Genomic DNA, 288,358 nt, shown 5'->3' with positions numbered 1-288,358 from the left:
CATCACGGAGATCAAATACCCATCATGAAAATCCCTCGGCCCTCAGTTCAAATTACAGGATAACATCACAGCTCTTTGCAAGTTCATGTCAGTAGTTGAACTTGAGGATTGGTGCGTAGTGGGGGTGAAATCCACGCTTCCTCTCTTAACTTTACAAGTTGTGCAAATCTACGCCGTGAAACTCAATTATGATGGTGTGTAATTGCTGGCTGAGATTAATTACCTCCTTCAGAGGAGGCCGCTTTTCTGATGTTCTCTCTTCGACTGTGTTAAAAACAAAGTCCACACAGAGATAATAAGTGATGAGGAGAAAGTTTTTTATTTCATCTTCATTTAACCACGCTCGGTTCTGCATCACGCTGCCAGTCGCCTCGTGCACAGACAAGAAACGTGTCTCTGGATTCAAAGAACAAAATCTGTTTGTTTCGCATCAAACGAACAAACTCTGATTTTCTGATCCACCAAAGCAGAACAGGAAGGTGATCTGCTGAAGTCCTGAAGTTCAGGCTGATGATCACAAAAACAGGAATAACTAAATCAAAGAGTTTGGGTTTTGCTGTCATGTTTCCTGTCGGGATGGAGACTCCTGGATTAAAGTGAGATCAGATGATGAGGCAGCGAAACTCAATGAACTGTGTTTGTTTGAATTTTCATGAAGATGGAGGCAGAGGAGCTTCAGCATCTTTATCAAGGACACGTCAGCCGGGACAACAACTAGCAGACTAAGACTTGAGTTAATTGTTAACTGCTCCTCAATAGCTAAAGTAACTAGTTATATCGCTTGTAACAATATTTCCCTTTACTCAATCAGAGCTCCTGTACACAACTGTAACATCTGTATCATCCGTTTCTGTATTGAAAGCTTCTCAGAAACTAAATCATTCTGGTTTAGCCGCATCTTGCACACTCAGCACCCAGAAGTCCGACTTTTGTTTGTAATTAGCCAAGTTTGGATTATTCATTTAAAGGAGACATGTTCTGCTCATATTCAGGTTCATAATGTGAATATGTGTTATTACTTGAAGAATATTTAAATGCTCTAAAGTTCAGAAAAGACCTCACTTTCCTCAAACTGTCCATCGCTGCAGCTCCTCTTCTCAGCCTCTGTCTGAAACACTTGGTTTGAGCTTCTGTCTCTTTCAATATAGATCAAATGAATAAAACATTTAATCCTCATAACCACCATAAAATAAATAAACCAAATATGAATAGAGTAAAGTAAAAACGAATCAGACTCAAGAATTAAAAGCAGCTTTGTACAAGTGCTTTAGAGAAAACTACTAAAATATCGGAATTCTCTAACTGTGTGTGTGTGTGTGTGTGTGTGTGTGTGTGTGTGTGTGTTTGTGTGTATGTGTGTGTGTGTTTGTGAGTGTGTGTGTGTTTGTGCGTGTGTGTGTGAGGTGCTAAAAGTAACGCTCCACCTCAATTATTCTCCTGGTGTGTGATCGCTGGGTGAGATTAACTTTTGTGTCTATAAAAATAGAATGAGAGTGAGAGAGAGGTCAGAGAAGTGTGTATGTAGGGGGGGGTGCAGATTGTAGTGAACACGTGTTTGTGTGCGTGTGAAGGAGACGAGTTGTGCGTCCGGAGGGTGATGATGTTTGGAAAGAAGAAGCAGTTTTTGTGTTGTGCACATGAATTAGTGATTCGTGCTCGTACATTAGCGTCAGACGGAGTTAGTGGCTGTTGTTGCTACGAGTCATTTTCAGGGAGGAGCAGTGGGAGTCACAGCTTGTTCCTGTACGACTGAATTCATATCAATATCATCTGCAGTTGTTTTCACAGTGTGCCTCTGGACATTCATATAAATATATTTATATATATATATATATATATATATATATGTGCAGTACTGATTTTTCTGTATATTGGAAAGTGTTTTGGGAATCCTGCTCGGCTCGGGATAGACCGACCGCTGTTTAACCTAATGTTGTGGAAAATACACTGTGCTGTGGATAGTTCATCTAAAACAACCACAGGCATTTGTTATGACATTTCAAGTATTCGGCTTGAAATAATACTTTCTGCTCAATCCGTTTTTATGCATATGCAAGAAACAAAACTTTTGTCCATGATCTTAACTTAAAAGTGCACTTGCTCCTGTGAGGATTGATATGGACATTTTAAAAAGCCGGCATGCGACAGACCGAGGCAATATGGTCACATACTGTACATCCAATATAAACAGTACATTACGTTAACACAAGTTTATAATGCAGAGAAAAATAAATACAACAAGGGCGACACACACAAACGCAATATCTGTGTTGACTAGAGTCTAGAAAAGAGGCGTTTGTTGAAGAAGCTATTTCCCTAAATCTCTGCTCAATATAGAACATGATGCAGATATAGGTACACGTGCACTCACACGCACTCACACACACACACACACACACACACACGCACCTACACACACACACATGCACACACACACACACACACACACACACACACACACACACACACACACACACACACACGTACACACACACACGCACACATAAAAATAATATGAAGACTCTTCTCTCCTTCTGCCTCACAGCATCCAAAACATCCGAATGCACAGTCTCTCTCTCCTAAACACACAAATACACACAAAGGGATGAACCAGGGCAAACACACACGCACAAACACACACACACACACACACACACACACACACACACACACACACACACACACACACACAGAGAGTCCTATCAGGCCTTATTTTTAGCTGATCCCCACCTACCCACCACCAGCAGCCCTGACCTACATCACAGCATGAATAAAGCAACAGAGACACGAAGAGAGTGAACTCGGAGGGGAGTGGCGGGGATCGGGGGGGCAGGTTGGAAGGGAGTGATGGAAGGAGGGAAGGAGGGATGGAAGGAGGGTAGAAAGGAGGAAGAGATGCACACAAATCCAGAAAAATGAATTCCCTCCTGTGCAAAATGACAGTTCCAGTTCTGTCAGCAGACCTCACCTGCTCCGAGCGTCCCAGAGGAGGCTGCAGAGGGCGAACACACAAACACACACACACACACACACACACACACACACACACACACACACACACACACAGATGCACATTTACAGGCGGCGCAAGACCTTGTGACCGACAGAGATCTCAACGCAGCTCGTCACGCCTGCAGCCTTGACAGCAGATGCTGTAAACGCCAGCTGACAAAAGCGGTTGAGTTCTCTCGACTTTGAATTATTGAGGCGTCGCCGACATCACAGACCGGCTCTTCCCGCTCTTCCAACAATGCACCGCTCCCGTTTCATTTTTTATTTTTCTTAATAATCACATGAGCAGCTCTCAGGTTGCAGTGCTGCCTCGGGACCAGATGAATATTAGATTCCGTTTCCAGCCTTGAAGCGCTGCGTTAAGTTCCTTGTGTTTTTTTCATGTAGCAGATCAATGCCTCTGTTCTGCTGAAGGCCGGCGAGCCTTTGTGCGCCTGAACACACCATCCATCTCCCTTTGATTGTGCATTTCAACGCTCCTACTGTACACTCACCGAGGATGAAATTTGCAGAGGAGAAAAAAAGAAAAAAAGATAAAACCTCTGGGTGTTGCATGTAAGTCAATTACACACTTCATACAAATTCATTCTGCTGTAAAGGGGGAGAGAGTGTGAGAGCTGAGAACCTCAAAGCTGGAATGTATTTATCCAAGGAGAGGATATAGAAATGCTCCGCTCATCCTCTCAGTCCGTTAAGTGCAGCAGACCCGGTCCCTCATGTGGTGGAAAGGCCTGTTCGCCTCAGGGAGCCGGCTCTCTGCTGGTCCCATCCACATATATATGACCCACACACACACACACACACACACACACACACAGACACACACACCCATAGATCCAGGCTCTTCTGTGTAACACCTCCCATGTGTGTTTCTGATCCCATCCCATCAGCAGCCATCCTGCCCCGCTAACGCCTCCCTCAGCTCTTTGTGTTAATGCTCGTACGACGTCGTTCAAGCTACATTAGGAAGAGAGGGACTCGGTGTGTGTGGAGCGAGAGGATTTAATATATCATGATATCAGTGGAACATTATCCACGTCAGGTGAAAAGTGCCGCGCTCCGTTCTCCTCCATCTTCTCCGGTTTAAACGTCCTCATCGAGCTTCGTCCTTCTCCCTCCTTCATCTTCACGCTCTTCTGTTGAAATGCTGAAAAAAGCTTGATTTGTGAAGCATTTACCTCTAAAACACCAAATACTGGACTAGTTCTAGGTTCTGGGTTCTCAAGAGTGGGTTGAAAGTATAAATAATAAGCCAGAGACCAGGTACTTTAAATTCAAAGCCGGCACTTTACTAAACACACTTAACAAAAAACATAATAAATAAAGTTTAATGGACTATTTATCTATTTCTACACTTACGATACATTTTTATATTTATTTATTTCACATTTATCTATATTATAACTATTTAATGAGAGCAACATTAGTGTGGACTATTTGTTTATTTAGTATACATTTTAATGCATATTTATATATTTCAAGTTTATCTATATTATTACTTTTATAATAGGGGAGATATTAATATGGGTTACATTTGTCTCGGAAAAAGTTTTGCATGTTTGATTGTGTGATTGATTTACATTTTTGGGGAACACATTTTTGGATGGACAGCTCCAATTACCTCCACTGATGAGGTTGTGTTCTCATAAGCAGGGGCAGCTGTGGCTGAGCGGTCGTTCTCTAATGCGATCGGCAGTTCGATCCCAGTGTTTGGGCGAGATACTGAACCCCCGAACGGGAGAGGCACTGTATGAATGTTTGTATAACAGCAGTAGTAGTTATCCAGAAGAGAAAAGCGCTATATGAATACAGACTATCTGCTGGTAGCATTTGTTTGTCTGTCTGTCAGGAGAATTACGCCAAAACTGATTCCCATGAAATGCTTTGGAGGTTTGGGACGTGGCCCAATGCTCAGTATATTGAATTTCGGAGGAAGGTCTAGGTTCATTTTCAATCAATCAATCAATCAATCGAAATTAATTCCTATTGTGCATAGTAACAAATGTTTAAAGTCTCCGTTAACATGGCGTTCAGCTGTTGAGATGTGACTAGAGCTTCAGTGTTGAGTCGGTTCAATGAGCCTCCTACTCCTGGTCCATCAGTCGCCCGTGTGTCTGTGGAGAAGTGTCATGGAGTCACTAACCCTTGTCTCTGCTCTGTTGCTCCTCAGATATCGACGAGTGTGCGACGCAGATGCATTACTGTCAGTCCAACACGGCGTGCGTCAACCTGCCCGGCAGCCATCGCTGTGACTGTCTGCCAGGCTTCATCCGAGTGGACGAGTACTCCTGCACTGGTACGTGAATCATCAGGTTCTACTACACAACTGTCACACAATCACACCAATGACACACTCTGAATTCTGACCTTAACATATTCATTAGGAGGGAAGGTTGTTTAAATAAGGACGTATTAAGATCTCTAGATACATTAACTCTGATGATTTGTTTCTTTGGAGGAATGTGTCTGTGGGTTGCCGTGTTCATACATTCTGGAGAATTCCTGAAACATTTAGTTCTGGACTAACACTCTCAAAGTTGGGGTGACTTTGAATTGTCAATATCAAACACATGACGATTCAATATTTGGGAGATTCCAATTCATGACATTAGGATTTTTGTCCTGTCCCAGTTCACCAGCTCACCACTAGGCCCTACCTCCTTGTGTAGTCCCATTTCTCTATGTGATGGAGGGGTAGTGGCCATGTAGCCCTTCAAACACCCCTTCAACAGTTGTTGCTGCTAAAATGCTCATCAACGTAAATCTGTCAGAAGACGTAGATCCAGCGGAATATCTTATTTTTAATCCAGTAACAAATGAACATGCATTTCATTACAAAAATCGATATTCATGTTGTAAAACCAAGAAAGTAAACATTCTGAGTGAGAGTAATCACTAACGATCGTTTGCCAGATATCAGATCAGACCTGAGTCGAGATTATCCTGCTTCATTGGGGAAGTTATAACACGATAAGACGAATGAATGAATGAATGAGCAGATTATTCGTCGCACTGTGACTCCAATCAGCCGCCGCCCTCGTGGCTCCGACTCTGTGCTTTGTTATCAGAAAACCAAAGAGTGCAGAGGAGTTAATGCTGAACTGATTGGTAAAGAAAAAATAAAACCTGCAGCGTCCATCTTTTGAAAGGTTGAGAGAATCAGCGAGCGGCTTAACAAGAGCCAGTGATTGCAGCCATTCAGCTTTTTGTTAATATTTTGTCTATCTTAAAACATCCTGATGAAAAGGTTCCTGTTTCCTCTTCGTCCCTGAACCTCCTCAGAGCTGAAAACCCAGAATCTGATCAAACCTTTCTACCGACTTTTTACAACATGCTGCACGTTTTCTGTCCTTGTTCGTCTGTGGACGTGAAGCTGTTTCTCAACGTGCGATTCTGTGACACCACTGGAGTTTTCTCTCTCTGTAAAGGGGTTAAAAGCAGCATGTTCTCTCAAGGGGGGGGGGGGGGGGGGGGGGTAGGATGTTCTTGGTTTCTGCTCAGTGTTTCTGCGGAGTGGTGTTCTTTAATTAGCTCGGAGTTGGCAGCCACTCAGGGACAGGGACCCGTGGACAATCAATCTCTCCTGCAGCTTGTAAACTGTCCTGGCATCTGCCTGGAAGCAAGAGGAGGCTCTCCACATCTGCCGGGAGAGATAAATCCTCCCTGCGTCTCCTTCGCCTCCTCCTCGCCTTGCGTCTCCTTCGGCTCCTCCTCGTCTTGCGTTTCCTTCGGCTCCTCCTCGTCTTGCTCCTCCGTCGGCTCCTTCTCGCCTTCCTTCTCCTTCAGCTCCTCTTCGCCTTGCATCTCTTATGGCTCCTTCTCGCCTTGCGTCTCCTTCACCTTCTTCTCGCCTTGCGTCTCCTTCGGCTCCTTCTCGCCTTGCGTCTCTTTCGGCTCCTTCTCGCCTTGCGTCTACTTCGGCTCCTCCTCGCCTTGCGTCTCCTTCACCTTCTTCTCGCCTTGCGTCTCCTTCGGCTCCTTCTCGCCTTGCGTCTCTTTCGGCTCCTTCTCGCCTTGCGTCTCTTTCGGCTCCTTCTCGCCTTGCGTCTACTTTGGCTCCTCCTCGCCTTGCGTCTCCTTCGCCATCTTCTCGCCTTGCGTCTCTTTCGGCTCCTTCTCGCCTTGCGTCTCTTTCGGCTCCTTCTCGCCTTGCGTCTCCTTCTACTCCTCCTCGCCTTGTGTCTCCATCGGCTCCTTCTCGCCTACCTTCTCCTTCAGCTCCTCCTCGCCTTGCGTCTCCTTCGCCTCCTTCTCGCCTTGCGTCTCCTTCGGCTCCTTCTCGCCTTGCGTCTACTTCGGCTCCTTCTCGCCTTGCGTCTACTTCGGCTCCTCCTCGCCTTGAGTCTCTTTCGCCTTCTCCTCGCCTTGCGTTTCTTTCGGCTCCTTCTCGCCTTGTGTCTCCTTCGGCTCCTTCTCGCCTTGCGTCTCCTTCGCCTCCTCCTCGCCTTGCGTCTCCTTCGCCTTCTCCTCGCCTTGCGTCTCTTTCGGCTCCTTCTCGCCTTGCGTCTCCTTCGGCTCCTCCTCGTCTTGCTCCTCCGTCGGCTCCTTCTCGCCTTTCTTCTCCTTCAGCTCCTCTTCGCCTTGCGTCTCTTTCGGCTCCTTCTCGCCTTGCGTCTACTTCGGCTCCTCCTCGCCTTGCGTCTCCTTCACCTTCTTCTCGCCTTGCGTCTCCTTCACCTTCTTCTCGCCTTGCGTCTCCTTCGGCTCCTTCTCGCCTTGCGTCTCTTTCGGCTCCTTCTCGCCTTGCGTCTCTTTCAGCTCCTTCTCGCCTTGTGTCTCTTTCAGCTTCTTCTCGCCTTGCGTCTACTTTGGCTCCTCCTCGCCTTGCGTCTCCTTCGCCTTCTTCTCGCCTTGCGTCTCTTTCGGCTCCTTCTCGCCTTGCGTCTCTTTCGGCTCCTTCTCGCCTTGCGTCTCCTTCTACTCCTCCTCGCCTTGTTTCTCCGTCGGCTCCTTCTCGCCTACCTTCTCCTTCAGCTCCTCCTCGCCTTGCGTCTCCTTCGCCTCCTTCTCGCCTTGCGTCTCCTTCGGCTCCTTCTCGCCTTGCGTCTACTTCGGCTCCTTCTTGCCTTGCGTCTACTTCGGCTCCTCCTCGCCTTGCGTCTCTTTCGCCTTCTCCTCGCCTTGCGTCTCTTTCGGCTCCTTCTCGCCTTGCGTCTACTTCGGCTCCTCCTCGCCTTGCGTCTCCTTCACCTTCTTCTCGCCTTGCGTCTCCTTCGGCTCCTTCTCGCCTTGCGTCTCTTTCGGCTCCTTCTCGCCTTGCGTCTCTTTCGGCTCCTTCTCGCCTTGCGTCTCTTTCAGCTTCTTCTCGCCTTGCGTCTACTTTGGCTCCTCCTCGCCTTGCGTCTCCTTCGCCTTCTTCTCGCCTTGCGTCTCTTTCGGCTCCTTCTCGCCTTGCGTCTCTTTCGGCTCCTTCTCGCCTACCTTCTCCTTCAGCTCCTCCTCGCCTTGCGTCTCCTTCGCCTCCTTCTCGCCTTGCGTCTCCTTCGTCTCTTTCGGCTCCTTCTCGCCTTGCGTCTCCTTCAGCTCCTCCTCGCCTTGCGTCTCCTTCGCCTCCTTCTCGTCCTGCGTCTTCTTCGGCTCCTCCTCGCCGCTCGCGGGCTCCCTCCGCCTCAATGCTAAACCGGCGTTAGCGTTCACGCCGCACGGAGGCGACTGCTCATATTTCACGACGTTAACATGATTGCCCATTAGCTCCTGTAATTGCTGCGTCTGTATTGTTATTCTTCATTGTGTCTGCGGATCGGGAAAAGGCTTTTTTTTCTGTAATTGCATTGTTGTCGCTGCGTTAAACGGAACACACGCAGACGCCGCGGAAAAAAACCTTTTGTGATTAAACAAAAGAAATGTGTGAGATCCTTGAGGAGTCGATCAAGCAGGCGGCTGAGGGAACGTTCACTCAGGGACGTCGGCGCCTGGTTGGTTTGCACAGAGTGAGTGAAATTATCTTCAGTGAATTGAATCTCGGGGGGGGGGGGGAATAAATGGCACATTAATCGTCCGTATGGAGTGTCACAGATTTAGCGGCTGCGGTGTCAGATTTTGACTTTCGTGACACGACGGCAACACTGGCTCCTCAAACGTGACAATCAAGCGGAAATTACATAAAACAAACATTCCAGCGGTTTTATTACACACGTTGTGCGTGTGTGTGTGTGTGTCTCTGTACACGTCAGGCAGCTTCCTCCGCCCACACACCGAGCCTGACATCACCGCAGGCACCACACAGTCTACTCTCAATATTACAATGTGAGCAGCTCCTTCCTCTGAGAAATAAAATGTCACCCACAGCATGTTTACACGACTCATGGTGTCATCGCCTTCTTCTCTGGACACACTCAGCCTCATCGCTCCCTGCTGCCTGGCGCTGGAGCCGCTGCCCTGTAAACAATCCGAGGTTCTGCTTGATTTCACCTGCTCGGGGGGGGGGAACAGGGGACAAGAGATGGACTGGAGAGGAGGAGGTGGATGAGGAGGAGGAGGAAGAGGAGGAAGAGGAAGAGAAGTGAGGTTTTGCAGCTCGTATCTGCTCATAGTTCAGTGTCCAGGACAAAATAACATTTAAAGGACATTTGATGTGAAACTAATCAAATGCTCTGTAATATTCTTGTCTCTGTGACGAGTGATCAGCCCCTCCACATTTCGTACAGTTCACTTTTACCTGAACAGGTTTTTCTTCAGTGGAATACAGACCTACCCTGGATTTGCTGTATTTTTTTGAAAGCACATTATTTTAAGATAAACCGTAGACTGTATGAAAAGATGGACGACATGACAGCTCCTTCAAACGTGAAGACAAATCAGCAGTACAGGGCATAAACCACACCTCCTCCATGTAAGCAGACGGGACGTGGGACAAACTTAAAAGTCAAAGTACATGTTTATCTATTCATTGATATAAAAACAGGGTGAACACCTGACTCGCGATTTGGTCGATTGGACGTAAAGGTGAGACCTCGATATTGCAGCACCAGCCCAAACCCCAAGAGCAGCAGCTGTGGCTCATGAGGTAGAGAGGTTAACCAGCCGGTCGTTGGTTCGATCCCCAGTTTGAATTCCAAAGTGTCCTTCGGCAAGTTAATGAACCCCAGATTTCCCCTGACGGCTGTCGACAGTGAATTATGTGATATTGAAAAGGCTCCATATAGAAGTGCTGTGTTAATGGGACTTGTACTTTGAGAAAGAGGGACATATAAATACAGTTGGTTTACCATTAACCAAATATAATTTTAAAAAAGGAAACAAGGCAGTGGCACCTGTACCCGGCATAGTTTAGTTTCATTTTTGTACAGCAGGAGAAGTTGGAGATGCGTCGTCCGTCTTTATTTATAGTAAATCATTTAGATTGTGTCCTCTACTCTGTTCTCTGGTGCTTGGTTTGTTTTTCTCGACTCACATGGAAGGTGTTTGCCAAAAAAGCCTCAAACCTGCGACTGCTGTCTGCTCTCCGTCAATCCAAAGATGTTTCATTATAAAGAACCTTTATGATGAAACGTCTTTTGACTGACAGACGGACTCAGAGTTTTGAGAGATGAAATCATTTCATGGGCCACAGGGTGAGTGCACGTTGGAGACAAACGGATAAAACAGATCTATTAAAAGATGGATATGAGAGTCTCTGATTTGTTCCGGCTCCAGTTTGCAGAGTTGTAGATGATGTCATCGTTCAACCTCCTCTGTGGGAGTTCGTCATGATCCATGACTTCATCCTCTGTTGTTCTGTGACTCCCATGGTGCACTTGTCTCTGGCTTTTTATTCTCTAGTTGAATTGTTTCCTGCGTCAAACAGGCTCTGATAAAACTCACAGTTACAGAACAAACCGCTGGATTGAGACTTGTGAGGTCACTTCTTTCCTCAAGACGCCATTAACAATAAATTATTCCAGAATATGTCGTCAGGCTGTTATTATTAGATTTTGTTTAAGGTTGATATTACTCTCTGGCTTTTCTTTGTTTACTCTGCTGCCTTCTCAATGAACGTATTTATCTTCTATGCTCGTCCCACTGATCAATACCTGCCTCGGTTATCTCTCTCTCTCTCCGAGCCGCTCGACTCAGACTGAACCAAAGCAGCTGCCTTTAATTTAATGCATCAGATGCTACGTGGATTCTCCAAAAATGTTAGCATTGGGAGGCAAGAAAAAGACACATCACGTGTTTAATGAAAATTTAATCAAATCCAATTCCAATTATGCATGTAATGAATGTGGAGCTCAGGTGTGACGAGCCTGGAAACCCTTGGCAACCTTCCAGCGTGTACATTAACGCTTCCAAAATGGAGGTCACGCCGCTGTCAGGCTGGCTCAGCACCAGCCAATTTAACAAGCCCATCAAACCCAGTTTGCAGAAGGAGGCAGATAAGTTTTTCTTAGTCCTCATTTCCTACCGACTGCGAGATGCTAATGTTTATATTTAGATTCATCCGTGGAGGTTTGATGTTTCCTCGCCGCTCGCCTCCGACTGCACAAGCATCTGGAGTTCTCTTAAAGCTTCGTCTCCCCCCCCAGGCTGAGTGCACGTGGAGACATGTGGAATAATAATGCTCCGTGGCTGTGGGATGGATGTTTACCACCAGAGCACATTAATGGAACATGCTTTCATTAATGTGAACTGCAACCTAAGCATCTTTATTGCCGTGAGCTGTGTATTTCATGGGGTCGTAAATGAATTGCATTATCCCCCCCCGGTGCCACCGCACACAGAGGATATATGAACTGGCTGCTGCGGACTCTGTAAAAAAGCTCACAAGCCACCGAAGGAAGCAGCTGTAATTTATGATGTAAATGAAAATATTTGCGGCATAATGAGAAGCACTTGTTTTAAAGTGCCAGGTCTTTAATGCACACACACACACACACACACACACACACACACACACACACGCTCCCTCAGCAGTTTTGCATTCATTCTCCTCTGGTGCCATGTTTTTTTCCTGCTTCTTTGGTTCCTTTTCATAACAAATTCGGCAAATTAATGAGAAATATAAACAGATGTAAAGAAACTGTTAAGTTCATATTACCGCTGCCGTTGGGTTTGAATGGTTGTTTTGATGCCGAGGTGAAGGAGTCACATTGTGCAGCATGTTGGGATGAATGCGCTGCGTGAATGTTGTTTTCATTAAAACATGTCAAAATGAAAAAAAGCCAGGGGAGGTTAATTTGTAAATGATGATTTTTCCTTTGGAATTCATACTCACAGAATCAGCTCGTTCCAAAACAACAAGTAGAGTCTGGAAAATGACCTGTTATGACATCATGGATCACGTGATTAATACATGTGAGAGAGGTTTGCTCATATAAAACCATAGATTAACGCCGTCTCCTCAATGTTAGCGGATGGGATATTAACCAATTACATTCTCAAAGATCATTTCTGTCATTTGAGGTCGTTCCTGGTTATTTCATTCCATTAAAACGAGAATCCAAGATATGTTGGCTTCATTTCTGGATAGTGGCAGGAGGTGAACACTCATCGACCATCTTTATTTTAAATTCTTTGTTTCTGTAACTTTACTGTCTCTGTGTTTTCTCACCATCATTTCTCTGTGGTACTCCACAACAGGGCTAGAATAGCTGATCCCTGTATCCTGGAGATTATGTTAATTAACAGCTAATTTACACCAGATTTTGAAAGAAATATAATTTAGACCAGCTCATGTGTCCGTTATTATAATGAACAAATGCTGCTTATTAATGATTTTGGCAAATAGGATGCATGGAATGAATTGAACATTAATAGGTTGGAAGATCTGGGGTCTGGTTTAATACGGGAACATCTTGCCTCCTCCTGGAAACCCTGCACCCATTCATTCATTCATTCATTCATTCATTCATTCATTCATTCATTCATTCATTCACAAATCCAGCCAGTATTTAGTTTGCCACCAGATCATAACTGGGAGAAAACATTTAGTCCTAAATGTAATTTCCAGGAGGAGGACGGGCGGTAAAGTGATTACAGGACTTGCATTCATCACTTCTTTTATTGCTCCACAGCCTCTGTATGTTTAAATTGGTTTTCATTAACGTCTTTACACGGAGAAAACGAGTCAACGTTGTGTTTACAGCTTGTTTCATCTGCTCCTAAGTGGCCGAGTCATCTGTAAGTTGAAGTACAGGTCTGGTTATAGGTTGAGGGAACATGAACTAAATGCAAAAGCCTCTTTAGAATAAACGAAAGAGTAGGAACTAGAATATTCAAAACATATCCACCACGTCCTTGTGCTTTAATTCAACAAGGGTATAATTGATGATGTAAAACACGAGACAGAAGGAAATTAAAGTAAATCTGCTTAGAGAAAAAAGTCACCAGAAGACACAAAGGTTCCTAATTCCACTCTGCCCTGTTCAATTAGCCTGTTAAGCTCTGTTTTGTCTCCGTGAAATCTTAATAAAATCTTTTTCCTCTATGCACACAAAGTCGTATCGCAGAGCAGCTGCGTGAGATGGAATTAATCGACCTTCGGGTCAAAAGAAAACTGTTTCTCCAGCTCCAGATGGATCACGGCAGGAAAATCTGAAATATTCATCCGACTAATTTCATGTGAATCCGTGCCCTCGGGCTAAATGCTACAACAGCCAATCAATATTTCCCCCCAGTGTCAAGGTGACCAGCAGGAGGCGAGCATGACGACTTTGGCTTCAAATATAAAATAGATTCAAGGGGAGAAACCCTTGAAAAATCCTGGCGAGCTCTGTACTTTTTCTTTTTACGGCCCTGTCACTGGTCATTAAGTTTCACATTAGTGATGTGTTCTGCTCGAGTTTATTGAATGAGACAACGGCAGGTGCTTAAGCGGCGAGGACGCGTTTTAGATATTCATTATGCAAAGTTAAAGTGAATCACGAGGTGTTGGTTTTACTCGCAGATTCACTCTTTTACACACAAGGTCTGCCGACGCTTTCAGGTGAAGTTTCAGAGACGGTCTTGAAAAAAATACAGAGATGTGTGCAGTGGAACATGAACAGAAGATGTGAGGAGACGTCACGGCTGCAGTGTTTACTTCAGGAGGAGAGAAGGTCGGTTAAAAAGGTTTTAAATATGCTTTTCAGTCGGCTGACGAGTTGATTGACACAGAGTTGAATTATTTATTATAACACAGGTGTTATTAAGGCTAAGTGCATCGAAGGTTACATTAACTGATCAGAAAAATGGCCTCATCACTCATTGTAAACGTTGTTGTTAAAATATCTAAAACAAATAGACCTATGTAATATATTGTGTTGACATGCATTGTGTACTTGCATCATATCCCCTAGTAGCAGAAATGTCATGTTGTACTCACAAAGATTACTTTGGTCAATTTTAATTTTTGTACAGATCTGGACCAAGGAGCAGATCCAGGATTGTTTATTATCTTTCATTAAACATTGTGAAATATGTTTTATTCCTATGAAAAGGGACATAAGGCTTTGTCACATTTTTGATTCATCTCTGATAAAAGTCATTACAGCGATTATTTTAGCTTTTATTTGTCTCTTAGACCCAATGAAAGATTTAAATTTTCCTTTTTTCTAAACCTGTCAAAATTATGTATTCATTATCTTCTTATCCGCAGAATGGATAAATGAATAAAGTGTTTATGTCACTGTCAGACCTGAGTTACATTTACTGGACAAGGTCTCAATCATTCATCGGTTCTATTTAGAATTAGTGACTTTTCTCGACAGTCGGATCACTGAGCCCCAGCTGTGTCTAATAACAGCCATTACTGAAGGGGACTTTGATAGTGTTACACTAATTACAGTCCCGGTCATGCCTTTTTTTTTTTAACATAATGATTATCCCCATGAAACAATTTGGTGCTCAAACACGTTTAATGCACTTCAAAAAGGTTTATTAATTATTAGCTTGTTCCTCCACATTTAAACACAGTAGTTATGTTGAATTTCAAACAGGGTCAGAGCGGCTTAAGTTACAGCATCAGCACATTTCATTTCACTTCTATAAATATTTGAGGTGTTTATTTGTCTGTCCGGGAAAATCTCAAGTGATAAGATCGTCAGCGTGATGAATAATTAGAGGTTTCAAAGGTTTGGATTAATTTATTTTAAAAAGAGATACTTGAGTAAAGAGTATGTAATAATAGTGATAGAATACTTAGTACCAATACTTTTAAACTCTATAAGCCTCTGCAGTGACTCACTAATTCACCTTGTCTTTGCTATATACTATATACGTAAGTATAGTAGTGGAGGAAATACTCAGACCCTTTTTTTTAGTAGCAGTACTAATACCATACCATAAATATACTCGAAATTCAAAATCCTACTTTAAGTTGGATTCATTCAATCAGCAAAATGTACTTTTGTGTCGATAGTAATTTATTCTGCAGTGAGAAAGGTCTGGTGCATATTTAGCGATGATTTCATTATTAAAATTACAATAATTAAGCTTTTTGAGGTCACACTGTTTTTTATATATAAATACAATATTTATTTATTATATCTTAAGAGCTCCCGCACTGTCTGTGGTGAAACATCTTCATCTTTAAAGGAACCACAGACACTGTCATATGAATTATTGAGATGTAGAGGAGTTGAAGTTAAACATATAAAATCAGACTGACCTTCAGGGAAGTGCACACATCTCAGCTGAGGCCCGACACTTCTGTTATGAAACCACAAATTCAGTAGATCCAGGATTTTATTTTGGTCTGCACCAAATAGATTTTTTATTTTTGTCATCGGGATCAACAAATTATACCCTGGGAAATATCTTGGTCTGATCCTTCCACCAAGTTTTAAGGAAATCTGATCAGTCGTTTTAACAGAATCCTGCCGACAAACAAACAAATAAACAAGCATTAAAATGCTAAAGATTCAGTAAATGTTCCTTGTTTGCTCCTGCTCTTCCTCCTCGCATATTAATTATGTGTTTAAATTAAGAAGCTCATTATACAGGCCCAGTGTTACACACAAACTCAGCGTGAAGGGACACAAATCATCCGCTTGAGGCCAAATAAGGGAAACGATCGTCCATGTTTCAACCCGAGCGGAGGAATCGATGTGTGTCCTGAGGCTTTTTAACTCCGTCTCACTCGTGTTCAGACCTGACGCTGCATCGCTCGTTTTCATAATTCACTAATTAGATCAGAACCTGGGTAGTGAGCTCCGACCCGGTGTCAGCTGGTATCTCCAGGAAAATCACCATGCTCACGAGCGTCTGTGTAATAACTTTCCAGTGACACGACCGTTCATCACTGGGTCTGGTTATTGTATTACGCAGGGAGAGAATCCCCCCTCGGATATTCTAACTGGTAGATCTTATCAATCCCTAATGGTCGAAACAGCCCATTAATTATTCTGTGAGACCTGTTATTTTTCAGTCCACCCACCAAGCGACAGCTGCTGCTACTGATTTCTGAAGCCAGTGTAGCAGTGCGTTGGAATCGAGTCCATTAGCCGGTGGTTTTCTGTGAAAATAAACTTTCAATAGAAATACAGAAGCCTTTAAATATGATATTACAGCTGCTTAACGCCTGGTGGCAGCACGAGAGGATTCTAACTTCTAACAGAATCACGGAATTTTAGAAACCATGGCAGATTTAACTGATTCTTAATATTCTAATTGTCCCAACACACAAACTAGATCATTTGACATTACACGGAGGAGATTCCAGAGACTTGAGATATCACAAAAATCGACATATAGGAAGATTAAGGTCGTCAGCTTGTGTCTGCTTTGATTTGAAGCTAAAAACAACAACAAAAAATAATGAAATCCTAGCTGAGTTGGTTGAAGAAGCATTTGCAGCGTTTGCTGGAGGTGAGTTTTTATTTTATCGGTAGATTTATCGTTGTTTTTAGTCGCAGTTCGTCAAGTACGCAACAATCCGGTTTGTCGCTCTCATTGGCAAGTGAGGGTTGAGATTATAATGTTTGATATTTTACGATCGAGATCCGCGAGACTTCCACACCATTGGTAGCGTTAAGATTATTTTGAAAACCCTCACACTTAACACAAGTTTATATATCATACAGCAGATTGTCGGGAAAATTTGACGGATGAATCTGCTGACTGTGCATCCACCTGCTCCTCAGAAGCCGAGTCGGGTATTTGTTCTTCCGACTTCTGTGTTTTCAGGAGCTTTGAAGTCGGAATGTTTAAAAACACAAAAAACAAAGTAAAGACAGTGTTTGAACTAAACATCTTTCTTTATTTGAGCAGTTATGAAGAGCAAAGACACAAGATCAGGTTTGACAGTCGTATAAATAATTTAAAACATCTGCACAATAATGATAAAAAACATCTGTATTTGCTAAAGAGAGATGGACGCACAGGATAGAGAATACAGCAGCCCTCAAACACAATAACATGTTCATCCATCCATCCATCCATCCATCCATCCATCCATCCTTCCGTCCCTCCATCATCCATCCATCCATTGAAGATCCTAGCCAGAACCTTCTTTCAGCGCCAACCCCAGTGTCACCACACAACATGAATGTACTCTGCGCATTGATTTCAGTTTTCATATTGATTCTAAAAGCCAGCCTGGTCCTGCACCTCCTCTCTCCTCTGGATGGAGCTTTCATTGAATGAGTGAGGAGCTGTCAAGTGCTCTGACAGCAGCATTGTGCTCGTTCTGAAGTGCAGGACAAAAGGCGTCTTTGATGGACTGAGCTGCCGGCTGCGGGTCGGGGGGGAGCTCTGTGTGATGCATTACCTGTGCCGAGCTGCAGTGAATCTGAGACTTTAACAGCAGCCGCCCATCAAAGAGAACATCAGCAGAAGGACTATAGTTACAGTACTGTAATTATAATAATAGTTCAATGTTTCATTCAGGTGAGGTTTATTGTGCAGATAAAGTTGTACTTCTGTTTCTGTCGGGAACATATATAACGGATAGATTTTTTTTAAATATATTCTGCAGCACCTGAACACCACAGGCTGCAGCACCACAAAACCAGGCGTTGTTAGAGGAGATTTATCAATTATTGAGCTTTGCATCTTTTCCACTTATTCGCTATCCATCGATTCGGCCTCTGCATCGGTGTGTTTATGCTTCTCTACAATTTCAACTGGCCCGGCCGACATTAAACAGAATTAATAAGTAGTCGAGGCCGTCAGCGTTTTAATTGTGCGTCTCCTCTTTCAGCATCCTTTGGCTGTTAACACACTGAATACTTAATGAAGCAAACCTTCCTCTTGTACTGTACGGTTAATGCAGGATACCTGATTCTATCCCTTCTCATAAACTCTCCCGCGTCCCAGCAGCTCTGTTGACATTCACCTCCACTTTAGAGTTCAACACAGGGAGGAAATCCACAGCAAGAGAAAAAGCTAAATAATTTCTCCCACTTGCTTCAGGGGCTCCGTGAGCACCGCTCATTAATTAAGGGGGAATGCATTAGTCATGACTCCCACCAAAGCTTCTGCATATTAATGAGGAGTGTGTTGTAGTGAGTGTGCACCTTCGGAGCGGAGGCAGCCTCGGGCCACGTCCTGGACTTAAAGAAACAGGTCACGGTTCGATTCTAAAGATACTTCAGCGATGCAGCTGTATAATCAAAGGTTGTATTGTTCGCAATCATCCAAAAATCCTGTTTGATTCTAACTGGTCTGCGTCCTTAACCTGCTTGATAGTCTCCGCAGCAGGAGTCCAATCTGAAAACATGCTGCCAAAAATCTGCTCCTCTCATGTTTGCCGGCGGCAGATTATCCACAATCAGACGAGTTGTTGTGATGACGCTTTATTTAAAAAACACGTATGAATCTGATTTCCACTTTTCACTAATGGCTCATTACCGCTGCTCCTCGGGTCGACTGCAGATCAGCCTCATCAGGGCCTTTCGCTGTGAGGCCTGTTAGTGGAAGGTGTAGCGGGTGATGTCACGTGCACGTTGATCCTCGTGAGATTAACCTTCTGAGGAAGTAGAGCCCGGAGAAATCAGTCACTTGTATATTATTGATAAACTCTCACAAAGGACGAGTATCAGTGGTGGAGATATTTATTTGACGTGTCAGGAGCAGAGATAAAGAACATGCTGGAAAATCACGAATACAACTTGTCACTTTACATTCAATCAACCGTTAGAGAAAATCTCGTTAACAGAAGAATTAAAGGTTCAGTGTCTAAAGTTTAGTGACATGTAGTGGTGAAGTGTCATGTTGCAGCTCTTCCTGCTCATTGTAACTCTGTGATTTCCTTCTTATATTTCAACATCTTTATCGTCTCAGTCGATAATAATTCTTACACTGTGAAATCCGAAAGAGACAAACCAGTAAAACACTCCAGCACTTTCTTTCTTAAGGTAACGATTTAGATATCGATCTGTGGAAACATGGATTTTGCCTCTGACGTACACACAGAAGTTTATATAAACTATTTACTTTCTTCACTAACTTTGAGTTGCTCTTTTAATTCTCGGTAAATACAGAACTTTTCAGTCTGCAGGTGAGTCTTTGATATCTATGTGTAGCAGACTGCACCACAAACATCGAAGTCTAAAATAGTCGTTTCAAACCGTGGCAAACATCTGGAAAGTGAAGTGAAAGCTGCACGTTAACGACGGTTACTGACTTCCACTCGAGGTGAAATCGCACTTTGTCTGCCGCAGCAATAAACATCATCTTCCCTCCGGCCTCCGACTGAGAGAAAAACCCATAAAAGTCAAGTTCATGATATCAGAATACAAAACTCTGACCCGGAGCATCGAGCTGGTGTGTTCCCCTCATGTTCAGTGAGTCAGCATTTCATGAATGAAAATCCCCCCCACCACCACCCACTCACCCACCACTCACCTTGCCAGCTTTCCTATAATTAGTCAGTTTTATGGTCGTAGAATTTATATAGTCCATGAAGGACTGTGTAACTACTGCAGGGAGAAAAGCAGAAAGAGCAAAGATGCCCGGATCCGACCGAGCTGCAGTTCCAGTCCGTCGGCCGCTGTGGAGACTTTGTTCTCATGTGTGTGTCCACGCCACCAGTTTGTGTTACCACTACACAAAGAGCACAAAGGAAAACAACTCTGCTTCCCCCTTGGGCAATGAAACTAAAATATAACAATCAGCAGATCTTTCCCTCGTCTGTTAATATGTAGAACTGCTCGTATCACTCTGAAATAAATAAATACCTTCTGATTCTGAAAAGAGGCAAAATATCCTCAACTCCAGATGCTGCATCGTTTCATCGGCTTTTCCAACCTGGCGACACAATCGGTGCCAAATCGATCGGAGCTCTGTCACCTTCATTATCCACGTTTTGATTCTGTCATTCACTCCGAGATATAACGAGAGAAATGTCGTCCGTCTCTCACTTTGTGATAAAGAGCAATAATCACCGTGTCAACAGTTTCCAGCAGAGATTTCCCTGCGAGACGTGTCACTGACAAGGAGATCATCAAAATTCTCACTTATTGATTGTGCCGTCAATAATGAAGAAAAGCCCCCAAAAATATATATTAAAATAAACAATTTCCATCACAGTTCATGCCCAAGCTTTTCAGAAGCAACTTGAATGGACGGATATATAAACAGTCACTGATTACAATAGTTACAATAGTATCACAATAGTGGAAATATTGAGATATTTAGAGCAAGATCAACCTTTTTGTTAATGTTATATGTGATATAATTCATTGATGTTTTGTCTCACTGGTATAATTCCCACATCATGAAGGTAACTGGTGCTGAAACAGAGGAATCTGTCCGGCAGTTCACCGACCATGTTTCAAACTGTTGTATATCACACCTCTGCCAAGTGATGGTTGTTTTAAAAAGTAAGATAAGATCAAATGAAATATGATTCCTGAAGGAAATGTTGTATTCATTCATATTTGTCACAGGATCCACGTCACATGTTGACCGTTCCAAACAGAACTGGAGTTTGGAAACATCCTCTCACTTGCTAACTGCTCTGTTTTCCTTCTTATAATTCAACATTTTTATCACCTCAGTTGATAATAATTCATAATTCTCTCCCTCAGAACATGACGAGTGCGCCAGCAGCCAGAGTTTGTGCGACGTGAACGCCATCTGCACCAACACCATCCGAGGACACCTGTGCACCTGCAAGCCGGGCTACGTGGGCAACGGCACCATCTGCAGAGGTAAGCCCCCCACCGCCCCGGGTAACGGCCCTGGAGGGTTGACGCTCCGATACGGACCCTGACCCTTCCCCCCCCCCCCCCCACATCCCGACTGGGGCTGGATCTCTGCTCCGTATCAACACGGTTCAATCCGCCTTCACATCTTTAACCAGGCAGCAGCTGCCTCACAGATCATGAACATTCATTCTGCACCGGTTCCAGCGCCTCTCGCTCACTGCTCACGTCGGAGGAGAAATGTTTTGTGTTGCTGGACTGGTCTTAAGCTTTATGCACTTACAGCGTTACCGCAGCAAAGGCAGAAAGAAAAACACGACAGCAGCAGAACAGGCTGACGTCTGACCCCACTTCAAATATAATTCCACCGAGAATCAAATGTCAGAGTGTAGTTTTGCCAGGAGAGAGACGACCTGTGGCTGCGAAACCACCGGGCGGAAAACCACAGACCTCAGGAGACAGCTTCAGGCTGATGTAACCCAACATCAGGACGTTAAATCGTTTTTACTCTAATTTAAAGCCGGATTTAGCAAACTGCTGTATTACAGGCGGTGGTGTAATGTTATCTAATGGAATCTACAGTTACACATACACATGCAAATGGAGATTTGGTTTCTCCACGTCAGCCAATTTCTTTGCTTTAGACAGGTTTGCTTGTTTTGGTGCTTTTGTGGATTTATATGTGGCAACTACTGGTTATTAAAATATACAGGAAATCGTCTAGAAGATTGTTTTGGTCTTGTGTCTGTAGGAGAAAAGTTAACTTGATTTTCTTAGTTCACTTTGTGTGTGAAGAAGTTCCAAATATATTCAAATTGATTTAACACAATTCAGAAGAACACTTCCTCCGAGGTCTGCAAATTACAGAGATTGAATTAAATCAATCCATTCTGGCGCTTCCGGACAAAACTGAATAATATGAAGGGCCCTAAAACAAGGTCTGTATTTATCCTGATTGGTTTTCTTTTATTTGACGACTTTCTGAGAGTTTAAAACATAGATTGTGTTGGACTTTAATTTACTTTATGTAAATGTCGTTTGGTGGTAATCGTATTTAAAAGCAGTTTGCTGCAGTTGCAACCTAAGCTTCAATAACTCAATACTTGTACGACGCCTACTTCTGAATTTCATAGTTTCGACTTTACCCTGTTTGTCTGAACCACGTCTGGTAAACTGAGTGTTTGAAAGTTTTTAATATTCTGCTGGAAACGTTCAGCACTGACACTTACTGCCTGTTTTCATTAGCCTATCAACAATCAATGCAAATGTGTTGCCCATGAACGCTGGCTCTCGGCCAGAACCGACCATTTTTATCGCTCTGCCAATTCAGAAATGGCATTTTTAATAAACTCTGTGAGCCCAACAGCAGTCAATGGTCTTCATGGGAGTGAGTTACTGGGTTTTTATGATAACAGAATGATTTCCCGTTCGTGGAGCTGCACTGTTCTCACGGTGCCTAACAACTCTTCTATCGAACCGCACAACGAAATGAGAATGAATAAAACACTAAATAATATTTATGGTATTTTTTTTCCCAGTTTACATGGGAAGTAAATTTGGAGCATGCAGGGGCTTGTTTGTTGCTTTATTACAGACCTGTAATGTGAGTGGATATTTGTGTAGCCTGTGCCCCCGGACACTCTGAGGTGTGTGTGTGTGTGTGTGTGTGTGCATGTACACGGTGACCTCCGGTTATAGACTCTCAACGTGCACGTGTCCACTCGACCATGAGCTGCCTGAACCTATTTTGAACTGTATATTTGCTCTGAAGGCTCCCGCAGTGGGACGGTCGCTGCAGGTTCACGGCAGATGAAACAGGTCGGTCAGTTACAGGCCCGTGTGGAGGGAGGGCCGCTCGTTAGGAGGGATGGAGAGAGAGAGAGAGAGAGAGAGAGAGAGAGAGAGAGAGAGAGAGAGAGAGAGAGAGAGAGAGAGAGAGAGAGAGAGAGAGAGAGAGAGAGAGAGAGAGAGAGAGAGAGTGCACTCCACGTCGGGTCTGTGAGTAACCATGAAGTCTCCTGAGAGACGGCCTCTGTTCTACAGGAGGAACTGTGTCGGCAGAGATTGATTTCTAACACAATTGTTAGGGTTAGATATATATTTGGATCTGGGGGAAAGAAAGAAAAATAATGCTCAGGGTGCCATTTAGCTAAAGATCATATATATGTCATATATGGGGAAGAACATGTGGTTTGCAGCATATTGAAAGTCAATCAAGGAGCTTATGATTTCTTTGTCAATCTGTTAGTACTCGCACAATTCCAGCTGAAACTATAAGGTGTGACTGTATGCGTGGACAGTCACAACTCTATGAACTATAACTTAAGTTCCTGCACAGAACTGTACGATGCAGCAATGGAGCAAAACACCAAGTTAAATTGAGAAGTGTCAAAAGCTGGGGACTCACACATTGTCTACTGACGGCAATATTTCTTGAAATAATACTAAGTTGAATTTTGATACTGATAGAAATTATTTTTTTACCTCTGCCAAAGAGGATGTGTTAGTTGGCAGGTTTTTTTTTGTTGATCTTTTTATCTTGATAACGCAAAAACTACTGAACAGATTTTGGATGAAACTTTGGCCAAAAGAAAATCCATTAAATGTTGATCTAGATTAAGAGTTTTCATTTTCACCTTTTGCCAATTGGTGGATCTTGATGAAAATAATCATAGAAGGGACTGACGTCTATGATGCAGATCCAAATAAAACTCATCATCTAAGGGGTGTAACTACTGTGTCTGTTGGCCGAGCTCTGTGCTCCACTGTGTATCATTCTTCAGACTTTTATCCGTCTTTACGTCGCCTCTCCAAAAGATGATTCATCAACAAGAAGTGCAGCAATCAATCAAACTGACTCAGATCAAAAAGTCTATTTTTCACGCACAGCTTCACTCAAATCGTCTGTTTTGTAAATTAAAAAAAGATCCCACGAGAAGCTCTCTCATGTAATTTCCATCACCGTGTGCTTATGCCTGGCTGCTGGCCGACGGATGATAAGAGAAACATTAAGCTTAATCAGGCCTTGATTTTCCAAACTACTTCAACACCGTCTCGATCAGATTGAGGCAAAATAAGTTGCATCAGGGGACATTAGTCACAGTGAGGACAAGATGTCACCCATCACCCACGTTGACCCCTGAAATCAAAACCTTCTCCCCTGATCGCTGGTCTGGAGCCTCTTCTGAGACTCGTTTGATCATCTTTCAATTTCTTTAACGCAGGTCGAAGTGAAACACGGAGGATTCTGACCCTGCTGCCGCGTTCCACCGGGTTTCCTCACTCATTAACTCGTGTTCTGTAGCTGCACAGCTGCTCGTGAGCGTGGCGACTAATAATGTTGAAATTAGACGGACAGGACGGGGGAAAGCATGTCGGACATACCAGTTATCAGCGAGGGGAAAGCGTGTCGTGTGCTACTGCAGGTGCACGTGTGTCTGTGCGTGGGTGGGGGGGTGATGCAGGGCAGTAAATGGTAGATAGAGGAGAGAGGCAGAAAATGACGGAGGAAGGAGAAAGAAGAAGTTCTGTGCAGCTGCTCTTATCCTGTTGTAACGCAGACGTCAGGATGGTCGGCAGGTGGGACTCACATCGAGAGAGAGAGAGAGAGAGAGATCAATGCAATTTGCAAAGTGGCGTCTGCACAATGTGGGTCTTTGTGTTTTCTCCAGGGCTCAGACATGCAGACAGAACACAACCCGACTGAAGAGCTGCCTCCTCTTTCTTATCATGCACGTTGTCAACGGTGTTACTGACTCCAGTGGGTCGGTCTGATCAGTGTCTGGATGCAACAAGGTTTCCCTCAAACTAAAATAAACTGAAGTCGGGATAGAAATGGATGTGAGTGATTCAACACTGAGGACTTGAGCTCATGATACCAGAGCCACTGGAAGAAATCAACCTTTTGTTACTTAAGAAATCCCAAACTACACCTCATCCTTAATGCTGTAGCAAAAAAAAGCTGATCACATTCTCAAAGACGTACACGTTGGCCTCAAATCTAGTTTAAAATCCAAGTTTTAAAGTTTGAGTGTGTAACATTTAGGTGAAAGAGATTTATTGGCAGAATTTAAAATAATTCTAGTGATGTTTACTACTAGCGTGTTTCTTCTAAATTGTAGAAATTGTTGATTTCCTCACCCTAGAATTGGCGTTTATATTTAAATACTTCATATTATATCTTTGTTTGTTTGAAATTAAGCAGGATTACTCAGTAGATCTCCTTTAAATTGTGTGAAGAGGTGGCTCATGACCCCACGAAGTGCAAGTCCAGGTTATCTAGTGAATTTAAGTCTGGTCTCACATGGGGACGGCTCATACCCATCTTTATATCGTCATTGATTTAAGCAAACTATTGTCTAAAGCATCACTTCATGCTGTCATAATAAGTGAAAATCAGATATTTGCCCCAAACCATGAAAATCAGCCTCAGCCTGAAAGCACAGACAATAATTGGTCCGTGTGTCCACCTGAGTTTGTCCTTGTTGTGTAGTTAATGTAAATGTAAAGTCTGATCAGCCGGTTTACACACAGACTCGTGACAGTGTCACTCCTACTCTCCGACACTTACTTTTTTAATAATGTCATTAAAACTTCCTACATCCCAGCTACCTATGGCCAATTAGTATTATGCGAGAGCAGGTAGTCGGAGGAACGGTTCCCCCCCCCCCCCTTGAGATCTCATTACTGTGTGATGGCGACAGCGTTGGCCAATCGACCTGCGCCTCCCATCTCATTCCCCTCATACATCACCGCACCCCCCTCGGGAGTAAGGGAATTAGTCTGAGTGTGACTGCGGCTCCTCGCTCGCTCGCTGCTAATGTTAATAAGTGCGTTTAGCCGGCGTTGAGCAATGAGTCCACGAGGAAGAAAATCTGGTTTCTGAGCCAAACGAGTGACAGCGGCTTGTTTCCTGTGGAAGGTTTAGAGCATTTTATTTGCAGAACTTGACCTTTTGGTGGTTTTACATACTCAACCACTTTAAAACTCTAAATCGCTCATGTAGATGTTTCTATGAGACCTTAAAGGAAAATCCCTCCTCTGATTGAGCTCATTAATTTACTTGAGTCACATGTTGTTCTGTGATGAAGAATGGATTCATCGCTCCCTACTCAGCCTGAGAACCTTCCATTCTTCATCCGCAAGTAACTACTACGCACGTTACTTGCGGATTCCACTAGAGGGCACGCTGGAGATCTCAGCTCGTATTCAACGTCGGGATTTGTATTCTGTAAATAACAAACATGGCGACGCTGGAGGAGTTGTTGTGGTTACTTCTGACACCGTGGAAGACAAAGTGATTGCGGCACCATCACAGATTTTATGTGAGGATCATAAATCAATAGTATTTTTCACAATGTTGCTGTTGTATATTTGGAGGACGTACACAACCGACACACCAAACAGTCACAGGTAACACAAAGCAGTCATGATGCGTACATGTAGTCTAAAGAAATTACAATTAAAATACATGAAACAATAGAGCAAAAAGCCAATTTTCCACAAGATAGTGACTTTAAAATGTCCTGTAATATGTATTAGCAGCAAATGGCTCCTGCTGAGGTCATGCTATGGATTCAGTAATGAGGAGTTCTCCACCGTCTCCTGCGAGGATTTGCGGGACACCAGAGAATTACCACCAGGGTGAACCTATTAGATTTCCCCCGATAAGCTCCAGTAACGGGGTTGTAATGTGGCTCCGGTGTGGCTCCCAGTCCTCCCAGTCTGCAGCCGGGTCTCCGGGGAGTGAGGCCAGACACATTCTCCACAGTCAGTCGGTCGGTCGGTCGGTCGGTCCACAAGGTTCGACCCGCTCGTGCTCGCCTGCAAACCAAGTCGTGACCACACCTCTCATCTCGCCTCTATTACAGGAGAGTAATTATCACTAATGCAGCGGTGCCGTGCCCCCCCGGTCACCGCTAACGGCACCAGAGAGTCGACTGCGTGACACTGATTTCATGCAAACACACGATATGGACACGGAGAAGAAGCGGCTCAAACTGCACAGCTTCACAATCTAAGACATTGAGTTAAAACAAATGTATTCATCTCTGCTCGAGAGCTTTTCCAATACGAAGTTTCCAACTGGTTAGCTGGTTAGCGCACTCGGTAATCACATAGTGCACTTTCCATTTAACTCCATGGCAGGCGTGCATCCAGCTCCTCCGCCCCTCCACTTCTCCGCCCCCCCCGTGGCTGGGATGATTGCCGGACCACATAAAGAAAGGCCTCCATTTTCAAGAGCCCATTTTACTGCTATTGATTGTCTCTGCCGACTGGAAGTGAGAAGAAATGAGGGGTTGCGACTCGCTCTACCTTTTACTTACTTCGTCTTCCTCCTCTTCATCTCACTTTCCCCTCCTTTTGTATTGCAATTCTCTCGGGGAGGGAGGGAGGCGGGGGGGGGGGACTACCATTATGTCATCTCCCTTACAGCACAATAAATGGGCCACAATAGTTCAATCCGAGCGCCACATACGATTGTAGATCAACATTTCTCCCGCTGCCAGACTAATTATCAGCAGGAGCCTTTTGTCGGCGGCAGGATGAGTGAGCTAATCTCGTTAATGGTCCGTTCCATTCCCCGGCGCTGGATTGTACAGACAAAGGGGGTTTTAAATAAGGGGGGGGGGAGATTTGAGTAGCGAGTCTAAACAGCAGCACAGTGGACAAAGGCGTTGATTCGTGCGTTCTTCTCATCTCGATATCCGGGCCGATCGCAGAGGAGCCGTGTTGCAACCAGCTCGCAGCCGGCAGTGAAACCTAATGCATTCTGGGATATATAGAGGGGAAAGGAGGGGGGGTGCTGCAGGGGAGAGGAGAGGAAATGAGAGAGGGAGGTGTTGGAAGTCTGAAGCATTTAATTTTCTGTTTACATAATTATTGCACCCCTTCATCCCTTCTTGATAGGAGAAGCGTGTTTAGAATTTTTTTTTTTCTCTTGTCTGCTGTGTTGTTCTGTGCTCCAGGGCAAAGTGTTTTACAACATTTAATTGGGTGAAAACCACAGAATCTGAAGCTATGATTAATTGCAAATGTAGAAAAAAGAAATTGAGCAAGAAAGGAGGGTTGTGGGGGGGGGGGGGACGCTACTTGTTTTGTGAAGGTTTTGCAGCAATTATCATTTGAGGCAATTATTTTGAGTCTGTGTCCCGCTGCTAGATGAAGCTGCTGTGAAGCAAAGAGAGAAAACTCCTCTGTTGTGTTGGCTCGATCAGATCCACTCCTGAGAAACTAGCGTGTTGAACTCGTCCCTTCGAGTCTGTGGTGATTGCTCCTCTTCAGTGTCAGTGATGCACTTCAGTATCACTGACGACAAGGAGATGCTCCTCATTGAGGTACAGGTGAGGTGGCTCGGACATGATAATGACATAGTAATACTCCACTACCTTTGCAGCAAGAGTAAAACTTGGATTTATTAACAGTACGTGTATAGAAATATATAAAATATAGCTAATCTGAGCAGTAGAATTGAGACAGGGACTAAAGGACAAAGGTTACTAAGTTAAGCTCTATATTAACTCAAGATGGTATTGTGTAGCTAATATGTTGCGTACTTATATATTTTGTGTACTTATATGTTGACAACAGAAATCAGAGAGAAACCTTTTTTCAATCCAGTAAAGTTGATTGATTTTGACTTGACTCCAAAGCCTAAACTTGTCTTGAGATTTGAAAATTGAGATTTTCCAAATATATGAAAAATCAAGGAGACATTGTTTGCAATACATTAAATTTAGATTTATAATTTCTTATCTTGTATTATGACTTTAATGGGTCCACATAAAATAATCACTTTCCAGATTCTGTCCTCGTTTTAGCTTCAGTCCGATTTGGACTTGGATTGTAGCTCCTCCTCCTGCTGAAGTCCAGTCTGCTCTGATTGGCCGGGTGAACCCGCTCTTTTGTGAATGGTCAACCAGTTTGTTTGTGTGTCACACCTGACTCCTGAAGTGTGTAGAATAACAAGGTTTAGTTTCTTTTTATTTATTTCTCGTCCGGTCGGATTTCTTCTGCGTACTCTTGGATTTAACTAAGGTAGAAATTAAGCTATGAAATCAAAACTTGAATCATCCTTTAAGAAGTTATCACACCTGAGCAGCTGAAGGACGCAGCCACCACGACTATATGTTAAAAAGAATCCACAAAATCAGCTTTAAAGGACAAACACATCAAAGTGAAATTCTGGAGACCTTCACTACTTCCTGTGCATCTTCTGAAGTCTTCACTCTCTCAGACGTTTGACTTGTATTTGAGATTTACACCTTCCCCCTCAGACCGGGCTCCGGCTCCGGAGCAGCTGCCACTGCTGATAATGGTGCAGGCGGGTTTCCGGAGTCTTTGGGGAGAGAATGTGAGGAAACGGTGGGAGTGTGTGCTCCTCCTGCGTGGGTTTAATAGTCTGACAGCTTCTCAGGAGGGACCAGCAGATTCCACTGAGGCCGGCAGAACACTCGGGTTTAGTTAAATCAACTCTTATCCTCCGCATTGGGTTCGGTTTAGAATCTGGAAATGCAGCGTCTCAGTGTTTTATCAGTGCTTCTACTTTTGCTGTCTTCCCATAGCATGAAGGTGAATGTGAGATAAGAGGAGCTGTGTGGGCGCAGTGAAGTGTCAAACGTTTGCATAAGCACCCGAGCAAAGAACAGAACACGTGGAAAACAGCAGGGAAACTTTGTTTTGTGTGTTTAATAACATGTATTAGAGGTTCCCTTACACAGAGTCCCAGCTTTAATCGGAGCTATTTGTAATTCTTTGTTACAGCATCAGGCCTAAGTGCAGCGGTGTGAGGAGAGGGAGGGATTGTTCTCCCTCGCATTTCATCATATGAACATTTCTAGAGATCTGAAGTGGAGAAAAGTTAAAACATGTCAAGTCTTTTATAGAAACATTGAATTTCCAAAAATTCAAACCTCTTTTCTTCCCCTTGAACGTGGCTGGAAGCCCGCAGTTAGTGACCATTAGACTAACTGCCAATTAAAGCACTTTCATGTTGGTTTTACCACTAAGCCCGTGATAAGAGTCTGGTGGGAACACATTATCTGTAATGGCCTTCTCCGCGGAGTCAGAGGAGGATTTGAAAACGGCTTCAGACAAAAAGAGCCAAAGAAAGAGATTTGCATCAGTTAATTAAAGGAGTCTTCTTATTTTATTTCTTATTTGACAAGAAGTTGAACATTCTGTCGAATACCTCGGTATTGAAACACGACACAGCAGCAGATGTTTGTGTCTTTGTGGGATCGTGTCCTTGGTGGTGACTTTAAAATATTCATCACACAACAGTTATGAAACACGATTAAGTGTTTGGTTTTCATGGTTTGATTTAATTTCCCGCACCAACACAGAAAAGCAAAATTAGAAGTTGGTATTATCTGGAAAGAATGAAGGTTTAATAGATATATTTTCGGTATAAGTATTTCAAGCATTTATTCATTGGTAAGAAATCATCATTCAGAAATCATCTAGTACTTGAGATAATTTGACCTCAACTCTCAATGTTGAAACCCTAAGTTATGCCCTTCGTCTCAGTGGTGTTATTTTTCCGATTTATATTTTCTGAATATTTAAAGTATGAGTTACTCCCATAAGTTTCCAAACAAGATCATATCCGTTTATTTATTATTGGTTAGCAGAACAATCGATTTTTAGTCTTGTTCATGTCCCATCTGCTAACATGGAGGAGGCAGGGTTTGTGGCATGTCCTGCAGCCAGCCACCAGGGGGCGATCAAGGTGATCTGTATCTTATCGATCTCTACACTAAACACTAATCGTGCTGATTCATTTGTTTCTTCTCCGCTTTTTTCAAATGAATCAGTTCTCTTCTACTGTTAAAGTTAATACAGTCACTTCTGTGTTTGTTTGTTTCCTTAAACAGAAACAAGTGCACAACACGGGAGCATGTGTGAGTTTTATGCCTCCTCCCTCCTCCTCTAGTCAGCTGGGGGGGGGGGGACGGGGGGGACTAAAACCCCCTCAGAACCACTTGTGTTGCTCTCACATGAGTTAAACTGCGTCTGCAACCTGCTCTAATAACATAAAGTCCACAGCTGCGATGGAGAAGAAGCAGCTTTTCAAACACAGACGAGGTTTCGACATAGATTCAAAAGCACAAAACCCAGAGGCAGCGGACTCCAGAAGCTGTTAGTTCAGATCTGTGGCCCCTGACTGATTTATGGCAGGCTGCAGGCTCACACACACACACACACACACACACACACACACACACACACACACACACACACACACACACACACACACACACACACAAATAATGGATAGATGGGCAGAGGATATACTTGACTATAGGAAAACGCCTTGAAACTAAAGTTTGTTTACTTGCAGCCGTTGCTGGCGATGTGTTTACTTTAAACAGGTAAATCATAAGTAAGTATTTATAACTTAAATGTCATAGAACTTTTACTTAGACGTTAGATTATCAAATTCATATTTTTTTATAATTCATGCGTGCATTTATTAGCAAGGCAGCCCTTTGGCTTTGATTAACAGTAAGTAGAGATGACAACTGGCCTTAAAACAAAAACAAGTTGACAAAGGTGAGTTGAGACTTAAAACATGACTTGATTTTGATTTGATTTACACACTCCACCAGATCTCCGCCTCCAGGGGGGGGGGGGGGGGGTTATGCCATGCAGACAGACTGTGAGGTCACAATCTGGTGTTTTCCCATTCGACTCACTCTAGCTTATAGTTTCTGACATAGAGGAACCACAACAAATCGCAGGAGTTTTTTTTTTCAAGGGTTTTTGGGACGGTAGACACGCCAGATACCCAAATTAACGTGTAGAAGCACTACAAAAGTGGAATTTTCATAATATGTCCCCTTTAAATTGGACTTGACTTTGAAACTGGACGTATTAGAGTCTTGAAGTTGTCACTTGTCTCGAGTTGTGAGGCCTGAGCTGCAGCTAACATCAGAAATCTGACTTCTTCAGCTCAGTCAAATCTGAAGACACACATATATGACGCATGTATTTCTGGATTGTGAGACACTTGTACTTCACTGATTATGTCATTATCTCTGATATCAATTGCAGACAGACATCCAAAAATCCATTTAGAATTGATCAAAATGAAGCTTCTCCTTACAACTGTTTAATGCAAAAAGTACCTGCTAATAGCTAAGTCTACTTATTTTGTACTGCCCTAACCCTATTGTCCTAACTATCTAATTCCATATGTCTCTGTCAGTCTGTATATGGAATTCTTATCTCAAGAATCCTTCCTCTTATCAGCTTCACACTTGAATTTGTTGGGTTTTTGACGTGTGAGACAGTCAATATTGATAAATTGAGTCTAAACAGGCGACTGAGACTCGTCAATGTAAGTGACATCGATCAATGATCTCTTCACTAACGAGCTGATGGACACAGACATGGATCGTGTGTCATTTTATAAATTGATCTTAACTCAACGTTACCGACGCTGTTGTTGATATATTTATCGTCGTGTTTTTCAATCTGTCATCGTCGTCGAGATATGATCCAGGATTTAGATCCAGATAAGATACAGAGAGAGATGATCCTCCTAATTGGATCCACTGTGTATGTATGTGTGTGTGTGTGTGTGTATGTGTGTGTGTGTGTGTGTAGTCGGGAGCAAGGTGTTTGTGTTCATGTTTGTACACGTGTCTGTTAATTAGAATCTGATATCCAGGTTTCTTCAGCTAATTAGTACCATGTTTTCTGCCAAGCAGGAAATTTGGAGACACACATATCGCTGTTGTTCATTAACGTTCTTCCTGTTTCTAACAATCCCTCTGAAACAGCTTTTTTTCAAAGTGTCTGTGCAAACAACCCAACTGGCATAATACCCAAGTAAGATGAAATATACTCTTTATATTCACTATGACAGTGGTTGAGTGTCTGAAGTGGGTGACGTCCATTGTGCAAAGACACATCGCTTCTAAAATGGTTTCATTGAGTCCTTTGTATTTTTGGGTGGAGGCAGAGATCTCACCTGCATCTGCATCTTTATTTTGCAGATGCTGCGAAAGAATGTTGATAAGAATCCGGAGTTTTTCCTCGTAGCTAAAAGTGTCAAACCCGACTGGAATGGAAATAAAAAAAACACCTTCGAGCAAAACAGTGACGTCCTTTAAACACAATCTCCCTCCTGATATCTGACTCCCACCGTGGATCCTTGATGTGATGTGATGCACATTCCTCCTCGTGATTCCAGGTGCATGGGGGGGGGGGGGGGGGGTCACGGGTAATTCCACCGCCGCCGCCGCCACATTCCCATCTCTCAGCGGCAAACCTCATCTTATCAGTGGAACAGCAGCGGTGGGAGGAAGCGTCTCTGTCAGCTGCCTACCTGTTTGTGTCTGGGTAATGGATTCAGATAGCGGGAATCATTCGTCCCGCTCTGCCCTGTGTTATGAAAGCTCCTCACATCAGCTGCCAAGGGCGTCCCTGCCCCCCCACCCCACACCACCCCCCCACACCTCTCTGCTTTGATAGGACCATAACACCACAACTCCTCGACAGACGAAAACAGATAAAATCACCCCGACGTGGCCGTGAACAGACAGTTAATGTTTACCACCCACTGGCTCAGTTGAAAAGAGGAAATGAGGTGAATTTATTTATTTCATTCAGTTGAGATTTAGCAATTTTTTAAAATATATATAAATACCAAAAAAAAACACACAGAAAAGATGATTTTACCTCAGGGACATTTTCTTTATCTTTATTCACAGCATCCTGCCAGGTGTAGCTCACTGTATATTCTCCTTTTTGTTAATTTACATATCCAAAACCTATTGTGCAAGAATCTATAAACCCAGAGAGAGAGAGAGAGAGAGAGAGAGAGAGAGAGAGAGAGAGAGAGAGAGAGAGAGAGAGAGAGAGAGAGAGAGAGAGAGAGAGAATTAGTATAACTTTGGATTTCCTTGTCATCTCAAAGAATCTTAATTTATACATTTCAGGTCAGAAAGATTGTTGTTTTCTGATCTCTGTGCTTATCACTTAATAAAATTAAATTGGTGGAAAGATAAGACGTGAGTTAAGAAAGAGAAATGGTCGGATCCAGGTCATTTGTTTTATATTTATATATTTTCACGTTTACCCTGAGAGTAATTCATGGATGTTCATTCCAAAAAAAGTGGCACATTTAGGGGCCTGGTATTTTGTGTGAAATCTGGTGCATCTTGAGTGGATTTTAACTGGACTCATGGTTCTTGGCGGAGGTTCGTGCTCTATTGATGGGTATTTTAGTCTGTTAGTTGTTTTGTTTGATTGTCAGCAGGATTACGAAAAAGGGTACTCGACAGATTTCTACGAAACTTTGTTGAAGGATGGGACCAGGGCCAAGGAGGAACTCAATAAATCCTGTTGCAGATGCAGACTTTCTTTAACATTGTCAGGTGTTTTTCAACATTTTCACCAATTTCCCAGGCAATTATTCAAGTACCTTGATTTAAATAATCGGACGTACCTAGGCGACCTATCTATATTTCTATATACCTTTGCAGGGTTATGCATACTGAGTGCTATACTACTTTATAAACATTTATTTTGTACGTGTGTGTGTGTGACTTGTGTTTTTTTCAGTTGGTGTTATTTGTGTTGCTATTTTTTCTGTCTCCTTTTGTGATTCTGAGCACGTACAGCATCGATAACCTTTCCTTCATTAAGTCGGAGCCACAAGGGAACAGGCGTGGCTCATATGACCTACCTTTATTTCTATGTCCTTAATTTGTGACCTTTATGACGATAGGTTCAATGTGGGATTACCACTCAAAGTTTAATTCCAGCTTGTTAAATGATTCCTTCCCTTTGCTTCCCTCTTCTCCGTCAGTCGTGCTATAATCCGTCACCTCCATCACTTGGAGTCTAAAGTTCACGACACGCTTCTAAAGTTTGTGTGAGAACATAAACCTCAGGATTGCACGTATCAAGCCGAGCTAGGGGAGAGTAAGATAAAGCATTAGCCGGCCTTTAGAGGCGGCATCTTACTTGTGGATATTTATGAAAATGCGACTCTGGATTAGGATTACGGGGAACATGCTTTTAAGAGATCAGTCTAACTCTCCAGACAGTGATCTACTGATTTCAAAGTGGCATTAAGCGAGGATGGGCGGTAACAGATAACTCAAGAAAAAAATATAAAGTAATGGCTAGAGAGGGAGAGAGAAAGCTGCAAAAATGCTTTTAAAGTGAGAGCTACAATCTCAGAGGGACATTTAAATATTGACAGCTGTTCTACATCTAGGAAAATGTGCCACAGGAAAAACAGAAATGTGCTCATCATCACTTCGCTCGTGTTTTTCAATCTCGCAGACGAACACAAAGTGATGGCGCCTCAGCGTTAGCTCAGTGTCGGGTGATGGAGGCCACATTTCAAACGCTGTCTCTGCACAGACTCTGGCTACAGTGAATTATGGTTTGTGTAGTTCACTGGCAGGATTAAAGTTCACACTGACAGGAATCACAAAATCCACACTGAAGAGACTGTCCTTCTGACAAACAATAACCCTCATATGTCGCCTGTGCCGTGTTCCAGCTCGTAGCTCAGTTCTACTGCTCGATGACCTCAAGGAGCCACGACAGCAACCAGGAGAAAGTCGGGTCGTAAAGTAAAGCAATCGTCAAAGTCCGACTCTTTTAAAACTTTTCAGTGAACACAAGTTGTACAGAACTCAGCTGCAGCTGATTTAATTTTTTTACTGAGTACTTGTAAGAGGCCAATCTGTCCCAGACAGCCGGCTGAAAACTAAAGGGAACGATTTGCATTCAAATTCTGAGGCTGTGGAACGATTATGAAAAAAAAATCAAGTCGTCTCACTCAATCATTTCTATAAGTCCCTTCTTAAGACTTTTATCAGACAGCTTTTCCAGCTTTTACTTGAATGCTAATGTTCTTAAATGTTTCTTTCCAGTCCAATCAGACTTTTTTATTTATATTTATACTGGACGTATCGTGTTTCCAGAAGCTTCTGATTCCTTGAGCCCTATATACACCTGTCAACTGTGAAGCCGATACGATAAATGATTCTCGAGATACCACATACATTATTATAAATAGATAATTGTTGTTATAGTTGTTATTATCTGTTCGTCATTGTCTTCCACGTTTGAGACGATTTCAGAAAAACGCAGTTGACACTAGAGGGGACAAATGATTCATATCCTTTGTTCAGATCAGAAGACTCATTACTGAATGTATCATCAATGTAAATTCATAAATGATTCATTATACTTTTCTTGCACGATGAATGTACCTCCTATATAGCAAACTGATTAAAGTGTAACGGGGGGCAAACAGATTCTATTCCCAGGAACACCTCATGCTGTGTTCAGTGAGTCAAACTCCACGTGCAACCAGGTGACAGTTTATAGAAGAAAAAAGCATCATATAGGAGCAAGAGTTCCTTGTATATAACCCTACAAACTCCTGGAATTAGTTTTTCTAAGTTTTAGCTCATTCTTAAACAGGGTGAAATGTGCGGAGCCGCATTCCACAGCAAGAAAACCTTAGAAAACCACCTGGTGGCACGAAGCGCTGTGTCAGCAGTATCGATCAACCTCCCCTTTCAACCCTCTGCAGATACATGATGGCAATAAAAAGCCTCCTTAATGCATCTTTAATCCGAGCCCACCGCCTGGCTCCAGTCCTTATTGTCTTGTAAGTGCAGCCATTATCTGTGATGTTCAGTTAATGCCGAACAGAGCGTACAGCCAAGGGTGAGCTGCCTCCACTCTGATGCATCACAAGTGAGGCTGATTCGTACGAGTAGAAGGGATTCGGCTCTCACTCGCTCCACTCACTGAGATTCTGGTCTTCTCAGCTCTTCTGTGCGAGCAGGACTTTTCTTTCATTATCAGGGAAGCTGTGCAGATGTTATACAGATGCACTACAGAGGGAGGAAGAGAGAGAGATCAGGTCGGCAGGACAGAGAGACGAAGAAGAAACATGGACGCCCCTCTGTTAGTCCATTAGATCTACTGGTGTCTGTGGTGTGTTCAGGAACAATTTGCGATCTGGTTTTTCGTCTATTCTCTCCTTCCTCCTGACGCCTGCATATGTTAGAAGTCCTGCTCATGTATTTTTCTCTGCAACAAAACAGCAGACACAAAACACAACACGGTGGAATGTTGTTATGGTTCAACTTTTCAAAGGCAATTATTTATTTTTTTGGTACATTCTCCAGACGCTGAGTAACGTTATCACTTATTCAGAATTATGCGTATCAGACTAGACAATGAATGTAAAAGCTGTAATTACTCAGTTTTGGTCGCCACCTGCTGAGATAAATATAATAATGAGAAATACCATCACAACTTATAGTTTATTTACTTAGTTGATGTAAACATGGAGAAACTAGATTGAGCACTATAGTAGAAATACTTTTTATTAGTGGATGGGATGTGGACCAAATTTAAACTAAAACACATCATATACATTTTCTCAAGGATGATTTTTGTCATTTTAGTTCACACATCAATCATCGCATGGCAATTTTTGTGTTCTATAGTAAACGTAGAAAACGTCTGACACGCAATTATTTGAGCCTTTATATCGACTGGACTTCACTACAGAAGCTCCACCCCCTGACCGATGCTGTGCAGACTCACGATGATTCCATCGGTGCAAGATGGCAGCGTCATGAGGGGTATTTTGGTCATGTTGTAGATGTGATGTTAAGACCAAACAAAATGAGACTTGAAGCTAGAGATTGTCTCTAAAGTCCCCAGGATGAATATATTTGCAGAAACAGTAATATAAATATATATATATATATATATATATATATATTCAACTGATATGTTGAGTTTCTGAATTTCAAAAGCTGCATCGAGAGACTCTCCCGCACTGAGCTGAGCGGTTACTCTCTGCAGGTTTGTCACGATGACTGACCCAGCCCCAGTTTGTGCCTCTTATCTTTCAGCCTCACTTTTGACTCACAGTGGAAAGCATCTGTTTTTCTTTTGGAGATTAATCCCCACACCGCCTGTGTTTGAAAAAGCCCAGTGGTTCATTACTGATGTTCTCAGGACGTCTCCCGAATCCTCAAGGACTCTTCTGACTGTCTCTGCGTCTCTGCGCGGCTGGGGATTTATCTTTTACAGAAATGGATGCTCACCCCTGGGACTTGAATCTAAAGGTTGTGCTATCACACGCGAGGCACAAATTGCTGCTAGCGGCGGCAGTTTTTAGATTGTGTGTAGTCAATGCTTTGGTCAAGACTAAAGATAATGTGAAAGTCAGATTTAAAGCTGAGCTAGTTTGAGATGAGATCATTATCAGGAGGTTAACAGTCTGTTAACGCAGCGTGTTACTGAGCAGTGCTTTTCTCCACAGGAGTCTAATTATTAGCTCCTTTCTATTCTATCATAGAATTGCAAAGCTCTTTCCCCCCCCCTTCCACATGAATGAGTGGACTATCCATTGTCTTGCTCTGTAATATTGCCAATATTAATTCTGGGATGGCTCCTTGGACGCCCAACGACCGTGAATGTGGCTCTTAGCCACGGCCCAGAGTGGAATGATTCCACTCTCACCACCCACTGGAAAGCAATCTAGGCCCGTAATGGGAAACTCAAATAGCAAATCTATACTTATAAGCATGTCTTGAGAAGTCTGGAGTCAGCAACGGGCTCGGTTAAGCAGAGAGAGAGCTGAGCTGGAGGTCACAGGGACTGAAGTGAAGGAGGACAGACCTTCCACTTCCTCTTCCTCTTCCTCTTCCTCTTCCTCTTCCTCTTCCTCTTCCTCACAGCTACAGCTCGGGCTATTTCCCCCTACTGCAGGGGTCCTGGACATGTAGTATGAAGGGAGGGGCCACAGAGGAGACAAATGTTGAAGGGAGGAGCTGAAGTTCTGTTGTGATGCTCACTTCAAATGGAGTTAGTGGAGGTTTGAGATAATTAAGATAGAGAACTGTGGCGTAGGATAAAGGAAGTTGGTCACAACAGGTGAGGCCGGTGCAACAGAATACAACTCATCTTGTGGAGGACGGTCCAGGCTGTGAAATACCAGTACGGAATGTTCTCAGCTGAGGTTGTTTCAACAGCAGCTTTACATTTGTATTCTCTTTATAATGTTATTCGAGAAGGAAAAACCAACACAACAAGGTCGTCTTTGAAATCACAGAAAAACAAGATGTAGAGAACATCCACTGAATATCCAGCGAAGCAATTTCAAGCACAAGACTTAATGAAACCAGTCACTACTTCACCGTACACTGAAAGCATGTAAACACTCATCAGATGTTTAATAATCTGACATTAATTGCACATTTATCATATTTAAAAAAAAATGACATGCAAAATGATAATTCAGGTTCTATCCTCCCCTGAACGACACTGGGATGGAGACACACATGTGATGCTCTATGTTATTATCGACTCTTTCTTTGTCTTCTCGAGAAACGTTCATCTGATCAGCCTCACACATGTCGTGTGTCTTCTGAAGCGCCCGAGGAAGTATTTGTTCCCACGTGGACGACAGGACATGTTCAATATAACCTTTGGAGAAACAGGTGATCTGCTCTTTGTGCAGTAGAGGTGTCTCAGCTCCAGGGTTTCTGTGGTTTTAATGAATGCATGTGACCTTTACACAGTCAGAAAGAGAGCTACAACCGGCGTGACCACAGGAGAAGAGAAACGAGTCGGCCGACTCTCTGTAGGTTTGTGTTGGGATTTGATTCCTCTTTAACTCTCGATCCTCTGGTGTGATTATTTAGTTGATATTGTCACTTTAATAACGTTGGTCGGCTGCTGATGAGGTCGAAAGTGGTGTCCCAACGATTTTCTAGGCCTTCCCTTGTGACACTCACTTCATATCTAGGGTAAGGCCTTAGGACTACAAATTGGCACAGAAATAACATCTTAAACATTTCAAAAACTCCTGTAGAATAAACTGGACTAACCAAAGCCTGAGTAGCTTTTAAAGACTCACTATGAATAGAATCTGCAACACACGGCTGCAAATAATCCATATTGTATCACTGTGTAAAAGACCACAGTTACACTGGTGCGCTCTCTTCTCTCAAACAATGTCTTTTCCTGAAATGGGGACGAAAAATAATGTCTGATATTTGAGGTTTTTGCAGTTTTCTTTTCTGTCAGGAGGTTTACACGAGTCTCAGCTTATTTTATTTTATCTTATTGTCTTATAATGTTTGGGGAGACCCTGCCACTGGTGTAAATACTCGTAACTGTACGTAGTCGTTGGGCGAGGAAACGGTTAACAGCAGCTTTGACTGGAAAACGTTGGTTTCACAAAAACATGTCCACGCCCACTCCCAGTGAATCCCCATCTTCTCTGGAAGTCATTAGCGCGACAGGCAGGCGGCATTATGCTGATGGGGCTGAAATGATAATTAGGGCTGGAGATAGATTGAGTCAATATAAGTGTAATTAATTTTTAAATGTGAGGTTTATTAGTACAGAGGCAATCAGGCTCCTAATGAGCGGCTGATAGAACTTCTTAAACAGAGGAGCCAGTCAGATGAATAGCTCTAAGAGCTTCTGGCGTCGGACTCTGCTTTTATTTATTGCACTGATGCATCCGTTTGTGTGTTTAGCAATTTTTTATTTTCCTCCAAACACCAGAGTGATAATTCACTCAGATAAATGATGGTTCTTTGGATTCATAAAGCAAAAGGGAGACATACATTAAACACACACACACACATACTCATATATTACACACAGTCACATATATTACACTCCGACTTTCATGTATGTGACTATGAATAGATTTTTTCAGCCCATTAAGGATCATCTTTCAAATCATGTCATTAATTAAGCTCAGAAATACTAAAGTAATTTCTCTTTAATGAAGTTGCTCAATTAAGTCTGCCCTCTTTTCTGGTTTAATCCTCTTCTTCGCTCTGAGCACTGACTAACCACTTTGTCTTCGCTCCTCCTTTTTTTCCTCGGAGGACATTTCTCCTCCGGTCCTCCTCAACCTGCTCCTCCTCCTCCTCCTCCTCCTCCTCCTCCTCCTCCTCCTCCTCCTCCTCCTCCTCCTCCTGCTCCTCCTCCTCCTCCTCCTCCTCCTCCTCCTCCTCCTCCTCCTACTCCTCCTCCTCCTCCTGCTCCTCCTCCTCCTCCTCCTCCTTTGTCTCAGCCGCGTTGATGCATCACAGCCTCAGAACGAATCACTGGCATTTTCACGACTAGTCTGCTTCCAGGAAACAGGCAGATAGGCACGTGCTCATTAACAAAACAGATCTTCTGACCAGATTCAATGCTACATTCGCTCTCGGCTAAACTTGGGCTCCCCCTACAGGTGGAGTGTGTAATTCAATGTCATTAATACAAGTTTTTGGAGTTGTGGTGGAGTAAGCTTGTCTAAGATTAGTTTAAATTGGATTATTACTCTTGTTGATCCAGGTTTGAGCTTTTTTTATATACGTGAGACTTTTAGTGACCTCTAGTGGTGGGGCACAGAATGACTGTTCCCTCTCAGTATAGCTAAAGAAAAATAAAATGCCTGTATAACGCTGATGTAAATTCACAAGGAACACACACACATGCTTATTCATGCGATCATCCAATTAGCCAGTTATGTGGCATAAAATCATGCAGCTACAGGTCAGGAGTTTCACATCAGAAGTGTGAATGAGTAAAATGTGATTCCAGTGACTTTGATGGTGGCAGAGACGGGGGTGTAATGGTGCGGAGAATGTTTTTCTGGCACATTTTGGGCTCTTCACCACCAACAAATCACTGTTTGAATGCCGCAGCCCGAGTATTGATGCTGACCGTGTTCATCCCTTTATGGCCAGAATTTACGATCTTCTAATGGCTACTTCCAGCTTCATAATGCGTCATAATTCAAAGACAAAAGTCGCCTTGAACTGTTTTCATGAGCACGATGAAGAGTTCGGTGAACTTCAGAGGCCTCTTCCAGTCAGCATCTGAATCCAACAGAGCACCGCTGGAAGAAAAGTGCAGAAATGTCAACATGGAGCAGAATCTCAAGGGAAAGTTTCAACATCTAATGGAATTCGTGCAACGAAGAAATTAGACTATTTTGAGAGTTTAGGGTGACCCAGTATTTGTATATACTGTTACAAGTGAGGTTCTCTGTGTGTTTATGCAACTTCTCAGGGTTTCGTCAAACCATGGACGATAAACAAAGATGGATGAAACATCTCTTATTCCTTCAACTGTCCAGAAATGATGACAGAATAGATAAAAATGCTTGTATATTTGGAGTCAGAGTCTGCACTGAAGAGTCAGAGTCTGCACCGAACTTTACTTACAATCATTCAACACTTGAAAATACATCTGAGTGTTAACATTTAATCACACGTATGGTGTTTCTGATAACTGGTTATTTGATGTTTTGATAAAACATCTCCAGGATATTTTGGCTTCATTTCTGAATAGTGGTAGAAAGAGTAAAGCTGTCGTCCATCTTTTTAAAGATACAGTCTGTGGTCTGTAGTAAGAAAATATAAATATGAATTTCATACTTAGTATTAATACTTAAAGTCATGTTTAAATGTAGAAATTAACTTGTTTGTGCTGAGTTAAGCAGCTTTGCTCCTAAATCACAGATTTTCCTTGTGCTGTCCTTCAACAAAATAATCGATATAATCAGAAATATGAGGGACGTACGCTAGAAAAATCATTCTGTGACAAATATGTCCTCAACCTCACGATAGTTTAGATCTTTTAAATAAGAAGCAGAATCATCAGAGAGATACGACCGAGACATTCTGCTCTCTCTCCTGTCTCTCCTCTTGTCTCCTCGCCAATTTTTCTTTGTGTCAATGCCATGAGTGCAATGCATGATGGTATATATTTCACAGTTGCTCACTTATTTTCCAAAATGCACGTTACATATTCTCACTGCACCTCAAAATGCGATATTGACTCTAAATCGGAATATATTTTTTAGTGAGTGATTTAGACACAGCAGCCTGATGACAGTGCATCTCTTGTATCCAGGCAACAGAGAATATCATAAAAGTATGTTTCCCTGTTGCGTCACCTCTTCTATGTTTCTTCTCTAAAGATATTTATCTGCGCAACTTCTAAAAAATCAAAAAAAGAAAAGCAGGCAGGCAGCATTATTGCCTGTTTCCCCTCGAGACACTTTTACCCACCCTGACCTTTTTTTATCTCTGTCTCTCGTAGACTTTAACAGGCCTGTGGAGCCGCTGTCCTCTGGATGACAAGCGCCTGAAAGACAGATTTCACATGAGCCGCTTTCAATAAACCAAAATGAATTTTAAGGAGGACTGGTTACAGCTATCAGCTCTGTGAGAGGTGGAATCGGGTCGTAAAAGTGAAACAAAAGGGCGTCTTTCAGATGCACAGTGTGACCATTTCACGCCTTGTGATAATCATTTGTCGGATTTCTATCAGCATCCTGAGCCCACACACACACACACACTCACACACACAAACACACACACACACACACACATTAATAAAACCACATTTATTAACCCATGTGAATGATGAAACAGAGCAAGAGTTTTCCTCACAGAACTATTCCACTGTTTTTAATCATAGCCATGGGAACCACTTTGTTGCTTGTGATGTCTTTTCGGGAAACTGCAGGAATTCAAACCCGTGTATCTGTGCTGCTGCTGCCGTTGTCATGACATCGGTTCACGGAGATAAACGTAACCTAGCGAACGTCTCTCTCTCTCTCTTTTCAGCCTTCTGTGAAGAGGGATGCAGGAGCGGAGGAATCTGTGTGTCCCCCAACACGTGCGTCTGTCCCTCGGGATTCACAGGACGCCGCTGCGAGACGGGTAAGACCTGCGGACCTCACTTCACCTCTCACCTTGTCCTGCATGTTCGGCTGTCACTTGTAATTACAGCTGGAGCCTTGTATATATATACAACACACACACGCGCACACACACACACACACACACACACACACACACACACACACACACATGCACACAGTGTACAAAATGACATCACAGGAATTCTCATCAGGTTGATCTGAGGCCTCGGTAGCTGCCCTTTGTTATTCTCTCCTTCTTTTCTCTCCCTCTCTCCAACTTGCACTATATCTTAGGCACACTCGCACACACACACACACACACACACACACACACACACACACACACACACACACACACACACACACACACACACACACAAACACACACGCACACAGTCTCACACTCCATCTCTAAAGCTCTGTGTTTAAATTGGACACTGCAGCAATTGAGGATCCCAGGAGAGCTGTAGAAAACGACAGCTAATTCTTCTCTACTCGCCTCCTCCCTCCTCCCTCCCTCCCCTCGTCTCGTCCTCTATTTTCCTTCCACATCCCACTTTCTCTCTCCCTTTCTTCTCTCCTCTTTCAGTTTCTTCTCCACCTTCCTCCTGCTTTTCCTCCTCTCTCCTCCTCCATCCATCTTCTTCTCCTCTCCTTTTCCCTTTTCTCCTCTCAGCACTTCCCCCTGCTTCTACCTTCTTCCTCCGCTCCTCGTCTTTTTTTCTGCTCGTTCATCACCTCTCTCCATCCCTCGTTTCTCTCCTCTCTCCACTGTTATTAAACCTCCTGTCTCTGCGGCCTTGTTTTTTTGCAGAAGTGATCAACCGGCTCTTGCAGGTCGGCCGTTCCCAGCGTGTTGCCACAGCTCCCACTTAGATAGGAGAGAACTTACATGTGCACATTACCAGTGACATGAGCTCCACGTGTAGACATGACAGTGGTGACACCCGGCCGCTGCTCTCAGACCAAAAAGATTCTGTTAACACGTAAAGCGCCGGAAGATTGTACACGTGTGTTTTGCTGCAGTCCCCTTGTGATACCTTTCCTTTCTCCATCACGAGTCTGTGTTTCCTGTGGATAACACACTAGTGAATGTAGAATGGGAGGAGATTATATAAAGAGTGTGTGTGTGTGTGTGTGTGTGTGTGTGTGTGTGTGTGTGTGTATGTGTGTGTGTGTGTGTGAGTGTGTCTATGATAACTTCTTCAACGAGTTATCAAAACGTTTTCCTACCAATTCAGGCCGTCACTTTTTATTCTAAATTCAAAATCCATTTAAACATCGGGGACAAAGTTCATATTCAAACAGTAAAATTCAGTTTGGAAGTGCAGTAGACCATCTGAAGTAGTTTGCCTCGTGACTCAGCAGGGGGCGCTCACGATCACATCGACCTATTGCCAGTCTAAAGCTGCTAACGGTGTTTTGCTGCATAACTGGAGGATGCAAGCAAGCAAAGGTGTCCTGATGGAAGTTCTTTGTCTTCTACACCATAGACAGAAATTACGCAAAGTTAAATTATGCAAATTAATCCTGACCCAGCTTAATCTTTATATCGCACATCTTAAACAGGTAGAAAACATATATACTACTTGATAAAGAGTAATATTGATTAAATACATTACTTGTTCTTATGGCATACAATGCAGCTCAGTTTTAATGTTTAACATGAAGATCGTATAGCAATAGAAGTTTAAAAACACATTAAAATTATAAAATATGTTAAATAAATAATGTATGATTAATGTAGTACTTTAAAATGATTCTTCATATTGTCACACTCCTGGTTGTTTTCTTATAACTGTCATGATGAAGTTGTTTTGAAATGTACATTTTCACACATACGCCCAACTTGTTTACCTCCTTGTTTACCTCTGTAGCTGCCATCAAGGGAAATTCACAGCAATTTTCATCTGATGATCAGTTATCATAAGTTAAAAGTCATAAGTTAATTAATAAGAATAAGTTTATTTTCATGCCACAAACGTTAGACACCAGGAAGAGTCATTCTCGCTCCTCTGTTGATAAATCGTACACTTTCTGAACTTGTTGTGTTAATACGAATTTTTCACCTAATTCAGAAATACTCTCAGGTTTGAAAGTTAATCAGTTGCAATCGCTGTGTAACACGTTTAATTGAAGCTGGCAATCAACCAGGGGCTAATTAACCTGCCATCACATATCTATCAATTAATTAACCTGACGTGTGAAACCTTCAGTGCTGCTTCCTGCAGATAGAATTTATATCCAACAGGAATATTTTCTCCAACGCGGTTTGGCACCGATTTCCACATTCGTGATTTAAATTACGATGACTAACAAAATGCAAGATGGGTCTGAAAGAGGAGGGCGAGAGGAGGAAGAGATTATGTAAAGGAGAAAACGTGTGTCGAAGTGAGGAAGAGGAGGAGGTGAAGAAAGCAGCAGCTCATCTCCTCATAGGAAACAAAATATGGACGAACACTTCGTCCCACGAACAAGGCTCTGCTCTGTGGCCCCCTGGCTGCTGCCTGAGGGTATTACAGATGTGATACAGTGTGAGATCACTCTGTCTGTATCCATGTCAACATCTGAGTCCGTCCCCGGTGGTCGAACGGGTGGATCACATTCACAGAAAACTAGAGAAGATTGATACTCGTGAAAGATATCTAAGAACGTAGAGTGCTCCTCTACTTTTTGAGATTATCTCTGAATAAAGCTGAGTAATATATTCACTAGAATAAACATTACAAGTTGCCATAGTTTTTTATTTGACTCCAGTCATGCAGCATCTAAATCTGCCCTACATCAGCACTACATACACCCTAGTAATATAAACCATAAACAGTGTGTTATGATAATGTCATGGAAGTGAAATAGTGTCGAGATGCTGGAGATTCTCTTCAAGGCCCGTGTTTTAAATAGTTGTGTTTCTTGTCTCTACCTGAGCGGATCTGTCTCTCGCCGTCTGTCTCTCGTGTACAATGTGTCTCTGTCTCCTGTCTTCACTTCCATCTGCCTCCGTGCTCCTTTGCCCTCCGATATCAACACATCACTCCTCAGCTCAGTGGGAGGTTAACAGCATCCAACAGCATCTAAATAAAAAGAAACACCGTGGATCTTCTCGTCTTCTCTCACGTCGATCCGGTCTTTCTCTGGTGGATCCTTGTGATTTCTTTCCTGAAAAGGATTTTTTTCCGAAAGACAATTATTTTCCACAATAGCTGATATATAGTAATGAAGGTGTCTATGAGTGTCATCTAAAGCTCGTCACTATGTCCTTCATCATATTTAGCAGGAATAGTTGATCGAGAAAACACTGATTCAATTAAGGTTGTGGATGCAGGCTTTTCTTCCCACTGTCTTTTAACATTGAAGGAAGGTGTTTTTTGAAATGTTTGTTGATTTCTCAGAGAATAATTCACGGATCTTGATGTAAAAAAATCTGGCATGTTTATGTCCCTGATATATGAATTTGTGTAGTTTGGTGCAGATCTAAATAAAAACTACTGATTTTAAATGTAGTTGCATAAAGGGGCACTTTGGGGGAAGTCTGGATTCGTTAGTGTCATTTTAGTTTCTTGGGTAAATCATGAAAACACCAAATCTCCCAATTTTAAAGAAACTTTTTCTTTTGTGGCCCAGCTACTTTTTGCGTAATCCTGCGAAGAGACAGAGAAATGAAAAATGAACAATGTCCAAATCAAACCTCACAAGAAGCTAAATGAAAGTGAGAGGTGGTGTGTGAACTCTCCTCATCAGTGCTCGGCTGTGGTCTGTGGTCACTGTGTCGTCTCCTGTAGTCGACGCCGCCTGTTCATTGTGTTACGCTTCACACACTGTCAGCAACAAACAAACAAACCCTGGTTACTGCTCCTGTCTGACGACGCATTACTGTAAACGCACCGTGAGACGTGTGGCGTGACGTTGTTTCACCCGAGTCCAGATAAGTGTAATTAAAGCTCAGCGGACCAGAGGATTCTCCGGAGAGCTTAGACGGAAATATTCCAACTGCATGTGGATTAATCCTCGTTTCTCCTTACTAAGCTATAAAAAAGTCGCAGATCTTTCAGGAGTCCGATTCGTCGCAGAGTCTTCACGTGTCCCGATGGGGGGGGGGGAAACTCCTAGGAAGTGAAGCCGGAGCAGAAGCTGTACTTTTGTTCATTTTGCACCGTAATGGAGGGAGACAGAGAGAAGTGTGAAAATGATGTCTGGCTGCTTTCCTTCCTGTGGCTGTAACAAAGATTGATGGAGTGTGTGTGTGTGTGTGAGTGAGTGTGTGTGAGTGTACATGAGTGTGTGTGTGTGTGTGTGTGTGTGTGTGTGTGTGTGTGCTCATATTGTACCTCATACCCCAGGAAGGTCACCTATCCACTTCACTGCCACAGACGGAGAGGATGAATGGCTGTTCACACACAAACACACATATACACACACACACCAGTTAACAAACAGCTTTATACGACTATTGAGCAACAGGAATTATTGACTGTGTGTGTGAATGAAATGAGCTTTTATTGCGTCTAAATAAAAAGCTCCTACTAGGTGGGTGAGCGATGGTGTTTTAAACAACACGTTCTCTCCAGTAACAGTTCCGGTGGATTCAGGTGTTTCTGAGCAGCTGTGAATTATCGCAGGTCTCACGTCCACTAATTGCCGTTTAATTTGAACCGAACTTTCATGCTGCGGACGCGGAGATGCTTAATTGTTGTCGTCGTGACCTCTAGTGTCACCGCCAGTTTGATCGATATATTCCAACCCTAATGACTTCTGTAAGAGTTTTAACAGCACGTTCATGCTCCCCAGTGGAGGAACCGTTTCCAGTTTGGATGATGAATGAACGCTCTGATCGAACTACTCTCTTCTCAATTAGGACGAGTTTAGATTCTTTGTATCCTGTGAGGAAAAAAGACGGTGTGACAACAGAATAAGAGACGAAAAGAGAAAAATAATTGACCTAACAGTAGACTTCTAGCCGAGCTGAGCTGGTGACGTAGCTGTGGGTCACTTCACAACAACCTTTGGTCCGGACATATTAAAGTAACAGGTGTGAAAAGTTCAACTAGACAAGTGGTCTCAGTCTGGATCAAACTGAATTATGGTTCACTTTATTCTTTTGGGACAGTTGGGACTTTCGAACCCTTCACTGGAAGTTAAATCTTTTGCCTCCATGAGGAATTGACGATGATTTGGCCCATTGGAACCAGTGTGGAGTACTGTCAGTAGTACTGTAACGTTTGTACTCTCCTGTGTACAAAAACTCACAGCTTGTACTCTTCTGCTTTATCTCCCCAGGAATTATCACAGGTAAACAGCCTAATTCTACGCCCACTATAACATAATGATAGTGACAGTGCAATGAACTAAATGAAAGAACAGGTTCATTCATTTTCTCTCCATTCAAACCACAGATTAAAGCCCAACTGACGTCTCGCGTACGTCAGACACACACGTCACCTGCAAGGACGACAACAGAAAAACGAGCAGGACTAAAGTGTCTTAATCTTTAGAAATCAGACTCTTGTAATGTACAAAGAAGAATTAAATGTTGTGCACAGAGAACACCAGAATAACGATGCATCTATTGGTGCAGGTTTATTGTTCCCTTTGTGTTTCTCATTCAAACTGCGTCATTTTATAAAAGCTCTGTGCCACATAAAGTTGCTAATATGAAAGCTAATGAGTTTTCTGATGAAAAACAAAAGTGTGTGTATATGTGTGTGTGTGTGTGTGTGTGTGTGTGTGGGCGCCAAATGGAACAATGAGATACAGACAAGGTCGATGAGCTTTAATGAGCGTTGAATGAAAGAAGGATGATGAAATAGAGGTGGAATGCAGGTGGAATGTTTTTTCTACTTTGAAACATAATGTGCCTCCGCTGTTGTACTGATGTAAAATCTCTGCAGAGATCATCTCACTTCACGCAGCTTCACCTGGAGGACTCGTAGCTGTCGGGGGACAAGCGGTAAAAGGACAAGTTGAGATAAACTTCAGTGAAGCAGTTTCATTATCGTCCCTGCTGATGTTCCTTCAGTCCTCGGCTGAACCTCCTGCTGGTTTCGGCTTCAAATGTCACACCAGCATTAAGGTTTCATAAAGAGCCCATTTAAGTTGAATGGAAATCGCTGTGGTGGCTGAATTCTTCACACAAAAAAAGGGGGGGAGGGAGTTAAGTGGTGCTTTGCTGTAGAGTTCAACATTAAGGCAGTGGAATCATTCTGTCATCAGCCGCAGTTTTTAAGAAAGAAAGAGAGTGGAACTTGTGGAAGATGCTTTCTTATTAACTGGTCAGGCACAGCATCAGTTTCTAACCAGGCGCTGGAATCACTCTGTTTATCAGCCTCAGTCTTAAAGAAGGAGAGAGACGGGAGGAAGCTTTCATATGAACTTTGCTGCACCGTCCAAGTTCTAAACTTTCCTCCACTTGATGAGAAACAAAAGAGAAGTCACCGCATCACAGAATTCCCTGTACGACCTACTTTTCAAGGAAACGTTTAGATTTTTAAATCATTGCTTAAGACATTTTTTTTATTGAAAAGCCTTTTTATACGTGAGTTTTCTTTACAAATATTGTTTATATTATTTTCCTTAAAATTATCTTTGGAACTTTGGTTTTGTCTTGTTTGCTCTGTTGTGTTATTCCTATGTATTTTCTAACGCACTATGTCACCTTGTTTAGCTAAGTGCCGTATAAATTAAGTTGGTATTGTACTTATATGTATAATTTAATTAATATTAATATTATCATTACTACTACATCTCAGTTCTGTTAGTGTGTTAGAAGTTTGATGATCATATCCTGCACGGTAAGGACAGAGACAGACAGACAGACAGACAGACAGACAGACAGACAGACAGACAGACAGACAGACAGACAGACAGACAGACAGACAGACAGACAGACAGACAGACAGACAGAGAGACAGAGAGACAGACAGACAGACAGACAGACAGACAGACAGACAGACAGACAGACAGACAGAAAGACAGACAGACAGACAGACAGACAGACAGACAGACAGACAGACAGACAGACAGACAGACAGACAGACAGACAGACAGACAGAGAGACAGACAGACAGACAGAGAGAGAGACAGAGAGAGAGAGAGAGAGAGAGAGAGAGAGAGAGAGAGAGAGAGAGACATATAGACAGTTAGGCAGACAGACAGACAGACAGACAGACAGACAGACAGACAGACAGACAGACAGACAGACAGACAGACAGACAGACAGACAGACAGACAGACAGACAGACAGAAAGACAGACAGACAGACAGACAGACAGACAGACAGACAGACAGACAGACAGACAGACAGACAGACAGACAGACAGACAGACAGACAGACAGACAGACAGACAGACAGACAGACAGACAGACAGACAGACAGACAGACAGACAGACAGACAGATAGACAGACAGGCAGGCAGGCAGGCAGGTAGGCAGACAGACAGACAGACAGATCCCTTCCACACTTGTTCAGATCCACAGGGTGATAACCATTAGCAGCCCCACATCTCACAGCTGCTGATCGCCCTCACGCTCGCCCTTCAAGCAGAAAGTTGGGGCTTTAATTTCATAGTCACTAGTCAAACACAGAGAGAGAGGAAACAGGAAACGGGCAGAGAACCACGTGATCTTATTTCCACAGACAAAAGAACCGGAGAAAATGAGAGAAAAACGTCAAGCTGAAGCATCACAGAGGTTCGGAACATTTCAAACATTGAAGTATAATGGACATCGACAAATGAAACGTTTCTTCTTTCTGATTAAATTCATTTTTCTCTAAACATTGCACATTACTCCCGACCGTGAAAGCTGATAGAGTAATCCTCTCAGCCCTGGTGAGATGAGCAGCAGACGGACGGCGTGCTGCAGGTTCGTTAGTGCGACCGCTCGATCAGGTGACGAGTGGTTGCTCGGCGCCGTGCATCAGAGCCGCTGCCGGTTCCAGTCACTGGTAACTGCTGCGTCCTGTCGCCGGGCGAAACAAAGACTCTGAGCTACGTCCCTTACAAAACACATTTCCAGAGCTTTGCACTCATGAGCTGATAAATGAATCCAGTAGAACATACAGTCGTCGTTTTCAATTTCGGCTCATTGCTCTTTAAATTCTATTCACTGTCTATATACTAAATAAAAGAAAAGCCACAAAGTGAATTCCATATATTGTTTGAATCGATCAGATACGAGTCTCGTTTATTTTTCTTTGCGGTTTCCAAAGGGACCAAGAGCTTATCTGTTATTTAATTGTTATATTTTAATATTATAATATATCTGGGTTTGTGCCTCAATACTTGATGAAGTACGACATGAAGGACAAAGTACAAAATGTTCTCAAAAGTTACTAGTTTTTAAAAGACACAATGATTCCACACTGGGACTAAACTGGTTTGGTCGAGTGTTGTGAATGGGATCACGTCCTTGTCACTGGTGCAGGATGAAAACATTCATGTATCAACTTGTGAGATTTTAAGAAGTTTCATTGTCGATCGTGTCTTTTCTGACAATTGGTCTTACTTTTTACAGACAAACAAAACCAAATCTCACTTTGTGGTTAAACATGTTGTGATCAGTCACATTGCATCAACAGAAAATCTGAGGTCAGGGCTGTACTTTTTCAATATTAGGTCCATTATCATATTATTTATTTGTATATTCGCACTTTAAAGCTCCACAAAAGGTTAAAAACACAAATAAAAAATGATGTATTAAATGATCAAGTAACATTCATTAAAATTCGACAGTGACATGTAGGTATTTGCACAGCTTTGCTTCCTCTGCAGAGAAATGTTCTATCTTTCCTTCACTGGCTTTCAAAGGGAATGGAAGATGACACTGGTTTATTACCAGCTGCACTGATCACACGGCCGTGATTCCTCAGGAGACTTTAACACAACACTCTCCCACAGTGCATCTACCACTGCAACCTTTTCTCTCTCCCACCGTTCAACCAGCAGAAGAGGATTAGGCCCCGCCCCTGCATGCACTCACTCCATGCACTATAGATGATGCACTGAGACGGTTAAAAGACGAGCCCGTGGCCTCCTGCCCCCCCCCAGCGGTGTGTCTTTTTGGAAGGGGTTAGCGTCTCTCAGCCACCGGTCACCTTTACTCCTGAGGGACTGATGGAGGACGTTCCCTCCCAGCAGCCGCCACGTCTTATTACCCACAGTGCACCAGTGCGACGGCACAAGCCACAACACACACACTGCTAAACGGCTCGACCCGAGGCTCCCTCTTATCTGGACACAGATAAATGTGTGTGTGTTTGTGTGTGTCTGTGTGTGTGTGTTTCTTGTGTCAGGTCAGGTTTTTCCTGAGCTGGAGCAGCACACACGTGTACGATCAGAGACGCCCGGTTTGTGTGGTTGTTGTTGCCTTGATGGCAAAATGGAATTGCTCTCACAGCATCTGCTCTATAAATAGAAATATTTGATACGGTGGAGAGCTGCAGTGAGTTTAAGCTTTAATTTTCGCCCGTGGAAACCCACTAATGGAACATAAAGTAGGAAACGCCTGCTGATCAAGCTGTAAACGGCTGCTGCACTTTTCCTCCTCGACTCTTTGCTGGAGATGTGGGATCGTTCCTCCCTCGGCAGCACAGACCTGCACACGTGACGGTTCATTAGCAGGACCGCACCCCCCCCCCCCTGTTTGCTGCTGTTTGCATGTGGTGCACAGGTGACTGGAGGTCAGACTGAAGGTCACGCTTCAACCATCGTAGGAGTAGGGTGTGTGTTGTGTGTGTGTGTGTGTGTTCCAGATGTGAGGGTGCTGCAGATGAGAGAGAGAGAGAGAGGTGCAGAGCTCGCACCATACATAATGGATGAGAGAGCGATGCAGAGCGAGCAGAGAGCCAGCACCTCTGGGCCCGTGCACGTGTGCATGTGCACGTGCACGCCTGAGACAAAGCGAATTTAGCAAAAAAAAAAACTGGTAGAACGAGCGGGAGTCAGAAACGGAGACGTGCAGGTTGTTTTTTCGTTTCCTAGGAAAGAGTAATAATGAATAATGCCGACTGATACTGACGCTGCTGTTTGTGTTCTCAGATATCGATGAGTGTGCCGAGCGCCTGATCGACTGCCACAACCACTCCCGCTGTGTCAACCTGCCGGGCTGGTACCACTGTGAATGCAGAAGTGGTTTCCATGACAATGGCTCCTACCTGCTCGATGGAAGCTCCTGCATCGGTGAGCATATAAACCGAAACTGAAATCCTCCTTCACGCTGCCTGAGAACACCTCGGCCTCCGAGCCTGCTCCGCTCTCCTCTCCTCTTCCTCCCTCTCTTTCTCCCTCTCCGTCCAATTACTCAGGAATTGAGAAAGCTGCCATTCCCTCACGCCTTCTTTCACTTCTCTTTTCAGGGTCTCCTCTGTGATCACTCCATCACCTCCATTTGCCTCATTTATACTGAGTCTAGTATGTGGACTGCGATACGAGTTAACACACAAAAACAGACGCACAGTGAAGGAGATATAGAGAGTAACATCCAGCTTGTGTGTTTCTGATGTCAGAAGTGTTGATGAAATATAGAACATGAGTTTACAGTTAAAGGCCTGAGAGTAAAACCAGGTATTAACTTATCGCTGCTCCCGTTTGAATGGATAAGAAAGAGACTTAATATGAAAATACACTGGATTCAGGCTCCAGTATCTGGTTCTGGTGACAGGATATAGAACCAGAGCTTCTTCATTAACGAGCAGCTGAATCAATCATGTTTTTATCTAATTGTAGCGTCAAATAACCAATTGAAAACAAACCGCCTATCAGGTGCACTTCAACACTTTTATATATCGTGGAAAAGTTGCAAATATTTCTAAAGATGGATCAACAAAAGTTTTCTACCATACAGAAATGTCCAAATTAAAACAATTTGCTTTACATTTTATGAGATTTATTAAACGTTCACTTTTTAAATATCTGACAAGAAAAACTGATGGAACATTTTTAAAGGCACCTGTGGACTGCATATTTAATTTCCAACAGATATTAAATTTCCATAATTCTTACCTATTGGGAGCAATTTTTTTAATGTGCTACTCTGTGAATCTGTTAATGTGCTATTACACATTAACAGATTCACGCAACCGAGTTTTAAGCCGAACAGGTTTTTCTACTGCTCTGATTTTTCTTATTCTGAAAGAAAGAGAGAAATCAGTTTCTGCAGCGACTGTCACTCCCACAGCCAGACGTTTGTTCTGCTGCTGTCAGATAAAAGTTTCAGGACTCTGTGAAAAGCTGGAGTCGACTTCAACCTCGTCTGGCACTTGCCAAACGGACTCGTTTTAAATAGTCTGATGAGCCTGATCTGATTTGAGCTCTTTTGAAAAATCTGCTGTTGTTCCACTTGTCATCCTGACGGCTGCGACCGCTTGAATGAATTCACTGAAGTCATAGACAATGTCTGGATGAAGATTTCACACAAGTATCTTATGTTTATTGAACTTAATTCAAATGAAGAGAGTTTAAAAATGAGGATCCTGTTGAGTCCTGATACATCTTTACCTTGGTCAGGACAGAAAGAGCAAGTAGCTGCTGATTTGGTGATTTCAAAATATCTTCTTACCAACAATCAACTGTTTAGTCTGTAACATGAAGATATGACCTGAAATATGAAGGCATTTGTAATATTTTTACAATAAGAATTACATGAACTGTGAGAGTTTTGCCATGCCGGTGGTTTTCAGAGGCGGTAGTGCTGCGGTGCTTTGAGCTAAATGCTGGTGATGTTTCCAATAACAAACACATTCTATAAATACAGAGCGAAAACACATCTCCTCTTCTTCCCACTCAACAGAAAAATGAAGCTAAAATATCGTGTGTATATATAAGCAAGAGTCTGTGCAGTTGTAATTGTAGATTTTTCGCAATAGTATCAAGATCTCACCAGCCAATCAGGATGTTTTTTTATAGCATCAATTAAAATCAGACTTAGCCCTTTGACAAACATCAGTGTGATAAGAACCAAAATTACAGAAACCAATATTATTTAACGGTTCATAACTTTCTGCCGACACGAGAGCAGGAGCTCGAGATAAATAAATATCCCTCAACCGATCAAGGGGGCGGCAGGAAAAACTCCGAAATGATTTTCTTTCCCCCATCCAGCGCCTCTGGATAATATCAGGAGAATATCCGTAGTTCACTTCATGTCTGAAAGCAGCTTTATAGCAAGAACAGAGGTTTGGTGGAGTGGGAATGAGAGATCAGAAAGAACTCTCTGCTGGGTGTAAAATCTGAATCTGCGCTCCTGGCTATTAGAGGTTTGCAGCTCACTTCTGTTGATGGGGGGAGCTGTCGTCAGCTTTCAGTGACAGGAAGTGTAATCGACTACAATCGTCTCCAGAGTCACGGTCCAGAATCGAGCCTGAGCCACTTCTCTGCTGTGGTCAGCCATTTCATTTTCTTTAAATTCTTAGTTTCTCCCCCACAGAGGTAAACACATTCGATTCCTCTGTGATGCTAAAGTCACATGTTTCTTTGCCCTTTGACACATTCGGCTTTGGGTGATAGAACCAGCTTGTGTAAGTGTAAAAGCCTTTTTAACAATGTTCCTGCTCCTTGTTTCTCTCTGTCATCATTTCCATGTGTTAATCGACAATGTGCATATAACACATGGATGGATTTCATTATATTAATGTTTAATTTATTCCCTTTTATTCCAAATATTACTTTCCTAACAGTGTGTATCCTAGTGTGTGTTGTTGTGTAGTTCAGCTCTTTAACTAGACAAGTGCACGTAGCGGTGACAGTGTGTCTGCATTAGGCTGGAAGCCAACGTGGGAAATAAGTACGAATGACAGTTTAACAGGAGTTCTTCTCCAAGATATCTGTCACCAGTCAAATCAAATGGGAAAAGCTGCATTTTGTTATAAAACTCCCGGCACAGAGTTGCAGCTTTTAAACCCACAACTGCAAGTTGGTCCCAGAGAACGAGGGATGAGAATTAGTGAGACAGGAGCAGATGAAGGTCTGTGTGTGTACGTACTGTAAACCGGTGATTGTGTTTATAATTACATCTGTCACAGAAAGAGGTTCGGTGCTCGGGTCAGGTTCTGAAATGACTTGATGCAATAAAAAAACTGGACACCACGAATACATTTTATTGAAGCTTGATGCATTATTGTGTGTTGTGTTCTCATCGCTTTCTTGTGTGTCGGTGTGTGTGTATATGTAGTGCATTAACTTTTCTTATTTAGATTTAACCAATCTGTGTTTATAAAGAGCTTTTCTAGTCTTGATTAACACTCAAATCGCTTCACAGTACACTTTTAAACTCTCAATCATTGTCAAATACCCTTATTACAGTATAGAAAAGTTATTATTGCCAGACTGAGGTGCATACAATGCATGTGCAAGGTGTGTTTCACTCCTCCATCGTTTTTTATGTGTTTCAAACCCCTCTTCACTAGCAGGGACCAGATTTAACAGTTTATTGGTGGTTTTGTAAAAAGAGATGACGAAGGATACTTGAGTCTCGAGCCCCATTTTGAGTAGGGAAGCATTTATTGAAACTCATGTGAACACGGTGCTGTGTTCGATTTGTTGTTGTGCATCAACGCAACAAGTTCTTTTTCTTACAATAATAATTGAGGTTACTCTGTTTTCTCATGCTGGATTTTGATATTTCCTAAGTTCTGCCTTGCTGCATTGCAATACATGCGACTATATTCTGTTGCGTTGTGCTCCCTTGCAGATTGTGTTGTGCTGGAAACCGGAGCAGCTGCAAACATCTGCCGCTTTTCTTTATTGCTGCACGCGCTGCGTCTAAAAAACATGTTTATTATCCCTCGTGCTTCAGGCAGGGACAGGTGGCTTTAATAAACAGACTGTGCACAAAGATGAGGATAATACACCATAAACTCCCAGTGTCTCCCAGCACGACACAGCGAGTGCATCATCCCTCCCTCCCTCCCTGAGATGTACATGACCTTTCCATATGTGCTGCCTGCAGACAAGCCAGGGAAACATCATTTCAATTCTCAAATACTGAGCTTTCTGCCGCCTTCTAATTACCAACATCTGTCAGAGGGATTTATTTGTTTAGTCTCGTCTGTGTGCACACAAAGAAAGATGTGGTTGTGTACATGCACTGCAGGATTAGTGCTTTCATATTTGTACCCGTGCGTGTAGGTGTGAGGGAAAGTTTTTCATATGGTTGCTGGCTTCTCTCGGGGCTTTTTATGTTTGGTTGTAAGTCGGTCGTTCCCAGCCGACGTGTAAAGAGTTCTAAAGAGCAGCAGCAGCAGCTCGGTGAGCGTAGCATGAAGAGCATTAATCCCTCACCAGCCCAGGAACAGTGTGTCTGACTGGATGATGGGGATTTCATTTACTGTATGCAAATAGTCTTTCGCGGGCACAATAAATTCCTGGCCGAGCTGTTTACCTCTCGCTGAATCCTGCAAACTTGATACTGCAACCAATTAGAGTGTGTGTGTCAGGGTGTGTTGTTGTGTCAGAGTGTGTTGTTGTGTCTGGTGTGGCCGAGGCACCGACCACAAACTCATGTCCACTCAGAGCAGGACGGCTCGGATCAGAGGCTTTAGACACTTTGTAAGTGAGGGAACCAAATCGGTAGAGAGATCAAAATTGGCCAATAAGATCCTTCAGTGTCGTCATTCACCAAAATGCTCTGATATGGAAACTTTTACTGTATTTTAAAGAGTTACAACTGGAAAAAGATGCATTTACATTTACATTAATTCAACTTTTTATCCCTTGTTGACGTTTATGGTTAAATTGCAAAATATCGAGCAACATTCCGTTGTCATGAGATCTTGGTAACCGTAGCTGTGGCTCAGGATGAAGAGCGGGTCGTCCACTAGCCTGAAGGTTTGTGGTTTGATCCCTGCTATACTGATTCTGCATGTTGAGGTGCCCTTGGGCAAGATACTGAACGCCCCAAAGTCGCCTGTCCCCACCGGCAGTGTGTGACTGACGTGTGATAGAGAAAGTGCTGCACTGTGTAAATGGGTGAATAGCAAAACTGTACTGTAAAGTGTTTTGAATGGTCACCAGCTAATATGTCTGTATCGGAAAATTGTACTCCCTTCTATCAGTATCGGCATGTATTCATATTCTACTTCAAATCAGTAGAATAAACTAACATTTGATAATGAATGTTCATTAACAGTACGACAGACAGAGAGCTGTGGAAGTAAAGCTTCTCAGCCTCCAGAGTTTCTCCATCTCAGCCGACTGCGTGTAAACTCGATTTGTCGACCGAGTTTCTCTCAGCGTGAGGGCACAGCCGGAGTTAAACAAACACAAACATGAATTCCAGTTTATTTATTTGTATGATTTAGTTTTGGGGTTTTTTCTTCTTCTCCGTGGCGTTGTTGGCCCGGCCCGCTGCTCTCGTGGCGTGGGCGTGATCGATGTCTGCCGGCGGGGGAGCAGAGCTGCTGTCGGAACCGGGACTTTGGTCTTTTCTCACTGTGAACAGTTCACATTTTAGTGCGGATGAAAGGGAGTTAAACGTCAGGATGTGATGAACAGGTAGAGACGGAGCCGGTTCCACCTGGTTTCCTGAGCGGCACTGATAGAGAGGAGCGAAGGGAAAGATGCTGACTCAGCAGATTCCTCCTTTCCTCTGATTCTTGTGTTTGATTGATGGGGCTGAAGCTGCGACGCCAGTTTTCATTTCCTTTTGTTTGGCTTAGGACAGACAGATATGTGTGTATATATATATATATATCTTAAAATATGTTTTTTGGACTGGGAAAAACAATTCAATAATATTATTCACTGTCAAAACCTGAAATGTACTGATGTGTGCAGTATTTCTCGGAGTGCAGTGTTTATTTTGCTCTGCACAACAAGAAAGAGGGAAAACTACACACATTAAATTGAAGAGACGTCACCTGATCTGACCACAACAACCTGAAACGTATACTTATCCATGCATTATTTTAATCCTGCTCATTATTTTGTGCAGATATAATATCACACTTGAATTCGACCTGCAATCTCACCAACAGTGGAAAAGGCGATGAACCAAGTGGGAGGATGGTTTTAACCACTGAACCATAATGGTTTTCATTCTCTTAACAGCTGTGAAGAGCCATTTAAACCACTTCACTTTCAAATATAAAATATCATGTTGGATGAGATGTGATCCTCAATACGAGAGACTAAGAATACCACTTTGAGTATAGAAGTACTTTGTTCAATAATGTAAAAATAATACCATCTGAGAAATAGCAAGGTTGTGTAATTGTTCACTTTGTACATTCTTTGAAATATAAAGTGTACAAATTGGATATTCTTGCTTGGCTGAACACTTTGTGATTTGTTCCTGAGAAATGTGTATTTATATTGCCAGTATATACAGAATTAAATGACATTTTTTATTTCACCATTCAATCTATAGTCGTTATCGATTGTTTGCTTTTCATGTTGCTCATTGGTCCAGAGTCGTAGCTTTAACTTTGACTGAGAAACGATATTCATGTGGATTCATGTTCATATAAAACGCAGTTTTATTTACGATAACAAACGCAATAAACAATTTAAAGAAACGCTGGCTCGCACTGTTTGTCAGGCACACAACTTTGCTGCCAGTCAGACTGTGACAGAGTGTGTGTGTGTGTTTGTCTGTGTGTGTGTAAGAGAGAGAGAGAGAGAGGAACAAGGAGGGGCTGAGCAAATCAATTCTCTGAGCACAGCTCTACAATCAAATAAGATGTCAATCGTGTAAAAATTGTAAACATCACACAAATAGCTTGTGTTGCAGTAAATGTTGATGTTGTTGTGTTGAGTTGTCACAAGGAAACTGAAGCAGGTCAGATAAAGTCATTTGTGTAGGAGGTTTTTCAGAGCTGAGAGAATGTGTCCGGTCAAAATACATGTTTATTAATATCACAAGATAAAGTTTTATCCCAACATATTCGTAGAAATGAGAAATATTGATAGAGATATATGTATATTCTGCTGAGAGCTATTTGTGAAATTCAGCTCAATTATTGTGTAAAATGGACAAAATAACAATTTAAATTGGGACCAAAAGTGTTGAGCTGTGTCGTGTAATTTGTCAGTAATTTGAGAGGCAAACATATTTTTTGTTTGCCAAACTAATGAAGGTTCCGTGATTCTAAGAGCGAAATATAAAACAAATGAAAATAAAGTAAACTAAGTGTTTGCTTGTTTGCTTTTGTGTTTTCCCTCCTGCTTCTAAACTGACAGGACTGGGAAGCACCCAGTTTCCCTCCGTATGCAAAGGACTAATCAGTGGTAACTTGCTCTTTGTCTCCCAGACGTTGACGAGTGCAGTTTGCAGACACACACCTGCTGGAACGACAGTGTGTGCGTGAACCTCCCGGGAGGATACGACTGCGTGTGCACGTCCGGGCCGGGCTGCAGCGGCGACTGTCCACAGGAAGAAGGAATCAGACGCAACGGAGAAGACTGGAAACCCAGCTTCGACCGCTGCGCCATCTGCTCCTGCAAGGTACAGAGGAGGAAACATGTTATATACAGTAAATATCACATGTCCTGTAGCTCGGCTGCTTATGTAGAGTAGAGAATACGTTTGTCAAGTATCATAGATTGTTTATAAAGATGGACGACAGATCAAAAGCACGAGATGATACAGTCTCTGATGTGAATATGAAAAAGAAAATGTGAGACATACAAATGCAAAGATGTTTTTAATTTACGTAATTCAACTTTTAAGTCGTACAAATGTCCTGTTTTTCTGCAACAGAGAAAAATTCAAACTTTAAATTGTCCACTTCCGTGTCTCCAAACCGTCTGATACTCAATCGCTTCCTATAATAGGAGCAAGTATCAGTCCATCAGTTCACATTATTTTTCCTCTATGGAATATTAAATGCATTTTATATTCAAGAAAACCCATTAGCAGTGATGAGCCAGGTTAAGTTGACAAGCTTTCAATATACTCACTGTTATCACACACACACACACACACACTCGCACACACAGACAGACACACACACAGGTAATTGACTGTCGGGGTGGATGTTGCTGACATATCTCTGAATAGTTTTTCAACCAAAAACACAAATATCAGCCGTTCCCCAGAGAATAAATATTCTCTGGCAAATATTTGTGACAGTTCACCAACTCGTGTCTGTGCTCAGGACTCAGGCCGAGGCGGGGGGGGGGGGGGGGGGGTTGTGTCTGTTCAGATCTGTCTGTTCAGAGGCGAGAAACAGACACGGAGGGTTATTTTGAATAGAATGAGTTTAACACAGTAAATACAATCAACATGAGTTATGACATTTTACTTCGACACTTAAAAATGTCCAAATTACTTTAACCTTTACATTTCTCAGTCATAACGTCTGGAGACTGTGTAAATTGTTGCCAACATGCTGGTTTGGTGATGAAAGACCTTTAGCGATCAGCACGGCACCGTTTCAATGGCAGAAGAACAATTATTTCTTTAAATGGAAGAAGTTTAAGTGACACAGACACAGATTTAAAGGAATTCAAGAGACGAGGCTGGAAACTTTAAATCAAGCCGTATTCAGGTTAAATAGACTGAAAAAAGCAAATTGTTTACCAGCTTTAAATTTGTAACACACAACTTAAAGTTACAAAGTTAGAAGAACATAAATAATAACTTTAATTTGAGAAAACCTGATTACTTCTGCCAAGGATGACGCTTGGTGGAAAGATGCATTATGGGTCAGGAAAGAAGGAATATCATTTTGATGCAGATCATTGAATTTGTTTTGGGATTATTCATGGAACTATAAGTTCTATTGACTTTAAATTTAGTTTCATAAAGGAACTGTTCATATTTCTGGAAATTCGCTCGACTCTTGTGCTGCTCTGGTTAATTTGTGTGTTGCTAATTAACTAGGGCTGGGCAAGTTAACTCGTTTCAATGGAGTTAACTCGATTAATTATTTTATCTCGCATTCACTCAGGTTTGATTATTTATTGTTTTATTGTGAAAGTCAGGCTTTTATTTTGTGAAAGTCTGTTGCTGACTGCTGCAGAACAGGAAAAAAGAAAATAATTGGCGGATAAACAATCGAGTTAACTCATCACTTGAGTTAACTCGATTAAAACGAGTTAACTTGCCCAGCCCTATAATTAACGTATTTTTAAAGCTGATAAACATTTTCTTTTGTCATGTGTAGATAAGGTTTTACCTTTTTACAAAAATGGAACGGTTAGAAAAACAAACTTCTTTGAGGAAAAAAAAACATCTTCTACAGAATCTTTCCTCCAAATTCTCCGGCGAAAACCAGTCACATTGAATAATAATAATAATATTACTAATAATGAAAACACAGAGTCATCAGATTCATCATTGCAGAGTCGTCCTCACAGTTGCCGTAAAACCGCTGTAATGATGTCGTTTTAGAAATCACAACAGTGCAGCATTAGCATTCCGAGCTGTTCTTACTTCTGCCGTTAAAATGAACCGTCTGTCATCGTACATCCTGCCAGCTCGGCGGCAACTGGCAGTAATTTCCCAGCGAGTCCAGGGCCGGAGCTGTAAAGACCAAGGCCGTGGTTATTGCCGCCCTGGGACTCGGCGGTTACTGTAGCAGGACAATATGCATCGATAAAAAATTGGCTCTGAATTGCCCTTTTAATGGTATGCAGAATGATTTTATGGCCCCCATACATTTTCTAACAGCCATTTTATGTAACGTTTTTACATCTCCATTACAGCGCGGTCCCCAGGCCAGACAGGGCTGCCTGGGCTGAGTAATATGGTCCATAAAGTTTTTCTCCGGGTACAGACGGAGAGCCAGGGACACGGTGACGGGAGAGAAAACTCACCGAGACCTCAGACTCAGACTTTGAATTCCAGCGCAGATTCCAAACGTCTCGACACATTTCTCTGCTTCATTCACAGATTCCAACAATCTGCAGTTAGAGAAATGGAGGTTGGAGAGTTGAGAGTTGTTTACTGGCCTCCAGGAAGCTGCCTGAACATGCAGGAGTGTGAACAGCTTGGGTTCGAGGTTTAAGATGTTCACCGTGATCACATCTCACATCTTTAAGATCCTGATATTGTGCTTTTTTGTTTATTAGATTCTTTTTAAATATAGTATTTAATGTTTTGTCCAGAATTGTACGTTTTAAGTTGAAAAGACTTGGAGACAAATTGCCGGACATTAGGAACAATTTTATTTATATAGCTCATTTTATTCTCAACTTTTCATAACCAAATTAGGTTAATAAGGCCCGTGTAATATACAATTCTTACTCTGAGTATAAAGTAGCAAACTTACAGAGATACCAGGTCGGTTAGTTTGATCTGTATTTCATTTCTTGAGGTGTATTTGGATAAGGAACAGAATATTTAATATTAAAATATATAAAAATGACAGTTAGACTAACTGGAAGGATTCGCTGCTGTTGGAGTTTTAAGTTTTGAACTTTTTAAGACTCAATGAGAGTGTCGGTGCCACACATGACCGACCTCTGCTCCCTGACCTCTGCTCCCTGACCTCTGTTCCCTAACCTCTGTTCCCTGACCTCTGTTCCCTGACCTCTGCTCCCTGACCTCTCCTCCCTAACCTCTGCTCCCTGACCTCTGTTCCCTGACCTCTCTGCTCCCCAACCTCTGCTCCCTTACCTCTGCTCCCCGACCTCTGCTCCCCGACCTCTGCTCCCTTACCTCTGCTCCCTAACCTCTGTTCCCTGACCTCTGCTCCCCAACCTCTGCTCCCTGACCTCTGCTCCCTGACCTCTGCTTCCTAACCTCTGTTCCCTGACCTCTGCTACCCAACCTCTGCTCCCCGACCTCTGCTCCCCGACCTCTGCTCCCCGACCCTGCTCCCCGACCTCTGCTACCCAACCTCTGCTCCCCGACCTCTGCTACCCAACCTCTGCTACCCAACCTCTGCTACCAGACCTATGCTCCCTGACCTCTGCTCCCTGACCTCTGCTCCCTGACCTCTGCTCCCCGACCTCTGCTCCCTGACCTCTGGTCCTCTGTGTTGCAGGACGGGCAGACGTACTGCAGACGGAGACCCTGCGACTGCGGCGACCCGGACGAGGATCTGTTCTGCTGCCCCAGCTGCGACAACCGGCCCAGCAGTCAGTGCCTGGAGCAGAGCGGCCGCTCCCTGTACCGCAGCGGAGCGTCCTGGACGTACGGCTGCCAGCAGTGCCGCTGCATGGTCTGTGCACAGAAACACTCACACACGTTCAAACCAAGCAGAAATAAAAGTCTGACCTTCATTTGAAATCCCAGAGTGTTGTTATAGGAGCGGCTGACGTGAGAGAAAACAAACATCTCAGCTCAGAGCTTTGCTGCTCGGCTCAGATAATTACCAGCCGCTCTAATTAGAGACGTGGCAACAAATCAGTGTGTGAGCTCTCACTCCGAGGGGGGGGGGGCGGATCAGCTGGCTCACACTCCTCAGGTAACATCTCCTCCAGCTCTCACTCTGTTCTCTGTTCTCTGTGCCCGTGCAGGAGGGCGAGGTGGACTGCTGGCCTCTGCTCTGCCCCGGGCTGGTGTGCGAGTACACGGCGGTGGCGGAGGGCGAGTGTTGCCCGCGCTGCGTCACCGACCCCTGCCTGGCCGACAACCTGTCCTACGACATCCGGCAGACGTGCCAGGACCCGGCCGGCGTCGCCCGGCTCAGCGGGGACACGTGGCACATGCCCAACTCCGCCTGCACCACCTGCCAGTGCAAGGTAGGCCGGAGCCACAGCAGCCACAGCGGAGGACTGATTCAGTTTTGATTTAAACACTTTGTTTGGCTCATTTAATAATCAATCAAAAGCATTTAACACGATTAATAGAGGAGATATCAACTATAAATCCTTCCCCCTCCATGTGAGTGGATGGAATGAATCAAAAGTCAAAGATAACTTAGGGTGTCTGTCATGTTAGGTTGTTTTTCTAGTATCGTGTCTTGTCAGCAGTAGAGTCTCGTCGAAGTTGATGTTGAAAGAATTATCAGCGGACCCAGTAGTTACAAGTATAGTATTTATTACACAAGAGTATTACAGGTCAGGACGAGCTTCTAGAAAACTCGGAGATAACACACAGCGAATAAGTGAAAATCTGCTTTGCCTCTTGCAAGACAACGAGTTTTATTTGTGGAGGTAGGACCCCATGGGGAGGTGGGACCCCAAACACTAGAGATAACATGACATCACAAAACCGGGCCTTTTACCTAAATAAGGACATGTTTAGTATCTTGTATTGAAAGTCGTCTTGATTTTACAGTTCAAAAGAGTCTTCTCTGCGGGAGAGAGCTAACCGATAACACCTGGGATAGTGTTCAAAGAGTCTGAGAATTTGAGAATCAACACGACTAAGATGTCAAAATGTCATTGTATTTTATAACCATGCTCAGAAGATCTCTGGGATAAATATACTATACGAGCGTATTTCTTAAGTGTTCATGTTTCTGATAAGTTTGGTTTCAGTTAGTGTGTAAGAAAAGAGGGTTGTGGCGTGGGTTTAGTTTCCCACATTTGAGTCATATTTTTCATATTTTACCGGTAAAAATCATGACTCAGGCATTTGGGTCGTCTGTAAGGAGCCAGAACTACGACGTTCTTTTCAAAAAAGGTATCTGTGGAAAACAGGTGGAAAATACTAATCTAATCCAACTAAATCCTTCCTCTTCAGTGCATCTGTGTTATTATGTTTGTCTTAAAAAATCCTTGCAAAGGTTTTAGAGGAATCAAAAGTCAAAGATAACGTATGGTTTCTGTCATTTTCGGTCATATAACGTATTTCTTAAGTGTTCATGTTTCTGATAAGTTTGGTTTTAATAAGTTTGTAAGAAAAGAGGGACAAACATCTTGATCGACAGCTGAGACTTACTGGTGATTGGTCGAGCGCTTCTATCAGCAGGACCTCAGATTCTGAAGCCAAATATCGGCATTGACACAAGATGGAAGTGTTTACAGTCCATGGTTCATACCTGGAACTAGCCCACTGTAGTTTGTGATATGAAACTCTCAAGCAGTTACAGATCCAGTTCATGTTTATGTCTGTTTTGAATTCCCTCCGTACCCTCAGCATGTTTAATCGTCTATTTGAGCTGTTGGTTATGCAGCATATTCTTGGAGGTGGTAATGGGAAGCTAATGGGAGCTGGAGGATATGAAGAGTCGTCCTCGTCTGACACACACACACACAAACATCCGACTGTCACAGATGATGTAAGAGACGTTTGGTTTTCTAAAAAAGAACGAAATATGCAGATCAACTTGTCAGGAACACGTCACCATCACTCAGATCATCTCCACTAATTTAGCCGAATATGATCTGCTGCCAGTGGAACTCAGCCCGAAGCCCGATTCCACCAATTCATTCCTATTGAATATGCAAAGCTTCAAAAGCAGGTCACAGATCTGTAGTTTCATTTGAAAACAAGGCTCGACATTGTTCTGAAGTCAGGAGCAGCTGCAGGTTTCCAGTAAACATCAGTCGAACAAGAATCAACAGGGAATTTATGTATTTATTCAGCAACAGATTAATAATATTTGGGCCTGTGTGTGTTCACAGCAGGACTTAAACTGAACTGTTCCTGGTGATGACATGTCAATCAAACGTGTCACTTGAATGTTTATATTTCCAAAACTGTTTTGAGGAAGAGGAAATTCGGCTTTCGGATCTAGAGAAATATAGAAAAATTGGGTCGGACATTTTCCGAAGTTTGCGTTTCATATTTGATGAACATGGAAGAGGATTGTTTTGGATTAAGTAAATTCACAGCAACAAAGGAAAATGTGTGGAACAGTCAGAGATAGAGCAGCCGGACATGCCCGCAAGCTCTCAAATATCATCGTCTTCATCTTGGATAGCTTCTTCCTTGTTGAGCTCCTCAGTAAACATCACTCGAACAAGAATCAACAGGAATTTATGTATTTATTCAGCAGCAGATTAATATTTGGGCCCGTGTGTGTTCACAGCAGGACTTAAACTGAACTGTTCCTGGTCATGAGGGAACATGTCAATCAAACATGTCACTTGAATGTTTATATTTCCAAAACTGTTTTGAAGAAGAGGAAATCCGGCTTTTAGATCAAGAGAAATCTAGAAAAATTGGGTTGGACATTTTCCCGAAAGTTTGCGATTCAAATGTGAAGAACACGGAAGAGGAAGGTTTCGCAGGAGGCCAGACATGACCACTAGCTCTCAAATATCATCATCTTCATCTCCGATAGCTTCTTCCTACGTGTTGGGCTCCTCTGTTTCATCCAGAGATGTTTCTATTCTTCCAATTTCCTTCTTCCGGCTACAAGAAATCCCGTTAGAACCCTTCCTTCCTGTTGAGAATCGCTCCTCCTCCTTCCTCTTGACCACAGACGTGTCTTTACCCTTCAGGTGGTTTATGTGCAGAGCTCTTGAGGTATTGACTTCAGACGCCCTTTTCATCAGGGACCATTTGTCAGTGGTTCCAGTGGGAAGTGTGGCCCAGCGACAGTGAGCTCTGCTGATTAACCACACGGACCTTGTCTGTGGAAAAGACACATTTCTTTTTCAGATTTGTCACCGCTCACAGCCGCACGCCCTGAATCCTCTTCACTTCTGAGTGGCAGCGTAAATCTCCTGGATTCATTTCTCCAAAGCAAAGCAGACAATCCTGAAAATGACTAGATAACTCCGGTGGTCGGGTGGGGGGGAAACACAGTGTGTTGTGTAATGTGGGTCAACTGACTCCTGTGTTTTAGGCTCTGAAACGTAACATTCAACATGTGAATCTAACTTCATTTCACTTCTCTCCTGTCTTTTCCTGCTTCGCTGCTCAGAACGGGAACGTCTGCTGCTCGGTGGATCTCGACTGCCTTCAGAACAACTGAGTCTTTCCTCTTCCTCCTCCTCCTCTTCCTCTCACTACGGGACTGCCACACCCCCCCTCTCCCTCCTCCATCTGACGACTCTCCCCCCCGATTCATAAGACAGACTCACGCACACACACACGTGCATGCCGGTGTGAGCACAGAAGATACAAACACACACTGGACGAACTGGGGCACGGAGGCTGTGATTCTGAACCTTCAACAAGTGTGTGTGTCCATGTGAGTGTGTGTGTGTGTGTGTATGTGTGTGTGTGTGTGTGTGTGCAAGGCTCAGGAGAAGACTGAAGCCAGGTTGCTCTCACATCCGTCACTGTGGTGTTTGTGTGTCTTTGTGTGTTTTTTTACCATTTCAATACATGTCACATGCATTAAATTTTGGATCTGAACAAAGGTGCAGATCTAGAATTGTTGTATTATTTTCTTTAACATTGTGAGATAGGGTGTTTTGTTTTTGTTTTTTTATATTTTCACTTACATGAGGTTGTTAGCGAACATTTAGTGTTGTGCTAATGAACAATAATGCAATATTAGTGCAAAGGTAAAGGAAATTACCTTCAGCACTGACAATGTGGGTTTAGTTTCCACCTCTGCCACACTTGAGTCATGTTTTTCATATTTTACCGGTAAAAATCATGACCCTGGTATTTTGAGTTGTCTTTAAAGACCAAGAGCAATGACGTTCTTTTCAGAAGAAGTTTGAAGTCTCTGGAGAACAAGTGGAAAATACTTATCTAATCCAACTAAATCTTTCCTCTTCAGTGCATCTGTGTTAATATGTTTGTTTAAAAATATCCTGCAAAGGTTTTAGAGGAATAAACAGAGCTTCACTTCTCGTTTGGTACTGTTTAAATACTTCAGAAACGGCATCCTATCACGTCCATTTTTCTGGATGTGTCATAATAACAAAGCTTTTTAAAGGATCGTACGACATAAACACAACTTTGAGTTCTGCAGAAGAGTCACAGCCGCGCTGCGTCACCTCCAGCGACTCCTCACCTCGGCTGATCTGCTACAAGAGTCCGTCTCCTCGTGTGTGAGGAAGGCGCTCGAGGAGAATCTACCAGTTTCCTGGTGATATGAGAGAATGTGGATAACTAAAGCCGTGTCAGGCAGGCCTGGGTTTAAATGCCAGGAGGTCACCGAGTGTCGGATGTGTTTACAGACGCTGCGGCTTATTAAGGCAGGAGAGTGTGATGCTTCTCCTGCTGCGGTTCACATGCTGCTGCCCTGACTCCCGGCCCCGGCCTCTCCCCCACACCGCCCACAGCTCTCTGAGAGTTCCTATCGAGAGCACTTCACTTTCTCTCAAGTGTCGTTATCACCTTGAGTGTCCGTGGCTGCTTCCACGAGAACACAGAGGGAATGTCTATCCTGGGAGTACACACTTTGAAAACTAGCTATGGTGAAATGACCTGATATCAAAATTCTGCGTTGTTTAAACTACAAAAAAACGATCAACGAACAGACAAAACAACAACACGTTGACTTTGGTGTTGACGTTGAACTCTAAGTACGATCTTTGTCATGTGCAATCCCACAATGCATTTCTGTCATAACAACATCCATCCAGAGGCAGGAAGTGAAGGCAGCAGCATATATAGCAAATAAAAGGCTTAACCTTCCCAAGGAAAGTCCAAAGCAAAGAGGTTTGCAAAATAAAGGTTCTGCTATTAAGTAGTCTTTACCATTTTACCTCTTAGGAAGACATGTACCCTTAATAACATATATAAAAAAGATGGTAACAAGATTTCCACAGTAGTTAAGAAACAAAACAAACATAACAGCGGAAGTGGTGATATGCATATTTCAAAATAAAAGTCTATGCTTGGATCCTTGTGGGAATTTCCTAAATTTATAACTTATGCACAACAAAGAACCACGACTGCAGATGCACGTGTATCGAGTTCATTTTCCTGCGATATGATTTGTTCCAGTAGAGGCGCAGTACACCTCATCTTCATCTGTAAAATGAGAGCAATACAACAAAAGTGTAAAGAAAACAGCATTTTTGTTTGAAACCTGCGTCAGGGAAGACTTTCGAGTTGAGAGTAAACGTCTCCGTCGTTTCTCTTCCTCTTCACCCTCCATTCCTGAATGTGGTACTGGTGCGTTTCTCTGATCCTTCACAGAAACGACACCGACACTTATTGTCGAGTCCTTTCAGGAGGATTGTGGTCATTTCAACAAACGTTTGTGCGACCTGCTGTTCGGCAGCAAGGTGCGATGATCCCTCTGCCGTCTTTGATTTTTCTGTTTGTGTCTCATCTGATTGTCTGCACCCCCCCTCCATTATCACAATACCACACACACACAGACACACACACACCTGAGCCACAAAAAAAAGTGCTGTAAATGCTTTGTGTACCCATACACGTTTGACACGGCAATCGAAGGCGGACATTTGTACAAACGATCACTGAGGTTTTCAGATTGCTCTGCCGTTTGATTTGATATGAAATACGACGACTGTAAAAATCACTTTGCAAGTCTGTGTGTAAATGTTTTTACATACCGATAAAACTATACAGTTTTTTAATTATCATTGTGTTCATGGATAACGTGTTAATTTTAGTGGACTGCTATTCTTTCGGTGGGATAGGCTCTGTTTGGCTGTAAATAAATGTGTAAAGTGGAAGGTTCTGTAAAGACAGTAAGACTCATGTGAATAATTCTCACTACCACAGCTTCTTAGGATACGAGCATCGCCAGTCGAGTGCGAGAGAGATGCAACATTTCTATTGTTTCTACTATTTTATTTTTCTATTCTTGCCTTAACCCTTTTAGTATCTGCCATAGTTTAATGTCTCCTCACAGTTTTTTGGGCAACACGATGGATTTGATGAGTTTGTGTGTATGTACAGATCTCTGATCCCTCGCTGAACAGCATCAGCAGCGGTGGATTCTGGGAAAAAAAAACGCAGACGGAAGCCGGAACAGACTGTTCACACGCCATTTTTGTTCCCCCCCCCCCCCCCCTCCACTGAAACTGAACTGAAAAATCTCCTCACGAGAAAAAAAAGACAAAATAGAACAATGTACACATGTAAAGAAAAAAAAAATGTTGAAAATGTCGATGTTCTCGATGCAGTTCAGACTTAAAGAAAAAATCAAGCCATTGTGTTTCTCATTCAATGTCTGACTTTTTAAAAAGCAACAACTTCGGACCGTCCACATCCTGATGTGCCCCCCCCCCCATCCAGGTCCGTTCATCGTTTCCTCTCCGGATCAGAGTGGCCAACTTAATTGTTCTCAAAGGGTTAAGTGTCATTTGACTTGAAGACTGTGTCGTGATAAGAGTTTGCTGTAAAAAAAAAAAAAAAAAAACTTCAGTTAATAAATATTTTAGTTGTTTACTTTACTTGCTGTGAGTATTTGGCTTCACTTGAATGTTTGCCGATTTCCATCCATCCAATATCTAAATTGCTTATGCACTACTAGGCCACAAGTATTTGCTAATAATTCATATTTATTTTACAGAAAAACGCATAAAAAAGAAGTACGTTTCATTTAAAGTCATTCCTAAAGTACCCACGAAGATTTCCTGGTAGCATCGGTGCTTTCCTATCAATGAAGGTGAAAAATGCCCGAAGAATATTGTTAGAAAGTTTAAATTGTTCTATATATTTGGCTGTATTTGTTTATTCTATTTATTTATTATAAAGTTTACAGTCAGAAAGAATATCTGTAAAATATTGTAAATGATCAAGCTTTAATTACTTTTATTTACTTTTGTCATTAGGGTTTGATGACAACATCTTATGAATAATAATTTAAGCTTAATTTATGGCAAGAATACTGCATCATTTAAAGGTAACTGCATAAGTAAAGGATTAAAAAAGACATGGGGAATATTTAGAGATAAAACCGCCATTCTGTAACAGTACGCTTTTAAGGGAATGATTTAAAAAGAGATAATGAAATTTCAGTCAAAGCCATTTTTGTGTATTTTCAGCCAATTTTCCCTCCCTCATCTCAGCTTTGGCCCAAATATCCACATCGGTTGGTTTTCCACCAGGTTTCTACCCGTCGACTGTCGGCAGTGATATCAGCGCCTGAGCCTGAGAGATGAATCCCAGCATCCGGATACAGAGCAGTAGAGAAGTCTTTCATGTTTGTTCTTTTTATCAATATCTTCATTCCCCTCAGGAGCTGGATGAAAGGCAGCGCGGCAGTAAAGATAAGTGCCTGCGTTTGATGCCGTAATGGTGCGTCGCTGTGCCGCTTACAGGTACAGCAACACTTCTGAAGCTTTGCCGTGTGGGGGGAAAAAAAATACCTGAGAGGTTCACAACATGGAATCCAATGTTTCATGTTTTCCTGCAGCAACACAGCTGGTGTTAAAACATGGGAAAAAAACACAGAGTGCATCAAATTATTAAAAAAATACTGAAATGTGAGTTTTCAAAACAGGAACTTTCAGCAACATGCAACCAGGTTTAGATAACTTTTTATTGATTCGTTGTTAAACAGATGTAATCACTATAATCACGAATAAAAAACCTTCTTCTGACAGAAATCTGAATGAATCAGGTCATGTGATCCACGTCTTATGTTGAAAGCAAATGTTCTTTTTCTTTCGAAGGCCACTTTGATGTCAAAGGTCAAATATACAAACCAGGTTCCTTTGTAGAATCTTCCTGGACTAAGCACAAACTTGTCAGTCAAGATAAAAAACACAGTTACAAGGTTAATATTCAGATATTCGTGTCTGTTTTCATCTGCGTTTGTCTGTCAGGAGAGAACTCATTTAATTATGGTGACGATCGATATCAGGGATAGAGGATTTTTTTTAAATGTTTAATAATTCAAGGATGTTGATGAATGTTCAGGGGACGATATGACACTATGGTACTTGGTCTTACTTTAGCGTCGTTAGCACTTCTGTCTAAGTTATTCAGATTTTGTTGTTGTGAACAGAGGAAATTTGCTATAGGATAAAACAGTAAGACTAGTTATACTTTACAGGTATACAAAATGATATTTCTGCCATTTCTAAACAAACTGCATCCTGGTATTTCCCAGTTCTCTTTGAAAAGAAGAAAAACTAAACTCACTTTGTACACAACCTTGTCGGTTCCGGTCTTGTTGAGTTACGAGGAGTGTTTCCTCTCTGACACACTGAAGGGGCGGGGCCTGTCCTCCTCTGTTTGTGGAACAGCAGCAGAGTCACTGGAGCTCTGGACCAGCCTGACACCAGTTTGTCTTCATTTAGAAACCCACTGGTTCCTTGGGGGCGAGCTGACGTCGTTGTAAACTCTTTCTCTCTCTCTCTCTCTCTCTCTCTCTCTCTCTCTCTCTCTCTCTCTCTCTCTCTCTCTCTCTCTCTCTCTCTCTCTCTCTCTCTCTCTCTCTCTCTCTCTCTCTCTCTCTCTCTCTCTCTCTCTCTCTCTCACCAGTGAACTGTGCTGTGGAGGGTTCAGTCAATTAACCTGCTGTCACTGAGCTGTAAAGCAAGTTCTCTTTCCTCCACACTTTGTTTGACTTGGTCGCAGTGAGTAGTCGTCCTCTGGCCTCCGCCCCCCCCCAAGCCCGGGACGGCTCCACGCAGAGGTGCTTACCATTCATAGGCTGGACCCACGGAGGTCGGAGCAGAAGTGATGGAGCGACTCCCACCGGCAACAACTCTCATCCACTGTACAGCTGCAATTTAACTGTGAGAGACGTCTTCCTCCTCCTGATGGATTTGTTGGTTTAGAACAACAGAGGAAAGATTGAACTTTGGCATCAGCTCAGCAGAACGCAGAAAGTAACTTCAGCAGCCGCCCCCCCTCACCTCCTCCTCTTCCTCCTCCTCCTCCTCCTCCTCCTCCTCCTCCTCCTCCTCCTCCTCCTCCTCCTCCTCCTCCTCCTCCTCCTCCTCAAATCGATCAACTTCTCCTCTTTCCATTGACATCTCCTGAAAGCCCAGTAGCAGCAGCGAGCTTTAAATGCAAAAAGGCAACAAATACCAGTGCTGCTTCTCCTCCTCCTCCTCCTCCTCCTCCTCCTCCTCCTCCTCCTCCTCCTCCTCCTCCTCCTCCTCCTCCTCCTCCTCCTCCTCCTCCTCCTCCTCCTCCTCCTCCTCCTCCTCCTCCTCTTCCTCCTCCTCTGCCTCTGCCTCCGCCTCCTCCTCCTCCTCCTCAAATCGATCAACTTCTCCTCTTTCCATTGACATCTCCTGAAAGCCCAGGAGCAGCAGCGAGCTTTAAATGCAAAAAGGCAACAAATACAAGTGCTTCTCCTCCTCCTCCTCCTCCTCCTCCTCCTCCTCCTCCTCCTCCTCCTCCTCCTCCTCCTCCTCCTCCTCCTCCTCCTCCTCCTCTGCCTCCTCCTCCTCAAATCGATCAACTTGTCCTCTTTCCATTGACATCTCCTGAAAGCCCAGGAGCAGCAGCGCACTTTAAATGCAAAAAGGCAACAAATACAAGTGCTTCTCCTCCTCCTCATCCTCCTCCTCCTCCTCCGCCTCCGCCTCCTCCTCCTCCTCCTCCTCCTCCTCCTCCTCCTCCTCCTCCTCCTCCTCCTCCTCCTCCTCCTCCTCCTCCTCCGCCTCCTCCTCCTCTTTCTCCTCCTCCTCAAATTGATCAACTTCTCCTCCTTCCATTGACATCTCCTGAAAGCCCAGGAGCAGCAGCGAGCTTTAAATGCAAAAAGGCAACAAATACAAGTGCTTCTCCTCCTCCTCCTCCTCCTCCTCCTCCTCCTCCTCCTCCTCCTCCTCCTCCTCCTCCTCCTCCTCCTCTGCCTCCGCCTCCTCCTCTTCCTCCTCCTCCTCAAATCGATCAACTTCTCCTCTTTCCATTGACATCTCCTGAAAGCCCAGGAGCAGCAGCGCACTTTAAATGCAAAAAGGCAACAAATACAAGTGCTTCTCCTCCTCCTCATCCTCCTCCTCCTCCTCTGCCTCCGCCTCCTCCTCCTCCTCCTCCTCCTCCTCCTCCGCCTCCTCCTCCTCCTCTTTCTCCTCCTCCTCAAATCGATCAACTTCTCCTCCTTCCATTGACATCTCCTGAAAGCCCAGGAGCAGCAGCGAGCTTTAAATGCAAAAAGGCAACAAATACAAGTGCTCTACCTCAGGCTAAGATTTAATACACGGGCCATGTGCACGTTGCTCATGTTAATACAGCGAGGATTAAGCTGCTTAAATGCTTTATCGACATCCTGACCAATCAATGTGTGTATAATTAAAGAGTGCAGCTGAGCCAGTGACAAGGCCCCCCCGCACCGCCGCTATTGACCCGCGGTCAGCTGGAGCAGCTAAGTGTTTATTTAACCCAGAGCCACGGAGCGTGTGTGTATGTGAAATGTGTTTATACGACCTGCTGACCCCCCCACCCCCCTCTTCCTGGTCATCGATTCTGCAAATGTTAGCGTTGATTGAAATCCATGCATTGTTTTCTACACGTTAATTTACAATTTAAAGCAGCGGGAATCAAACTAATTAGCAAAAAACAATCGCAGATCGACTTATTTAATGATCTTATTTAGTGTTCAAGTGAATTAAAAAAGTGAAAATTGGAAACTACGTGGAGCATAGCAGCAGGAGTATTGTATTTCTCAAATGGCAAAAGGCTGGTTAGCGTAGCTGAAGGTGTGGAATGTATTGATGTTCAGTCAGCTGGAGCAGGAGCCTGCACTAGCATGCTAATGAACTGCCTGCTCGGACCTTTTCGTCCACCACCTTCAAGATCCATCCTCTCTGTGCAGAATCAGATCGAAGGAGGTGGAGTGAATACACCAGCAGATGATTTCTTTTAAATAAGAGTGGGCCGATCTCTATCCCCTTACTATGAATTTTTCATGGAGCTCGTGAAACGGAGGAGGAGGATGAGCCGGAGCAGCGGGAGAATCTAATAAAGACTTAACTTCAGAGGTGCTGGTAGTTGGGATTTGTTTTGTTTGGGCAGATCCAGTAAAGCTGTTTCCCCTCTGCTCCCCCGGTGCTGAGCCGACTGTCTCCCGGCTTAAATCCTCACAGGATGCGACCATGGGGTTATACCTCTCCTTTTTCATCCAGCTCTTAGCGAGAAATCAGAAAAATGAAATTTGGAGAAAACGGAGCTCATATGGAAGGTGAAGGCGAAAGAAAAAATAACACGGTGCCAAAGCAAATTGGCCGAAGTGAAGCTTTAAATGCAAATGGGTTCCGATGCACTCACAGAAGGAGAAGCACCGGCCAAGCTGATGTTAAGAGGTCTCAACTGTGTCCTGCAGCCAAGACATTAACTGCTCTACATGTGATTACTGCACTCGTAAGGCTCCGTTAATTCCTTTATGGCCACCAGGGGGCAAAAGAGATCGAAATGAAGCCGAGAGATGAGCATTAACTAACGTGTTATTTAGCAAAGAGTTGATTATTAGCACACAAGGGGAAACATTAGGATAAATGTACGAACTCCGTCTCCATCTTTCTGATTAAAATACTGTAATCCTGCTTTCAGACATGCACAGAACTTCTGAAAATGTCCCATTAGCCCATGTGAGAGCATGACAGCGTAATATTTGGAGAATAGAGCAAAAATGATATAAAATACAAATAAATAATATCTCCGGATTAAAACGAGGAGCCTTACGCACAAACACATTCAGATTTGTGAGCTTTAAACCATAAGAACCAACGAAAACAAGTGATTTCTGCCCTCCTTCGTCTGAATGTTTCGGACGTTGTCGCAAACGTGTCAGACTTGAAAGACAAAGTCCAGAAAATGCACATGGACCCAGTTGTCTGGACATGTTGTTGGACTTCATGTCTCATCTCTCTGCACATCATCGTGTACGTGAGAAAAAGATTCTGGAGGCTGAACACGTTTTTTTCACGGCCCGTCTCCGAGGTTTGCTTAAAGGCATCATGCAGCAAATCAATAAAATTGACGGAGCTGCAGGATTTCATAACACAGTAACCGATAGACTGTGCTAACATCAGATAACTGGTACAATATATAACAGTACAGGAGCATCCAGGGAAGGCTTTTCTGTGTAATACAGTAAATCTAAAGGCAGCAGGCCAGTCTGGGGTAATTTGGGGAACTGGATCCTGATTAAAGTGGCAGAATTGGCCATCAGCGTTGGGTTTAGGATGCTGCGTCTGGCTGGAAACAACTTTGGAGGAGAGTAAAAAAACCAATTAAACCATCAGCCGTCCACCACGACCTTCACACACACCCAGCCTGACCAGCGCCGTTAATTTTCTGTCACAACTTATTAAGTGATAACATTTATCAATTAGGCAAACAGACGTTAATTGGAGAGGGCGCGCAGCCTCGAGCCACAGCCGTCCACACCGGAGCCGGAGCCCAGTTAGAAAAATAAAACACCAGACTTAAATGAATTCTTGAAAAGACCTTGTATATCAGGAGACGTCGGGGAGATATACGCCGGCGTCTAATGTGCCTGTTTATCACTGCGTGTGGAGACGGTGCATAATACGTCGAGCAGGCAGCCGGCCTTTATTAAAAAAACATGCGTCCACAATCAGCTGCTCGACAGCCTGAGGCTCCGTTAGCCGCTCAGAGTCGGGCGCTGAGAAAAGACAGGTTATTACAGAGAAATCTCTCTGAGTCACCTTTTTATTATTTATTTCCCACTTTATCACAGAGTTTCATTTGAGAAACAACACATCGAAACATTGTCCACCATAGAAGAGATATAATAAAAGCAGATTATAATGCAGAGAGCTCTGTAAATTCCCAGTTTTCTGAATCAAAGCTTGGATTTGAGTTGAAAGCTCAGGTTAGAATATTGAATATCCTTTAAATATTAATCCTTTGTTCCACCAGCATGAGACACAGCTCCTTGAGGTACATTTTTAAAAAGCTGATTACATAACACTGAATAATTTCTTCTTATTATAAATTCCCCCCCTAACTCCCCGTGTCCCACTATTTCTGTGTTTTTGTGATTCATTCTCCTTCCGCTGTTCTATGAAATCCTTCATCAGGGCCGAGGAGAGAAACTGGGCCGGATGTGGACCATCGATAAACTTCCTATGATAACCTGACAGGTCTGCCGTCACGTTCCTCTGTGTTCTCACTGATTGACTTTGAATAAATCTGGTTTAATGTGAATAAAACAGACTGTGACAGAATCCAGAGGCCGATGTTTCTGGCATGTTTCTGCATTTTAAAGAGGAGACGTAGAGTAAAGTCTGAACAGATGAGAAGACAGAGCATCATTCAATTGTCCATCTGCAAAGGCTTATACAGTATCTTGTTTCTTTGAGCCAATCACCCAATCGCTCCCAATACTTGTGAAATCTGTAAAAAACAAACATAGTATAAAGGGATATTCTGTCAAAAAATGGAAAATCAAGTTGAATATGAAGTGTTTTGTGTTGTTAGTGTCACACGTTCAGATTAACCACGAGGCAATTAGTCAATATTGGCATTTTTGTTTAATTATAGACACAAGAGAAAATGTCAATCACTGATGCAGATTGTGGATGTTACTGTGTTTACATTTTCCAGGTGTGTGTGTCTGTGTGTGTGTGTGTGTATCTACCGAGAAACTGATTAAACAAAGGGAGATTTCTCATTACAAGCACTGACATCAGGATTATGCCGCAGTGTGTGTGTGTGTGTGTGTGTCTGTGTGTTTGTGTGCGTGTGTGTGTGTGTGTGTGTGTGTGTGTGTGTGTGTGTGTGTGTGTGTGTGTGTGTGTGTGTGTGTGTGTGTGTGTGTGTGTGTGTGTATGTGTGTGTGTGTGTGTGTCTGAGAAGGCAAAGGTCTGCTCTGTAAATATGACGAGAGCAGATAAGACGACTCTCACTGGATAATGAGACAATAAGAAATGTTAAGGGAGCCACGGGAGAGACATGTAATGAAGCATTGTTTGCGGGATGAGGACGCTCACACACAGACAGACACACACACACACACACACATATATACAGGTAATGAAGCATTGTAGGAGGGTGAGCCTGGCACAGGCTGATAACATCCTGTTGTGCCTGATAGAGGACAATGGGCTCTAGAAATGGAACCACACCGTCTGTGCACCAAATTCTACGGTCGTCATAATCACCTCCCCACTCACTCACACACTCTCACACACACACACACACAGACACACATTCAGAGATGGATTGATATGCCCTAAAGTGGGACTGAGAGACAACAGGGAGGACGTCTGAAAACAAAGCGTCTTCCTCTTTGTGCCGGCGCTGCCTCGCCGCCAACATTGATCAACGCTGGCATCGAGCCGCGAGCACGCCGCGTCCCACCAACCCGTTTAATTAAAAGCCATATTTTCATAAGAAGAGAAGCGGGGGGGGAACCTCGGTGGACAGTGTCACATACGGACACACACACAAAACCAAATGATGCTCTCTTAGATGTCGAATCACTTTTTAGACAACTGAGGCTGTGTCACTAATCACGAGTTTGATGTTCTGTTTGAATGCTGAGTGAAAGTTTTTTCACACCGTTTCCCACAATGCATCCTGACAAGTAGTGCACAGAGCACTATATATACCATCATGCATTGCTCTCGCGGTGGGAGAGACGAGAGGAGAGAGGAACAGCCCGACCTGTCGTACAAATGTGAATCCAAGCAGAGGATCACAAACTGAGTCAAACAAGTTTATTTCCACATTTAAAGACGATCGTATTAATACTGAGTGATTATTAAGTGTTGGATTTTAACCGGGCACCGTTGTTGTACGTCATAACAATTCGTCAATGATGTATTTATGCATGGGTGCAGAGAAAGTAGTGTCCGTAAAACCTTTTGGTATAGCCCTCTACATAAAAGACCATAGATAAAGTAGGGGTTAGTGAATTTGTGATTTCGGACAAACCCTGGCTCATTCTCTTCCTGAGCCAAATAGTCCAGGCAAAGTAGCCCATTTTGGAGCCAAAAATAGAAGTAATTGTAAAAGAATTTTTTTCAGCATTTTTTTGTTCTGGACACCTCATACAAATGATCTATGCTGAAAAAAATTATTTTACAATTAGTCGGTCGGAAAACGCTACTTTGCCTGGACTATAAGGGATGAGCTCAGCTTCCTGCTGCTCTGGAGGTGTCTTCAGTGCAGGTAGTTGATTATTTGCTGAGTGGGTTTTCAGAGGCAGACGGGGGGGGCGGGGACTCCCTGTGGGCTCCGGCTTCCAATGTCTCGCTCTTGTCCTCGCTGCTTGTAGCTCTCACACTCAGGGCCGAGCAGAAATGGGAGCGCGGCTTCGAGTTGCAACACAAATGAAATTGAATGTTTTATCTGGCCGAGCAGATGGTTGAACATCCCCCCCCCCAGCCCCCTGGAAACCGCTGGCAGCTCGCACACTGTAGTCTAGACAGAGTTCTCACCAGCAGCGAAAGGTTCAGAAATTAATATTTGGTTTGTTCTGTGTGGAACGGCTGTTTTGTTTGCCAGTATAATGAAGTGATATTGATATGGCTCGGGCAACAGAGAAGTACGAGCACTGGAAATGGATTCCAAGAGTCAATTAACCCCGGAAAGATGGAGTTTGCAATTCACTTGCTTCCAGACGCCGGTTTTGAATTTTCGGATCCCATGCTAAGAAAGCCTGGGGGGGGGGGGGGGGGAGTGTCGCCTTTTTCCAGTCAACGTCCTATCAGAAAGGCTGCCATGCATTTCCAGCAGATCATTTCAATTACATGAAGTAAGAACGTGATTTTTTTGTGAATTTAAAATGTGTCTCAGATACGGTGGAGGTACTGACAGGAAGAAAGTGCAGCAGGAGGAAGAGGAGAGAAGCTTGATGTAACCTGACACACACAGTTTGAAGGATTCTTCTGTCACTAGACGTGTGCTGCTGCTGCTGCTTCAGGCTGCAGAACATCCAGGTACAAACTGCAGAGGAAGCACTGTCATGTCGTGTCATTCTTCCTGTTCATCCGCTCTCTCTCTCTCTTCTGCTCCGACTCAGACAAGTAGGTCGACACAGTGAAGCTTCAACCCGTCTGTACCAGTGATTCTCTCGTGTCTACCCGCACACACCCACAGCAATCTGGGACCGCCTCCCCTTCACCCTGCTGCCAAACACTGTGGCCTGGTTTACACACAAGCTGCTGCCTGGCGGGCGGCGTGCAGAGGAGCTGAGTCCCCGGGAGTCCGGCCCTCAGGGAACGAGCTCGCTGCAGCGCTCAGGCTGAATTCCAGCGTGAGTTCACATCTACACGGTCGTCATAGATACAGAAAAGTTTGTCCGATACGTCCTCGTTTTCTAAGATATTTGGCAAATCACCTAAAAACGAGGGTTAGTTAAAACAAGTAGTTTGTCATTTATATAAAAAATATATTATTGGAGTGAACAAAGACAATCCATGCTGGAAATACTCTTTAATCAATCAGTTGGTCACAGGGGGGGAAAAACTCTGCATGTTGTCTCTACATTAACTAAATGGACAACAGTGCTCTGAGTGCACTCTCCCAGTTTGTCCATTAGCCTACATGCACATAAAGAGCCAGTATTTGCAGTACATTAAATAACTTTAACCTAATTATCCCCTTATTGCATGAATTAATTTCCAATATATAAAAAAAAATATTATTTGTGTTTTTGGCTGTCATACAGATGCTAAATTAAAGGGACATTTACCTTTGTTGCATTTTTACACTTTTTTTGGATAAGGTTAAATTGGTATTAATAAGGTAATTACACTCTAAAATGCAAGACAGACCCACCAGGAGTAAAAACAAACAATTATTTCACTCTCATAATATTTAGTGAAAACTTCAACCAATAAAATTCTTCGGACCGAAGGACCTTATTGGCCGACAGACCTGTCTGTTTGCTGCATGGACATGCAGGTTTTCCGTTTGCTTCTTGTGGCGCATTCGGGCCCGCGTCATCAAGGCATGTGAATGTAAATGTATATAACTTACCGGTGCTTCTGAATCCGAATCCATTGCTTTGGTAAACAAAAACTCACGCGCGTGCGCGGAGGCAGTAGGTTGAAAGTCTGCTTGTAAATAAAGTTTCTTCAAAATAACACCGCGGATGGGAACGAGGGGGTGGGGCATTGGAGGAAGGCGGGATGATTTGAATGTGCTGTAATTCTCAAATGCAACAAAGGTAAGAGTCCCTTTAAGTGGAGATTGTTGATTTCAATATAGCATATACAATAGATATACAATTTAGCGACTTAGCAAATTAGCGACATTAGGCATAATGGGGCATAACCGTAATTTAACAAATTTTCCAGTCTCTGGTATGTAGATTATTATACTGATGCTGCTTTTGCTTGAAATTGAATAACAGCATATGTTTCTGTACAATCATTGCTGTTCCATCAAATACAGCTTTATATCTCAAAATAACTTTGCTGCACAGTACCAAGGAGCTAGTATGTATTTTCCACTCCGACCACTAGATGGCAGCACTGTACTTCCAATACCTTCATGGTATGTGTAGTATTTGCACCATCAGGCATTAGTGGGATAAAAAGACCGGAATGGGGTTTGAGGCGAATTCCCGACATTCATCTACAAGGGGTTAATAGAAAACCAAATATTGAAATATGCCAATTCTGATAAGTCTGCATTCAGTTAGTGGAAACATCCAAAGTAAGTGTTTTTTAATTGACATCCCATGTTTTATGTTGTCGTGATCTGTAATGTGATTTTTGCAAAGTTTACTCTCTGACTAAACAATCTCAAATTTGCCGCGGTGTGAGTTCTGAGCAACGTCCAGAAAACTTTACATAGGTTTAACTCAGCCTGAGCAGTCTCCATTATCTTGAGCAGGTGAGCATTAAGCATTAAGCTGCCTCCTGCTGTTTCATCTCACCGTGCATGTATGTGTGAATGAGTATGTGTACTGGAATATGACCTCAGACAGCAGGAGACCTGGGAGGTGGCTGCAGGGGAGGAGGATCTGAGAGAAGAGCCAGGAGAGGGAGGCAGACCTCAGCATTTGACATTTACTGCCCTTTGGCTGTTTTATCAGACACTCTGCAGGAGAGGCCACTGAAGACAGCACACGCTGGATACACTCACACAGATATAACAGCTTGTCTGAACCTGGGATTGAAGCTCAATATGGTGGAAAGAGAACATGTCTGCATTATGTTTCTGTTTATATTCTATATTTCTGAACTTAAGAGCTAGATTAAGCTCAAATCAAAATATCTCAGTAACTGTTTAAATGTCAGGATCAATAATAAAAATATCATAAAAATAAAACACATCTGTAAAGTTATACAACCACTGCTTATTTAGATTTGTTTCATGTACCACTGTTATTTTATCATGTCTTACCTCTGTCCATATTGGATTAAAAAAGGTGTAAAGCTTTTTGTGGTGGTTAAGCTAGCAGGGTTTGCGGCCTCCAGCTGTAACTTCTGTGCTGAAGGTTTCTTGGACTGATGACAGAGTAGAAGTGACACTGGTAGAAACTGTTGGCAACACTCTGCATTCACTGCTGAATAGGGAAGCTCTAAAAATAGTGTTTATGTGAAACTGCAGAGATGCACCTTCAATTACACGTTGCAGAGGTGAGGGTATTTATTTTTCTTTTGTCTCCTGAGGTCGATACGTCAGCTCTCGGTGTGCGTGTTATAATCTCCTTCCACTTGTCGTCTGTATAAAGGTTTCCACTTACGTCTCCTAATAACAAAACATTTGAGTTTAACTCTGCAAACCCACAAAGACAAACACTGTTTCCCAGCACAGCTGCGTGTCGCAGAGTCAGGGACTTCTTCTGATTTATTCTCCGGCGTCATGTGGTTCAGATTTGAGACACTCCCAGTAAATCCATCTTAACTCCACACAATCCTCAGCAGCTCTGGACAGAGAAGCACGGACAGAAGATTGACCTTTTATTTTGAAGGGATGAGGCTTCACGGGGGGGGGGCCGAACCGCCACAGATTACGTTGGTCGTCTTTACAAAGAGACAGAACGAGGCTTGGAAACCAAATGATGATTGTTACATCCTCGTGACAGAAGATTGAATCGATCGTTGTCTTTGTCACTTTCTCAGTCGAAGTAACACAACGTGCAGGTAGTGAAATTCACCTCTGGGAAGAACAGGCAATGGTGGACGAATTGGTTTGTTGATACCTGAAGACGTTCCATCCCCCAGTTGTTGGAGACCAAGGTATTTAACCTCTGTGAGGTCAAGGTCATTACCAAGGCCATTGAGGTTTCTTAGCGCTCCACTGCTTCTGGCTATTGTAACAAAAGTCGTTATGAGTCGTATGAGGCCGGTTGTGAAAGGTTATCAAATCTCCTGGGACGTCAGAGAAAGCACGGCAACGTAAGTGAAGACCTGTTTATTAAACCCCCTTCCGTTCTATCTGAATAATCCAGAGTCATTTATCTGTTCTCCAGGTTAAAAGAGGTTAATTTAGAAGAAGCATCCCTGGTTTTGTTCTCCTGTCTGAGACAGAGGTTTTATGATATGAAGAATGATGAAGGTCAACGTGCAGGAGTTTTTATAGCTGTTAGAGATATATCACAAATATTTTAATTATTTTAATTATCTCAAAACAGCCTGTTTGATAATAGACTCTAATTAACTTGTGGGAAATTAGTTGATGTCTCTGTAGGGTAAACACACAGAAGCTGTGTGTGTATTCTGAGCAGCAGTGACACAACATAAATGACCTTTTCTGTGGGAAATGCCAGCTCCCGCTGCTCAGGAGAACCGAGGTTCACAGTCCAACAGAGACGGCTTCTCTAATACAAAGGGCTTAAGTGTAGCTGCAGTCATCACCTGCTTTCACTCTGCTGGGTGGAAACTGAGGAAAGGAGCAGGAAACACTTTGGATTCCAGCCCTGAAGAATTATTCCCATCACAACAAATGTTTTGACATCCTCCGCAAAATGAAGTACAACCTAAATAATCGTTTAAACACAGCGATATTTTCCCGAACGTTCCCACTTTTGTCCGTGAGCAGGAGAAGCAGTTCGCTGGTTTAACGTTGTGCCTGATCGATGTGCACGTTCAGCAGTTCCTACAGCGCGGGGAGGGAGAACTCTTTATCTGGAACAGCCAGACCTTTCTGGTCAGCTTCAAAACAAACACGACTCTCTGCCGTGCCAGTGAACACATCATCGATCAACACATGTATTCCACCTGCTCCACAGACGCACACATCTTTCACATTTCACATTTAACACTGTTCAGTTATTCTCTCCAGCCGCTTCGTCTTCTAACTCAATAATTTACATTTTGAAAGAATCAAAGTGATGATTAGAAAGTCAGAATAGAGCAGAAGGTGTGTGTGCGTGGGGGGGGGGGGGTTTCAAGATGGAAAGTTACAAAAATCAATACTAATTAGGAGACGTTTTTTTTACACTGAATCAAGATAAAACGCCAAACAAGATGAAAACTTATGGGATTTATAAAGTCTGTTCATCCAACATTAACCAACAGAGCGTGTTCCACAATGAGACTTTTTACTCTTTACTTTGTGTTCCAAATAAATCAAACACTGAAGCATTTAAATAATTGATCACCCAGTGATATTAAAAATGAAACACATCTACTGAGATAATATGTAACGCTGCTACTCTGGATTAGTGAAGTTACTGAAACAAGCGTTATATAATAAGGGATATATGTCTGACATGTACATGAGGAGCTGGGTGTTAAAACAATATCAATAATTATCACAATATGATTGTGATCAATAGTAATATCACAGAAATTCTATGTACATCTCTGGAAAACAACTGTGACACCAAAACTGTGACGTATTATCTGTTTTTCTGGCTTTAGGGTTCATAGGTAATGTGTTCAAACAAAATTAACATTTCTCCCAAATTCAAAATTCAACAGACACTGAAAGGAAATCGCTGCCATGAAGAGATGCAGATTTGTGACAACTCTAATGAGGTACCTTCTTTTTTTCCTAAGCTGTATATTAATATCGTGCTCATGCAAAGCACAGGTCATTAATATAACACATAATTGATCCACCCTATATCTCTATCGACTGATATAACATTTTTTATATCTTCTGGCCTTTACTCATTTGCCTCCTGTACATGTTTTAAACTGGTTTTCTACATATTTATCCCACATTTCCTTCAGGATCTCCTTCCTCTCGCTGGTAAGGACCAGGAAATATCTCTTACTCCTCTGTGGATGTCATCATTAACAAGGTTTTATATCCCTACTTCCATCCTACGATCCTCTTCTCCATCTATTTGCTTCAGTTTTGCCTTCATTATTCAATGTTATGCAGATGATAAACAGATCTGCACTTGTTTAAAACCAAATAACTACCACAAACTAACTGGTTGACTGACTGACTGACTGACTGGATGGATACAAACCTTCTTCGACTCTATGGGAATTAAACAGAGGTTGTTTTATTTGGTCCGATGAATCTGACAAATATTATTTACACTCTTCTCGGCCCATTGGCCCCCCCTCTGCTGAATCACATGCAGATAGACCCTGGATATGAAGTTTGAAAAACTGATTAATAAGGTAATATACTTTCTGCCTCATGCAGTCACAATCGATTTGTTCATATCCTCCCATTGCTAACTGCAACACTTTTTATATTTTGGAAACGTTTGTTGTGAACACATCTGACCAGAGAATCTCCTGCTGTGTTGTGTCACATGTGAATTCCAGACTGAGTCCTGATCCCTTGAACGGACACTCTCCGGATTTCATTCCTGAAAAAGGCTTCAGATGAACAAGAGTCGTGCTTGTTCATCTCGTCTCCATCTCGTCCAAAATGCAGCAGCATCTGTTCTATATAAATAAAGTTGATCCGGTTTATGCGATGGGAAGAAAGAAGAAGTAATCCCCCCCGCTTAAGTGTCATGAAGCTTCAGAGCCCCGGCGCTGACAGCTCTTCCTTTACCTCCTCACCATCGGTGCAAACGTGTTCCCCGAGCGCCTGTTTACTTGCTCAAGCGATTCCTCAGCGTGTGGAGCCGCGATGCATAATACACAACCCAGGAAGCTGCAGTGTTTACTGGTTCTTTTATAACCTTAGTCATGCAATTAGTCTTCTCTGGAAACCACTGGGCTGCTCCCTTCTGTTGTTCTGAGGATGTGCTTTGGGGCCAATATTTAAAGTGTAATGACGCAGGTTTTGAATAATTTAACATTTTGGTTATAATGCACAGGGGCGTACTCGGTTTTGTTCCAAAAAAATTGATTTGATTTGTTTCATGAAAAAAACAAAGCATCACCACATCCGATTATATATTAATACCTCTGATTTTGTTCTTTGTTCCTGTATTTGACAAATCTATTAAAACTTAAATCACAAACGTAGCACACATCTACTTCAGCCATGTTGCCTCATGAATAGAAGCTTGGCGTCTCCTCTAATGTGCAATTACAGCAAAAAATAACTGGAAAAGCTAAAATCAAATCAATGGGCTTTTCACTAACTAAGACAAACGGCTGCGTCAGACGTTTAAAAAGCCAGGACAGCCTAAAAGCCAAAAGCAACCAGTCACTATTGATGTTTAACAAGGGGGAGCAGAGTCGGAAAAAGAGAAAAAGAGTCACAGCTCTGTGGCTGGTGACCGTCACGACTGCAGATGGTAGAAACCAGAACAGAGCGAGTGGCCAATGAATCTGGAAGGAAACAACCCCATGAAAGAGTGAGTCTGGCCCGGGCGCCGACAGGTCGTTGCTGAACCCGCCCGGGGCTGAGAGCCCAAAACAAACCCTCCCTATTTGTGGGTAAATCTGGAAAGTATCCATATTCATGATGCCGCCTGCCTGTGTGCAGGACACGCAACGTGACTGTACTTCTGATACAATGGTGACATTTCAGTCCTCACCAGGAGGGAGGACACGGGTGGAGCGAGGGCAGCGATGCCCCGGACGCTGCCACAGCTTTCTGCTTGAGTGCTGAGCTTTGCATATGTACAGAACAACAAGCGTGCACGTTGCTGCCGCGCTGTGCAGGAGGGAGTCGGCACAACTCCGGGCAAAGTGTATGTGGTTCAATTTAAGGGAGGGTGGAGGAAAACGAGGGAGGAAGGTCTGACTTCATATATTTAAATGGTAAGTTTACTTGTGGGTCAGTGGCAGAGCGTAGACCTGCTGTTTACCATGTTTTTGTGTTGCCTGCTAAGTGTTTGTGAATATCAACGCTCACTTGTGGGCAGTTGAGAGATTTCTATCCTCTCTTTTCTAACACTGCTGAAAATCAAAATCCCAAAGGAGCATTGGATGAAGACAGCGCAAAAAAATGGTGGAGTGTGCAAGTTGGCACATCGAAACATAAAGCGCAACTTTATTTGTAAAGTTTATGCACAAACATTAAGAAATCGTTCTTGTGAAATGTGAAATTCTGAAAACGTCAGTGTGGAATATTGTCCTGTAAGAACCTGCCTCCACGTCAGATCAGGAAATATCTGATCAGAGAACGAGAGAACGAGAACAGAACTATAATTAATCTCATCCCATTATCGGAGAGTTAAAAGATAGCGGCGACCCGGCGCTCTTCAAGCTTTGTGTGCAGTTTTATTGTGTTTAGCATAATTGTGTGTTTGCTGAAGAAATGCCGAGCAGGTTTCCATTGTTCTCCGTGGACAATGACTATAAAGATCTATCTGTGCTCTCAGATTGCTTACGGTGTAATTCTTGAGACTTACTCTCAGCTAAAGCCTCCGCCTGCTTACGCTGAAATGTTCCTGCTCCTAAAACGAAAAGCTTTAATTGTTTTAATCCCTTAATTAAAATTTGCAAACATGAAAAGACAAGAACTATGCAAGTGCTCAGGTGCATTAATGCTACGGGTTCTTTTTTAATAACAGCTGTAGTCTGCAATTTACCTTTAAACTTTTTTGGGGATTTTCTATTTAAGTGTATCCGAGCCCTGCGTTAGTGTTTGCACAAACAAAATGATGTGTATGAAATGAACAACAGGCTAATGGGAAGTGACAACACACGTACACCGGTGCAACGTGCCTTCACGAGACAGGAATACAGATTCAGCCTGCACAGCCGACTGAAATAAAAAACCTGCCCTGCTGTGCTCCTGAGGAAAAGAACAAAGAAACAAACAAAGAGACGCAGCGAGACACAAAACAGATCGAATGGTCGACATCGATCAAAAGAGACGATGTAAAAGCAGGGGAAACACTGATTAATCTGCGGAGGGCCTTATAGGAAACTGAAGGTTAAATGTCCGAGCCTCCTCAGCAGCAGGAGAAGAGTAATAGAGACAGCCAAAGCCAACATCTTCATCTGAGATCAATGCTTTCTAATCCAGGATACATTCATGCATTAATGATCCTTCACCTCACACCTTCCTCCTCAGGCCTCATCTTCTTGAACTCTGACCTCCTCCAACACCGGCGCTCCCCGGATTCCATTAACACCATCACTGATGATTCAAAAGCTGCCTCCCACTGTCGAGCTCTCTCCTCCCCACAGAGGCGCCCTCCTCTTGATAAATGCCTCGTCGTTAACGATGCAATTTTGCTGAGAAGTTCAAGAGCATTATCAGGCAGAAAGTGAGAGGTGCATATGTTACCAGTGACTAAAAACAATGAGCCTATTCGCCAGTGGAAAAATATGGCCGAGCAGGCTGTTGATTATTTATGGGAGCCCATTTGCTGCAGCTGATATTGGAGCTGTTTCTAAATTGAAATATGAAACCAGTGAAGCAGAAATAGTGAGTATTTGGAGAAACGCAAGAAATCATGGAGAAACCAGTGACGCCACCTCGTCCCCGGTGAGCAGATTAAAATGTTTGTGCTGCAACTTTTTATCATGTCAGAGCTCCACAGGAGATTAAGTCAGCTGAGAGCAGATATACATTCCACAATGTCAGAAATATAAATGTTACCACCTCTTACACCTGAAGGTAGAAAACACTTCAACAAACTGAGACGCTCTAGTCACATAGTATTTTAAAATCTCACTTTCACAAGTAAGGAGGAAAAGGATGATTAACTGTTTGTATGTTTACATGAAGGCTCGGGTCCAACAACTACTGGTGTCATGAGAGCAAGTAAATACAAACGGCTGAAACAACAAATGTAGAGATAAATGTCATTTTCCTTCACAGAGTTTCACAACCAACAAGAAGCTTTCACAAGGCTTTGTTGCACAGGTTTTTGTGATGAACGAGAAAATAGCTAAGAAGCTGAAACCTCATTAAAAAAAAGAATTTATTTAATAACCTTGTTTTTGCAGACACAATAAAATTGTCAATGTGTGTTTATTTACAATAAATAAAGTTCGGTGGGAAAGTAGCAAGAGAAAATGAAAACAATGCAGCCTCGTGCCAAGAGGGTTCCTGTCAGTCCTCGTCACTTCGCCTCTGTTGTACTCACATTCAGACCTCACACTTCAGGTTCACGTAAACATACAGTCAGAGTAGAATAATCACATTTTTATTGAGCGTTACAGTAAACAGACACTCCCCGCTGCCAAACTTGTAGTGCAGGTTTGATCAAGGAACAGCACAATGAGCGTTCTTTAGATTTTAGATTTCGTGAGAAGCAGGGTACAGAACAGATTTGAGGCAACACAGTGTCACGTGTGCTGTCACAGTCCTCGAGCTTTGAGGTAACACAAATCACTTCATCTAAGCTTGGTGGATCCAGACTTCCCTGATTTCCATCCGTCTTAAATGGAAGAACGGAAGGTATAATTTCTACAAAAAGAAACTACAAATAAAGATGTTCAGAATTCGTTACGTTGCACATCTTATTGTTATGATTGGTTGTAAATTCATCCATTTATAATAAATCTTGAAAATTGAGTTTCAAGACTGAGGCTTCAAAATAATCTGTTCATCTTCATCATCAACTTTGTTTTCATCTTGTCTAATTCCAGGGCCAGAGAGCAGGTTAAAACAATCACATCCTGGAATGGACCCATCAATTAGCCTATTCGCCAGTGGAAAAATATGGCCGAGCAGGCTGTTGATTATTTATGGGAGCCCATTTGCTGCAGCTGATATTGGAGCTGTTTCTAAATTGAAATATGAAACCAGTGAAGCAGAAATAGTGAGTATTTGGAGAAACGCAGGAAATCATGGAGAAACCAGTGACGCCACCTCGTCACCGGTGAGCAGATTAAAATGTTTGTGCTGCAACTTTTTATCATGTCAGAGCTCCACAGGAGATTAAGTCAGCTGAGAGCAGATATATATTCCACAATGTCAGAAATATAAATGTTACCACCTCTTACACCTGAAGATAGAAAACACTTCAACAAACTGAGACGCTCTAGTCACATAGTATTTTAATATCTCACTTTCACAAGTAAGGAGGAAAAGGATGATTAACTGTTTGTATGTTTACATGAAGGCTCGGGTCCAACAACTGCTGGTGTCATGAGAGCAAGTAAATACAAACGGCTGAAACAACAAATGTAGAGATAAATGTCATTTTCCTTCACAGAGTTTCACAACCAACAAGAAGCTTTCACAAGGCTTTGTTGCACAGGTTTTTGTGATGAACGAGAAAATAGCTAAGAAGCTGAAACCTCATTCAAAAAAAGAATTTGTTTAATAACCTTGTTTTTGCAGACACAATAAAATTGTCAATGTGTGTTTATTTACAATAAATAAAGTTCGGTGGGAAAGTAGCAAGAGAAAATGAAAACAATGCAGCCTCGTGCCAAGAGGGTTCCTGTCAGTCCTCGTCACTTCGCCTCTGTTGTACTCACATTCAGACCTCACACTTCAGGTTCACGTAAACATACAGTCAGAGTAGAATAATATATCACATTTTAATTTAGCGTTTCATTAAACAGACACTCCCCGCTGCCAAACTTGTAGTGCAGGTTTGATCAAGGAACAGCACAATGAGCGTTCTTTAGGTTTTAGATTTCGTGAGAAGCAGGGTACAGAACCGATTTGAGGCAACACAGTGTCAGGTGTGCTGTCACAGTCCTCGAGCTTTGAGGTAACACAAATCACTTCATCTAAGCTTGGTGGATCCAGACTTCCCTGATTTCCATCCGTCTTAAATGGAAGAACGGAAGGTATAATTTCTACAAAAAGAAACTACAAAATAATAATAATAATAATAATAATAATAATAATAATAATAATAATAATAATAATAATAATAATAATTACAATTGCACCCAGAGACTTTTTTGTTTGTTTGGTCATGATACACCTGTATATCGATTTTTGTGAAGATAGGTCAATGGGAACACCTTCCGGGGGTCTCAGGGGGTCTCGGGGGGCACCGTTGAGCCATTTTGCGACGCCCATTGAAAATTCGTTCAGAATACGTAAATTTTCACCACTTTCTAACTTTCTGCAAATTTTGGTAAGAAGTTGAGCATGTTAAAGCCCTCAAAAAGCCAATTCATTTGCCTGAATAATAATAATAACTAGGGCTACGTTGTAGCACTTGCGGGCCCGAGCACCTGCACGTTGAAGCCTGTTGCGGTCGGGGGAGAGAGCGTTCGATGACCAAGGGCACGTCTCCGCGTTGGATGCGTTTTCCTCTCTGTGGCAAGGATAAAAGCCTCACTTCCTGTAGCCACCAGGGGGCGCTGTGATTTAAAGTCATGATTTCTGTGTAGATGTCATCAGGCTGGGACTCTAGTCTTACATGTCTAGTTTGGACTCAATTGGACAATAAACGCTTCACTTCCTGTAGCCACCAGTGGGCGCTGTGATTTAAAGTCATGATTTCTGTGTAGAGGTCATCAGGCTGGGACTCTAGTCTTACATGTCTAGTTTGGACTCAATTGGACAATAAACGCTTCACTTCCTGTAGCCACCAGGGGGCAATGTGATTTAAAGTCATGATTTCTGTGTAGATGTCATCAGGCTGGGACTCTAGTTTTACATGTCTAGTTTGGACTCAATTGGACAATAAACGCTTCACTTCCTGTAGCCACCAGGGGGCGCTGTGATTTAAAGTCATGATTTCTGTGTAGATGTCATCAGGCTGGGACTCTAGTCTTACATGTCTAGTTTGGACTCAATTGGACAATAAACGCTTCACTTCCTGTAGCCACCAGGGGGCGCTGTGATTTAAAGTCATGATTTCTGTGTAGATGTCATCAGGCCGGGACTCTAGTCTTACATGTCTAGTTTGGACTCAATTGGACAATAAACGCTTCACTTCCTGTATCCACCAGGGGGCGCTGTGATTTAAAGTCATGATTTCTGTGTAGATGTCATCAGGCTGGGACTCTAGTCTTACATGTCTAGTTTGGACTTGATTGGACAATATATGTCCGAGATACAGAACCTCGTGTTTTGATGGCGTTTAATCAAACTTCGACGCCACGGTCAAACGGCCTTAAAACCATATGAATATCTTGAGGGGGGGGCTGATGATACACACATTTAGTTTGAGTGAGATAGAACCATGAACACTGAAGTTACAGCAATTTCGTGTTTCGCGGCGAGTTGATGAACTTTGACGCCACGCCACGGTTACACGGTGTGACGAAGGACAAATCCCTAAATCATTTTTTATCTCCATCTTGTTGTGATGACACTCATCAATAATTGAAGTTGATCTGATGAAAGCCCTGGGACAAGTACATCAAAGTAAAAATGGTGAATATGGTCAAAATGGCCACTAAATTCAAAATGGCGGACTTCCTGTTTGATCTAACATATTGATCCAAGAGACTTATTTGTTTGTAATGAAAAGACACATGCCATACTCAATTTTTGTACAAGTCAGCCAATCGTAGCGCCGGGGCTGCCCTTTAGGGGGCGCTAGTCAGTTTTTTTGCCACGCCCATTTCTTAAAACCATATGAATATCTTCAGGGGGGGGCTGTTGATACACACATGTAGTTTGAGTGAGATGGAACCATGAACACTGAAGTTACAGCAATTTCGTGTTTCGCGGCGAGTTGATGAACTTTGACGCCACGCCACGGTTAGACGGTGTGACGAAGGACAAATCCCTAAATCATTTTTTATCTCCATCTTGTTGTGATGACACTCATCTGAATTTGAAGTTGATCTGATGAAAGCCCTGGGACAAGTATGTCAAAGTAAGAATGGTGAATATGGTCAAAATGGCCACTAAACAGAAAATGGCGGGCTTCCTGTTGCGTTTTTCATAATGCTCTAAGAGGCTTTTTTTCATCATTAGTCACAATACACCTCTCGCCCGATTTTGGTGAAAATCGGTTAAGTGGAAACCTAGCGGCTGGGTTCCAGGGGGCGCTGTTGAGCCATTTTGCCACGCCCATTTCCAAATACTCCAGAATACTGTCATTTTCACCAAGTTCTAATATACTGCAAAGTTTAGAAAGTTTTTGAGCATGGGAAAGCCCTCAAAAAGCAAATTCCGCATAGTCACAATAATAATAATCCTTACAATTTCAATAGGGCCTCTCACCATTCGGTGCTCGGGCCCTAATAATAAATACACCTGTGTATTGATTTTTGTGAAGATCGGTCAATGGGAACACCTTCCGGGGGTCTCGGGCTGTCTCGGGGGGCACCGTTGAGCCATTTTGCGACGCCCATTGAAAATTCCTTCAGAATACGTAAATTTTCACCACTTTCTAACTTTCTGCAAATTTTGGTAAGAAGTTGAGCATGTTAAAGCCCTCAAAAAGCCAATTCATTTGCCTGAATAATAATAATAAATATTAACTAAAATTTTTAGGGCTGCAAAGCAGCACTGGGTGGGCCCGAGCACATCCATTTTGAAGCGTTGCATGCTTTTTGTCTGAAAAAACAAAAATAACCAGTTCTGAGAGAGAAAGAGACGTGACCTTTGCAAGACATAAAGTTTCCTTTGATCTAAGAAGACTGAAATCAAAGGATTCATGGTCCATGTATGTCCGCGTTACAGAACATCGTGTTTTAATGGCGTGTAATCAAATTTTGACGCCACGCCACGGTCACACCGTGTGATTAAAAAAAAATCCGTCAGTCAGTTCTTATCTCCATCTTGTTGTGATGACACTCATCTCAATTTGAAGTTGATCCGATGAAAACCCTGGTACAAGTGTATCAAAGAAAAAATGTGGAATATGGCCAAAATGGCCACTAAATACAAAATATCAGGCTTCCTGTTTTGTTTTTACAATTGCACCCAGAGACTTTTTTGTTTGTTTGGTCATGATACACCTGTATATCGTTTTTTGTGAAGATAGGTCAATGGGAACACCTTCCGGGGGTCTCGGGGGGTCTCGGGGGGCACCATTGAGCCATTTTGCGACGCCCATTGAAAATTCCTTCAGAATACGTAAATTTTCACCACTTTCTAACTTTCTGCTAATTTTGGTAAGAAGTTGAGCATGTTAAAGCCCTCAAAAAGCCAATTCATTTGCCTGAATAATAATAATAATAATAATAAAGATATTTTTCCGTTATCTCTGAGACAGCATGCGGCGTCAAGTCTTTGAAAATGTAAATGCTGCATCCTATAGGGATATATATATATTAAATAATAATAATAATAAAAATTTTAGGGCTGCAAAGCAGCACTGGGTGGGCCCGAGCACATCCATTTTGAAGCGTTGCATGCTTTTTGTCTGAAAAAACAAAAATAACCAGTTCTGAGAGAGAGAGAGACGTAACCTTTGCAAGACATAAAGTTTCCTTTGATCTAGGAAGACTGAAATCAAAGGATTCATGGTGCATGTATGTCCGCGTTACAGAACATCGTGTTTTAATGGCGTGTAATCAAACTTTGACACCACGCCACGGTCACACCGTGTGATTAAAAAAAAATCTGTCAGTCAGTTTTTATCTCCATCTTGTTGTGATGACACTCATCTCAATTTGAAGTTGATCCGATGAAAACCCTGGTACAAGTGTATCAAAGAAAAAATGTGGAATATGGCCAAAATGGCCACTAAATGCAAAATAGCAGGCTTCCTGTTGTGTTTTTCCAATTGCACCAAGAGACTTTTTTGTTTGTCTGGTCATGATACACCTGTATATCGATTTTTGTGAAGATAGGTCAATGGGAACACCTTCTGGGGGTCTCGGGGGGTCTCGGGGGGCACCGTTGAGCCATTTTGCGACGCCCATTGAAAATTCCTTCAGAATATGTAAATTTTCACCACTTTCTAACTTTCTGCAAATTTTGGTAAGAAGTTGAGCATGTTAAAGCCCTCAAAAAGCCATTTCATTTGCCTGAATAATAATAATAATAATAATAATAATAATAATCCTTACAATTTCAATAGGGTCTCACCAGACACCTTTGATGTCTGTGCTCGGGCCCTAATAATAATAATAATAATAATAACCAGAAACATATGGCTGTATATGTAGACTTTTGTTGCTCTGAGTCTGCTAGATGTGTTTGGAAATACATTCCTTTATTAAATTAATATGGAAACAGTATGATAGTGATGGGTTGATTGAATTGCAGTATTATCCCATGTCCATTACATCTCCAGACAAATATACCTCCTGTGAGTTTATGGTCAATGTACCATTACTGTGACTTTAAAAGCCAATAGCAATCTTTGCTGTGAGCTACAACTAATACAATCAATGAACCCTATCCCTTATCTATCTGACTTTACTGAACTAAATATCTAAAAAGTTCTTAGAAAAGTCCGGAGTTATTAGTTATTATTTTGAGTTTGAAGTAGAAATAATAGAAAATGGACATGATCATGATAGTGCACAGGTTTGTTGGAACATTACATGTCACTTCTCAGAGATGTTGTAGATTTTCCTATGACTCCAGTGTGAGGGGAAGGAAAGGAGTGCCACCCTGTTGTGGCTCGGTGGCAGGCCGAACAATGGAAAGGCCCACAAAAACTGCAGGGGCCAAGGAAATGGGAGGGATGAAAACTGTCCAGTTTATTATAAAACCGGTTGAACCAAGTGTCAGGTCTCGTCTACGGGGTGACACTCCCTCGTCTATCTCAGCTGTGCATACACACAGAGCAGAAAAAGAAAGAATATAAAAGACACACAAAAGATGAGTCTTTGTGTTGAGGCAAAGGCCGGTTGTGTTACAGGAGGGAAAATGCTTTCTTCAAAGACTAAATGAGTCACTGCAGGGACGGCCCCCATCCCCCTCCCCATTTGTGAGGATTTCTGCGAGGCCGTGATTAGGCTCACCCCAGTGCCATGTGTGCACCATGCACCCCCCACCCACCCACCTCATCCCCTCCAATCTCTGCCTTGCCTTAGCTCTCAATGAGATTAGCCCACAAGCTATTGTTCTGATGACACTTCATTTTAAGCTATACTCTCATTAACATAATACAAAGACAGAATCGCATGACTTGGTGACTTTAAAGAATTAAATATGTGTAGCATATGTGAATATATGATGAAATCAAACATTAAAACAAAAAAATAAGCAAAAACAACCTCCAGCCAAGATCCGAATGAAGCAAACCTTTATTTGTGTATCTCCAAGATGCTTCAGATGAGATGTTTATATGTTTTATATCTCAGAAGTCATTAAGTGCCCTCACTTAATCATTATTAACATGACACCTCAGGTTTAAATCTTGAGGTAAACAACTGAAAAGAGAACAATGAATGCAACCAGCCTGTGTGGAGGGAGGAAACTATGATTTTAAGGACAAGGGGATTATGTTGTTCTCGTGGAACAGATGTTAACATGGAGAGGTTGATCCTCCTGAGAGCGGCCCCTCACACACACACACACTGTCCTGCAGTCGCTGGCCCATTGTCAATGTGCATCCTCTCTTCTCAGTCTTTGGTTGCATATCGCTCCCACCCCACCCCACCCCCATCCAAGACAGACTTACTCTACCCCATGACCTTGATGGGCTCCTAATGACATCCACTTTTGTGGTTTGACAGATGTGAGCTCTTGACAACTTTCATGCTTCCTCCTGAAGCAACCTCCACACATTCATGATTAGTATGGATAAACAAAAGATGGATGACAATAAGTACCATTAACAATAAGTGAGCACTGACCCCTCCATCTCAGCTCATCCTCTCATCAGACCTGTAAGCAGGTCAGCTGTTGTGCGACCAGCCTTCATTCTTCTTGATAGCTTGGTCATTTCACCGGGTCTTTAGTATTTTCCAGGTCAGGGTGAATGGATTCAGAAGTTCAATTCACTGCTCTTTATTCCTCCCCCACATTTTCTTTCAAACCTGAGAATGCGTTGATATGTAAAATATTATTGATACATCTCACAAGCCTTGTGCAATGTAAATGTAAAACTCTTAATCACTGCACAATACTTACTCAACCCTTCATTGTAGGGGTGGTAACTATGGATTTTCTAAATCATTTGCATATATTCCACAATTGACTGCACACTTTTTCATATCTATCTTTTCTGTTTTATATCGACTGAAGTTAGCATGATAACCGGATAGCCATATTATATGAAGGACCAAAAACATGTAAGTTTAAAAAATAAATAGACAGATAAATAAATATAGAAGTAAATAATTAAATGAAGAAATAAATGAAACGAGCAGACAAACCACATTCACAATCCTGAGGAGACTAATCTCTAAAATGTTATGACACATGGTCGGCCACTCCCACTGAACCGCAAATCTCCAGCCAAACTTTAAAGAATTACAAAGTGTGGGAACTTGGAATAAACACGGAAGTGGAGGATATCAACTGCATCTATCTAAAACTGTCACACACTTAAGACGTTGATATGAAACATTAAGATCCTTCAAACTTTTTAAGTCGTTTTTAATCAGATTGGACAAGTGATTGTGTAAATGTAGTCGTTACATGAAGGTGTGGCTCTTTACCCATTCATTCAAATATTAGCCTGGTTTTGTTACCCTGACTAACTCCCAGAAGTCGTTGCAAAGATGGCAGCCAACTGGTTTCACTCTCTCAAATATCAGATAAAAGACACAAATATAAAATAATAATAATAATAATAATAATAATAATAATAATAATAATAATAATAATAATAAGTACATTTCAACACCAGATACTTTTGATACTTAAGTACTTTTAATATGAGCTACTTTAAGACATTTAGAAGACATAAGTTACGTCAATTTAATGGCAGATATGCTCGGCTAATTATGTGGGCCGGTCTGAGCCAAAAAATGCCCGGGCCGTTTTGTTCTCCCAGTCCAGCCCTGGTAGTAGTAAAACACAATGTAAATTAGACATTGAAAATTCCTTCAGAATACGTAAATTTTCACCACTTTCTAACTTTCTGCAAATTTTGGTAAGAAATTGAGCATGTTAAAGCCCTCAAAAAGCCAATTCATTTGCCTGAATAATAATAATAATAATAATAATAATAATAATAATAATAAAAATTTTAGGGCTGCAAAGCAGCACTGGGTGGGCCCGAGCACATCCATTTTGAAGCGTTGCATGCTTTTTGTCTGAAAAAACAAAAATAACCAGTTCTGAGAGAGAGAGAGACGTAACCTTTGCAAGACATAAAGTTTCCTTTGATCTAGGAAGACTGAAATCAAAGAATTCATGGTCCATGTATGTCCGCGTTACAGAACATCGTGTTTTAATGGCGTGTTATCAAACTTTGACACCACGCCACGGTCACACCGTGTGATTAAAAAAAAATCTGTCAGTCAGTTTTTATCTCCATCTTGTTGTGATGACACTCATCTCAATTTGAAGTTGATCCGATGAAAACCCTGGTACAAGTGTATCAAAGAAAAAATGTGGAATATGGCCAAAATGGCCACTAAATGCAAAATAGCAGGCTTCCTGTTGTGTTTTTCCAATTGCACCAAGAGACTTTTTTGTTTGTCTGGTCATGATACACCTGTATATCGATTTTTGTGAAGATAGGTCAATGGGAACACCTTCCGGGGGTCTCGGGCTGTCTCGGGGGGCACCGTTGAGCCATTTTGCGACGCCCATTGAAAATTCCTTCAGAATATGTAAATTTTCAGCACTTTCTAACTTTCTGCAAATTTTGGTAAGAAGTTGAGCATGTTAAAGCCCTCAAAAAGCCAATTCATTTGCCTGAATAATAATAATAATAATAAAGAGAGACGTAACCTTTGCAAGACGTAAAGTTTCCTTTGATCTAGGAAGACTGAAATCAAAGGATTCATGGTCCATGTATGTACGCGTTACAGAACATCATGTTTTAATGGCGTGTAATCAAACTTTGACGCCACGCCACGGTCACACTGTGTGATTAAAAAAAAATCCGTCAGTCAGTTTTTATCTCCATCTTGTCGTGATGACACTCATCTCAATTTGAAGTTGATCCGATGAAAACCCTGGTACAAGTGTATCAAAGAAAAAATGTGGAATATGGCCAAAATGGCCACTAAATGCAATATAGCAGGCTTCCTGTTGTGTTTTTCCAATTGCACCCAGAGACTTTTTTGTTTGTCTGGTCATGATACACCTGTATATCGATTTTTGTGAAGATAGGTCAATGGGAACACCTTCCGGGGGTCTCGGGATGTCTCGGGGGGCACCGTTGAGCCATTTTGCGACGCCCATTGAAAATTCCTTCAGAATACGTAAATTTTCACCACTTTCTAACTTTCTGCAAATTTTGGTAAGAAGTTGAGCATGTTAAAGCCCTCAAAAAGCCAATTCATTTGCCTGAATAATAATAATAATAATAATAATAATAATAATAATAATAAGTACAAGTGTATCAAAGAAAAAATGTGGAATATGGCCAAAATGGCCACTAAATGCAAAATAGCAGGCTTCCTGTTGTGTTTTTCCAATTGCACCAAGAGACTTTTTTGTTTGTCTGGTCATGATACACCTGTATATCGATTTTTGTGAAGATAGGTCAATGGGAACACCTTCCGGGGGTCTCGGGCTGTCTCGGGGGGCACCGTTGAGTCATTTTGCGACGCCCATTGAAAATTCCTTCAGAATACGTAAATTTTCACCACTTTCTAACTTTCTGCAAATTTTGGTAAGAAGTTGAGCATGTTAAAGCCCTCAAAAAGCCAATTCATTTGCCTGAATAATAATAATAATAATAATAACAAGACATAAAGTTTCCTTTGATCTAGGAAGACTGAAATCAAAGGATTCATGGTCCATGTATGTCCGCGTTACAGAACATCATGTTTTAATGGCGTGTAATCAAACTTTGACGCCACGCCACGGTCACACTGTGTGATTAAAAAAAAATCCGTCAGTCAGTTTTTATCTCCATCTTGTCGTGATGACACTCATCTCAATTTGAAGTTGATCCGATGAAAACCCTGGTACAAGTGTATCAAAGAAAAAATGTGGAATATGGTCAAAATGGCCACTAAATGCAATATAGCAGGCTTCCTGTTGTGTTTTTCCAATTGCACCCAGAGACTTTTTTGTTTGTTTGGTCATGATACACCTGTATATCGATTTTTGTGAAGATAGGTCAATGGGAACACCTTCCGGGGGTCTCGGGCTGTCTCGGGGGGCACCGTTGAGCCATTTTGCGACGCCCATTGAAAATTCCTTCAGAATACGTAAATTTTCACCACTTTCTAACTTTCTGCAAATTTTGGTAAGAAGTTGAGCATGTTAAAGCCCTCAAAAAGCCAATTCATTTGCCTGAATAATAATAATAATAATAATAATAATAATCCTTACAATTTCAATAGGGTCTCACCAGACACCTTTGATGTCTGTGCTCGGGCCCTAATAATAATAATCCTTACAATTTCAATAGGGTCTCACCAGACACCTTTGATGTCTGTGCTCGGGCCCTAATAAAGATGTTCAGAATTCGCTCTGTTGCACATCTTATTGTTATGATTGGTTGTAAATTCATTTATTTTATCATTTATAATAAATCTTGAAAATTGAGTTTCAAGACTGAGGCTTCAAAATAATCTGTTCATCTTCATCGTCAACTTTGTTTTCATCTTGTCTAATTCCAGGGCCAGACAGCAGGTTAAAACAATCACATCCTGGAATGGCCCGATCATGTGGAACGGGATATTTGACGGGAAGGCTTATGATGAGCTGCATATTCAACTCCGGTCGTCCGTGGCTCTCACTGTGTTTGCTGTGGGCAGGTTTGTTCACCCCGTGAATATTGTGACTGCTGAGATGCGGACATTTTCATTCGTCATACTTTTTCCAAATTTGGTGATGATTTAGAAACGCTACCTGACTCCAACTGAACAAAGTGCAAATGATCAGTTGGACTTTGTTCAGTTGATTTCACAGTCAATTTCAGTCAATTTCTGTTTTGTTGTCTCTATCTCAGGTACCTGGATGTCAACTTAAACAATGTTATCAATACAAACACAAAACTAAAGATAATTGCCACTGCCAGGGCATTAATGTTAGAGTGTGGTGAAGCACCAACACAGTGAAAAATGATTTTAAACGATATTGATGACATATTTTATATGAAATAAATGATAAAATATGCATCCCATAGTTTGTATTCCCCTTCTGTTGTCCTGGAGTTTTAATTTGACCAATTTGACCAATCACATTATTAAATGTCCCCCTCTGCCTATCCATACAGAGACACAAGCAGTGATAAAGATAAAAAGAGAGAGGGGGGAGGTCTACGTACTCTCCCCATAGGCTTGAGTGGAGAATACGTCATTTACCCTTGACACCCGACATTGAACGTAGCAAACAGCGGAGAAGTTCTTGAAGATGGATGACATTAAATTACAGACTACATGCGATGCACCTTATTATTATCTGAGGGATTTTTACACACTGTCTGATAAAGATTCCGACAGTAAAGGCAAGGGGTAGTGATGGACAGTTTTTTAAAAAAGAAGTTAAGTCTTTCATTCTCACTTTCCACCTTAAAACTATGAAATGAACTGAACTATGAACTCGTTCAGAATTTAAATGGTGAACTATGAACGTGAACTATTCATGTTTACTTGTATGAACAGAACTTTGAACTAGTTCATGAGAGGTGTGAACTTGAACAACACTGCCTGTTATTTGTCTGTACGTGAGAAGGCAAATGTCAGTTACTTTTCCTGCCAGTCGGCTAATACAATGTCTGAGTGAGCCCAATGTGTGAGGATGAACCACACCCTCTCTGCAGGTAGCAGACACACCTGCTGAATTATTGGCAGTGGTAGGGGATACACTGATAACGTCCTGGACTCTTACACGGCGGCTTTTGCCATTTGGATCGTGACACCAGAGGAAAATCCAAACTCAGCTTGCTGACCAGCGTTGCTTGTTCATCTTCACCAGATCCACGCCAGTGAAAACAACTTGCACACGGGTAGGTAAACATGTCTCAGAGTTTGCTGATGGAACTCGACAAACTGAAACCCTGAATTGGCAGAAACTCAGTTTTATACAAACATTTCTTTGTCTTCAACTTTTTATCATGACATACGGGATGTGTTTAACTTCTTCTTCTAAATCCTCTTCAGTTCTTCTGTTAGAGTCAGTGGCTACAAGTCAGATTTATCAATACGTTTGAAACTTCTTCATATTAGTTATGTAGTTTAAATTTTTTTGCAAATATAATAAAAAATCCTCAACCTTGTACAAGCCGCTGTAACTTTTGTTTTTATGAAAAACATGCATTTCATTTGTTCAAAACATCTGAAAACACAGTGCGGTAAAAGATTTGAAAAGCGCTGGATGAATAAAATGTAATTATCTTTATTATTATTATTCCTACAGGAATCCACTGCTCTGAGTAAGATGCCGTTTGTTGGTTGACTTGAAAACGTTTTCATTTGTTAATGGTTAAAATGCTGTTATTCCCTCAAAGGTGCAGTTTTACCACCATCACCAGAAGCCATAATCGTGGTTGAACTTGTTTGCTGGAAAGTTTCCAAGCGATGAGGTAACTCTTTGTTCAGATATTCATCTATTGATGAATATCTTAACCTGCTTTCAGATAGAAAGCAGGACCAGGCAGATACATGCCTGGTCCTGCTTTCTTTTCTTTTCTTTGGTTTATATTGCCTGTTTATGTTTTAGTGTGTACTGTAAATTGTGGACGGAATCTAACCATTTGATAGATCTAACTAGGTTACACTTCAATGGCACCTTTTTCCTTTTTGCTTCTATGACATATGTATTGCACTTAATTGTTCCTATATATTTATCTTCAGATATCGTTCTATTTTATTTTTATGTCTTCATTTTATTATTATCCGGTGTGTATGTGTGTATCTGTGTGTGTGAGTACATGGGTATACTTATGTTTGTATACGGTAATTACTTTATTTATGCGCTGTTGAATGATGATAATTGTTGTTCTTCAAATCCCAATAAAAATTTGATCACAAAAAAAAAAAAAAGCTTGCTCAATCCAAACCATCCACATTCCTTCAGCGACGATTTGTACATAAAAGCATCTAAACCAGACATGGGCAAAGTACGGCCTCCGGGCCATATACGGCCCGTTGGGCTTTTTAATCCGGCCCGCCGAACTTTTACAATGGATAAAAGCGTCAGCTAAATTAAATTTGTGTGGTGTATAGACAACAAATACTTTTTTCACTGAAGTCCAATCGAAGGCTGTATGCCTGATATGCCGAGAAACTGTCGCAGTTTTCATGGAGTACAACATCAGCCGTCACTTTGCTACGAAGCATGCTAACTATGCTAGCAAGCAGTCAACGCAAGAACGGGTGGGTGCAGCTCAGAGGTATTTTTCACAGACAAACTGCGATTAAAGAGTCATCTACCAAGGCATGTTTTTTGGGGGGCATTCGAAATAGCAAAGGCTATCAAGCCTTTCTCTGAAGGCGGGTTTTTGTTAAATGGCCTTGCAAAAAATTGCTTTGCTACTTGGTAAAGGCCAAATCCTTTCATTTAATGATTTTTCCATGTCATTTATATTAGTTCACAAAAACACTCCATCCATCTGAACCTGGCCCGGCCCCTCTGTCAAATTTTAGAACCCATTGTGGCCCGCGAGTCAAAAAGTTTGCCCACCCCTGATCTAAACTCTATTGTATTTTTTTTAATTGCTAAATGAGATAAAGACATGATGACACAGAGTGCACATACGATAAGAGTTAAAAGTACAAAGCATTTCAGTTAAATTAGAACTAAATCAAAGAACTGTTCACACAACTAAACATCATTTTTACCACTATTAGTTCATCTCTATACTGCAATAGAAGTTAAATTGAATTGAACTGAAATTGAATTGGTTCCTGCCAGACGCAGGCCCCACCCCTCCACCGAGTTGGGAGGTAATTGGTTTGTTCCTTTTTTTGCATAATCCTGCACAACGTACACACTTTACAGTATTCACCTTTTTAATATGTTGTCACTGTGCTTCACGTTCATGCTAAATGTCTGTTCAACACACATTTCCCTTGTAAGGCTGTAAAGATATGAAGTGACATATTTTGTAACTTTATATTACACAAATTCAACTTGTTCTTTTCCTGCTTTTCTATCGTTGCAGGCGGCTCCGTAATACTGTGACAAAATGGGGGCTCGGCCTCTATTTTGTGATGTTGGTGCTCAGCTTCACCTTTTTATACAACAGGTGAAAATACTTCACGCTCTTCCTGAACAGCTGCAGAACTTTCTGTGTGAGATGATGTAATTTCATTGCCAGAATCACCTCAATTTACTTCACTGTCTTGACGACGGTGGCTTTTTTTTAAAGATCCTTTAGATTTGTTTCCATTGAAGAAAACCTGCCGGTGCCCAGAGAGAAAGAAGAGAGGAGGAACATAGATGCCGACCTTAACTTCGGGTAAGAGATCTGACACTTGCACTGTAAACAAATGTATATTAACAGTTATCTGCTGGCAGCAGGGTTCCCTGCAGTTTACTGTTATTTTACAGTACTCATACTGTAATCAACTTTACAGCGTATTACCGTAAAAAACTAAATCAACTGAACAGTGCATTGCTGTATTTTCTTAAATTCACATTGAGCTGCCGGCAGCAGGGTTTACAGGGATTTATCGTTTTCTTACTGTAACCTTAATATACAGTTCAGTGCTGTCCACATACTAAAACACACTATAGGGCTGTGTTTACTTATATTTACAGTATACTATTAGCATCAGTCTGTACATTATTATTACGACCTGAGCACCGAACAAAGAGTGAGACAGTGAGGCCCTATTGTAGGCAAATTCATTGGCTTTTTCAGGGCTTTGACATGCTCACATTCTTACCAACATTTGCAGAAAATTTGAAAGTGGTGAAAATGTACGTATTCTGGAGTAATTTCCAATGGGCGTGGCAAAATGGCTCAACGGTGCCCCCCGAGCCCCCTGAACGCGTTCACATTGACTGATCTTCACAAAAATCGATACACAGGAGTATCATGACCAGACAAACAAAAAGTCTAGATGTGCAATTTGAAAAACACAACAGGAAGCCTGCTATCTTGCATTTAGTGGCCATTTTGGCCATATTCCACATTTTTACTTTGATGTACTTGTACCAGGGTTTTCATCGGATCAACGTCAAATTGAGATGAGTGTCATCACAACAAGATGGAGATAAAAACTGACTTGACGCATTTTTTTTAATCACACGGTGTGACCGTGGCGTGGCGTCAAAGTTTGATTACACGCCATGAAAACACGATGTTCTGGCCATTAAAACACGACCATGAATCCTTTGATTTCAGTCTTCCTAGATCAAAGGAAACTTTATGTCTTGCAAAGGTCACGTCTCTTTCTCTCTCAGAACTGGTTATTTTTGTTTTTTCAGACAAAAAGCATGCAACGCTTCAAAATGGATGTGCTCGTTTTTTTTGTATTTCCTGAGAAGCAGGGTACAGAACAGATTTTCATCTTGTCTATTTCCAGGGCCAGACAGCAGGTTAAAACAATCACATCCTGGAATGCCCCGATCATGTGGAACGGGACATTTGACGGGAAGGCTTATGATGAGCTGCATATTCAACTCCGGTCATCCGTGGCTCTCACTGTGTTTGCTGTGGGCAGGTTTGTTCACCCTGTGAATATTGTGACTGCTGAGATGCGGATATTTTCATACGTCGTACTTTTTCCAAATGTGGGTGACGATTTAGAAACGCTACCTGACTCCAACTGAACAAAGTGCAAATGATCAGTTGGACTATGGCACAGTCAATTTCTGTTTTGTTGTCTCTATCTCAGGTACCTGGATGCCTACTACAAGGATTTCCTGACCTCAGCAGAGCAACACTTTATGTTGGGGTTACCAGTGACGTACTACGTGTTTACAGATTCACCTGAGAAGGTACCGCAAATCAAGCTCGGCCCCCAGCGAAGCCTCAAGGTTATCAAAGTGAAAATGTACACCAGATGGCAGGACATCTCTATGATGCGCATGAGTATGATATCGGATCTCATAGAATCGGAGATTGCTTCCAACTTCAGATACATCTTCTGCTTCGATGTGGATCAAGTGTTTGAAGCGAGGTTCGGCTCAGAGGCTCTGGGGGATTCTGTGGCTTTGATCCATGCTGGTTTCTACAAAGCTCCAAAGGAAGAGTGGAGCTATGACAGAAACAAGAAATCCACAGCCTTCATGGAAACTGGAGATTTCTACTACCATGCTGCCATCTTTGGAGGATTGTGTGCAAACGTGAAGAATCTGACAGACGCCTGCTACCTGAGCATCATGGAGGACAAAATAAATGACGTGGAAGCTGTGTGGCACGATGAGAGTCACCTCAACAAGTACTTCTGGCTGAACAAACCAAGCAAGCTGCTCCCCCCCGAGTATTGCTGGAACTATGGGATGGGTGACAAGAGCAACATAAAAATCGTCCGTCTGAGATGGGCACCAAAACATTATGATACACTTCGCACTAATGTCTGAAAAACTTTGAAAAGATGGAGCCAATTCTTTTCAGAGGTCACGCTGACTTTGACCAATAAATTCTAATCGGGTCATCAAAGCTGAGATAGATCAGAACAAATTGTAGAGATATAACCTCCATGATACCTTCAGGAACGTGGAAAACAACACATCATGTGGGAAATGATGCATGTTCGAATATATTAAATTAGACACTTGCACTTTAGCTGCTGGCAAAGAATAGTCAAACCAACCTTGATAATTAAACTGAGCTTGAGATTTTTAAATTTTAAAGTCCCATAAAATGCAGAGAATAGACAAAAACTAAACTAGCCGTTACAAATATATATATATTATTCATATATATATATAGCCAATATAACTAAAAGCCATAAAGACGTCTTGACTTGCAGATCGCTTGATAGAGACTTGACTTGAGTAGAATGGAAACAGTTTAAAATTTCATTGATTTGACGATTGACAGGAAAAACGACTTGATAAAACTAGAACTAGGCCCAACTAAAGATGCTGTTCCATCAAGACCCATGAGTTATTCACTAAAAAGCTAAATAAATATATATATATATATATATGTATATAATTATACTTTAATATAATTATACTATAGTTAAGATAAAAGCTCCTTGATCTGTTTTAATGAGTTTTTTCTTGGCCCAGGATCCATCCTCCCACTAAATCTTGAGGAAATCAATTCTGTGGTTTTTTCTGCAAAATCCCCCAAAAAGTTTGTTAGTGAAACAACTTTCTGGATGTTGTGATTTCAAGGTCAAACCCGTTTGCTAAAAAGACGCCGGTTTATCTGTGGACTATAAATTGAGATAGAACCCCCCTCCTCCCTCTATCCAGAACATAAACCCATTCCGGTGTAACAGGCCAATTTAACCCCCGCCCAGATTAAACCTTTGTATACTTTGGCCCAGGCATAAACTGTCCTAGGCAAAACTATACCCATGGGTGTAAACTAGCCTAGGCCAGACTACACCACTCCAGGCAGGGCCGGTCCTTCCTATAGTTTTTTGCATCCCTTCTTTTTCTCCAACCAATATTTTGATATTAAAAAATATTTAACATAAGGAGAAAATTTGGCAAAAATCTTTTATTTCCGAAACTTGCATGCACCTAGTGCAGTACATTCTTAATATCATTGGTTGAATGTTGCCCGGTTCGGTTTCCCTCCTCCACTCCCTGAGATGCCCAGACATGCAAGAGACGTCCCAACAAACGTTACATGCTGGCTGAAGTTCAAGCACTCTGGACTCTGGTACTGGAAGAAAAGAATAGATATCTGGACACTCTTTTATTATAACTTGACAGAAAATTAAACACAACGCACTTCAATAACGGGAGACAAGCATGATCATTTTGATGTGATCAGTGTTTAACTTTGAAAATTTATATTGTAGCGAGGACTTGTTAGTCTTATGTTTTGGGTATGTCCTTTTATTTTAATGTGTAACACTACTGAGAAGTGTTGTAGTATCTTTGATCTTTGTGGAGTTTTTGATGTTATCAGTGTTTAACTTTGAACATTTATATTGTAGCGAGGACTTGCTAGTCTTAGAAGTTGTAGTTTCAGGATGTTATGACTTTTACTATATTATCTTACAATTGCAATATGTTTTGGGTATGTGCTTTTATTTTAATGTGTAACACTACTGAGAAGTATCTTTGGTCTTTGTGGATGTTTTGATGTTATTCTGGTTTAACTTTGAACATTTATATTGTAGCGAGGACTTGCTAGTCTTAGAAGTTGTAGTTTCAGGACGTAGTAATCGTTGATCTTTGTGGAAGTGTAATATTGTTCCTTTTTTTCTGGTTGAAGAAATAAAAGATCTATGTTTCAGAGTTTTAAGATTTAAGTCAGTTAGCTTTCTCACTTAACTTACCTGACAGAGCTGAACCCCCCGAAAACATATTGAAAAATTAAGTAATTCTTGTGTTTATCACTCAACACTTCTGATATCAAGGGGGTAAAATCTGGCCTGAGGGGTATGAATTGGCCTAGGCCATAATATACCGGGGTATAATCTAGCCTAGGCCCCTTTAGCCCCAGGTATAGTCCGGACTGGGGGTTTACTATGGCCTGTTACACCAGCACAGGTCCAGATGCTCTGTAGAAAAAAGCAAACTGAAAACGTGCTTCCTGCGTCTTTTATCTTTGTCCTTTTCAAAAACAAAAAAAGTTAATTATTTGTTATTACTGGGATCGCATCAACATATCAACACTGACTTTTATATGGAGTTCTCTTCTCAAGAGCCACGAGATACGAGCGCCCGGATTTTTCCAAGCTGAGATAGATCTGAACAATATGTTTAGGCTAGATTTTAAATATATTTTCTGGTTATAGAAATAACTTGTTCTTGTCAAATGCAAAACAACAACGAGCCGTAGTTTTAAGGTCTGAACGTGCGACATAGTTGAGCACGAATATTTAAAAAAAAATACCCTGGATGACTTACAATGTGTCACAATTATGCATATTTCAAATAAATAAATTCTCTTTCAAACAGCAACATATGGACAGTTGCAGATGTTTCTTCTAAGTTCAGGCATCCATTTTAATTATGACTTTGAGTTCACTAATCCATCTGTAGGCGACTGTTCATGTTGACAGGACAGCTGCCGGCCGGCGTCGCCCCCCCCGGCAGGAAGCGACTGAACGAGGTGGAAACCAGACGCTCGGCTCGTTTCCACGGTTCCACCGCTCACGGCCAGAGAAAAAACATTTCATCACCAAACATGAAACAAGAGCTTGGATCAGAGATTAATTTTATGTATATTCTTCTCATTGTCTACCTACTAATTAAACATTCTTTTTATAATAATGTTAAGCATTTCCCAGCAATGAATTGAATCATTTCCTGTGTGATATTATTTTTAGACTTGTTTATTCTGATGTGTTTTTTCCCACAGGTAGGATTTTCAAGGTTGTGCAGACTTTTCTTTGTGTGATGATTTTCTTTGTCAGTTATTAATATATTTTTGTTTTGAAAACTCGATCCTCCTGGATCACACCAGCAGTGATGACCGTCAAGATGTTGATGTCCTGAGCCTCGAGTGCTCAGTAGTTATTATCAGCTATGACAGCGAGACTGGTATTGTTTTAACCCCGTGTGTGTGTGTGTGTGTGTGTGTGTGTGTGTGTGTGTGTGTGTGTGTGTGTGTGTGTGTGTGTGTGTTTGGTCCTGGTGACACCGCCAGTAGCAGGATCTCCCACAGAGGTTTGGTTTTTACTCTAGCAGGTGTTTATTTGTGCTGGGACAGATTTGACAACACGTTGGCGTAGCAGCCGAGCAAGACGCAGTCAGGAAACCTTACAGGTGTCATGATGAGATCAAACCGAAGGATGTGTTTGAAGATGGCAGCGGTCTGACCCTCGAGTTCAGATTATTCTTGTAATAATGTTGTAGCAGCTACTCACGGGTGAAAACTTCAACATGTTGACAGGCATCAGAGCTGAAGGTTTCCCATCGTAATTTAGTTTATTCACGAACATCCGTCGGACACCAGACTTCCTGTAGCACATTTTGCCAGGATGACACACACACACACACGCACGCACACACACACACACACACACACACACATAGTGAAACGATGTCAACCTTCCTGCTGCAGCTGGAAATATGAAAACCGTGCCACACTGTGTGAGGCTGTTCATCTTGTCTCTGGTAGAATCAGACCACTTGATGGGTGAATCCAGGTTTTCTGGGACATTGGGTAAAGTGGGACACCTTCATTTCCTGTTCCAACAAATTCAAGTCAACAGGGATTTTACTGTAAGTAAGAATGGAATAACAAAATATGTGTTGAGTTGTTGAAAATGTGTTTTAGTCTATATTTGCAAACCTTTTCTTGTCATCCCACTTTATCAAACATGATGGATGTGAGACAACCTGCTTTGGATGATCTGGGAGAGTGAGTTAAGTTCTCTAAATGGTGAAATTTTAAGACTTCCCGAGGTAAGACAATGAGAGACAGGAGTTCATGATAAATACAGTAAAGAATAATGTACATTTTCAGCTTTCTGTCCTTTTTGCAAAATACTTTTTAAAAACTGGTAATATTGAGCTTGTCATACAGAACGAAAGGCGGCTTAGATTGTTTTTTTAAAGTCTATTAAAAGGGACACAGATTATCAAATTCAGGGCTTTCTTTCTTTGGCATAAAAATCATTAATAGTTGTGTCATGTCTACTCTGAGGATGATATATCCATTATGTCTGCTGGTGTGGTTAGAAAACATCTTCAGGAATACAGAAAGGTATGTGTCAAAATTGCAAAAGAAACGTCCTGGATCACCTGAATTCACCCTTCGTGCTCTTATCTACGCAGAGAATTTCATGAGCGTGTTTTTCTTTGTGTGCAGAACCTTGGAGCTCTGCTGGTGTTAAACAGCGAGGACTCAGAACTCGCAGACAGAGATTCTGTTAAACTGATGAAGCTGCTACTGTTGAATGAAATGAGCTCGACATGTTAACTCCAAGTTTGACTGAGAAATCACAGTGGATTGTTCCCTGAAGACCAGAGGCTGGGTTCCCCGGACGCTCTCCACAGCCCAGGATGTTCTCACACAGATCCACGAGATACTAAGACATTTCCCCGAGAGGCCTCCCTGGTGTTTACCTCGATTTCCCACCGTGCAGAATCACAGTGTAATCCTTGTCAATTGCAATCTGCCATTCTCCGATTTTGATTCACAGTGATACCAGCTGAGGCGGAGGGAGATTGGTTTTGAGGCTTAGCGGCTTCTCGTGGGAGGACTCAGATATTCTCATCCTTTTGATCAGCAGACACCACTGATTTGTTGCTTTGATAATTGTGCCAAAGTGTTACGATACAGCACCATGTATAAGAGCGATTCTCAAAATCTAGGACATTCTCATGTGTGTCATCTGACATGAAATGTTTTCAAAAAACTGGCTTTTGTTTGTAATTCACCAACACTCTGTTTGTAGGAATATCAAGTAGATTATAATCAAAAAGTCAATGTCCCCTTTACTCACTAATTCATTGTTCTGTCATACAATGAAGATGAAAATCATGATCCATTACCGTGAACAATGGGAACAGTGGAAGGGAAACTTTCATAAAATTAAGGATTTCTCTGGGTTGGAAGATTGTTGGTAATATTTTAGTTTTCTTGCATTTTATATCCCAAATGCAGAACTAGCTTTTCACAATTTAATCTTCCAGAATTCTCATAGTAAAACTCTACTTTACCTCCTTTAAAGACGTCTGTGAATATAATGAAAATGTGTCGTCCACAGCTTGTTATGATGAAACTTCAGCTACAAGGCCACGTTTGCATCTAGTGACTCTTCAGAAAAGGGAATATATGTTGTTAGTAGCTTGTAGGGTTGTGAGTTAAATGCTTTCGGGCTAAAAGGTTTTTTAAAGACGGGAACGACCACACAGACTGTGCTGTGAATAACTCACTGAATACACTGAATTCATCTCCAGCTATTAAAGAGAAAGTTGCCTCTTGAGTGCAGCGATTGATTGGACGCAGCCGGCGAGTTGTTGTTCCTCGTCTGACGTGTCATTTATCGACCGTTTTGAGCTGATTGACCAGAGGCCCGACTGAGAGACAGTCGCACAGCTGAGCAGATCAAACTGTTTCTTCTACTGATTCACTCGCACTGTGGCACTGCTGCTGCTCATTTGTGGTAAAACTTCTTCTTTTCTATCCGGTTGCATTGAGAATCCCTTCATCGAGCGGAGCGGGGTTATCGTATTCTCTACGTATTTTCCTTTTCTGACATTGATTCGCTCGTTTGATAAAGTTTTTTGAATGCTGGAGAGGATGATGCTGCTTTTACACTTCCAGACCAAGGTTTCTCTTCTCTTTTAAAAGGTTGTGATGTAGCCAACAGCTCCTGTCAAAGACGATGAATGAATCCAAATGTGCACACAGCTGAGGACTGCTCACAAACAAGCGGGACCTTCGGTACCAGGGACCACAGCCGGGTGTTCACTCTTTCTTTCACTTGTGTCATTTATTTGCTAAATCACATCTGTTAATGTGTCCATGAGGACAAATCACCTCGAAATGATTCGCTATTTCTTATTCGCTTCGCAAGTAACGTGCAACGGTCTTAACGGCACAAAACCAAATGTAGCGGTGCTGAACCTTCACTTCCTGTTCACTTCCTGTTCACTTCCTGTTCACTTCCAATCTGTGCAAGTGAGGGGTGAATAAGACGTCCGCTTCCTGTGTTGAAGCTGATCCAGGGGGGGGAAATTGTGTGGAACTGTGACCCACAATTCATTATGTGGCCGTGTCCTGATTCTGCTCTTATCTTCTGCTGATAAGCTTCCACACTTTCCTTCGCTTGTTCCAATCAGGTTCATGTATCACGATCCTCACTCAAAGATCCTCCTTGTGAACAACATCCCGTCATTTCTGCACATTCATGCTACAAGTTGCACTTTTCAGTCGCATCCCAAACTACTGGATTCACATCTGGTGACTGACGATCACTGACGGTCACTGGACTCATCCGGATGAAAGGAGCTTTTAGTGGTTTTTGCAAAGTGTGTCCATGAATGGATGGAAGCCCGGGGCCTCCTATCCATGATCGACTGGTTTTAAAAGGCTCAAACTTTGCAGAGAAACAGATTCTCAGAACCAACAATCTGCAGTGTTGATATAAAGCAGATTGGGTCCATTGAATCCTGCTTTTGACACCTTTATCTCTAGGTTTTCAACGCCGACAGTCCAATGACCATTAGTGATTCAAATGAAATGTATCAAGGTCAACCTGGAACCATATTTAGATGGACTATCAGGTTTTATTACCCAGTATCTCCAGTAAAACGTTCCCAGATTCAGTTTCTCATCTGTCCAGCCTCATCCAGTGCACGCCGGGATTTGACCCCGATTCTCCCGAAAACATTGAACTGAAGAATAATTTGGGAAAGTGAACGGATATTAACTCGGATACGTCTTCCCACTGTGCCCTGTGCATTTCAGTGTGATGTCAGCTCTCAGCATCGGGGTCCAAAGGATGCTTTTCCAATTCAGAGTCAATCAAGGGGAAAATGAAAATCTCACTGGGCTGTATTATTTATACACAGTCCCTGCTTTCTTCATGCTGTGATCAGCATTCTGCCCTCATTATGCACACACAAAAAACAAATACACATGCACACAAAGACAAAGTCACACACATTTTTCGCTTCACATGCTGTTTGATGTGGCAGACAGGATTTTCCATCATACTTTGACTTCGGTGTATCCCTGTGGTAATGTCGCTCTCCTGTGAAAACCATATATCAGCAACATTTCTGTCTTCACCGGTACAATGGAGGTGTGAGAGATGATAACAGTCCTGTGGGGAACATTTAATCAGCAGGAAAGAGTTGCTTGTAGAGCTCTGGTCGGCCAAGGAAAGATTTAATCAAATTAATGACTGTGCATTATCTCTAGATTAAATAAAACACTGAGTACCTAAATAAAGAGTTGGTGTTTGCAGCATATTGAACTTTAGGGGAGTTCAGTGCGAAAAAAAACAGCTTGATCCACCCAATTATCCGGATTCGCTACAAAATTTAATGGGTGTTTCCTCGAGTCACGTTCCACCCCTCTACAAAATTTCATGGGAATTACTTAATCAGTTTTTGAGTAATTCTGCTCAAATATAGACAAACAGCAATAAAAATTAAACTTCCTCAGTGGAGGGGAGTAACTGTTGCCTAATTATTGGAGCAAACATATTGAAATATGTCTAATTTCTGTATGTCATTTGCAAAGTTTACACTCGATATGTTGTAAGTCTCATTTAACAAAATGCAGCCACACTGAAAACTGAGGGTTCACAACTTCTTCTTCCTGGTGTCAGTTAGTTTAGAGCTTACTCTTTAAAAGTTTTCTTAGAGTAAACTATTAAATAAATTGGTCTGCTTCAAACTGGATGAGTTCAAAGTTGTGAAACCGTGCAGCTGTGTTCATGAGTCGTTTGTTTCACCCACTGCCAAGAGCGATGGATTAATCCCGGGAGGTTTATTGACGCAGCACTTTTCTCCTCATGAATGTAACATTGACGATTATACAAACATCGGACGAGTGCATATCGATCGGGAAACCACAGCTCGAGCTCTCAGTGAGGTTTGTGGTTTATTCAGAGTAACAGTGTCCACGCCGATTCCACAAAGAAACGTTGGTTTACTCAATTAATTAAAACAAAAGCTTCTTTCATAGCAAAATTCCATTCACAGCTTTTGGATTTTGGCCAAAGACGAAAAATCTCAGGGGGCAGATATTTCAGAATCTAGGACAATAGTCAGTTCAGTTTGTTCAGCTGCAGGAAAATCTTCTTTCTCTTTCTGGCTTATACATCTGACAAAGACCAGACAACTGGTCGGTTAATGTCTGATCAGCTAATTACCGTCTTTAGAAATAAGACAAACGCTTCTCTCGACAGTGACAGTGGGTATAATAGCGTTTTGTGGTCGGACACTTCCACCCACTGTGATGTGAATCGTTAGAGCAATTAAATCCATGAATCTGTGTTTCTGCCACATGGAGTGGGAGCAGCTCAGAGTTTGGAGGACGACGTGTCGGAGGGGTCTTAAATTCCGACGAGGACCATGTCACTGACACGGGAAAGGTTTAATCATCACTCGTGGCTTCACACATCATCGCTCCTCGGCCCGGATTAGATAAATCACTCCTGCTAATAAAGCCTCTCTAGGAGTGTGTGGAGGAAATGGTGATGTGCAGCGTCTCAGACTGCGTCGATGTTAAATATCCTCAGAAGCCCGTCACCAATAACAAGCTGCAGTATTACCCTGTTGGCCACAGAAGGTCACAGCACAGGCGCTTGTCACCACTTCCTGCTAAATGAAGCCGGAGGTGGGAGATGACAGTCGGCTCTGTGGCCTCAGATGAAGTCATCAGCACAATCTGCTGCACGTCAACGCGAAACCATGGCGACAGGCGGCAGTCAAGGTGGTCGGTGTGTAACAGGGGATCGGAGGGATATACGTGGATACATGTGAAAACCCTGCAATGCAACACTGTGAGTCCTGTGCTTTATTTTCAATTAGAACCCTAATAACAATCAGTTAACATTGTTCTAGTTCATGTCTCAATGCCTCAATTAAAGTCCTCTTCAATGCAGCACAATGTTCATTTTGTAAATTATGGTTGAATAGATTATGGTATAAATTGGGGCATTGATGAGCATGTGATTGACAGCTGGTACCGTCCAATGGGTGCAGGTCCTAGTTGTGCCTCCAGTGTCCTCGTGGTCCAAGTCAGGCTCCACCCCCAATTCTTGCAAGGAATGACAAGGTGTTTTAACCCTGGTCCAAAACCCAGTTTAACCACAAACCTGATTATAAATAAGCATAAATACAATGAAAAAACACATATAAGACTTAAAATATTGAACTTAGATTAAGAAACACCCACACTATTTATTTTCTACATCAAACGTGAAGATATATGCAAATGTATTTCTGTACTGTTTATTTTGTAAAGTATAAGTTTTCATGTTTTTAAATAAGGAAACCAATGAAACTGTGACAAGCTCATAACTGCAGATATTAGCAGGAAACCGATAAATGAGCAAGTCCCACTAAACTTTACAATAAGCGTAAACATAAATGCATCTCTCTCTCTCGCTCTCTCGCTCTCTCTCTCTCTCTCTCTCTCTCTCTCTCTCTCTCTCTCCCTCCATCTTCTCGACCACCTACTAAAGGAAATCCCTGCTATTGAGTTACAGTCCATCTGTTGACTTCTCACATATCTGCCTCCAGACAGCAGCGGCAGCCGGCGGAGCAGAGCAGCCCAGATGTTCAAGTCACAACCTCTACAGTCCTCCTGGGGGGGGGGGGGGGGGGGGATCCCAGGCCAGATGGTTGTGCACCACATAATCCCAGTGTGTGTCGGTTCTGCCCGAGGGTCTCCGACTACTGCCGGGAAGACCCCAGGGACATGTCCAGGAGACATGATCACAGGCCCGACTCAATCAGGTCGATTCAGTGCAAATGAACAGCAGCTCCACTCCTCATCCAATCCCCGTGGGGGGGGGGAAACCACTTGTGGAGGAAACCCATTGTTGCCTCATGCGTTTTTCAATTTCACTCCCATAGTCGCCACCGAGAGCTGGTGGCCGCACACGGGGACGGAATTGTGGAATGGCAAAATGAGATAGAGCTCTAAATTGATAAACACAATCTGGTTCAACACACTCATCACAGCAGAGAGGACGACAACGGCTTGTTTACACAATGAACACACGGAAAAAAGCCGCTGAGCTTCTACAGCGACAGATTAAACACTGGAGCGACAGATCTCTGAAGTAACTACCGCTCCAAATTATATTCTTCCCATTTCTTAAAATGCCTGATTCATTTGGAGTGAACAGTCACATTTTCCATCTCATACCAACTCTCAGGTACCGTGTGCTCTTATTTGATCATTTGCAGAACAGCCTGCTCTCTCTCTCCGGTGGCTTCCAGCTGTGAGAACGAGCAAAGTTCTGTCACCTCCACATCAGCCTCGGTGAGGTGAACACAGAGGAAGCGAGATGTTCGGCTCATCATGTCCAACCCAGCGTCTCCGTCCCCGGGCGGGGGGGCGAACGTCTCTGTGAGCGGCCGAGGGGAAGGAAAGGATGATGGACGAGACACTGCCGGATATTTACCCACAACTTTGTTACAGTTTCCCAGTTTTTCTCGGAGGCGATGGACATTAACAATGCTCCTCATGCTTAACTGTGACTCGCGCTAATTGATTGAACCCCCAGGGGCCGAAGGGGGAAGAGTAAAAGGTTGTTTTTAATTAAAACCTGAAGCTGCAAGGTTTCTGTGGTCTTTAAATTATATGGAGTGTACATTTAATTCATCCATTTATCTAGAAGACGGCATCATGACAGCTGGGCAGTGTCTTAAACAGGCTGCGTTAGTTTGTGTTTCTCTGATATAACAACAATCTGCCAGTTTGTTGAACTTACACAAAATGTTTTAATTGTTTTTTTCTTTGAGATTTGTTTTAAATATCGTTAGTGTCATGCAACAGGAAAATGTGTAATGAAATGTCAAAATAAGATAAAACAAAGTGCTGTGATTGCTGATGATTACATGGTATAATTATAACTGCACAGGTTAAATTGATATGTTGGATGTCATTAACTGTATTTGTGGATATTATGTGGAGATGTGAATAAACAAGTTTAGGGTAAAACACTGGAATAAAATAACCAAACATAATCATCTAGCTTTCTAAAAGCTGCAAACATCAATATTGATGAATAATGTCGCCGTCTTTTCTTGGTTCCCTTAAGCAAGAGTCTACTCTACGCATCAGCTACTTAAATATTACACGAGAGAATATACTGTATGTATGAAACACTAAAGGAAAATTAAATTAGTCTGTGCACAATAATGCTCACAATATCTACCATCACTTTCTTTGTTGTGCCTGGAAATAAATATGTTTGTTCAACCGTTACCTCGAAGTCGCTCCTGATTTATAAATATTATTATATCGTTAAACAACACAGCTCAATTAGAAACATGAAATGTGCATACAAATGTATTAAAACAAACCAATATATGTATTTATGTTATGTACCCTATGGTTGAGCTAACAAAAGCTAAAACGACTCAGTCCTGTGTATTTTCACTTCTGTCACTCTTTGGTTCACGCTACGATTAGAAGAAGGGTAAATTCACTTTGTGTGGTGAAAACCGGAGCAGCAGACGGATGCAGATGACGCTCTGCCTGTAATCGACGTGCGAACAGAAAACTTTTAGCTAAGATGTGCAAGCCAATGAATAAAAGCAAGAGAGTAAAAATAATTTACATCAGTTGACGAGCCGACTGCGTGAGTGGAATCGAGGAAGCTCAGATCGGGAGAAGTAACTTAACTTGCCTGACTCAGATTCACAGAGAGGGAGAGAGAGAGACAGAGACAGAGCCGTGTCCTGCGGCGTCGATCTGACGTCCTCTTCATGTGCAAGGACGCTCTGCTCCTGCTTGACATCCACATGAAAGCAGGATTCAGCCGCACTCAGAGCTCAAGAGCGAGCAGCACCATCGTCAGGTCGGTTCTCACGGCCGTCAGACGTCGTGATTGTCACACAGACCTTGAGCTGATTCACCCGGAGATGAGAGAAGTCGTCTCTGCGACAGGACGACTCGGTATCAAAGGGACGAGCCGGGTCCGGCCCGGGCGTTTGGGAGGCGACCGAAGTCTGCCCTCTTAAATCTAACCTCACCTGGTGTCACAGGAAGTTTAAAGAGGGAAAGTTAAAGCAATTCTTCACCTCGAAGATTTAGACACTGATCTCATCTTTCTTCATTATCTGAGCAATGAGGAAGAATCTTCTGCGCAGATGTTTGATGAGAAATGGTTGAATTTCTAATTGGTTATAAGCCTCGGTTGTCCCGGCTGGAAAAAATGAGTTGATCTCAACATCGACAGAGATTCTTGGTTTGATCTAAAACGAGTATAGTTGATGCAAAGATGTTTTTAAGCCAAACTCAGACTATATTTAAGTATCACATCCCCTCATCATGTAAAAGGTTAATTAAGTGGCAGGTTCAAGCAAATTATACTTTGAGAAGAAGTTTCGATAACTTTGAAACAAAAAAAAAATAATTAAAATCCAGAGTTTAAAAAACAATTATCTTCAACACGATATTCTTTTTTTTCATGCATGAACCCAAACAGATAATAGAGGATGAACGATGAAGAATCTTCATAACAACGTTACGAGTATCAAGGACCTGAAATCTGAAATAAAGGTGCATTACGTGAAACTTAGTAATGAAAAGAAAGCGGCAACAAAAACACATAAACAACACAGTCTGTGTATAAATCTAAAAATAAATGTGATGCATGTCTTCTTGAGGCTAAAATACGAACTGGTGCTGCCGCATCAACCACAAAATGAATATATTAATGGGATGAGAATAACTAAAATGACTGGAACCATCTTTAATTAAAATGTAATTCCCTTTTATTTTGACTTTTGAGTTTGGCTCATGCTCCATCCACTAACATGGAGGAGACCGGGTTTATGAGCTTCACCCATCGTCCATCTTCTTCACAGTCTGTGCATAATACAAATGGAGCCTTGAGGTGACATTAGCCGAGCTCCTCTCCTGTGTTCCTCAGTGACATCGGCACGAACAGCTCTCGCACGTGAAAAGATTTCACAGCAACAACACACGATGACAGTTCCCCACAGAGTTTCCATTCGGACCTGCACGTCAGCCTCACATGAGCAGAGTGTTTGTGTCTGATCACAGGATTTGCCCAGCCCATCGCTCTTTCCTTTTTCCCTTTGAGATCCTCGTGCACTGCGATGTGAAGAATGACGAAGCTGCACTGCTACTTGTCACCATTAAGTGTCAGAGGCCATTAGAGCAGTTATTGCACCCTTCAGATGATGGAGTGTGTCGTTCTGGTCCAAGTGCATCGACGATCCTGGAGGTAATTTACGTACTTGGAGATTAAGTTGTCGTGAATCAAAGATAGAAGAAATAATTGTTTTGATATCGACTATATTCACAAATCACAAATCTGTACAATGTTAAACTTCGTCTTTTACCAGAGGAAAAAGATTTAGAGTGTAACACGTCAAGAAAATAACAATATTTACAACATTCAAGAGAAAAGACAGAATCAAACATAACTGTGGAGTTTTATCAGTGTTTGAAGCTTTTAAAGAATTCAAAATCACCTGATAAACATGTTAACGTTGAAGGGAGGATTAGATTTAATTAACCACAATCTGTTTGATGGTTTGTTGGTTTGTTTGTTTGACACAAGGATTACACGAAAACTACAGATTTCCACAAAACTTGGTAAAAGGATGGAACCTGGGCCAAGAAAGATTACATTTTGGTTCAGATCTGAACAAAGATGGTGAACCTGGAATGTGTTATCATCACTTTCTTTAACATTGTGAGAGAGAGGGTGTTCCTTTTTTTTGACTTTTTCACCGGTTTCACAGGGAATAATTCATGATGTAAAAGAAAATCTGGCATATTTCGGTTACCGACATCGTGTGCGCTTTGGTGTGGATCCAAATAAAAAATCTGGATCTGCAAATTTGAATCTGGTTTCATCAGGAACTGTTGGGTCTTGAGGGAAGTATGTGAGTTTTTTTTTTTTTGTCTTTACAATGCTTCACCATCACTTGTTTTATAAAACATCAGAGTGAATCCTGAGCCACAGCCAGGCACCTACTGGGGTTGCTGGCTACTGGACAGGATTTCTGATGCACCAGTGGCACCAGTTGTGCGCTGGGAGACGAACCTGCCTGGGAGCGTCTCTCTGAACCTAACCGCCTCGTTGGAACAGAGACGAACACATCCTCGGTTTCAATGGCGTCTGCTGCTAAATAGCTTCAAGGCAGGACTTTTTCAGAATATCACATTTATATAATGAAACCACAGACGCTGCAGCCAATGAGACGCAAATGCACACAGATGCATATTTGCAGGGAAAAGGTGAAGCTGCAGTCGCTGCAGTTCATTATTTAAGATAGAGCAAAACAAAAAGGCTTTTAACTTCATTTTCCCTAACGTGCGCTTTCTGTTCGTATGCATACTTCCCTTCCATTATGTCTTTTTACCACACGCACGACTTTGTATGTTACAGGTTTCATGTTGCACACAGCAGTCATTCACTGAACAGCAGCCGTGGTTAATAGAGACCATTTAAATGCATTAGTCTGACACATGAGAGGACCCGGCTGTGTGTCACTGGAAGAGGTCAGAACAGTGAACAGAGCAGGAACAACCAGAAGGTAGAAGACCTGTCGGAGAATTACCCATGATTGACTTCAAGTGAATACACTTGTGCTCTAATGTGTAATAAATATGAACGGACGTGTAATATTTCAAATGCCACTGAGAAGGTTTGTTTTAAGAAGATTTATTTTAGAGGGAACAATGATAAACTTCTATTTGAAGTTATGCAAAGAAGAAGTGGACTTTCACACGGTGTGAAGTTGAGTTCAGGACGTTAAACAAACACAATAAAGTTCAACATCAGCTTCTATGATGACGTCATTGATGCTGCTGCTCTATCCTGTGTTATTGGTTTATATCATTTCATTGTTCCTGTTGCTTTCAATGGTTTTGATCTTTTATCTTACTTGTATATTCTCATAACAGCATTGCATTTTAAGTTTCATTTACCTTTGCATTCCTGCATCTTTGGGGCGGCTGTGCCTCAGGGGGTAGAGCGGATCGTACAATAACCAGAGGGTCAGCAGTTCAATCCCTGTATCACCCCCATCTGTGACAAAATGTCAGTGGATTGAGTTTTTATCAGTGGTTATTATTAAAAGCTTTAGGATTTATCTGGAGTCCGAGTTTATTAACTGATCCCAAACCAGCTCCACATTCAGCGACTAAAACAACAACAATGAAAAACCCTGATGTAAAACACAGCACTTTTAGTTTGATACTTTTATTTACATTTAGTTGATATTATGGAGTTAGAATGAAGTAAGATTTCAATACTGGACTTTTAATCGTAAGGAAATCAAATTTTCTTTACTGAATTAAAGTCAAAGTACACAGGTGTTGTTGTTACCGGCTGTTTACAGCAGACAAGTGGCACCCGGCTGCCATGTTGTGCATTAGAAAATACCTCTTTGCATTCAGATATTTACGCATAAATTGTGAGCGGAGCAATAATTGCATTACCGGTAATGAACCTGCTGTCGGTGCGGACGTCGGTGGATTATTCAAATTCGCTGCACACCTGCGAGGGGACAATTCGGGGCAATTTGCTGGTTTCCAGTGGAGCTTCTTCCCCGAATGGATCAGGAGCGAGAGACGGGAGAAAAGCAACAAGCGACACATCACTAAACTCGACACACTTAATTGCACCCGCAACAGGCGGCGCTGCTTTGTTGGGAGATGTTTGTGTTGATCATTATAGAGACACCTGTTCCTGTCATAATTATAATGTCGCTTGTGCATTGCCTCATGAAACTTTAAAGGGCAACACAAACACACACAAACACACAGACACACACATGCACATGGCAGCGAGCGTGCCTCCTGATTTGCAAAGTGGAAATGTGACATTTGTTCGGAGGTAGATTTTGAAAAGGGTCGGAGGAACTAGTGTAGGTTTTTATTTTTGTTACATATTCTTCTGTCTGTTCACATGGAAACGTTGAAAAGTCCAGGTACAGAAAATGAAATGAATCCCTCCACGACTGGCCCCGGGTATCCTCTTCCTCCCAGACGACTTCTGCAGGTTATGAAACACACAGAGTTCATTTCCAGTTCACACGCTCTCCCATCATTTATTTCCCTGTGATGGAGAATTGAACCGGAGACGTGCGGCTCGGAGAAATTAAATTCCTCCGACCCGCTTTGCACAGAGCGACGACGTGGAAACCAGAGTTAATATTTTCCTTTGACGGTTCAATCAGGGTTTTATTTTGTTCACAACACCTCAGCTGAAATGCTCAATCTGTGTGATTTGAGTTCCTGCTCTCACCGTCTCCTCGTCACGACTCTGTTATCGTCAAACTGCTTGTTTCTCGCCGCCTGATTTCTGTCGAGAGACAAAGACCTTTTATTATACAGAATCCCTTCTATACGAGTTCCTTTAGAAGATGACAGCGAGTTTGCAGACATGAATGTGAACAGTGTGTGTGTTTGCAAACATTAGAAAATTCACAGGTTCAAGAATGTTGAGGCAGAAGAGAGGAGGCTGTTTAATGCCCCTTTTCGTTTTCGGCCAAGAGCAATACAGAAATTTCAGCCCAATGAACGATATCGATTTGGAGTTAAAACTTTTCTGATAGCAAAATAAATTTAGGAAACCTCAGTGTGTGGGTCACATGTCACCAGAACCATTCATCTTACTGGCTCCACACTTGACATGTGTATTGTTAAGGGCCCAAGGAAGTGAAGTGTCAACATTTAGTGTGATTTGGACACAAGATAAGCTAAATACACTTTAAATAAAGAGTCGACAATCGCTCGGTTCGTTCAAAAGACGTTGTTACAGTGGCCGAGAAAATTAAGAAAACACCTTCATCAATTTTGACAACACATGTGTTGAATCCTTTGTGAAGTTCCATCACCACTGACCAGTAGCTGACTTCAATAACTTCACAGGGCATTGAACTACAGACAGGTGCATCACTTTTTTAGGTCCCCTGGAAACATTTCCATTGTTGTTCTCAACATGTGCACATGTCTCTATTCGCATGTGTTTTCTGAATCTGCCGCGTCAGAAAGAAATCTGCAGCCAGCATTGACACAGACCGAGCACATTTTTATTTACTACCCCCTTATATCTGACTTCTGCACTTTCAAAGTTATACATACATTTGTTTATATGAAGCATTGCAATACAAATTCCTTGCAACTGTTTGTGGCAACAAATTATTTAATCTTGAGAGAAATCGATGAGAAATATTATCAGAATCAGAATCAGGTTTTATTTCCAAGCAGGTTTTCACACGCAAGGAATTTGCTGTGGTGTATTTGTGCAAGTATAAATATTGTGCAATATGTTGTAATAAGCCCCTCCTTTACATCTCTCTCTCTCTGTGCTCTTCAAACCTCCTCTGAAGCCTCGGGATCCCAGCGAGCTTCTCATTGACAGTCGGTGCCAGGATCAGCTCTGCAGCACAGATGGCATCAAGTCCTCCTGCTTCAAGTCATCATTCACTTTAATGCTGCAGCTGCCCGGCCGGGGGAACTCTGCAGCTCTGCCTTTCTCTCTGTCTTTCTCCGGACACTAAAAAATAAAAAGTTCCCTGCGTCCCTCTGCTGACTCACAACGCCCTGCTCTGTATTCTCCACCGGGCGATGAAGGGCAGGGACGCTCCTCTTCCTCACCTCCAAACTGAACAAAGGGAGAGCGGACCCCATGCTCGGCCGTCCTGCTCGTTATCAGCACACGATGCAGTCAGCAGAAATAACAATGCACCCACCAGGAGCGGTCATGGCTCCTTCTCAGATTCTCACAAAGGCAGTTTCTCAGAGTAAAATCCCTCTGGACGTCTTCTTTTGTCCAAACAAACCACTTCTCTCTTTTCTCTTTATCGTGCAGTCTGAGGAGATTTCTGCACGCGTGAAAAAAACACGACACATCCATTGATACCTTTAGAAAAATGAATATATTATATCACTCTTGACTTAAATCCCTCCTTTTGTTCAGGGAAAAGACACATTAACGCTTGCTTTGAGTGAGGTATAGGTGCCCCCCCCCCCCCCCCGCCCCAGGCAGGTTTGATAATAGCACCACGGGTGGGGGGGGGGCAGGGACCCGAAAGGATTTTAAACAAGACGAAAGAATAGAAACCAAACACGGCAGCAATTTAACTTCACTGCTTCACTTTCTAAAGCCAGAAAACAACTGAGCCAAGAGACTGAATCTCAAATAAAACTCTTAACTGTCCATGTTTGTCCTTGACTGAATGTCCTCAAACCAAAACTCTTCTTAAAGCATCTTGATCGCCCCCAGGTGGCTGGTTGCAGTACACGTTATAAACCCCACTTCATCCATGTAAGCAGATGAGACATGGACCAAAATTTAATTTAAATTAAACAACATATAAAATACATTTTTCTCAAAGATGGTTTCTGTCATTTTAGGTTGTTTTAATCAGAGGTTTCTGATACGTTTGGTTTTACTTCGTTATGTGATGCTATTGTTTGTATATGAAGTTTTGATTGATCACACTTTTATAGCAACAGACCCCCAAACTCTAGAATGACCTTCCAGCTGAGGAAAGATTCTACATCTGCTTTTCAATCCTGTAAATCTTAAAGCTTTCACACGTCTGTCCGTCCTGGGAGAGGATCCTCACTCTCTCTGAGGTTTCTACGTTTTCCTTACTCCGTTAATCAGGTTTTTTTTGGTAGATTTACTCTTGTTGAGAGTTAAGAATATAGGATATCGCACCTAGATCTATGAGTGGAGGAATTCGCCCGGGACACAGGGACAAACTGCTCTAGCTTCTTAGGTACATTCTCGCAAAAAATCATACAGTGTGACCAAGTTTGATTGAGGAATGAGGACAGTTAGAAACTCACACGTTTCTTTCTGCACATAAAGGCGGCGTGAAGAAGCCTTCAGATCCAACATCCTCATCACATAGAATCATTCTGAAGAATCCTTTTCATCCATCCACAGACTGAGGATCAGCACTGAAAGGTTTTCAGTGGATTAGCACTTTACTAAGACATGTTTTGTTGGTTTTTCCCTTTTTTCAACCATCTGTGTCTTTACATCTCCTAAACATTACAGCCGGGATGAGCATCACAGTCTTTTATAATCCACGCACATGCTACAGGTATGAATAAGCCACAGTATAGAAACTTGATTGGCAGCATCCATTTAAATAAGAAATCTTCTAACACCTCTACATGTGCTGCGTATCCCTTAAAGCCTTCCTACATGATCCGTGAACAATCTGTTCCCTCTCTGAATGCATCTACATCTCACTGGAATCTGTACAGACACATTCTGCATGTTGCTGTAATGTCTCTTTTGTCTCTTGTCTCTTTCCTCTCTCCTTCTCCCCGTGGCCTGGTCTCAACGCGCAGCTGAGGCCGATAATCAGCTGCGGCCACACCGTACGATCCGCTCTCCATCTGGACTCAGACGCCTCGGTGGACGGATGAGGACGACGGGGGGGGGGGGGGGGAGGCTGCACGAACACGGGCAGAGGGATATTTGGGTCACGCTTGGAGCCATAATGACGGCTATAATGCTCCGGCACAATCTCTGCTGCAGCGCCGAATAAATCATAAATGCAACACCCTTCACAGATGATAACTGATGCCTCCTCTCGACACCAGGCTGCAGCCAACGAGTCAGACAAATGAATCCGACGTCTGACATTGAAAAACCCTCGACCGCACACGTGCACACGCTTCACCTCTCCAACCGCAGCCGGTGACATTTCACCAGCACCTCCCGGGCGCCCAAACAAAGATTGATCAGAGCAAGAAGGTATCAGGGAGGAGATTATGGGGCCGAGTTCTCTCCGTTTCCATTACCGGCCTCCTAATCCGCCTCTAAGGGTGAGTTCTTTATGTGCTCGTGCAGTGGGCGGGTGGCGGGTGGCGTGTGCGACGGAGAGGTCATCCATCAGGGGGGGACCTCTGAGGGCGCAGCACGGGAGGTTGATGCCCGGATCCGACTAAACCTTAAATCTACTCGAGATTTCGTCGGTTTCTTCAGTGGTTGACGTCTTATCCGAAAAAGATTTGATCAATTCTGCCGTTTGCAGCATTTGGACGAGACTGTTTCACCTTCATCTGCTGTAGGAGTAAATATATTCAAGATTTCACCTCTGAATTAATTGTCCATTTGTCAGCCATTACGTTTCCAAGCTTTCCAAACAGTCCGAGTTGGCTGGGCTCGGTGTATTTGCTGGGCGAGCTCTAGTTTCCCTTCCCACTGCAGCTAAGTGTGCTCGCTGTGAACTGCTTAGAATTCACAGAACTCTTCACCACCCGCTGGCTCCGGTTCCTCTGGATGTGTCCAAATCTCCCGGGTCCCTCAACCAGCGACTGTTGGATGGAAACACTTCCTTCCAAGGTCCAGACCAGTGGCTCTGAATCTTGTGCACTAACTGACACAAACTGGATGGGGCCTCTTTAGATAAGAGTTGGACATTCTCAGTTTATAACTTTCAGATAAAATTATACATGAAATAAATAATTTCCCTCTTTGCTCCATACACAGGGGGGTGTATGCTACGTCTGAAAGCTGCGATGTCCAAAGCCCTTACCTTTAAATTCTCAAGTTTCCCCATTTCATTCCAACAGGGTTCTGCTCCATTTCTGTTGGATTGTTAAAAAGGGTTCAACTCCGTGTTCCTGGATAAGCGACACCGACTGTGAGAATCAAACAGTTACAGTCATTAACCGAAGCGAGGATAATAACTGTTTTTTATTGGCAGAGTTTGTCCATTTGGGCACATTTATAGAGAAACATGTCGCTTCACACCTCCCAGCTCCTCCTTCCCCTTCCTGCCTCCGCTGCTGCACACGATGCAGACGAGTCCTGATGGATTCATGAGCTCAACATGAATATGAAAATCTGAGGAGGGGGGAAAACATTCTCTGACACATGCTGCTGCAAAAAAAAATTAAAAATATATAAAGATGCAGCCAGAATGACATGATTCCAGAGCAGAGAGGTGTTGCAACATTTCTGAAGGGCTCCTCCGTGATGTCACAATGTGAACTCATTGCTTTGATTTGCCCAAAAGACATAAATCCTTATGAAAATAAATGGCGTGTCTTTGAAGCAGATTCGCGGCAGAATGAAATTCACTGAACACCGGCCTATTTTAGTTGCTTTTTTCCTGAGGTGGAATAAACCAAACCGACGCTCTTCATTTGTGTGTCTCCCTCGTGGTTTGCCGAACACCCACACCGGCACCGAGTCAGATAATGAAAGTGCGGCGCGTTGCTTTTATTAGGAGAGAGCGTCTCCAGCCAAAGGCATCGGCTGCTCCATAATTATTATGAACCTCTTCCAGTTTTAACCATTTTCCACTTAACCTCACGATGAGTCAGAGAAACAGCAGCGCATGTGTGAGCGTCAACAGGGAAATCTGCTTTAAAGATGAGAAACCTCTGAATTCAGTGAGAAATTGATTGGCCACGTCATCATCATATTGCATAAATGTATGTGTTTTGAAATAGAAATTCACACATGCTCACATTAAACAGTCAAAATATCCATCGTCTGAAAGCGTTGAAGAGAACAGATCAAAGGATTAGAACATTACGGGAGTTTATTTAACATGAAAATCTAAAAGTGAATATCGACACCTGAGAGACGGATATAGAGCAAATGTTTCAAAGGTTCCTACTTTGTTAATGTACAGTAACCGGAAATTAATCAACCCTGAAAGATACATATTTTTATTCAACAAATTCCAGATCATTTTCCAAATCCGCACCAGATTTCATCAAATTTGCATCTTTAAACTTTCTTCTTTAAACTTTCATCTTTAAACCAAATTGCTTTCACATTAATATGAATTGACCTTTGACCCCTGAAATCTAATCACTGAGTCCAACTGAACATTTGTGCAGAACTTGAAAGGATTCTCGAGGTTTTCTAAAGATCACAGGACTTAAACAAGTGAGTGGTTTGTGACGTCACCGTGATCCGGACGTTATCGTGAATGTTTGTACCAAATATGAAGAAATTCTCGAAAAGGTGTAATATATCATGATCACAAGAATTAGACGAACAACCAAAAAACTGGCGACACCAATTCAATCTGTTCAGTACATTGTCTGTAATCCTGCAAACATAACGATAAACAGCACTGTAACTCGATGTGGAAGTTAAAAATAAGTTTTTTAAATTCATCCGTGTATTATTTATGGGCCTGCGACAGTCACGGCTCCTGAGTAAACACAAAAACACTCAGGAAGGTTTGTGCCGCACAAGTGAAGCCTCGAGGAACAGTTTGGTTCATTGGCATTAAAAACTATCCCTGTCTATTATTTATAACATTTACATGTATATAGAGAAACGCTAGTGGATAAACACTCTTGCAGGAGCCTTGCAGGTATTTGCACAGACGCATCAGATCAGAGACAGAGTGACAGTAGGAGCGAGACGTGAGGAGACGTGAGGAGACGCTGAGATGTTTGAAGCTGCACCTGATCCGAATCCTCAGTGTGACACAAACATGCAGCGGCTTCATAAAAATCAAAACAGGAGCCGGCTGCAAATTGAATCGTGAACGTGTTTTTCTCAAACGGCCTGAAGAGAGAAGGGAGATTTTTCAGGCGTCTCTTGAAAGTCACAAACACTTTCTGCAAAGACGATGTTAAGTGACTGACGCTCAAAATATTGGATGTGTCATCGGTGCAAAAGACACTGAAACGTTCCGATGTCATCGAGGACAGAACAATCACACAATCAAACCACTCACGGGCAGCAGCTCTGATTCATTGAGTCATTCACTTACGTCTTCTAAGTAGAAACACAAGTTTTTAAAAAGAGCACGACCGTCTCATCCCTTTTCACACACTCTTCAGTTTATTTTTGTCGATATGAAAACTTACTTTACAGAATAAACAATTCAGAAGAACCATTTATATTCAATATAATGTTTATTTATCTTAAATCAACGTCGACGCATTTGATTGTATTTTCTTTTTATTAGTTATAATAGAGTTAATGGTTAAAGTTGAAACCCGGGTTAATCATTTGTTACATATTTATCCGCCAATAAATCACTTCAGGAAAATCTTTACTCCCTAATTTCTGTATCATTATCTGTCAGGATCTAGTTTATTGATTATCAGCAAATTTTAATCTGACAAAGAACAGTATCTATAACAAACCACATTCATTATTTCAAATATGTGGTTGTTAAATGCACTTTTTTTGGAAAATGTGTGTAATTTCCTCGAAAGTCCACGTTAAGAATCAGTTTGACAAGCTCAAACTTCTCCCCTGAAGAAAACTGACATATTTCATAGATAAATTGATAAAGAGTTTAAAAACCTATTGGACCAATGGGGACTAATTATTTTCTCTACATCTCTTTCTATTAATTGACTCCAAGCTGCTTCCTATGACCACTGACCAGCGTGTTAATTATTAATTCATGTACACATCTCACTTCCCCCCCGATCGCTCACTTTCAGGCGCTGAATCACTCAACATGACCCGGTTCACAGAGAAGCTATTTCAGCTGTTGATATGAAACCAGCGTTTTGATCGGCATCTGCAGAGCGACGTGAACAACTCCCTCCGGACCCTGGCAGGACCAACAGGCCTCCTCAGGCTGCACACACATATTTATCTCTATGATATTCTCTCTCAGGTGCTGCCTGTACCTGCGTCCAGATACTGAGGAATCATCTGCCCCATGAGATCAGTTAAAAGCGAAACGAGCGCTGCCTCCGGTCGGAGTCTCGTCTCTGTGTTGTCTCTGATCGCTCTCTGCCCTCCTGTCAATCACAGCCCTGAGTCACAGAGACGCAGAAGAGACCGGAGACAGCGGAGGAAGAAGAAAAAAAAAACAGCAAACTATTTTCAATCCCTCGTGGGAAAGTGTGAAAGCAACTAATGTTGTTTTCCTGCTCGTTAAAGGACATTAAATGGACCAATTCAGTGAGATGAGCAACTCGGCCAGCAGCTACATGAAGATGACACAAAGCCAAATAAGAAAGAACATCTCGAGTGTGAAAACCTACTTATAAATTATATTTTTAAAGCTTTGCAACTAATTCAGCTCAGTGGAAAAAAACGTCTTTATGCAAAAGGTGAGTGAAGTTTTTTGATTCAATTTGAAATTCAGGCTTCACGTCTGATATTGTGCGTTTGAATGTCACTTACTAGGAAACTGTTTATTCATAAATAAACAAATAGAAGGACACAACTTCTGATGAAGCAAACCTCATTCATACTCACTAGACCCTCACTCTGCTTACTGCACTTAATTGCACACACAGATAAATACCAGTCCCTTGAACCTAACCATTTATTTCTTATCAAAAGGGAAAATGTTGAAACATGCCCGATCTCACAATATTAAAGTGAAAAGAAATATTGGATTTGCACCAAAATCTGTTTTGCATCCTTCCACCAAGTTTCGTGGAAAACTGTCAGGCAGTTTTCCACGAAACTTGCCAGTAAACAAACTTGCAAACCATCAGACACAGGTAATGGTGTCTACATAACACGCACACACACAGACACACACAGCAGTGGTGTCAGGGTTCAGTCGGGTTCAGTCCCAGACGAAGGGAGCTGTTCAGAATCCGACTGATCTTGTCTGGTTTGTTTGAGGAAGTAAAGTAAACAACACGTTTCCTGGAGTTAAACACGACGACCATCATGCTCCGAGGTCTGTGGAGTTAAAGACGTTGGTCCGACATCAACAACCTCCCGAGTAACAACATGAATAATTGATTTGTCGCTTCAGTTCGACATCAAATCAAGTCGTTGAGCGTCCTTCACTTTCAGAATTCCACCCGAATACAAACTACTCTGTGCAGGACGTGATAAAGTTACACAGTGTAAACCATTAATCAGCGTTTAGCACAGTTAGAGATCAGAAAAGCTCATTGAATGATAAGATGATGTCCTTCACTGCAGCTGGTTTCATCTACAGCACCAGAGCAATAGCTCAGATCCCAAACTCTGAGGAGAGAATAACAACAGGTAAGTTCTCACTCAGATCAAAGCTTCGCTGTCAAAGGAAATGTTGCTGCTGTCTCCAGGTGAAACGGCCACGGGGGGGCTAAAGTATCCAAACTGTAGAATAATAGTGTTTGATGCATTCAGTGGAAAAGGTTGTTTATCTGTACAGGCTGGAAGTGGAAGGAATAAAAGAGTCAGGAGCATAGAGAACAACAGGACTAAAACCAGAGTTACTAGCAGATCATTATTATTAAAGGTGGTCATTTTTGTTGTAGTTTCTTATCAGGATTATGCACAACATACAGAAAGATGAACTTTTGTGCATGGATGGATCATTAAATTGTGGGATCTGGTAAAAACTGGCAAATCCCAAATATGTCCTTCAACTGAGAAGGACATTTTTGACTAATCATCACTCAGACTGTACAACGGATTTAAACACAACCTGATTAGACGAGTGTGCAGCTCTGCCACCATAAATCAAATTATTAAAATCACCTGGACGTGATGAAGGTTCTTTTAAAAAGTCAGGAACTTTCTACTTTGAATTGAAGTGTGCGTGGAATATTTACATCTTTGTGTATCTGATAGCTTCCCGTTGTGTTTTATACCGTTATAGTTCAGTCTTGTAGCACAACTGCACTGTACCAATACACATTCAGAAGAAAACTGTGTTATAAATTGTTCAATATGTATTCGTTGCCGTGTGAAACTTTGCACTTCAGATGTTTGTTTACATCCAGAATGAATCCCACACATCCTGAGGACCAAAGGTTGCTCAAGCAGAAAGTTGAGGTTTCTTCCTTCGCCAGTCGACTTCAGTGAGAGGACATCTTAACTATGCTAATGTGTGTGAGCAGAGGATGAATATTCAAACTGCAGATTTGAAGAACTGGAAGTTTGGAATCAGAAGAGTTCAGTGTTGAATCTGCCTCCGAGGCCAAACCCCTGCAGGAGCCACCAGTGTTTGTGTGGAGCCCTCAGGCGCCTGCGTTTGTGTTACAGAACATATACAGTGAAATGTGTGTTGCCCTATTACACACGTGACTGAACCTGCAGCATGGCCACATGCACGAGGACTGATGTTCAGCTGCCACCTGCTGGACACCAGCATGATGTACAGGTAGAGCTGTTCTTTGCACTGGTTTGAGAGCTGCTCACTTACTGCAAGCACTGGCTCATTCAGAATAAGTAATAAAGTATCAGTAACTTTATGGGTAAACTACTCTTTTCGTAATTTGTCATATAATGGAAGATGGAAAAGAGTATTTGACAGACTGTTGAATATATGATTAGCTGAACTCTTGGAAACCTTTTGAATTCATCACAAAAAACGAATTTTCTTAAACTTTAGATTTTATTGCATCAAATGACAAAGCACTCATTGAGAAATTAATCTTTACAGCAGAGTCTTGTTAACCCACAATTTGTTTGATAAGGTCAGAATTGTGGCAATTACAAGGTTCAATGTTTCAAAATAAGTATAGAATTACTTGAAACACAATTAACTGGTCTCGTTTCTTTCCCTCTGAACTGTGACAAACCCACTGGGACGATGCAGATATACCTGATGAACTGGGACCATTGATGAAAACACACAAAAAAATAAAACCCATTGCAAAGAAGCTTGAGTCAATAGGTTCCTTAACAGCTGGACACTAGAGAAACAGTTTGGTCTCTCACAGTAGATACTAGTACATGAGAGTTTGGGTCTGAACCTTGAAAGTTGTGGTTATGACAGTAAAACCAAAGTTTATTTGAAGACAGATATCGAGCCGGACTCCCCCTGGTGCGCCTCACCAGGACAGAGACGAGAACACAGCTGTAGGGCTTCAAGATGTCTCCTGGAGAAACTCAGTGGTTGTGTATCGTTGATGATGTTCACCATCGATCAGACAAGCTCCTCTGGTCCAACACCTCGTCTGTGCACAGGAGAGAGAGAAGACAGATTCTTCAGAGGGAGATACCGACATGAAACATTTCACAGTATTGAGAATTTGTTTTTCAGTTATTTAAGCAGAAATATTTTCTCCGGGCAAAATGAGAAAAGCACAATAACATCTGTATTTTCCAGGAGTTCATTTGTAAACATTGGCAGCTCATTTTTTAAAAAAGGTAATGAACTTTGTTTCCAATAGTGACACCTGAACGAAAAACACTCTACATGTCATAAAACGCCCTCAATCGCACACACGGGTCCTTTAAGGTAAAAGTTTAGGACGAAGGATCTCCGCTGCTAAATAAACGCATGTGCACTAAAACAGAATTAGATGTCTGGGTCAGTTCAGGTCGTGCAGAAGCAGCTCAGGGATCAAGGACATGTGAGCCGCAGGTGAAGGTCCACACTGAACTTACGGTTGGGACCCGTGACTGAGGTTGTGAGGTTTCCTGGGTGTTCGGCTTCCTGCAGTTACACAAGGTGGACATTTGTAATCAGGACCAAAAGGAAACTTCATTAAAAGAAAAGCTATTGTGGGCAGTTTCTGGCCGCTGATCAAAGCAGGACTGAGTTAACTGGGTCGTTAGTGCCCGAAAGAGCAACTGCCTGCTCGGGGGAAGCAGTTAAATGATAAAAAGGGAAACAATGAGAAACAAATGAATGTTCGGGACATAAAGCAAAGCCGGCACCGCCTCAATGGAAACACCTTCACATGGTTTATTACCACAGACGAGTATCTGAACAGTTTTAACATCAAACACACGGAAACACGGTCGTCCTGAATACAATCTGTGGTTTGTTTTCCACATGGATTAGCTGCACCACACAGCCAGTGACTGCAACACTCGTTTACATGCACCAATGCATTCACTGGTGTCCAACTCCACAAGGATCTGGGACCATCTTCAAATCACGCTAGCTTTACCATTTTTCACTTTTTGCATTTTAGGACTCAACTGCTCGGCGCAAAGACCTAAACTCTGTATCGGGTGTATGTACATACAGCTCTCATCTTAGCAAGGTTTTTAGTCCCTCTCTTAGCTGATCCCTCAAACAGTTAAAAGATAATAACCAGTATTGTGCTGAGCTCTGCTTTTAGGCAGATCTGATCAAAAGGAATTAACATCCATCATTGCCCCTGAATTACAAAGCAAAAACAGAAAGAGTGCAGCTGGAAGGATTAGTCAAAACAAAACAGATCCATTGAAGCCTAATTACAAAATAAGAAGACAGATTGACTATTATTAGAGCCATGTGTATTTCTAATTGTTGGTGCAGGCAGGGATCATGCTCCCGTTCAGACATGGTATTAAATTCCGAGAGAACAAATCACGAATGAAATCCTCCAAAATCATCTGTTCACATGATCCAGCATTAAAAAAGGAGTCTTGAACACTTCTCCCGTCACAACTTGTGATCGGATTTCACTCCCTCCACTTTATTTGAAAACACTCGTGCACATTATTTCAATGCACCGAGCCCAAATGATGTTTTAGCCAGAGTGAATACACAGATGAATCAGTTATGACAGCGAAAGTGAGATAGAGAGTGGAGTGAGGAGCCCAGGCTGAGTGAATCAATGCAGCTGCACTATAGACCAGGATTTTATGTATTTGTGGGGATAATGAAATCGATACGTGGTGGTCAGAGCTACTTAAGAAGCAGAGGCCACAAACAAAAATCAAAGCAGGGACTTTCATACGTGGACCAGGACGCGTTTGCCTTCTTACGGAAACAAGAATGTGGCCACTGTCGGGTAAATGCAGAGAATAGGAGGATTTACTCTTCATAATAATAACCCTGTGTGAATTCTTCCTCACCAGCTCTCAGGTTGAGTCTGTGGACTTTTCTCCATCCATCATGAAGATAAACCGTGTGCCGGGGCAGGAGACATCCTGTTCACCTTGTTCCGAGGCTCAAACACATCTGTGAACTGTCCTGTGAGGATGGTGAAGGAAAGAGTAGAACACAGAAACGAGAACGGTTAGTAAAGAAATGACAGGAAAATCATTTAGCAGTTCTCTCTGTCCGGTGGGGGGGGGGGGGGGGGGGGGACTCAGATGGCCCCTGTGCACAGTGGTTGTCTCCACAGGTTGTCAGGACGGGTCGGCTGTGCCACTGCAATCAGCAACCCGCCTAATGGTGCAACTCATCACTGTCACCCCCCCGAGCGACTCTAATACATTACAGGATTCTGATTCAGAAAGTCTATGGGTTTCAGTTTGTGCTGCCCTGTTGCACCCTGGGTAAAAAGAGAGATTTGCTCCACGTCCAGGGTTCATTATAAAGTGTTATAAAAAAGAACCCAGGTATAAATCTGTTAATTGAACTGGTTAGTCTAAAAAGACGAGCAGCTGTGCCGATAATGAAAATGACTAAATTTTCACAATTTTGCAGATGTTAAATATATTAATGTGTTAAATGTGGTGTCCCATCATTCGTCAAATCAAATGGATGAAAAACAAGCTTTAAGACTGAAGCCAACAACAAACTGGTTCATGTACATATCACAAAACACACTTTTCTCTTTCATCTGGGTAGAAATATGATTGTTCTTGTAAAAAGGTAATAAAGTAATAAATCCTTTACTTTAAAAAGACGGTGTAACATTTGAGACACAAACCTTGAAAATAAGTCGTCCTCAGTAAACTTTCAGAACTCCGTCCACTTGAAGACGGAAACTTGAGGAAAACAGGGAGAGAAGCAACCAGGCGGCGTTATTACAGATTTTTAACAACAGAAACAAAGAATCAGTGTAATTTAGTGATATTGTTTTCAGTATAAAAATCACACAGATTCATATTTTATATAATTGTGTTAGAAGGAACGAGTCGAGACACAACACCTGAAAAGAAAATGAGTTCAGATATTGAACAATTTGTAAAACACACTTCAGTAATTTGATATGAGGCAGTACACAAATGAATTACTAAAGTAGTTTGTGGGTTGAATTTTACTATGTAAATTTGTAGTGTTTATGTTACATACATCTAATTAAGTTAAATCTGGATGTGAGCGAAGTGTATCACACAGTCTGTCACTCAGTAGACAAGCTGCACTGGGTCGAATTCATACCTGTATTTACAGAATCTTCCAGCAGGTAATTTTTTTTAATTGCAAAACATATTTAATAACACAGCTTACATATATATACTATGGTTTGTTGCATTTATTAAATTATAGAACGACAATAAAGAACTGTTTATTTGATTGCTACTTTTACCTGTTATGAAGAGAACAAAATACACTGGCAAGTGTAGGCCATATATGTCTTTTTTATTTTCACTTCTGGTTATTCTGATAAAGGCCTGTGTCTGACAACACTAATAAGGAGTAAGAGTGCAAGAGTCCCTTGGTTTATTAACTTTTGACTATCCAAACAGAATCTGCAATTTACATTACAAAGGAATAATAGTTTATTACTGTGCATGCAACTGCACTGACTGATGTAGTCCTCACCTGTCATCCTTCTTGCAGACCACCTCATAGGGTCTGATATAGTCTACTTTGTCCTTGGTGATAAGGCCAAACGGTCGGTGCGTGACGCCATTGCTGCGGGTATCTTCAATGACCTGGGCTCCGGAAGCAACATTGACCTTTGTGTCTTCCTCCTTTAAAATGAAGTATATCAGATGTCACTTCCACTTGTTTGGGATCATAACTTGAGGAAAACAGGGAGAGAAACAACCAGGCGGCGTTATTACAGATTCTTAACAGAAACAAAGGATCAGTGTAATTTAGTGATATTGTTTTCAGTATAAAAATCATACAGATTCATATTTTATATAATTGTGTTAGAAGGAACGAGTCAAGAAATGAGTTCAGATATTCTACAGCTTGTAAAACACACTTCAGTAATTTGATACAAGGCAGTGCGAGACAATTTAAATCCATTTTAATAAACTGGTGCTTTAATAAGCATAACGCAGAACTACAAGAAACGTCACCATCAGTCAATGTGCAAATAACAGCTTATTTCGTCTGGATCACAGATAGAGAAAGTTTAAAACTTGTGTAAGTTGTGTAGCACAGAGCAGTGGGTGTGGGTCAGATGGCCCCTGTGCACAGCGGGTGTCCTCAGGTTGGATTCGGACCGGGGGTTCGATGCCACTGCAGCGGTCACCCCGGCTGATTAGTGCCACTCATCACCCTCACACCCACCGACCCCCTGTCACACACACACACACACACACACAGCAACACAACACAACAGTGTGTTTACCTTGTGTCCAGCTCTAACCACCACGATGGTCCCAGTGCCTCATCCCACTCGACGGTTAGCATCAGCTGCTACGTTAGCAAACAAAACAAGCATGTTAGCCACGTTCACAAACTGAGCATTAGCTCGGTTAAAGGGTCAAATCTAACCCGGGTTAAACGTGGTAAAGGAACACGACACGTGGTAGAACAGCGAACACGTGATATTTGTTCAGCAAATCTCCACAAACAAACATTTGCAGGTTGAAGCTAACCAGGCTAACTGTTGACTCACTGCTAGCCGGTTAGCTATGCTAGCATCTTACTGAGCCTTATCTCGGTTAAAGGGTCAAATCTAACCCGGGTTAAATGTGGTAAAGGAAACCGACACGTGGTAGAAGAGCTAACACGCGTTGACTCGCTGCTAGCCGATTAGCTAAGCTAGCATCTTACTTCCGCTTCTCAGTAAAAAACAGGACTTTCCATTAAAAACTAAACTCACCAAACTTAGTACAATCTAAGAAAAACAACTTCAAAGTATTAGTTTCAGACTCGTCACCATTTTTAACGCAGTTTCTTTAAGTTTCGTGTTCTTCATGTTCGCAGTTTCCTCTCGAGTTCGTTTCTTCCTATTTGAATATGAGCCTCGATAGAAGCTTGTCTGTGATTGGCTCAAACCAGCAGCATCCTGGACTTTCATTGGACGCTGGAGAGTTTCTCCAGCCAATCACAGGTTGTGTGGCTGTCACGTGAACAGAGTCGCTTCACAGGGGCAAAGTGATGATAGTTAAAAGTACAACTAATACTCAGTGGTGGGAAGTAACGAGGTAGAAATACTTTGTTTCTGTACTTAAGTAGATTTTTCACAAATCTGTAGTTTACTTGAGTATTTCTTTTCCTGACGACTTTTTACTTTTACTCGATACATTTGAACAAAAATATGTGTACTTTCTACTTCTTACATTCTCAAACTGGCTCGTTACTTGAGCAGTGGAGGTTCTCTCTCTCTCTCTCTCTCTCTCTCTCTCTCATCTAGGGTTCAAAATTTGTACATTATATACATTATATTCATATTGTTTTTAACATTTTTCAGTCAGTTGAGATAAATCTTGAGGAGAAACATTTTGGGTTGTTTTGTGTCTGTATAGACCTACTATAAAAAGCCCTTTGCATTTTTAATTTTGGCACTTGTACTTTTACTTTTGATACTTAAGTACATTTCAACACCAGATACTTTTGATACTTAAGTACTTTTAATAAGAGCTACTTTTAGACTTTTACTCAAGTCATTTTCTGACGGGTGACTTCTACTTTTACCGAAGTCACTTTCAGGTAAGATATCTGTACTTTTACTCAAGTATGGCTTTCAAGTACTTTATACACCACTGACTAATACTAATACTAATACTACAACTTTTACTAGAACTACTGCTACTACAACTTCTACTAATACTAATACAACTATTAACAAATGGTGTGCCACGTTCCATGCATACACGCTCTACATGTCAATATTTTTGGCAAATCAGATTGAGCCCTGCTTGCTGCCTAGATAATAAATGAAAGATTCAGATCATCGTAGGGTTTTTCCGTCAACTTATCAATGTTGGAAAAAACGAGTAAAGAGAGAACACTGTCAAATCACGTGCCGACTCCTCCCGACTCAATTCTATGTGGAGACTTCTAGTGATGATATTTGTCCCGAATCAAATTCATCAGTATGAGCGATTGATTATATAAAAAAATTGCACAGCTTATCTACGATACTCCAAGAAGCTGAGGGGAAAGTAACGGCCCACGCAACTTCTCAGACAGTTGTCTTTTTCAAAACTGATCCACCTGTTTTATTTGAAGTTCAAGAACTTTAAAAGGCAAGCAACTTAAAGACAGTCAGTCAACTCCAACACTTTTATTGGAAACCATGGAAAAGAACACCATTTGTTTTAAGAATTCTGCAAATTAGTGAAATACATCAAGAAACAAAGTATTTTAGGAGGTATCCATAGTGTGTACAGATTCATCCTCAGGCTCCATGTCCAGTAGGGTCACAACCGTTGTCAGCACACCAGTGGTACCCCTTTTGTACCTGTAGTTACTACGTCTATATGGGGGAAACAAAAGAAAATAGGAATAATAAGCTTATTTACGATAGTCCAAGAAGCTCAGGGGAAAGTAACGGCCCACGCAACTTCTCAGACAGGCAACAGCATTCAATGCCATTTAGACTTCTACTAGATGCCTTCAATCATCAAGATCTGACACCTTTGAGTAATTCACTATCTTGCTGCTATAACCAAATTAGTTGTGACCATTATAATACGTTGACTTGTTTGTGTTTTTAGTCCCTGGAGACTGTTGAGCGATTTCACTGTAGCTTGCTCATTTTATTCAGGAAATAACAACTAATGCCTGTTTTATTGTCACAAGTTTCTGCCTCTATTGTTACTTGTTAGTTGTGAAGCTTGTAGATAGTGTTATCTTCCCATTCACTCTTTGACAGATAGTATGTTTGTATAATTCAAATTTATATTTTATCCCATTGATGGTCTGATGACATTCTATTTTTCTTTACAGTACTTATGCGAGTTGTATGAATGGTGTAATTTGATGTTATATATCCGTGCGATTTGTTGCAGCATATTATTTGAAGTATCAATCAAATTTTAATTGTATAGCCCATATTCCCAAATCCCAATCAGAAAAAAATATTGAAAGATTAATTGACAAGATAACTATTATTTAGTAATTGAAAAGAACAAAATTTTACCCTTTTCGAGCAGTTTATTTGAAAAGCAACTTTATCTTCTTGTATAATACTCATTCTACATGTAGGAAGATGATTAAAGTTTCAGACATCTACAATTTAATTTTGACTAGTCATAATCCAAGTTGACTTAAATTTTCATAAATGCAAGAAACTTTAAATTATCTCTGGAATAGTCAATGTGGTGTTGAAGATATCATGAACTACAATTAAAGGGTATAATATAATATAATAATTAAATTGTAGCTATCTATATTGAGAAACCACACACAAATGAATTACTAAAGTAATTTGTGGGTTGAATTTTACTATGTAAATTTAAAGTTTTTATGTTACATACATCTAATTAAGTTAAATCTGGATGTCCTGCAGACTGTGACTGTGTGAGCGAAGTGTATCACACAGTCTGTCACTCAGTAGACAAGCTGCACTGGGTCGAATTCATACCTGTATTTACAGAATCTTCCAGCAGGCAATTTTTTTAAATTGCAAAACATATTTAATAACACAGCTTATATATATATATACTATACTATAGTTTGTTGCATTTATGAAATTATAGAACGATAATAAAGAACTGTTTATTTTATTGCTACTTTTACCTGTTATGAAGAGAACAAAATACACTGGCAAGTGTAGGCCATATATGTCTTGTTTATTTTCACTTCTGGTTATTCTGATAAAGGCCTGTGTCTGACAACACTAATAAGGAGTAAGAGTGCAAGAGTGCCTTGGTTTATTAACTTTTGACTATCCAAACAGAAATCTGCAATTTACATTACAAAGGAATAATAGTTTATTACTGTGCATGCAACTGTACTGATGATGTGGTCCTCACCGGTGCGTGACGCCATCGCTGCTGGTATCTTCAATGACCTGGGCTCCGGAAGCAACATTGACCTTTGTGTCTTCCTCCTTTAAAATGAAGTATTACAGATGTCACTTCCACTTGTTTGGGATTATAACTTTACTGTCTATTGTATTGCCATCAATACAATACAACTGGGGGACTTACCTCCATGTCAGGCTTGTCCTCAACTACTGCTATAGCTGCCAGAGACCCAGATCCTTTAAATAAAAAATATTGGATCAGTGGCCAACCAGTATCCATATTTTCAGTCCACTCAGAGAAAGTACCTGTGTTTGTAGCAGTACTCCTCTCTACTACATATGGGCTAAACCCTTTTATTAATAAGTCAGACGTAGAGCGTGTTTTGTTTGTGTGTGTGTTTGTGTGTCTCTGTCATAAACTATCTATTGCTGCTGCTTAAGCTGTCATCATCAGCTTATTACAGCAGTGGTAACGACAGCTGAAGTTGAGCTGCCAAGTGACATGACAGAAGGAGTCTGTGTTAGTGAGTCTTTCAGGGTGAATTTAAAAGTGTTTGATTAGTCCAGTTTAACCTACAGGAATTTTTTTTTTTAAGGCTACCGTTTTATGTTTTACTGCCACTGATACAATTATTTAAAATGTATCTACTGACGTTTACAACAGAGATAATACTGAGAAAATATGTCAAACAGATGATGAACTCATTAAGAACCATGTTGACTTCAGAAATAAATGTGGAAAATAGTGAGATGCAATAACTCAGATGACAACTAGTGAAGGATTACAAGATGACTCACTTCATTGACTATACTTTGCTTCTTAAAATTTGTGTGTTCTTTAGAAAAACAAATATTGTAATGGTATCTTCAATGACCTGGGCTCCGGAAGCAACATTGACCTTTGTGTCTTCCTCCTTTAAAATAAGGTATTACAGATGTCACTTCCACTTGTTTGGGATTATAACTTTACTGTCTATTGTATTGCCATCAATACAATACAACTGGGGGACTTACCTCCATGTCAGGCTTCTTGCGGTCCTCAACTACTGCCATAGCTGCCAGAGACTCAGAACCTTTAAATAAGAAATATTGGATCAGTGGCCAACCAGTATCATTACATTACATTACATTACATTACATGTCATTTAGCTGACGCTTTTGTCCAAAGCGACTTACATATTTAGTACACTCAACATTTATGAGGGACCATGAATGTATAGACCCTGTTTATTGTTATGTTCATGTATTTGTTATGTTTCTCACATGTACACACACACACAGACAATATGAGGTGAGATAAATGAGATGAGATAAATACAGGACAGGAAAATAACTGCTGTGGAACTAGTTAAAATGCAAAATACAATGTTAGCACTTTTGTACAAACAATTACAGTTGCACTTATTTTTTCAAATGTGTTCATTCTGTAAAGGAGTGGTTTAAAATGCAGAATATTCTTGCAAAATATGAGTTAAATGTTAAAAATGACTGGTTAATAGTGCAATGTCAGCAAAAAAAAATTTCTGCAATTTCAATTGCACTTGTTTTAAGAAATAAATACAGATTTTAAAAGCATACATGATCTGTGTAAATATATTTTTACTCTGTGGTCAAAAGGACTCGAAACTCAAACTGCAGGACTTGGACTTGACTTGAGACTTGTGAGTTTTGACTTTGGACTTGACTCGGGACTTGCCTGTCTTGACTTGGGACTTGACTCGGGACTTGAGGGCAAAGACTTGAGACTTACTTGGGACTTGCAAAAAAATGACTTGGTCCCACCTCTGCGCATTACCGCCACCTTCTGAACTGAAGTTTGGATCAGAAAGTTTTCGGTCAACACTATATTCTTTTGATTAGTCCTGTTCTAATTAAAAATGAAAATATTGCCGTGTACCATTTCCTATGTCTTATAAAACATGTATACTACAATATCATGTTTTCCCAATATTCTTTGAGTGCTGTTCAACCCTGTGTGTCCAAATCTCATCCTGATATGATGTCTTCTTCCTTCGAATGCGAAGTTGATCTGATGAAAGCCCTAGTACAAGTACCTCAAAGTAAAAATGTGGACTATGGCCAAAATGGACACTAAATGCAAAAAAGCAGGCTTCCTGTGGTGTTTTTCCAATTACAACTGAGACTTTTTTGTTTGTCTTGTCATGATACACCTGTGTATTGATTTTTGTGAAGATCGGTCAGTATGAACACGTTCCGGGGGTCTCGGGGGGGGCACCGTTGAGCCATTTTGTGACGCCCATTGAAAATTCCTCCAGAATACGTAAATTTTCACCACTTTCCAACTTTCTGCAAATTTTGGTAAGAATTTGAGCATGGTAAAGCCCTCAACAAGCCAATTCATTTGCCTGAATAATAATAATAATAATAATAATAACTAGGGCTACGTTGTAGCACTGATAGGCCGAGCACACGCATTTTGAAGCCTGTTGCGGTTTGTGGAGAGAGCGATCAATCTCCGCATTGCATGCGTTTTGCGTACTGCGGCAAGAATAAACGCTTCACTTCCTGCGTCTGTCATGCACCGCTGGACCACGCTCACTAATCAAGCATTACGGTCCACCCCATCAAGTTAGACCCCATAGTGAAAAGGAGTCGTCCTCAGTAAACTTCCAGAACTCCGTCCACTTGACACCCTTCTTACATATGACCTCATAGGGTCTGAAGTGGTCAACCTTCTCCTTTGTGATAAGGCCAAACGGTCGGTGCGTGACGCCATTGCTGCTGGTATCTTCAATGACCTGGGCTCCGGAAGCAACATTGACCTTGGAGCAGCTCCTCTTTCACCTCCACATTCCAGTTCTCCGTCTCTTTGATTCTTTGCTCTGCCTCCGCGATTCTCACCGTTTGTGTTGCAAGCTCCTTCCCCGTGTCTGCTAACTTTTGGTTAATGACTCTCTTAAAATCCTCGAGTTCTTCCTTAAGTTCTCTTTTCATTTCCTTTTTTGAGTGTGGCGAGCTCGCTTTTCATTTCTATTCTGAAGTTGTTGATTTCTTTAACGATGTCTTTCAGACCTGCATGCAGCGCTTCGACAGCTCTAGTCTCCATGCTTTCGTCTTCTTCCCCCGTGTCCGACATGTCTCCTCCGTCGTTCGGCAGTTCGAGTTGTTCAGCTGGGTTTTTGTTTTTTTTTCGTCCTCTTGATCTTCCTCCCCTTTTCATGCTCAAAGCTAAAACGTTAAAACTCGTTTTAATAACCGAGTTCGGGTTTTTTTATCGAGTTTTTATTTGGAGCTGCCATCTTGAGCTGGGTCCCACGTGACTCCAACGCAGTTTCTTTAAGTTCCGTGTTCTTAATGTTCGCAGTTTCCTCTCAAGTTCGTTTCTTCCTATTTGAATATGAGCCACGATAGAAGCTTGTCTGTGATAGAAGTCCAGATATTTTGTACAACATGCTCTCCAAATTACATTATTCAAAAAGAATAAATACACACACACATATATAAATATATCAATTTACTCACAAGAAAGAAACCCACAAATCACAAAGACTATTGACAAAAAAGACAATTCGTGGATGTTACGAAGTAGTAATAACAACATGATTTATTACAAAAACAAAACATGGATGTAGACAACTCAAATTAATAACATGTCATTTGATATGTGTATTAAAACAATCACAGTTTATCGATATACGAAATTCATTCAAAGTCACTGAAAGAGCAGGCAGCTCTTTCAGCTCTAACACATAATAGGACCCTGATTCAGAAAGTCTATAGGTTTCAGTTTGTGCTGCCCTGTTGCACCCTGGGTAAAAAGAGAGATTTGCTCCACGTCCAGGGTTCCTTATAAAGTGTTATAAAAAAGAACCCAGGTATAAATCTGCTAATTGAACTGTTTAGTCTAAAAAGACGAGCAGCTGTGCCGATAATGAAAATGACTCAGGAGTCTAATTTCCACAATTTTGCAGATATTAAATATATTAATGTGTTAAATGTGGTGTCCCATCGTTCGTCAAATCAAATGGATGAAAAACAAGCTTTAAGACTGAAGCCAACAACAAACTGGTTCATGTACACATCACAAAACACACTTTTCTCTTTCATCTGGATAGAAATATGATTGTTCTTGTACAAAGGTAATAAAGTAGTAACTCCTTTACTTTAAAAAGAAGGTGTAGCATCTGAGGACACAGAACTTGAAAACTCATTTAGAACCATGTTAACTTCAGAAATAAATGAGGAAAATAGTGAGATGCAATAACTCAGATGACAACAAATGAAGGATTACAAGATGACTCACTTCAGTGACTATACTTTGCTTCTTAAAAATGTGAGTGTGCTGTGAAAAACAAATATTGTAATGGTAATAATCCAGTGCATATTTAACCATGCCTGCTTTGCTCACCTGCATTTTTTGCTTATCCACCAAGAGGAAACCATGAAACTATGAACTAGTTCATTTTAATCAGCCTGAACTGAACTTCCAACTCGTTCTTTTTAAGTGTGAACTGGCTCAAGTTTTGAGCATGGTAAAGCCCTCAACAAGCCAATTCATTTGTCTGAATAATAATAATAACTAGGGCTATATTGTAGCACTGACAAGCCGAGCACACGATTTTTATTGGCATGTAATCAAACTTTGACGCCACGCCACGGTCATACCGTGTGACGAAAAAATCAATCCCTCAATCAGTTTTAATCTCCGTCTTGTTGTGATGACACTCATCTCAATTTGAAGTTGGTCGGATGAAAGCCCTGGTACAAGTACATTAAATTAAAAATATGAAATATGGCCAAAATGGCCACTAAATGCAAAATAGCAGGCTTCCTGTGGCGTTTTACCAATTGCACCTAACAAGACTTTTTTGTTTGTCTGGTCATGATACACCTGTGTATCGATTTTTGTGAAGATCGGTCAATGTGAACACGTCCCAGGGGTCTCAGGGGGCACCGTTGAGCCATTTTGCGACGCCCATTGAAAACTCCTTCAGAATACGTAAATTTTCACCACTGTCTAACTTTCTGCAAATTTCGGTAAGAATTTGAGCATGTTAAAGCCCTCAAAAAGCCAATTCAGGTTTGTCACAATAATAATAATCCTTACAGATTCAATAGGGCCGTGTTCGGTGCTCGGGCCCTAAATATAACAACCTTCAAATCACAGGAGGAAACATGGGTCAGAGTTCAGGCTTCATTTGATGGAGTTTTCCACATTTTAACAAACTATTGACGGATCAGACCGATCGCAAGGAAACACGTCTTCATCGTGTTCATATGATGCTGTTACAGTTAATAACAATAACAATGAATGTTTATATATTTCTGTAAAAAATATTTCATGAGTTAAGTTACAAACACCAGTTTTAATTTTAGAACACACACATACACACACTCACACACACACACAGTCACTCCCAGAGTCATGTGATTTCCAGTAACTGCAGAGAGGGGGAGGAGCCTCCGGTGAAAGTGAAAGTGTTCAGACTCGTTCTAACTTCAAGAAGCAGACGGAGGAGACGTGAAGTCTGAGGCTGGGGAGTGTTCAGCTACATTTATATTATTTATTCATATTATTTTACAGTCAGTGTTTTTCACTGGATCCCAGAGACAGATGTGAACAGCAGGTCTGGAACAAAGAAACTTCAAAGGACTTATTAACAGAGTTAACTCACAGTTTCACTTTTTATCTTCATCTGTTCATCAAGTGTTTAATAACAGAACGTGTTTTCACAAACATACGTTACAGCAGTGGTCACCAAGCAGTGGAGAGTCTTCACTGTGGATCCCAGTTAAGCCAGGTACACGCACACACACATATATATAACTTTTTTACTGGTTTTGTGTGAGTTTTAAGTGAATTTAAAGTTGAAAAGCTTGTGCTAATTTACTTAAATGTAGTTGATTGGTCTGAGTGTAGATCAGGAAATGCTCAAGTTGCAAAAATACTTTTTTAGAGAGAGAGAGAGACAGAGAGCGAGAGAGAAACAGAGAGAGAGAGAGACTCTTGTCCTTCCTGAGGTTTCTGATGTGATCACTGTGTTTCCTTGTATATAAGAAGTCCTGTGTACTCAAATAAATACCAGTACTGCAAACTATGGAGCCCTGCATCTATTTCACAATAAAACATTTAAAAATAAATGAATTGATTCAGTCGACAGAAATGCTGGAGTACTTTTATTTTGAAATGGGTAGGCTACAGGAAGTGTTGCAAATATTTGTGTTTGTGACGTTTTCAACAGATAAACATTGAAACTGGTGCGAAAGATCATTTCACTGAGTTCTGGAACTAGACCAGACCTTGAATATCCAGAAGAGCAGGGAGGCCTGAACCACAACTGAGCCGCAGCCGGCCCGGTGCAACATGGACGAGGACACTTCAGAGCAAGTTGGACCCTCACACACAAAGTAAGAGACCTGCTACAAACATGTGAACCTCCAAACTGAATCCTCAGAGAATGAAACAGTGAATGATGTGTTCTGAATAAAAACATGTTTGTGTTTGCAGAGGTCAGGACCAGAGACTGAGATCAGAGTCTCCAGGGTCCAGCTGTGTGTCTCTGAAGAGTGACATGTCCATGAGAAATCCTCCATTCTTCAGTAATGAACCTGGACCCTCACATACAAAGTAAGAGACCTGCTACAAACACGTGAAGCTCCAAACTGAATCCTCACAGAATTAACCAGTGAATGATGTGTTCTGAATAAAAACATGTTTGTGATTGCAGAGGTCAGGACCAGAGACTGAGAGCAGAGTCTCCAGGGTCCAGCTGTCTGTCTCTGAAGAGTGACATGTCCAAGGGTCAGCCTGTAAACTTCAGTAATGAACCTGGACCCTCACACACAGAGTAAGAGACTGTTTCTCCTGTGACCTGCTCTGAAGAGGATCTAGTTTCCTCTAGTGTGGCCCCTGCATTAGGACATAGCTTCATTGAAGTTGGTGACTAATCTCTCAGAATCACTCAAAGAGCTCAGACCTCCACCAAGAACCAACACGCTTCTTATGAAACCACTTTGAAATCCACTAGAGACTCATTTTGATTTGGATCTGCACCAAATTCCACACACTGGTAAACATCAGTCCTCTGAACATGTCTGTGAAAGAGCCCCCCCCCCCCTCCCCCCCGATCTGGTTCACAGACCACAACCTTCCACCAAGTTTACTGGTAATCTGTTGTTTTTTATAATCCCACTAACGAACAAACCAACACACAAAGATACAGGGTGAAAACAAAACCTCGTTGACAGAAGTAATGACATCCTGTGACTGTGACATGTGAGTTATCAGAAAATGTCTTCACAGGGAGAGGAAGAGGAGTCATGTTTCTGAGGAGGAGCAGTCGTCCTGCTGTGCTTCGTGTCAGGACGTCCTGAAGGATCTAGTCTCCACCAGCTGTGGACACTGGTTCTGCAGACAGTGCATCACCTCATACTGGGACCAGTCTGGTTCTTCCGGAGACTCCTCCTGTCCCCAGTGTGGACAAAGATCCAGAACAGGAGCTGGAGGTCAGACAGCCGGTCAGAGCAGCACTGTACATGTGTCTGCTGATGTCTTCACTTCTGACAACAGCACATGTGGTTTTATTGTGTTCCTTCATACAGCATCAACATTTAACATCGTTAGAAAAACACAAAGTTAAAAAGCTTTTATTTTCTGTAGTTTTTCTGTATCTGATGAAAACAATCAGCAGATTCTCAGATTCTCTGTCTTTGACATTGTTTCTTGTCTTTCAGCAGATCGTGGTCTGCAGGATGTTTTAGATGAACATAAGCTCAGTCTGAGGAGGAGATGTGAACATGTGACTGAAGGAAGTCATGAAACAGGAAGTAGAACCCTCCTCAACAGGATCTACACTGAGCTCTACATCACAGAGGGACAGAGTGAAGAGGTAAATACTCAACATGAGGTGAGGCAGCTTGAGACGGCTTCCAAGATGAAGATCCTCCACGACACTCCTATCAAGTCCCACGACATCTTTAAAGCCTCCACTGACCAGCAGAGCAGCATCAGAGTCGTCCTGACCTACGGCGTCGCTGGCGTTGGAAAAACCTTCTCGGTGCAGAAGTTCACTCTGGACTGGGCAGAGGGTTTAGAAAACCAGGATGTGGGTCTGCTGACTGTGCTTTCGTTCAGGGAGCTGAACCTGGTGAAGGACCAGCATCACAGTCTCCTCACGCTGCTCTGTGTTTTCCATCCAGCGTTACAGAAGCTCACGGCAGAGACGCTCGCTGTCTGTAAACCTTTGTTCATCTTGGACGGCCTGGATGAATGCAGACCTTCTCTGGACTTCAACCACAGGGAGCTTGTGTCTGAGGTCACACAGAGGTCATCAGTCAACCTGCTGCTGACAAACCTCATCCGGGGGAATCTGCTTCCCTCGGCTCTCGTCTGGATAACCTCCAGACCTGCGGCAGCCAATCAGATCCCTCCTGCCTGTGTTGACAGGGTCACAGAAGTACGAGGCTTCACTGACGCCCAGAAGGACGAGTACTTCAGGAGGAGATTCAGTGATGAAGAGCTGTGCAGCAGAATCATCTTACACTTCAAGAGGTCCAGGAGCCTCCACATCATGTGTCAAATCCCAGTCTTCTGCTGGATCAGTGCTACAGTTCTGGAGCACATGTTGACCACAGACCAGAGAGGACAGCTGCCCAAGACCCTGACTGACCTGTACTCACACTTCCTGCTGGTTCAGACAAAGAGGAAGAACAACAAGTACGCTGAGGGACATGAGACGACTCCACAACAGCTGACGGAGGCTGACAGGGACGTTCTTCTGAAGCTGGGGACGCTGGCACTTAAACAACTGGAGGAAGGAAACATCATGTTCTACCAAGAAGACCTGGAGCGGTGTGGTCTTAATGTCACAGAGGCCTCGGTGTACTCAGGAGTTTGTACTGAGATCTTCAGAAGAGAGTGTGTGATCTTCCAGAAATCAGTCTACTGCTTTGTTCATCTGAGCGTTCAGGAGTTCCTGGCTGCAGTCTACATGTTCCACTGTTACACCGAGAGGAACACAGGAGAACTCAACAACTTCTTGGGAACATATTGGGACACAGACAGTACCTTCTCCCTGGATGACCTCCTGAAGAGAACCATGAAGAAATCCCTCACCAGTAGAAATGGTCATCTGGACCTGTTTGTTCGCTTCCTTCACGGCCTCAGTCTGGAGTCCAACCAGAGAGTCTTAGAAGGTCTGCTGGGTCAGACAGGGAACAATCCAAACATCATTCAGAGAGTCTTAGGAGGCCTGCTGGGTCGGACAGAGATCATCCAGAGAGTCTCAGGATGGCTGCTGGGTCTGACAGGGAACAATCCAAACATCATCCAGAGAGTCTTAGGAGGCTTGCTGGGTTGGACAGAGAACAATCTTAACATCATCCAGAGAGTCTTAGGAGGCCTGCTGGGTTGGACAGAGAACAATCCAGAGATCATCCAGAGAGTCATCAGCAACCTGAAGGAGATGAAAAGTGATGACATTTCTCCTGACAGAAGCATCAACATCTTCCACTGTCTGATTGAGATGAACGACCACTCAGTTCATCAGCAAATGCAACAGTTCCTGACGTCAGAGAACAGATCAAAGGAGGAACTCTCTGGGATCCACTGCTCAGCTCTGGCCTACATGCTGCAGATGTCAGAGGAGGTTCTGGATGAGTTGGACCTGAAGAAGTTCAACACATCACACCAGGGTCGACTGAGACTGATCCCAGCTGTGAGGAACTGCAGGATGGCTCTGTGAGTCCAGACATGATCAATTGTGTGTGTGTTTGATAAAGTTATTATTATTATGTACATATACATTCTCATTGTTCTCAAGTACATATGAGAACAACTAGATCAGATGTGGAGAGTGAAATCCAATGTGATCAATGTGCTGGAGATTGAGGCTTCAGACATATAGTATATAGATATACATATAGATATCTATATGTATATCTATATGATCAAACAGCTAGCACAGTGTGAGCAGACGATCACTGAATCAGTGTTTGGATGAGAATCACTGACGGTTCCTTGAAACTGAAGAAGCAGGAAATATAGTTTATTCTTCTTTCTTGTCAAACTAGAGTTCCCACCCTGCGTTTGTCTTCCACCACCAACCAGTGCAGTGTCGGTCCCTCCAGGTTCCTGACATGTTGACTTCACGATAATATGAGGTCACTGTAACCTTTGACCTTTGACGACTGAAATCGAATGAGTTCCTCTTTGAGTCAAAATGTGAAGAAATCGCCTGAAGACAGACTTGAGACATCATGTTCAAGAGGCCATGAACATGTTCTGTGACCTTGACCTTTGACCTTTGACCACCTGAACCTAATGAGTTCCTCTGTTAGTCTGAATGAACGCTTGAACCAAATCTGAAAGGATTCTCTTGAGGAGTTTTTAGCAAAAAGGGGATTTACCAGGGTGAGGGTCACATGATTACATTTTGTATGAATGTTGTGTTTTCTGATTTAATTCTAACAGATTTGATATTTTCTTTAATTACAGATTCAGTGGTTGTGACCTCTCAGAGACTCACTGTGAAGTCGTGGCCTCAGCTCTGAAGTCAGACCCCTCACATCTGAGAAAACTGGATCTGAGTGACATCAAGCTGCAGGATTTAGAAGTGAAGCTGCTGTGTTCTGGACTGGAGAGTCCAAACTGTCGACTGGAGACTCTGAGGTCCTTAAATTCTTCTTCACTTTTCAGACTTTCTTTCTTATTAGGTCATTATTTATTTAAATTGTCTCAGTTCTGCTCTGCTCACTGTCCCTCAGTCATCTGTCCTTCACACAGCCAGTCAGTCACGTCCACCTCATCAACTCCATTCACCTGCACTCACCTGCTCCTGATCACTAAGAAAGTGTCATTAAATAACATGTTGACTGAGGCCGAGCACTCGTCCTCCTCAGGTTTTCAAAATAAGACACATTCTTATTGGAACACGTTGGACAGTTGATAAGTGTAGAAACAAACAGGAGGTGACTGTCAGGAGCCATCCCTACTTTAAACAGTGTTTAATTACACAAACCTGCTCAGTGACCAACACACAGAGAAGAAGCTGATGAATGAAACAATGGTCCAACATGTCTGATCTGATATTTATCTTCAGGTCACAGACTGGACTGAGGTCAGCAGCATGTTGAGAGTCTGTGTTGACATGATGATGATCCACAACAACAGGAGGACACATTCTAATATTCATATTTCTTTATCCAGGTTCTGGAGGTGCAGACTGTCAGAGATCAGCTGTTCTTCTCTGGCTTCAGCTCTGAGGTCAAACCCCTCTCATCTGAGAGAACTGGATCTGAGCTTCAACGACCTGCAGGACTCAGGAGTGAAGGAGCTGTGTGGTTTTCTACAGAGTCCAACCTGTCGATTGGAGACTCTGAGGTCAGCTCAGTGACTGACTTTTGTAGATCTCATATCTATAAAACAGCATTCATTCACAAGTGATCTCATTTAATTCTGATTTAACCTAATTCCTCTTCATACATAACTTGAATCCATTCATTAATTAATCTGTGACTTTTTAAATATTCAGCTACTTGTTAAAACACTGAGTTTAGTTCTGGATTTCCTGTCATGAGTCAGTGCTGACATGAATATGTGTCTGTTATTTTCACACATGAATTCAGTTTAATTTACAGTTAAGTTTTATTCTTTATCCAGGTTGGAGAAATGTAGCCTCCCAGAGATCAGCTGTTCTTCTCTGGCTTCAGCTCTGAGGTCAAACCCCTCTCATCTGAGATACCTGGATCTGAGGTACAACGACCTGCAGGACTCAGGATTGAAGGAGCTGCTTGATCTACAGCAGAGTCCAACCTGTCGACTGGAGACTGTGAGGTCAGTAGATGGTTGGAGTCAGTCCACGCTGCTTTTATCAGTATTCTACTAAACACAGTCAGTATCACAGATCCAGGGTCTGTGCTACCAAGCAGGATTTGTGGTGATCCGGTTAACTTCAGGTTTAGTTTTTTCAGTCCTACGAAGCTCGTCCACTTCTTAATGAGGTAAATCCCCATGGTAACTTCTGATTAACGGCTAACCTGCTCCAGGTTAAGTTGGAGATCAACCCATATAGAAGCTCCGCCCACTGACCACAGTGACTCTACACTGTTGTGTGGTGCACACTCTCCTTAAAGGGATGGATAAGGGAAGTTTAAATCAACGTCTGGTTGGTTCAGTTGATCTCTAACTCACCCAGAACATCTCAATGTCTCCAGACTCATCCTGTCACCACAACACCAGATGCACTCACTCAGCTTCCTGGAGACAGGTCCATGTGTGTGTCGTCAGAGACAGTGTGTGTCCTCAGAGACAGTGAGACAGTGTGTGTCCTCAGAGACAGTGTGTATCCTCAGAGTCAGTGTGTGTCCTCAGAGACAGTGAGACAGTGTGTGTCTTCTTCTCTTCCACTCGTCTTGTTAGTAAACAACAGGTTTAGATCTTGTGGCCTCGAGTTATTTATCTCGTTCACACACGTTATTATGTTGTGGTCACGTAATATATTTCACCAGATGCCCCCAGGGGGCGCTGTAACTTACACAAGCTGGACCACAGCTGACAGCCTCACACGAGGGACAGAGACGGTGTCGTCTTCATCTGATCTGAGACAGTTTGTCCTCTCACTTCATCAGTGAAGAACTGATCAGGTGGATCTTTGTCACAGCTCTGAGATCAGTGGGACTGAAGCCTCTCCTCATCACCATGGTAACCAGGAGGTCTTCATACAGACCAGAACCTCTGCTGAGGTCCATCTGTCTCATCTGGTCCCAGTTTGTCAGAAGCAGATGTTCATCAACACACAGTGAAACATGTCTTCACCTGTAACAGCAGTAAATCCACCTCTCAGGTGTCCACTCTGCACTTTGACATGCAGAGGACACACACTGAGCTCTTAGCGTGTTCATTCCAACACGTGAACATGAAGCAGAGAGGAGGCTGCTCCACCTCTGAACAGGACTGAAGTCCCTGCTGCTCTTTCTACTGGATGTGCTGCATCACTGACTCACAGCTGATGAAGTGAGTCCCTGTGACACTGATGTCTTCTTCTCTCAACAGGTGGGAGGAGTCTGACTGGAGCTGAGAGTGAAGAGGACAGTGTGTGTGGACGGAGGCTGAGCTGTGTCCTGAGGATCCAGAGGCTGGAGCAGCAGCAGCTTGGGTGTAGTCTCCATCTACACAACCCCTAATCTGCATGTGTTTGTGAGATGAAGCCGGAGCACCTGGAGAAAACACGGGAAGAAGATGCAGACTCCACACAGGAAGACCCCATCTGAACCGGATTCAAACCAGCAACCTTCCTGCCCCGATTGTGTTTATTCACATGAAGAATGTGTTTATTAAAATGACACAACAAAAGCAGAATATATAAACCCTCTATAAAGAGTCTCATACAGTGTGTTTGAATTTGTCTTTATTATTTTCCACCTCTGTCCCTCAGTATGTCTCCATGTGTGTAGAACCACATTCTGTGTATATGTTTGTTTATGCTCTTAAAGTTCCTGGATTCACGTCACATATTGATTTAGTTCCACACAAAGTTAAACATATTGAAATATATATCAGAGCTTCACACCACAACCTTTCTTTTGAGTGATGATTTTACATGTCTCACTGAGGGGCTGCAGCATTTATTCATCTGATGATTATGTTCTTGTTTAATTCATATTGTCTTTTTTTAATTATTAGCAATCAGAGAAATCATACATTTTGTTTTCAGTAAAGTTAATGTCTTCAAATCATTTACAAATATACAAACAGAAAAGAATCTTTGATTATCAAAATAAAGTTTGGGTTTTAATATGTTTGCAGAAATTACTGTTAAGGACTGTTTTCACATTGTCATGGTGGATTATTTAACGTAGAATAACTACATTTTGTGAAGCCGCTGTAGTTGTTGATTGATTTTCCGATCGATTGGATGATAACGTCTGGATTTGTTGCACATTTGCAGGTTTAGTATGATATTCAACAAATATATTAAACATTACATACATGTCCAGGTGAAAAAACAGGAAACAAAGGAGGTTGGAATGAGTTGTCGAGGAGGAGAACTTATCACGTTATCCTGGACAATGGAAAGTTATATATATATTTTTTTTTTTACCCTACTACCTTTTCAAGCTATGTGCGCTAAGCTAGCATTAAGTCTTTATACAATTTGATGAAAACCAGGCGACAAAATTTAATACGAGAAACAATGTGAAAACAGGACGTTGGACATTACACAGTTTTATTGGAAGCTTTTTAAATGTAATGAAAGTTATTTGTGTTCACAATTATTTTCCATCATCAGTAGAACAGGATATGAAACTATTCATACTGTCCATCCTCCAGTCTGTCCTCCAGTCCGTCCTCCAGTCCGTCCTCCAGTCTGTCCTCCAGTCCGTCCTCCAGTCTGTCCTCCAGTCCGTCCTCCAGTCTTTCCTCCAGTCTTTCCTCCAGTCCATACTCCAGTCTTTCCTCCAGTCCGCCCTCCAGCCCGTCTTCCAGTCTGCCCTCCAGTCCGTCCTCCAGTCCGTCTTCCAGCCCGTCCTCCAGTCTGTCCTCCAGTCCGTCTTCCAGCCCGTCCTTCAGTCCGTCCTCCAGTCCGTCCTCCAGTCCGTCTTCCAGTCCGCCCTCCAGTCTGTCCTCCAGTCTGTCCTCCAGTCCGTCTTCCAGTCCGTCCTCCAGTCTGTCCTCCAGTCCGTCCTCCAGTCTGTCCTCTAGTCCATACTCCAGTCTTTCCTCCAGTCCGTCCTCCAGTCTGTCCTCTAGTCCATACTCCAGTCTTTCCTCCAGTCCGCCCTCCAGTCCGTCCTCCAGTCCGTCCTCTAGTCCATACTCCAGTCTTTCCTCCAGTCCACCCTCCAGCCTGTCTTCCAGTCCACCCTCCAGCCTGTCTTCCAGTCCGTCTTCCAGTCCACCCTCCAGCCTGTCTTCCAGTCTGCCCCCCAGTCCGTCCTCCAGTCCGTCTTCCAGTCCGTCCTCCAGTCTTTCCTCCAGTCCGCCCTCCAGTCCGTCCTCCAGTCCGTCTTCCAGTCCGTCCTCCAGTCTGTCCTCCAGTCCGTCCTCCAGTCTGTCCTCTAGTCCATACTCCAGTCTTTCCTCCAGTCCGCCCTCCAGTCTGTCCCCCAGTCCGTCTTCCAGTCCGTCCTCCAGTCTGTCCTCCAGTCTGTCCTCCAGTCTGTCCTCCAGTCTGTCCTCTAGTCCATACTCCAGTCCGTCTTCCAGTCCGTCCTCCAGTCCTTCTTCCAGTCTGTCCTCCAGTCCGCCCTCCAGTCTGTCCTCCAGTCTGTCCTCCATCTGTCTGTCCCTCAGCACATATGTGGGACAGCAACAGGGTGTCTTTTTCCTTCAGTCTGTCCCTCGGGCTAATATAAAGGTTGATTACGTCTGTTTCACTTTAACTGAAGTTCTTTGACTCGGAGTTTCCACTTGTTATTTCCAGCAGAGTGACAGTAGACTGCTTGTGTGTGTGTGTGTGTTTTTGTCTTCGAGCATCAGACGTTCAGACTAACTCACATTTGAGCAGAAAGAACGAAGCTACAGCCAGCAGGTGGTTAGCCTAGCTTAGCATAAAGACTGGACACATGGGGAAACAACTAGCTTAGCTTAGCATAAAGACTGGGGGCAGGGGGAAATCATTCACAGTAAGTAAAGATGGACGACATGACAGCTCTCAAAAGTGAAGCCAAAAAGTCCCCCCCCCCTGGTGGCTGGCTGCAGTATGGGTCATAAACCCTCCCCCCATTCAGAATACGTAAATTTTCACCACTGTCTAACTTTCTGCAAATTTCGGTAAGAATTTGAGCACGTTAAAGCCCTCAAAAAGCCAATTCATTTGCCTGAATAATAATAATCCTTACAATTTCAATAGGGCCTCACCTGTCAGGTCAGTGCTCGGGTCCTAATAATAAAATGGCAGCATAGTTAAGAACTTATCAAGCGGGCAGCTTAAACCATAGACTGTAAAAGTGGTTAAAACGAATTGTTTCTGGTGAACAATACATAACTGTCTCGCTAATTTATTTATAAATACTGTATTTTTATGATTTTTTTAACCCTAACCCTAACCCTAACCCTCCATTAATTCTCTTATGGTCTGTATTAATTGTGTGGGTGTATCCCTTGTATAGGCAGTGTTGCTTATAATAATTAAACGAATACAAGTATATGTGATGTATAAGAGAATATAAAACTAATATTAATATATCAGAAAGTAGATTATTATTATTTTCAGTTAATGCAGATCATACAAACTGCTTTTTGTACATTATCCTCCTCCAACCATCTCATCTCAGTGTGTCATGTGTCTTCAACATGACCTGGATGTTGTTTTATTAAGTTTTAATACAAATCCTATACTGCTGCGAGTGTAACTCTCTTCTTGAAATTCTTTAACCTACTGAACTCGATATTAAAAGAAACGTACTTCACTTATTTTCCACCGTTTTATAATGTAATCCTGCTCCCAAGCACAACATCTGCGTTTCCTTTATCTACTGCTTGTGATGTCGAAGGCGTTTGTGTAAAAGAAGGAGGTGCAGACACGAGTGAGCCGAAAGTTGCACTGAAATGCAAATGCAATTTTTATATTAAAAGATAGCAAAGGGATAATTCACTATATCACACAACACAGCTTGTTAGTACTGTCATGGAAATACATATACAGTCTTTTCATATTTACACATCAAGTGACAACCAAACAGAAATCATAAATACCTCTTTTTGTTAACTTTACAACAGCTATACGCGACCAGTATTTCATAAGATAAAAGAGCACTATTAAATAACTGGTACCTTCCCTATCATTTACAAGGCTGGGAAACAAAGTGGTTAAAATAATCCAGCAAAAAAAACAACGGAAAAAAATAAAAATAATGTTCTTCTCCAGTGAGTAAAATTAATACAAGTCTAGAAACGCTCATGAAATCCCTTTGTACAAAAGACTGTCTTGTATTGGCGCGATAAAATCTGTACAGTTGTAGCATTCCTGCAGCAGAGGTGGAGGGATAGTGAGCCGGGATGATCCGTTACCGGGTTGCTGTGATGCTCTGGAGACCGTGGTCATGTAGCTGCCAAGACCCTCAGACCCCTTTCATTGGCCTCAGTGCTTCGTCTAGCAGCAAATCAGCAAGTTGCTGAGCTTGGAGCAGATACTTCAAAAATACGCGGTCCTATGAAGTCTAACTGGTATATTTGTCAATATAACAATATAGTATTTACTTGTACCATATCTCAACAACAGACAGAATTGTACTCTAAAAGTCAAAGCAATGCATAATATCTTTACTCGTATTAAATTCATTTTTCAGTAAGTTGTCAGTGATATATTTCTAAACTACAACCCTCACTGTCTGATGGGGTCAGACATGCACAGTGTTCTAAGTTACCCATTTGTTATATACTGCACCGTGGCCGATGCTGCGCGTGCACCTTCACACGCGTTACGTTTAAAAGTTGATGGTTCAACAAAAACTCAAAAATTGTGGAAAAAGACAAATGTTCTGTTTGCCTCCAACAGAGTTTGGTCAGGCAGATACTGGTGGTTGTGAACACCGAGGGTTTGATGGATCTAAAGTGAAACTGGATTATGGGCGAATGGCATCTGGCTCCACCAAGGAGATTGTGTTTTCACCTGCTTTTCTGTGTTTATTTGTTGGATTACACAAAAAACTGAACTGATTTCTGTGAAATTTTCTGGAGGGATGGGGAAGGAAGAATTTGGATTATTAAGTAGATCCAGTGTCTCAACATTTTCAATGATTTCTCAGAGAGTAATTCATGGATCTTGATGATGATGATCATGATCCGAGGACAGATGCCATAAGCCATGAATGTCACGGGGAACAATGAAAAAAGAAAAAAATTTATCAACTTCAAAATACAACCAAACAATTGAATTCCCTTTTTCAAACCATCAATTTCCGTTCCTATAATATCTTAATTTTAACTTAAACTTAATTCATTCATTTTGTGTGTGATCAATAAAAAGTTACTGCTGGTCCAACAAGTTTCTTTTTTCAGTTAAAAAATTCATGGAGGCTTTTTTAGATGCAGTAAAATGAAATGTTGAAAATGTTAAAATTAAATCAAAAGAGCTTCAAATTGTAAAATGAAGTGCTCGTAGATCATCATCTGTCTGGACAGGAAACCCCCGGCGACATATACCTGTTAACAGCTTTATGAATTCAACCACAATTATCTCCATGTCTGAGTAGAAGCAGGTGAGAACATGTGTTTTTTTCTTCCCGTGATGTCGGTGACCAAGTAAAATAAAAAAAGAAATGTAATGTACATTTTAAAACCTCTGAGGAAAAAATAAATATACAGCTGACGGAGGAAAAGGAACGAAACGTTTGGCACTTAGGCTGTTGCTTCATCGCGGCTTCCTCAGCTTTGCCCGAGGAGACAACGGTTGAACCACAACTTACAAAAAAAAAAAGTTTAAACACAAAAAGGCTCCTTTCAGTTTTTTTGCAGGGGATGAAAAGACTTCTGCAACAAGTCTTGAGTATCAGCTACAGCGAGTCTTTGCGTGACCCTTCGGAGGCGGGAGAACAGGAAATTAGAAGCAGATGTCGTCACTGAGGTCGTGCACCGCTGAGGGCAAAGGAAACAATCTGTAATCAAGACACAATTCTACGGAAGTGTAAATGCAGGGAGACGCACGGAGACTCTTTGAAGTCCCACCCTTTGGCACTGTCATAAATACAACTCTTGAATAACCAGGTCCTGCAGCACAAAAAAAGTTCAAACACAAACAACTCCCACCGTTCTCTGGAAGTCAGCAAACCCACTCTACAAGTACAAAAACGTTCATAAATAAAGGTTCATCGAGACAGGAGTGGTATTAGAGAGCATCGGGGGGGGGGGGGGGGGGGGGGAGTTCACAAGGAGAAGGTGAAGCTGTGGACAGGGAAGCGTTTGTTTGCCTCCTCCAGGAAACGCTCGGTGTCTCCGCTCACTTCCTCCCCAGAGTTATTTGCTTTCTTATTCCAGCAAGCTCATTAGTTTATGATGTTGCCTGAAGGCAGTAGCACTGAGGGCACTGACGAAGGACTGTACTGCGTGTGTGTGTGTGTCTTTGTGTGTGTGTCTTTGTGTGTGTGTGTGTGTGTGTGTGTGTGTGTGTGTGCACGAGTAGGACGGAGCCCCATTTTCAGAGACAGGAGTTGTGTTGATAGAAGCTTATTTGTGTTGAAACCAGGCTCATCTGTACCGTTACTCTCCATATGCAGCTGTGTTTGTACCTATTTACCTTTGTGTGTTCGTACCAGTTATAAATACACATGTGTGTGTGTGTGTGTGTCTGTGTGTGTGTGTGTGTTGGATGACTGAGATAAAGCACAGAGGGCAGCGGGGGGGCTCTCCCTCACACTTCACTCTCGGTGGAGGGCTTGCGCGTGGAGCTCCAGCCGGTGTCGGGCAGGCTGTGCTGGGCGTGGCGCTGTGGGGTGATGGCTGAAGGAGTCAGGGTGGTGATGGAGGAGCACTCGGACGCCTCCTCCTGGAGGAGCTGCTCCGTCTCGCCGTCGTCCAGCGAGGCACTGCTGGTCTGCAGGGACACGGTGTCGGTGCGCATGCAGGTGTGCAGGCCGCCTCGGGACGGCTTGATCTGCTTGAGGTCGTCCCAGTAAAGCTCGTCGTGGGACAGGAGACACACGCCCTCCACGATGCGGATCTTCTCCTTGGTGTAGCCTCCGTCCAGCCCCCCCTGGACAAGCACACAGGATGAGTTTAGTCAGAGCGACGTCAGCAGGTTAAAGGGAAAAATCCACCTCCAGTTTGAATCTGGTCAATTTAACACTTCATAGGAATCCGTTTATTTCAATTAAGTAATTGTGATAAACTCCTTGGTTTCTTTGTTTTTCCTCCTTGACATACTTACATCCTTTTTAATGAGTTCTTGACTTGCTTCCTTCCTTATTTCCCGACTTAATTACTCAAGTCTTTACTTCCTTTCTTTCTTCTTTATCTACTTACTTCCTTTCTCATTTCCTTCCTTCCTTCCTCATTTCCTTCCTTCCTTCCTTACTACTTTCCTTCCTCCCTCCCTCACTCACTCACTCACTCACTCACTTACTCACTCACTCACTCACTTTCTGAGTTGCATCCTTCCTTTCTTAAAACGTTTATTAATGTTAACACTCTTTAGAAAAACCTAACCCCGAAGCTTCAAAGTTCAGGTGGATTTTCCCTTTAGGAATCAAACTAGTGACAAACTTCACAACACAGCAGAACAGGATATCGAACACAACCCATGCACAGCGAGTTGTTTCCTTTTAGTAATGCTGTGCTTGCAGCTGGAGTTAGTTTCTCATTTTCACACTGAGGTGCTTTAACAACCACAAACAAAACCCGCGAGCTCTCAGACGGAGAAGTCTGGAGTCAAATCCACCGGATGGTTTATTGAAACAAAGGGAAAAAATTGAGATGCTGTTATTCACACAGAGCGACAGGCACACGGCTTCAGTTCTTTATAGAAACTCACGGAAATTATTCAGTGAGTTGCATCAGGAATAATTTGAACCTCACATCACTCACTGTCAGTACCTGAGACTGTTTGATTTCATATCGACGGCTGGTGCAATTGGTTGCAATAAAGTGGGAAATTGGATTTGATTTGCGGCTTTGACGGATAAAAAGAAAAATCTTACATCCCTCAGCTTAAAATGTACTTTTATTATACTGCATTTCCTGCTTAAGTCTATTTTTTATTATGTTATGCTATACTTTTTATATGTTATTTTTTAGTTGTTTTTTATTTTTGAAGAATTTCTTGGTTCAGATTTTCAGGTGAGGAAAAAACTCTTAGTCATTTACGGTTATTTCAAGGCTTCACTAAGGATTTTAATTTTACATAATGATGCTGATTATACATTAGCAACTTTAATAAAACCTTTACACACATTTAGTTCACCGGCCTGTTGAAGTTTCAAGTTCACACACAAAATGAAGGAGTAGTTGAAACACGGACATGCTCCTGATCACAGATCTCAGAAAACTGCACCAACGAGAGGGATTATTCATTTTAGATTTCACGTTGCATGCAGCGAAGGACAGAAGAAAAGAGGGAAAACTTAGAACGAGTCGTTAAAAATAAAAAACCACAACTGAAAAGCACACGGCTCCCACGTGCTGTGCAACTACCTCTCCACGGAACGAGTGGGTCAAAAGGTAAAGGGAGAGAGGGAGTTGTAGGGAGGAGAGAGCTGCAGTGAGGGAGATAGAGGAGGAGGAAACAAGATGTCAACACGATCAGCATGTGCTCAGTCTGAGATCATTATTCTAAGAAAACACCCTGGATTCACTTGGAATCCATTCGTCTACTGAACAGGAAACCTCTGGGGTCTCCCTGCAGGGTCCCGGCTGCACGTTACCTCCTTCTTGTATCGCAGCTGGTTGTATATCGGAGGCTTCTGCGACGCCTCGATCTTCACCTCCTGCGTGGAGGTCCGGTACGAGGGGTTACTGTAGGTCAGGTTGCTCACTCCGGGGTCGGCGAACTTGGACTTTTTGTGCCTGTTGATCAGAGTAAAGATGGATTCAGCACACGGGCTTGGATCTGGAACTGAACGTAGGTAATGATGTGGGTGACCAGTAGGTGTGGAGCAGGGGACGGACCTGTAGATGATCAGAGCAGCGATGAGGATCAGAATAGCCAGGATGGTCAGAACTCCACCGATCACGTAGCTGATGTGAAGACCTTCTCCTGCACCAGAGGACATTAGAGATCAGGGCAAATACAATGGAAGACACACTTTTACAGAAGAGAATGACTGTTTTGTGTGGACTGACCATGAGGAGCCGTCACCACGTTGCTCGTGCAGCCTTCCATGTTCAGGTTCTTGTCAGTGCAGCTGCACAGATAAGACAGAAACCCAGTTTGAGGAAAATAGAAAATAGTACAAGTGATGGGACTATAGCTCAAACTAGGAGAAAACCATTGCATTGTTTCCACGAGGACATCTCTCTGTGAGACTTCGGGGAAGAGTGTGTACTGGTTTGAAGTATTAGGCTGAAAACCTTGTTGTGTTTCATGAAAAGTAATAAAATAACTTCTAGGAGCAGCTTTCCTGTTAAGACCTGTTAAAACAGACGTACTTGACGGGTGCGAGTCCTCTGTGTGCAGTGTCTGTGGGAGCGCTGGGGATCTTGTTGGGAACAGGAGTGCTGCTGGTTCCTCTGGTGGGAGACGTGGGGATGTAACCTGAAACTGAAGAACACGAGCGGATCAGAGTGTGCTGGGACAAAAGAGAAACACTGTGAACGTTTCTTATACACAGAGAATTCAGGATATCCACACACACTCTACACAGGCTAAGTGTTCACTCACTGGTGGAGCAGGGTTTCCCATCCGGCTCGTCGGGGCAGGCGCACACGAACGTGCTGGTCTTTGCGAAGCAGAGGTGAGTGCAGCCGCCGTTATTCACTCCACAGAGGTTTGTACCTGATCGAGAGGAGAGGGATCTTTCAATCTGTCTGAGCGCTGCAGGTTAAACACTGGGTGTGTTTGATTTATTTCCATCAGGCGAATTTAATGAGAACTTTAGGTTTCAGCTCTGTGACTCTGGAAAATGAACGTCCCGACCTTTTCAAACAATTTAAAGAGGCTCCACCTCTTGTTACATTGTTTATTCATTAATTAAATAAAGCCTCTCGACAACTAACAAGTGTTTTTTGAATCCATGCCTCTTTCAATTTGAATTATTGTAAGTCAAATAATTAGAAACAAACTTAAACGGGCATTTTTTTGTTTAGATTTTGCTGAGTCAGCACATAGAAATACTGATTAAATCCAAGTTCCAAGTTTGTGGCGTTTTTCATGAAAATATTCTTGTAAGAATCTTTTGTACTAATGTAAATTAAACAGATGAATCCCAAAGCAACACAACACCTGTGTATAACTCTACGTCTAACTTATTTATTATAACTGGGATTGTTTTTGTTTTTTTAAGTAGCATTCCTGTGGAAAGTAGGAAAACTTGGGTGGGTCCAACATCCTTCTGGAGCCGTCTGAATAAAAGCCTCCTTACCCGTCTGTCTGTGAGGAGACACCACTATAATGTCCATGAGACCCTCCACGTTGGGAAGCACGGTTTCCTTGTTACGGCCCGTGTGCTTGTCCACCCGCTGGATGGACTTAGTCTGCCAGTCCGTCCAGTAGATCCAGCGGTCTTGCTGCGAGAGTCGGGAGAAAGGGGTTAGAGGGGAGGACACCGGCTTCAACTGGGGAAACGAGGGAGAAGAAGAGAGGAGGGGAAGAACACAGACAAGGAGCAGGGGGATGGTGGAAGAGAGGGAAGGGAACGGGAGGGGGAGGAGGAAGAAAAATGAGGGTCAGAGTGGAAGAAGAAGGAGAAATGGTTAAGTCGAATGAGTTCAGTATGAGGACGGAGAGACGACCAGTGAGAGACGACCAGCGAGGGAAGAGAGCAAGGTGGGTGGAGGAAGGCGGGTCAGCCCAGTGATTGACAGCTGAGGGTGAGGAGGGGCGAGGAGGGGGGGGGGGGGTACCTGCGTGAGGGCGAACGGGTGGGACACCGGGCTGACGAGGATCTGACGCAGTTTCCCGTTCAGGTCCGAGCTCTCGATCCGGTCCAGGTGAGCGTCCACCCAGAAGATCCTGCAGCAAACACCAGCAACACATTTAGCCTTCTTACGAAATTTCTAACGACCTAGCATGCTAGCATACTTCCAGTGGTCGCGTTAACATGCTAACATGTCACGTTAGCATAGCGACACCTCAACATGATCATGACACTTTCATGTTATCTAGAAATGTGCTTCTGTCTGACCTGCGGGTGTCGTAGTCCAGCGTGAGGCCGTTGGGCCAGCCCAGGTCGGTGTTGATCAGGACCTTCCGGTCGGAGCCGTCCAGATGTGATCGCTCAATCTTCGCTATGTGACCCCAGTCGGTCCAGAACAGGAACCTGCACAGACAGAGCAGGTCAGGACACGTTCTATTATAAAAAACTAAACAAACTCAGAACTCAGAGCCCGTCTCACCCTTTGCTGGGGAACACTGCGATGGCTCTGGGTTCGTCCAAACTGTTGTTGACCAGGACTTTGCGGCTGGTCCCGTCCAGCCGGGCCACCTCGATGGTGTTGCGCCCGGTGTCGGTCCAGTACATGTTCCTGGACACCCAGTCTACGGCCAGCCCATCTGTGGTTTTCAGGCCCTGGCTGATCACCGTCTCCATGCCAGTGCCGTCTAGATTTGATCGCCTTCGGAAAGAATTGACGTTACGGAAAAGGGCTTCATCATTATGTCAATTTCAACCTTTTTAAAAGGAAAGGATTTCTCAAAGTTGTATTAACAGAGAGTTTACGTGCAGAAGTTGTTTGTTACCTTATAACATCCAGGGTGACATCGGTGTAATAAAGTTTTCCGTCCACGCTGTCGTAGTCCAGGGAGATCACATTGTGCAGCTCCGGCACCGGCACGTGCACGTCCGTGTGGTCGTCGGTGTCCAGGGAGATTCTGCGCACGCTGACGCGGTTGGAGAAGACCAGGAACGTCTCCGGGGAGTCGTCACACGACCGGTCGTCTCCCTTGAGCAGGATACCGGTGGGACAGGCACAGGAAGTGCCGTTGGGACGAGGAAGGCAGAGGTGGGTGCAGCCGCCGTTCCTCTGGCCACACTTATTAAAACCTGAAGCAAAGAGACAGAGGTTTAATATAACAGAAGCTGGAGCCTACACTTCCCACAATGCAACTCAATAAACAGAGGTCAGCCTCTTGTCCCCAGACTCACCCAGTGGCCTCCCCCTGTCCACGGCCTGGATGTCCATCAGGCCTGGCAGGTTGGCTTGCACCGTGATGGTGTTGGCCCCGGTGTTCTTGTCGGCTCTCTGGATGCTGCGGCTCTGCCAGTCCGTCCAGTAGATGTGTGGCCCGAGCAGGGTGAGGCCGTACGGGTGCTGGACCGGAGTCACCAGGGTGTGGCGGTTCTGCCCGTTCAGGTCGGACGCCTCAATGCGCTGGAGACAAGCAGAGAGATGATTACAACCAGACTCCATGAGGGCTGATGCTTTCCCCTTTCAGCCATTTACCCCTGAAAACTCTACTAACTGGTATTTCTGCAGAAACTTTAGTTAATTTCTCAGGATCGAGAACCATTTCATTCACTGAACTTTTATAAATAGTTGATTATTCTGTCACGTGTTCTCCTCATTATGTTGTTTGAAGCACTTTAAAAAACAAAGCTTTCTTGTAAAAGTCTACAGATATTAATATTATATTCAAGAGTTCAGAATCAGAATCAGAATCAGAAAGGATTTATTGCCAAGTAGGTTTACACCTACTTGGAATTTTCTTTGGTAAAAAGGTGCATACGTTTAACATAAAGCATAAAAACACAATAAGTACTTCACATAAGAAAGAAATAACTGTATATAAAACAAATATATATACAAGACATAAAAAAGTTAAATAAAGAGTAAAATGCAAAACAGATATATACAAGATATAAAAAGTAAAATGCAAAGCAGATGGATAAGAGTTCTTCTTATCCATAGTAACTTTAAACAATTCTCTCAATTCTCCACAAGGAGGCGCTGCTGACCTCAGTGTGAGCGTCGGCCCACAGCAGCTGGGAGCCGGCCATGTCGATGGCCAGGCCGTTGGGCCAGCCCAGGTTGTTACTGATGAGAACCGCGCGGTCGGTTCCGTCCATCGCCGAACGCTCCAGCTTGGCGTTCTCCCCCCAGTCTGTCCAATACATATACCTGGAGAGAAGAGAGAGAGAGAGAGAGAGAGAGACAGAGAGGACACAGATGTCAAAGGTCAGACTGTGAGGAGACTGAAAGCAGGAGATACGACATGTTTGAACAACAAACAATAGAAAAATTAGTTGTAATGATCACAACCTCCCTTGAGCACCAGGAAAACAAATGAGCCGATTTCCCAATATGCTCAACTCAGGATTACAAGCCTCCTCAATCCGTTTACGTCTCTGACAGATTAATCAGAAATAAAAAGCCGTGCTGCAGCAGCCTCACCCCATCTCGTGGTAGAGCGCGATGGCCCGGGGACTGTCCAGGTTCTGCCACACGAGAACTCTCCTCATGGAGCCGTCCAGGTTGGCCACCTCGATGCGGTTGGTCCCCGTGTCCGTCCAGTAGATCTTCCTGCCGCGAGCGTCCACCGCCAGACCGTCGGTGGTCACCAGTCCTGCAGGAAGACGGGGATAAGATAGATAGATAGATAGATAGATAGATAGATAGATGGATTACTTTATTCATCCCCGAAGGGAAATTAAGTCGTCATAGCAGCCGGTATATTTAAATACAATAAAATACAATACAATAGAATAAAATAAAAAACATTGAGGTAGAAAGAATAAAAACATAACACAAGATAAATAGGTAGATAAGGTGCAGTGGCAAGATGATGGTAATAGTACTGATGATATGATGGTAATGTTATTGTTAGACAGTATATAAAAATAGTACAGTATATTTAGTATATAACATAACATAATATATATTTATATATGATAGTAATTATACCAATATAATAGCAGTATATAGTAATAATGGCAGCAACAGTATATATAATAATAATAGTAAATATAATAATAATAATATGTACACATGTATAAATATGTGTATATACAAAAATATACAAAGAGTATGATATAATATGATATGATATATAGTATATGTATAAATATAAGTATTTGACTATACAATAGATAATCTAATATACTATGAGTGTAAGAATATGTAGACGGAGCGTGCAAAAGACAATGTTATTGTATAAAATGATATATAATATCAATATGGTTTATATTAACACATATCACATATGATGTGAAGTAAGTAACGACGGGGTTAGGACACTACGGGTGGAGTTGAACAGCAGGACGGAGGTAGGCCGCGCTCCTCACCTGTAGATATGATGTCTTCGTGTTCCGATCCGTTGATGTAAGCTCTGCTGATCTTCTTCAGTGTGCTGTCGGACCAGTAAACCTTCGCTGCAGGGGGCGACACAGTCACATGTAAGTTTCTCCGTCACTTCTTTTTGAAACTGGCTTTAAATAAAGTTTGGAGAAGACCCAACGAACCTTCTTTGGGGTCGACACCGATGGCGATGGTGTTTTTCATGGAGCTGTTAACGGCCAGAACCACATCAGCGTAGTAAGGGATGTCCAGAGAAACCATCCTGATGTCTGTCCTCCGGGCAAAGATCAGGAAGCTGCTCATTCCTGCTCACACACAAACACAAACAAACACAAACACACACAAACACAAACACAAACACACACGTCAGCAGACATCACAGAATCTTTCTGTCAGAACACAAAGGAAGCTGACATGCTTTTAAATTCCTGAGAGACAAAGGTTTTGACATCAGTCCTCAGAACTCTTTGCAGTCACGTTCATATCTTTTGTTTGAGTAAAATGTTGCATTGAAGGTCACAGTAGATATACAAGCACTTTTAAGTCCTTATTTTTTTGCATTCTGGGTAATTACCACCGTGAAAAGTTACACTGCTGCATCTACAAGCTAAACAAGCCACGTTTCTGCAAGTTAACACGTTCAACTAAGACTCTAAGACCATAATGAATGAATACGAGGGAATATTAGAGTCCCAGAATTACTTACACTTCCCCATAATTGATTATACGGTGAATTAGTTGAGTTTATAATAAGTCTCCAAAGGCCACATGGGCGTTAACATAATTAAAACCATTGAAGATCTTGTTCTGATTGGTTAGATGAGTTCATGTCGGGAGTCGAACCTACGAACCAAATCTCTAAATTTGATTAGATTGTTTGGAGCATCTGTTTAATATGATTCCTGAGCATTTTTATCATGTTTATCCTCGGTGGACACTGCTGTGATGACCCTCTGTTGTAAATGTCTTTTTTTTATTGCATGCAGAGGTAGTTTCCTACCTGACGTGCAGGTCTTTCCATCCGGCTGCAGGTTGATCCCGGTGGGACAGGCACAGCTGGAGGCTTTGGGAGCAGGAGCCAGGAGACAGAGGTGGCTGCAGCCTCCATTACTCACTGCACAGGGGTTGTGCACTACAGAGACACACAAACACACTCAGCTCATCTACCATCCTGCTTTCTAGGTCGAGCACAAACTGAGACTGGGGCAAACAAATAAGAAAGAAACACACAACAAATCCAGATCGGGACAGGGAGAGGCTTCAGAGAACACAGGAAAGCACCCCCGCCCTGCGTGTCACTGAGGTTTCAGTTTGGTATGAGCCCCTGAGGCTGTCTGTCCTCCAAGCCCATGATCTGGGTTCAGTTTACCTGTAATCCCCCCCCCCCCCAGTGTCATCAGAGACACTTGATCTGAGGTAACTAGAGGCGGCAAAAGTCAGATTAGTAGAAGGAGAAAGAGGTTTATTTCTTCAAACTTTGTCTTTGTAACGAGAGACGACAAATCCAGGACGGAACACGTGGCATGTGGTCGGTGACAGATTCTCCATTTGTGTACTTCATCTCTGGACTGCAGCATATCGGTTTGGAAATGAAATAACGACAATGAGAGAGGGGGTTTAAATTCATTCTGGATTATTTTGGATGATTCAAAGTCCAGTCCCACAATGTCTTGAGCTGAGCAATATTTGGAAAACATATCAAATTAGATTTTCCACCCGTTGTCCAAAATATACAGGTGTCGCCATCTTGCACTTCTGATGTCATTTAGAGCCAGGAGCCATTATCGGATGCCATTAAGGATTTAAATTATTGTTTCATTGATGTCAGATCCAATAGGTTGATGAGATAAGCTGACTGCTGTTAACATGTATGCTTAACCTGCATACACACACACACACACACACACACACACACACACACACACACACACACACACACACACACACACACACACACACACACACACACACACACACACACACACACACACACACACACACACACACACACACACACACACACACACACACACACACACTCACACTCACACTCACACTGACCTGTTTCGCGGTGCCGGTGGAACATGTGAATATCCATGAGGTTCTCCAGGTTTTCAGCCAGCGTTTGCCGTCCCAGCCCGGTGAGCTTGTCGGCACTCTGGATGCTCTTGGACTGCCAGTCGGTCCAGTACAGCTTGTCTTTGTGCACGGTCAGGCCGAAGGGGTGAGGCAGCTGACTGCCAATCAAAACCTGCATGCAACAACCACAGAAGAAGAAGTCAGGTTAAGATAAGATCAAATTAGATAAGGGTATAATAATAATAATTCAAAAACACTCTTCACCTGTCGGTCAGAACCATCTAAGTTTCCAAACTCGATGGTTTTCATGCCAGCGTCGGCCCAGTACAGGCGTTGGGTCTCGTAGTCGATGGCGAGCCCATTGGGCCACGTCAGGTTGGACGAGATGATGACCACGCGATTGGAGGCGTCCATTCCTGCGCGCTCGATCTTCGGGTTGGCCCCCCAGTCCGTCCAGTACATGAAGCTGTGGAGAAGGCATGTGAAGAAATGATGAGACGACTGTGTGAAGTTCAGGTTCATCAATGTTTCTTTGACTGTTTCACGTCTCACCCTCCGATCGGGTCCACGACAATGTCCCTGGGCCGGTCCAGGTTCTCCCAGATCAGGACGGTGCGCATGCTCCCATCGCCGTTCGAAACCTCGATGCGATCCGTACCTGAGAACCCAAAGACACATCGTTAGAATCCTGTTTTCTCTGTCAAGTGTTAGAAATGTCACCAACACGCCTGCTTTCTTGCTGTGAAGTTTCCAGATATTTTACTAGGGGGCTGCAGGAAAAGTTCCAGCAAATCTCCGGAGCAACTGACTCGGACATTTGCGTTTTCTCTCATTCAGCCCCTCAGGAAAATGTCCAGACTTCAGTGGGTGTCTGAAAGCAGCTTGTGTCAGAACATGTGAAATGAGGCTGTTTACCAGCATCGGTCCAGTAGAGCTTGTTGGTCACCCAGTCAATCGCCAAACCTGCTGGACTCTCCAGACTGGTGTCGACCACCACCTGGAAAACAAAAAACAAAAGAAGCTCTGTAAATGTTACTCTTCTAGTTTCCATGTTAGACCTGAATCCTTGAAGCTGTGAGATGTGAGCGTCCCACCCAAATGAGGCTGTACTTTCCCATCCCCCCAGGTGATGGCAGTATTGTATAAAGTTAAAGCTGCTTTATTCCTTCTGTTTGTGTCGGGACAGAAAGGAAGTGATGTCAGTGTGTGGTTGGGTCACAGGCTCGATGCCACTGACCTCTTGCTTGGAGCCGTTCCACAGCGCTCTGTTGATAGAGTCCGTGGTGACGTCCGTCCAGTAGATGAAACCGTCTTTGGCGTCCCAGTCGAGCGCCACGGCGTTGCGCACGTCGGCCAGAGGGATGACATCATCGGACATGTCCTCGGTGTCGAAGCTGATTCGTCGGATGTCCGTCCTTCGGGCAAAAAGCAGGAACTTGTCAAGACCTGATTAAAGACCAAAGGTCTTCTGTCAGTCTTCTAGGTTTAACAGTGGGGTCAAGAGTGAACACAGCAAAACAGCACTAATACACACACGCACACATGAACATACACACACACACACACACACACACACACACACACACACACACACACACACACACACACACACACACACACACACACACAATAGCCCTTTAATAGGGAATCAAACCATCATAACTATTCCCTTTAACATAATTATCGAGAATGATAGTAAAATCTAGATTTGTTTATAAGTAAAAGTTTGTTAATGTCACATAACTTTAATACAAGCAGTGTAACTGTCAATAATAAGAAAAACTAACAAATAAAAGTACTTGAATCATTTTAGTTCAGCACATCTTTAACTGCACTGGACAACCAGCACCTCAACTACCAGCATCTTCAGGAAGATTAAATCCATGTCATGAGATTATAGTTTTTTCACGGTGCTTTTAAATAGATTCACTGTTAAATCTGTAAAAACTGTATGTCATCTCTTCAGGATTTTTTGGATTTTTCCTTTAAAGTTTTATATTTTTACTCGAATTCATTTGAATCAATGTGAGTATTAATACAACAACTGGAGCTCAAACATATTTGTGAGGGCTGTATCTATACTAACAACTCATACACAACATATTGAACTGTATATTAATGCATGTTATAGATAAATACATTCACGTATCAATCATTCACGTATTACATAAATCAGTGTTTCAGGTGTTGGGGGGGTACTCACCATCAGCACAGTTGGAGTGGTCGACCTTCTTGAAGCCGGTGGGACAGGCGCAGGTGAAGGTCATGTTGCTGGGGAGACACAGGTGACTGCAGCCTCCGTTGTTGGTGCCACAGCGATTCCAGCCGCCTGCAGGAGAGACAGACACACAACCAGCTCAGTGGGAGTTTCATCTCTTATACAAACCTCTACTATCACACAGAAAACTCAGTCGTCGACCGTGTGCAACTAAACTGAATCTTCACACAAGTTATTTGTTGCTAAATTTGTTGTTTTAATGGTTTTGCTCGTCGTTCATGTTTTCTACGATGGGATTTTGATAATTTATGTCATTGTTGAAGTTTGAGACCGTGGTGGTTCTTTATTAAATAATAAATAAAAAATTGTGTGAAACTTAAGATTCTTGAAATCCAAACACATTTAAGTCCCCAGTGCAACGAGTAGCCTTTATGTATGTTATTGTTTTCTTTTAACTTTCTGAGTCCACCTCTTCTGTTGCTTATTGACAAAATCATAATAATCAATCATAATATGAGGGTGTCAATATAATAATAAAATGTGATTTACATAAAGCTAAACTTTCCTTTAAACTGAATTAATACGTTTTTTGTTTGTTTTCAGGAATTTTGGGGTGCTTTTGGAAATGTGGAAATTCTCTTTGAGCCAATATTGTTCATACATTAAAAACTTCATTGTTTGTTTACTTCTATTTGTGCACTAATTAAGCAAACTACTGGTGTCCTGAGATGTTGGTGAAATATGAAATCGGGGAAATCTGAAGCCTTATTTCTTCACTCCTGTTCTAGATTTTTACAAACGTGATTCACTGAATCCGAACCAACACAAAGAGAAAAGTGTCTGACCTCCTTCTGGCGATAAAGACACTGTTGAGACTTCATATTAGTGTCTGACTGCATTTTACCAGCATGACATCCAACACTTTCTCTTGGCCTCTACTCAAGTCAAACACTCTGTAGTTTGTTTATAGGAAACACAAGTTTCACGCTGACAAAAAAAACACCTTGGCTGGTCATTTCACCACAGGCTGCAACACAAGCACAGCAAATCATCCCATGGTCTCAGGGTCCTGCACCGTGTGAGTGAAGGGCAGATTCCCATTCCCCTCGTCCGTCCTCAACCGGCTCATGTTCCACCTCCAAAGATGAGCTTGTGTTTGATGTCGAGCGTTTTTTTACTCTCTCGTCTGCGTGACATCTTCTTCTGCTTCAGGCTGCAAACTTTTAAAAAAACCCGGCCTCCATTGTTCTCGCTCAGAATTCACTTAACAGCACTCAGTCACGGACGGAACCGGAGGTATGAGGGGTAAACAGATGTGCTGAGGGAGGACAGCAGTTCTACATATGCTCTGCAACATGTTGTTGTCAGAGCTTTTTTGTAAAATCCCTCCATTAGTTGCACCGCTCATCCCTCTGAGGGCCATGTGGGGGCAGGAGCGTATCCCAGCTGACATTAGGGGCTTGAGGCGGAGCTCAGGTGCTTCCCAGTCCATCACTGATCCGACATACAGGTTCAAAGAACCATTTACACCTGCAGGCGATTTAGAGGCGGGCACCTAAGTCTCCATTTAAAGTGATATGTGTTTGTTTTAAAAAGGTGTTTCTGAAATGACAAGCTCTCAGACTGTTTTAGCTTCTTAGAAAGACAAATATCAGTTGATAATGTCATGTGATATTAAGTCAGGCTCTAGTAGCAACGTGTCCTCCCTTTTGGGTAATCAGATACTAATCTGTGAGTACAGGTGTAAATGCACCCAGGACCCCAATACTGACAACATGGAGAAAAGGCATTTGACATACGTATGACTTCACTTTCACCAAATTGTGAAATTGTGTTAGAGATATCTGACTCAGCACTAAGCGTGTGTCCGAGCTGTGTACCGACCTGCGGGCTGCCTCTGGGGGTGCAGGGTGTGGATGTCCATGGGGAAGTGCAGCTTGTTGCGGATGATCTCCTGGTTCTTGCCGGTGAACTTGTTGGCGCTGTTGATGCTCTTGGTGTGCCAGTCGGTCCAGTAGAGGCTGTCCTCAAACACCGTGATGGCAAACGGGTGCGGCAGGCCTGGAGAGAGGAGGAGAGACAGAAGAGTTCAGAAGGGAGCGAGAGACGCAAACAACAGACCGACGACAACAGAGTCAGTTGGTCAACAAAGTGAAATTGGGCACGTGTGAGGTTCGACACTCTTATAGTGATGAATGTCAACGTGGAGTTTCGAAGCCTCCTCCCAAACAAGGAAAGACAAAAAGCAGAAACTCTGCGTTTGGCTCGTTCCACCGACACTTTCCAAACATCGTCCCATTCTGCGCTGTGGGCTCGGCTGATGTCACATCATCCCCAGTTAGAGCTGCTTTCAATTACGCTGCCTCTCTTGCCGGCCTGTAGCTGGTTCAGTTGTGGCCACAGCGACTAAAAGCAGAGGCGCTCCATCGGGTTTCCTGCAGTAATCTGACTTTTCCGTCCAGAATCTGAAAACTGGATGGAGAACGAACCTTCAATCGAGGTCAGACTGATACCAGAGTCTGATTCTTGTGTGGACTTGTGTAAAGTAGGTTCACACATCTCATACGTTTAGATTTAAATACGTTTTAGTGTCCGTTAATGGTTGAAAATGTAATTTAAAGGGTTTATTGAGCCAAACAAGACAAACACTCGGATACTGAGCCTTTGGATTGTGTGGAAACCTTCTCTTTTCCATATCTTAAGTACAGGACGTCCCTCGAACATGTGACTAAAACAAGCAATAATCAAAGTTAAAAACAGACGAGTGCAGCTGATGTGCCCGACCACTTCAAACCAGCGAGAGGGACACAGAGAAAACACACACACAAATGCAAGATCGCGCTCACGTCAAATCACCATGTGTCGTTCTAACTTTAGCAGATAATCATGTGCTCATGTAAAACCCCATCACTTACTGTAAGTGGTGGCTTTCAGGGCCTTTAAAACGTTGACCTCATTAGAAATTTGCATGGAGGCTTTTAGTCTGTACCTGTGTTTGATAAATGTAGCCTGAGGATTTTGAAGTGTCTGTGTTCACAGCCCGAACAAAGTGGAGCTGTGGCCTAGATTCTGTGAAACAGGGAACTCCTCGTGGATTCGTCTCCAGGTGGAACATCTGCTCAGGGTGACGCTTCCACATTCGTCCAAAATCTGCAGCTTAATCCTCCTCCAGTGAAGTAGCTGCAGTCGGTTAAGTGCTGAACGGGTGGAAAAATTGATTTCTGCCGCTGTGGTGGTGGCGGCGGCGGTGATGGTGCGGTGAGCGTGCTGGCGGAGGGCTTTTAAAAACAGCGCCCATCATTTAATGACAGTGTTTTACAGCGCGGCGTAAATGTCAAGTGGTAAATGGCTAAAACTGGAGAGAAACCAGAGTGATAATGAGCCTCGAGCATCTCGGTGATCGAGTGCGAGCTCGATGGGACCGAAGTTTTGACGAGCAACGAACGAATAGTTGCTCCTAATTCCAGGGAATTTTTCGTAATATCTAAAAGTATTTGTTAAAAAGTAGAAGCGGATTTTATTAGAGCAGTGGTTCTTAACCTGGGTTCGATCGAACCCCAGGGGTTCGGTGAGGCACTCTCAGGGGTTCGGCAGGGGTCAAAACACACACAGTATAGCCCGGTTCACACTAGCAATGTCTGGCCATTTATGTCGGCCGTCAAAAAATTGGCTGCCCACAATTTGGTAACACACAATTTTTCTTCGCCGTGTCAGATTGCAAACATTTTGTTGCTTAGTAAAAGTGTGTTACACAAAAGAAATTCAGGCTACTCGTATTATTCGTGACGTCACACTCCGCAGTGATAAAGCTGGTTGCAGCTGATCACGCCACATTGCTTATCTTTGATATCTGTGCTGCTTGGTGCGCTCAGTAGTCGACTTGTGGCTGTTCTGATTGTACGTCATTCAGCAGAGACAGCTTCAACAGCAACTCTTCAGAACAACAACGCTCTCAATGTTTTGGTGTCACCAAATCGTACCACACCCCCTTATTGCCCTTGAGATACTCACACTGTTTGTTACAACGTATTTGTGCGAGCAATCCTTTTTGATAGTAGACATGAAAATTAAGAAAAGGAACAGACTTTGTTGGGAAAATGATATGAAAGTGGCACTTGCCAAGGTGAAGCCGCGCATTCCTGAACTTGTATCTGAAAGGCAACTGCAAAAGTCACATTGATTTGCAGTAAATAGTCATTGAGTTATGTTTTTGTTGGTTTTTATGGTTGGTTTTGTTCTTTGAACACATTGATTTTGTGTGCAACTGATGCATGGTTCATTTTGTGCACTAACAAATTATATACCTATGTTTTGAAGAAATCATATTTTATTTTTCCAATTACGAAGGGTTCGGTGAATGCACTGATGAAGCTTGCAGGGTTCAGTACCTCCAATAAGGTTAAGAACCACTGTATTAGAGGGTTATTAGTGTCTGTTAGTGTTTGTCCACCAGAGGGCGTTAGCAAGTTGAGTTTTATCACCGACAAGGACGTGTTATTTGTTTGTTATTTAGCAGGATTGTGCAAAAACTACTCAGTTAACCAACGAACTTGGTGGAAGGATGAAAAAAGGATGAGGAAGGAATTAATCGAAATTTGGAGAGGATTCAAATAAATTGGGAGATCCAGGAATATTTTTCCTTTTTCTTAAACAACATGCGAAATGGCATTTTTCAGCATTTGTTGATTTCTCTAACCCTAACCTTTCTCAAATATTGAAAACTGTCTACGTTTAAGCAGCCATTTAAAATTGACTTAATTCCTTTAGAAATGGCAAAATGATTATTTAACAGGAAGTGTCGGGTGAAAAGATGCGTAAGGAATTCTGCCTGCTGGCTTGAGGCTTGAATCCGGGGGTTTGATTCCTCCTCCGGCCCGTTCTCTCTCCCCATTTCATGCCTGAACTGCCCTGTCAATACAGGCGAGATGCCCCGAAAAGGAAAAACAAAAGACGTCTCCCTCCTCCTGCTTCTTTTCAGGCAGGTCCAGGTGCTTCTGAGGTGATAGTGGCTGACTGTGTGTTGTCTGATCTTATCCTGACATGAGGGACACAACGGTACTACCCCCCCTCCCCTTTGTCTTCCTCTGAGTCATCGACACCACGGAGGCGCCTGGGTTTTGATACGGTCACCTTCCTCCTGCTCCTCGTCTCCTCAACCCGCATGCCCCCCCCCTCCATCCTGCTCCTCCCTTTCCGGGACAGCTGGGGGAGCAGCTGCAGGCCGACGGGGCATCAAACATTCCGACCGGCGAGTAACGTCCCCTCTAACCTACATGTGGCACGTCCTCGTCCTCTGACGCCTCCACCGACTCTGTCGCACTTTCTATCTGCAGCACAGCGTCGCCTCGGGCTGAACAGAACTCGGCTCAGATCAGAGTGCGATGATCTGCAGCTCTTCTCCTCCTCAGATCTTATTCCTCCTCTGGGAGTAAAGCAGATTTTCGTGTCATTTACAAAACGACAAATCAAGAGAAACAAATCAAGATGCTTGTTTCAGCTAATTTGTCCTCGTAGGTCAAATCTTTGCCTGAACTTCAAACTCCACAATAAATCACACTGCTACAGCCAAAGTTAACATCTTGAATTAATTGGCAATAAAAATAAAAATGTAATTTCCTGGGTATGATTTCAATCATTTAAGAGACACGTCATCTGTCTACATGTTAATAAATCTGTCAGATTTAGACTTGGGTATAACTGCGAGTTTAACGTGTTTGTAAAAAGTAAAAAATTAAAGGATTTAAGGACGTCTTTAATGAATAATTAGGTTGGAAACACAATTGGGTCACTCAAGGTTTATACAAAAATATCTGGACTAGGCGACATCTAATCCATATCTATTTAAAAACCATTGTGGCAAACTGTCCAACATCCCTGAAGTGGATATTCACAATCCTCAGAGGATGAACTCTAATGGCCTGAGCTGCATTTGGTGAAATTCACTACAACAAGTAATGAAGATTTAAGCATCATGCTCCCCAGAGAAAGAACCTTTCCACTTAGAACAGGAGTCTACCTCTAGTGTAACGTACTGGAATCACATCACCTATTAATGTCTCAGTCTGACTCACCAGATGATAAACACTATATTTTTTTATGCCTCTATTAACTATTACACATATAACAGATGTTAACACCTGTGAGCCGAGCTGCTGTCCACAAGGGGGCAACATTTCTTTGATCTAATTATAATACTCATTGTCAGTGAAGCATCACTGCAGCATACAGCGTTTGTCCTCAGGCACGTGTAGTTTATGATAACCCACACAGACACAGACATTGTACACATGCATGCACATATATACACACAGACACACACACATCAACCCCACCTCTTCTCATTCTGTCCTCCACCTCTAGGTGCACAGGTGTGCAGACTGGATAGCAGCGTTATCCACAACACCCGGCCGCCCTCCAGCTCCGGGGATAGAGGTGCTGGCACACATCCAGCTAATGCACACATTCATGCACACACACACACACACACACACACACACACACACACACACACACACACACACGCACACACGCACACACGCACACACACACGCACACACACCCCTAACCCATACGTATAGGTATGTACACACTTGATACACACATTCCTGGGCACAGCAGTTTAACATGTAACCATGCACACACATTCTTACTGACTCACACACAATCACGTATGCGCAAACACACATACACACACACACACACCAGTCCCATTTGTCCTGTGTGTTGTCTGAGCAAACACAATCTGTGGAGGAAGGACAGGACCAATTACAGCCTTTTATCCTGAGAGCACACATCATTAAAGAGAGCTCACTGGGCTGATAGGGCCCACACCCAGACACACACAGACAGACACACACACGCACACACACACATACAAGCACCCTCAACAAACAATGTCCCATGTCCCTCTTCACACTTTTAAACCCTCCTGTTTGTCACCGATCTGCTTTTCCTTTTCCTCCTCACCCGAAGGAAACACAAATTAAAAGCCACAGTTTCCGCTGAACCACAATTTATGATATAATGACTCACATGACCTTTGAGTGATGATCATAACATGAGTTTTTGACCGGACAACACCACTTTGTGCCCATTAGTCTCATTAGTGTCCACAGCCGCTGCTGAGAAATCATGTTTATCTGCTGGTTGAAGGATCACAACCAAATCTAATTGTTCCCAAAACTGAGAATATTAAAACATTTTAAGCTGATAACAAATAGACAGGAGCAGCAAAGGGAAGCATGTGACTCAAAGATCTATACCTTTAACCTTCAGTACAGGTTGGGAACACAGATTCATTACAGTTCATTGATCTGTTGGACCTATATAAACACACCAGTGTTGTTTAGGTCAGACATGTTTCTTTTTAAAATGTTGCTTCTATTCACATTACATCCTTTAATCTCCATGTTTAAAAAAACATGACGTAAACATGAAGAGTAAATAATCATCAAATCAAAACAAGAAACAAATCTTACTGCAACATGAGAAGAAGTAGGCCAGACACACACACACACACACACACACACACACACACACACACACACACACACACACACACACACACACACACACACACACACACACACACACACACACACACACACACACACACACACACACACACACACACACACACACACACACACTATAAGAACCAACAACATAAACAGCGGCATGCACAGCTTTATGCAGCCATTTAAGGCATGTATGTGTGTGTGTGTGTGTGTGTGTGTGTGTGTGTGTGTGTGTGTGTGCGTGTGTGTGTGTGTGACTCAGTGGTAGGCATGAGGCTCATGCTCCTTAAATATGGCATTGATTAACTCCACATGGAACAATGAAGCAGCGTCATGGTGCTGCGTCCTATATATCTAACCCGTTACGTACGTGTGTGTGTGTGTGTGTGTGTGTGTGTGTGTGTGTGTGTGTGTGTGTGTGTGTGTGTGTGTGTGTGTGTGTGTGTGTGTGTGTGTGTGTGTGTGTGGGTGTCAGTGTGTGTGTGGTAACTAAGGAGAAGCCAGACGTCTGCAGACCACAGCTCCTCTGTTTCTCTCCGCCTCACTCAAGAGCTTTCAGAGAAACTTCTGAGCTTCTGGAATGAACGACAAACAACCGACAAAGCTTCATGTTACAGGTTCACAACGTGGTCGTACCTGTATTTTCAACAAAGGCCCTTTGGGTTTCACTTTATTTCTTATTAAATATAAGAAGGATTAAAGGTTGAATATCTCCTGTTCACCAAAAATGTTTGTAACCAACAAAGAAGGAAAGCAGCAAAGAGAAAATGTTGTTTTCAAGGATAAATGAAAAGCATCAGAGGACTGATGAATTCCCTTTGTTGTGATAAACACTCACTGACACTCAATTCTCTCTGGCTCTCTCTCTCTCTCTCTCTCTCTCTTACAATCACAGATCTGTCAACATCAGCGACACCCAAAGAAATCACGCTCCCATCAGTTGCTCGTTAAAATATCCATAACGTTTTTACCATCCTCTGCAGGAAGGCAGGGTTCTGCACAAACTCAAAAGATACAAAAACTACGAAGCTCTGTTAGAGAAGACTTGTTTGCAATCAGCTGAAAAAGTTAATCACCATGAAAAACCCTCCAAAATAAGAGTTATTTCAAATTTGGTGAAAATCTGTCCATGTGCTCTTAAGTTATTTTGTACACAAACACACACAGGATATGCGCTGGCATGTAGTAAGTAAGAAGGTGAACCAAAAATAAAGTTTATCAAAAATAACACAAAAGTATCAGAACCAAACTCCGATACCAATAACCAGCCTTAACAGGTAAAGCAAGGGAACAGCTGAGACTTCACCTTGGCTGATGACGGCCTTGCGGTTGCGTCCGTCCAGGTCGGCCTTCTCGATGACGTGGTGTTTGGCGTCCACCCAGTACATGCGGCGGCTGGCGTAGTCGATGGTGAGGCCGTTGGGCCAGAACAGGTGCGTGTCCGCGATGATCCGCCGGTTCGATCCGTCCATGTTGGCGTACTCGATGCGAGGCGTGTTGCCCCAGTCGGTCCAGTAGATCTTCCTGAACAGGAAAACGGGACAGTCGTGGTTAGTTTACTTGTTACCATCTGGGAGGCGTCAAGCTGTTTGAGCAGAATGAGCTGATCCTCGTGGCGTTCGCAAAAAAAACAAGAAGTAAACAGCTTGTTGTCAGGATCCAAGACGCAGCAGATGTCTGACAGAAACACAAAGTCTCCATCGTCTCACGTCCTCCACATCTTCACTCGTCTGCTCCGGACTCAGAGGGAACAGCTACTTCTATATTTTTCAATTATCCCATGCAAATGAGCTACCTAATAAGCTGAATGAGTTTTCTCGCTTTAAATTTCTCCGGGGCTTCATCTCCACCTCTCTCCTGTGCTGCAGTGTATGAATCCAGGGAGGAAAACACGCTTAGCTGCTGCTGACGATTTCATGAAATACTTGTTCGCCACAGATGCTCGCTCGCCCGTGGGCACTGCTGTGCTGCCAAACTCTAATCCCTCTCTGCTCCTTCACTACAACTGGGACACATCCAGGGGGGGTATGCATATACGACTGTGTGTACATTGGAAACCATCTGTAATGACGTGTATAGATTGTGTGTGTTTGGACTCGTACCCCTCGATGGGGTGCAGGGCGATGGCCCGGGGCTTCTCCATGTTCTGCCACAGCAGAACCTTGCGGTGCGTCCCGTCCAGGTTGGACACCTCGATGCGGGACGTCCCAGAGTCCGTCCAGTACAACTTGTCATGGATCCAGTCTATGGCCAGTCCACCTGATGGAGAGAAAAACACATTTTTAAATCTGTTTCAATTTAAAGTCATAATATAGGACAAAAAAATGAAGTTTATCCGCCACATTATCATTTGTTGTTAATATTTTTGGAAAAAACTGAAGTTTGTAAACGTAGCTGTGGACGTTTTAGTTTGAAAACTCAGAGGTTGTGTTGTTGCCTTGACGAGAAATGAAATCCCTCGTCTTAATTCTCCCCATTGTTGTTTCTCGTTCGCGGTATTTCCAGTAACTTAGCAACCAACTGCAGAGAAGTCAATCTGCTTCCTGTTTACAACCGCACACACATGCCCAGTGAGCTCATGTGATACGTGATATGTATTTTGTAGCAGTATGGATGTAAACTTAGGATTTAAAGCAATTACTATGCTTCCCACAATGTTGACCTATTCTTTTAAGCATCACCGATAACAAGTTGCTTCTCTGTTCTTCATATCACTAATATTTATGTATTCGCTGTATGTTCTGTTTACTGTGGGTACGTGTCTGAGGAAGGTTGGAGTCGAGGCAGATAAAGCTATAAAAGAACAAGGAGAGTAAAAAGAACCAAAACAGGGATTTAAGGAAGAAAGATGAGAAGCAGGGACTCGGAGGGAAATATAAAGAAGATAAAGAATGAGTCAAAAAGAGCAAGAGACATTGTGGCTGGGAGGGAAGCATCAAAGATAGAAAGAGAACAGACTGAAAGAGAAGGAATAAGTGGCTAGAAAATAAGGGTAAGATATCAAAAAAGAGTTTGAACGGGATTGATGTCATTCTGCTGAACTAACAAATGACCGAGGTGATGGATGAAGTGAGCGGCAGCCGAGTAGAGCTGGACATAAAACAGCCCAGTGGAATAAATTGAAAAAAAAAAAGCGATTGATGAGCCGCTTGCCCCGAGTTTGAACCGGCCGTCACCCACCTGGACTCTCCAGGCCCGTGGAGACCACCTCCTCCACGTTGGAGCCGTTCAGGTTGGCCTTCATGATGCGGTCCAGCGTCACGTCCGACCAGAACACCAGCTCGCGGTCGTGGTGGAAGTCCAGGGCGATGGCGTTCTCCAGGTTGTTGAGCAGCAGCGTGTACTCGGAGCGATGCGGCAAAACCTGCCGGATGTCGATGCGGTTGGCGAACAGCAGAACCGGCTCCGGCCCTGAGAGGAGGAGAGGAGGAGAGGAGGAGAGGAGGAGAGGAGGAGAGGAGGAGAGGACAAGGACGGGGGGGAAGGACGACGGAGAGAAGACGAGCATGAGAACGAAATTTGGAAAGAGACAAGAACAAAAGTAGTAGAGCTGGGAGTGGTGGTCACTTTTAATAACAGGGAGCATTAATCTCCTGGAGGTGACGGTCTGGGTGCTGGCAGCCGCCTGACAGACGCTCCTGACCTGAGTTTAACTCTGGTCTGCGGCAGATTTATGGGCTGCTGCACCCGGCCTGCGCTCGACTGTACCTCCACCGCGGATCTAAATCCAGACCAGACCCTCCGAATGAGCCGACCTCATTCCGAGTCCATTACCCCCGCAGCAGAGGAGTGGATACAGTTACCGTCGAGGCAAGTATAAACACTGTGCACCCGTGTTTTTATTGGAGGTCAAACCCCAGTGACTCTCTGTGGTCACGTGTCAAGGTTGAAACGTAGTACAGCGTTGTGTGTGTTTTGTTTTTTTTACCCAGAGCTTTGCAGCTGCGCTTGTCGGGTCGGAGCTCGTAGCCCTGGACGCACCAGCACTGGAACCCCCCCTCCTGGTTGGTGCAGCCCTGGCTGCAGTAGCCTTCTTCTGCACACTCGTCCACATCTAGAACCAGACGACAAGAGCAGGGACAGAGAGATTTAGACGTTAAACAGAAAGAAGAGTGGGAAGAGGTGTGGGTGGGAGGTGAAAAATCCTGTCACTTTTGATATCTTTTATATGTCTAAATAAATGTTACTTTGTATAAATATTAGATAAAGTGAGTAAATAAGAAGTAAATAGTGAGTAAATATATATTGTTTTTTTTTATTATTATTATTGTTTTTCTTATGTGTGTTGTATTTATTGTGTTTTTATGTTTCTATGTTCATTGTATGCACCAATAACCAGAGCAAATTCCAGGTACGTGTAAACCTACTTCACTGCAATTAATATCTTCTGATTCTGATTCATGCTTCAGAAAGTCATCCACATCTTATCTTAGTTCTCTCCATGGATTTCTAAATTCTGAGAATACTTTAGAGCAGAAATCAAAAAATTTGTTCCACAATCATTTCTTAACCTTCAGCTAAACCTCCCTCAAAGTTGCATACAAGTTAATTGATGCTTTTCAGGAAATATCCTGCGGACATGAAAGCCAACACGATTGAACAGAATTATTTGATTTTGATTTCTCTCTTTACTTCCTTTGCAATTTTGTGCTCCAGTGCTACTGGTGAGGAATTCAACTTTCTCTTCCTCTCTCATGATTCAGCCGTCAGTCAAATGTTTTAAAAATCTCACAGTTTATTTCCGGCTTAATTGTTCTCAGGTTAATTTCGGGGAAGTCCGGAGTCGACAAACTCTGCAGAGGCCATGATCACTATCAGCCACAGCCTGCTCAGTCACTGTCATGTAACACACACACACACACACACACACACACAGACAGACACACACACAGACAGACACACACACACACACACAGAGCCGTACCCTGGCAGGCTTTGCCGTCGTCCATCAGTCTGTAGCCAGTGTGACAGGTGCACTGGACCAGTCCTCTGACCATCTGACACTTCTGGGAGCAGCCTCCATTATTCTGGTTACAGTCGCCCTCGCTGGAGCGCGGCCCTGCACGAGGAACAGAAACACGGCGTGCTGATTCAGTATAAATACAACCACACGCTGCAAAAAGGATCTGACTCATCTGCTGTTGAGCCTCGAAATGTATCCGTCCCTCAGGCAGCGAGGCCCGAGGACACGGAATAAACGAGAATAGAATTTCTCTTCTAAAGGCCAGAGGGTAATGAATGAATTCCATCTACTTAACTTTTTTAATAGCCCTTTTAAATTGTACAAATAACAGACAATTACTTTATAATTGATCAAATTGTAATAAAAAGAGCATATTAATGAGCCTGAAAGGGAAACACTCTCTGCTTATTAATTCTGTAATAACACTGTAATACACAGAAAAAAATCCTAGGCCATTTTAAGACATGAAGTCTAGACTTTCTGGAAAAAGGAAAATGTTTAGAACATTCAGGAGAGGGGTGGAGCCTGGGACGCAGCAGGTAATAACACCAACGGTAAAAAGTGGGTAAAACATTTCATTAAAATCTTAATCTACAATCAATTGGCTGATGTCACAAAGCAAAGTCACATTTTAAATGACAATGTCGATAAACTCCAATGAACAATTAAATCATATCAGTCTTCATGACTCAAACACAGGTTTATGGTTGTGAATTTCACATTTTGTGTATTTCTCTGGGTTTTAAAAGGGAAAAACTTGAAGATTGAGCGTTCGGTCTTCAGACGGTGACGTCTACTCACGGCAGTCGTGATGCGGGTGCTCGTCCGTCCCGTCTCCGCAGTCGTTGACCTCGTTGCAGACTTTCCTCTGACCGATGCAGCGTCCGTTTCCACACTGGAACTGATCAGGAGCACACGGAGGACTCTCTGTGGAGGAAGAAGAGACAAAGATCTTTACGTCAGTGCTTATCCTTTAAACATCTGTGGTTGTATTGGATCCTTGTGGGAAAATGAAGCATTTCTTCATGAAATTACATAACATTTAGTCTCATATTTATCTCAAACAGTTTGTGAGGAAGAGTTTGTCAGTGGAGGGCTGTTCTGAGCTGTTGTCATGACAACCACTGTAGCTTGTGTTATATTTAGCTGCTGAAAAACACGTTTTAAAAACCTCACCAGTTTTCTCACAGCCTTCTTCGTCGCTGCGATCCGAGCAGTCGTCCTCGCCGTCGCATCGCCATGACAACCGCACACAGCGTCCGGTGCCACAGCGGAACTGGTCGGCCGTGCACATGGACGTGGCTGCACGCAGACACACACACACACACACACACACACACACACACACAGGTGTTATCATCTCATTCTTAGATTAGATTACTCGTTCACTAACTGCGATGAACGCAAGCTACTCACTGCAGTTCTTCTCGTCCGATTGGTCGTCACAGTCGTACTCGCCGTCGCACCTCCAGCCGGCGTTGATGCACATCCCGCTGCTGCACATGAACTCAACCGACCTGCAGGGCTGGTGGGAGGCTACACACACACACAGACACACACACAGACACAGACACAGACACACACAGACACACACACAGACACATGAGAAACAAGACAAATGCAGCAGGAAACAATATCCCACCTGTAATATAAACACTTTTAAGGATCTTACCAATCTCAATATCTAATACTTTTCAATCCGATGTTGAACGTTCAGGGTTAAAAGTTAATTCATGTCACGTAAACTTTATCCTTGGGGCGCTGAGCTATTTCAAGTTCCTGACCATCTCTGATCTTTTCTGGTAAAATGATTTATTAGATCAGTTAATTGATCTTTTATCAATTCTGATAATTTACCAATTATTTCAGTTTCATCTGGTTCCAGCCTCTCAAACGCAAGGGTTGTTGCTTTTCTCCATTTATTGTTATTATTAACTGCAGATTTAATATATTTTAAATCATAGAAAAGTAAAACTGGCTCCAAGAAGACTGACTTTACATAACTCATGCACAGAGTCACTGGAGCTGTAAAATCAAATTCTGAAGTTTTCAGTCCTTTCTAATTGTTGTCAATTACGCAAATATGTCCCGTGAACATTGATTGGTTGTATTTATGTCTGGAGATCAGAGCCGTTCCACCTTTAAACCTCCCGGCAACATCTCCACGTGTGATCAGATCAAAGCGAAGCTCAATCTGGCAGCAGAGGAGGACGGAGGTGGACGCAAAGATTAAAGCTGAATCAAACATAAGCATCTTAAATCCTCCGATGTGTGGTAACACACACGTGTGTTTATGCGTGTGTGTGTGTGTGTGTGTACTTCTTAGACATGTTTCCTCCCGACAGCACGAGTCGGCTCGTCATCGAAGCTACAGCGGGCGCGAGATAAGAGAGAGAGAGAGAGAGATGTTGTACAGCTTCAAGCATCCGTGTGCAGACTTATCAGCTGGGCGAGAGAAGAGAGGGATGATACAGCAGGTGGGTCACCCATGAGAGAGAGAGATAGAGAGCGAGAGCGAGAGAGAGAGAGAAAAGACAAATACCCTGACGCCCACACACACACATATGATTCATCCACTTTTTATCTCTCTTCTTGTCACTCTTTCTCTCTCTAACACACACACACACAAACACACATAGGAGGAAGAGAGAGACAGAGAGAGAGAGAGAGAGAGAGAGAGAGAGAGAGAGAGAGAGAGAGAGAGAGAGAGAGAGAGAGAGAGAGAGAGAGAGAGAGAGAGAGAGAGAGAGAGAGAGAGAGAGAGAGAGAGAGAGAGAGAGAGAGAGAGGCTCCTTCTCTAACAAAGCGCCCTTCATGTGTCTGAAGAGTCCATGCCAAGGAATGCTGTCTGTGGATGGGCTGTCTTATGCCTCTGAGGAATGCCTCCTCTCTTAGCGTGTGTGTGTGTGTGTGTGCGTGTGTGTGTGTGTGTGTGTGTGTGTGTGTGCGTGTGTGTGTGCGTGTGTGACCACAAACTATATGTAGGTTTCAAAAAAGCAAAAGACTTTTTCCAGCGAAAACAGAATTCCATTCGATTTAAACACATTTAAAATCACCGGAGGCTTTAATTCTGGTTAAAAACACATGACGTGAATACAAAACAAATGGGCAGTTTCAGTGAGTAATTAAAAATAAAGAAGGACAACAGGAAATAATAAACGTTGGGGGACATGAAGTCCAGATGGTTTGTGTGCATCGGGCAGGATGTGGACTGATCTGTGAGCTGATCTGTGAACCCGGATGGGTTTTTAAACGTAGTCACACGGACACATCTGCATTTCAAACCTTTAAACACACAAACAAACCATGTGTGTGTACATGTGTGTGTGTGTGTGTGTGTACATGTGTGTTCTGCAATACCTACTCTGTATCTAACGTGAGCCGTTGTGTTTTCACCGCTCTTCTATTATTACTTTTTCCCTCAAAGACAGTCGACAGTACGAGCTTTCATGCCAGCTCGACTTTCAGACGAGAAATAAAAAAAAAGAAGCTAAACACATCAAAAGCGAGGCAGCAATTAGAGAACCTGGATGTGGGAGGCGGCTCCGTCGACTAACGTGACCCCACACACCATCAAACGCTGGCTCCAAACCTTGAAACTCTGCTTATCACACTGCAGATAACGGCTTCAAAGAGAGAAACCACAGCGTAGGAGAGTCCCTGTCTGTCCTGGTGTGTGTGTGTGTGTGGGGGGGGTTTGTTTTAGTCAGCTGAGCATCAAACAATACTTTCTAGTATTTGAAGGAATTCAGTTTAGCAGAGATAAGTTTGTGTGTGTGTGTGTGTTTGTGTGACCAGCAGACCACATCTGGACCAAAGCCCAGTCCTAAGAATGCACAAAACCTTCTTTCTGAGGTTCCTGCTTAAGTTTTGGGGGTTTAAAGTTCTTTCTTTTACACAATCAACATAAATCAATGCAGCGGTTCCTGTTTTACCATATTTTTGGAATCTGAAGAACCTGGAGCTCAGTGTACTGGTGAGGTCAGAAAGTGCTTCATTAGGAACTGGAGTTTAAATGAGCCCTGAAACTTTGTTTTTTAGTGTTTGGGGTTGGAAGAAATACAGTTGGTTAATAATGAGTCCCAACAGAGATGTGTATGTGTTTGTGTTTGTGTGTGTGTCTCTCTGTGTGTGTGTGTGAGAGAGAGAGTGAAACGAACATGTGAGAAGTCCGAGATGAGAGAACGAGGAGCGAGATGCTGGGAGATTTGATCGGCAGCAGATAGCGTCTCTGGAGTGAAGCGAGCGAAACACGATAGACTGTGTTAATCAGGACCACGGCTGCACTCAGTGTGTGTGTGACAGCGTGTGTGTGTGTGTGTGTGTGTGTCCGTGTGTGTTACAGTGACTACAAACATGTAACAGGCCGAGTGTTTTCCAGCTCTGACAGACGCTGCTGAGCGGCGGTCTGGAAACAGCAGCTGCTCTCGAGCTCAAGCTGCCGTCGGGCGTTAGGACTTGAAACTAAACACTAAACGTTCAGATGAGAAACAGTTGTTGGACGATGGACACCCGAGGCATCTGTTTAAGTGTCTGAAACTTCAATTAACGTAAGATTTTTGTGGAGTATTAAGTATTTGCCACTTGGGGAAGAAATTTCATTATTAAAACAGAGTTGAACTGGAAAACTGTGGTTGTCGAAGACGACATAGTTGTGGTTTGACCGGGTTGATCCATCGTCTCAAATATGAGGATTTGACTCGTTTCTCTGTTTTACAGTAAAGTGAAGTGAAGACTTTACACCTACAGGATTTACATGTGAGTGCGTCCACATGATAATAAACTTTAGTTATATACCAGTTTATTTAACAAAGTTACAAAATCGTTAAACAGAAAGAAGAAAAGGGAATTAAAAAGCAGAAGTTAAAAGAAAGAGAAAGACGCACAGATCGTAAAATAAGAGGAATGAGGAAATAAAACTGTAATGTTCATTAAAGCTTAAATAAAAAACAGTGTTGAGAAGAGTTTTAAAGGACATAGAAGACGTTGCATAGTTTGGGGACTCAAACATTTTTCAGTGGCACAACTTGTTTGATGCAGCCACAAAAAATGGATAAGATCAATACGTAAAGGCTTGATAGCTCTGGACATCAACATATCAATGTTCTTATTTTCTTTCAAGTCTATTTGATGCATTCCAGTTATTATGTGGACAAGTCTACACGGAGAAGACTAATTGGTGGGAATGCAGACGCTTTGCACACGTCAAAAGATCATCGCACAAACATCCTTGTGATGTGCGTTTAAACTCCAGTTGAACTGGTGCAGCTCGGAAACAGGAAGCTGTGGGACAGGAGGACGAGCCGCTGTGTGGGGACACGTGTGCAGTTTGGCCATCGGGATACATGGAAGGAATGAGTGAAGCAGAAGAAGAAAAGGATGAGGAGAGGAGAGGAGAGGAAGAGACTCGCGCCGAAGCAAGAGAGAAGAAACTTAAACGTCTTAACGGAGGACGACGAGGAGGACTGATCTCTGAGAAGAGCTTCATCTTAGTCTCTTACGCAAGAAAGTGTTTAGTGAGAGCCTGGAGCGACGCCACGGATCCTTAAGAGTGTGTGTGTGCGTCTGTGTGTGTGTGTGTGTGTCTGTGTGTGTGAGTAGATAACAACAGCTCCCTGTGAGCTTTACACCAGCAGAACAGGTCAGAACAGCCACTCCACTGTAACAATGCTTTTTTTGTTTTGTTCTTTTTAAGATTTTTTATCTACACAGTGAGGATTGTTTAGTTTGTCCAAAGGTTTGTCCTCTGAACTCAGATGAATAAACAGAGTTTGATGGGGGAGCCCACTGTGTGCTGACATATCCAAATCCCCCCCCCCCCCCCCTCCAACCCCCAAATAAACCCCCACCACCACCGAGTCCATCTGATAGACAGTTCTTCTTCTTCGGGGATTCATCCATTTTTATGAGTAGAGTGGAAAAGAGGGGAAAAAGTGCAGTGACAAGCAGAGTGTGGACAGAAAAACCCAAAACCCTCTCTGGGCTGTTGAGAGAGTACGTGTGTGATTGACGCTTGTCAGACGGGGTCACGTTCCACACGCTGACCTCTTCCCCGTGTGCTACTACGAACATCCCACACAGGAACCGGGGAACATTGGATGTTTTTTAGGGAACGCTAAGAAATCGGGAGAGATTGTGTTGGAAGGTGCAGTTTGCGTTAGCCATAGCAATGAGATGAATTAATCCTTCTTTCAGGTCAAAGTCGGGTCTTTATAATGTTGGAAGAACAGTCTGTAAATAAAGGTGGACGACACCTATCAACTTCGTCGGCTTTTGATGTAATTTGTATCTCACATGTGTCTCTCTGAGGTTTCTACGTATTTTTACCTGTTAAAAGGGTTTTTAGTAGTTTGTCCTGACTCTTGCTGAGGGTTAAGGACAGAGGATGTCTCACCATGTTAAAGCCCTATGAGACGAATTGTGATTTCTGAGTATGGGCTATACAAATAAAATTTGATTGACTGATTGATTGATAAAGTCAACTGATCATGAGTCTGTCTCAGCCGTCAATGGTCAATGTCCCCATCCACTAACACGGAGGAGGCAAGGCTAACGATCTTTACCGCAGCCAGCCACCAGGAGTCAATCAAGATATCTTGGCTTCACTTTTGGGACATTTTTAAGTCGTCCATCTTTGAATACACTCTGTTGCTTGAAGGCCTGCTTGTGCACGAGTGACGTGAAAACTCACAACAGTCCGACTCGTCCGACCAGTCTCCGCAGTCGTCGTCCCCGTCGCAGTGGTAGATGTCCAGGATGCAGCGTCCATACGCGCACTGGAACTCCTCCACGCTGCAGGTGGCCGTCATCACGTCGGACGCTACAGAGACAAAGACACACGTTAAACAGAACCTGAGAGAGAAGCTAGAGAGACACAGAAACACGTTAAACAGAACCTGAGAGAGAAGCTGCAGAGACACAGAAACACGTTAAACAGAAGCTGAGAGAGAAGCTAGAGAGACACAGAAACACGTTAAACAGAAGCTGAGAGAGAAGCTGCAGAGACACAGAAACACGTTAAACAGAAGCTGAGAGAGAAGCTAGAGAGACACAGAAACACGTTAAACAGAAGCTGAGAGAGAAGCTGCAGAGACACAGAAACACGTTAAACAGAAGCTGAGAGAGAAGCTGCAGCAGGTTGAGACTCATGGAAGCTTCCAGTGTTCATGTCAGGAAACTGCTTGGAGGTCTGATTGCTGCTACGACTCTTTACAGTCTCTGCAGCAGCGTCATCAGGTTGGAGCTCAGTTCACGTGCAGCTGGAGAATAACCAGATTGCTCCACTTCTTTCTTTTTGGTCCGTAATGAATCACGATGCTGCAGTTTAGAGATTTTGATAAGAGAGGAAACTCTTGTGAAGGAGCAGACTTTGTGTCGGGTCTGATATTTATAAGCGTGGTTTCTCAGATATGGAAACTTATTTGTTCAGAATCACTTATTTCCGCTTTTGGATTTAAGTCTTTGGTTGGATTCAAGTATTTGGATACGAGGGGGGGAAACCCGTAATATGATTAATGACTTTTCTTTTCATCCTGACAGGGAGACAGTAAGTTCCCTGTTTTAAGCCTTCTGCCTCGTCACATGTCTGATAAAAAGCCACATTGAAATCCTAATAAAACACACTCTCACACACACACACACACACAATAACACACAATAACTCACGGCAGTTTTCCTCATCTGATCCGTCCTTGCAGTCCGTGTCCCCGTCACAGTACCAGTGCTCGGCGATGCAGCTGCTGTCTGTGCAGCGGAACTCCTTGTCCGAACATTTACGCATGTCTGTGAAAGAGAACACACAAGGTTATGTATCAAAGAGGTTTTTACACGCTGATGTGTTCCTGTTTGAAATCAGTGTGTGTTTGTTTGTCTGTGTTAGGGCTGCCACTTTTTTCCAAAAATCCCTGCTATGCTCTTGCTGCAACTCTTAGTTCTTTTATATAAACGCTCAAGACTTTCATGTTTGCTCTGATTTCTTATTTTATTGATTTATTTTCTTTCTATTTCGGTCTTTAACTCTTCATTTCTTTTTAAATTCTTCTTTTTCTCCTGCCTTATGTTGCTGTGTGAGAATTTTCAATAAATACATTGAATTCTGAGAGAATAATTCATGGATCTTGATGAAAAAAAACGACATGTTCCAATATGAGCTTAACCCAAACGTTAAATAAACGCCTACAGTGTATTCATATTTATATATATTTATATTTTTATCCTGCTCATTGTGTATTCATCGTTCTTATATCATAAAATTCCTCTTAATACTGTAATATTCCATATATATTTCTTACTGTACAGATCTTATTTATTTACATTTACACTTTAATATGTACAATGCTCTTCACTTTTACTGCCTTTTTTTTGCACTTCTGGTTAGATGCTAAACTGCATTTCGTTGTATAAGTACTTGTACTGTGCAATGACAATAAAGTTGAATCTAATCTAATCTAATCTAAAATAAATAAAAAGTGACAGTCCCACTCTGTGTGTGTGTGTCTTCACCCACCACACTGTTCATCGCTGTTGTCCCCACAGTCGTTGTCCCCGTCACAGTGCCAGAGGCTGCGGATACAGTAGCCGTTCTGGCAGTGGAACTCGTCTTCCTCACACTCCCTGGGAGCTGCAGAGAGAGAGAGAGAGAATAAAGGTTTCAGAGGACAAACGATGAGGACACCACAAAAGCAAACAGCAAATACCGAGCAGAGATGTGATTAGAGGCAGCCGGCCCTGAGCCGTGCTGACATTACATTTCAAATTGGACTGCGATGGACAAACTGTGTTATAACTGTTATGTTAGGCTCAGAACAAAGAAAGTGAGATTTTTTTTTCACTCCGTAAACAACCTTGACTCTCGAGGGGGGGGCGGCAGGTCCAGAGCTCAAACACTTTCCATCTCAGCACTAAAGAGACCAGCGGACAGCTACTGCCACACGGCGAGGAGGACGACTGTATCGAGTCGAGAACATGTGCTCCAGTAAAGTAATAACTGTATTTATACAGCACTTTTTAACAAAAACAAAAAGCCATGAAAACCAAACCACCTCAGCGAGTGGCTGTAAAAGAAAGGTCGGTGATTTATCCCTCGAGGGGGGGGGGGGGACAGAGGCCGTGGTCGGCTTGAATTAATGTTGGCGCATAAAAAGAAACACTTAAAACATCCATAGAAAAATCTCAAACCACATTTAAAGCATAATCCGCATCTCCGGTGTCAATCTGTAAACTAACTGTGCTGCTAACGCGTGTAGTTCAACCAAGACAGGAACTAATGTACTGCATTATAAAAAAAAGGGGACTTTCAATTCAAATTCCTCAGATTCTAAACCAGCATTGTCAAGACTTCTTTAAAATAGAAAGGCTTAACAATATTCCCAGAACTCTCATTAATCTGTTATGGGCCTGAGTCCAAGTAGAATGGCGTCTGGTTCCAGATCCGGATCACAGTCTGTCAATAAGTGACCTCTTGTCTAAAGAATATTAATACATTATATAGTCTTACAATAATACCAAAGAATCTCTTTCACATATCTCAAAAGTCCTTCATCCATTCTACTTTAAATGTGTGAGTTGCTGGGGGCCCAGAAAAGTGTAGAGGTGAGTTTGCTTTAATTTGGACACGTGAAATGTTCAATATTGATAAATTTGGAATAAACAGAGGAACAGCATGAAAGCATCAGCGTAAGTGACATCATGGTTAACAACTGATCTCCAGGTCAGGGCTCTGAGTCCAGTTTCCCTGAGCTTCACCACCGAGCAGCTTAAAACCTGACCAGCAGAACCCCAGTCCTCCCACACAGGCATGTTTAGAACAGCACTGGTTTCTAATTCATTTTAACCACGACTATGGGGGGTCATTAAATCCTCCTGCAGGACACATCCAAACCAGGTTTGTCCCAATTTTAACACTAAACAGTAAAAGTTAATTTGAAGCAAAAAGCTGAATAAAAATATGATTTCTTATTGGATCTCCTGTTGGATCCATAGATTCAGGACTGGTTCCTTCCACCGAACCTGAGAACCAGCAGCTCGTCTTGTATCTTGATTGAATGAGGTTAGAATACATTTTTTTTACTAGACATTCAACCTTGAGACAAGCGATAAGTCACGTTTGTCATTCAGAACAACAGCCCTGACGACACAAGTCACTCCCTCCGCTGACATTGACTGCGTTTCCCTTTCAATCCCGTTCGTTCATCCGCCCTTTTCTTCTTTTTATCACACCTGCATTGATCAAAGGCCCCAAAAGATTTTTCAGAACACCTTCTACTTCTACTGTTAGCGGCACAATCGATGGCAAAGCCCGGCCGCACCCGCCCGGGGGTAAACAGCCTCGTCAAGGAGAACCAATGATGGATGGCCTCTGGCAGGAGGTGATCTATAATTTATCACTGTCGTGTGTGAGTGTTGGACAGATGAGACAAACAGGAGAGACGGAGGCAGAAGGACGCCCACGAAACACTGAGATTTGGAAAGGGACACTTTTGAGAAGAGCTGTGTTTGTATCTATATGTGTTTGTGTGTTTATGTTTATGTACAAACATATTTTTAAACCTCTGAATATTAAATATTCCTGCAGGGCCAAGACATTTCCTAGTAACTAAGCACATCAGGAGATGCTTACATGTTAGTGGATGGTATTTGGACAAAAACAAAATGTCAAAGATGGTTTCTGTTATTTAAGTGTACATTTTTCCGTCAAATTTGGGTTTTGATTTGTTATTCGATGCTATAAAAACAGAGTGAAAAGCACGATCGGCAGCGGAGACTCATATCTGAGGCTCCACCCCCTGGTCACTGCTGGTGCAAGACGGCAGCGTTTGTATATCTGGGATATTTACTATTTACTACAGCCTATTGTCTGTGCACTGAGCAGGATCCTGCTTTCTGAACATGTGAATAATGGTTATGGAATCAAATAACACTAATAATGCTTATAAATGACCTTATACATAGATTTGGCATGTTCATACTTCAGCTATGATACTCTACTGATACGACAAGTAAACATTACTGAATACATCTCTCTACTAAACCTCCTCTGACCTCCCTGACCTCTGCTGCTACGCCCTCCCCCCCCCCCTTTCAAACAAAGAACAGAATTTACTCACAACAGCATGTCCAAATGAGAATTTAATTTTACCTGCACTATTGACGGATCCACTCATTTAATCTATTATTCAACTTGTTTGAAAATAATTGATTCCCCCCCCCCCCCCATCTCTACTCCCTCTCGCCTCCCACCAGTGAGGTAAACAGAGGGAGGTCGGAGGTCAACAAGCCCTCAAGACGCTCATCATTCACACAGCAGCCAAATCACAAAGGGCAAAGGGCGCAGGGAGTCATTACCAGGCCGCCTGCATGTGTGTGTGTGTGTGTGTGTGTGTGTATGTGTGTGTGTGTGTGTGTGTGTGTGTGTGTGTGAGGTGAAATAGTGTTGTGTTTCTCCTTCTCTGAAATGTTTTTAAGCTTCAGAATATCTCATGTTCAAACACACACAACCGCAGCGAGACACACCTCCGTCTCCACGTTTCGTCTGAAACCTCGACAACCAACTCCAGCTGAGCACTAAATAATAAAATAAAACCACTGCGTGTGTGTGGGGAGAAACAAAACACACTGGGAGGTGAAAGATAGACCCGACGAGAAAGAGAGAAACATGAAATAATAAGTAGTTTGGGGAACAGGGGAGGGGAGAGAAATTTACTGGGCGTGGAAATAAAAAATTCATCTCCGGCTTCCCCATCAGGAAGTGATTTGGTGTCTGGCTGCTGATCCAGTATGTGGGTCAAGCACGGAGGGTAAGAAACCTCTGGATGACAGACGGATGAGAAAAGTCATTCGGACGAGAAGGAGCGAACCGGCCTGTAGCTGATGTTCACACTAACCACACGAGATGGAAAACAATAGGTTTCATGTCCCTGTGAACTTCAGGCTGTATCGACTATTGGAGATACTGTTAAAGCTCCTCCAATCAACGGGTCGGGCGATGTCGAGCTTAGTTAGCATATGACGATGATGTGCAGCGATGTAGTTTAAAACAAAGCAGAGAAATGCACATTCAGGTTTAATTCTTTGCGTAGAAACGTTTGATTTGCTTTCACCGTGTTCGGCGTTTACATCCTGTACATTTTAACTTCACTGGGAAGTGACCACAGCTCTGTCTTCACAGGGACCGTGAGGTAACAGCAGCAACACGACCTTCAGACCCATCAGACACGTGCACCGATCAACGCCAACGCTTCACCAGATGCCAACTTTGCCAGATGCACGGCTCTGTGTTTTTTGCCGCTGCCCCCCCCGTGTTGGCACCACCTCTGCACCAACACACCTTCGTCCAAATAAATGAGAGAGCTGTTTTCTGGACGCGGCCTAACCACCTTGAAATAATGCAAATTACCGCCGGCCCAAGTGGTAATTTGTCCCTCCCTCTAGAGAAGGGAGGGACAGGCTGTAGCTTTCCAATAATGTCCTGAGTGTCCGATAGTCCTCACAAAGACAGAAACATCAGGAGCATACACAAACACACACAGACACACACACACACACACCTCAGCACCTCAGGCAGCAGAGCAGAGATACAGAAATATGACAGAAATAGACACTGTCCCTGCTTTACCCACTGCAGGCCACATGCTGCCTGGCAGGCAGCTGAGGGGTATTTTTGAACATGTGCACGTGCATGTGAATACACACACGTACACACAAACACACACACACACACAGACGTACACTCACAAACACACTTGCGAGAGGTCAGTTCTCCCACAGTCACCACACGAGACGTTCTGTCACCTTTGCCCTCAGTTTTTTCCTCCTTTTTATTTTTGGAGGTACTTGTATGTGCATGTGTGTTGTGTATGTGCTTGTGTGAGTCTGTGCATGTGTGTTGAGTGTGTGTGTTGTGTGTGTGTTTGTGAGACAGGCAGGCAGCTCCTTCAGACTCAAAAACAAACACCTCATTGCACATGGCTGCCTCAAACATCTGTCCACTTTAATAACTCATCCCCATGAGCCTGACAGAGCAGGTTGTCTGTGTGTGTGTGTGTGTGTGTGTGTGTGTGTGTGTGTCAGTGTGTGTGTGTGTGTCTGTGTGTTGGTGTAGACACACGGAGGCTCTACTTACGACAGTCCTGCTCGTCGGAGTTGTCCTCGCAGTCGTTGTCTCCGTCACACACCCACGAGCGACGGATACATTTGCCGTTGTCGCAGTGGAAGTCGAGCGGCGAACAGGTCGGGAGCACTGCAGACAAACAAGGAAGGACAACAAGAGTGTCAGCGGCAATACACAAACAAACAAACAAACCATGAAACTGAGGAGGAGGAGGAGGAGGAGGAGGAGGAGGAGGAGGAGGAGGAGGAGGAGGAGGAGGAGGAGGAGGAGGAGGAGGAGGAGGAGGAGGAGGAGACAGGAAAGAGGAGTTCTGGAGCAAAGACAAAGGCTTCAACACTTATTGTGTGAAATCAGATTAGTTGTTCCATTGATGAGAGACTTTTCAGAAATGTCATCATTCAAATTCCTTCATCTTCGGACATGTTCATCTTTTTTGTTCTCACCTGTAAATAAAATTTGATTGATTGATTGATTGAAAACCTGAAAATTTGAGATTTTGTTTGTTGTTTGTGTTCCTATCAGTTGTGGTGGCAAATATTCACCATTTTTTTAGCTTTGTACATTAATCAATTCATCGATGTGCAGATTATTAAATAGCACAGATTGTTAATAAAGACAGACGACATGACAAAAAGTGAAGCAACGTCTTGATCGCCATCTAGTGGCTGGCAGCAGTATAGGTCATACACCCCCTCTCCTCAATGTTTGTGGATGGGAAGTGAACGTTCTAATCACCTGTTCAAGTTTCTGTTAAGTTTGGTTCTAAGTTGTTAGTTGATGCTGTAAAAACATCATGAATGACAGCAGAGACGTGATTAAGCTTGTGCGTATCAGCGAGGAAATCAAAACCTTCCCCGATCGCTACTTCCTGTGGCTCCAAATGACGTAATCTGCACAAGATGGCAGCGTGATCGTATCAGGAAGTGGAGACGCGGTGTCCATCTTTAAATACAGGCTCAGCTCATGATGTGACGTTTATCCAAACACAGAGATGAAGCCTTTACTGACTTCACCAGCGTCTTTAAATCCGTAATGGGGTTTGTTCTGTGTGTGGTCTCAGCTCAGCCGAGGCCTGATCCGGACCCCGGCCGACCTCCTCTCTCCCACCTCCTCACCCCGAGACCCAGGGAGCAGCACTGAGTCCAGCTCAGCTCGGCTCAGCTCGGCTCAGCGCATTCCTCTTTAACTTCATATCCGCTCTAAGTGCAGCTACTCGCTATCTAAGCAGAGTCCGAATGACTGGCCCTTTGTCATCCACAGACAGAGCTAATTTAATTACAGGCCAGAGAGGGATGGAGAGAGGGGAGCGAGGGGAGGAGGAGGAGGAGGGAGCGGTAACTCCTTACATTGGACTCTCACCAGCCTGTCAATACCACACATGAAATATTGACGGAGCAACGCAGACTTTATGAAAAATGTATGACGTCACGCGGCGGGTTAAGCAGCGAGTCAGACAGGCGGACGAGTCAGGGCTCAGGGAGTGAATTAAGTAAGTGAGAAAGAGTGTGTGTCTGTCTGTCTGTGTGTGTGTCTGTGTGTGCACGTGTGTCGGGGTGTGGCTGTGGTCTCTAGGGGAAGTAAAGCCCCACTGACCCACATACCCCTGCATGGATATTCCATTATTCAGAGTGAAACATAAAGAGAGGGAGAGGCACACACACACACACACACACACACAAAAGCAAAGATAACTCTCCCAATTTCTCTTTTTGTCAATCTCTTATTCTCTTCACCTTCTGATGAACTCCCTCTCTCTCTCTGCCTTAATCACATGGACGTACCGGGGGTTTGGCTCCAGCTACATATATATTATGCATTATTGGAAGCAATTATCTGAAATTCCACCATCAGTTTATCTTTCTGTTCTTTCCGGCAGCTGCTGGATTCACTTCATCCCACCCTGGTGTGAAAATGAACTTATAGAGAAGGGGGGGGGGGACCTGGCAAAACTTTTTGTAAATCCAAAGATAACTTTTGAAGCAACTAAAATACAGCAAAACATGATTTTTAAAATGAAAATGATCCCTCAAAAATAAACTTAAATAACATTGCAGGTTTTGAGTAAGTCAATGTCAGACTAAGGAAAGCTTATGAGCGTGCAAATAATACAAGAAATTTGAAGGATCATACTTAAAAATCTAGTCAGTCTGTATGCATGTTTGATCATTTCAATATCTTTCTGGCTTTACTGAATCTTTTCAAAACAAACTGAAAAACGTATATAAAATCAGTTTGGGCTCCGGGACGGTTGATGATATGTATTTCAAACCCAAGCAAGTTATTGATTAATCGAGAAAAGAAACCAATAGACTAGTACTTACACATACACTTTGGAATAAATTCTACAAGGTTTTGACCCTGAGAATCCAAATGAGGGTGGAAAAATATTAAAGAACTCCAACAACAAGATGAGTTTATTAATAATATTATTATGTTTCACTGATTAAACCCCCAAAAGTGAGTCATCTGGAGATATTTTTTTGAGTAACAATCCGACCAAGTTGAATGACAACCAGTTTGTGCATTGTGTAGTAAGCAGGATAAGTTTTGTGAAAGTTTTCTCTCAGTTGACTTGATTCACCGAAAGGTAAAAGCTCAGCTCACATGAAACGAGGTTTGAGAACAAAAGACACAGGTTAAGAAAATGCTGCTTCTCAACATTTCAATAAATAATTCAGCTCGTTGATGAAGAAGAGAGAGCCCGGTTAACAAGGACACACACAGACACACTCACACACACACACAAGCACAAGCAGACTACATGAGATAAACAAACACACACTCATCCACAGTGCAGAGTTCTTGAGGCCCACAAATTGGGGGCGATGGAAAATGTACGCAAATAAATATACTTCACGCTGTGTTTTACTCTCACACACACAGACACACACAAACACACACAGGGTAGGTGCGGCCTGCTCCTCGTATCAGGTGGATCAGCAGGGTGCATGCTGGGAAGTTGATGAGGTCTGCGGGCGCTTTGATCTGTCTTATCACACAGATTCTGCTCAGCTCAGCGCAGCATTCTCACAACCACTGCATTCCACTGAGGCTGACACACACACACACACAACCACACACACACACACACACACACACAACCACACACACCAACACACGCACAAGCCTTATAACCCTAACTTTGTCCAATGTTTGTTGACAATAATATTGACGATTCAGACATTTTCCAAGCCAAGAGAAAAGAAGGTGTGATGACAGAATTATTAAGCCCCAGCAGAAACACATCAAAGTTCGTGTTAAATTTCACAAGTTGGCATCACAAGCACAAACACTGGTCGGTATTCACTGGGAAACTTTCAACAAGTGAGCTCTGTTTGTTATTGACTATGTCACCTACTATCAGTGAGAAATCTGCAAGGCAGGCGCAGGTTCATGTTTTGGAAATTTGCTTAAAACCTGCAGAATTAAAATCGACCCACACAGACACTTATAGGTGATACAATAACACAAACTGTTGTCGCCTTTTTCCTTAAATGTTTTACCCTGAATGTGCACAGAGTGCTGCAGCGTTTACATGCTTTAAAGACACACACACACACACACACACACTCTGACCTTCACCAGCGGCCTTTTCTCATCCCAACTCCGGAATTCCCAGTTGCATTCTACAGGTCGTTCCCACACATACACACACACTCACACAAACACACACCTGCCATTCCCATCATCACTGGTTCCTCTCTTTCACATTCATGATACACAAAAACACAAAGTGAAGAGAAACCAGGAGCTCAGTGTTTATTACTGATCATTTGACTCATCACGTAAAAAAACGTTTATCTGTCTGGGTAAATATCACAGAGCTCGCTGCTCATCATTTTTTATGGGTAGTAAATCCCAATGACAGTTTGACATTTCACAGACTTAACAGCTAATTTAAAACTAAATCATTAAAAAAATACAGTGTATAAGATGCTCGGTTACGCTCAGGGAGTTGGCTTACCTAGATTGTTTTGTTTTATCGTTTACTTTTGTGTGTAACCAAAAAAAATACTATGAGTACACAAGCTACCTCTAAAGGTAGAGTGTGTAACCATACAAATGCTACTTGTGTAGGTCCTTCGATGCAGTAATACAGGTTTTTCTGAGGAGCGGATTTCAGACATGAACTCCAGAAAATGTCTCTCAAATGTTGTTCTTTCTAAGTTGACAACTTTGTCTGCGTCCTCTAGGTGTGGCGTCATGTTTTCATCCTGAGACTTTGGTGCAGGTTAGAAATGCAAGTGACTAGAACATCTGCATTCTCTCATACAGGTCTTGTGGAAAATCCAGGAAAATGTCTGGACTTCTGTGTGGAATCAGTTTGTGTGTGTGTGTGTATGTGTGTATGTGCGTGTGTTTGTGTGTGTATCTGCAGACCACCACAGTGAGTAGATGTTTCAAGTGGGCCGATCTGCTCTGGACTGAATGTTAAAATTTTCATTAAAGATCCTTGGTTGAAATATTCTCTTCAGACGTGCACACTCCTCTGTCCTGCTGTGAGATCGGTGATGGAAATATTCAATTAAATAAAAACCCTGAATCCAAACTCCTGAGATCAGGACTCTTTGATTGCCTGCAGCATGAGACTCGATTCTTCAAAGCAGAGCTTCAAAACCTGGCCGGTCACACTTCACTCCTTCATTTCCAAGAACCATCAATGTCATCGAGATCAGATGCAGAACATATTGTGTGTTAAGTCTTTTTAATGTTTTCCTGACTGTAACTAATCAGACTCACATTTCAATTCGCAGAATCAAGCACATGGGCAGGATGTTTTCAGAGGATAAAACAAAACACAGACGAGATGATAGCATGAGATTAAACTGGAGATATCTTTTGGTGACAGCGATCTTCTTCTCCTATTGTCCAAGTCTGTGGATTCGTAAATTCCCAGATTTCTGCCTGAGCTCCTGCAAAATGGGCGAATGGAATATTTCTGGCAATTTGTGTTTAATAAACAGTTATAGGGCCGAAGTTTCTGAAAAGACAGTTTCACTTCGAGTATTATTTGATGGAAATGTGAGATTCATCAGTTGACCAATAAAAAAAACTGCTGATAAGAACTTTTGTCAGGCACAACTGCATTTATATGATTTATTTTGATGATTAAACAATGACGAAAATAAATGTGTGTAAATCCAAAGTAATTGTGTGTTTTATTTTTTTTAATTCAAGTACAATATTTTATTCTATTTTTTTGATATAAAGGATTAAAAGGTTATTTTCAAACTGTTTTCTAAGGATGGTAGAAGAAGTCTATACCTTTCTTCTTTATAATGATTGACTGCAACAACATCTAGGTGTGTGTGTGTGTGTGTGTGTGTGTGTGTGTGTGTGTGTGTGTGTGTGTGTTTTCAGGTACATCTTTAAGTGGCCTTGAGCAGAGTTAATGGCCACTCTTTACTGTGCAGCAGCTGAATCAAGTAGCACTAATGGGACCAATATATCTGACTAAACATTGCTTATCACAGCAGCTCAACAGATGGGAGGATGGACAGAACAGAGACAGAGAGAGGGAGGGGGGGAGAAAGAGAGGACACTCTCTCCGATAAAACAGATGTGGACTCGAGAGAGCGATAGACGAGTCCCAGAAGATTATTTCATCCGAGCAGCTTTAATGACGTGTTTCTCTCTCAGAGCCAAACAGGTGAGTTCACCTTCAGATTACTGTCGTCTCTGGAAAATATGTTTTCATCACGGCGGTGATCTGGAGTTCTGTGTCCTTTAATCTCTCTGAGACTTTATCTCTAAGGTTGGAATCAAGCAGACTAACACACACACACACACATATATGACCAGTTAATAGTCAAACTAAACACAATTTGATGTTATGGGTTTGTTGGAAAAAAAAATTCAAACTTCTTAATAATGTCAAACCTGGATTTCACTTCTTTTCCAACTTTGCTGTCTTTCTTTACTTTTCTGCAGTTGACAAACACAATTTTCTTTTCTTGTTGCAGCCTTTTAAAAACGTTTTAAACAGAAGCATGTAACTATAACAGTAAACTTCCATTGGAGGAACTTAATCTAATACAGAATCTAAAGCTGTTATGATGACACAACCCTTTCTGAAAGTCTATTAGTCGTAGAACAGACGGGCGCCGCATTGAAACCCATCATAACATGGTGAAGTGACTCTATAGGATACTTTAATAGTCTGTAAGGCTTTAAAATGTATTACTTTTGGAATCTAAAACTAACATCCATGTCGTGCCTGTCCAACTCAAACTAATCCCTCGATCCCTCTCATCCGTCTCGGCCTCTCCTCCCTTTACTTGCTCTTCACTTTCCTCTCGTGGCCGATCCCGACAGAGGCGTCTTATCTGATTCCTGGCAGCTCTGGTGAAGAGCCAGAGCATATTTCAGTCCGTCGGAGCGGAGTGGTGCTGCCAGCAGAGTTGTTCTTGGCAGCGTGAGCGGCCGGCGGCCTGTGTGATGGGCTTTCTCCGTCCTCCTCCTCCACCTCTGCAGTGAGCCGACCTCCCGCCTCGCCCAACCCTCCCCCCACGCCACGCCGCTCCGCTTCAACGAACGCATCGAAAAAACTGACCGCAGAATTCAGTTTAGTAGCTTTTCTGAAGCTGCCATTAATCTTTATCACCTCATTACAAAATGTTTCCTTGTTTTAATCATTCTTGAGTTAAGGCCAAGAAATGTATTAGTGCCGTCTCGAGCTATTTCGTTTCGTGACCAGAAGAATGGGTTCAGACGTTTTCTGGGGTTTGTCACATTTGAAGAATTCTCAGAGTCCGACACGTTCACGACGTGCAGGAGGACGCACGTGATTTATAGATGTAGATGCAGGAAGCAAAGTTATGAGAACATATCGACACTAGCATAAACCCTTATCTCCTAAAGCTCTCGAACCTCGCTCTCTTTTGGAGTTGACCTCATTGTCTTCTACGTTTAAGTTAAGGGTCAAAATTTCAGAAAAACACACATCTGAAGCTTTATTGTGATGTTGTAGGTGATTTAAGTGGAGCTGCCTGACCTTAACCTTTTTATTTCTCATATTTATAACATAATTATTGAGTAATATCTTCAGCTTCTAACTACAGCTGTTTGATTAATATTAAATCATACACCGAGTAGTTTTACGTATCAACAAAAATCTACTGAAGACACTTTTACTTAATAATGTGTACGTGTGTGCATGAGTGTGTGCAGTGACACTGTAATCACAAGACAAGTCAACCGCCCCCCCCATCCAGGGAGATTAAAGAAGAATCATTTGCTCGTTGCCGTGACAGATCTCTGCTGAGTGCACGACACCGGCAGCTCAGTGACAGGAAACACTCTAATGGGCTCTAATGACGACTTTATAAGACTTTAATGTTTATCCGTCACTGGCTGAAAGAATTTGTAATTTCTCTAAAACAAAATCCTGGATTATTAGTTTTTTGGGGGGTAATCCTGCTAATAAATAAACCAATTAACAAACAAATCAACTAGAAGTTTTTCCCTAATCTGCACCAAAATGAAATGAGTTCCTCCAGCAAGTTTGGGTCAAATCTATTGAAAAGCTTTTGCGTAATCTTGCATATCCAACAGCCTCGGGTGAAAACTTGACAAAGGTAAATGGAACAATATGATTAATGTTAAGTTTAGTCACCGAATCCTTTTTTAACAATTCATGTGTCAATGATATTTCAATGTATTTTGTGTATAATACCAGATAAAGTGTCTGAATTCAAGACTCGAATCCACCAAACATCTGCATCTTCTTATGTTCAGGGACATTCAGATGAAACAACTTGATCTTCTCTCAGATGGACATCAAATGCGTGCGTATGTGTGTGTCAGTGCAGCTCTGGTTGGGATCAACAGAACAGTTTAATAAGATGTCAGGTAATAAACATGCACATACTCGTGAGTTCTGGCACACAGAACCGATTCAACCAACACGTAACATAGCTGTGGTCGTCTGTCTGGTTATGTGATATCAGCTGGATGTCTGCTTCACACAACCTTCATTCTCATTGTGAGGATTACAACCCACAAAGTCAGCAAATGTCTCAGAAAAGAGGAAGATTCATTACAAAGCCGAAAAAAACCTGCTGGCTAAATTCATGTGAAAACTAAATTTCTTCCAAGTAACTTCCTCGTATATAAGTTTCATCAGTTCTTCCACCTGGCAATGCATGAACTCTGTAAACTGTCCTTTGTGTGAATGTCTGCCCTTTAAAAAAGGCTCCATCGTGTCTGGTGCTGCAACTAACAAATTATCAATGATTATTTTCAATTAGGGCCATGAATTATTCGCCCAATAAAACGTCAAACCCCAACAACAAGGACGCGCTTACAAGTTCCCAGCGCCCGCGGGGATGTCGGCAAACTGTTTATTTTGTCTGGCTGTCAGAACATCCACAAGTTATTGCAGTTGTGTAATTAGAAATCGCAGCGATATGAAACGAGGAAAGGCAACGCAAAAGCAAACACACTCGACACACACACACTCGTCCCCACGGCAGTCGGAGGATGATTCATTCTTTGAGGGAGAATAAATCTGAAGTGTTTTCCTCTCTGACACTTTCCTTCACACGTTCCCTTCCCCTCGTTGTTTGGCTCGAACCCAAACTGTTGCCAACCTGCAGAAGATCTTGTTTTTTTTATCGACTGACTTCTTCGTCTTTTTAGACTCTGATTAGAGCCGTCACATAATCATAATGAATGTGAATAACTTGTGTCTCTGAACCTCGTCCCTGCTCGCACGGTGATTTCAAAGAAACAAAAACATTACGTGAATGAGTCGTTGAGCCTTAAGAACGTCAGGTTTAAATTTATGCAGGTTTAGGACGGACACACACACACACACACACACACACACACACACACACACACACACACACACACACACACACACACACACACACACACACACACACACACACACACACACACACACACACACACACACACACACACACACACACACACACACACACACACACACACACACACACACACACACACACACACCTCTTTTATTTCACTATGAGCTTCAGGCAATAAAATGCAACCCCATGAATTCAAAGAAAAATATTAACAGCACTTCCATTCACCTCAGGCAAGCAGCAACTCATGCCTCCACTGATGAGTCAGCAGATTATATTCTTCTACAGAATGATTAATGCACAAACCGTCTGACTTAAGGTCAAAAGCATCCGGTAGTTGACTGAAGGAACGGAGTCCTGAATCAATACAAGGATCCTGATTTGAGTTTTCTCTGTTGGGTTTGCTGGTTCCCACATCAGAGACAGTGGAGGAGGTCAGGATGCTTACTGGGCACTTTCCATTGGTGGGTTACTGGGCACGCCCAACCAGTAGGAGACCCCCAGCTAGCATCTCAGGGTCCCCCAGCGAAGAGCTGGAGACCTTGGCTGGGTAGAGGGACGCCTGGAAAACCCTACTGGACCTACCTCTGTGACCCGGAAAAGCAGAAGACAATGCATGGATGGTCGATTAATCTATTAAATCTACGATCTATAAATGTGTTGATCAACTCAGGGTTTTGTCTCTTCATTCAACCATAACTGAAGCAAACCGCTGTTAATCGAGCGCAGATCATTTCTATCCTGTAGCCAGTTCATCATAAGCTGATGGGACTGAAAACGCCAAGAACATAGTTCATAGATAAATGTGCCGCTACTGTTGATCCTTGTAAACTAGTAATTACCATGTACACAAAATGTCCCATTGAGCACTTAAATCTAGCTTTAATCCCTCCGCCTTTAACAAACCTACTCAAACAGGCTTGTATTTACAAAGAAGGTAAATCCAGGCACCGGACCAACAAGCTCTTTGTTTCTGGTGTTTGTCCTTTTGTCCGTCCTCAATCAGCGTCTAATCATCTCCTCCTCTGTGTGAACAAGTGTGCTCGCCTGCTTTACTGAGCAGGGAGTAAATATTTAGCAAGGAGGAGAGGACGAGAAGAAAGAGAGAGAGGGGGGGGGGGATTATGCTAATGTGTCCAAACACAAGTACAGGCTCGAAATTTCCGAGACGAAAAGCGAGACCGAAAAAACGACAAGATGAAGAGAGGAAAAAGAGGAAAAGAGGAAAGAGGCAGCAGGACGGACAAAGTGAGCGAAGACAAAGATTCCACCGCACGGTGAGAAATAAACCAGGAAGTGTTGGGGTGAGAGGAAAAGTGAGTTTTGGGGTTGTGCTGTGTTCAGAGGGCAGAGAGGAGAAGGACGGAGGGAGACGAGGGAGGCAGAGGAAGACGAAGGACGCACGAGAGAGAGAAATTGACAAACAGAGAAGACGGGAATGGGGTCCTAATCTCTCTTCTCCTGCTTTTGGATCAGCTGAGCTCCCGCAGTCTCAGCCGCTCTCTGATTGGCTGAGACGGCAGAAAGCGGTGGATTAAAGGACGGAGGGGGTATTTCTTATTTTTGGGAGGTTTATGTGTGTGTGAGAGAGTTTGTATCAATGCCCTTGTGAGAACCAGTGTGAGTTTTGGGGTCTTTGTTCAGACTCGTTTCTCACATCAGATCTGTAGGACGCCGTGTCGTCCGCACTGTTGCCTTCAAGTGATCAGTTTGGATTTGTGCGTTGAGACTTAAGCAACATTCCTGCGTGAGTAGCTGATCTAAGGATGGAGGCATCAGTAACTAAGAGGATTCTGTCACTCTGGATTGGAGATTACATTTCAAAAGACGTCCAAATTCAGTTTGGGTCTGATTTGCAAGATTCGTATTTCATATGGTGTCTTCTACATTGTCCAGACTTTCTTTCATCAACCTGGATAAACCCCAAAACATTTTTATTTTGCCTGGCAGTCTGAACACGGCCTCAGATATTTGAAGCATGGACAATGCTTTAAATTACCTAATAAAGGTTGTACTTCCCCTTAACTGAGTGAAAGGGCTTTTGACTTAAAACTGAGCTAAGACTAATGTGGAGAAAAGGAAACTGAAGACGATTCAAAAGTAAATTTCAAAATATATAAAAGAAATCAGCCAATGCCAGGAGGAAGTTATCGTTACTGAATGACTGTTGTTAAAATGAACCCGCTTGTGAATTAACCTGGAAATTAACATTCATGCCAGGAAAAAATAAAAGACAGGATCTCCAACAAACTGTGTCAAAGCAGCTAAAAATAATGAAAGCAGTCGTGTAAAGTCCACACTGTTTGGATTTCTGTACTTGGCATTGAGTTGTGAGAGCACTGTTGCTAAGCAACTGACAACACAAATTGACGTTTTCTCCTTTTCAGAAGCGTTGAATGATTCAGTGTTTCTTGCACTTTAACATGAAGTTGAGGAGCAGAAATGTAGGACATGACAAAAAAAAGTAAATTTATACATAAATATAATACCACCTGGGAGAAATGCATCCAGAGGAGGGTCCTCAAAAGTGTATGAAAACATTCCAGAGTTTGTTTGTGTGTATATACCTGTGAATGTGTGTATTGGAGTGTGTAGTACACACACCCATTTCCTAAACCTCACAGCCTGGTGTCAGCACACAGCGGAGGAAGCCGTGCCTCATGCAGTGCTTCAATCACGCACAACTGAGATTTCTCCCTCTTCCATTTCATCTCTTATCCAGCCCCAAATACACAGGATGCGCACACACACGCGCGCGCACACACACACACACACACACACACACACACACACACACACACACACACACACACACACACACACACACACACACACACACACACACACACACACACACACACACACACACACACACACACACACACACACACACACACACACACACACACACACACCTATCTCTTCTGCACAACTGTCTCCTTACTTTGGCCGAAAGCATTTACTCTTTCACAACCTCAGCTACTTTCAACTCAGTAGGACTCAAGTCGGACTCACTGTTGGCACAACAGTGCCAACAGTGAGTGAGTGAGTGTGTGTGTGTGTCTATGAGTGTGTGTGTGTGTGTGTGTGTGTGTGTGTGTGTGTGTGTGTCTGTGCAGCTTACTTCAGTGTGAGTGTAATGGAGAGAGAGAGCGAAATAGCTTGAAGGACGATCTCAAACAATGATGGATGGAGGGAGGAGGTGGGAAGAGACGAGTGGTGAAATAACAGAAGACGTATAAGTCTGTCAAGTTTCTCCTCTTATCTTATCTGCTGTGGTTACTGTTGTTATAAACATTCTGTGTCAGTGTGTGCTAATAAACGTGATTGCCTTAAACTGGGAGGAGAGATCAGGAAAACTGGGCGCCAGATAAAATATGAGACAGAAACACAAGTCAGAGCGAATTAGAGGGTTGGCCTCGTCTAATTTCAGGGTATCTACAGAGGTCAGAGGGTCACGCCCGACGGGAAAATACTGTTCTGGTGTCGTTTCCATCAACTTCACCAGCGATGTCTCAACTGGATTTTTCTTGTTCCACTTGAGAACCCTCAGCAGAGACAAGAAAGACGATCAGGGGACGGTGTGTTATTGGACAATTTACCTGATCCTTCAAACATGATCGTGCTTCAAGTGATTCCCCACATGCTCAAAACAGTGAGGACGCTAGTGGGAGAAATGGTCGTGTGACAGCCAGAAGAATAAAAAAAAAAAAAAAACTACAAAAATAACATCCAGGTTATATAAAAAAAAAAGAGAACAAAGAATAAATTTCCTTTTTCCCTTTAAACCTTTTTGATGACACTTGGACGTGAATTCAAAACAAACACAAAACCACGTGAAAGTTAATTAAAATCAGCAGGAGACACACGTTTGGGGATTTTGGAGCAGGATCTGAAATGGATATGAAGATGTAGACTTGGTGAGATCTCCAGGGGGGAGTCATGCCAACCCTTTTGGATATGTTCAGGCAGGTCCTTGGGAGAGCTTATGGTATTTAGAATTGCCACATAGTACTCTAGGGGAATTAATTGCATTATAACTCGTACATTTCCCCCCCTGTACATTGGCACACATGTGCTTGGTTTAAATTTTCCATTCACCAGGACTTTGCAGATTTATAGTTAAGTACACAAGCATTTATGTTTTGGGATGAATTTCCATTCCCTCGTACTAGTTCTATGTTTTCTGTATCTGTATATTTTCACTGTGTTGTCAGAGTCGATATTTTATATTTGTTGCAGCAGATCAATTTTCCCCCAAGCGGGACAATGAAGCCAAACAGGAATCTTACAAACCTTGAAGATACAGACAGGGACCGAACACAAACAAAGATGGAGGAGAGTAGTTTTGATTCCAACCACGGGGCCAAGAATCATCAATTCAGCAAGAATTTTAAAGTCGTTGTTTGAGCATTCTCTTTTGTTTCAAGCAAGTGAAAGTTAGTTTTGTTTTTGAACAAACAGACATTGTGAAAAGCGTCTTTGACAATTTCTGTTTAAAAAAACAAAAATTTGGTGAGAAGAATTTGTGTAATCTATTTCAGAACGGAGGATGTTGAAAAGTGAATTCAGCTCAACAAAGCGTGACCACACTCAATCCCCCCCCCCCCCGTTAAAATAAACTGCAATTTGCTTCAGTGCTGCAGAGAGAATTTTTAGATTTTCTTTCCACTCGAGGAATAAAAGAGATGGATCACAATGCAACATTTGGTCGAAGAGCTCCGGTGGCGTAGAGAGTTTTTAAAAGAGCAGAAAGATGTTCAGCTATTTTTAATCTTTTTAGCTTCTTTCTTTTCATCACTCTGCTCCTCTGCCTGCGCAGCCTTCAACATCACCAGCACTCGCCGGCATTTCCATAGGAACGGGGGGGCTTCACAAAGGCAGCGTGTAACCTTCCTCCGCCTTATGAAGGGTTTATGGACGTGGAGCTGACTGCCAGGAACATACACACATATATACATCTCTAATGTTTCCGTGCTTCTTATCAGAGTCTGTCGCAGCCTGTACGTTTGGCTGGAGATCAGAGAAGGTTCTGTGGGGGGGGGGGGGGGTGCTGCGTACGCCCCCTGAGCTCAGACGACTGTATCAATGCAAAGAGGGGATGTTATTAATTTGATGAATCGCCCGTGAGTTATGCCTTCATTAAATTTCACCGGGGCTAATTAGTGGCCTGTCCTTGAGATGTGTGACCCTGGAACGTTCTGTTCCTGCTCCTCAGCGACTGAGACGAAAACAAAAACGTGTTGGCAACACTCTCGTATATCTACGTCCCTGCGTCATCGTTCTTTATCCTTCTAGATCTTTTGTACCGAGCGCGACTTACCTTTCGTCCATGTCTGTTGGCGAAAGGCGGTTTCAATTTGGTGCAGAACTTAGAGAGGTAGCAATGGATTTACTTTCTCACAGAATCTGCTGCAGATTCCTGTCAAAGACATAGAGAAGGTCCACATCTCTCCACCAGATCCCCACAGGGATGTGTGCTGAGTCCCCCTACTCTACACTCTCTACACCCCCCACCCAGCCGAGCAGTGCCATCATTAAGTTTGCGGATGATGCAACGCTGGTAGGGCTCGACTCTGGGGGAGATGAGACCCTAAACAGGGACGAGATCCAGAGGTGGACACGGTGGCTTGCACAGAAATACAACCTGGTCCTAAACACCTCCAAGACCAAAGAGCTCATCACAGACTTCAGGAGGAAGACATCTGACCAGCAGAATGTGGAGTGTGTGGAGAGGGTCTCGGCGAACACATGGACGAGGACCCCCCTTATGGAGCACACACATCACAGCACTTGTGAACGAAGCACAGCAGCGTCTCCATCTCCTGAGTGTCCTCAGAAAGACGACTTGGCCGAGGAACTGCTGGAGACCTTCTGTCGCTGATCCATGGAGAGCGTGCTGGGCTAATGCATCTCTGCGTGGTCTCGCCAGCTGCTCCTCGGCAAAGCGCTTCGAGTGGGTCATCTCCACTGCACAGAAAATCATTGGATGTCCCTTCTCCTCTCTAGAAGAGGAAGCAGCATTCTGAGCTACTGAAAAACTGTTTTCATCCCGGTGCTATTGCTGCTATCAATTTAAAAATGAGTGCGATGTGATGACAGAGAGAATGTGCAATATGGGTTTGTTTTATCGGTCTTATTTATTCTTATATATCTCTGTGTCAGCCAATTTTGTTGTACTTGATGTGATAAAGGTCTATCCATCTATCTTCAATCGACTTTGGTGACATTAAACCTCTCGTGCTCCTTTTTCTACAACGTAAACCTAGAGTCAGTCTGAGTTGAGCTCGAGGTCGAGGCTTGGAAATTAAATGAAGCGTGAGAGGAACAGACCGATTGTGGTCCCGTGTCCGGTGATGTGGATGTTGGTACCAGGCTGTCAGGGAACAAGATGAGCTGAGTCTGATGGTAAACTCTTGATTTTAGAGGTTGATAGTACAAACTGTTGCTCAGAACTCTGGATCCAGGAACAGAATGAGAGTGTGCACAACTGCAGCAGAGATGATTTCCAGTCACAGGGTGTCAGGACATTCTGTAGAGCTACATTCAGACGAGCCTTTGACAAGTCTTCAAAACTCATGGAACTGTGGCTCAAATCCTATTTCCTGAATCATATTCCTTGTGTCATCGGGACCCAAAGCAGCACCAACCCTGTGTCAGAGCCTGTTTTGAGTTTGAATAATGGAATGGGCTGCTCTAAGTGCCACTTAGATGAGGGAAGTCGTATCATATCAGGGCCGGGGATCCCTCCGAATCTCCCGAGAGTGCGTCAGAGATGTCTTTGGGGAGAGAAACATCTGGGCTACATTGATCAATTCGTGCCACAACAACACACATCTGGATGAGCAGAAGGAAAAGAGCTCGGAGAAGATGTTTGCGTTCATGAGGAGATCTATTCTTTGCCAATTTAGTGATTTTTAATCTAGAAATTTGATCTTCCTGTTAAAAAGAAGAATATTTATACTGAAAAGAAACAATAGGGCTCTACACAATACTGTATATTCTCTTATCTAACCTGTAAAGCATCCGGTCAACACACACACACAACACACACACACACGTCTGTACAAGATCCATGCTTGCTCCTCTCAGTCCTTCATTTCTCAGGTCCCTGTGCTGCCATGAAACTTTATCTGGGGGAAACACAAGCAGCAAACACACATATTTTTCGCTCATACCCACAAAGAACACACTGACAAAAAAGCAACATCTGCATTTCCACATGATTCCCAAAGCGTAATTAGATCAGAGGTTCACAAGGACGGCTTCATAGACACGGCTGGCCTCTTTGCCTTTGCTCCTATTCTCCTGGAATCCAACACACACACACACGCACACTTCTCCAGGACAACTGTGCTTTCTCTAGTAAATGATAATGATTAAGTTAATGTTCAAACTACGTCTGGATGCCACAAACTTCTCGCTACGTTTCTGCTGAAAAGACGTATTCTTCTGTTTGTTTGTGTGTGTGAGAGCGTTCATTGTGACTCTACATTCACACACGCCTGCCGTTCCTGCTGAATTGTAAAACGAGCTCTGATTCAATTCTGCTCCGCTTTTAGAAATCTTCACCAAAAACCATAAAAATTCACTCCGTGGTTTTTATGATGCAGCTCGGCTAAATTCAATCAACGTAATAGAAGCCGAGTCACGTGGCTCGGTGAAACAAATGCCTCTGACTGTGAGATTAGATTAAAGGGCCTTCAGCCAACAAACACACACACACACACACACACACACACACACACACACACACACACACACACACACACACAGTGTTATTTAATTTCAAAAAGCAAACACACATGATGCCAGCACAGCTCTTCACCTGAGGAAATTGATTATTCAGTTAACCCGAAACTAACAAAGTTGTGCAACACACTCAAAATCAAAAGAACCAACAACAGCAAAGATCTTTTTTCGAGTTAATTTGAATAAAATAATCAATAAAAAATAGCTAAAACTTTAAATGAGGGAGGACAGGACATTAAATGTGTAGGAATAAATGCAGCAGTGTTATATATATATTATTTAATGACATCACGGCAACATGAGTCTCTGTGATTGACGGGAGTGAGTCCAACAGGACGATCGATCAGACAGTACTAATGGATTAGGAAGGTCCAGCTAGATGCTCTGATATCTGTCAGCTGCTTCCATGTGGCTCTTTAAAAAAAAAAGAGAAAGTGACGTCCCAGCAGATCGATGCGCGGCGATCAGAGCCGCTGAACATTCAACCGGCCGCAGATCAATAACACTTAGCATCCCCTCTGCCGACCTCTAACTAGCTTAATGTGACAGAGGAAGAGTGATGGAGGAGGAACATCAACACACACAAACACACACACACAGACACACACAAGTCTCAAAGGGGCCTAGCTCCTCTGCTCTAGGAGCCGGGCAGAGTAAAAAGAAAAGTGAAGACCCTCACACTGACATTTCACATCCACACAGAAGTGTAAAAGAGGAGCTGAGGAGGATCTCCTCCCCTTTGACAAACTGACATGCTCTGCAGGAGAAACACTCCTGTCTGGCTCCGCTGCCAAGACTTTCCCCTCCAGCCAAACGCAGGCTGGTGCCAGAAGTCACTCAAGCATTTATTTTTTTTCTGCACGGGGCAAACACCACGCAGAGAAACACTAACCCGCCTGGACCAGTGACCCATTCCCTGTTTCACTGGGCGACGATGGGATCCATATGGACCCAATTATATCTCTCTTCTTACTGTTCTGGACTGTTTATGCAGGAAAACTCTGCCTGAGCAGAAACTCCAAAAGTCAGGAGTCACGCGGCCAAGTACAAACAAGGTCTTTGTGGAGTGGTGCCTTGCTCAAGAGGACAACTGCTGGTTTACAGCCACAACACAATGAGCTGGTAGAGCCGATATCTTCCAATTTAAGTTTTGAATTAACACAAAATGTGTTAAGATCTAATAACATTTACATATGTGAAGGTTAAAAAGTTGGGAATTCTTCCTTGGTTCTGTTTTTGTACTGAAATTAAATGTAAGGTCAGATTTGTAAATAGCTTTAACTTATTTTTTTGATGGTTAAGACAATTTTATTAGATATAACTGGTTGTTTATATACATAATTAAATATTTGAGACGTTTATATTCCTCTCAGTAAAGAAAGTTACCATAACTTTGAGGGATCGAATGTGTGGTCATTTAACAAACTGTGAGAAACGCTTTGTCTTTAGTTCCCTTCAGAAATGCAGAAGTCTCTCTCAGGAGAAAAAGAGAGTGCGAGTGAGAGAGAGGAAACGAAAGACAGAGGAGGAGGATTGAGAGAACAGAATAAAAGAGAGGACTGTGGACTCACTGCATCCGTCCTCGTCGCTGAGGTCTCCGCAGTCGTTGTCTCCGTCACACTGCCACTGGGCCGGGATGCAGGTGCACTCCCCGAACGCACTGACCGCACACGTGAAGTGGCTCCTCCCACACGAGCACTCGGCCGTGCCCTGAACACCTGCACACACAAGAGAAGAGGAGGAGAAGAGGGTTAGAGATAAATCAGACAAGAGCAGGTTTAACAACTCGTAACTGGAATTCAAACTCAGACAAGAGCAGGTTTAACAACTTGTAACTGGAATTTAAACTAGCAAATATTGACTCTGCACAGTTTCACTTCTGAGGACAAATCGGACCCTTAAAAAACTTTATATAACCCACGAGAGGAAAGAAAGAAATACGCCACATTTAAACCATTTTACCCACGTGATTCTTGACTTGTTTTGATATAATATACTCAGCCTTGTTTAACTTCTCCCTGCTGACCCCTGTGTTTGTGTTTCATAAAACTACAGCCAATCTGTTTAATGCACTTCGATGTGATTATGAATTTGATTTACGCCGCAGCTGTTAACTCCACCCGGCTGCGACTCGAGGCAGATCACAGCCACCCGGGGTTTCTGCTCACGTCTCAAATTTACTCCGGTGATTTAAATATAGGAAGTCAGGAACTCCGTGAAATGAAATCAAACAACCATCTTAAACTGAACTCATCTTTTACAAAGATCGACACATGGACTTGAATCACTCCTTATGATCTACTTTGTGCAAACACATTTTTCACAAATGGTTTTGACAGAAATGGTTTGACAAATTTATTTTGGTCGCGTTGTAATAGTGAGAAGATTCCAGTGCTGCTCACTGCTTCTGGTCCAAACAATGCAAAGTTAGTAAAAATGTGAAAATGGAACCAGTTCTTAGTATCAGTACTTTGGGATTCAACAACCAAAAAAAACGACTCTTGGCCAGAAAAACTGGCCAAAACTCTGGCACCAACACTTTGCTAAGTTTTATTTCTATCTTTATCTTATACTTTCAGACATTTATAAATCTGTTTTCAATTGTTTACTTTTGGTTGCTTTCAACTTTCATTTTTAACTTGTAGTCCCCGACAGCTTTGTTTTAACAGGTGTTGTTTAAATAAAGTTTGTTATGATCATCATGTTATTATTAATGATAAATCAGGTGATGATTGAAGTTTAGTCAGAAAAACAAGCCCTTTGATATGGCCTGTGTGAACATGTAGACAAACACAATATCCCGAAATACACACAAAGCCACACACTAACACACACAGACACACACTCGATCTGCACGGGTTTCCCACCACAGCAGAGAAGAACCCGGCGTCACCGCACCTTCAAACACATGACGGCAAAATCACGTTCAGGAGAGGAAATAAATAAAGGTTTTCTCATTTTGCTCTCACTTTGAAGCGTATTAATGACCATCTGTGTGTGTGTGTCTGTAACTGTGTGTGTGTGTCTGTAACTGTGTGTGTGTGTCTGTAACTGTGTGTGTGTGTGTGTGTGTGTGTGTGTGTGTGTGTGTGATTGCTGAAACTGGCCTGCCGCAACAAACTTAGAGTTTCTTGGAATACGCATGTGTGTATTTGTGCATGGGTGTGAGTAGGCATATGTGTGTGTGTGTGTGTGTGTTTGCGTGTGTGTGTGTGTGTGTGTGTGTGTCTGTGTGGTTCCTGGCTTCCTCACAAAGGCATCAGTCAACCCAGGAGGGCCTGGCAGAGAGCACTCAGTAACCTTCAGATCCCTCCCACAGCACTAAATTAATGGCCTCTTTCTTTTCATTTCCCTCTCTCCCTCTCTTTCTCCTCATTCTTCTCTTTCCACCATCCCCTTTTCACACTCCCCCCCCCCCCTCAGCTTCTTTTCTCCTCTTCCCCACTTCTTCCCCTCTCCCCTTGTTTCCACAAGCTCTCCACTGATGGGAGGGGGGTAACGGAGGATGGTGTCATCCAAGTCTTCCTGTCTTTAAAGATGTCTTTCTAATTTCCTTGCTCAGTGTGTAGTTCCCCGAGGTCCCCGGACCCCTGGGACCCCTTGAGTCCCTCGGACAGACACACGGGACAAAAACAGACCTGAGAATCCCCAACTAAAACTAAATCATGATACAAGAGATATGAACGTATCGTCCGACTGCACCAAACGGCACCTTGAGCACAACACATGCATGTTATTCCTTCATGTGTGTGGGTTTGCACGAGTTCTGAATTAGAGTGCGCGAGCTGGAGCAGAAGTCATGTCAACACGAGGCCACATCACAGGCCGTGCACATGTCGAACACACTGGAACCATTTGCTCCAACCAGAGCCGAAAAAACTTTACAGAGTTTAGTGGGAAACCATCGTACACACATGCAGCAGGACTGGGAATATGTTGAGCTCATGTGACATTTTATGTCTGCAAATGATTTGTCAACAGGCAGATATTTTTGGTGTAATGGTGTTTCTGGGTTTGCAAAAAAGAAAAGGACTCTTAATTCAAGTTCTATGTATTTAGTCGAATTTGTAAGTAATTATTTATGATAAAGTATTTTGGTAAACTTTGGTATTTAGTAAATATGAAGCCTCAATATGTCAACATATTTATTCTTTACATCCTAATATCATCTTGGAATCTGTCCACAAAAATCCATTTTGGCTGGGCTCTACTCTGATGGATCCACAGGAAGGATATTTAAGACATTTCATTAATATATGGATTTTATTATAGTACTTCTTGTTTCCTTGTAAAACAGTTTGTTTGTTTATTTTTTCATTTTATGATGTTTCTTCTTTCTCACCATAATTTTCTTCCTCTCATCTTACCGGTCTTTATTGTACTTGTCCTGGTCTTTTAGTGTTTCTTGAAGCTTTATGTGTAACATGTGTAAAAGCCTATTGAAAATGATGAATTTAAACAACATGCATAATGTGAACTGGTGTGAATACTTCCCCACATGGGCAGGCACAGACCTGCAAAGTCTCTCTGTCTGATCTGGAAGATTAAATGCTGCTTTTTGTTTTTACGAGCCAACACTAAGTGCCAAGAAAACAATGCAAACATCACTTCATGGTCTCGTAACCTTTTTACAACAATAATCACTTCTTCAAGACTCGGATCAAAGAAGCAAACGGAACCCTGACGTCAACTGATGAAACCGATAAAGTCGAGTGAAAGATCAACACGCAGATGAATGGTTTATGAATGTGAGACCGAACCGCCTGACTAATACCTCCTTAATACTGAGATCATAAACTGAAGAAGTGAACAGATGACTACGGCAGGTCAGTAGATTGTTATGCAAGGCAGCTGACAACCACACCTGTAAACCATGCAGCGGCAGCGGCAGCCATGGCAGACCAATGCTTTCAGGAGCACCAGCATGACCTGCCTCTGATGCATCACACAGATAACAGGTCACATGCTGGGCCGGAGCTGCAGAGACGATGGATCTGAGTGGTGCAGGTTCAGCAGCATGTGTAAGTGGAGCAGGTACAGAAGAGTCACGTCAGCTGATCCTGCTCAAGATCATTTAAGTTCCACGAAAGTTAAAGTAGTTACAAACAGGAACACAAGCATCAGCGTTATGAGGCTTCTTCTAAAAGACTTTCACAATAAAAGGCATTCCAGAAAAGAAGCTGAAATGTTTGAGTGGTTGTGTTGCGACAGTTGTCGGATACTAACTGCAATTAGGGCCGACATAGAATGTTTAGTTTAACATAATGAAGGAAAACATTGGCAACAAGTTGTTAAAACAAATAATACTTTGATGCGTGTCCCTTTGTTTGTTTGTTGGTTGTGTTGTTTGTTTGTTTGATTGTAGATTTCCATGAAACTCAGTCATGGTGACAGTACCCAATACATTTTGGTATGGAACCGGACATCCAGGATTTTGTAGGATTTTCACCTGTTTCCCAGGGAATCATTCATATGTCTTTGTGCAGATTGATTCAAATCCTTAACAGATGTCAGTCGGTTTGATTTTTAGAAGAAATATGCAAAAACCATTATATTTTGATGCAGATCCAGACAAAGAACTGTCCATTCAGGATTTATTCATGACTTTCTTTAACATGGTGCGACAGGGCGATATCCTTCTTGGAGCTACACGTTATCTCCGACCACCATCCTGGTCTGTTTGTTAAAATGCATCAAACCCCACAAATATGCTGATTGATCAACTGGTAAAGGAAGGAAGCTGCTCGGACGATCCAACCACAGGCAGTGCAGGCTGACGTGTTGAACCTGCACACGCACAACACAGCTCGGCCTTCACCTGCTGCCGCTGCCAGAGGCCGAGGAGCTGCCAGTCAGACAGGAGCCTCCAGCAGAGGGAAAGAAAACACAGACCACCAAAGTTCTGTCACTCCTGGTTACCACAGACTGACACTGTCCAAACAGAACTGGTGTGGATCAAGACAGGTGGTCCCCCCCCCTGAAGGTAAACACAGAGGATCCCACAGACCCACCACCACCACACCACGCCCTGCAGACCTGACCTGACCCGCCTACAGCAGCCGAACCGACCCGAGCCGGAAGTGACCACCGCATCTCAGATCTGACCAGGTGGCATTCGAACCCTCATTTAACACCCGTTGACAATGTGCTGCTGTTAAATGGTGACATGACGAGTGTGAAGAAGTGGGTGAGGGAGAGAGCGGTGGGGGCCAAAGCACACAATCTCAACCCGGCCCGGCGAGCGGGTGGGCCACACGCTTTGAATGATGTCAAAAGGCTGCCGGCTAATTAGGCCTGGACCTCCCCGGAGACTACCTGGAGGGTCGGAGCTGCGTCTTTCTTCCAGTTCGGCTATAAAAAAAAGTGATAAGCGGGAAATCGCGATGGGGGAAACATTTAACCACCTGACAATGCGGTGAGAGAGACAGGAATGAGTCAAACCTTTTGTCCGCCCCCTGTCTTCCTGTCGAGCTGTTAAAGTGTCACTTCAGAGAGACAGCTGCGTCTCAGCGTGTCAGGAGCTGCTCGGCCCGAACAGTCACACAACCAGACGCACAGCAAGCGCTGCACAACAAGAATGGACTCAACTGGTTTCCCGACTCGCTGTCACACAACTGCGTTCACCCTCCGTCGCCTCGCGCCGCGTGAGACAGCTGACGGGGACGGGACGCCTGACTGACCTCGTAAAGACAGGAAGGCTGTTCACCTGAAGTGACTGTCACTCGCCATTCACACCGGGAAGAGTGCAATGCAAAAGTGATTTGTCGTTTCTTAACGATGCTGTAACACTGAGTCTGACCCAAAAAAATGTGAGACAAACAAGATGGTTAGAGGACAAGGAAAGTGGCAGAATCTCGATATATTTTAGCTTTTGTAATATTTTTTATATACGTAATATTTTCTGATTCAATTTCAAGTCAAAACAAAGCTGTAAATTCAACAGAGCCTTTTCTGTTGAGCCTGTAACATTCAACTTGGTTCAGCACTCCAAGAGTTAAGGTCAGAAAACATAACTGCACTGCAAACAACTCTCTAAAACCTGCGCTCTTTACTGGGCCTGATTATTCAAACTACTCACTTTTTTTTTTAAAGTTAAAGCTGCTGCTGTTTCTTTAAACTCTTGTGTGAAAGTTTTTAAAAAGTTTGTGCATTATGAGGTGTGGAAATCTGCTATAAAGCGAAAACTGATGTGCGTTTCTTTCCCGCTCCGAAGCAGCTGCAGCCGGTTACGATGTGAAAGCACCTTCACACATTAGCCTCTTTACACGTCAGGCCGACACGTCGTGCTCCTGCTCACGTCATGTGCATCCAATTTTCACTCTGCTTTTAGCTCAGGCACTTTGTCGGCTAAATGCTCGAGATGTGTTTTTCCTCCTCGGACGAGTCACTCCAGTCTCAGGCTGTGTGAAAGTGAAGCCGGTGGAAAGTGAAGCGGCACAGCTGCTTCTGCTGGAAATTAGCTTGATGAGAGCGGCGGCGAGACCGAACCACACAGTAAATGTTCCGTAAACACCAAAACAATGAGCTTAAAGAGGCTGAAACTCTCCACACAGAGTCAGAGACGATTCCAAACAGGTTCCTCATCTTGAACCCTTTGCATAATCGTCATTGTTGCATTGAGATATCGACCGGTGGAGGTTGAAGGACCGTTTCCCAGGCTCCTCCTCCGTCCTTCTACCCACATTTTCCTCCTCATGAGAAATGGAAGCTCTGAAAGCTGCTGCAACACTCTAAGAACACGCTGACTGAATTCCCTGTGGTTGTGCCGGCTCTGGGTTAAGCTGACTTGGCTTCAAGATGCCAAACAGCTCATCCTCCCTGCCAATCCCCCCCCGCCCCTCCCTCCATCGGCTCATCTCCACCTACTAATTTGCCCACCATAGGTCAGGCAGCTCTGATGCGGCGAGCTGGTAACCACAGCAGCACATGTTGAGCCCTGCTGGGAAAAAAAGAAGATGCAAGTGTGTGTGTGTGTGTGTGTGTTTGGGAGGGGGGGGGGGGCATGACACACACATGCGCCACCTCTCAATCAAGAGGGGAATTCTCAAAAACGCTTAAAATATCTGTTTTGTGCGACCGAGAATGTAAACAACGTGCCAGGCAAGTTCAGATGTTGGTGCCAAATCTTCAGAGGACCGCGAAAAAAATCTTCCCGGACAGGCCCGTCAACACAAGCTCATCCTCCCGGTCTGCCAAGTCACACACAATACACAATACTCACACACACACACACACACACACACACACACACACAGGACGGTCTGAAATGTGCAGCAGTTGGTCAGCAGCAGGGTTCTTTTCACGCCTGCTCATCTCAGACTTTCATTAAAACTCATCTCTTATCACAGTCTAGCCCTCACTCACCTTCTTATAACATTACCCAGTAGGGTGTGTGTGTTTGCGTGTGTGTGTGTGTGTGTCTATCATGTGTGTGTTTGAATATGTGTTTATGCCAGTGTGTGTTGTTGACCTGCCTGTAATACTTGATCTTGTTGACGATGTTCTAACATGACCAGGGGCGTCATTACAGCACTGCATGTTCCTCATGCTCCGTACTTCATGCAAGACACACACACAGATCCACCCACACCCACACCCACACACACACACACACACACACACACACACACACTCAGCCAAGTCCTTGCCTATTAACTAAGTGCTACCCAGAAGCATGTGGGAGGATACTGTCCTTTATTCACTTGAAATAAGCGAAAACATCATAATTACACGCTCAGTGATATATGGTCCTGCTGCTGAGGCTACAAAATAAAAAGCCTCTGAGATCAAACGAGGGCGGGAAATGACAGGATAGTGCTGCTATGGAGCTGTATACAGTTCACACACACACACAGACACACACACACACACACCCACACATATACAGTGTCATCATCCATGGCCGGCCAGCAGTCTCTCTGAAGTCAGTTCAAAGATAACACGGCCTTGGCCAGGGATGAGTGGACGGCTGCTGGACAGGCATGTGGGCTGGCACCGGGCGGGGGGGGCAGGGGTGAGCGGGTGTGTTGGGGTTCGAGACTTAAATTAAAAATAAAGGAATATCTGCTCTGTGAAGTGTTGTTTCAATCAAAATATCAGTGTGAAAAAAATCTGCCATCGTATTAAAATAATCCGACATAATCCTCGTTAATCTCGTTGAATCAGGACAAAGTGTCAAAATCTCAAAATGAGGTAAAATTAAGATGCAGCCAGTGAAGCGAAAACCTCCATCAACACTTAATAATCCCCCACAATGCAAAGCTGCTGCCTGAATAAAATGTGCTCACTTGTTTAAATATATATTTCCTTGTAACATCGTGCAGTGAAAGCAGCGATACACAACTTTGTAAGGATTTTATCAGTTTAGGTGATGCATTTATAATATTCTTTACATTGTTTGTGTTACTGTATGATTGTTTATTGCTTTATACTATGTGCTATGTCAGATTGAAGCTGATTTAAGGCGTGAATTTGAGAAAATGTCCAGGAATTTGGGGCATTTTTCCTGTGTTTGCCTTTCACATTTGAAGATGACAGGAGATTTTCACGTTTTCTAGTAATATATAGATATTTGTATTCTTCCAGTATTCGGTCCATGGCGTGTTAGACATCTCACCACTCACTGTAAAGATTTCCAGGGGTTTGACAGGAAAAGTTCCAGAAAACTAGGAGATCAACCGACTCCTACTGCAGCATTATTCGTTATAAATTAACAATAAAAGCTAAAAAGCTATAATTACTCTCACAACTCACAACAGCTTAAGTGTGAATCACTTAATCCAGCCCAATTAAATCCAACCTGATGGTGGCTCATTGGAACAAATTTGTAGAATAATGAAATTGGATTAGGAGAAGAAACATTTTCTTTCTTTTTGGTATAATTTTTTTAATGTTTTTAAGACTTTAAAGCAGATGAAGTCAGGGGTGGTGTGTTGTGTTGTGTGGTCTCAGGCCACGAAGGGGTTAAGGAGGGAGAGGGGTGAGTGCGTCCTGCTCAGTTTCACTTTCCACTGCTGTCAGCCTTCTGTGATGACTCCGGTCTCCACACACTGTACTTATGTGGCTTTGGGACTGGATGTGTGTGTCAGTGTACAGTATGTGAATGAGTGAAGGGCTCTGCACTCTGATCAAAGAGAATCCATCCCCGACCACTTCCATTCGCTCTGTTCTGAGAATTGGACACACGTTTTGTAGGATTCAATGAGCTAATGGGGGGAAACTGGATGAGCGTTTTTTCCAGGAAAAGGACACGCGTGTAGAACGGGACTCAGACACAGAGGATGTGGAACGCTGTTTGATGCAGTGGTAACGGATGGACGCCGTGTACGCCGGGGGGGGATTGGTAGAGTGAGAGCGAGGCAGATGAAGGGATGGTAAATTGGATGACTCCTGTGCTGTTGTTATGAAGTGTGGGTGAGAAAGTAAAGTACATGGAGGCAGAAAAGCACTTTTTTTGGACACGGAAAAATTCACACGTACATGTTTACGGACGCAGGTAAAACCACTGAAAACTCAGACTGACTCCTTTCACATTTTCCTGATTAAACTGATCTGCTGCAACTTGTCAGTGGTTAAAGTTCTAAACTTCAGCCTGTTAAAGTTAATAGATATTAAAGATATGGTTTGGATATTACATAGGGAGGGCCGGGACCCCAAAACTCCACTTCTCAATCACTAAGGTGCAAACTATGGTTCTAAATCCTGTCATTAGTCTGTATCCCTTATATTTTTGCCTTATTCTTGTACATTGGGAGGACATGTCATCATGTCGTCCATCTTTGTATACAGTCATTGGTTAGCATAGCCAAACCATGCTGTAGCTAGCAGATTGCCCAAAAGGCCAGGCAGCACGGAAAAGCATGAAAGACGGTTGCACACTTTCACACAGCAGACAAGAAGCCAGATGTGAGTGGGGTTTTCTGGAGTGTGAACGAGGCGAGAGGGGTGAGGAGGGCAAATAGAGCGAGCAAGTGAAAGTCGGGTCCTATTTGTTCACCGGCAGTTTGACGGTCACACCACCGACATGCTGAAGATGCTGCTGAGAAACAGAGAAAGTTCTGACGTGATGTGGGAATCGAACCTCAAATATATCCTCAGACTAAACAAAATGTCAGAACGTGTCCATGGCAGATTATTAAATAACCTATCAATACGTCAGTCCAGGTTATAAACATAACACACTATTAGGAGTTTGTTTAGGCGAGACTCCTGAACGGCTGTAAAAACCTCAACATCGACTCTTTTCCATCTAGAGTCCGAAGATCGTCACTGCAGATTTACTGAGACTTTCAGGGCACGTACCGGCTTTATTAAGAAAAAGATTGTTCCAGTGTGTGTGTGTGTGTGTGTGTGTGTGTGTGTGTGTGTGTGTGTGTGTGTGTGTGTGTGTGTGTGTGTGTGTGTGTGTGTGTGTGTGTGTGTGTGTGTGTGTGTGTGTGTGTGTGTGGGACCTGGCAGTGTGTACACAGCAGATCTCTGAGCTCTGCCTCTGGCTGTGAACACTAGACTTGCTGGGTAATGTGCTGAGTGAGCACTTGGTGTCCAAGCTCACTCTAATCCACAGATTGTCTCTTTGGCCATCTGACCTCCCCCAGCCACCACCTCCCCTCACACACACACACACACACACACACACACACACACACACACACACACACACACACACACACACACACACACACACACACACACACACACACATACCCACATACCCACTCACTCACCACCACCCCCGACCGGGGCCTCTACCAGGGGCACATGGGTCAGAGCTGCAGCTGAAGCCCAGAGCTCAGTGGGAATAGTTGATTTTCCAGACAGACAGGGTTGAATATTCAACTGGATAATAATTCTGGAGACTATCACTTCTCACAGATCCATTTTACAATCCATACTTGTTCTCAATGAATCTGTGGTTTTATAGAGGACGTTCCCAGAAAATGTTGAGTTAATTTATCATGGAATCAATTGAGAAAAATGTGTTGGCAAGTTATTCGGATGAATTCTTTAAAATGTGTGGTTTCTAATCCCCAGTACGGCTTTGTTCCATCAGCTCCTGATCAGGTTCAATTATTCAAGGTTTTTCTGTTGATCCGAGAGCCGGGGCAGTCCATTGATTTGCTTTCAAGGACGAGCATCCACTGGGATCGCTCTAAATAAAATGTGTTTTCAGCCTTTTGTAGTTTTATAAATTGAACAGAATATGGTTAAAGCCAGTTGATAGAACAAGTAGTTTGAAGACAACACCTTGTAAAAAGCAGTCTGATGAAAGCATTCCTAAATTAGGTTTCTATGTATAAGAATAAAGGCACATGTCATGAACAATTATCTATTTAGCTGCTATGAGCCTATAGTAATCTTCAAGAAAGAAGCCAAATAAAATCAGGCTATTGAAACAGAATCTGGACATTAGCATCTGGCCCTCACACGAACATTACAACTCCTGAACTGGGCTTCAGAAAGAGACGTAACAGAATCCTAATCTACGCTTTGGGATCCGAAGAAATGTCCAACAAACCTAAACTTGGAGCCCTCCCTCAAAACTATTGTTCTGTGGAGGCAAATCAAATCCATGTTTCTGGGTTGTAAAAAAGCCAGGGGACCTCACTCTGCTCAAATTAAATTAGCTGAACCAACATGAATGTTAACGTTGCTGTGCTTGAACCAGTGTCCAGGTAGAATAAAAACACAGGGAGAGTGAACCGGCCGCCCGATGAAGTTTGAAAACTCATCGCGTGGAATAATTTTACTATTTCCAGCGGGACCTTTACACAGCACACATGGACCGCTGATGTAGTTTTCAATTTGTGCTGCGTGTGTGTGTGTGACTAGTGTCTGGATCAAATCCAGTCCACTGGAGTCAACATGAGCCGCCTGTCTGCACCAAAACTTCCAGCCTGCAACAGAACCACTTGAGATCTGCAGCTCTCAGCGGGATTGATTGATCACCTGCTCAGGAGCTGCCGGCTGTCAGACTCACATCCACTTGATTTCCTCTCCAACAGCAGGATGAAGCTCATCTTTAAGAGTTTAAGAAGCTGCCATTAGAACACGTCCAAGTCGGTTTGGGCCGCAGGATTTTGGTGAGAATGACGATTCAAAGTAGATTGCGATGCTGAAAAGTATTTGGCAATCATTCCTACAATGCCTTTATCAAACCCTTATGTAAAAGAGATGTCATTGAGGCTTGTTACTTTAGCGATAAACCATAAATGGATTATTATAAACAACTGCACATGAAAAGAAAACTATATATTTATATAAAAATTAAGTTTCCTGGTTAAAAGTTCACAGAACGTTTTCAAAAGCCAAAGAAACAACCATGGAGCCAATCACAGCTGACATTGGGCGAGAGGAGGGGTAGATCAGGTTGTCACAAGGTCAACCAATCACACCTAAGGTCAATTAAAAGTCTCCAATCAACCAAACCCCAATGCCTTGCATGTCTTTAGAATGTGGGAGGAAAGCCGGAGTACCAGGACACCTTCTCCACCACTACGCTGCCGCAGATTTAATTAAAGTTGCATTGTAATAGTATCTTCACTTAAAGTCTGCCATTGCATCTTAACACCAGAATCAAATCACATTTTCGACATCTGCTTGAGCTTTGTGATCCAGCATAAAACAACCAGGCCAGTGAAACTTGTGAATGTGAACCAGCAGCCTGGTCCAGAGCAGAGACCTCACGGCAGAGCAGAGATGCCAGATCCGTATTAGCAGCTCCATTTGGTCGATGTCTGTGAATGTGAACTCACAGTGAAGGGATAAGTGTAATAAGAGGAGATTATTCCATGCGGGCAGGCTGTAACTTACTTTATGGGCTTTGACTGGATGAGGAGAGCAGGCACTGAGGTCCAGCTCTGTAATATCCAGTTATTAACTGACACAGCATGAAGGGCTCCGCTCCGCAGCCCGAACCTCCTCCATGTTGGCACCAGACGCTCGATGATGTTAACATTTGGGATTTGGGGCAAAGAACCGGGCTTGTAAATTCTAAATCTGCGAGTGAGTATTTGCCAGTCCCAGTAAAATTGACCTCTCTGTTTTCTACATCAGTCCGACAGGCAGCCATTAAACAGAGCTGCTAACTATGGGGAGGGCTCAAACACACGCACACACACACGTAGAGACGCACTCATGCCTGTGCAAATGTGCACACGATGTCTGGCAGTAAGATTTTTAAGTTCTCCTAATTATCAGAAACATCAAAAACGTCTGATAATGTGGAAAGTCTGGATCTAATCTGAAACACAAGTGTAGAGCCAGACTGACAGCGGGTTGAGAAAGTGAATTCTGACAAATATCCAACGACATATCGACAATGTTAGAATGTACTGGGTTTGACACCAATTAATAAATAAATATATACTATAACAAAGAAATAAAGAGTGATTATCGTTTAATTTGTTGGTATTTTAATCAGGCAGTTTTGTTGCATACCAGACAAATACCCAACGCAGTGGGTCTCCAGCTCAACTCCCTTTACTCCATGTCCCTATCTAATAAAACCAAATGCCAAAACATATACGAATATATTTTTTTCTAAATTAACTTTTTGAAAGAAATTAAACATTTTTATTCTTTCCCTCAACGAGAATATATTCACATATTTACGTTATGAAACCTCAAAAGACACACACACACACACACACACACACACACACACACACACACACACACACACACACACACACACACACACACACACACACACACACACACACACACACACACACACACACACACACACACACACACACACACACACACACACACACACACACACACAGACACACACAGACACACACACAGACACACACACACACACACACACACACAGACACACACACCCCCAGGTCCCGGCAGGACAACAAAACCCCGGAGCATTCCAGAGGAGGTGGGAGTGGAGCGTCGGGGGGGTGCTGGGGGTAGAGAGATGTTAAATTGGTGACTTGGAAGGCCGAGCCGTTCCAGAAGCGAAGCGGACAACCTGTGGTTGGGGTTGAATTCTTTCCCTTTCTGGCTCCTTTTAGAAAAAGAGGAGAAAACGGCAAACACAGACCCCTCCATTCAGAGTAATTTATCCCTGTGGCAAGGCCTTCTGTACCGGCTGCAATAGCCCCCTTCCGGGGCTGCCCAGCAGGATGCCTGCGAGTGGCGTGTGAAACTCTCCTGTCTCCTTAAGCTCAAAAGGGAAGGATGAACAATGGCCCTCGCCAGGCGCTGGCTCCCAACAATCCCTCTCTCCTTCACTCGCTGCCTTACTTTCTGCATCTCTAAAAGCAACCACAAGCTATTCCTGCAAAAAAAACCTGCATTCCTTTATCTGCCCCGGTATCGTCCATCAGCGTTTCCTTCAACATGAACCCTCATCACATCGCTCGGCCTCGTTTCCAATCCATCTCACTTTGCCTTCCTTCTCATCTTCCTTCTTGGTGACATAAAGACAAACAGTCTGAATCAGGGCGAAGGGGAGCATGAAGCGCCCCCACATTTTCGGGGTTCTCAGGACCCCATCTGACCCCCCCCATTGCCCCGATCATCAAAACGTGGGTGACTCACCCTCCATCACCACGTCGCAGCCCAAACATCTTTCCATCTCTGAAAAGGCCCGGCTGGATCTTTCACTGCCTGAAGGGCCCGGGAGCAAACTCAAGAGAGCGAGTGAACAAAGCAATTATGGGTCTGATTAACAGCATATTTGTCACGAAACAAAATTACAACTGACTTTGATTTACCAGAGCACAGCGGTGAACAGGCGTGTGGACAGGGAGGCAGCTTTGTGCCAGTACCATGAAGTCCAGAGAGAGTTTTATCAAACCCTCATGTAAAAGAGATGTCATTGAGGCTTGTTACTTTTGCGATAAACCATAGATGGATTATAATAAACAACTGCACATGAAAATAAAACTATATATGTACATAACAATTAAGTTTCCTGGTTAAAAGTTCACAGAACGTTTTCAAAAGCCAAAGAAACAACCATGGAGACAATCACAGCCGACATTGGGCGAGAGGAGGGGGAGATCAGGTTGTCTGCTTGTCACAAGGTCAACCAATCACACCTAAGGTCAATTAAAAGTCTCCAATTAACCGAACCCCCAATATCCCAACACCTTTTCCACCAATATGCTGCCGCTGCTGCAGATTTAATTAAAGTTGCATTGTAATAGCATCTTCACTTAAAGTCTGCCATTGCATCTTAACACCAGAATCAAATCACATTTTTGATAACTACTTCAGCTTTGTGATCCAGCATAAAACAACCAGGCCAGTGAAACGTGTGAATGTGAACTAGCAGACTTTGATTTACCGGAGCAGGAGGCAGCTTCGTGCCATCACCATGAACTCCACAGCACGTCTTTCCCCGGGAAGTTGGGCGAGCGAGTCGGACTCGAGCGGATCTTGTGGCTCATCAGCTCTGAAGGCGACTGTCCACGTCAGTCGGATCAATCAATAACAACAAAAAAAATCCCTGTTCCTGCACTTCTCTGTGGGGGGGGGGGAAAAGACATGTGGACAGTTCCCCCCCCCTTAGAAGGAGCCTCAGCAACAATCCCCCCCCCCCCCCCCCCGCCCCCCCCAGCACTCAGCCATTCACCAGTGGCTCCTACAGAGCTATTGAGCATTCACCAGGCACCTCCACAACTCCGACAAGCGCAACAAAAAGCATTTTAAAGCAACACTCCCTGCAGTTCCCACACTATTTCACCTGTCAAATGCTTTTATAACAAAAAAAGAAAACAGTCGAGGAAGGCCAAACGCTCCTCGGGGGCGCCACGGCTCACCTCTTGCCAGCCTCGGCCTCACTAAAAGACGTCGTTGTTCCCCTTAAAGAAAGAATACGTTGTTAATCTTTCCCACCTACTATCAGGAGCGGGTGGGCGGAGCCTCGAGGGCCCAGACGGGAACTTTCACCTCGACGAGCATCACCTAACGCAGCGCAGGAAACCTGAGGAAAGCGTTTGCTCACCGAGCCAGACTCCCAGAGCGAGCGCATGAGTCATCGGGGGGGGGGGGGAATGATGCGCAGGAAATCAATAGAGACCAATTGTCTGTTTGAGGAAAGGAGACGACAGAAAAAGGCAAAGAGACGGGAGAGAGAGAGCCGGAGATCCGCTGTGCCGTCGGAAATTAGAAGCAAATGCAGAGTCAGAACCTTGTCGGGCTGATTGATCGTTTGAGTAAACGAGACAGATGTCAGGGTCTCGAATAGCTACGAGGAGGTCCGAGGAAGAGAGTAGGAGCAACTCCTCGGGTCAATCAGTCCATGAAGAACTCATTCTGAATTCAGAGGACCACACTGCACACTGCACACAGGGTAAAGATACAGCTCACTGCTATTTTTAAGAAAGAACTCGGAGGGAATTTCTTATTCATCTTCTTCCTTTGGCCATAACATTTCAGACCTTAGGTTTTATTCACACTGAACAGGAGAATAAAAACAATACTCCAATATTTAGGGGAACACTGATTTTGGATTTCAGCAGTAAGACCATATTCAAGATGGTTCAATGTTGAAACCCTGTCTCTTAGAAGTAATATTTCTGTTTAACTAAGATATGACAGCAATGTGGACGTGTATCACTGGCAGCATCAGATTTTGAAAATGTTTCTAACCATAACCACGTCTTTAGAAAGCACTGTTCTAATTATATGTGAATTTTGTACTGAATAAAAAACATTGGCTCATTTCACTGATACAACCTGCCAACACAACCTCATCCCTTTACCAGAAAAACATCATATTCTGGACACAGTTTCATTTCATACTAAATCATACTTGCTGTTGCGGTTTTGTTGTATAAAAACATAATTTCCAGCAGACAGCGTTGGATGCGATATAATTACTCATCAGCTGCTTGATTCATTCGTTCCTCCTTTGTACGTAAACTCTGAGAAAAGACGTCTCCAGATTTTACAGAACGTGTGATTACTGGTGTCTGACAACCAGGTGACACAAGGTGAAACCTCGTGTCTTATTTAACGACGGGCTTTTATCTCCGTTGTGTTTGGATTACAGATAACTGCTGTGTAAATCTGCAGCTCTGTAGCTCGTTTGAAGAGGGAAAGCATAACTCCCACTAAATACACTTTTTCCAATGTGCTGCAGTGTGTGTCTGTGTGTGTGTGTGTGTGTGTGTGTAGGATGGAGAGGTACACTTTCACTTAGGCTAATTATAGGCTGTCTCTAACTGGTTTTGTTGCTATGGTGCACGTAATCCATTATCTGCGAACTTGGGATGTCAAATTAAAAAAAACTGGCAGACTGCATTTTGCTGCGTGTGGACTTGGGAGTTCAGCTGGGAAAACGCAATATGTTAATGTGAAGACCAAACACACACACACACACGTACTGAAGAATGTGCAGAGGCGTTTAGGTTTGAGTTAATGTGGCCGTGAAACAAGGCAGTCGCTTGAATCTCGCTGCTGGAGTTCTCCACGCCACGGCGGCTCGGGATTCAAGTCAAACACGACAGGAAGCTTTTATTCCACACGTCTATTTAACGTCTACCGTTAAATAGACGGTGCAAATATTTGCTCCGTCAGTCTGCGGTGCGGTGAACACACCACAGCCCTCGGATCACGTGGAGCCGAAGGTGCAGTTATGTGTCCCCTCTGGCGGCGGAATAATCTGGCTCTCCGTGTTATGACAACTGTTAATGGATCGTCGACAGGCGCAGAGGAGGCGGAACGGCGCCGCTCATCAAAGTTTCATTTGTAGATGCTGCAATCATCGAATCGCAGCTTAATCCCGTTCGGAGAGTTAAGCTCCCGCACCTTGAGCATCAAGACAAGATAAAAACAATCAAACGCGTGTGTGCGTGTGTGTGTGTGTGTGTGTGTCTGTGTGTGTGTTTTGAGTCCCAAGTCAATCTGTGGTTTAATAGCTGCCTGGCGTGATGTGACTGGATCCCTGTTCAAGACCCTCATTAAAGAAAAAAATCAGGATGTAACTTAATAAATGTTAATTTGGCCCCTGGCATTTTGGAATATGAAGACATCAATCTTAACGCCGCCAACCTTCACCCCCCCCTGCCTGCGGCCACTTGTGACAGCAGCTTCAGCAGATCAAGCCATCACTTGAAAAGGCACAATAATGAAGGAGGAGAAAACAAAAAGCACGTGAAAAAGAAGGTGTTTCATATTTTAACCCATTAATTCCATCTGTAAGAATATCTAAGGTGACTGCTGAGATCTGAGAGCTTGATGATGAATAGAAAATATTCATTTGGGGAAGAGATACGAGATTATGTCAAGCTGCTCACGTTCCTTTATATTTTGCTATTATAACCAATACAAAAGAGTGAAGATGTAACCCAGGTTACAATGACCTTAAGTCACGCTTGCTTTAACTTTATTATGTCCTTCAAGGAAAAATGGACAATATGCATGTTATTGTACAGTTCGTGTTATTTCAGAGGTGTCACACGTTAACTTTAATATAAATAACTATGAATAAAAGTATAACACAAACGCATGAAAATATGAAAAACAATAATAAACAAAAATGCTAAGTTTCTGTATTTTTTCTTGTCATATCAGCAAAGATAAATGTTAAGACCAATATATCTGTAAAAGGCTAATATCTGATGGTTGTCATTGGCCAACCAATAAATAGTTAATTCTCTAGTTGCCTTAAATTTGGTTATTAGGAATATTGAACATTATATGCAAATAAATATCTTATAGTTTATAACTTATCAGTGCTCTCTAACAAAACTACTGTTCGTGTGCCAAAGACAGTTTCTGAATTGTCTCAAGTCTCTACAGTTTTGACATTAACAAAATGTTTGCATTTGACCAATGTCTCATGAGTTGGGCCCCAAATGACTCAACAACACAAATTGTGAAATATGAAAGTAAAAAACGTCCTGGCTGAGTTCAGACTTTTCCCTTGTTTCAAAACCAAATATTTCCCCATCAGCTGCAAAATCACTTTCCCCGTTTCCATACTGGAGGGAGGATGAAGGTCATTCTTCAGCTTATTACTGTTGACAATGCATCAACATGCTAAGTACGACATGTTCGACTCGCAGTCGGGGGATCTTTCATTCAGATAAATTTGCTGCGGGCTCGACCATCACAAACGGCGCCCGAGAGGCCGTCTGGCGTCGGACGAATGGAATGGCAGTACGATATTTTACTGTTAGCGCTGAATAAATCGCTCTCCTGACACACACACACACACCTCAATTATCTGTTCTGCTCGATCCTCTGCGCACCTCCATCATGCTGTCCAATCTTTATTTATGCCTCCGAGCCCTGACTTCCTTTTCTTATTTTCTCCACGTTCCTCTTCTCCTGCTCTGCCGTCGTCTCCTGAAGCCGAGTGACGGCTCTTCCCCCTCCCGCTGAGTGTGATGTTAAAAATCAATCCTGTTTGTTTCCAGCCAGCCTTGATTAAAAGAATGGACCCGTCTGGGCCGCTGTGACACACACACACACACACACACACACACACAAGAGGAGCTGCAGCCGGAGGTGGGATCTGAGCCCCGGGCCTGCTCGGGCCTGCCTGGCGGCTCGGATGCCCGCAGGCTGCTGGTCGACAACCGAGAGATCACACACCGAGCCAAACACACACAATGCTCCCTTGTTGCCATCAGTCAGGTGAACAGGGCACGAGATTTGATAAATAAAAGTGTAGTAACTCTGTTCCTGTTGGATGATTCAGTGTTTGTGGAACAAAATAATTACATAGAGTAGGTTGCGAAATATTGTTTCTACACTATTTTTTTTCCTTGACATTTATTGTTGCACGTTGGGAAACAGTTCAGAAGTCAGTTTCCAGATATTAAGAAATTATTAGAGGAAAAGTTTTGGGCGGACTGTCAACACACAGAGGTTAAAAATGTGGAGCATCAGGAATAAATCAACACGGAATTTATTAACTCTATAGGTCAACTTTTTGTTTGCATAATAACGACTGCCGATGTCTTTTTTGACCTCAGAATTCAACACCCAACAAAAATATGATCTTCATCAGTTATCAAATCAAAACAACCATAGAATACTCATAAATAATGGTGATGAGGAGCATGGGGCACGATTCTGCAGAACAGGCACTATATAAACTAGACAGTGAGACTTTATTTCACTTTTACCAGGATGATGGAAACTGGATTTGATGAGGAGACTCAAGATCAGAATGAAAACAATATCAAACCAGCAAAGTTGAAACCATGTGTTTCCATTCTGTCTCATACTTGTTTCTTTTAGGGGGTTTTACAGATTTTCACAGCTAAAGGGAAATATTTATTTGTCCTCGCAGAAAAACCTTTGTGAATCAATCAAGTCGGTGTCACTGGGTGAAGAAATTACTAATGACAGAGATCTGTAATGAATTGTAAAGGCCAGACAGTGTGTTCAATATGAAATACAGCAGGGAACCCGAGCCTCGTTCACGCAGAGGAATCAAAGTTTGCACAGATAATTTACTATCCTCAGTTTTCTCTAAACTTTCCTCTCCTCCCTCCGCCGACCCGCTGCCACTCGTTTTCCAGTCGTTCTTTCACCTCGTTCTGCGGCGCCTGAAGATCTTTACCTTCACACGCCACAAGACGCAACCCACTTCAGAGATAAAGCGAAAGGTAAAAAAACGAGAGGGTGAGTGCAGAACGAGTGACAAACCACCTTGCTTTGTGAAGGAGGAGAGTGGAGGAGGAACTCTGGCAGCCGCGGAGAAACACAACGCTGCTGCTGATGAAAGATTCTCTTCACTTTGATTATAGACCAATCAGAGCGGAGCTGCGCCGTCGTACTTTTCTTGTTCTCCATCTGTTCTACCAACCCCCCCGACCTCCACATCCCACAGCCGGCTTTTTTTTCTCCACAGATTTTTGTAGAGTAGAAGGAGTGAATGAAGTGAATGATGGATGGCGGCCGGGGGGGGTTGGGGGGGTGCAGGCTTGTGTGAGATGCAAAAGAAAGCGTTTCATGATTTCGAAGATGAGCCGGCAGATCAGATGTGTGGTGAAAGCAGCCATCATGCATTCACTGTGGAAGCATCTGGGGGAGCGGAACAGGGGAGGAGGAGGATGGCGGCGATGAAAAGGTGGAGAGGAGGAGAGGAGGACGGGGACGTAAACAAACGTTCTTTCTTTCTTTCTCTCAAAGCCGACGTCGGTTCCTCTCTGACGAGATATTTTCGGTGGAGGCGGCTTCCAGGATGCCAGCTTCAACACTACTCTCTCTTTTTTTTTTGATTTCCTGGCATCTCAATCACTTTCTTCTCTTCCCCGGTGACAGAAGAAACATCTGCGCCTCTACACTGTGTTGGAAACTCTTAATGAACAACCCGCTGATCCTCATCAGACCTGCAGGCGGACGAGCTGGAACTCCTCAACTCTCCGCTCCTCCTCCTCCTCCTCCTCCCGGCCGTCGCCGTCAACAACCTGACGACTAACAGAGCTGCTTTTGTGTAAAAAAAAAAAAAAAATGAGACAATTACTGACCTCCAGACAGGCCGGGGGGGGGAATAAAACCTGTAATGATTAAAGGACCATTTAGTAAATCATTGGCTGCTTTGCATAGCAGAGCCCTCTGAAGTCGCCTGAAAGACTGAAAGCGGAGTAACTGAAGAGGGGGAGAGTAGGAGTGGGGGTGGAGGAGGCTATTTTTCTTTTTTTTTTAAGTTCAGCAGCCAGTGAAATTAGATGTGCTTGAGACTCATTAAGAGGAGTGGGGCAGAATTAAGTTAACCTCCCCCTCTCCTGCCCAAAAACACACACACACACACACACACACACACACACAAACGCACACTTGAGGAGTGATCAGCTGTGGCCCTCCAGGACCCGATGAAGAAAACACCAAGCCCAACACACAGCTCTCCTCTCATTAGCCGAACAAATCTGTCGCGATGGTTGTCCTCGTTAAACGAGCGACAGCCGGCCGTGTGATGCGCCGCACATTCTGGCTTTGAGATGAGGATTCAGATGCACTCTCTCCCTCCTTCATTTCATTTGCTTTGCCTGACATCATGCTCCTGCTCTTCTGATCCGATTAGGATGTTTGGAGGTGCCCGGCGTCACCGCAATGAGATTTGGATTAGTAGCAGCTGAGGATTTCAAGTTGGAAGATATACATCGGCTGCGAGCATGAAGTAAAGGGAGTATACAAGGCTGGTGTTGTGTGTGTGTGTGCCAGGTAACCGGTTAACAAACACTCAAAACAGAATGGGATCATGGGATTTTGAGTCACATCTCAGCAACAGAGTCCAAAAGGGCCCAGCAAATTAGTGGAGACAAGATCTGGTCTGTTTACAACCGTGTAAACCTGAGGTTCTACCCACGTTTTAAAGAAAATGAAGTGAAACAGCCGCCCTGGATGAGTCACCACATCAAAGCAATAAACAACTAACTGATAAGAGGGATATGAACACAACACAAATAGGACTACAGATGTTTCTTTGAACAGAAAGCCAGGGGGCCTCAGGTTTGGAAGAATGGTCTGACATGCATTTAACATCTCTGGGTTCAAATCCCACCAGAGATATTCTAATAGAAAGGAAATGCAAAACAAAAAGAATCCAGCGTTAGACTAACCAAGCTGAAACTCACACAAACACAAACACACACAAACACAAACACACACACAAACACACACAGAGCGCTCAGGTGTTTGAAAGATATCCCAGTGTAACATGCTGCCGATACCAACCCCGTGGATTAAGTAAATGAAGCTGAGGCTCTTTGTCCGTCTGCACACTTCGCCGACGAGCTGGGAGCAATTAGCCACTTACTGCACTTGTGGTTGGACACACACACACACACACACACACACACAAACACACACTGACCAAGAAACACATGTTCTCCCTCTCATATCACGTATTCACACACGCAAACTCCCGACGCACACACACACACACCTCGTGTCTATCCCATTACAGGAGCCCCCGGGCCCAGCCTGCAGCCTGAAAAGCCCAATTTGTTTATTCCTGTGGGGATTATGGGGTGGGGTGGGGGGGGAGAGGTGGGGTGAAATGCATCTAACAGAGCGCAGGGGCCCCCCTCTCTCTCTCAAAGCTCTTTAATTGCTGCTCCTCCTCACCCCACCAACACCCTGCAGCACCACCTCCTCCTCTTCCTCCCGGAACTCGGCCACAATGAACTTGAGCTAGAGTTAACCACACAGCCACTCACTGGGAGAGTGTGTGTCCACGTCTCTGTGTGTGTGTGTGTGTGTGTGTGTGTGTGTGTGTGTGGAAATAGAGAGGAAGGAAGAAAGAGATCACTAACCAAACTCCCATCCCCCATATCCCCCCCGTCAGGGCATTCCGACCTCACAGGAGGGCGACATGGAGCAGTGAAGAGGAACCAAACCAACAACATCCCACTCTCATCCCACCCGCATCACCACAACACCTGCAGACTCACCTGAACTCAGGCTGTATCCTCACTACTACGTTTTAGTTTCAAAACACATCACTTCTTTCTCATTTCACACCGGCCGTCCACAATTTTTGAGAATCTAAATTTGGGACTTCATGAAATGATATTGACCTGTTTGGGTTTAAATCTCGAGGACTGCGTTTTAATTTAGACGAACAGGAACAGTCTCCCACTTGTTTCCAACTTGGTTAAAGGTCACAAATCAACAGCGGTGAATTCAAAGTGTTGAATTGAGTTAAAAGGAACGAACACAGACGACATCTTACTTTTCTACGTAGCAGTTCTTTAAGAAAAAGTAATTCCTCTTCTTCAACATCTCAGGTGTGCTGATACGGACAGAGATTACTCCTGAAGTGGAGGTAAAACATTCTTCTGGATGGAGGTTGTTTTTAGTGGATGCAGCTTAAGAGTAAGAAGATAAACTGTTGTGCTGTTTTCAAACCAACGTTTACGCCGCATCCACAAGATGAGGCTTCTTCGTTCATTGCATGAGACCAGTACACACGCACAGCAGGGATCACAAAGTTGTGTACAAACGCAATAGAACCTTGTTAAACTACTGCTGCAACGCAATTCATCATCAGTCACTGAGACATCATCCATACATGCAATGCAAACTCATAACATTTTGTAAATACAAATATGTCTGTATGTGTGGGTAAGACCTCAAACCATGCAGCACTACAGTGTATTACATTTAGAAGGTATAACACTTCTTGGCTAAAAGATGATCTCTCTGCAATAAGCTGAATATTTGGCTGAACATTTTCTTGGCCAATTTAATTAAACAGAATGATTGCTTTGAATCTTTGTGTATTCACGCTGCAGATATAGCTCAAGTATAGAGCTTCATCCGCTGATATCCTGAACCTTCACTGAAGAAAACAGCTCATAATGAACAAACCGTTTAGATATACAGTCGCCTTTAAAAGGTTTTATAATTCAGTATTTATAATTTTCACCAATGTAACACACAGTGGGACAAGCACAACCTTCACCAACCACTTAACAAGTCGACTATCACCTGTTAATGTGGTGACAGAGAATAAGTTCCAACTTTTGGTCGCAAGTCAAAGAAAAACACGGAATAATAGAGTTGGATGACGATCATGAGCTCGGTTACATATTCCATTTCACTAGTCGATCCCCATAACTTGTACCAGGGATTTTCCCACAATCCCCTGGGGCTCCGAGCCGGCGTCCCAGTGCCCATGGCTCCATGGTTCTGAAACAAAAGCCCCCGGGCAGCCTGGACCTCAGGTCTACACATGTTAAAGACATTGGAGGAATTCTTTCCTCCGTTCTGTATTTCACTCCTTCTCCCTCTTTCTTTCTTTCTCTAACACCCCCCAACCCTCTCCCATCACACACCACCAACCTCCTCTCACTTCATAAGAGGGTCGCAAAGAGAGGAGGAAGAGAAACAGCCAGTGAGGGCAGTGAGGAAGAGGGGCTCAGTGATTGACTAGAGGCAGAGAGGAAAAATGGTGAAGTCTCACATGAAACACAGAAGCAGCTAGAGATGACTCTATTCACACTCATTAAAGAGCACTTTCCAAAGGCTTCCTCTGCACACACACACACACACACACACACACACACACACACACACACACACACACACACACACACACACACACACACACACACACACACACACACACACACACACACACACACACACACACACACACACACACACACACACACACACACACACACACACACACACACACATCCGACTCCTCTGTTCAAAAAGGAACTCTGTCAGGGTGAAAGAAGTTTTCCTCTATAAAAGACTCACAGAACCAAACATCTCTTTGAGTCCCACCAAAGAACAGGCAGAATTCAGCTGACTCTCCACCCGCTGTCAAACTAAATATAGATGTTGACGTCGTTACCTAGTTTAGTATCTGAAACGAATGTGTCTGCTTCTAACGTGCAAATGACACAAAATATCTCAAGATGTCCTTAAATAACAGTTTGATTCGACCCCTTGACCCTGAGCCTGTGCTTTCAAGGCATAAACATGCAATATAATCCAATTAAGTGCTGTCAAATTACCCACCACAGGCTAATTTGTCCAACCACAGTTTCATGACGGAGCAAAAACATTCTCTTATTAACATGATGGATTTTTAATGTAGTGGTTTGTGCATCTTCAGACATCTGTCAGGGCCACGGCCCCTGGGAGCAACTCCACTGATTGGTTACCCCGTGGTTGGACCAGGTGTGTACCCATCATATGGGGTCATGTGATTAACCCTGGCCAATCCATGACATCCTCAAGTGCTTTGGTCTTAACTCTTAACCTCTCAGAGGTCAGTCCTACTCTGACCTCACCACACTGGTTGCTCGTAAAAGTTAGAAGACATGATAAAAGCCAAGAGGTAGTTTCTGCATCCTCAGGTCAGTGGATGTTTTTAATTTAGCTTTTTCTAATTTCAATAGAGTAAAGTTGCTGAAATTCACAAGTTCACTATCAAAACTAATTTCTTTAAACCCCGAGAGTTGTCTCCAACCTTAACATCACTACTCACCTTTTACTGAAGATAGTTAGCATGCTAACTAGCAAGCCCTAGACCGCGCAGACCATGTCATTGATTTTCAATAACAAGTCGATGAAGCGTCCAGCTTACCACAGAAGTAGTGATGCTCAGAAGGTGTATTATCACATCTTGTAAAGGCAACACTCACCCAATCTCAACATTTCTAAACTTTGGGTTAGGGTTAGGGTTAGGGTTAGGGTCAGCCGGGACTGTTGATAAATGTACTACTGTGCGAGGTCACAAGGTCGCTGGACTGTAGAACCTCAGAACAGTGGTGACCTCTTGACCCCGTCTACCCCACGCCAGGCTCCCTGTCTGCTTTTGATGATGACTGAATGAGAACAGATGGGCCGATGGCTCCAGACGCATGGACATGCATGTAATTGTCATGACGGAGGGATTTGGACCAGGAGCAAACAATCTCTCACCCCAGGACATACGATATCTCCTGACATCATGCTGAACAATTCACCACAGAGTGTGCAATATGCGCATGAACATAGATGGCTTAATTTTGTGTGTGTGTGATCTCACACTGCAAACACAACCTTTCAGCAGACTTAACCTTTTTACCCCGAGCAGCAACAACCGCTTCACGGAAAAATAAAAGTGTCACTCAAGGTTTAACTCCATCAACAGAAATTCCACAGAAACAACAGCGCAGTTGACTTCTGGGATGTGGAGCTCCAAAGGGGCTCACTTTGAAGACAAGTGAGAAATAAGTAGGACTTAAAGTTTTAAGATGGAATGGAACACTGGAAACATATCCAACAAGAATAACGTAACTTTTTTTTGACTTTATTATCCAGCCCCAGGCAAACTTTCCAGAGAATCATCATGTTTCCTAACCAGCTAACTATAAGCTTCTCTCCATCGAGCTGTGGGCTCAGGCATCTGTAAGCACAGTTAACTGAGCTGCCAGTGATATTGTGTAATCCGGTGTGTTGCTAAAGCTCAGCTTAATCCACTTGTAATGGCTTGCCATGATAACCTGTTTCCTTCCTCTCTTTGCAGCCCCTTGCTCCTCACACTTTATCGGTGGGCTTGTCCTGCCTTCGCCTCCCACATCCGTTAGACCTTTGACCTCCGCCTATTTATTATTCTCTTTGGTCTTCGAGTTGCTCTTTTCTGACCCACACTCACTTACTGCTTCTTCCTCAGTGTCTCCTCAAAGAGGCGAGACTTGCAATTTTACAATGCAAGCCATGTTTTCCCTCATCCTGTAGACATGTGGTGGCCTCCAGGTCTGGGACAGCTCATCCAGATGCCGGGATGGAGACTATCACGTTTTTATTTGCCTCTTAAGTTACAAGACAGACAATTGTTTAAGCAGAGCTCTGCTCCAGCCAAGCCCTGCTATAAATCTGGGCTGATTTAGACGGCAAAGACAGCTTCCTGGACAGGGATGCGGCTGCAGGGAAACACTGAGATTTGATGGGCTTGACGGTTTTTTTTCCAGGTTTTAGCTGAAAGGGGTGTTTGATAAGAAAATATAGAAACGACTGAGTCAGAATAAAATTGCTTTTGCAGTCTATACAGTCAGCTGATGTGAGGTAAAGTGTTAGCTGGCTATGTTGTCAAAATCTACCCTCAGGGAATATCTTATGATGGTGGAAATATCCACTCAGGTGTCTTATATAGTGAATTATACCTGAGAAAAATAAAAACCATCAAGCTCCTGTGCATCACTCATTTTGTCCAGAGTTACCTTGGTATAAGAAAAGACACATTTCTGTTGTTATACTATTATATCAATCAACTTGATGAATGTGTTTGGGTTTTCCTGGTTTAACTCTGTGCATATATAAAGCCCACGTAAAAGGCTCGGCATCAGGGCAGTTGCAGAGCTGGTCCACATTGTGGGAGGAGCTTCGTGATCGATAGGCCTGCCAAGCAGCATTAGTCCTCTAGGCCCAGAGAGCCCGTCTCTGAACACAAGAGCACAGGGACTTTAACTCTGATCTTATTTATGAGCACACAAAGGGCAGCACAAGGGGTCTTTTGGTAGGGCCTGTTCAAACAGAAGGCCGATGTGGATGGCTCTTTGAGGGGGCCGGGCCACATTGACTCTGGGGGAGAGAGCGCGGCTGACAGGTCAGTCTTAAAGCCTTTAAAAAAAAAAAAAATGGGGCCGGGATCAGGGGGGTACTTAGGGAGGGGAGAGAGAGAGGGAGCCTCAGCCTTCTCCCTCCGCTCCCCAGAGACGAGCAGGAGCTTAGAGACAATGAGCCTGTGCTGTGGAGCTAAGGGGAGCCAGCAGTGAGCACAGGCTAGGGGGAAGTTAAGGCAGGCAGGTGGGGCGGTGGGGGGGGGCGGCTGATCCAAAGAAAAGGGCCCCCACCTTGTCGCAGCTGTCACCAGCTCCACACAAGTATGCATCGCACCTCTCCAGCATTCTGGCCTCCATCCCCACGGGCAGGAGAAGCGGTGCTAAATCAAGAAGCACTCCAGCCCCTTTCTCCAGGCTGGCGGTGGCAGGCGCTGGTTTGGGGGATGAAGGGCAAAGGATCAAAGCCCTCAGGAGAGGAGCACAACAGTTTCCTCCAGCTGGACGCTCCCCTTCTGTCACCTCAGCAAGGGGGTGCAGACCACGGAGCTGTTCTGGGGGTGGAGGGAGGGGGTCCCGATCATAAACCACAAACCATAAGGGCACTTGGTTGTAGAGCATTTGTGTGTATGTGTGTTTATGTGGGAGGGGGTTGGCTAAAGTCAGATGTGACACTGTGAGCCAGAGCGCAGATCTGTCACGGCTGTCATTGTTGCTTAGCAATGAGGCGGACAGGGGGAAGAAAGAAGTGAGCTGTTGGAAAGCTGTAACAGAGGGAAGAGAGCAGAGGATGGTGGAGGAGAGGAAACCATGGAAGAGATCAGCAAAGAACACGAGTGGAGAGCCAGGCTCGTACATCTCTGCATGCTAACAAGCTCATAATACATGTTGCACATCTGGGTAACTGTTTTTGTATGAACCGAAGTTGCCCAGTCATCCAGTTTGTGATTGCCTAAACCCTAACCGTGACCCTTAACCCCCCCGTCCACTGACCTGGAAGTTACATCCATTTGGGGGGGGGAGAGCCGTTTCCTGACTCTATAAAGGAGGCAGCGGAACTGAAGGAGACTGAGGGCTGAAAATGGAGGGGCAGAATCATTAACTACCGGAACAATGACAACAACTGTGTCCGAGTCCAGCCCAGCGCTTTGGAGAGGTCAGCCTCTGAAGATCTGAGAGCCTGTCAGCCAGCTTCACACAGAGCTTTCACAAGCTGAGGGAAAAACAGGCCTCTGACAGGAGTATCAGGAGGAGGCAACCCGTCTATAAACAGCTGGCTGTGCTCGGAAACAACAAAAGCAACAAACTGCCAGGAGCACTCTTCGGCTTTTCGAACGAGACAAAATTCAGCCAAATTGGACGAGGTGCTGCCGTGTGTACAATTATTCTGCTGTATCAGATGTTCAAATCCGAGCAAACACTTTGGACATATATCAATTTTCAATCGTCAGCTATCATTAGCACATTGTTTCCTGACCCCTGCCCTCTTCTCACTGCACCTCAGCTATCAGTCTTCACAGCTCTGCGGCTCAGCGTTCAGCCTCAGGGGCGCTGAGGTGAGGCCAGACTGGAGACAGGGGCTCTTGTCTGGGCATGACTATCTGGCATGCTGGTCCTTGGCTTGAAAAAGATCTGAAACTTGGCGTCCTTCTATGAAACAATCTCCAGTAAAGTCAAGGTTACATTAAGGACCAGACGCCCAGACTCAAGTAGGGTAAGGAGCATCTGGCAGAACCTCTGGGCTTCCTCCCACCAGGACCCACCGCTCCTAAAACCTGAGCCGCATTCAATCCAAAGTCCAGCCACATTCAAGCAACTGTATCAGTGGCGCCCTCCCAATGTCGCTGCAAGAGTTATACAAAAAGGGACGGGTGTTTGGCAATAGTTCAGATAAGCCGTTGGCACAGTCAACAGAGTGATATGGAAATGGGTGTGTGATGGATAAGGAAGTAATGAAGTGGCTGGACGGGAGGGAAACGGAGTGAATGTTCAGATACTTGGACGACGCCGAATCGGAGTGTTCAGGATTCTTCTTCCTTCATCTTTCATCCAACTCGTCCCCTTTTGGCATTTGATGTAAATCATTTCTCCGCAGCGGTACCTACTGGAGAGTTTCTGCATCACTGAAATGCCGTAACGCATGTTGGAGATTGATGGTGTAGAAATGATACCCATGGAACTTTGAAGCACCACAGCTGCATGTCAGGCTTCATGGAAACTGCCGGCTCTGATGTTTCTAAGATTGTTGATAGCGAAAGTAACATATATAGACAGTTGAGAGAAGTCTTTTCAGTAACACTAGACATACTGTTGGCTGGATATCATTTAAATTGATATCTTTTCTACGACCTTTTCATTTATTTAGGACTTAGGAATCTTTTTGGACCAGATTTGGTACTTTTGGTAAACATTTCAATCCCCTTTTTATAATCAAAGAGTGAATAAAAGAACATGCTTTCTTTCTGGTTATAATTACAACACAAAAGGGCCTGATGATGAACAACATATCCAACTTGTGTGTTGCGCAATCATCAGTTTGAATCGCTCGTGAATTATACATCAGTTCCTGAGCCAAAGGCCTCTCATAGTAGGGTCGCCTCCATGTCGAGAACCTCTCGGCAGAGTGAATCAGTTACACATTGATGGTTCGGTTTCCTCTTGTGAAGCCCACACAGTGAGATATCCGAGCACATGCAGAGCCAAAAATGGTGCGAGTATATATAGCATCTCTTGCTTTTGATGTTCTACCCCTCTCCTCTCAGCCTGCATGTCTCTCTCTCTCTTCCACTCTCTCCGTTCTGGTGCCACGGCTTTGCAAGATATGAAATGCTTCTCTCCCGGAGGAATGGAAATATCTGCAAGGACGTTGTAAACACCGTAAACAGGGCACAACACCATTAATGACTCAGCGCTGGCACAGACATCTGAGCTTGCTGCTTTTAACAGGAGCAGTGTGGGCTCCTTGCTTTTAGAGATTAAAAAAAAAATGGAATATGAAGCATCCAGTGATGTAACAGCTTTCATGTGAAAATTAGCCCACTCAACCTTAGCTACTGTTCACAGTTTTATCACTTGTTGCTTTGGTGTTCAAGCTGGTCGATGCTGCCTTTCTGCCGCGTGGTTTGATTTCAGGCAAAGAAGAAAAAAACACTAAAGCACTAAGATAAGTAAAGAAGTGTTGATGTGCCAAAAGGACACAAAATGGAAGCTTACTTAAAGCCTTTTCTCCATTTTCTTTCTGAAAATCGACTAACAAAGTAAAGTACCTCTGAAACTAATTGCAGCGAGACACCAACTAAACTTGTTGCATTTTTAATTAAACGTGAAATCATGTGTTTTTCTTGACTAAGCTATCATCACAATCACTGCTAGTATTGTTCTCTCTGAGGAGACATAACAAGCACGACGTGTTTGGGCTTTTCCCGGGGAGTTTTCAGAAGTGCTTCGGGGGAAGTGGAGAAAAACCATAAAGTTAAGTAGTAGATGAGGCAGAGAGACACACAGGATGCCATAAAGTCTAACACTTCAAAGAATAAGCAGTTTGATAAGCTTAACGAGTTATGAAATCAATGAAGTGAATCAGAATGAATTTGACTCCTCTCCAAGAACAAATAGTTAGAAAACTAAGAAATGAGGCATTGGATTTTTCATGGTTATCAAATTTCTAGGCCACTTGCATGCTCAGTTATCGAATAAATTGACCTACCTTTTTGGAAAAACTAAATTCATGCCCTTTGTGTGATGATGCACATTTCAAGTGGATCGGAATGAATTTGGAGGGTTCAGAAGTAAATCATGTGTTTGTCTCAGAGCTGTGGTTATGTCTGGGAGTGACTGGGTGAGCCAGTCTGTCGCTGCACTGAATGGTGCCTCTGTTGCAGAACAGCGAGCCCTGAGCTGTCTGACTGATCAGGAACACGAGGTCAGCACTTGACGTTCCCTGGACATTGTCTTAGTTTTATCTCAAAGCCTCCTCCTATCACGTGACTCAACATTGGCAGCGGCTCCACGTTTCTTTGAGGGGGTCAATAGCTTAGAAACGAAATGCGTAAATGGGAAAGCTTTAGAGGGATGTTGGCCACACTCATTCCCTGTCAAGGACAAACCTAAGAATTTACTATGGGCAACTTTCAATCACTGAGCATTTAAAGATTAGGGTTTTGTATTAGTAGGAGTGTTGTGCCAAGATTTTATAAAAGCCAGTCCAAAATGTTCTGCATGCATATCAAGCGAGTCTGTTCATACACCCTCCCCAATGCTGGGCTGGTCCCTTCCACCCACTACTTTACACTGTTCTAGTACAGGACTAACAGCTCTAAGTAAACTGATGTTAAAAAATTCATTTAATTCGACACTTGACTGCAGAGAGGGCATTTTACACTTCAGCTCCTCTGCAGAGAAACCGCTCCCGAAGGTGGATGACAGGTACAGCATCCACCCATTATCCTTGAATACAAAGTGAGGTCAGAGGCAGTTCAAGGGTAATGGGAGCGTTCGTCTGCATTCCTGCGTCTATGTTGCTTCAGTGGTCAGACAGCCTCTGGTTGTGAGTCCCGGAGGCACATGATCCCTGCATCCTCCTCTGAAGGGCAACAGGTCATCTGATGCGGTGGAAGGGTTAGAGGAAGGACTGAGGACGGGCAGAGCTGAGCGAGCGCGTTCCTTTGCAAAGAATAGCTGTCACCGAAAACCCCTGTGGCAGGAGGAGGAGGCAGTGTGTGTGTGGGGGGGGGGGGGGGGGGCTGACACCTTAGCTCAAGAAAGACAGAGTGAAGGGGGAGTTACAGTAACTTGAGGGCAAGGGAGAGCCTCTCAGGCATCCAGTCTACAACCAGACACCGACTTTGTTTTAATAGTTGGTCGCATTTTGGTTCCAAAGGGGTTTTTTTGTGTAACAAATGTTAAATCTATTATTTTTAAGAATCTCCCTCTTTGTTACTACACAAAACATTAAGGTAAGTTTTCATCTAAAGACAAATAAAGTATTTGAACAAACTAAATGAAAATATTTCAGTTCTTGAAACATGTGTCTCTTGGAAAGTTGCTGAAACTTAAAGCTAAATAAATTTAATCTTGGATTCAAAATAGATACTGAATACAGATTAAGTCAAATGTCATTAGCTGCAGTGAGGAAACCAACGCACAAACCAGAACTCCCTTCGCTGTTCTCTAACCGGTCAGACAAAACAGTGCAAGCGGTACAACCTCAACTGACTTTCACTCAGTTTATTACATAAAGGGAAGTAATAAAATGTTATCACGTACGCTCATCTCAATTAGTATTACGTGTATTCCCTGATAATCCCAGCACCACTCAACTCATTGACAGAGGAGAACCTCAGGAACAAAACCTTACGGCACAATGCTTGTTGCACTCGGTCTCCCAGGCCTCCCTCATAAATCAATGCTGTCCGGCTTAGGGGGAACCAGAAGAGTGCCAAAACTAAATCCAATTATAAAACGGGCTGGCACCACTCAACCGGATGACAGTGTCTACCTGAACCCCTGGAGGTGCCAGCTGCAGCTGCGGCGTCAGAGTAGAGGAAAATCAGCAGAGAAATATCTGATTGTTTGGGAGTGTGTGTGTTTGTCACAATGGACAGGGTTAGTTGGGTGGCTCCTGGTTGGTGTGTGTGTGCTGGTGTGGCACTTTGCCAGAGGCACATATCTGAGCAGAGCGCTGTGGGCGCCGGGCGCCAGCTGAACCTTTTTATTCCAACCCGCTGCTGCAACTGGCCCGGCAACTTGACTGCACCCTGGCACCTGTCTCACAGACACACACCCTCTCCACATGAAAATGCAGACATCAGAGGCGAATAAATGTAGCATGGTGGAGACTCGCATTTAAGCTGCGGCACCTGTCACAGACTTAACATGAATCAGGGTGTAAAAGTTCAGAAGGGAGACAGCTCCGACGTCCTGAAGCCACGAGTCGGGATCTTTCTTTCCCTGCTATGAAACCCATCTCTGTACTGGGACAGCAGTGGTAAAATACAGCTTCAACTCCCACCAGTCTTTAGCAAGAAGACAAACTTCTGTGCAACCTCTGAGTCTAACCATGAACCGGAGAGATTCGCCTATACACCGACATAAAATTAATGCTTTGACACTAAAAAGGGAGGTGCCAGAGGAAGAGTTAAAAACCTTGAAATAAGCTTTAAGAGCCTCATGCATCACTCTCTGAAGCGAGCAGGAGCCCACATATCATCCCCATTAACAGCCGTTTCAGAAGCGAGTGTGTTTTATGAATGCTGCTTTAAAGTGTGTTCCTGCCTCCCTTGCTTGCAGCCAAGGTTACAGGGATAATTTGAGCATCTAAAGTGGCCTGCAGGGGGACAGATAAAGAGAAAGGACGCTGGCTGACATTGTCAGGAGGTAAGTTTGGCCTCACTGCCGCATATTTACATTCTACAAACTGGCTGTGTTAACAGACTACAACATATTTCATTAGAAACCATCCTACAACTGACAAAATCGTTTGTGTCAAATAAAGATTTCTGACGCTGCAAGACTATTGCAGCGTCGAATACCTTTTCAACGTGGATCATAAAAATCTGACGTTCTCCAAAACACACGCTGTCACACGCACATCACTTCTATTACTGTTATAAACGTCCATCAATCGTTGGACAGATGCCTCGCTTGCTCTGCATCAATCATTTTTCTGGCAACGCTGATCTGCATTTGTCAGCAGAGCAAATCCAACATGCTTGCCTCCTGTCCAATTTGCTCTTCCAGGGTGGAGCCAAGCATGAAATCATAAAACATTTAACAGAAACACAAAACAATCGTGTCTGGATCTTGAAAGTGTGCTGTTCATTTCCAAACAGTAAACAGGTTTGTTTTCATATGAACAGCATATGAATGAAACTACCAGTACCGTTAAAGAGTGGCGGTGACCAAGCCGGTATGGAGGCTGACCAGAGCTTTCAACAGCCCAGTCCAACCCCAGCATGTTGCTCAAGCCCACAGAGCTGTGTCCAGGCCTGGCTCTCATTTAACTGTGCCCTAGATTTCCTCTCCCTCCCAGGCTAACACCTGGACAGGATCTGTAAGCAGCACCAGTCTCCCAGATCGGGACAAAAAGAGCCAAAAAAAACATCCCTGCCTTCTCTAATCCCGGTCACCTCATCATTTTTAGGAGCAATGAGCCCAGTCAGCATCTGCCACCACTGCAAAGTTACGAGAGAGAATCGAGGTTGTCTTTGTCTAATCAGAGAAAGGGGGAACAAGAACATGAATCTAAATCAATTTGATGCTAAAGTTAGGTGTTTGTCATGTCCTAAATGACTTCTAGGAATATCTCAGGTCAAACCTTTACATCTAACTTACGTCTTCTCATCTTTAAATCACAGGCAGACACACAGAACGAGTTAGCTTTAGGAAAACCACAGAGCCTCATGCCTGCTATAGACTATTCCACAATCCAAAGTATGTATGTATCCTTATATGGCCACAATGCATTCCTGCCTAAGTCTCTGTTAAATGCCATTTCAACACAAACGAAAATCACCCAAAAAATGGAATAACCCTTTTTTGAGAGCCCATTTGGGGACCCAAGTGTGATTTAGAGCAAGCTTTCTAAAATAAACGTGGGCTAAATGAAAATGAGGCCGATGTTCTTTCAACGGACTTGCCCAGTTTGTCGGATTTGTCTCCTGATGGCCGATACAATAACTTAAGTAGGCGCTTCTCAGAATAGAAGCCCCATAGATCAACCACCTCGCAACAAAAGTGGAAAATCATGCTGACCCAATTAGTACCGACTCTCAGCAGATTATTGTTGCAGCCCACTTCAGTCAAGGCAAATTGTTCCCCTGATTCTGATGGAGAGAGTTGTGTTGTTGTTATTATCTTTCCCTGGTTTTGCCTGGAGGTATGAAGACTAACTGTGGCCCCTGGGATTGGTTACAATCCTCGGGCAAAGTCACTGTAACACTGAATCCCTCATTATTCATCCTCCTTTCCTTTACCTCCTTTTCTTCATTCCAGCAAATCCCTTGCTTCTTTCCCCATTCTTAAAGCCTTTTACAAATGCCCTAACTTACCGCATTCACACATTCAACATTCAGGCCTTTTACAAATGCATTTAAAAGTTGAAAATACAAAAAAAAGATGAGCAGTTCTTTTGTTTTGCAAGAAGATAGCCACCTTTATTTATTTAGGATTTTTTTTCCTTCTGCGTTTTACACGATTATCATCTAATCTGAAATTTACTGCCCCAGATTCGGATCTTCACTTAATCTAATCAATCAATTGTGCGACCGAGGGATACAGTAATTACAGCGTACCTTTGAAGACCAATCAAAAGTTCAAAAGAGTCTCAATCTGGTAAACATTCCTTAAGTTCACATCATAATCAAAGAGCTGCATTTAGGTCAATTTGTGCATGTAATGATGACAGGGGAGTCCGCGGTAAATCAGACATCTGAGTGCAGCCTAGCAGATAAACAGCACCGGGAAAAAAAATAAAGCTTGTTTGTAACAGAGCTTCAAATGGATGTGGTTGTTTGGCAAGAGAAGACAGCCATCAAGCCTCTTTCAAACAGAACGATACTGCCTTAAATTATGCTGCCTTTGCCCCAGTGTGTGATTTGAGATCGTACCGGTGTCCTGAGATCGGTAGTATGACGTGTAACTCGACAGCATTTATCCTGTTCCACCATTTCCTCTGCTCTGGGACTTCCTTTACTGCCAGGAAGAAGTCCACAGGCCAACAAGGTGGGTTAAAGATGCAACGTTCCCACCTTGACGAGGTTGTGTCAGAGGGTTTTATATGTCCCACTAGGGGCGGTAAACAAGCATGAGGACATTTCATCCTAGCAGTGTTTTAAAATTGCCAACTTTGACAATCAAAAAATGCAATTTCAAATGTTACGAGAAAAGAGTTCAATTGGTTGCTACAGCACTAGATCCTTCATTGATCCCTCAACTGTTCTTTGACCTGTTGCAATAAAGAACTCTCGGTTTTTCTTTGTCAATCGAAAGCACAGAAATACAAAACAATGTCCACTCTGCCTATTATAAACTCTGAGACATAAAACAATCATGACCTGTTTTACGGCACCAGCTCTCAATCCCTGCAGCGTGGACTCAGCCAGCCGCGGCCCTTATCAGGCACTGCTGAGCTCAGTTCTATTCTGAAGGTTGTGTTATGAAACACTGGGTGGGAGTTGTAGTATTATACATAGCTGCCTGTGTAGGCCAACTCTTTAATCAGTCACTGTAATTGCTGGGATGGACTTTGAACCACAGACATATTTGTCTCAGCTTTTCATCCATAGCTAAACAACTTAGGGGAGGAAGGCGGCCGGCGCTCGGGCCCCTGCGTCTCACGGCTCCTGCCTCGGCCCCGAGAGCAGCCAAGCATGGAGGAGCAGCGAAGGGGTCACAAACAGAAGAAAGTGTTTTGGCTGAGGGTGGGACAGAGACGCGAAACGGAGGGGGTGGAGTGCCTCAGAAAAGAGGGAAGAAGGGAGAACAGAGGACATGATGGTACACAAGTCCCCAGTGGCGGATTGAGTGCTTTGTGGAGCCCAAGCAGGGCTCTCCTCTGAATACTAAGACCTTTCACACAGGCAACTGTGCTACAGAGACGCAACTCCAAAGCCTCTCCTTTGAGGCCCCAGCAATATATGGGTCTTTCAACTGCTTGTGCAAGAGGAGGTCTAATTAGAAGTCGAGGAGAAGTGGTAAGGAGAAGAAGAGAGGCAAGGAGGGGTGCTTGATTTAAGAGGCCATTGTTTTAACAAGTAGATTCTGCCTCCCCCTGCTTGCTCCTCACGGCCTCCCCTTCATATGCCCACACTCCACGGAGTCAAAAGGCGGCGTTTAGCCCCTGTGAACGAAGAGGGGCGTGGCTTGTTTTGACACTTTGTCCTCCTTGGCTTCTGTGAAAAGCCCTCGCTTCTATGGGCCACTCGAGTTCATTAGGGAGTGCAGCGCTTTCAGTGGCGTCCCCATTCCTGCTCCAGGCCTCAATGGGGCCTCCAAAGCCCTCCACTGTTTGTTTAATAAAGACCCTCGCCACCTCCACAGCTTCCACCTCCATTTCCCTCATCACAGGCCGGGCTGAGTTTCGTGCCAGCAGGGTAAGGGTCCATTCAAAGAAAATGGTGAAGAAGAAAGAGAAGGAGGAACGGATGAAAGGGAGAAACATAAGCATGAAGACGTACAGCCGAGAAGAAAGACATGGAACAAATATTTGTTTTCCACAGGTACAGAGCTTCAACCTACAGCAACTCGCTGTGAGGCAAGTGCACTTTCTCAGGTAGAGCATTGTGTGTGTGTGTGTGTCTGTGTCCAGAGTCGGGTTTCAGCTCTCACACTTTGAGGTGACATCACCGTGCGTCAGTATCGAGGGGACAACGTTGAGCCATGTCACTCTAGAAGGGCAAAGGAACACTGAGATCACACAAGCCCCAAGCGAATCTCAGCTGCAACTGTGTGAAAGTACACAAGCTACACTCGAGATAATTGTTGAATGCAAAACCGGGCGAGGGTCCAACTGCTAGCGAGCAGCTAGTTAGCTATGGCATCGTATGTCCCAGTTTACATTTAACCAGAGGCAAAGCGGTACCTCTGTTGTTATCATGAGCTCTGGACAAAGGTAATGTTTTACAGTTGTATGCACAGGATCTTGGTTTTGTTACATAACGTCTTAGTCTGGGTACATGCTAGTTCAGAACTGTGACTTGACAGCAGTGACACAATCACAGAGCTGAGTGGCATCTGGGATTGAGGCAAAAATAACAGTGGGTGCAAAATCAGAACAATTCTAAATACCTTGAACCCAACTGTGTAGTAAAAATATGATTGCTTCATAATCAGCGAGGGCATGAGCCAGTTTGTAATCATCTGTCCATGTGATCATCAATCAGTATATTAGGGCTAATTAAATCCCTGTTGTTTGGATATTCAGAATTTGTTTGTGTAGCTAAATAATCCACAGATTATTTAATTTAGTCATTTATTAAATCAGAAAAGCCAAATATGATCGGGTTGCAGCTTTCCAAATGTGAGGATTTATCATTTTTATGTTTGGACTGTTGATTGGACTTAACTAAACGATTGAAGATATCCCCTCGGGCTGCAGGCACCGTGAATAAACAGAATCAGTCGATAAAACAACCAATATTGTTTATCTTATATGCATATTGCTTGATGAAAGATTAAAGCCGCACCAAATGCTGGGAGCCATCTCCTCTGACACATTATCTTCGATACCAGACACATGACGGACACTAGCCTTTGGATGTTGGTGTCACATTAAAGCTCCTACTGGTTTCAACAACCTGAAAGACATCAGATATGCAGCAGGTGCTTCCCTGCAGTCGTACAGGACTCCGGGACGTGTGGAGGAGGAAAGGCTACACCGACGCACCATTTGCTCATACTGTACGTGTGATCAAAAAGTCACCCGAGTCCGTGCAGCTGTTTTCCTTCAGGGCCGAGCAGCGAGCCAACGTCAGCTGGTAAGTAGACAGCAGCTAAGAATGAGCTTAGGATGAGAACCCTGGACCCCCCGGCCGTCATCAGCCACTAACAACTGATCGGATTTCTGTAGCTCCTGTTATAGAAAACCTGTGTAAGTACACAGCCCTGCCAAATAAGAACATGTGACTATTGGATAAGTTCTTAAGAGTTATTCAAACTGAAAAATTATTATTATCCTTGGAGATTTTACAGGAAATCTACAATATTTGATTTTATATCCACAACATAGATAATTCAGGCTTTGACATCAACAGGTTGCAAATGCAGAGATGGGATTTGCTGATGTGTTGCAGGCTTTAAAGCTCACCTGTGTTCATTGGGGAGAAAGTGTGGGGGGTCTCAGTCAAATCATATCACACTCTAATCTTACCTGAAGCTTGAGAGAGAAGCAGTGTGTGTGTGTGTGTGTGTGTGTGTGTTATGAAACAGGCTATTTGTGTATGCCGGCATGATGAGGGAGGTGAGGAGCCATCACTCAGGCACCTTTTGGAGGTTATCTATGAGACAGCTGCAGGCCCCCATCTGCAGGACCCCCACCGGAGAACAGAGAGGGTGGGCCGGACAGGTGGGAAAGATGGGGACCACGTGCAGCACGGAAGAGTTACTGAGCAGAGGAGCAGCGATACGATCAGGACAAAGGGACGGAAATAAAAAAAAATCCCACATGAGAATTAAAGGCAGCTGTGTGGGTAAAAAAATAAATGAAGCACACCTGAGAAATGTGTTGCTAATCTTGAAAAGTGCCTGTGAAAAGTTAGCAGCGCACCTCTGGCTCCTGAGCTCAAATCGGATTCACAGCCGTTGCAATAGATTCCAACGAGAGTCACACAATTAAAACAACTGTCGCGGAATAAGCTACTGGGCCGCCACACTGTTCCCACAGAACCTCAGACAACAGAGCTTCATATATTCTGGTGAAGCAACAACTGTTGGGAACTCATGATTCAAGAGAGGAGTGTGGGGGGGGGGGGGTCGATAAATTATACAGCAGCAGTTGTCTAACACATTTCCACGAGTGTTTTGATGTCTTTTTTGGCCACGATAACAAATGTGAATCGAAGCTGAAGGAGGAAAAAAAGAGGATACACACTTTATAGGCAGTGAGAATGTGTGTGTGTGTTCATGCATTTGGGGTTGAAGACAGATCTTGTGTACAAAAGAAATCAGGTAAAATCAATTAGCAGACAATATCTCACTGTCTGCTTCCGTGATGCGACATGTACACACGGCCTATGAGCTCAGCGCATTGAATGAGGCCATGTCCATTTGGGAAAGAAGCCCGTCTGTCTCTGTCTCTGTAGTTATTTATATCCTGAACTCTCACCCAATCTGTTTTCTGTCCCTGACAAGAGAAGGACAAAGACTTGAACAGTTGACCCTGCTTGCAGATCTCATAGATCATAGATCAGTCTGGAGATTTTCTATATTTTTCTCAATAAATCCCACGAAGAGACCAAGAGATACGTTGTGGTATAACCTCACTATTTCAAACTTCTCTTAAAACTTTCCTTTGTGCGTTTACTCACAGTATTGACACTTTTTTTTTGGCCAGTTAAATTTATGATGCAACTGCTGCCATCCAAAAAGAAACTTCTACAGAAGTGTATGTTTTAGTTGAGCACCGATCTTTCAAAAGACAGATGAATTATAGCCTATATGAGCATAAAACTCTCAACTGGCCATTCATTACCGAGACAGATTGGTCACGCCCTCCCCCTCCTCCCCCCAAAAAATGACAAGCGGTCGACTGTCCTGCACTGTAAAATTGTTCAGATGTTTCTGTTGCCCAAAGACGAAAAGTCATTTCCAAACCATATGTTTATGTGTGTGGCCCATTGTGCAGTTTAACCCATTGGACATGCTGGAGATATGGGTTCACTAAACCCTGAACCCATAAAGACGCTGGCATCAGACAAATGTCGGGCAAAGACGCAGAGACAATACATGAGAATGAGTGTCTTATATTTAATGCATGGCTGAGGACACATTCTGGGAAGGAAAGAGATCTTTCATCACAACAATCTACTGAAGACCCAATCATTCTACAGTGTTGTCTTCTTCCAAATTCACGAAAAATTCATCAACGTCCTCATAAAACTGTCGCAGCGAGAGAGGAGTGAAGCCACTGAAGAATTAAGTTACTAAGGGGGTGTGTGTGTGTGTGTGTGTCTCTGTGTGTGTGTGTGTGTGTGTGTCCTTCACACAGTCTTTGTGTCCCTGCCCCCACCCTGGTTGTGCTCAGACAGCAAGTCTCCAGCCATGCTTATCTTTCTGTCCCATACAGCAGACCCCCACTGAGACAGGGAGTTTATTACAGTCTCCAATAATCTCCAACCCCACAGGAATTCTCATTCCTACTGGATGACCTGTGAAATGACAGACGTCCCGGTGAATGCCACACCTTTGCCATGCCATGGCCTAGATTCATTCAACAAAGTCTTAAAGTGCTGTGGCTCATAAGTTAGGCTTGGAATGTCACTGGGTACATCTGTACTATTCCATATCCAGATAAACTTTAAAATCATAACGTGAAAGGGATCTTTCTTTGAGACCTTTTTTTTTGCAAGCATCAAACGTGAAACATGTTTGTAATACTTGAGACAGATCTTTAAGATAGATCATGTTCCTGGTATCAGCTTCAGGGAAGAATGATCTGCAGACATACAGAGTTATTCAGATTAATGGAAAAAGTCTCGTCCTACAAACTGAACCACAACTCCCAAATGTTGAGCTATTACTAGAAAAACTGCAACTGCGTCGTAAGTTACTCTAAAAGTTTGATTTTCATCCGTTGTCCTGAGCCAACTTTTAAAATGCTTCTTGATTATTCTGGCTCTCGTTTTGTCAAAGCTAAAGAAGCTACACAGCGCTTTTAAAATTCCCCGAAACATCAGGTCAACCATGACACTGATTTCTACCAACCTCCTCACCCCATCACCCATTGGTTAACACACCAATGGTCTACCAGTGGTCGACTTTGTTTGCCTGCTCCTGTGCTCTCAGAGCTGACATCTGTGACATATATTAGCGCTGTGAACATAATTGAAAAGGGCCCCGGGGCCGTGGCATCATGTTCTGAAATCAGAAACGACCCCAAAGACGAGAGCCCGGGGGTCTCTCTCGCTGAGGAGGCCCGACCCGCGAGGAGAGAGTCAGGTGATTTATAGGAAGGTGGAGAAAAGGAGTAGGGGAGTTTGGGGGAGGGGAAGGGTGGTATGAGGTTTGACATTTATCCATATGAGAATGTTGAAGGCAGGGGGGGGGGGGGCCGGGATTCAAATAATCATAGGTTACCTCCAGTGCTACCTTGGAGGTGCAATTCCATCCCCTCAGCAGAGACACACAAAGCCCAGTGGGGGTATCAGGTGGCCCACCCGGCCTTCCCCTGGCCGGGCTGACACTAACCTAACCAGCTCGACCAGAGGAGGGCACGCACAGATGTGTTCAGGCCACAGAAATCACATAAACTCTCTAATGCAACACAACAGCTCCCGTCTCAGATCGGTCAACGAAACGTTCACCTCCCTCCTCCTGAAGTCGCCGAGAAGCTTCGGCCTGGAGAAGGACGTCACCAGAGTGGAAGTTGAATTTGCCAGAACAATCAAACCTTGCCATGAGTAAAGACAAAGGTTTTATAGACGTGAGCCTCGGCCACATCCTTCGAAACAACCGCAGAGGAAAGAAACCTCGGCTACCAAAAAGAAAAAAACTCTTTTCATGCAATAAATCTGTCTGCGGACCGATTTATTCAGAAATATCAACATTATGCAACGCCATTAAAACAAACACAATTACACCGGGGAAACACTTAATCAAATGTGGTGTCTGGGCTATTTTGCAACACAAAATCATAAATTTACATTCTAATGCTACACAAAAGGAAAACACGCCTGCGGGTTTATTTAAAAAAGGCCACTAGCGTGTGAGTGTGTTAGTCCTGGATGAGGGGGGGCCGATGTCAGGGGACTAATCAATCCAACAAGGGGATACATGCGGCATGGAACCTGAACCACGGAGCAGGGAGGCATAATGAACTCCCCCCCCCCCCCCCTTTAAAGCCATTTCTCCTCCCGCTCTCTCTTGGCTTATATATACTGCTCTCTGGACGCTGCTTCCACACATGCACCCCAAAGTCCAGACATTGAATGTGAGAAACCCAAATGTCCAAGTCAGTTTCTCGGGACACTTTCTGAGACTTTTACTGCCCTAATAAAATATCTGGAAGGCGTCCAAGTGGGCAAGTTGAGTGCTATGCGACAGGCGCGAAGAGGTGCCGGAGGAAAAGAGAAAGAAAACGAGGGAACACATGAGGGAATACAGCAGGAGAAAATGTCCAGAAGATTAACAGCGAGTGCGTAGTGACGTCGACGGCATTTCTAAACATTGGAAGCAAGCGAACGAGGATGGAATCAGTCTGAGGAAAAATCTGTCAAACACACTGAAGATGCCAAGGATGAGATTGGAGAGGTTTGGGCGATAAGGCTCATCGCCTGTGTCGATGTGCTGTAGGTAAGAAATCCTAACGTCCTCCTGAAAGCTCGGCCTAGATGAATGTTCCAGAGATCTCACAGATGCTGAGAAAACTCATCTCTACAGCTTCCACAACAGCACCTTTCAAACTCCTTCATCTTAAATGACACAAGAGGCTTCTGAAAATATTGATAGTCGTTAAAATACGTCTAATTCTAATTGAAGCCATTTAGTGAGTTTGCCAAACATTCACCATCTCAGATGTGAAAATCTGTCGCTGCTTTGCATCATTTTAAATTGACTCTGTCTGAGTGTTTGAGTTTAAGTAAAGCAAAACGAGCCATTTGAAGCTGTAACCTTGAGTTCCTGGAGAACAACAATGGACTTTTTCTTATAATATAAATAATCACATCTTGCAGCCCACTTCCTTCCTTTGTATTTCACTGTCATCATTCCCTTTCTCTGTTCCTCTTCTTTGTTTGGCTGCAGCAGATAAAACCAACCGAGCCCATTCGGGAGAGGAGGTTTATGTTGGTTAGTTGTCCGACTGTCAGAGTCTCACAGCAGCACTGTCTCATTTTTGTCCTGCAGGACAGGAATCCTCATTTAGGTTAAGAATTGCATCCCGATCCCTTCAGTTTATGGATTTATCCGTCAGTGATGCTTTATATAAATACCAAAGGTGTCAGTGGAACAATACGAGAGGTTCTGAGTCTAATCAATAGTTGATTGGTAAATGAGGAGGGTTCAGAGGGGAGACGCTGGAATGGGTGAGGGGTCGCGTTGTCCCACAGCACATCATTAAACTAAAGGAACACACTCTCCAACACGCCATTAGTCCAACTCCAGCCCATTACTGCAATGCTATTAGGCTGAGAAAGCATCTTGACTTCACACACACACACAGACACACACACACACACACACACAGAATGGAGTCTCTCTCAGACACACACGCACACTCACAGTGGAACTAATAAATCGTAGCCCTGGGTCGTCTACTGTCAGCTGGGACCGGCGGCTGCCCTTTACAAGGCCATTTACTGTACACAGCTTATAAAGTATAGCCTTTAACACTATATTCATCCGTCCATTAATCACATAATGCATCAGAGTACAAGAGTGCAGCTGTTTTCAGACACTAACTGCAGAAAATGGCCAGAAAATTGGGTCCTACGCAGATGAAAAGATGCAGCGGGAGGATTGTCCAGGTCAGACGCATTCACGATGGGGGGGGTGGCAAGACGTACAAATTCCCCTACGGAAAGCACAGTGTTTTTATTTACAGCAAATTGACACCAGTGTTTCACCAGAGGCTCTCAAATCAGCCTCCGGAGAGAAACCCACTCTGACATTTGCCTTCTCATATCCAGCCTGAAGCTTTAGCATCTCGAAAAATTCATCTTTGCTTCAAACCCGCCTCCTCCATTAATTGTTTCAGGATATAATTCCCCAAGTTCCATCGTGGACTTTCCCCGCCGACCACTGGATAGCTGTGGTATATGAGGTCCTGTCTTTGTGAGGCACTCGCTCTAAAATAAGAGCATAAGAAAAAAGTCGGACTATCTGTGTCGCACCAGGCTTTAAAAAACGCTATTCTGGACGCTTTTCCATCCCGACAGAAATACACAGATACAGTTGAAACTTGTTTTCAACTGGGAGACTGAATGTTATCTGGGTGACATTTTGGACTCGGCCTCCCGGTGACATTTAGGAGATGTCACAATTACAGGGGCCCGGTTTTCTCAGGCCAATTACTGATGTGACCTCTCCCATCCTGTCAGGTAGATCTCCTCATGTCATGTGGAGAGGCACGGCAGCAATGTGAGTGTGTGTGTGCGAGTGTGTCAAGGTGTTTGTATGACACTAAACCCAGCGTGTGCGTGCGTGTGTGTGTGTGTGTGTGTTCGTGTGTGTGTTGAAATAGCTGCACTAGGGTCGCTGCATTCCAGCGGCTGTTCTGACATGTTGTAAATACAAGGTGTTAGAGAAAACATAGGAAGGGGGTGGTGGAAATCACTCAGACCTATTACAAGAGCTGCTCGAGGGGGGGTGGAGGGGGGGGCGCACAGGATGTAGGTTATCATAGATCAACAAGGCAGCTCACCTGCAGTCAGAACACAGGGCTGGGATTTTTTTAAACTGAACAACAACACAATATCTCCTCGGACTTCAAATTCATTTAAAAAACAATTATCTGCAGAATAGACATCGACTGAGAAAGTTACTAACACACAAAAAAAGCACACAATCCATTACACAACTCTATCCTGCATTTTCTAATAGAGGCAGCAGAGGAACAGCTGATTTCAGATGCTCAGATTGGAAGTGGAGATGTGACAGAACACCGGGGCTGTGCAGCGCCCCCTTCATGTGCATGCACACAAACCTGCATGTAACACAACCTTCCATAAACACACACACACACACACACACACACACACACACACACACAATCCTAATTCTGCCACACACACAGCATCAATGCAACGCACCCCCCCCCCCAAAGAAAAACCCAAATGGTGCAAGACCAGATTCAAGTCTGTGCACAACACAATAACCTTCCCAAGAGGGAAAATGTAGAAGTAACACAATGTCTATTAAAACCATTGAAATAGGAGGAAAAGCTGCAGATGTGTGATCATTGTGTGCAACACTTTTTAAAGCATGTTGTCAAACAAGATTTAAATCACACACATGTTCCTCCTGCACTTTCCATTTCAACATGTGCAGGAGGGAAACTTCCGAGTTTACACGTTTGATCTGTGCGAGTCAAAGGGAGGAGGGGATTTAAACAAGAAAACAACAACAACAACACAACACAACAACACTTCTTATTCTGCTTCTACTACACACACACACCGGCACGCAGGCAACAAGATGCCCGAGTTTCAGCTCCAGTCTCCGGACATGTTCTTACCTGGAGTGTGGTGGAGCAGCAGAGTGACCAGAGCTCCGCACAGCACCGCGGCCAGCTGCATGTTGCTCCCCGGGTTTCCCTCACTCTCTCCGGGCTTCTCTTTCTCCTCCTGCACCTCCTCCTCCTGCACCTCCTCCTCCTCACGGGTAAGAGTTAAAAAGGCTTCTGTTGTTTGTTGGTAAAGAAAGAAGAAGACGTGTTTTCTTTTCACAGCATGTCTGACTTCTCCTTCTTCTTCTTCTGCTTCTTCTTCCTCTTCTTTCCTGTGCCCCGGCCTCCTCCTCCGCCTCCTGTGTCCGGGATAAGGCGACGGATCCCGGGTAGAAAAGTTCACTCAGCGGGGGGGAGCAGCTCGGCTCCGGGCTCCAACATGTTGTGATCCGGCCGCGGAGGCTGGAGCAGGGAAAAGGGGCTGTGGGTCGTACCAAGTGCGATCCGGAGGGGTGCTCACTGTAGCCACCACTGGGTTTCTACGCTAAAATAGCATAAAAAAAGGAAAAACCCACGCAATTAAATGACATAATGAACATTTAAAAAAATTCTAATAAACTCTAGTTGTCAGTATTGAGCTATTTTTCACGTGTTATCCTTTTTGATATCCACAGGCCACCCCTATGCTCAATGAAATGGTCTCAAATCAAAGCTTCGGTTGAGTCATTTCTTTAGTTACAGTCTTACTAAAAAAGGTGAAGGTTCCACACATGTAACATATCGATTTTAATAATAATGAATTATCTAAACAAGTTTACTAAGTGCTTCAAATGAACTGAAACATGACAAAAGTTACATTTTAGGAGCTAAAATAACAATAATAATAACTTATTATAGTGGAGACCTAAACAATTAAAAAATATTGATATCGTTCCCGAATATATTATTTATTTTTCTTGAGGTACAACTTTAATTCACGTGTTACAGCAGCAGGCAGGACAGGCTGAGGTAGACAAGAGAATTAAAAAGGCAATATAATACAAATAAAAATACAAACCATGTAAATCATATGCACCTTTCACTACAGTATTATTGTTTTGTATAGATATGTACTTGAGCAAAGTGTTTGAGGATGAATACTGTATTTGAACAGTAGTATAAGGAGACGTTGAAATATAAGTATATGCAAATCTAGACTGTTTATAGTTATGTTGGCAGTTATATACATATATGTATATGTGTGTGTGTATAATGGTAAAGTAATTCAGTATACTTATAGAGCTTTAAAAAGATGTATATAAATATATAGTTATACAACACAGTAGTAATACACATAGTACTATAGAATTAAAGTAATAATATAATTTTAGTGTATCACTATCAGAAAGTTTTTTATAACGTTTGGCATTGCATTGTTTGTTTTTGCCTTTATGTGTTATGTTGTTTTGCTACTTTCTTAATTTATAAAGTTATATTGAAAAGGGGATAAGCATTAAGTCACACAACTATCACAACCTCCTATTTTACAAAGACGGTAAAAATAGATGTAAAGCAAATGGTGAGCACAGTGAAGCAATAAAAACCCCTCAGTTATGACAAAGTACAGTTTTAGCATTACCTTACATAAGTTCACTGTGATCTCACAACCAGGGGTCAGTTACATATCAGACAATTTCAGTACAGATATTGTAAAAGCTCCACAACAGATACAATACACTTTAAATTGATCCCCTTAAGTGTAAAATGAGAAAGAAATTTAGTATCACACACCATAACTCCCAGTAAGTATGCTGGTATTATGACATGATACAATAAAATAATACATTAAGTCATAGTCAAACTTGAGTCACATAAACCCTAAAACATGAACTGTCAGCTCATATAAAATAGTTTATTACCTCACACAGCTTGATATATGATATACTACAGTGACTCATGTCCAGATGTTATAAACAAAGGAAGACGGCAACATCTGTCCTTTAAATGTTTAATGTATCGGGAAAAGATGTTTTAAATTTTAAAAACCTGTGATTAATTTGAAATGACAGACCGAAGAAGAAAAGGAAAATCAGATGTAATCTGACGTTTTGAAATATGATCTATTACTTTGTGGTATAAATATAAATATAAAAGTGTTTTGAATGACAAGAATTAAAGTATAATTTATTATGGGATGGCCAAGACTGTTGTGGTGGGCTGATAACGAGCCAATTACTCGTGCTTCTAAATTACTGAATCACAAACATGTGCACTCCTCCACAGTCTCAATATTCATGTTTCTCCTTCTGTCACTGGGAAGGAGGCTTAAGTCCTCCCTCTCCAATTAGGAGGAAGCTTTAGCTGGGACATGAGCTCCCTGGTCTCTAAACAGAACATCATCATTCAGCACACGCCTCTGCTCCACTCTCCTGGGGAGCATCCGTCAGACTACATTTAATTTCATCCCAGTGAAAGTGGTCTGCACTGTCACTTATTCCGTGGTTTGATACTGAGCATTTTGATGAACAACGCTTTGGACCAAGAACCGTAATAGTCTGACGGAAAATCAGCATTAAAAGACAATGGACAATTATAGTGTTTGCTTTTATTATACCTCTAACTAATATTCCTAAATTTAAGATCCCAAGAAGAGGATTACAATATAAAATGCACAAATAATAAGTACGGTAACATATCAAAACCTTCTTTAAGGGAAAGCTTTGATGTTCTCATTGCTTAGTACCTTGGACACCATCTAAATTCTGATTAACACACTTTAAGAAAATGAAATATAATAGTACAGGTCCCAGAGTTAGCCTCTAAGGAGAAGATCAAGTATAACACATGAACAGCATTGAACCAAACAAAGGAATGATTGTCCACAGGTGCTTGAAGCAGATGTCAGATGCTGTATCCCACAATTTTCAAAACTTTAAGTAACAAACAGTCCAAACTCTTGAAAGCTCTCCCCTTCATTTTTTACTTCATGTATAAACAAGTAAAACACCTTGAATACATCTGAGGCAGGAATATAACTTGAAACTACCTAAACTTCCCCTTTGACAATATGCATTTTAATTTTAGATTTGCAGGGACCACATGTTCCAGTTTGGAGGACGTGCTTCTCTGCCTGAAGATGCTTGACTGCTTTCTTCTGGTTTGGGGGGAGCTGCTGCCACAAGTGAAGGAGTTTGCTGAAGTATCTTGTGAGGCGGAGATGGACAGGCTGGTCGGCGCAGCTTCAGCAGGACTGCAGGCGTTTGTATCAGGAGCTGAGCTGCAGTAGATGTTCCAACTCCCTCCTACGGTTATGAGCTGTACTGCCAGAAATAATGAGATCGTGGACGAGCAGACGAAATTAGTTCTCTCTGCAGCTTGGCTTGGCTCGGACTTGGAGATAGAGTGAGGAGTTTGGGCATCCGGTGGAAGCTCGGGGTACAGCTGCTCCACCTTCGCATTGAAAGGGGCCTGATGAGCATCTTAACAGGGAGTTTTCCAGGGCCACCCAACTGGGAGGAGAGTCAAGTAAAGACCCAGAACTTACTTGAGGGACTACATATCCCATCTGGCCTGGGAACACCTCGGTTTCCCTAAATTAAGAGGAGCTGGAAAGACTCCCTGGGAAGAGAGACGTCAGGAACACCCTGCTAAGAGCCTGCTGCCACCACGACCCAACCTTGGATAAGTGGAAGAAAATGGATAGATGGATGGATCTTCTGGAATATTATACTAGGAACAACAGGGGTAGAGACCATTTGCACGTCATGATACACCTTAATCTGTCTGGGTCCCACCTGTGGCCCCTCACAGCTCCCATCCTGTCTCTGGGTGAAGACTTTTAATTATAACCTGTGATTAATGTGTCCGCAGTGGGCCAGGAGTCTGTGTGCACGGCACCGAGGGCTTTTGTTCAGGCTTCACACTTGTAACACACACACACACACACACACACACACACACACACACACACACACACACACACACACACACACACACACACACACACACACACACACACACGCACACACGCACACACACACACACTTTGTAGGCTCTGGTACACACAGTTTCCACAATCTTATTGAAGAGCCTTATCACTAAAAGTGCCAAAAAGTCACACCAGCTCTGCTCACACTATCTCCGTCTCTTTTTAAGACACCGCTGGTATCTGAAACCTTTTGGCCAGTGCAACATATGGCTGTCAGAACAGTGTGTGTGTGTGTGTGTGTGTGTGTGTGTGGTCAAGCTATTACTCATGTTGTAGGGACTTAAATTTGTTTACACAAGCTTGTCTTCCTTATGGGGACAAAAGGCAAGTCCACATCACGTGTATAGGGTTAGGTTAAGGTTAACTTAAGGGTAATTGGGGTTAGGGTTAGGGTTAGGCAAAGTTAGAGTAAGTGTCCAGGGAATGTTTGTAAGTCAATGTTATGTCCTCTGAAGTCACGGAAATGTGACTGTCTGCCTGTGTGTGTGTGTCTCTGTGTGTGTGTGTGTGTGTGTGTGTAGCGTGCCAGGAGAACAGCTGTCGGCTTATCACTTTAGCTTCTGCTGATAAATAAAGACGTGTGCTGGGAGATGAGGAGGTCGCCACGGATAGAAGACCAGACAGGTGTGGGAAGTTTATTTATATCTTTTTATGTGCAGTTATGTGCGTATGTACAGTGTGTGTGTGTGTGTGTGTTTGTGTGTGTGTGTGTGTGTGTGTGTGTGTGTGTGTGTGTGTGTGTGTGTGTGTGTGTGTGTGTGTGTGTGACACCTTCTCTCTCCCCTCCCTCGTTTTGAAAATTCTTCTCTCAGATTAACACAGGATCTGATTCATTTCCGGAGGATCTTTATTTCTCGCACTCTCTCAAACATACACGCAGGTCAACAGACATTCATACTGTGGCACTGCTGTGACTTCAGGACGTGACGCGTGAATTCCACGTAGGAAATCACATCACGATCAGCATTTGCCTCTATAGCACTTAAACATCGGTGTCAGAGGCTATCGTTAAAAGTTCTAGAATCTCCACATCTTTGTGGCTCCTCTTTTCTTTCCAGTTTCACATCCTGAACGTGTTTAAAACTAAATAATAATAAAAATTTGAATACTGCTGGTAGATATTTATTATTTTTTCTACTTCCTGTCTCGCACTCTTTTTCTCTCCTCACGTTTCTACTAGTCATGATGTAACCACAGACAGGGTCATTAAAATTAGCAGGAGAACCCGAACACTCCACATGGCCTGGCTGCCGTGCGACAATTATACCCACCACACACACACACACACACACACACACACACACACACACACACACACACACACACACACACACACACACACACACACACACACACACACACACACACACACACACACACACACACACACACACACACACAGGGTCCTGCTGTAGTGTGGTTCGGAGCCCAGCAGCCTGTTCTGTGGCCCGTCTAACTACAGGGCTTTTTCTGTGTGAGGTTTATTTCCGTGGATGCTCTCCTCTCTCTCCATGATCTCCTCTCGCACAATGGGCTCGTTTACAATTGGCCTAAATCAAACGCAGGCTGATATGGATTCGTATAGCAGGAGACTGGATTCCGACCGCACGCTTGTCCGCGCTCCCAATCAAAAGGGCTTTTATTTCCCAAACTTCAAAATCTGCTGTTATTTTAGAACCAATCACAACTTGTACTCTCTGTCTTTTACCGGAGGAAATTGTTGTTATTTAGAGCTCACAGTCTATTTCTGTCTCACAGGTAATCTGATTTTGAGATGCTTGTTCTCTCAGTGGTGACTCTGTGGTTCTCTCCGTTTCCTGAGAGGTCACATGTCAGTGGAACACTTGCACGTCTATATTCACCAAAGCTGAACTCAAGTGTGAATGTGGTGATGATGGATAATGGGGCATATCGAGCGATTTTGGGGCCCCAAGAAAAAATTTAGCCGGGGCCTAACATCCAACCAAGAACAATGCTAGCATAGTTCACAATCAAATTTTGTAAAGATTTGTATGAAATCCTTAACCCAAAGTCTACTGACGAACTGTTTTAATTGACAACCAAACCCAGTTTTCTCGTTACAGGGTTTAAAGGTGAACAACATCAGTGAATCCAAAGCATCTTACTCCCCCCCTGGTGGCTGGCTGCAGTATAGGTCATGAACCCTGCCTCCTCCATGTCAGCAGATGGGACATCACCTCATCGATACTGTGCAGACTCTGGCTCGTGGATCTTCTGGCTTCATTTCTGGACAGTAGGAGGAACGCGTCGTCTATTTTTACATAGAGTCTATATTTCTGATTACTGTCACTGCAGTCTCCTTTTTGTACCTGATCATACAATTTATGTTATTATTGCCCCGGCAGTAAATGTGGTAATGTTAGATGTGTATTTTTATTGCAAACAGCACAGAAAACACTGGGAAGCATTGTGGAGGAAATTGTAATTTTGTTTACAAAGTTTATTTTATACTGCTGGAGGGAATTTGGGATATTTCAAGGGATTCTGAAGAAACCACATGAGAAAGATACGTCAATATTTGTTCGGTTCAAGAGTAGATTTAGTTACTTTTATCGCTGTAGGGATGATGTGCATTATTAACATAGGTACACATGATACACAATCCTACACATGAACACATATATATCGGCAACATTATCAGGTAATACTTTGCTTTCTGTACCGTGTTTCCACGCCTCTGGGAGGACTTACGGTTGCTGTGGGTGACACCTGGCTGCAGTTTACTGGCAAACACAGTGTAGTCACACAGTGCGAGTTTATCCAGGCTCACTAACATTAGCTTACTTAAGTCACCTGTTAAAACATTCAGTCTTACTTGGGTTTGGTTTGTTTTATACAAACAAAACATGACAGGAATCACATTTCTGTTGACATCTCTCAGTGCGAGTGATTTACCATTAACATGAGCAGCGGGCATGAGAGCGATTCAGACACGAGCGTATCTGCACACACACACACACAAGAGCAAACACACAGTTGTTCCTGCAGGTGGACATAATATTAATGGATCAGAGCGTTTACACACGCAGGTAAACATGTGCACATTCCTCCTCAGCACAAAGTACACACACCTACACAAACTCACACACCTGGCCTGTTGGCATCAGGTCTTAAAACCTCATTAGAAAAAAACCATCAGATCTTCCATGACTCACCAAAGAGGCCCCAGCTCCGAGGCTCCATGCCCAGAGGGAGCGCACCGAGGTGTGGGTTGGAGAAAGGTGAAGCTGCTGCCGTTCTGGAAGCTCTGGAGGCTCTGGATGAGACTTTCTGCTAAAGCTGCTGAAATGGAAACAGAGGCTAAGAGCTTTGATTTGTCTTTGTAGGCAGAATTATCTCCGAGGGCGAGATTAAGATTTTAAAGTGGGATAAAATGTTCCTAATGATCCTGGTGTGCTATGAGACACGCAGACGCACACACACACACACACACACACACACACACACACACACACACACACACACACACACACACACACACACACACACACACACATAATTTCTTACAATACCCCTGAGGTCCTGCAGGGAACGTGGAATCTAATGAGAAATGATATTCAAATTTAGCAGTGTGTATAATTTGTATGATAAGTGATCTCAGTTCAAGGATGTGCTTTACACAGTAAGTGTCAAAATGTGTCTTATAATATGAAATATCAAGTTGATCAGTTATGCATGTCGGTTTATCAGTGAACTGCAGGTAAGACCAGAAATATCAAAGCATACATCAAAAATAAGCATTTTATTTATTAAAAAAATGATCAACAAATTTGACCGAGCACAACTTCTAAGCGAAATAATCACAGTGAACAAAAAACGTGTTGATCCATCACCCTCTCCCACACATGTGAACTGGTGCTCAAATGAACTATGTTATCACAGCACATTCCCACTTTATTAATCACTGTGATCGCACAATCATAAATAATCAAGAAACTCTAATAATAAACCACAAAACACTTGAATATTACAGCGAGGATTCATTTCTCTGTGAAAACTCTGACGGCTCCTGCAGAAATCAAACAATGGAAAACTGAGATATCAGAAACTGTAAAGTGAGGTTGAAATGAATCAGATCATTTTACCTCTCAAGGGAACGGGGGAGTAGCCTCCCTCTGTATTTATGCAGATCCAAGAATCATTATGTCTGAACGTGTTTATTAGTAAATTCATATCATATGTGTAACAGGATATGAAATTGAAAAAAAGAAGATAATAACATTCAATTCTTTTAAACCACCAACTTTGTCTGGAGGCGTTTTACAAAGTTAGGTCGAGACTTTACGTAGAAATCCACCAGTTCCCACAAAAAGGAAAAAACTCCCTTTTCTTTGAAGAGGAATAAAGTGGAACCAGACTGTGGGTGGGCGGACGCCGGTCTTGACCTGTTGCATAAAGAGGAAATGCATTTACTTGTAAATTTAATAAGTTAAACTCAACTATTACATTCAGTATTTATCTCATTCAATTCATTAGGAGTTTTAAGTATTGGCTGGATGTGTCAATAGCCTGATGCTATCGCCTTAGCCACGAGTTGTGGAGTTCTCCTGCCTGCAAGGGGATAATAAATATGAATTCAGCTATGACTTTATTTAGACATTTTTTGTTATACAATTTGGGTTTTCTACCCACTGTTTCTGAGTTTAAAGTCCAGAGAAATCCAGGAGGAGGTCTAATGTTTCATGGCGTTTCTAACACGTGGGTGTATTGACACAAACCTTTCTCTTACTGTCTTCTGAAATATTTAGAAAAATTTGTTCTCAAGATGCTTTGTTGGCATTTGATAAAATCAGTTGGGGAATATTTTATTTTTATATATTTATCTGAAAACAGCTTTATTAGAGTGGAAGAATAAGAAATTCTCTGTTTTACCCCAGTTCCGTTCAGTTCATAAAAACTCAGCTCTGGTGTTACACTGATTTTCGTGATGGCTTGTGGTCCGGGGGCAGTGATATAAGAAGCCATTGTGTGTTGCAATTGGAAGTGGTATTTGGTTAATGCAGAGCAGCTTGTTTGTGTGTCGCTGGCTGCTCGGCCTGTGGAGGGAACCGGCTCAAATCCAACTCTGGCAGAATGCGTCACAGCCCTCACCACAAGGAATGGGACCAAATATGGGTATCCAGCTGTAAAGGCCCGGGTCGCTATGAAGCTCACATGTTTACCGCCGGACTGCTGGCGGTTGAATGTTCCTGCATCGACTGGGCTCCACCCGGGGAGTCACTCGCCCGGGCCGACCCAGCGGCCTCAGCTACGTTCACATCCTCAGTGATGTGGCGGCATCCAGAGCTTCCACTGATCCCAATAACAAGGAGCCAATGGTTTTTATAGTTTGTGGAAGATGGTGAGATTCCTCTTTCATACTTGTCCCAATCTGTGATGTTTAACACATTACAGGAGTTATTTATCTGTTATTTATTTGGTGAGTGAATTTACCTTTAAGGTTAAACCCATGTCCTCTCAACCTGCCGCGGCAGTGAAGGTGGTAATGTTAGATGTGGATTTTTATTGCAAACAGCACAGAAAACACTGGGAAACATTGTGGAGGAAGTTTTAATTTTTGTTTACAAAGTTTATTTTATTACGCTGGAGGGAATTTGGGATATTTCAAGGGATTCTGAAGAAACCACATGAGAAAGATATGTCAATATTTGTTCTGTTCGAGTTTAGATTTAGTTGCTTTTATCGCTGTAGGGATGATGTGCATAATTAACACAGGTACACATGATACACAATCCTACACATGGCTTCATGCAGCTCCACCGGGTGTGTTGGTGAAGCACCAGCAAACATAAATGTGCCAACAAAGGTCTTGTTGTCTTAGAACTAACAGGGAACCTTGTTTTCTCTATACCAAGCTCTGGGAAAGTCTCCAGTTTCATGTTAAGCCTTATCAACAATTTCCCACTATCGATAATCAATCATTTTAAATCAAATATAAAAGTTTGCTTTCAATTCAACCTGATTCTCTTTTGCTAATGTCTGTCATTATTTCTCTTCTTTACTTTTCTATTCTGTTCATTTGACTCAACTTTCCCTTGCATTGTTTTTTTATTCTATCATTGCATCTATACTCTTCCTTATTAAGGCAGCATTCCTGTCTGTTAACTCGAAGCTGACGGCACAAATCCTGGTTTTGATTGTAATATGATCTTTAGATATGAACTCCGGAGGCTTTCCACAGAATTGGGTCTGGGCTATAACTTGATTTTGCCTTTCACACATGAACAAAGATGCGTTCACAATAACATATACATCTCTGCAGTGTTCAGGTGAGGTGTGGCTGCAGAGATCACCTGTTTCTGCTTCAGCTCATTGTATGTTTGTCTGTGTAGCACCACTTTCCCTGTGGAGAATCTCCTGTACCTGAAACTCCAATGGGACATATATATCTCACAACCCCACTGAGACTGAGCGGAGGTTCTCTGGAGTTCACTCCACGTCTGAGAGCAGCTTTACTGTTTTAATTACAAAATATTAAATCACTAAATGAGCCGGTGGTTATTTTCTCTTTGTGTTCGAGCCAACCAAAGCCGTCTTATTCATTCTGTCGCTCAGTAGAACAAATGAACACATTCTTTGTTTGTCTGGCTTTGCTTTCTGCTCCCACTGTTCCAGATTGACGTGTTTTAATGTACAAACTCTATTTTTTTCCAGAAGTCCAAGACGGAGGGAGCCCAGATGACATGTTTTAAAATATGTCCGCATGAGTGTGGACGTGAAAGTGCAGTCAAGGTCACCGAACCCTTACAGATCTTTCTCTGCTTTTAAAAAATCAATGCCTCATGTGCGGAGAACGTGTCTTCAAAGTGTCCCTCAGATCAATCACACACAGATTGATATGTGCTCCACTCGAGCTCCTTTTCTCTTCCCTCCGTTTGAACTTCTCTGCCGCCGTCGATAACAAAGCTCTCGCAGAATCGTCCCCTTTCACATTTCGACAAAATGACAGGTCAGACGCTTAACAGGGCGTAATTATGTGACAATTTTCGTCACCCACGTTTTTCCATCACAAACACAAAGCTGGCTGTCCACTGTAAAATGCTCCGGAGTTCACTTTAAATAGAAGCCTCTCGAATCGGCCCGTCCGCCGCTGTCTCCTCTTTGTGCTCCGGCAAATGGAACTTTGATTGTGTGCCGCTTCTCTCTAAGGCAGCTGCACTTTCCCTATCAAACAAACAAAATGTACAAAATAAACACACACATACAGTGTGCAACAATATGCATGCATTTTATGTGCGCGGGCTTGCACGTGTACACAGAGAATCCTAATTCTCTGCTCACAAAAGCCCTGAATCCTCCGGGGCTTATAGAGGCTTGTTGGTTTTTTGTCTGGCTTCTTCAGAATGTCTTCTGCCCGCTTGGATTTTCTTTTAAACTTCAAAATAACAGGTTTGCGGTGCATGCAGGCTTCCATGCAAGCCTCTTTTCTTTAGGCGATATGGGAAGAGGGTGGGGCCTGCAGCTGTGTCAATAGGCCACCGAGCAAAATCCAACAGCGGCCTCAGAAAACCCTCCGAAACGCCTTTTATGTCGCCTCCCGGGTAAAAGAGCGGCGTGTTTACACGTACGCTCTTTGTAAAAAGCCTTACACCTGTGGGGGGGGGGGGGGGGGGGTGCACGGATTAGTGTGAAGGTGTGTCCTCGTACCTGTTGAATGATGAGCAGCACCTGTTTCACTAATGGACCCAGTGAGCTCGGACAAAACCCGACTCTGGAACAGTCAGTATACCGTCGGAGTAATGATGGAGAAGAGAGGAAGAGTGAGGAGGAGGAGGAGGAGGAAGAGGAGGAGGAGGAGGAGGAGGAGGAGGAGGAGGAGGAGGAGGAGGAGGAGGAGGAGGAGGAGGAGGAGGAGGAGGAGGAGGAGGAAGAGGAGGAGGAGGAGGAACTTAACCTTTGACTTTGCTCAAGGCGCTGCATGAGAAAAATGTTTGCTGCTTTAAATGAGTCATATTCAGTTTGATGATCTTAAGTTGTGTTACTACTTCAAAAGGTTTTCATGCTCTGACTCTACTCCAGACTTTGGCCTTTTAACTTTCCAGAACTTTAAATTCACAAAATAAAACCTGTATAACACGCTCGAGGAAAGAAGACAGAATGACAAAATTATTTCTTCAGTCCTGCAAATATTAAAGCTGTTTGCTTTAATATTTGCAGGATTGAAGAAATAATCATCACATACACACACATTGGTCAATTTTTTACTCTTGTGTATCATCATTTTTTTTATTTATTAACTCTCCCAGTGTCTCAAGGGCCTTTGACAGAATCGGTCACATGCAAGTTGTGCGTCACTGGTGTGTGTGTGGGTGTGTGTGAGTGTCCTGTTTTGTGTGTTTCCTCTTGTTTCCTCAGACACTTTTCACTGATCAAAACAAACGTCACACTTGTCACCTTCATATGAGCATCGATAATGTGTGAGCAGAAAATGGGTGAAGAAAAGAGAAAATCATAAACATTCTAGAAATGCACTCAGATTTCATTTCTAAAAAAGGAAAGTTAAATAAAGTTATATCAAATTAATTTGGCCCAGATTCGCCCCAAAGTTCTTTCTTGGCCCACGGCCCATTCAGAGTTTCATGGAAATAGCTTTGAGTAATTTTTCTGTAATCCTGTAAAACCAACAAACAAACCAAAATCTAATAAAAAGTAAAAGGGAAAATAATAAATAAATTTAACCAGAAATACTTGTTATTTTTCGATACTTTTTTCAATGTAATGAGCGTTAACTTATTTCGTATTGGATCAAATGCAGAAGTCCTGATGTCACGAGGCTTAATAGAATTTCAAAATCATATCATAAATGAGAATTACACTAGTTCAACTAAACATTTTAAACTATAAATAACTGATTTAACAGTTCTTAGGAATAAATAAGTATCAGGTGATTTTGTGTTTGACTTTGAAAACCAAACTTTAAGTGATTTATCATAACTTGTCTACTCTGTAAAAAGCTGCTTTTCTAGGCTTAAATAACAGTGGTGAATAAGTGAAGCAACTTATAAAGATGTGAAATGTTTTGTTAATTCTTAGTTATGAATATGAACTGCAGATCAAACATGTGATGTGAGGTGAAACCTTTGTTTGTGCTCTGCTCAGCTGCAAACCGAGCATACCCAGAATATCTGAAACATGAAACACAGACACGAGACTCACAGACATAATAACCTGACGTTTGTGCTGACAGGACTCCTTTAAACACAGAGAGAAACAACTTAATAGAGAAAAAGCAAAAAAATCTGCGCCCTGGCAGCGGCCCCAGCCATTGTGTTGGCACGGTCCAGATCCAGCTGGCACGGCTGCTGGCCTCAGAATTCATTTCATGCTTCATCTCTTGGCCTGAAGAGCCGAGACAGAAAAGGCCACAGCGATAATTGTGCTGCTGAATCTGGCGTGAACAAAACATTTTTTTTTTTTTTTTATATACAAGGGAGGTTGGGCAGCGGCGGAAGGGGAGGTGGGGCGCTATGTTGACACACACACACACACACACACACACACACACACACACACACACACACACACACACACACACACACAGACCGACACACTTTGAGACTAAAAAGATCTTTTAACCAGCGATGACTATTTGACATGACTGTGTGTGGTGTAATCAAAGTGCTGTTCTCATTTGACACATTACCCCAAAGCAACACACACACACACACACACACACTGGACATGACATCTGAACCATATAATTTATTAGCGACCCACTCAAACAGCGTTCTAATAGAATTACACCGAATAGACACGATGCAGATGAATAATCAACAGGATTAATCAACTCTCTTCACCATCCTCTCTCTCTAACACGTCCATTAAAGAGTCACGTCACCGTTTCATTGGGTCATCTGGATGAACCCACTCTTTGGAACTCGCCTGCTGCTTTAACAAGACAATAAAGTACAGTAATAAATCAAGAGGAACCAGTTTGTCCCCAGGCAGCAACTTAGCAGAGGAGAAAACACACAACAAAAACCAGCCCTAATGAACACCAGTGTGCCGAACTGGGATTTTGGCTTCGAGACTTGACACATCAGTGTGAAGTGCTTCATCCTAAACGTTACACGTTTAGAAAGAACCTCACAAGTAGAAGCAGAGAACATTGTCAAGATGTTATATCGATTTCAGCTGAAGCAAATTCAAAAAATCTGCTGCACAGAAATCACGTGGTTTGACTTGTGTTCTAACCTCGTGGCTGCATTTATCAGCTGACCAAAAGTAACAGATAGTGACATATCTGTGTCTGGAGATCGAACATATTGGAATATATATACCTGCGTTTTTTTGCTGATATAAAAACTTTTATTTAACAAAGCAGAATTACACTTTGGCTGTTTGGTATTTATTTTCTTAGATGTTTACTAAAGATTGATACAATGTTAACAAGAAATCTTTACGTCCCAGAAAAGTTCTATTTGTTTGGTTGTAGGTTATGTGTGTTTTTTTTAAATACGGTGATAAATGCTAAAGTTTTTGGTTCAAGTGTAAAATATCTAGACTCAATTAAATGTTTGGGGCATTTGGATTTGATGATGACATCTTAGGAATTTTCTTTAAGATATTTTTAGGTTCTTTTGCCTTTATTGATAGAACAGTAAGCGTAAATGGACTCAACCCTTTTACACAGGGCGCCCGTGCCAATTTGGTCAATATGCAAAGTTTTTAAACTCTAATATCTGTATTGGTTCTCCGAAAATATCCTTTTCAAATTAAACTGATCACAATAGAACTGTGACAAAAGAGGAGACGAAATTAAAAAACCTCCACATATGGTTTGAAAAAAGTGAAAGTATTTTATTAATTCAAATTCTCTCTAAAACTTTAAAACTTTATATTTATTAGTAAAATGTTCACTTATGGTTTTTATCCCACAGGTCAGTGAATGAAGAGTAAAATCTTCACATAAGACTTTTATGTTTAAGAGCTGATTACACCAATACACACACACACTCTCATCTGAGGTCGCTCAGGTTTTAACCCTGAATCTCTCCTTGTCCTCGAGAGAGAGACTGAAACTCCACCTCCGCTCCGTCAGTGGGTCACAGTTGACGAGCATCAGCTCAATGAGACATGAAGCTCTGTCTGTTTCAGAGCCGCGGCTGCAGCTTCTCTCGAGACCCTGAACTCTAGGAAATGCCTCAGAGGAATATTTAAAGTAATTACACGCTGTCTGTGCCGTCTAATATTGCGACCATGCGCTTGAAATTCCTGAAAATAATTCATAAACACGCTCTCTGGCTCGCAGCGTTTTGTTTGGACTGTTTGCTTTCATATGGTATCATTCAGGCCGAACACTTCTAACCGTAACAATTCTGCTCTGGGATTATAAGTGTGGCAGGGGTCTGCTGAGCTGTCTGGCGCCACCGTCCTCCTCAACGTGTCATTACTGTAACCACAAGGTCAGCACAAGACACACATATCCTCTCAGCTACAAATCAATTCTGCCACTGTATGAAAACATGAAATATACGTCAATAAAAGTTCAACTGAAACATGCCACAAACACACCACGGTACTTATCTGCTGGAGACGGCGCTCTGTTAAGTCATCGGATGATGTTTTGACTTGATGGCTATCAATCTTCCTCTTGCAATAAAAAAAAAAGAAAATGGTCGTCACACAAACACAAAACTAATCAGATGAACCATTAATCAAGATAAGAGGGAATGCCATTTTAATATGTTTTAATTAATTATTAGGCATATATATCATCTATGTCAGGATTTGCTTCTGTGCAGGACTTTTCAGTTATGTTGTGGACATTTTGAAACTCACTGTCTGATCTTTGAACTTGTTTCCCAGTAATGTTGACTGGTGTCTGTGGTAATATCTGGGCCCATCGGCTGTGATCTGATGACAAGTCAGTCTCAGGGGGGAAGGGACAATATTTCGTGGCCTCGGGCTGAAGTCAAACCAAAGCAGAGTTATAGTTTTTGTAGGTGTTCTAGGTCCAGATGACATTTTGGATAATCTCTAGAGCCAGCAACTGCGTACGCGATATGATGATGAATCAAAAAGCTGAGAGACGATGCATGAGAGACAGAAATTACTGGAGTTGTGCCGTGGCTGTTCTACACCTGATTGTTAGGAACAGGCTGTTGGTTTGTGGTGATGCTGGTCGCAGCTTTTCTTTCTGAAACTGCAAAGAGTGACCTGCAGTGATTGAGATGCAGCAACAGAAGCCGGTCGCCTGTTTACTCAAAGTTCAGTGAAGCCCGACTGAGAAAGCAGAACCCTGAACCGGAGATTCAGACGTCTTTGCAGTGAGTGACATGGTCAACGACACCAACTTGTCCCAGTTACTGATGCTACAGAGCACTGGGTGTCTGTTTATTAAAGGTTTATTAATATTGAATGTATCTCATGTAAAAATCACATCAAATCCGGTGTAGAAGATGAGTAGGTGAACAGATCTTGAGATATGCAAGTCACATACAGACAGACAGGGATTTCTGGAATCAGCAGATAGATGACACTCCACTTTTTAAAGAAGATTTGCTGAATTTGCCGTTTCGTGGATTTCAGCTTAAAAAGAGATTTACGCTGTTTCCTCTTTTCCCAGCTCAGGCAGACATTCATTCAAAATCAAGCCAACTAGTGCTGAGCGTGGGGCTGATAGCTTGGCCTGCTATTTTATCGCTGCAGTGTGTGTGGTCGGTCAGGATTGTTTGTTACTGCTGGAGTTGGCAGCTCTCTCCGCTGTACAAAGTAGAAACCCTGGCATGTTCGGCAGGAAAATGTCCGGGTGCTCCACTGCCCCTCGAAGTAAAAAGATCCACTTTCCTATCAAGAAAGATGTAGAAAAGAGATGTTTGAAGCTTTAATTACAGATTTAAATACAGAGATTTGGCAATTTATAGTTAGACTAGTGTTGTTTGCCCTGCTTTGGTCCAGGTTACCCATTATTTGAAAGGGTGCAGCCCCCCTGGGGACGTCAGGGGAACGACAGATCCATGAGGAAATGTGTCCGATGCGGGTTTTGAAATCTGTGCACACAGTTCATAAGCCGTGCTCTCGGATTCACAGATTTGTAAACTGGAACCCTTGGATTCATGCTCTCAAACGACTCGGTTTGTGATTGAAAAGCTCAGGAAATGTGTTACACAATGAAACCTGTTATCACACGAAACCTGAAAACCTGCGATCAAAGTATTTGTTTCTGTTTGTATGAAAAGCTCAGGAAATACACAACAAAAAGGAGTTAAAACGAGAATCACTCGAGTGCAAAACTTCACAGTCGACACTTCACATCCTCGCGTCCTCAGAGATTCCTCCATTTATAGTGAGATGAAATGTACAGCAACACCCTCTGTGTTTGTACCATCGGGTCAATACTCCTAACAAAGTCTCCGGGGCCGGTGTTTGGCCTCTGGTGCGTGGAGGAAGCAGCGCACAGGCTCGGTTTTACTTACAGGAGTGAAAAGTTGACCCTGCAGATCCTCAGGGGCTCGGTTAGCGCTCGGATCTTATCCCCGCTCTGTCGGCGTGGAGGCAGTGTGAGTGTGAAGAGGTTATTTTGTTCTGGAGCCATGAAAAGGGAGAGAGCGGAGGAGAACCTCGGCGCTGGAAGAGAGCGGGACACAGCTAGCTGCTCTGTGGTTTCCGGACCATACCCCAGAGTCTAATTTAGCCTTATTTCTCCTCTCTGCTCCCCACATCCCGTCCACTCCGGCTGCCCCTGCTCCCGCCGCCCACCCCGGCAGATTGGAGCAGCACAATTTGATCAACAATAATGCAGCGAGCAGCAATGAGGTGACGGACCTTTTAAATTCAGTTATTCCCGTAACAGCTGTACAGGACTGCGGTCAGGCCTCCACTCCGAAAATCGTCAAACTAGCCCCCATTCATTTCACGCTGTGCATTGTTTCTGAGATTCTCTTGTGATCAACTTCCTGTTAATAACTGCGGTCATGTGGATCGTCGTTTGTGAAACCCCGGTCACACCACCCGCACTTTGTAAATTGATGCCTGTCTATCCTTGGTCTTACGGTAAATGTCCTTTGAGCGGAAAAAGGCCAAAGACGAACGTTTAAAAGTTAAATGTCAGTTATTATAGACGTTTGATTTGAATAACACTAGGGCTGCCACTAACGACTATTTTTCTATCGATTAATCGGACGACTATTTTATCGATTAGTCGATTAATCTAAACGACTAATTTTCCTCCAAAAAAATCAAATTGACCATTTCATTTCAGTTAATTTTATTTTGACAACAACAAACTGTATGTCATCGTATAATGCAGCACAAAACAAAATGTAAACAAAGGCTCAAATATTAAAGTGCAAAACTGTAGGCTTAAACTAGCAACTCCAACGTGATAAAAATAAATAAAAAAGAGGGCATATAAGTTGAGTCAGCAGTGCAACTCAAAAAGATATCAAAGTTTCTATTTAACCCCTTATCAAAATAAAAAAGTTAGGTCTGCATATTAAACAAAGTGCAACAAGTTTAAAGTATAAGAAACAATGGTGTCCAGCTCAAAATCAAACTCAAACGTTAGTTAGACATGCGTGTTGTAATGTAAGAATGTCAGCATGTCCACATGTTCTGGACTCAGTCTAGCGGCCCCCCCCTCCCCCCCCGCGGGCGCCGTAGCTGAGGTGACGCGAGAAGGACCCGACCCTGGGCCGCCGTCCGCACCTGCGACGGACACCGCCCCGCGGTCCAAGAGAAAGGAAGCCCCCCCACCAGCGACGCCGTGAAGCGCCGTGGACGAGGACCCCCCCCCCCAAAAAAAAAACAACTTGAGGCGGGCCGCACACCGAGCCTCCGGCTGCGTGGAGGGGGGCGCCGGGGCGACTGCTGCCCCAGCCGCGGCATGCATAGTCTATCGCGGCTGGTGCCCAGCGATTTAAAAAAAAAAATGCGTTGACGCATGGACGATGGAATGATATATATGTTTTTTACTATAATTAAAGGCAAATATGGCCAATTGTAATATTTTAAGTGGACGCTACATCGTCAAATAGGGTAACAGCCTCCAAAATAAGAGATCTGGTGCTCTGGATGAAAAGGGGTCAAATCCCAGTCCGTCCCAGTCCTCTTCTGGAACCGGAGGAAATTAACGTCTGCAAATTGGCGTCAGCGGCGAGGCCAGGGCGACTCGGAGACCACGTCCGTTCAGCTTTCCAGCCGGCCAACATGTGGTTTCTCGCCCAATCTCCTCTGAATGTATAGTTGATCGTTTTCTTTGGGCTTTGTGTTTATACTGGCCCATATAAGAGTGGCTATTAGTGGTTAATAATAATGGAGTACAACGTAAAAAGGTTTTTCAATGTGAACTATTGTATGTCTTAAGCAGCCTCCCCTCTCTCTCTCTCTCACTCTCTCTCCCTGTGAAAAATCCGGTAAAGTGTTATGTGAATAAGGTTCGAAGTAAATGAGTTTTAAAGCACTTTAAGGTGTTTTACACACTTTTAAAAATTATAATCAGGCGTTTTGATATTATAATACACGTAATTCTGGCCGTTTCCAGCTCTTTACAAATGTCGATGATCCATTAACAGTTGTCATAACACTGGAGCATGATTATTCTGCACCACATGGTCGAGAACTGGCATTATGTCCTGTCCCCGTGTGAGAGGTCTTTTCACAGAAGCATCTGGTTTGCGTCCCAAGATCCAGTCATGTATTTCACTGCTGCACGTTTTCTTTCACAAGACATTTCCACAACTTCATATAGACTTACGTAAAATGTGTTGGACAGAGAGCTAATGTGTAGTTAAATTATCAGTAATAACTCCAGTCATCACAACAGTATTTGTCATTTTATTGCGTACTTTCTTGGACGAAGTTGTTTCAGCTAGTTGAGTTACTCCTGGCCCATTCGTCAGAGTTCCTTCTTCGATTCAGGAACAGAACGCAGTGGAAAAAACTGACCGAGGCTTCGTCCCGATGGAGGCGCCTCATCCTCTGAAAGCTGCATTTGAAGAACGATTACGCAGCAGCGCAACTAGCCTGTCGCATTTTGAAGGCTACTGTGAACATGACCAAGAATTGGTCCGTCCATGACAGAGCAACAAGGATCCAATGGGTGAATCCCTTTTTTAACCGTATATATCTAACTACAGTGCTTTCCTGGACTTGAAGTTCTTTCACGGGTTTGTACGTTTGACAATTTAATTTATTCTGCTCCAAAAAAAAACGGTATTCCTATTTGCGTCACATGCTTGTGTCACATGCTCTTACTGTTGCGTCATTAGCTACTTTTGAGAAGCTGCACTAACGTCAGCTCAGGCCTCCAGCTAGCTAGCTTATTTATTATTTTCCTTCCTTAATGGTGCACAATAAATCCTGGGATCAAATGAATTTTGGGGAAATGAAAGGACGAATTTCTTGGCCGCTTTTGAAGGAGTTTTATTTATATCTTGGTGCTGGAACTAATTGAAAAGTCATCCAACACTGCAGTAAAAATAAGGAATGGTTGCTGTCAAACTTGCCACCCACCTCTCTTGTCTGTTTTATTTTGTGTTGTTGTTTTACACGACATAGCGTTGATGTTTTGAATTCACCTCGGATTTTGATATAAATTATCATTCAGGTTGTGCAGATTATTGTCAATCTTCCCATTTGACTGCAGTCTGTGAGTTAATAACATGCTTCATCCTGCAGTAGTCACATGCACGAAGGAAAGAAAGATGAGACATGGAATAAAACGTCTGCCTGCTTGTCAGTGCTCATCTAAGACGCTACTGTATCATCGGTGACTGCTGTAACATGCGTGTAGGTTTTCAAAATTAGCCCAAAGAGAAACAGATTAAAGATCAATCTCTGCACAAACATGTGTTCAAACACTCATCTCTGTTTGCAAATCTGCAGGATTACAGGTATTTGATCTGCCCTTCATACGTGTCGGCGTCATATCAGTGTCAAACAGGAAATCTGAAACTGAGAGCAGGCCTGCGGGGAAAGTGGAATAACAAGAATAAGAGTCTTAACAGTATCACTCTGCACAGTCGTACTCTGAGCTCAATGCTAATTTTAGCATGCTAGCTTGCTCATTGAGACAATGCTAAAATGCTGATGTTTAGCACTTAGTCAAATCTGTCATGTTCCCTGTCGCTATTTAACGTGTTAGCATGCTAGCATGTTAGGATATGCGCATTAGCCCAAAGTAGCGCAAGAACAAAGTAACGCTGAAGGGAAAACAAGGCGAGCCTCATTAGTTTTGAAAGCATTTGTTCATAAATTAAACTGCTTGAACTGTGACCTGATGGGGGCGCTAGAGGAAAAGTGAAGAGATTTCAATTTATCCTGGAGGAATCATGAATGTATGAACTAAACCTTACTTCAAAACCACCTCATGGTGGCACTACAGAGAAAAAGTCACTCACCAAAATCATCATCCTCTGGGGACCATGAATGTACAAAATATCAAAGTAACCCATAGAAGGGTTTAGTCTTGACCAAAGTGGCGACCAACACCGTACCAACTCATAGGCTGTATATAAAGATGGACGACATGACAGCTCCTATAAGTAAAACCAAAACATCCTAGTTGCCCCCTGGTGGCTGCTTGCAGTATTAGTCCTGCTCTGGATGTGAGTAGAAGGGACATGGGCCCAATTCAAAAGATCAAAGTACACGTTGAAATCGAATTTTCTAAAAACGTGATGAAACTTTGTTATTGTCAGCTGTTTATTTTGCGGGATGTCGATACCGCGGCGCCACGATCAATACTGTTCACACTCATCACCACAAGATGGCAGCACCCAATTCCAGAATATTTTTGGCTAAATTTTTGTACAAAGGGAGGAAGTGGTGATGGAGCAACTATCTTTATTTACTTTCCTTTTGGATAAACTGCTAACATGATGAAATGTTTATTATCCGCATTCACTTCAAACTATAATTTGTGGATTTCTGAATACCTGAAAACAAAATTCTCACTTTCATCCCTCGCTCTCCACTTCTTTCTCTTTCCCTCTGTCTCTCCTGTAGGAGCAGGATTACGTTTGCGCTGCCAGGTTTTTTTCTGAAGGTGGAAACTCACAAAAGCCTCAAAAGCCCTGCAGGCGAGTTTTCTCCCACTGCTGACAGATTTCACACTGCAACTTTCCCCACAGCACACACCTTCGCACACACACACACACACACACACACACACACACACACAGACACACACAAGGACACAAATGATCACACTATTTCTTGCCAGCAGTCCTTTAATCGTCAGTGATTGTTCAACACACACGGGACAACTGCACTCGAATCTCTACGAGACCCGAGTGTGAACCTGCCTCAGCGGAGCGATTTGTTATGAAAGAGAAAACGACATAAGGAGAGAAAAGAGATATTAAGCTCTCCCTCCCTTTATGTAGGCTTCATAAATCTACAGTGAGAGACACATCAAAGAAACAAGACGCAATCATCTCTTCATCTGCTCAATTATGCACTTTTTTAATGCTCTTAAAAGGTTAATAAATCACATCAAATGGACTTTGATGTCGACAGTATCGGACGTTTTTTTGTACGATGCAGTTCAAGGTAATGTCGGTTATTATAGTGACAATACAAATGTGTCTCAGGAAGAAACTTTGAAGGCTGCTTTCTGCTTCCCGGTCGGAGTGATCTGAATATTATAAATGCAAAAATACATCTAGGTTTTGTAACTTTGCTCATTTTTTCGATCTTAAAATTGTCAAATCTCTGCATGTTGACACAGATTCTCTTATTTTCTTCTTTTCAAGCCCGAATCCCATATTTCCAGCAGTTTATTCAAACCTGTCTATTTTGATCTATTGTCTATGTATTTCAGGGGCTACTAATTTGTGTAAGTACTTTTTTAATCACACTATTTCTAGTGAAATTATAGTATTTAAGAAAATCCTATGAGAGTTTTCACACAAAAAGTATAGAATAGGATTTTCCAAAAAAATCACATCCCACAACAACAACCTCCCCCACACAAACATAAAGACACATCCCCATGTCATTTGTGTGGGTTTTCAAGTGGTATATGTTCAGCAGTGGGTGTTAATGGATGGGGAACCCCCCCCTTTGTGGATTATAGATGAGGGTGGGTGACCTGCTTCCGTGACTGAATCTGTGATGAGGTGATAGAGCGGCATCCGGCTGTTTAGTGGCTAAATAATTCAGTAATCGCCCCTGGCCACTGAGAGGTAAACCGCTCATTGGTTATTTTGATTGAGAAATAACACGCAGAGACAGATTTCAAGACGGGGAAAACATTTTCAGATTAATTTTACACAACAGCAGGCAAACCAGTGGTGTATAAACCTATAAGGGGGGGTTTTGAGGAAGCCAATTTCACTCTCAGACCATTTTCATACGGACGAATCCCATCAGTGGGAGATGTTCAGTGCTTTCCAAGAGTAATTCTTATCTGAATAAGTGTGAAATTTACATCATTGGTGAACCTGCCTCAGTGATTGTGACTATCCACAGTGGTTAAATTTGCATAATAATTCATACAAGAAGGTTCTGACTTCTGGGAGGGAACCTGCTGGCAAATCAGGGTCTTTCTTATTGTGTGTTTGCGTTTTCTACCCGAATCTTTGTGGTCTTTCTCCAGGTTTCCTTCCAGAGTCCAAAGAGATGAATCTTAGGTTAACTAAGGAATCTAAATTTCCCCAAATATGAGCTTAGGTGTTGTCTCTACGAACTCGAATGTACGAATGAATATATTTATTTTTTCTGTTTGTGGGTGTTATAGATGTCATCAACATGCCCACTTTTCCTGCTGTACTCTCACATGGACTCACTTGGAGATTTCACTAGGGCGGTGGCAGAGTTCTGATATAGATGTTTTGGGAAACTGGCTCAGTTGGCCCCTCTGGAAATTTGAAGGAAAAGGACCAGACTTTAAAGTTCATGTCTGAAAGCAGCTTACATGTCGGCTCTGTGAGGGACTGTCAAGGACGTACTCAACCTTTTGCCCGATGTCATCTGACGTTGGCTCCAACAGTAAAGACGGATGATCTTGTTAGGATGTCACTCAGGTGGTGTAAATAAACATCTGCTCTGCCATAGTACATATTTCCCCTTGGTGAGTTCTTCTAAAGAACTCAAGGCTTATTTCATCTTCCCAAACAAGATGTGCCAACCTCACAGAGGCAAAAACCCCAAAACGTGTTTTCAGAGTCTGGGAAATTCAAGAAAGTCAGAAGGACTTTAAGGAATTTGAATGTCAGGGAACGTGGTAAACACCAGTGGTGAAGTGGTGAGTAGAAGAAAGAACAACTATCCATCCATCGGTGATTTCCATTTATATGTAAGTTCATATAACAACAACATGTCAAGAATGAACCTACATCCACTGACGGCTTTTCTTTGGTCCACTCATGGGCCTTATGTACAGATGATTAT

At 43.0% G+C, this 288,358-nt stretch overlaps 4 protein-coding genes, 1 long non-coding RNA gene and 2 other non-coding genes across 11 annotated transcripts in view; 3 read left to right on the top strand and 4 right to left on the bottom strand.

The window, feature by feature from the left end:
• LOC132998680 (protein kinase C-binding protein NELL1-like) overlaps positions 1-68,530 on the top strand; it is a 213,412-nt gene extending 144,882 nt beyond the window's left edge. The window contains exons 13-20 of the mRNA XM_061068408.1: positions 5,183-5,308; positions 20,940-21,062; positions 43,706-43,801; positions 53,814-53,954; positions 61,022-61,215; positions 64,703-64,879; positions 65,178-65,402; positions 68,480-68,530. Coding sequence (XP_060924391.1) covers positions 5,183-5,308; positions 20,940-21,062; positions 43,706-43,801; positions 53,814-53,954; positions 61,022-61,215; positions 64,703-64,879; positions 65,178-65,402; positions 68,480-68,530 — 1,133 coding nt within the window. The remainder of the gene's footprint in view (positions 1-5,182; positions 5,309-20,939; positions 21,063-43,705; positions 43,802-53,813; positions 53,955-61,021; positions 61,216-64,702; positions 64,880-65,177; positions 65,403-68,479) is intronic.
• Positions 68,531-72,732: 4,202 nt separating this feature from the next.
• LOC132998854 (N-acetyllactosaminide alpha-1,3-galactosyltransferase-like) lies at positions 72,733-108,033 on the top strand. The gene is made up of 3 exons (XM_061068601.1): positions 72,733-72,758; positions 102,177-102,314; positions 107,346-108,033. The coding sequence occupies exons 1-3, from the start codon at positions 72,733-72,735 to the stop codon at positions 108,031-108,033; spliced, it is 852 nt and encodes a 283-aa protein (XP_060924584.1).
• Positions 108,034-134,543: 26,510 nt separating this feature from the next.
• On the bottom strand, positions 134,544-139,945 carry LOC132998553 (uncharacterized). 2 transcript variants are annotated; one of them, XR_009677988.1, is made up of 6 exons: positions 139,871-139,945; positions 139,337-139,404; positions 138,574-138,775; positions 137,738-137,795; positions 136,935-137,052; positions 134,544-135,097 (listed from the first exon to the last, which is right to left on the bottom strand). It is a non-coding gene; the product is annotated as an uncharacterized LOC132998553 (long non-coding RNA). The 2 variants fall into 2 exon arrangements; XR_009677987.1 differs by having other exon boundaries at positions 138,574-138,725.
• LOC132999240 (small nucleolar RNA SNORD67) lies at positions 137,165-137,277 on the bottom strand. Its single transcript, XR_009678106.1, has one exon. It is a non-coding gene; the product is annotated as a small nucleolar RNA SNORD67 (small nucleolar RNA).
• On the bottom strand, positions 139,156-139,270 carry LOC132999239 (small nucleolar RNA SNORD67). The gene has a single exon (XR_009678105.1). It is a non-coding gene; the product is annotated as a small nucleolar RNA SNORD67 (small nucleolar RNA).
• An 8,398-nt stretch (positions 139,946-148,343) lies between the features above and the next one.
• Positions 148,344-156,251, top strand: LOC132998211 (NACHT, LRR and PYD domains-containing protein 12-like). 4 transcript variants are annotated; one of them, XM_061067727.1, is made up of 11 exons: positions 148,344-148,494; positions 148,617-148,668; positions 149,110-149,275; positions 149,376-149,495; positions 149,596-149,715; positions 150,171-150,385; positions 150,605-152,606; positions 153,363-153,536; positions 154,074-154,247; positions 154,527-154,700; positions 155,919-156,251. In XM_061067727.1, the coding sequence occupies exons 3-11, from the start codon at positions 149,232-149,234 to the stop codon at positions 155,941-155,943; spliced, it is 3,048 nt and encodes a 1,015-aa protein (XP_060923710.1). In that variant the 5' UTR covers positions 148,344-148,494; positions 148,617-148,668; positions 149,110-149,231; the 3' UTR covers positions 155,944-156,251. The 4 variants fall into 4 exon arrangements, with proteins under 4 accessions (XP_060923710.1, XP_060923711.1, XP_060923712.1 ...); XM_061067728.1 differs by having other exon boundaries at positions 148,344-148,668; positions 150,171-150,373; XM_061067729.1 differs by lacking the exons at positions 154,074-154,247; positions 154,527-154,700 and having other exon boundaries at positions 148,344-148,668.
• A 5,481-nt stretch (positions 156,252-161,732) lies between these two features.
• Positions 161,733-264,459, bottom strand: lrp4 (low density lipoprotein receptor-related protein 4). Its single transcript, XM_061067736.1, has 38 exons — positions 264,103-264,459; positions 217,797-217,943; positions 199,649-199,765; positions 195,035-195,148; positions 194,194-194,310; positions 193,220-193,348; positions 187,945-188,064; positions 187,705-187,830; positions 187,330-187,455; positions 186,490-186,624; positions 185,494-185,619; positions 184,746-184,976; positions 183,668-183,824; positions 182,872-183,089; positions 175,933-176,109; positions 174,034-174,159; positions 173,068-173,276; positions 172,746-172,827; positions 172,383-172,488; positions 172,095-172,296; positions 171,813-172,002; positions 170,752-170,883; positions 169,916-170,056; positions 169,739-169,825; positions 168,849-169,020; positions 168,413-168,575; positions 167,603-167,828; positions 167,197-167,500; positions 166,854-167,072; positions 166,643-166,777; positions 166,362-166,470; positions 165,881-166,025; positions 165,181-165,294; positions 164,949-165,060; positions 164,643-164,704; positions 164,469-164,556; positions 164,225-164,366; positions 161,733-162,558 (listed from the first exon to the last, which is right to left on the bottom strand). Exons 1-38 carry the CDS (start codon positions 264,161-264,163, stop codon positions 162,217-162,219), a joined length of 5,709 nt encoding a protein of 1,902 aa, XP_060923719.1. The 5' UTR covers positions 264,164-264,459; the 3' UTR covers positions 161,733-162,216.
• Positions 264,460-288,358: the final 23,899 nt, after the last annotated feature.

The sequence above is a fragment of the Limanda limanda genome, chromosome 3 (assembly GCF_963576545.1).
Source record: "Limanda limanda chromosome 3, fLimLim1.1, whole genome shotgun sequence".
In the NCBI taxonomy this organism is placed as follows: Eukaryota; Metazoa; Chordata; class Actinopteri; order Pleuronectiformes; family Pleuronectidae; genus Limanda; species Limanda limanda.
This window is presented reverse-complemented; position numbering and strand designations above follow the sequence as displayed.

Bases quoted from the DNA above. Each gene is read 5' to 3' on its own strand.
- lrp4 (XM_061067736.1), bottom strand. From the start codon at position 264,163: ATGCAGCTGGCCGCGGTGCTGTGCGGAGCTCTGGTCACTCTGCTGCTC. The intron at 166,471-166,642 runs GTCAGACAGAAG...TGTTTGCTGCAG, and splicing joins CTGGACTACGACACCCGCAG to GATCTTCTGGGTGGACGCTC. The intron at 164,705-164,948 runs GTACGTCTGTTT...TTATCTGTGCAG, and splicing joins AGAGGACTCGCACCCGTCAA to CTGCACTGACAAGAACCTGA.
- LOC132998854 (XM_061068601.1), top strand. From the start codon at position 72,733: ATGGTGCGTCGCTGTGCCGCTTACAG. The intron at 72,759-102,176 runs GTACAGCAACAC...GTCTAATTCCAG, and splicing joins CGTCGCTGTGCCGCTTACAG to GGCCAGACAGCAGGTTAAAA. The intron at 102,315-107,345 runs GTTTGTTCACCC...TCTCTATCTCAG, and splicing joins ACTGTGTTTGCTGTGGGCAG to GTACCTGGATGCCTACTACA.
- LOC132998211 (XM_061067727.1), top strand. From the start codon at position 149,232: ATGGACGAGGACACTTCAGAGCAAGTTGGACCCTCACACACAAA. The intron at 149,496-149,595 runs GTAAGAGACCTG...TTGTGATTGCAG, and splicing joins CCTGGACCCTCACATACAAA to AGGTCAGGACCAGAGACTGA. The intron at 149,716-150,170 runs GTAAGAGACTGT...ATGTCTTCACAG, and splicing joins CCTGGACCCTCACACACAGA to GGAGAGGAAGAGGAGTCATG.